The 288,358-nt window shown below is 48.2% G+C and overlaps 3 protein-coding genes and 1 pseudogene across 6 annotated transcripts in view; 2 read left to right on the top strand and 2 right to left on the bottom strand.

Moving 5' to 3' along the window:
• The window catches only part of LOC134409788 (cytochrome P450 1A5-like), a 12,611-nt gene extending 6,433 nt beyond the window's left edge, over positions 1 to 6,178 (bottom strand). The window contains exons 1-2 of one of the 2 annotated variants that reach the window (XM_063142714.1): positions 6,050 to 6,178; positions 468 to 1,318 (exon numbers count right to left, since the gene is read on the bottom strand). In XM_063142714.1, coding sequence (XP_062998784.1) covers positions 468 to 1,304 — 837 coding nt within the window. In that variant the 5' untranslated portion in view covers positions 1,305 to 1,318; positions 6,050 to 6,178. Of the gene's footprint in view, positions 1 to 467; positions 1,319 to 2,476; positions 2,582 to 6,049 lie in introns of those variants that run through there. The other variant, XM_063142713.1, reaches the window with a different exon arrangement.
• Positions 6,179 to 26,200: 20,022 nt separating this feature from the next.
• Positions 26,201 to 43,090, top strand: LOC134409802 (cytochrome P450 1A5-like). 3 transcript variants are annotated; one of them, XM_063142736.1, is made up of 7 exons: positions 26,203 to 26,589; positions 27,281 to 28,125; positions 37,609 to 37,735; positions 39,818 to 39,907; positions 40,538 to 40,661; positions 41,685 to 41,771; positions 42,077 to 43,090. In XM_063142736.1, the coding sequence occupies exons 2-7, from the start codon at positions 27,301 to 27,303 to the stop codon at positions 42,381 to 42,383; spliced, it is 1,560 nt and encodes a 519-aa protein (XP_062998806.1). In that variant the 5' UTR covers positions 26,203 to 26,589; positions 27,281 to 27,300; the 3' UTR covers positions 42,384 to 43,090. The 3 variants fall into 3 exon arrangements, with proteins under 3 accessions (XP_062998807.1, XP_062998806.1, XP_062998805.1); XM_063142735.1 differs by having other exon boundaries at positions 26,206 to 26,589; positions 27,259 to 28,125; XM_063142737.1 differs by lacking the exon at positions 39,818 to 39,907 and having other exon boundaries at positions 26,201 to 26,589; positions 27,259 to 28,125.
• Positions 43,091 to 63,053: 19,963 nt separating this feature from the next.
• LOC134409715 (meiosis 1 arrest protein-like) lies at positions 63,054 to 109,849 on the top strand. Its single transcript, XM_063142604.1, has 12 exons — positions 63,054 to 63,168; positions 74,445 to 74,637; positions 79,007 to 79,119; positions 98,485 to 98,663; positions 100,295 to 100,422; positions 103,524 to 103,714; positions 105,712 to 105,738; positions 106,563 to 106,716; positions 107,846 to 108,151; positions 108,394 to 108,613; positions 109,387 to 109,530; positions 109,721 to 109,849. Exons 1-12 carry the CDS (start codon positions 63,054 to 63,056, stop codon positions 109,847 to 109,849), a joined length of 1,899 nt encoding a protein of 632 aa, XP_062998674.1.
• Positions 109,850 to 111,979: 2,130 nt separating this feature from the next.
• On the bottom strand, positions 111,980 to 255,672 carry LOC134409714 (maestro heat-like repeat family member 5; annotated as a pseudogene).
• Between the last annotated feature and the right edge of the window lie 32,686 nt (positions 255,673 to 288,358).

The raw sequence follows: 288,358 nt of genomic DNA, 5'->3' as shown, positions 1-288,358 counted from the left end.
AGGCAGATCTCCAAATGTTTGGGACGTCAACTTCCAGAAGGCCCTGCTAGGATGGCCAATGGTCAGGAATGCTGGGGATTCATGTCCAAAACATGTTTCTGTCCACCCCTGCTGGGCAGGAGCCACATGTTGTATCTGCAAAGGTTACATGCAGCCATAAATATAGTTTCATTGCTATAATATTATTATTATTATTATCATCATCATCATCATCATCATCATCATCCTTTTTTCCAATACTGGGCCTCAAGGCAGCTGTATGGACACTAAATGTTCGGTCTATGAATAAAGTATCTTCAAATGCAATCCATTTTACTCTGCAAATCATTGGCATGCAAGAAATTTACTGCAGCCTCTTTGCTGGATATGAGGTACAAACAGAGTGGGCAGGGGGAGCTGTAGCCCATGCCAACAACAAAGCAAGACACTCAGCACTCCAAATGGCAAACACACACACACACTCCTACCTTGTCAAAGCTCATGTAGTGATCCTTAACTATCTGCTGCACAAGAGCATTGAACCGCCGATTGAGATCCTTGAAGACCTTCATGGTGCGGCTGGGCAGGTACTGGAGGACAGGGATAAAGTCAGCTGGGTTCCCAGAAGCAGCTGCTTCCCCAAACTCATTGTTCATGTTCACCATACTGAGCAGCTCCTGGTCTTCATGGTTGTAGCGCTTACCGAAACACATGGCACAGATGACGTTGACCACGGAGACCACCAGGTACCGGTACGGTTCAATGCTCTTCTTTTCCTTCATCACATCCTGGAACTTTGTTACAAGGTAGTCTGCTTCTTTGGAGACATGCTCCTCCAGCAGACAAGCAGACGATGTAGGGCTGGCTGAAATTGAGAAGGACTTCAGTGCATTGTGGGCTAGCTTTCTACGGGCTCGCCATACATCCGCAGATTGCCGACTGAAGGTCAAACTCTGGCCATCACCAATGAACTGGAAGCTGTAGAGATCAGGGCGTCCTGCGAAGTCTTCTCCTTGCTTAATCAAGGCTTGCTTGATGGTGTCCAACCCACTCAGGACCACCACTGGTCTTGTGCCAAGATGGATTTGCATCACATCCCCGTACTTCTGGCTCATCCATGTCAACGTCTGATGGGGGTTCTTCCCCAGGTCCAGGATGTTGCCGATCAGAGGGTATCCCCTTGGCCCCGGGAGTCTCTTCAGTCCTGGGGGAATCTGCTGCCAGAAAGATCTGATGACAGCCATTAGCAGGCAGGAAAGAACAAAGGCTATGAGGACGTCTGTGACCGACATGCTGCCTTGGCTTCCCATCAGCACAGCCTTCATCTCCTTAAAGTCACCTAAAGAACAAAACAAGCAGAGAGGGAAGAAGAATTATGAGCCAGAGCTGGGACAAGAGGTGACCCAGTGGTTACAGCACAATCTCAAGCACCAAGTTTGCTTTTGGGCCTTAGGAATTCTTTCAGACTAAGATTCCTCCAAACTGAACAACATTTACAGTGCAATCCTACACATACATTCTTGGAAGGAAGTCCCAAGGAACGAAATGGACCTTGCTCCCAAGCAGTCACCAAACCAGTGTCCTCCAGATGTATTGGACTAGAATTCCCATGAGTCCCAGCCAACATGGCCAATGGTCAGGATGATGGGAGCTGTAATTTGAGATATCTAGGAGGCTTCAGGCTGGTGTATAGGATCGCTGCCCAGCAGATTCCTCCCCCCACCCAATTTTGCTGAAAATCAATGCACCCTGGAAAATTGTGCCAAAATGCATGGGCATTTGATTGACTGTTGCTGACTTAGGAGGCTGACATGGTCTCATTCAGACAGTCATCAATGAATGAGTTTCTTTTTGACTGGGGTTCTCAACACAGTACAAGTATTGTATATAGGAGACTCTTAAATTGCTTTGCAACTTGCACGTTGACAGTCATGGGTGTAACAACTGCGTGTGAGTGTAAGAGATTTGAGTTTGGTATTTGTCTTGTAAGCAGTCAACATCTCAAACACTAAGTAGTTTGACATGTCAGTTAGCAAGTACTGTATCAGGATCAAATATAATTGGATGTGGTTATTCAGACAACCAATTATTTGGTGAATATTTGACAAATAGTTGAATACTCAGAGTTTTTGGAGGCAAACTTATGTGCAGAGCAATCCTTAGCATGTTTACTGAGATGTAAGACCCAATTATGACAATGGTCCCTTACTCCCTAGAGCTGAGGTAGGCAGAAAGTAGATCTCCAGATGTTAAGAACATAAGAAGAGCCACACTGTATCAGACCAAGGGTTCATCCAGTCCAGCATTCTGTTCACACAGTGAACAACCAGCCGTCGACTGGACACCCACAAGTAGGACATGGGTGCAACAGCACCCTCCTGCCCATGTTCCTCAGCAACTGGTGTAGCTAGCCATACAGCCTTTGGTACTGGAAGTAATATAGAGGCATCAGGACTAGTAGCCACTGATGTTCTTTTCCTCCAGGAATTTGTCTAACCTCCTTTTAAAACCATCTAAATTGGTGCCATCACTACATCTCATGGTAGTGAATTCCATAGTTAGGGACTTCAGCTCCAGGAAACCCCTGCCAGCATGACCAATGGTGATGAACCGCTCAGACCTCTGCTGAGAGCAATTCATTCCTCCCCTGGAAGCCTGTTGGGTAAGGAGGGAGAGTGAGAAAAAGTGGGGGCTGCCCACTTCTGGCTCTAGATCCTCCCAACAGAACCCCCCACCCCTAGAGAATGTGCTGAGGATGGCTGCTGCCACCATCGCTTCGGATGTTACAGAGCGCTTCTGCCAACCTGGTGTCTTCTGTTGTGCTGGGCGGCCAATCCTACCTTTCCAGCCACCATGGCCACTGGCCATCTAGTGTGAACCAGGCTCAAGCAGCTTTGCAGGGCACCTGTTCTTCACCTATTTCTATAAATTGAAAAACCCAATACAATTCAACACAGACTAATCAGTTACAATAAAAGACAAATTAAAAATGCAATTTCAGTCACAAAGGCAGGCCGAGAAGTTACACAAATTAACGTGGCTGCGTAAAACGAGGTGTCTTTATCTGGGGCAGGGAGATGTAAGTTAGGCACCTCTTTTGGGGAGGTATCCTAAAGCCAGGGGGTATCCAGGGGGTATCCTAAAGCCCTCTCCCAATGCAAGTGATGGGCATGCACTTGCAATGAGGAAAAGTGTGTAGCAGAGGGCTTCAGCAGAACACCTACAGACCCAGGCAGGCGAGGGTGGGGAAGAGGCACACGTGCAAGTATTTGGGTCCCCAAGCCATTCAGAGCAGCCTTCACCAACATGATGCCCTCCAGGCGAGTTGGACTGCAACTCCCACAATCCCCACCCATTGGCTATGTTGGCTGGGAATTATGAGCATTGCAGTCCAACACATCTGGAGGGCAACAGGTTGGGGAAGATTGAGATAGAGCTTTACGTGCCAGCAACTTGAATTGCTCCCGGAAGTGAACAGGCAACCAGTGCAGCTCCTTTTAAAATCAGAGTGATGCGAACCAACCTGGCAACACCGATCAAAATCCTGGCAGCCAAATTTCTCACTAAGCAGAACTTCTGAGTCTGTGTGCTCCTCCCCCGGACAGACTGCCCATCTCCTGGCCAGACACAAGTATGGGCTAAACCTGGGGTGCCTGTGGCCAGCAGGAAATAGGTTGCTGCAGGAGCAGCTCTCCCAAGCCCCAGGTCACCGGCCAAATTATTATTATTATTATTATTATTATTATTATTATTATTATTTATTTATTTATTTATATAGCACCATCAATGTACATGGTGCTGTACAGATAACACAGTAAATAGCAAGACCCTAGTTGCCTTACAGAATCATAGAATAGCAGAGTTGGAAGGGGCCTACAAGGCCATCAAGTCCAACCCCCTGCTCAATGCAGGAATCCACCCTAAAGCATCCCTGACAGATGGTTGTCCTGGACAACCATCTGTCAGGGATGCTTTAGGGTGGATTCCTGCATTGAGCAGGGGGTTGGACTCAATGGCCTTGTAGGCCCCTTCCAACTCTACTATTCTATGATTCTATGCCTCTTGAAGGCCTCTAGTGTGGGAGAGCCCACAACCTCCCTGATTCCATTGTCGTACTGCTCTAACAGTCAGGAAGTTTTTCCTGATGTCCAGCTGGAATCTGGCTTCCTTTAACTTGAGCCTGTTATTCTGTGTCCTTCACTCAGGGAGGATCGAGAAGAAATCCTGGCCCTCCTCTGTGTGACAACTGTTTAAGTATTTGAAGAGTGCTCTCATGTCTCCCCTCAATCTCTTCTTCTCCAGGCTAAACATGCCCAGTTCTTTTAGCCTCGCTTCATAGGGCTTTCTTTCCAGACCCCTGATCATCCTGGTTGCCCTCCTCTGAACACGCTCTAGCTTGTCTGCATCCTTCTTGAATTGTGGAGCCTTCTCCATCTCTAAATGGGAACAGTCTGATGAGTCACAGATGCTCTTTCCAGAGGATTCTGAAAAGAAGTCTTTTGGAGAAGTTGTCAGCTACTTTCCCTCCCCGGCAGCATCTCCAGGTAGGTCAGGAAGGAATCTTGCCTTTGAGCAGGAGTGGGCAGATTGTCAGCACTGCAATTCCCAGACCCCTGCCAACATGACCGATGGTCAGACAAGGAATGCTGGGAGCTGAAGTCCAAAACATCTGGAGATCTATAGCTTCCGTCCACCCCTGCTCTAGAGCTACTGCTGGTCAGGGTTAGATGGCCAACTGGTTTAGATGGACCAATTTAGTATAAAGCAGGTTCCAATGTCCCTGGATCAACTTGCTATCCCAATCCAGTACTGTGTTTCTATGGGTAGTATGCAATGTTAGCCCTACTTAGAGAAGACCCACTGAAAGGAATGGACTTGCATTAGCCACAGCTAATGAGAGTACCATTCATTTCATTGGGTCTACTCTGTGTAGGGCTACCATTAGATCCTACCCTATATGCCCATGCCCACATAATGAGGTACAGAGGATGCTACCTTGAACAGGAAGCACCATTGGCCCAGTATTGTCTACACGGACTGGCAACAGTTCTTGAGGGTTTCACACAGCCTTTCTGGAGATGCCAGGGACCGAACCCAGGCCCTTTGGCATGTAGAGTAGGTCCTTGGCCACGGAGCCACAGGTAGAGATAGCCTTGCTGTGTGGGATCATGTCCTCGGCCCCCAGGCTGGGTGAGATACGCACTACAGCACTAGACACATGCAAGGCAGGCAGGCGTGGGGTGGGGGGAGGAGAGCGCGCACTGACTGACATGACAGGCGAGGGGGCGTTCTCACTCTCCTGAATGGCCATGCAGTCACCCTCATGGTGGCACAATAGCTGCACTCAGACTTTTGGTGCTGGGAAAATGGGATTGGCCTGGATCAGATGTGGGGCTGTGGAGTGTGTGTGTGTGTGTGTATGTATGCATGTAATCTGGTTCACGTTTACACAGATGGCCTTTTGCATGCTCTTTACAGGCCAGGGGCTCTCTATGATGGGCTCCAGAGGTTTGGAGTAGCACTATCCAGCATGAGTTGCATCTCACTGTTTTGATTTGGGAAGTAATATGCGGGGTGCAGTGCTGAAAATTGCACTCCATACACTAGAATCTGGCCCCTGAATCTCAGCTGGAGTGAGGATATCAAGGTTGTGGCTGCTCAAAGTGGTGTCTGAAAGGCCCTCTGCGTATTCTTGGGGGCACTCTGCAGGGCCCATTCATCCTAAGCTAGCTATTTAAATTTCTGCCCCCAACTCAAGCCCATGAAGACATCCCTTTACACTGAAGAGGGAATATTTCGCTTCCTCAGCAGCTTCTCGTCCGGGATCAAAAGCCAGCAAGCCTCAGGTAGTGATCCCCCAGCAGGTTACGGACGAGCCATTTTAAAGCCCCTTTCATCAGTCGGTTTACCTGAGGAAGTCTGCTGGGGCAAAAAGAACAGACTGCCACAGGCAAGACACCTCTCCATCGCTAGACACGCATGGATACATACGCACGCACACGCAAGAGAGAGACGGTGGAAGCGAGGCTCTGGAACCTGAAGGGGAGCTCCGGCCGGCCGCTGCACTCACCTGCGGGGAACGTCGAGGGCTCCTTCGCCACCCCGCGCAGCCGGGCTCTACAAGAAGGATAGGATAGGATAGGATAGGATAGGATAGGATAGGCTGCGCTGCGCTGCGCTCGACGGCTCAGCGACGGCCCCGCTCCGGCACGCTCTCTGGGGCGCCACTTTCGGCCGGCTTTATAAGCACCTCCTCGAGCCCCATTGGACGCTCGCCCTCGCGTCACGTGGCCGCAGCTCCGCCAAAAGCGACGCGCTGCTCCTACTCCGGCCGAGCGTGTCCCGCTGCCTCGGGCGTCCGTCCCGCTCCCGGGCAAGCGCGCCAGCGGGGGAGGTAGCCTCCGTTGGCCTTCCGCCCCCGCCCCCATTTCCCAGATCACGTTAATCAAGAAGTCGTTTAGTTATTTATTTCTTTATTGTTATTTAAAGCGGCAGGTTTGCGTAGAGAAAGCCCAGCGCGGGGTTTCTCGCTCGCCTCCCACCCTCAATCCCCGGGCAATTAGGGCATTCCAGATACACGAAAGGAAGCGTTTCCCTTCCTATTCTTCCTGGATCGAGGCCACAGCACCCAAAGCAAAAAAGTTTCGGGGCAGGAACAAAAAAGGGGGAAGCAGAATTCCGGCTGGAAGGGGTTGGGGAGCAGGTTCCTCCACCCCACCCCCCAAGCTTTAAAAAATGTCACTGATGACAGCCGCTAAGTGCAGTTGTATTTACTGCCCGTTTAAAAAGATATGAAGGTATCCCATCCGTCGTCCAAAGAGCCCGGTCGCGCGTGGGTCATCCTGATTTATCCTCACAACAACCTGGTGAGGTAGGCCAGTGAGAGAGAGAAAAAGACAAAGTAACTAGTCTGCAGTGATAGACCGGCTGTGCGCAGCCCAAGCCGATGCGGACTTACTCGGGAGTAACTTCCAATGAGTTCAATGAGACTGGCGCTCAAGGAAGGCTGGAAATCTATATACACTGACCTGGGAGTTAACCCCGTGCGATTTAGTGGGTCGCACCTCTGAGTAAACATGTGTAGAATGAAGGTCTCCTTGATCCTTTTCATAGAACCAAAATAATCTTCATTAAGGAAATGGAGAGAAATGCCTTCTAGTATCTGCTTTGCCAATTATTGACAACATTTGAAATAGATTAACCTACCAATTAAAGGTGGCAGCCCCATTTTGTATGCATTTTTATTCTTGCATACTCGGTGGTGGTGATGATGATGATGATGATGATGATGATGACATTGTTTAAATAAATACATTTCTTGATTTTAGTGAATACTGCTTTGAACCCCTTGGGGATTTTAAACCCTTTATAATAAATAAATAAATAAATGGAAGTTCTCAGAGATGAGGTCATTAAGGGCAGAATACAAGGTTGTGTGACCTTGAATATGAGACGTGTGGTACTGGCTCCTCCCCCTAATCCCATCCTTGAAATCCTTTGAGGATGGGTTTAAAAGGGGTTTAAAGCAGGGGCATGAGAATGGAGGGCGCCAGGCTGGGGCAAGGCCCCCATGATGTCCAGGCCGCTTCTGCACGGTCTCTCCCCACCCCCATACCATCAGTAGGCAAACCTATGCCCTCCAGATGGTTTGGATTCCAATTCCCACAATCTCTGACCATTGGCCTCCCTGGCTAGAGTTTATGGAAGTTGTCATCCAAAACGTCTGGAAGGCACCACGTTGCCTTTTACTGCTCTATGCCATGCAAATGCCTTGACTAGCACTTAATTTTCTTGTACATGCAAGCAACACATTAAAAAGAGGACCACACTCTTGCCCCTTCAATAGTTGCATTGAAGTGGAGATTTTAGTGACACCAGTTGAAGTTCCCTCTGTTCAGAGGAGGGCAACAAGGATGATCAGGGGTCTGGAAACAAAGCCCTATGAAGACAGACTGAAAGAACTGGGCATGTTTAGCCTGGAGAAGAGAAGACAAGGTGGAGGTGCTTGTTGTCAAAGGCCGGAACCTGGGTTTGGAGGTGTCTCAACCAGTTCTGGATGGGGTTACATTCCCCATGAAAGACTGTGTTCGCAGCTTGGGGGTGCTTCTGGATCTGTCACACCAAATGACAGCCCAGATAGATGCGATGACCAGGAGTGCCTATTATCACCTTCGGCTGATACGCCAGCTGCGCCCATTCCTGGAGTCTGAAGACCTAAAGACGGTAGTGCACATGCTGGTAACTTTGAGGCTTGACTTCTGCAATGCGCCCTACATAGGGCTACCTGTGTGCCTAGTCTGAAAACTTCAACTAGTTCAAAATATGGCAGCCAGGTTGGTCACCGGTACACCTAGGGGTGACCACATTACACCAGTTTAAAAATCTCTTCACTGGCTGCCGGTTAGTTTCCAGGTGAAATACAAAGTGTTGGTTATCACCTTTAAAACCCTACATGGTTTGGGTCCAGGCTACCTGTGGGATCGCCTTCTCCCGTACAATCCGACCTGCATACTCAGGTCCTCTGGGAAGAATTTATTTCAGCCAGCCAAAAGTAGGCTGACAGGTATTACCCAGAGGACCCTTTCCTCTGCAGTTCCTAGACTGTGGAAAGGCCTGCCGGGAGCTTCGTCAACTTAACAGTCTTTTAGCATTTAAGAAAGCTATAACAACTGATCTCTTCCAGCAGGCCTATCCAGTGGAATTTTAGGATACTTTTAGGATGTTTTAAGTATGTTTTTAGGAAGTTTTAACAATGTATACTGTGTTTTGAGTAATATTTTATGTATTTTATACTTGTTGTTGTTCCCCGCCTCGATCAGGATGGAGAGGCAGGTTAGAAATATTATTATTATTATTATTATTATTATTATTATTATTATTATTATTAAGATCTCTTCTTGAGCCTCCCAGAGTGCAGGACACAGAATAACAGGCTCAAGTGACAGGAAGCCAGATTCCAGCTGGACATCAGGAAAAACTTCCTGACTGTTAGAGCAGTACAACAATGGAACCAGTTACCTAGCGAGGTTGTGGGCTCTCCCACACTAGAGGCCTTCAAGAGGCAGCTGGACAACCACCTGTCAGGGATGCTTTAGGGTGGATTCCTGCATTGAGCAGGGGGTTGGACTTGATGGCCTTGTAGGCCCCTTCCAACTCTACTATTCTGTGATTCTAGACAATTCTTAAGGATGGAGGAGCCCTTATCCTTTCCGCTTATTTAGTCACCCCAGTTATATGTACATGAAAAGCATCTTTCCTTCAAGAGAGGCAGGTGGTGGGGCAGGGAAGAGGTCCTTGTCCGAGTGGGGGGGGGGGTGTCCCAGCGGGGGGGGGGGGGAATTTCTTGACTTTGTGAGCTTTGTGTTTGGTCTCTATTTTCTTCTCTACCATCAAAATCCTGTACATGTCTACTCACAAGGAAAGCCAATTGAGTTTAATGGGATTTACTCCCAGATAAACGGACCTATGATGGCAACCTTATGTCTCAATCCTATGTTTTACTCGCAAAAAAGCTTACTTCCAAGCAAGCTTCAGTCCTATACAAATCTACTCAGAAGAAATTCTAACTTGTTTTAACAAGAATTGTGCCTAGATGGGTCCGACATATTTGAGAGTAGCCCCATCAAAATCAATGGCACTTACTTTTGAGTAGCCGTGCATAGGATTGTGTTTTTAGTGTTTTTGCCATTTTTCTTTCCTTCCTTCCTTCTTTTGGAGTGGTGGAAGGATTGAGGCTGCCATCCCAAACGTCTTGGGGCGTTGCTTACTCCCAAGTAAATGTTCTAGGTAGGAGGATCACACTAAGTGTCCCTTTCTCACTCCTCGGGAAAATTTGGGGAGGGGGCATCGGCTGCGGAGGTGAAAGGGTAGTGAGCTCCCGGGTAGCCCCCTGGCTTAACCCCCCCTCCTCGGCCGCCGCCCTGGTGGGCCCCGCTCGAGATGACGTACGCCCGGGCGGCTTCGCGTGCGAGCAGCGGGGCGGCTGCGTGCCCGAGTGCGTCTCTCGCTTTCCCTTCCCGGGAAACAACAGCGGGAGGCGACGCGAGCGCTGCACTTCCTTAGCAGAAGCGGCCGCCGGTGGCGTGACAAGCGGGCTGGGAAAGGCGGCGGCAAGGCAAGGCCTGGCGGAGCCGGCGTGATGAAATGATTAGTGCAGCCTTCCCAACCCGGTGCCCTGCTGGCTGAGGCTGATAGGAGTTGTAGTCCGAAGCCTCTGGAAGGCGCCAGGTTACTTACCCCTAAACCGGCCTTTCCCAACCTGGTGTCCACCAGATGCTTTGGGACTGCAACTCCCATCATCCCCTGACCGTTGGCCAGGCTGGATGGGACCTGTAGTCCAGAACAACTTCCTTCAGACTGCAACAGACTGGCTCCTGATTAATTACACCTTTGCCTGCCAGCGTAAGGACAACAGAGAAGGGGCCAACCTCGTCTCCCCGGGCAGGGAGTTCCGGCGCCCGGGAGCAGCCACCGAGAAGGCCCTCTTCCTCGTCCCCGCCAAACATGGAGCGGGGGCGGCACCAGGAGAGGGGGCCTTCCCCGCAAGGTCTTCATATAGGCAGCCTCTATGGGGGAAGGTGGTCTATCAGCTAGCCTGGTTCGCAGCCGTAAGTCAGGGCCAGCACTTGGAATTGGGCTCTCTGCAAACCCTGCTGCTGCCCTTGATTGTCAGGAAATGGGCAGCACCACTGTCTATGCCGCAAGTGGTTCGCGCGGCCGCGGCTGTGAGCGGATTCTTGTATCCCAAAGCACTGACTTCTGTAGTCACACGCCGGCTGAGTTCGGACAACACGCTAATCAACGGGAGGGGGGCGGTAATAGGAACAAAATGGAAAACAACCGTTGATTAGCGCGTCGTCCGAATTGAGCCAGAGAAGGTTTGTAATCTCACAATGGATCTAGCCGTGCCTATTCCCAAGACAATTCAGTTTTAAGTCTATATCGACCATAGGCCACGACCGAAATGGGAGAACACACAGCTCTCATCAGCCCCAGCGGCCAGCATGTCCGGGGCCCGAGACATCCGACGCTACTTCCTACTGAGCCAGACCCTGGGTCCGCCTCGCCTAGAATTCTCGGCACTGACTGGCAGCAGCGTCTCTCCAGGGTGGTTTCAGGCAGGAGATTTCCCAGCCCTACCTGGAGGGGCTGCCGGGGATCGAGCCGGGGGCGGGGGGCCTTCTGCATGTTCCATGTCGCATGTGCTCCACCACTACCACCACCATCTGCCCTGTGCTGAGGCGTCATATAAACTGATGACTCCAGGAAACAAGCTGCTAACAGTCATTAGTTATATCAGCCTTCTGCAACCTGGCGCCCTCCAGATGTCTTGGACTACAGCTCCCATTAGCCCCAGCCAGCGTTGTAATCCAAAACCTCCGAGGCCCCAGTTTGCGGGAAAGGCTAAGAAGGGAGATGGACGCCATCCTATCCACGCGCTTCGCTGGGAGGAAGCCTCCCGAGGAGGCCCCCCCATGGAACTGCACAGGGTCGGCCTCGTCGGCCCCAACTCCGCCGCCTCGACCTTCCTTCCTTCCTTCCTTCCTTCCTTCCTTCCTTCCTTCCTTCCTTCCTTCCTTCCTTCCTTCCTTCCTTTCTTTCTTTCTTTCTTTCTTTCTTTCTTTCCCGAGCTAGCGGGGAGCCAAGCCGCCGCTTGGGCCGGCGCGGGGGGAGGGGGCGCGCCAGGGTTGCGTGCGAAGGGCCGCGCCGAGGCGATCGCTATCGCGCCTCCGCCCCCAAATGTGCGGCGGCGACGCCACCGCCCTGGTCACCGCAGGCACGCACGCCGCGGGGAGGGCTCTTCAAGGGGCCGGCGCCCCGGGACGGGATGAGCCCGCCTCACGCTCCTCGCCCCACGGACCGGAGCAGGAAGCTGGGGGAAGAGCGAAGGCGCGCGCGAGGCCTGGGGGCGGCCCGCCCACCTGCCCGCCACCTGCCCGCCCGCTTGTCACGCAGAGGGCCGTGCCAGCAGTCATCCTCGCGTGCGGGGAGCGCTGGACAACGCCGCCGGGAGAAGCCTGTGCGCTCCCTCCCTGCCTCCCTTTCACACGCACCTCCCGACTCTCACGCGTCTCTCACCCGGCGGCCGGGGTGTGGGGCACGAGGGATCGGCCGGGGTTGGTTGGCAGCGCCGAAGGTGGAAGACGCCCACCGAGAGCGGTTCGGCAGAACGCCAAATGTTGCCAGGAAGGAAGGGGCCTTTATTGGGACCCGGGACGGAGAGGTCACACGAAGGCCACAATCCTAGGCACGCTTGCCTGGGTGTCAGTCCCACTGAACTCAGGAGGGCTTGTTTCTGAGGCTACGCTATAGTATGGCACCAAACGTAGACGGGCAAGCTTTTTAGCACATCAGGGTTCAATTTCAGGCTAGTGCAAAAAAAAAAAAAAAAAAAAAAAGAGGGGAGGAGAGAGATAGAAATAGATGTTTCTGGGTGTCAGTGGCACAGTTAGACGCTGGACTTCATGATCTTAAGGAACACCCTTTTTAAAAACTTGGTGCTGCATCTTACAGCCTTCCCCAACCTGCCCCCACCCCTGGTGTGTTGGACTCCCAACTCCCACAGCCAGCAGGCCCAATCCACTCCTCCTTCAGTTCCCCTGGGTGCCAGCTCGAACAAATGCATAGTGGGCTGTGGGATGATGGGAGTTGTAGTCTAACGCCTCTGGCATCCCCCAGGTTGGGAAAGGCCGGGCTAAACAATCCTAGGTGGGAAGGCTTCCTAAGCTGGCCGTTGTTTCCACCTGGCTCGACAGATTTTGCCTATGTTCCACCTGGGACCGAGGAGGACAGTTTCAGAAAACAGGGTGTGTTTCAGGTGCGTGAGACTCCGGTAGCATGCTGGCACGCAAGGCTGATCCCTGACCTCATTCACCCCAGGAGCAGTCGGTGTCTCTGGCTTTGGCAGAGAGGGTGTGATAGAGGCAACGCAAATGAGCTGCCTGTTGACGGACACATCTGTGGCATGTTTGCTCAGACGTGAGCCCCCTGCTGCAATCAGTAGCAGGGAGGGGGTGCGCCTCCGTGCTAAGCGTGTCTAGGGCAGCCGCCGAAAGCTTTTCCAAAATCCATGCCTGAATCCCTACGTCCGCTTGGGAAGCTGTGTCCAACTCTGTCAGGCTCTTGGTTCATGCTGCCAAAGACTGGCAGGAGCTTGCTGGGGGCTTTAGGCATCCAAAGGTCTCTCCAATCACTTCCCCGGAAATGCTGAGGATTGCTTCTGGCACATCCTGCATTCAAAGTACATGCTCCACCACCACCGAGCTACAGGCCCCCTTCCTCCTGGTGTTTCAAGGCAGGGTGTAATCGCACTGCCTCATTCATGGGATTATAATGTGTGTGAAGGTTCGCCACACCGAGGCTGCAGAACCTCCGCTCTGTAGGCCAAATCCGGCCCTCAGGCCCTGTGAGGTCTCCAGAAAGACCACCCACCCCGTCCCCCTGGCAGCACCCCCTTCCCCTTGACCACCAATCATTTGGTGGTTTCCCACACCTCATTCTAAAAGGTGTCATCACTGGCAGGAAGAGCTCCAAGTTGCAATAGGCTGGTGCTTTGGCCCTGCCCCTTTTGCCTTCAGCTCTGCCCACCACTGGAATGTAATCCTGGGCTGAAAGAGGTTCAACACCCCTGGCCCAGATGATGTTATCTTCCACTCAAAACGCCCCCCCCCCTCCACTGCCTCATATTCCTCAGTGCAACTTCTGACTTTTTCCTTTCCACAGAAAACAAAAAAACAAAAACATTAAGGCGGAAAAGATGGAATAGCCCACAATGCCTTTTGGTTGTCTGGAAGCTCCCAAGGCAATAAGAGTCATTGAACTTTGTGGGGATTACATCTGGGTGACCACGTTTGTGATTGCACTGCATGTTGCCTTTGACAGACTTTTCATGTATTATGGGATTTGGTCTTCCCATAATACTTTAGCAGCACTGGTAGCACCTCCGTCTGTCAAGACTATGAGCCATGGCTGGACCCTGGACTATGACCCTCCCTGAATCACGACATTTGTGGCTTGTAAATTCGAGCATACTGCTGCATAGTAGCATGTCCCAGGTTTGCCGAGCAACTTACTGTCAATTTAAGATCCGGGTCAAAACTAACAGGTGCTTTGTACATCCCACAGCCTTCCTGTAGACAGGTATAGTTATATTGATTAGGTCCTGGATTGTCTCTGGCTGATTTTTAAAAATTGTTTTAGAAATATGTTGTTGTTTATATAATGTATTTTAATAGGTTTTAATTTCTGTGAACCTCCCAGAGAGCCTCAGCTCCAGGGTGGTATAGAAATATAGTAAATGAATGAATGAAAATGAATGAATGAGTCAGAAGCGAATGCTGTCTGCAGCAACCCATGTTTTATGGCTTTCTTGAGATGCTACTTCTAGGAAAGCTGGGATTTTATGAAGTACTATTAACTTCTATTTTATTTGTTGTGTTTTAAATCTGCAAGCCATCAGGATGGGTTTTACTGACCATGGTGCATAAGTAGTATTAAATGAACGAACTAATAATCACACAGAGATGACACCCCTGTCCATTGAATCATGCAGAGAAATGGGTAAGGAAGTCTCTTGGGAACTGCAGAATCAGGGCTCTATCCAAAAGAACAGTCTTCCCCAAACTGGTGAACCCCAGCTGTTTTGGACCAGAACTCCCATTTGCCTTGAACTATATGGTGAATGGTCAGGAACCATGGTAATTGTTCTTTAAAACATCTGGAGGGCCCCAGGCTGGAAAAGGCTGAGTCAAGCTCCAGCTCTGGGTTTGCCAAGGCTAGGGGTGAGTGGTGGGGGTGAGGTGAAAGTTTATCATTCAGTGTGGCTGTCCTTTGTATGGGGGTCACAGTCCCCTTATAGGTTAACGATTGCCCTGGCTTGCGTGAGAAGGGGTTTGGCTGCAGTTCACCTGGTTTCTCGTGCAAATAAAAACAGAGACTGGGGCAAAGGAGACAGGGCTGTGTGTTGATGGTTCTGGGGGCTGGATGGGTCACTCTGGAGACAGGACATTGCGTGAGAATGGAGTGGGAACAGAGGGCAAGGGCAGGGGGAGGGCAGGGAACCCAGGGGAGAAATTCAGAAGGACAATGGACAGGTCACGCCTGTCTCAAGCCCTTCCAGCACAAAACTCAGCTGCAGAGCCAGAACAGCTGCAGGAGGTAACTTAAGATTTTCTTAGATTCATCCAGTACAGTGCTGAGGTGGATCCTTTAGAACAGCCAAGACATCTTTGTAAACCGCCCAGAGAGCTTCAGCTATGGGGCAGTATATAAATGTAACAAATAAATAAACTTCTTGGATTCATTTTTTTAAAAAAACACATCTTGTTTCTTCATTTCCAAAGATCTTGTGCTCTTTATAAAAGCAAAGCATAGTAGTAGATGTTGGTAACAGGTATGATCTGGTCAGAGTTAAGCACTTTTAAAAGCCCCATAGATTTGGATAGATTAACCCTCTCTTGAAATTAATGGGAACTTGCAGACCGATCCTAAGCACTCTTACTCAGAATTATGTTCCTCTCAGTTCAATGGGACTTACTTCTAAGAAAACATGTTTAGAACAGCAGCCTCAGGAATGCAGTTCTCTACATGCTGCCCTGGAAGTAAGTTCCATTGAGCTCAATGGACCTTAAAACACTCCTGAGTAGGCATGCATAGGACTGTGCTGTGAAAGTGTAGAAATTTGGCTGGGCTGTGCCCCAAATATTTGAATTTGCAGCAAAACTTGCTTGGGCTTTTCTTATGTGATTTCTCTCCTTTTTTCTGCTCAAAAGCTAATTTACCAAAGACAATATTCATGTGTATGTGTGTATGAATTATTCCTCACTGTAAAATAACAAAACATATTTAATCTGAGCAGTTCTTTGAATGAAAAGAATTCAAATGATTGGTGAAAGAAAAACGCACAACCAGCCAGTGCTCACCAGCCAGTGAGGACACCCACATGCTTCCCGTACATGGAGGGAGCCAGCCAAATGGCTCACAGGAACGGGGACCCCCCCTCCCACTGCATCATACAAGGAGACAGTTGACTCAGGGCTAAACGAGATGCCATGTCCAGAGATCTGTGGTCAGATAGTCCATGCAGCCCCAGAGGAGCCCCAGTCTGGATTGGGACCATGGCATTTTGAAAGAAGGCTTTAATACCTCCCCCTGGCCCATGTTCCCAATTTAACACACACCCCTGAAAAATAGCTGTATGTTTCCCTTCATGGGGCAAACCACAGCTCTGGTATATGTGCATGTGATTTTAATCTGAAAAGGGGCACAAGCAGTGGGGAAGCGGGACGGGGGAAACTCAGGCTTGTATTTAAGCACTCGCCCAGTTGCCATTAGCGCTGAGGCATTCTTTGCAGGCGAGTGAACAAGTTGGCAGAGTGCATAGGAACCAAGCAGGCTGCGAAGGGTGGGACGCCACATCTTGCTGCACACCCCACACAGAAGTGCAGCAGGAGGGACAGAACTCTCTGGGGCCATAGCTAGACCTAAGGTTTATCCCTGGATCATCCAGGAGTCAAACCTGTTCATCTAGGTGACACACAGGGGATCCAGTGCTCAAGCAGGGGCGAACCCTGGATGATCCCAGGATAAACCTTAGGTCTAGCTGTGGCCTCGGTCTCCTTGTCAGCCCCAGCAGTCAGGTGAACGTTTTCCCAGGCTACTAACTTTTGTGGGCTTTACAAGGCTGGTTAGCTGCCCTTAAACCTGTCTTCCCTCAAAGGTCCCCAAAGAAAACATGGGTGATCAGATCTGCTTGTGATGCCACATTTCTTTTGGCCCTGTTCTAGAGGGTACATAATAGGAATCGGTTGCTTCACCTAGATGGCAACAGTGAGTACCTATGAGAAAATAAATAATCCCCAGGAGGAGAAGTAGATAGGCTGCTGTTTGCTCACTCCTACCCTGGAGCCAGGCACTTTTCCCACGGCAAGGGTTGTTTTGCAGAGCAGAACACATTTTTAAAGAGACAGGAGTCCCAGGCAGAGATCAGCAGGGTGTGTTCTAGATGGAGGTGTGTGGGGCAGAGCTACAGCTGCCTGGCACGCAAGGAGGATTCCTGATATACCCAGCAGCCAAGAGGTATGGTACCCAGCTCTGCCTGGCATGGGCAAGGGAATTTTGTTCCCAATGTCAGTTGTCACGAACATGCTGTTGATTCATCTTATGGGGAAATTGTGTTGACACCCAGGGAAGGGTTCTTGCCATTGCTTGAGGATAACTTCAGGTGTTGGAGATCCCTTCAACGGGAAGGAGGTTACTGCACTGTCCAGGTGCAGGCTGGCAATGCCACAGGCCCCTGGTGCTCTCTCTGCTCAGCGTTGTTAATCTTTAATTCAGACTTGGATTGGGCATCTTTTCAGAAAGAGGGCACCTTTGGATTGAGGGCAGTCCTCTGACAGGCCTTCAAAGAGAGGGCTGTCCCCTGTGAAGGAGGGAACATGGCTCCCACATCAGATCTCTAGGGTGAGGCAGCCAGCACCCTAAGATGCAGAAAAGGGGAACCCAACTAGACCAGGGGCTAGAGCAGCTCCCCTGTCAGGAAAGGCCATGATGCTTGCAGCCCTTTTGCTTAGAAAAAAGATGCATGGGAGACATGACAGGGGTGCATAAAGTGACACACGGTGTGGAGAAATTGGTCACGCTCATCCTACTTGATCCCATGGGGATCATCCCAGGAAGCTGAGTGGTAGGAGATCCAGGGCAGAGACAAGGAAGGACTTCTTTACTCAGAACATAGACTGTGGCATCAGCTTCCCAAAGATGTGGCAATGGTTGCCAAGTGGCCCACTCCAAAAGGAGTTTAGACAGATTCACCGTTGTGGTCACCAGCTGCTCCTCCTCCTCCTCCTCCTCCTCCTCCTCCTCCTCCTCCTCCTCCTCCTCCTCATGGCTGCCACTTGCTTGCTTGATAGGCAGAGAGCCACAGAGCATGGAGGCGACAGCATCTGCTTCTGCTCCTTCTCACCACTGCCGTTGTCTGAGCCAGAGTGAGAGGCAGCAAATGAACAGGCAGGTTGCAGTGGGGAAAAGCTCTTGTCTGTGGGCCTCTGCTGGGCTGTGGGCCCTTGGCAGGTGCCTGCCTGGCCATGCTGCCCTCCAGATGAGTTGGGCCACGACTCCCTCCTCCTCAGCTCACGTTGCCATTGTGTGCTGCGTCGTGTGTGTGTGTGCTGTGGGGTTTTGCTTTGTCTTGTTGCCATCTCTTGTAAGCTCCCTTAAGGATCTTTCAACCAAAAGGCCGATCTCTTAAGAGGAGATCTTCAAAAATAAATAAACAGTTAAAATCTGTTTAGATCTTGGCACTGTTTTAGCCCTCCAGCTGCTGCTGTTTTTACATTTGGTTTTGTCACGTGCTGCTGCTGCTGCTGCTGTTTTTCATCTCCTTTTATCTTGACCTCTTTGATTGCCATTGTTTTATTGTGTTTTATGTACGTTGTACAATATGTACACTGCCCAGAGAACTTTGGTTATTTGGCAGTTTCAATATGTAATAAATAAAAATAATCTTTGGCAATCGTGGACTCCTGTTCCGCTCTGGAGCAGACATCTCTCCAGATATATATACATGAAAGTTGTGTGTGTGTGTCTGTGTGTAATACTGCAACACAGCAAGGTTAGCCTGTTTGCTATCTAGACTACAGAGATGTTTATTCTTCTCTGCTCAGAGGGGACCTTTTAAAAAGCGGAGCCCTGAGAAAATCATGTTGAATGCCATTCATTCACCTTCAGAATAAATGTGAGTATCCTGATGGATAAATCTGTAGTGTGTGGATATAACTGAATGTTCTTGTAGCAGCACCAAAATTGGGGCCATGCAAGATTCAGCTTTGTGGTGGTATGATTGCACTACCTGTGAGCTATGACATTCTGATGGGCTGTGGGCTCATGGCACCCAGTGTGGTTCCAATTTGATTGGCTGTGCCTCTCAGACAGAGATTCACCTTTCCTGGCCTTACTAATTGCAATCCTTTAAACCAGGGGTGCAGAACCTGTTTCAGCCCAAGGGCCAAATTCCATTTTGGAGAAACTTCCAGTGGTGCATTCCAGTCATGGGCAGGGCAGGGGGCAAAAGGGAGTGAGGGCAAAATAGCCCAACCAGCGGCATATTTTAGCCTAATGCTCTTCCTGCCAGCAACCTGCCTTAGGAGATGCAACCAGCTGATATCTGTTGGGAGACCATTACTGCCAAAAGCGGCCCTTCCAAGAAATTCCTGACATGTATGGGTGATAACTTTCTCCTACAGAAAGAGGAAGAAGGAACTAGAGGATCGGTAATCCTTGACTTGTTATTGACCAATAGGGATGACTTAGTGGATAAAGTGGCAGTTACGGGAACTCTGGGGGAAAGTGACCACGTCATACTTGAATTCTTGATTATGAAGGAGACAAAAGTCGAGAGTAGCCATACACGTACTCTGGATTTTAGGAAAGCTGATTTTAATAAACTCAGAACTATAATAAGTAAGGTCCCGTGGCAAGGGAGCCTAATGAGAAAAGGAGTGCAGGATGGGTGGGAGTATTTAAAAAAGGAAATTTTAAAGGCACAGTTACAAACAATTCCAACCAGGAGAAAAGATAGAAGACAACAGAGGAAACCAATGTGGCTCCACAAAAAGCTTAGAGATGACCTGAAAACAAAAAAGGATACATACAGGAAGTGGAAGGAAGGCCAGGCTACAAAAGAAGAGTACAGACAGGTGGCGCAGAAGTGCCGAAATGGCGTCAGGAAGGCTAAAGCTGTGAATGAGCTGAGATTAGCGAGGGATGCTAAAAGCAATAAAAAGGCTTTCTTCAGATACGTGAGTAGTAAAAGACAGAGGAAAGAAATGGTGGTTCAACTGCTTAATGAGGATGGCAAATTGATAACAGACGACAAAGAAAAGGCTGAAGTGCTCAATTCCTACTTTGCCTCGGTCTTCTCCCAAAAGCGGGTCTATGACCCCGCTGGAAAAAGTGAAGCAGAAGTTGAGGGGGCAGGATTGCAGTTTGAGATTGATAAACAAATGGTCAAAGAACACCTAATTTCCTTGAATGAGTTCAAATCTCCAGGGCCCGATGAACTGCATCCAAGAGTAATGAAGGAGCTAGCAGAAGAACTCTCAGAACCTTTGTCTATTATCTTTGCAAAATCATAGAAGACGGGTGAGGTGCCGGACGACTGGAGGAGGGCTAACGTTGTCCCTATCTTCAAAAAGGGCAAAAAGGAGGAACCTGAGAACTACAGACCAGTCAGTCTGACATCCATCCCTGGGAAAATTCTGGAGCAGATTATAAAAAAGTCAATCTGTAAACACCTTGAAATCAATGATGTGATTACTAGAAGCCAACATGGATTTGTCAGGAACAAATCCTGTCAGACTAATTTGATCTCATTTTTTGATAGGATAACCTCCCTTGTGGACTGTGGGAATGCTGTGGACGTCATATATCTTGACTTCAGCAAAGCTTTTGACAAAGTACCACATGACATTCTGATTAACAAACTAGCTAAAAGTGGGCTAGATGGAACAACTATTAGGTGGATCCACAGTTGGCTACAGAATCGGACTCAAAGAGGACTTATCAATGGAACCGTCTCAAACTGGGGAGAGACAACGAGTGGGGTGCCACAGGGCTCAGCCCTGGGCCCAGTGCTCTTCAACATTTTTATTAATGATTTGGATGAGGAGGTGCAGGGAACACTGATCAAATTTTCAGATGACACCAAATTGGGTGGGATAGCTAATACCCTGGAAGACAGAAACAAACTTCAAAGTGATCTTGATAGGCTGGAGTGCTGGGCTGAAAACAACAGAATGAAATTTAATAGGGATAAATGCCAAGTTCTACATTTAGGGAATAGAAACCAAAGGCACAGTTACAAGATGGGGGACACTTGGCTCAGCAATACTACAAACGAGAAAGATCTTGGAATTGTTGTAGATCACAAGCTGAATATGAGCCAACAGTGCGATATGGCTGCAAGAAAGGCAAATGCTATTTTGGGCTGCATTAATAGAAGTATAGCTTCCAAATCACGTGAGGTCCTGGTTCCTCTCTATTCGGCCCTGGTTAGGCCTCATCTAGAGTATTGTGTCCAGTTCTGGGCTCCACAATTCAAGAAGGACGCAGACAAGCTGGAGCGTGTTCAGAGGAGGGCAACCAGGATGATCAGGGGTCTGGAAACAAAGCCCTATGAAGAGAGACTGAAAGAACTGGGCATGTTTAGCCTGGAGAAGAGAAGATTGAGGGGAGACATGATAGCACTCTTCAAATACTTAAAAGGTTGTCACACAGAGGAGGGCCAGGATCTCTTCTCAATCCTCCCAGAATGCAGGACACGGAATAACGGGCTCAAGTTAAAGGAAGCCAGATTCCAGCTGGACATCAGGAAAAACTTCCTAACTGTTAGAGCAGTGCGACGGTGGAATCAGCTACCTAGGGAGGTTGTGGGCTCTCCCACACTAGAGCCCTTCAAGAGGCAGCTGGACAACCATCTGTCAGGGATGCTTTAGGGTGGATTCCTGCATTGAGCAGGGGGTTGGACTCGATGGCCTTGTAGGCCCCTTCCAACTCTGCTATTCTATGATTCTATGATTCTATGATTTAAACAGCTGGCGGGGAAAAGGCAGTAGGGATCGTGGCCATCTGGGGAATTCTAGAGGGCTGGACAGGAGGGCCAGATTTGGCCCACGGAACTGAGTTCAGCAGCCCTGCTGCAATCCATATAACTGTGCTCTAGATATGAAGCTCCTGTTGAGCCAGCCCATTCGTTGCATAATATTTTCTCCAGTGTTGGCATAAAACATTGCAACAACTGAGGCAGGAGAACGTTCCTCCTCCATCCCCTGCCGCTGCCTCCTCCTCCTCCTCCTCCTCCTCCTCCTCCTCCTCCTCCTCCTCCTCCTCCTTCTCCTCCTTCTGCCACATCCATAAACATGGGTGGTTTTGCCTATCAATACCTTGTTCTGTGGGGTCTTTGTCAGCGAGCAGGTGATTATTGTGATTTCATGTTGATTTTGATCCACTATCTGTGAACTGTCCAGCTATGGCTATTGGACAGCATAGAAATCTAAGGAATGAACAAATAAAAAAATACAAAATAATGTTACGTCTTATTGTTCTAAGTGCAAAATGGAAACGAAATTTAACCCTAACCCTAAAATGGAATAATACAGCCGAGATCTGGGTTCTTTCCATCACAGGCCTCTCTAGTCTTTCCATTTCAGGAGGCTCTAGGGGGACCCTTCGCTGTTCCACCCGGAGCATTTCCTCGCTGCTGACGGTGCCAGAATCAACCATGCTGAGAGCAAGAAGCTGCTGGTGTTTGGGCTGGGCAGGCGGAGGTACCTGGTAGAGCCCATCGCCCGCTGGGCAGGCGGAGGTGCCTGGGAGAGCCCATCGCCCGCTGGGAGGTCTTCTTCTTCTTGGCCACTCTGCTCCACCACCTGGAGTTCAGCATCTGCGACTGGCAGAAGGCCTACCTGACTGCCCGCTACGGCCTCAGCATGAAGGACAAGCGTTGCGACCGCTTCCAGGTCAAAGAGCGGCTCCAGTGGCAGAGCTGGGAGGGAGCTGCACAGGCTCTCTTTGGCCACAGAAGGGGTGAGACCCCATTTCAGCCTGCCCAGAGGGGATGTGGCTGACTGGGGAACCTTGGGGTGGGAGGGGGCAAATGGTCAGATTTGGCCTATGGCTCAGCACGTTTGTCACAGAAAGCACCCCGTCCTCCTTGGGATTGTCTTGCCCAACACTAGTTCAACTTTTGTGAACCGCCCAAAGAGCTTCGGCTGTTGGGCGGTATAAAAATGTAATAAATAAATAAATAAATAAATAGTCTGTGATCTTCTTTTGGACAGAGTGATCCCACACATACACTACGCTGGTTCCGTAATACCCCTAACGTTAAGCAGGGAAAGGGCTAAGCGTCCTTCCCACCCGCATCGCAGGAGTGAGCCACTGGTGGCTGTCCAGGTGTTGTTAGGCTGCAACTCCCATCAGCCCTGAGCATTAGCTCTGCTGCCAAGGACCCTCCCCTCGTCTTACATTCAAGACACTTTTTGGGCCTGCAAAGACATGAATCTGCTCCAGTTTCCACTCAGAATCTGTCAAAACTCTAAAGGATCCATGAAGCACTTGGGCCACTGTGTGAACAGAGTGCTGGACTAGATGCCCCCTGCGCCTCATCCAGCAGGGTTCTTATGACTGCAACCCAGAGCAGATGCTTCACGCCACTGACATCAAAGCCTCCATTGACCCTTGCACTGAGCTAGTGCTGGATTCTAATCACTAGACCGTACTGGCTCTCCATAGTATTCAGGGTCCCTTTCCATGGCATGTGATTCCAGGAAGTGAAAATCCTCTGGCTGAATGAACTTCCATGCCCTCTCTGCCTCTTCCCCTTGGCCCCCGTTTGTGATGGAGATGGTTTTGCGGGTGGTCCAATGTGCTTTGCACGGGAGCCTGGGCAATCGTTAACCTGTGCTTGGTAGGAAGGCATGATCCTTGTTTGCTGCCCTGGAACTTGGTCTCTTGCCTGTTTGGAATTATGTGTCTGGAGTTCAGCCCATGTGGACCGACATCCAGCACCCCATGGTCCTGGAACCCACTTGCTGGGAGCCAGACCTGGTACACAGATGTCTGTATGTCTGAGCTTTGTCTGGACACTTCCCCACCCCCTTTTTTTCTTTGTAAACAAGTATTTTATTTAAGCAATACAATATAACAATTTATACCTAACATTAACCATGTACAACATGCACAGCCTTTTTTAAACGATTCCTCACAGGTTCTAGACTTCATCAATTCACAGGATACCATCCTACTTGTGTTTTCCAGAATTGAGCTATAACCAATGAAGTCACTGCTAGTAATAATTAAATTTGGTTTGTATGTAACAATTGCTTTTGTGTGTTATTAAAAACAGAGAGAAGAGCTAATAATATTGCTGGATGCTTCTTAAAAGGCATTTTGTACTTGGCTTCCGATACCCAATCTGGCTCTGCCGAAATGCTTTTGGCTTCCGATACCCAAGTACAAAACATGTGCTATCCCATTGGATATTAAAGACACACACATACATGACGTAATCGTATGTTTTGTGTCAACATAGGAATGGAGGGAACCGTCCCTTTTCAAATGGTCATTGATGTATATTTTGAAGGGGAAAGCCACAATCTGAACATGTGTGCATCCTTCGGACTTGATACAATATGGGCAATTATTGCTTCGCTACTGGTACTACAGATAGCTGGAAGGGCTGGGTGCCATGCCAAAAGCATTTCGGCAGAGCCAGATTTATCATCTAGAGTTTACCCTGATTTCCAAAGCACCCTATGGAGTCTGACTGAGGAGAATTTGGAGGTGTCTGGCTGGTCTAAGGGGTTTGGAGACACTGGATGCTGCCAATGTTTCCTGACCTAACGACAACCTTCCTTCCTTCTTTCCTTCCTTCCTTCGCTCGCTCACTCACTTTTTAACTTTATACTCTGCCCTTCAGCATATAATTCCCACTGTGGTGTACAAGAATCCTATTAACTCTTTCTCCAAGTGAGGTGCCCTATGGAGCCAAAATTGTACCATCCACGCGCAAAAGGGAGATTTCATCTGGAGTATGGCAACTCCAAGGTTTGCAGAAATATGAAAAATCTTTGTGTGTGTTTGTGGAATCTCAGTACTTCCCTAAAGGGAGGGGGAATCCCCAGAACCGCTCAATCAGCACTGAGCATGCTCAGTGGTAACAGAATACTGACGATAGTGGGGGCGGGGTGGGTGGAGGGAATGAAAAACCCAGTGAGAGGAGCAATGGAATGTAGCATGGTGCAGGTGGGCAGAGCTGTTGAGTGGCACCTGAACCAGAGCAGTTCATGCTGCCCATTTTCTTGCTGGTCCCACTTGTCAAAGAGTGAAACACAAACACAATAAAACACAATTGATCAATAGGATGGCCATGTCTCCTACTTTACCGACGCCATCCTCTATTTGAAGGTGTCCTCTGTTTGGAGAACTGTCCAGTCCAGGTCCACTGTGAAGAGCAAGAGCCATCCCAATCAAGCGCCCAGGGGCCTTGTTGCTGCCCATCCAGAGCACCTGGACAATATACTCAGCAGGCAAGAACCCATCACTTGGGGATAGGTAAAATATTTCTAGTTAAGTCTGGTGTCTACACATGTCAATTCACATGAAAATGTGTGTGTGTATTCCCCCCCCCGCTGCCTCTCTCTCTCTCTCTCTCTCTCTCTCTGTGTGTGTGTGTGTGTGTGTGTGTGTGTGTGTGTGTGATGTCTTTCCTCTTTTGGTGAGAGGATTTGGCAGCATTTCCAATGGGTACAGATCCTCTTCCGAGGTGGTCCTGAGCCTCCCTTGCATGTTGCTTCATTTCAAGGGGTCCTTTAAGAAAAGCCAATCTCACCCCTCTAGACAGTGCATGCTCCCCGTCTTGTTTTCTTCCCCCTGCTTGGCTCCAAGGGACAACGGGGAAGTCAGCCAGATGGCTGCTCATGCAACCCTGGGCAATCTTTAACCTTAACCTGTTTGCTAAGGCCTGCCAAACCGCTGCTGACCAGAGGCTTCTCAGTTTGTTCTCCTGCCTGAACTGACCCCAGTGTGATGTGGCTGCAAAAAAAAAGCAAAAGTAAATGCTATTTAGGGCTGCATTAACAGAAGTATAGCTTCCAAATCGCGTGAGGTACTGGTTCCCCTCTATTCGGCACTTGTGAGGCCTCATCTTAAGTATTGTGTTCAGTTCTGTGCACCACACTTCAAGAAGGATGCAGACAAGCTGGAGCGTGTTCAGAGGAGGGCTACCAGGATGATCAGGGGTCTGGAAACAAAGCCCTATGAAGAGAGATTGAAAGAACTGGGCATGTTGAGCCTGGAGAAGAGGAGATTGAGAAGAGAGATGATAGCACTCTTCAAATACTTGCAAGGTTGTCACAAAGAGGAGGGCCAGAATCTCTTCTCGATCCTCCCAGAGTGCAGAGCACAGAATAATGGGCTGAAGTGACAGAAAGCTGCATTCCGGCTGGACATCAGGAAAAACTTCCTGTTAGAGCAGTAGGACAATGGAACCCATGACCCAGGGAGGTGGTGGGCTCTCCCACGCTAAAGGCCTTCAAGAGGCAGCTGGACAGCCATCTGTCAAGGGATGCTTTAGGGTGGATTCCTGCATTGAGCAGGGGGGCTGGACTCGATGGCCTTAAGAGGACCCTTCCAACTCTACTATGATTCTATGATTCTATGATATTGTAAAAACCTTTAATAAGCAGAAACAAATTTTTAACAACAACAAATCCACACATGCAAGCCGGTAACTGATTGATGTGGGACATATTTCCTGAGTCTTTTCACCCAGATCCCAAGGACTTGAGTGTTTTTATTGGGCTTCTTCCAATTATTATTCTGAACTTGGCTGCAGAAATGATGGTTTGGCCACAGAAGAGGAGGTGGATTTGGCAATCATTCTTCTGATTGCAGTACATAAAATGCCCTCTCAAGCAGCACAGAAGGCATAAAGGCTCCACCAGCAGAAGAGAAAGATCCCAATACATTTGGGAAAAGAACTATTACATCCAGACGGCATCCAGAACAGCACTGCTTCAGACCCCAGTTTCTTCTTTCACCTGGGACACACAGGTATTTATTGATTTCAATTATTGGTTGCAGTACTATGCACAATGACCTGGGATTAAATCCCAGTGAACACTTTAGGATTTACGTCCAAGTAGACATGGACTTGGAAGACATGTACTGCACATTTTTTCTCCCCCATCATAAGTGTTGCAATATATTATTATTTAATTATTTCATTTCTATACCGCCTCATAGCCATAGCGGTGATTGGCGGTGTTCCTAGGAGATGGTTGAGGTAAGCCTCTTGCAGCCCACGGGCAATGTTCCATTTCGGAGAAGCCCTGGGGGCCCGCATTCCAGGGGGTACGGGCAGCTAGGAGGGAAGGATGCTCCCCCATCCTTCCATGGAACACCCTCCCAGAGAGGTCTGCCTGGTGTCTCCACAGGACACGTTTAGAGGCCTGGTTAAAACCGCTCTCCTCTAGCTTTAATATCATTGATATTTTAATATTTTTATACTTTCACTCACAGTATTTATCATTTTGGTTGTTCTTTTTAAAAAAATTGTGATGTAAACCACCCTGAAGGCATTTGCAAGTTGGACAGGATATAAATATTAATAATTTGCTCCCTTTTTTAATAACCATGAGAATTGGCATTACTGCTGTGCTAGCCTCCGCATAGACTTTTGTTTTGTAACCACCCCTTCTGGGCCTTCTCGTGTAATTCTAGTGGGGTTCCTTTCTGATGACAGCAACGTCTGCAGTGTCGCTCATGGGAAGCCTGGGCATCATCTCAGCCACAGAAGCCCTCCTGGCCATTGCTGTTTTCTGCCTGATCTTCATGATCAACAAAGCCTTTCGGGAACAGATCCCCCAGGGCCTGAAGAGGATTCCTGGGCCAATGGGATACCCATTGATTGGCAACATGTTGGAGGTGGGGAAGACCCCTCACCTGAGCTTGACCCGGATAAGCCAGGAATATGGAGATGTCATGAGGATTCACATCGGCATGAAGCCTGTATTGGTGCTGAGCGGGCTTGAAACCATCAGGCAGGCTTTGGTGAGGCAAGGAGGAGACTTCATGGGACGTCCTGACCTTCACAGCTTCCGCCATGTGGTAGATGGCCAGAGCTTGGCTTTTGGCACTGATTCTGGAGAGGTGTGGCGCACCCGGAGGAAAATGGCCCAAAATGCTTTGAAAAGCTTCTCTTCCTCGCCCAGTCTCGCCTCCTCCTCCGCTTGCCTTTTGGAAGAGCACATCTCCAAAGAGGCTGACCATTTGATTCAGAAACTGCAAGAGGTGATGCATGAGAAGAAACGCCTTGACCCCTATCGGTATCTGGTGATCTCCGTGGCAAATGTTATTTGCGCCATGTGCTTTGGGAAGCGCTACACTCATGAGAACCAGGAATTCCTCAGCATAGTGAACGAGAGTGAGAAGTTTGTGGAAGTTGTGGCCTCTGGGGCCCCTGCTGACTTCATCCCTGTGCTTCAACTTCTCCCGGGCAACAGCATGAAGACCTTCAAGGAGTTCAACCAGCGGTTCTCCACCTTCCTGATGAATAATGTCAAAGAGCACTATGAGACTTTCAGTAAGGTAAGAAACAACTAAGAGTCTTCCAGATATGCCTTAGAAGAGGGTGTTGGCATCCGAATCAGCTCCCTGTGAGTACAGGGTGAGTACGCGTACAGACAATGGAAACACTCCGCTGATGGTTTGAAAGAAAACTTTACTTAGGAACATTTAACTTATATCCTATGATGGGATGGCTTGGTTCCCCCATCATAGTCAGCACATCATGCAGGTCGGTAAAACAGCAAGAAGGAAGTAGGAGTAAGGAAGAAGGAGGGAGGAGACAGGAAGTAGCAAAACAAACATTGCAGCAATCCCCTCCCACCTTGTAGGTTTAAATTAACCCTTTAGCTTCAGGTTCAGTGACCTGCAGCCCAAGTTCTGCTAACACTCCTTCTTGAGGGCCACAGGGTACTGCACTAGTCTAAATAGGTCATTGCAACAGTCCTATGCCCATCAGGTGCCACTTGCATTGCATTTCACTTTGAAAGTCTACTTGCAGCTGATTGCCTTGCAATTGGGTGGGAGCTTGGGGAGGGTCCAGGTCTCATTCTCATGTAATGAGTCTATCTCCTCCTGAGCTGCTTTCCTTCACTTGTCTGCCTCATCCTTAGGCAGGTGGGCAATATCATAGAATCATAGAATCATAGAATAGCAGAGTTGGAAGGGGCCTACAAGGCCATCAAATCCAACCCCCTGCTCAATGCAGGAATCCACCCTAAAGCATCCCTGACAGATGGTTGTCCAGCTGCCTCTTGAAGGCCTCTAGTGTGGGAGAACCCACAACCTCCCTAGGTAACTGATTCCATTGTCATACTGCTCTAACAGTCAGGAAGTTTTTCCTGATGTCCAGCTGGAATCTGGCTTCCTTTAACTTGAGCCCGATATCCTCCCGCTGGTTCTTGGACCTCTTTGTGCCTTGGCTGCAAAGTAATAGTCACCGTGCCTGGCTGGTGGCACCCCCTTAGTAGCCCTCTCCAACCTCCTGGGTTCTTGTTGCTCTGTTACTTCCAGGTTGGGCTCCTCAGTGTCGCCAGCCTCACTGTTGCTTTTGGGCATGTCGGTCGCCCCCTCATCTTGCTTGGGCTCCTCTTCTCCACTGTCAGGTGCACTTAGATTCACCTCTATGAACTCTGTAGTCCCTGGCCTTGCAGTCTCATCAAACTGCACACTTCGGCTGACTATGATGCTGCAGTCTCGAGGAATGAGGATTCTGTAGCTTTTGCTGTAGGGGCTATATCATGCCAGGACCCCCTCAGTGGCTCTATCGCCCATAATAGTCCTCCTCTGCTCTGGGATGTGAGCATAGGCTTTACATCCAAACACTCTTAAGTGACCCACTCTTGGCTTGGCTCCGTGCCACAGCTCAAAGGGCGTCTTATCAGTGGCTCTAGTTGGCAGCCTGTTCTGTAGGTAGGCCGCCGCGGACACTGCCTCTCCCCAGAATTTGAATAGTAGGTTTGCATTTGACAGCATGATGGTGGCATAAAAATCCTTAAATAAATAAATAAATAAATAGGAGTGACCTGTTGCGCCTCTAAGCCACGGCATTCTGTTCCGGTGTGTAGCTGGCTGTTCTCTGGTGTCTGATGCCTTGGCCTGCAAGTACGCCTCCATCTCTTTTCCCACGTACTCTCCTCCATTGTCAGTGCGAATGGCACCCAACATCCTTTGGAATTTGTTCCTGGCCACTGCAGCAAACTCCTTCAGCTTGCTCAGCACCTTGTCCTTATGCTTGATGATGTACACTGTCGTGAATCTGGAATAATCATCAATGAAAGTAAGGAAGTACTTACCCCCTCCTGGGGTTACTGTGTTCATTGGTCTACAAAGGTCGGAGTGGATGAGCTCCAATGGTTCTTTGGCTCTACTCTCACTTGCCTTGGGCAGTGGCGCTTGCGTGGACTTGGTCTTGATGCAGCAAACACAGCTCATCTTTGACTTGCACGCTGGGATCTGTCGGTCTGCAGATCACCAATTTGGTCACCTTTGGTCAACAATTCCTTCACTATCTCCGTACTTCTGTGTCCCATTCGTCTGTGCCAGAGGTGGATGCAGCTGTTGTGGGGTATGTGCTCTGCCCTTCTGGCCTCTTCTCTGCCGCTGACAACCTCATACAAGGAATTCCTCACCGTGGCATTGCCCCACAGACTTCCGTCTCTGCTGGTTTGGCATCTGTCTTCTTGGAAAAGCAGGACAAATCCATCCACTGCAAGCTTTCTCACTGAGAGCAAGTTCCTTTCCAGGTCTGGCACAAACAAGACGTCTGTCAGCTTTGTCTTCCCGCCGTGTGGTGGGGCTATGCAGTCTATAGTGCCTTCTCCTACCCCGTCTGTTCTTATCTGTTCGCCATTAGCCAGGCAAACATAACTTTGCCTTCTACTATCCAGTTTTGTGAAAAACTCCCTCTGTAGCTGCTAGCCCCTGAGTCCAATATCCAAACCAGATTGTCCCCTTGAGTTCCGGATGGTTCAAGGGAGCCCGTTTTGCAGATGTTTGTCCCGGCATGTCTTTCATTGCCCTTTGTCTCCCTCTTGTGGCCGTTTTCAAGACAGTCCCTCTTAAAGTGTGTTTTCGCCCCACATGTATAACATTGCTTGGTCTTTGCCTTGAGGGCCTTCTCGGATTCTTTTGCGGCCTTTGTTTCCCGCCAAGCCTTTGTTCTGTTACACAAGACTTTGGCCATGTTTTCCATCCTGTGACTCCACTCACTAATCAGCCTGGCCTTCACATAGTCCAGTTTTAACTCTGTTTCAGGGGGCGCTCCTAAGGCTGTTATGAGGGGTTCATAGTAGGGCTGTGCACGGACCCCCAATCTGCTCCGCACCCGATCCGCAAATTCTGGATCCGGTCTGCTCCGCCCCGCATCGATCCGCCTATGGTCCGCTCCGCTCTGCTGCGGAGCTCTGGATCCGAATTGGAGTTCTGCAGCGGCAGCAGTGGCGGCGGCAGGTAAGCCCCCCTTCCCCCTTACCTGTGTCCGTCGTGTTCCGGCAGCAGCTTCACCTGAGCTTGAGGACTCAATCAAGAAGACCAGGCCGTCTGGTCTTCTAGTTTGACTCCTCGGGCTCAGGTGAAGCCGCTGCCAGAACGCGACGGACTCAGGTAAGACCCTTCCCTCCTGCGCCCTTACCTGGCTCTGCTGCTATCACCACATGGACTCCAGTGGCGGTGCCAGGTAAGGCCCCTCCCTCCTTACCTGCGTCCATCGCGTTCCGACAGCAGTAAGCCCCCACTTGCCCCCACATCCGTCATGCCAGGTAAGCCCCCACTTACCTTTTTTTCAGAGCTCCGGATCGAGGCCAAGGATCTGCTTGGTCTCGATCCTCTTCACCTCGATCTGCAGCCCCCCGATCTGCTTCGTCTCCGCCTTTATCGGAGGCGAACCAGGCCGCCTCACTATTGCTTCTATGCTCCAAAGCGAAGCGGAGGACAGCCCTAGTTCATAGGATTCATCCAAGCTGCACAAAATGATGGCCACAACATCCTATTCTGAGGTCTCTGAGCCAATTGCTCTTAGCTCTTCAACTACTTGCAGGACTGCATTTACATGGTTTGGCAAGCTAGCCCTTCTTTCCAGCCTCATTCTAAACAGCTTCCTCTTCAGAAAGAGCTTTGTGTTTATGTTGCTAGGCTGATGCACTTTCTGCAATACTTTCCACATTACTTTGGTTGTTTTCTCATTTTGAATGTGGAGCAACTGGTCATCTTGGACCAACAAAGCAATCTTTGCCCTTGTTATCCCAGTCCTGGGTTTTATCTTCAGGTCGACCTGACACCAAAACTTCCCACAAGTCATCTTTTACTAGCACCATTTCCATCTTCAACTTTCATGTCTGGTAGTTCCTGGTGTCTAGCATTGCCACGGCTGCATATGTGTTGCTTTCAGCTATCGTCCCACACTCTGAGTTTTTTCTTTTTCCTTGTCTAACCGATAAGCGGTACTCACAGTATCCCAAGAGATTCCTTTCAGGCATTATTCCTCATTTGCATCCTAGGCCCATAACCTGTTGTCGTCCGAATCAGCTCCCTGTGAGTAGCCATGTGTACAGACAATAGAAACACTCCGCTGGTGGTTTGAAAGAAAACTTTCCTTAGGAACATTTAACTTATATCCTATGATGGGATGGCTTGGTTCCCCCATAGTAGTCAGCAGGACATACTAAAACAAAGGACAGTACTTGCCCATAGGGAAACCATACTTGCCCATAGGGATACATTGAAAAGCGCTTGCCCATAGGGATCCATAGGACAGAATTGTCCATAGAGAAACCTTTGCAATGGATCCTTTGCAATGGATGCCTATGGGCATGTATGGTTTCTCTATGGACAATTCTGTCATAGAATCATAGAATCATAGAATAGTAGAGTTGGAAGGGGCCTACAAGGCCATCGAGTCCAACCCCCTGCTCAATGCAGGAATCCACCCTAAAACATCCCTGACAGATGGTTGTCCAGCTGCCTCTTGAATGCCTCTAGTATGGGAGAGCCCACAACCTCCCTTGGTAACTGATTCCATTGTCGTACTGCTCTAACAGTCAGGATGTTTTTCCTGATGTCCAGCTGGAATCTGGCTTCCTTTAACTTGAGCCCGTTATTCCGTGTCCTGCACACTGGGAGGATTGAGAAGTGATCCTGGCCCTCCTCTGTGTAACAACCTTTTAAGTATTTGAAGAGTGCTATCATGTCTCCCCTCAATCTTCTCTTCTCCAGGCTAAACATGCCCAGTTCTTTCAGTCTCTCTTCGTAGGGCTTTGTTTCCAGACCCCTGATCAACCTGGTTGCCCTCCTCTGAACACACTCCAGCTTGTCTGCGTCCTTCTTGAATTGTGGAGCCCAGAACTGGACACAATACTCTAGATGAGGCCTAACCAGGGCCGAATAGAGAGGAACCAGTACCTCATGTGATTTGGAAGCTATACTTCTTTTAATGCAGCCCAAAATAGCATTTGCCTTTCTTGCAGCCATATCGCACTGTTGGCTCATATTCGGCTTGTGATTTACAACCATTCCAAGAGCCTTCTCGTTGGTAGTATTGCTGAGCCAAGTATCCCCCATCTTCTAACTGTGCATTTGGTTTCTTTTTCCTAAATGTAGAACTTGGCATTTATCCCTATTAAATTTCATTCTGTTTTCAGCCCAGCACTCCAGACTATCAAGATCACTTTGAAGTTTGTTTCTGTCTTCTAGGGTATTAGCTATCCCACCCAATTTGGTGTCATCTGCAAATTTGATCAGCGTTCCGTGCACCTCCTCGTCCAAATCACTAATAAAAAATGTTGAAGAGCACTGGGCCCAGGACTGAGCCCTGCGGTACCCCACTCATTGCCTCTCCCCAGTTTGAGACGGTTCCATTGTTAAGTACTCTTTGAGTCCGATTCTGTAGCCAACTGTGGATCCACCTAATAGTTGTTCCATCTAGCCCACTTTTAGCTAGTTTGTTAATCAGAATGTCATGTGGTACTTTGTCAAAAGCTTTGCTGAAGTCAAGATATATGACGTCCACAGCGTTCCCACACTCCACAAGGGAAGTTACCCTATCAAAAAATGAGATCAAATTAGTCTGACAGGATTTGTTCTTGACAAATCCATGTTGGCTTCTAGTGATCACTGCATTGATTTCAAGGTGTTTACAGATTGACTTCTTTATAATCTGCTCCAGAATTTTCCCAGGGAAGGATGTCAGACTGACTGGTCTGTAGTTCCCAGGTTCCTCCTTTTTGCCCTTTTTGAAGATAGGGACAAAGTTAGCCCTCCTCCAGTCATCCGGCACCTCACTCGTCTTCTATGATTTTGCAAAGATAATAGACAAAGGTTCTGAGAGTTCTTCCGCTAGCTCCTTCATTACTCCAGGATGCAGTTCATCGGGCCCTGGAGATTTGAACTCATTCAAGGAAATTAGGGGCCTTGCTAGACCTGCTGGGATAAGCTGGCAGGGAGGCGGGGCGACGGCGTGCAAACTTTAACGCGCGCCGCCCAGCCTCCTAGACGCACAACGCGCAGGGACGACGGAAGCCCTGCAGCGCCGGCCATTTTTTTAAAAGTTTAAAGGGGCCACGTGCGCCCGAAGACTGCGGAGAAGGTAAGGGTTTTTTATTAGTTAACCCCCCCATCCGCTCCTGATCCCTTCCTGATCTTTCTCTCCCTCCATGTCCCGTGTGTCGTCTCCCCTCCTTTTCCCTCCGTGTGTGTGTGTGTGTCCTGTGTCATCTCCCCTCCTTTTCCCTCCGTGTGTGTGTGTGTGTGTCCTGTGTCATCTCCCCTCCTTTTCCCTCCATGTGTGTGTGTGTGTCCTGTGTCATCTCCCCTCCTTTTCCCTCCGTGTGTGTGTGTGTGTGTGTCCTGTGTCATCTCCCCTCCTTTTCCCTCCGTGTGTGTGTGTGTGTGTGTCCTGTGTCGTCTCCCCTCCTTTTCCCTCCGTGTGTGTGTGTGTGTGTCCTGTGTCGTCTCCCCTCCTTTTCCCTCCGTGTGTGTGTGTGTGTGTGTGTCCTGTGTCATCTCCCCTCCTTTTCCCTCCGTGTGTGTGTGTGTGTCCTGTGTCATCTCCCCTCCTTTTCCCTCCGTGTGTGTCTGTGTGTCCTGTGTCATCTCCCCTCCTTTTCCCTCCGTGTGTGTGTGTGTGTGTGTGTGTCCTGTGTCATCTCCCCTCCTTTTCCCTCCGTGTGTGTGTGTGTGTGTGTCCTGTGTCATCTCCCCTCCTTTTCCCTCCGTGTGTGTGTGTGTGTCCTGTGTCATCTCCCCTCCTTTTCCCTCCGTGTGTGTGTCCTGTGTCGTCTCCCCTCCTTTTCCCTCCCGGGATCTCCCTGGCCGATGGGCACAGCGCTCAGCGCTGTGGCCAGTCCGCGGCTTTTTGTGGCTACTCGTGAGTAAGCGATTAGCCGCAAAAAGCCACGGAAGTCCCTAGACCTTCCCCAGCTCCGGCCTGAGGCCGGAGCTGGGGAAAAGGCGCGCCATAAGCGAATTCGCTTATGGCGCGTTGGAGAAGGCCTCAGCGCGGCCTGTCTCCGGATTCCCCTGTGCGTCATCTGGATGCACAGCAGGGAAGCCGGGACAGAAGGCGCGCTAAGGCCTCGTCTAGGAAGGCCCCTAGTGTTCTTTGACCATTTGTTTATCAATCAAAAACTGCAATTCTGCCCCCTCAACTTCTGCTTCACTTTTTCCAGGGGGGTCATAGACCCTCTTTTGGGGAAAGACTGAGGCAAAGTAGGAATTGAGCACTTCAGCCTTTTCTTTGTCATCTGTTATCAATTTGCCATCCTCATTAAGCAGTTGAACCACCATTTCTTTCCTCTGTCTTTTACTACTCATTTATCTTAAGAAAGCCTTTTTATTGCTTTTAGCATCCGTCCCTAATCTCAGCTCATTCACAGCTTTAGCCTTCCTGACGCCATTTCGGCACTTCGCCACCTGTCTGTTCTTTTCTTTTGTAGCCTGGCCTTCCTTCTACTTCCTATATGTATCCTTTTTTGTTTTCAGGTCATCTCTAAGCTTTTTGTGGAGCCACTGTTGTCTTCCTCTGTTGTCTTCTATCTTTTCTCCTTGTTGGAATTGTTTGTAATTGTGCCTTTAAAATTTACGTTTTTAAATACTCCCACCCATCCTGCACTCCTTTTCTTAGTCCCTTGCCATGGGACCTTATTATCATAGTTCTGAGTTTATTAAAATCAGCTTTCCTAAAATCCAGAGTACGTGTATGGCTACACTCTACTTTTGTCTCCTTCATAATCAAGAATTCAAGTATGACGTGGTCACTTTCCCCCAGAGTTCCCGTAACTGCCACTTTATCCACTTAGTCATCCCTATTGGTCAATATCAAGTCAAGGATTGCCGATCCTCTAGTTCCTTCCTCCACTTTCTGTAGGAGAAAATTATCACCCACACATGTCAGGAATTTCTTGGAAGGGCCGCTTTTTTCAGTATTTGTCTCCCAACAGATATCAAGGTAATTGAAGTCCCCCATCATTACTACATCACACTTCCTTGAAACACTAGCAATTTGTTTCTCAAAAGTTTCATCCTCGTCTTCTCCTTGATTGGGTGGTCGGTAGTAGTAGACTCCGATTATCATGTTCTTTTTATTCCTTGCCCCATTTATTTTAATCCAGATGCTCTCGATGGGGCTCCCAGTGTGATCCGCCTGTATTTCTCTGAAGGTATTTTTAACATTTAGTGCAACTCCACCTCCCTTTCTATTTCTTCTGTTCTTTTTGAACAAGTTATATCCTTCAATTGCTATATTCCAGTCATGGGAGTCATCCCACCAAGTTTCAGTTATACCTATCAAATCGTATTTGCCTTCATGTAATAAGAGTTCAAGTTCATTCTGTTTGTTTCCCATGCTCTGGGCATTAGTATATAGACATCGAAGACCATGTGTTTTATAGTCTAGCTTTGTTCCTACATTGTTGCAGACACTATTTTGGGACACTGTTGGAGCTGTTCTCTGTACTGTGGTGCATTGGCCTTCATCCATTGTTGCCTCGAAGTTTACGTCTCCCGCCCCCGTAAGATTCAGTTTAAAGCCCTCCTGATCAAGTTCTTCATGCTGTAGCCAACACACATTCTTTCCAGCCCTTGTGAGGTGCAACCCATCCCTTGCCAGCAGTCCATGTTCCAAGTAGTGTAACCCCTGGTCCCAGAATCCACTTTTGTAGCCAGTCGTTCATCCGGAGTATTTTTCTTTCCCTTTCTAATCCTCTTCCAAGAACCGGGAGGATGGATGAGAAAACTACCTGGGCCCCAAAGTTCTTCAGTTGCCTTCCCAGAGCTTCAAAATCTGAAATGATTTCTTTGTAGCTTTGCTTGGTGACATCATTTGTTCCCACATGGATGAGAAGAAAGGGGTATGTGTCCGTGGGCTTTATGAGCTTTGGTAACCCTTCAGTCACATCTCTAATCCATGCTTCAGGGAGACAGCACACCTGGCAAGTCCATGGGTCTTCACGACATACTTGGGTTTCAATCCCACGCAGCTGGGAGTCTCCCACAACAACTACTCTTCTCTTTTTCTTGGTTGTCCTATGGATCCCTATGGGCAAGCGCTTTGCAATGGATCCCTATGGGCAAGTAGGGTTTCCCTATGGGCAAGTACTGTCCTTTGTTTTAGTATGTCCCATAGTCAGCACACCATGCAGGTGGGTAAAGCAACAAGAAGGAAGTAGGAGTAAGGAAGGAGGGAGAAGACAGGAAGTAGCAAAACAAGCACTGCAGCAATCATCTCCCACCTTGTAGGTGTACATTAACCCTTTAGCTCTAGGTTCTGTGACCTGCAGCCCGAGTTCTGCTAACAGAGGTGAGGGCAACTTGTGACTGCAGCCCTCTGGGCTGCCTGCCTGCCCCATTGCTGAAATGGCTGCGCAGCAAAGAACCTGCAGAGGGGAGTTTGGCATTTTGGGGTGACCCCTCTTAACCCTCCTGCTCCTCCTGCCTCCCTCCCTTCATAAATCTGTTTTTAACTTGGGAGAACAGCTCAAGATAAAGTGAACTAGATCTATATGCCTTTTGCAGGATAGCATCCGAGACATCACGGACTCCCTTATTGATCAAAGCCAAGAAAAGAAGTTGGACCAACATGGGAAACTTCAGCTCCCACCAGAAAAAATTGTGAACCTTGTCAACGACATTTTTGGGGCTGGTAAGGATGTTTTGAGGCAGGGGCTAACCCATATTAAAGCTGAACCAGCAGTTCACCATCAGAATAATGATAGGACACAGCTGTGGCTAAGAGCTCTGCTGGATCAGACCAAAGGTCCATCCAGTGCAGAATGTTATTATTATTATTATTATTATTATTTATTTATATAGCACCATCGATGTACATGGTGCTGTACAGATAACACAGTAAATAGCAAGACCCTGCCACATAGGCTTTCTCACAGTCCATGCCGGCCTCAAGTTTGGGAGAGCCTTTGGGCAAGACACCCAAAGGCTCTACCTTCTCACTGCTATGGTCACTGGCTGCTGTTGCTTCTCCTCCATGTAGCCTAGCTACAGTTATCCATGCTCTGATAACCTCTTGTTTGGATTACTGAAATGTGTTATATGTGGGGCTGCCTTTGAAAACGGTCCGGAAACTTCAACTGGTACAAAACAGGGCAGCCCGTTTACTAACGGGCTGGCTGGCAAGACCACATTACACCAGTCCTTTTACAGCTTCATTGGCTGCCAGTCCAGGTCCGGGCCCGATTCAAAGTGCTGGTATTAACATTCAAAGCCCTAAACGGCTTGGGGCCAGGTTATTTGAAGGAACGCCTCCTCCCATATGTACCTGCCCGGACCTTAAGATCATCCACAGGGACCCTTCTCCATGATCCCCTGCCAAAGGAAGTGAGGCAGGTGGCTTCTAGGAAGAGGGTTTTCTCCGCTGTGGCACCCCGGCTATGGAATGCGCTCTCAAGAGAGGTCCGCTAGCTGAAGACCTTTTTATTCTCTCAGTATTTTAACACCTAATTTTAACTTACACTTCAATTTTACAGTTTTAATCCTGTATTTTAATCTTATATCAATTTCTACTGCATGGTTTTATCCTGGTTGTGCTTTTTATACTGTATTTTGTATTTGTGTTTTTAGATTGTTGGTTGTTTTATTATGTTCTTCATGGTTTTAATTTTTGTGAACCGCCCAGAGAGCTTTGACTATTGGGCGGTATAAAAATGTAATAAATAAATTCTCCTCCTCCTGGCTACCACTTGCTTGATTGGCAGGCAGAGAGCCAGTGAGCAAGTAGGCCTTGGTGTCTGTTGCTCCAGGAGGCTCTTGTCAGTGGGCCTTCGTTGGGGCAAAGGTAGGGATTGTGAGAAATTCGCAACAGGGTCAAGTGAGTTGGGGTTTATCTGAATCCCACCTATGAATTCCACAGCAGACAGTCTTTTTCCAAGTAACATGGATTCCATGGACTTGTGGACCAGGTGTTTCACCCCCCCGCCCCTTTTTGAACTTTTGGGAAGGATTGTGAATTCTGCAAATTTGTGAGTGGATTAAGGGAGATTATGTATTTAGTGCAAGAACAATAAAAATCTGGTACAAAGAAATTAGATTCCATCAATGAGCTGATGACAGAAGACGCCTGGCAACCCACAGAACAGCAGTGGAATGGATCTCGCATGACCCGGACTTTCCTCGGGGTGGGTCCTGGGCAGGTGCCCAACGTTGCCTCCCTTTGATGCCAGCTCTGCCCTCTGCGGCACAGCAGATTCCTCTCGGAAGCCCACAAGCAGAAAACGGGGTCAACAGCATTCTCCCATTGCTGCTTGTCAGCACCTCGCATGCAGTGAGAGGCTGCCATGAGCCTGGTGATTTGATGTAGCCATCAGGGATGAGAAAGAGGTGTTAACATATCTGTCCTCCAGGAATGACAAGCCCCTTTTAAAGGCACTGATGCTCATGGCCTTCACCACTGGTGTGATGGGGAGTCTTAAGAGAAGTCTGGGCTCAGTGACCTCTAGGGGGAAAAGGCCTTATAGGGGGCCCTTTGACACATCCCATTTTGATGCTCTGCTTGTGGGTTTCCCACAGGCATCAGGCTGACCACTGAGGGAAACAGAATGATGGGGCCACACGGGTCGGTAATTGGGCTCCTATGTTGCTATGGCACAGCAAGGGATCGGTGGGAGTATTGAACAAGAAGGAACACATCAGAGGACAACGCACAAGAACTTATGCAGAAGAGATAGACTCTTTTCCACAACCTAATACCATCCTTTTGGTGTCTGTACAGGCTTTGACACAGTGACCACAGCTCTGTCCTGGAGTCTCATGTATCTCATCATTTATCCCCAAATCCAGAAGAAGATTCAGGAAGAAATAGGTAAATCCAGGCTCTTCAAGTTAATTTTTGATTATTTATTTATTTATTAAATTTTTATACCTCCCAATAGCCGAAGCTTTCTGGGCGGTTCACAAAATAACTCTAAGACAGGGGTGGGTAACTAATTTGGGCCTGAAGTCTGAATTCAAATCTCGGAGGGTCTCAAGGGTCACATTCCAGAGGTGAGTGGGGCTAAATGCAAAGGGGGGAAAACAGGCAGCATGTCCAGTTGATTTGTCCTGATGGAGGATCAAAGGTGGTGATGTCAGCAAGGGGTGTGGCAACCAGGGGAACCTCCGTGGGCCAGAGGGGGGAATCTGGCAGGCCATGGTCCAGAGTCCCTCCCCAATGATTTAACATTTGTTAGCTCTAGTATGTGGCATTTATTGTACATGCTTTGGGGGTGTACTCAAATGCTTTTTGGAGGGTGTTTATTTGTCTGAATTTGCAGATGGTTTCATTGTACTTTACTACACATTTGTGATTTCAGATTTAGGACTTTAATGGTCTTTTGATTTGGCACTGTGTTTATGAAGGCAGCTGCTTGGGGCTGTTTATGAGGAGGGGCAAGACACATATATCTGTGAAAGTGAGGTTCCACTTCCTTCCTTTCTCTTCTCTGACCTGTAGATGAGGTCATTGGCAAAGAGCGGAAGCCACGCCTGTCGGACCGGCCCTTGCTGCCTTATATGGAAGGCTTCATCCTCGAAATGTTCAGGCATTCCTCCTTCTTGCCCTTTACAATTCCCCACTGGTAAGTTCTGGGTGTTCCACAAAAACGTATGACCATACTGCGATTCTCCAGCTTGCATCAACTAGAGCCTTGCATGCATGGAATCAGTGCTACCTGGTACAGAAGTGTCAGCATTTTGAGACGCTCAGCAGCTTTTCAAAAACCAGCAAGCTGAAAACTCTCATGCCCGCAGGGAGAAAAGTTTGAAATTCATTGGGTGATTCTCTGGTGAAATCGCTAAAGATGGAGAAGGATGCACTATGTTTATACTGTTGTTTTATACTTTGAATGTTTTTAATTTTTGTGAACCGCCCAGAGAGCTCCGGCTATTGGGTGGTATAAAAATGTAATAAATAAATAAATAAATAAATAAATAAATAAATTCATTGTAGGAGCTAGCTTGGCATGGGTGCGCAGAAGTTGACCCGAGAGCCCTCCTGCTTGCCGGTGAACTGCCACCATTATATCCTGCTCAAGGATCAGCAGGTGTCAAATTTCCACCATGCAGAAGGAAAGAAGCCGTTTGTCGCAGAAATGCAGACCTTTTCTTTCCAACTGGTTCCTCTCTATTTGGCACTGGCAGGAGGGCGGGCAGGGATTTAAGTCATCTGGTCTCATCTCAAGGAAATAAAGCACCTCATCACACTGTATGGTAGCAGCTCATCAGTTGGCATAAGGCAACTGGTAGGAAACTGACAGATACGGCTTCAGTGCCAGGATCGTGTCTGACAGAAAAGGGATGATTCTTTGCTTAGGGTCCTTCTTCCAGGTAATTTGTCCAACACCCACATCAGCAGGTCAACGAATTTGCAATATCTTCAGTAAAAGGCCTCTGTGGAGCCATGAGACCAGATAACTTTAATGGATACATAGTGTTCTGTGGGAATCAATTATTCTGCACATGGTTGGGCCTTCTCTTTTTGTCCCTGACAGTTTTGGCCCCTACAGACGACTTATGTCCATCGATATCCTTTCCTTCTTTTTCCATTCCTGCAGCCTTTTTGTGAGCTTTTTAAAAGGAATACATTTATTGTCTAATTTCAGCACAACCAGAGACACTGTCTTGAATGGCTACTACATCCCAAAGGACCTTTGTGTATTTGTCAACCAGTGGCAAGTCAACCATGATGCGTAAGTCTAACCAGAACCTCGGATGACTAGACAGGTTCCATCCACAATCAACAGTGCGTTGATTGATTACTGATCAATCCTATTTATCCATAGCAGCTTTTTAAAGCTGCACACAATGATTGAGCAGTGAATCTGCTCTGCAACCACCATTACTGTGGTTACCACTTAAAAATCTCCAAGTAAATAGAATGTTAAACTTCCTACTCTCTGCTTTCTGTTCTTTAGCCAGTTGCTGATTCATAAGAGGACCTCTCTCCTTATTCCATGACTGCTATTTTCTTTTTTAAAATGTTCTCTTATTCCAGGAATCTTTGGAAGAACCCTTCCTCCTTCGTTCCAGAGAGGTTCCTTACTGCTGACGGGAAAGACATCAACAGGGACCAGAGTGAGAAAGTCTTGACCTTTGGCCTGGGGAAGAGAAGGTGCATCGGAGAGTCCATTGCTCGGTGGCAGGTCTTCCTCTTCCTCTCCACTTTGCTCCAACAGCTGCAGTTCAGTATTGAGGATGGGGTGAAGGTGGACATGACCCCGCAGTACGGTCTCACCATGAAGCTCAAGCGATGCGAACACATCCAAGTGGAACGGCGTTTTCCAAAGAGGATGAAAAAGTGAACTGCAGAGATGTGTCGAAAAGCAAAAACAGAAGGCAAAACTGGATCTTTTACATGGGCATGGCTCTCTCTCTCTCTCTCTCTCTCTCTCTCTCTCTCTCTCTCTCTCTCTCTCACACACACACACACACACACACACACACAAACACATGGCATGGAGGCTTTGCTCCAGATGCAGAGACAGAGCAAGCTTTCCTTGCCAGGTGGGGCTTCAAAGAAATGAATGGAAATATGAATGATTTTCTCATAGCTGAAAGAACCTTGCAGGTAAGGCTGGGAAGGGCTCCTGTCTGAAACTGAGACAGAACCCCTGACAGTCACAGGAGGCAATATTGGCCCAGAGCAGGGATGCGGAGCCTCTTTCAGCCCAAGGGCCGGATTCAGTTTCAGAGAAGGCCTTGTGGGCCGAACATACCATTACATTTTAGCTTCAAGCTCCTCGTGGCAGTAAGCTGCCTTAGGAGATGCATTTCAACCCTAATGAGGAAAAAAGCTGTCCAACGCTGGGAAATCACCCAAAGATCAGCAGGCTGGGAAAAGGTGTTAGGGCCAAGGGAAGGATTGGGGCCATCTGGGGATCCTGGGACGGTCAGATTGGGTGGGCCAGATCAACATTGCTGCTTTAGCCCTTCTTGAAAAAGGAAAAAAAAGGTGGGATATGAATGCAATAAATAAACAAAATAAAAACAAATACTGACTTGTCTTAAATGTCTCCCATCTTTCTTTATTTTTTTTAAATAGATTTTTATTGCTTTTCCACATAATTAAACATACACCATTACAATAAAGAAACAACAACAACATACTACATACATGTTGAATAAGTATTGAATACGTATATATTGATTAGATATTAACTATAACATAACATTTCGTAACATAATCATAATCGTTCTTAACATATAAGTGCACCCCCCACCTCGGGATCTATTCCTGCTTCCAAAATCTCATACTGTCTTCTGCTGGCGGTTTCCCACTTCCCTTAGAAAACACAAATGTTAGGAACTGTTTCCAAATTCCTTCAAACTCGTTTATTTTAGCTATAACTTTCCTCCACTTAATATTACAAGTCAATTTATCATTAATAGCTATATCCCATACTTCTTTGTACCATTCTTCAATAGAATATTCCCCTTGAATCTTCCAGTTCCTAGCTACCATCAATCGTGCTGCAGTCAGCAAACTCGATATTAATTCTTTTATTTCTTTCTCACATTTTAAATCTTCATATAATGACAGTAATGCAATTTTTGGTGTTTGTTCTATTTTCATTCCCACTATTTCTTCAATTTCCAAAAACACCATCTTCCATAATCTTTGTACATATTTGCATTCCCACCACATATGTAAATACGTTCCTTTTTCCCCACATCCTCTCCAACAGTTTGCTGAATGCTGATTATTTATCTAATTCAATCTAATCGGGGTTAGGTACCACCTCCACAAAATTTTAAAATAGTTCTCTTTTATTCTCACTGACATACTTCTCAACACTCTTTGTTTCCAAAGTCCCTCCCAGCTCTGTCGTCCTATTTGTACCTTCAAATCTGACTCCCATACCATTTTCCCTGCACTATCCGTTAGCCTTTCCTCTAGCAATATTTTATATATTTCACTCATTAACCCTTTTAATGCTAAACTTCCTCCCTTACCTTTTTCCCTTTTAACTATTAATTTCTCAAACTTCGTCATTTCTCTACAAACTCTATTTTCTCTAATCCACTTTTTATTCCACTGTTCTAATTGCCTATACTCTAACCAAGTTAATTTTTTCTCCTTTAAAAGCTGTTCCATATCTTCTCTTGTATTTATTTCTCTTAACCAATCCTTTAATTTCATTTTATTTTTCTCTTTTAATATTTTACTTAATCTACCCTTCAGTTCCTCCGGGAAATTCTTCAACATTATTACCGGTGACAAAGGAGAGTTGCTCGGAAGCAGCTCCTCTTTAAATTTACTCCAAATTTTCCATTGAGACCTCAGGAGTGGATTATCTATACTTTCAACCCATTTTCTCCCTCCTTCCTTAAAAAAAACATTTTCCAAGCTCATCTCTACATTACTTGTAATTTTATCCTCCATCCAATCTAAATCTCCTACTCCTATAATTGCTTCTACAATATGTCTTAACCTATTTGCTACATAGTATAGTTTTATATTTGGGAGACCCATTCCTCCCTTTTTTTGGCTTAAATACCATTTATTTTTATTTACCCTCGCTTTCTTATCTCCGTTACAATATTTGTTTATAATATTTTGCCAACTTTTTATCTCTAATTCTGAAATTTTTATTGGTAACTGTGGCGTTACACCCCAATCAATCAATCAATCAATCAATCCTTTATTTACAGTCAATAGACCAGAAAAAGAAATGTACAGTTATTTCAAGCAAAAGGTCAATAAGATAACCTAAAAATAAAACATATCATTAGTAATACATTTTAATACATAAAAATCAAGGGTAAAATGGAGTAAGATCAGAGCAAGGATGGGACATGTATTAACATTAGATCTTGAACAGAACATAGGAGGAAAATTCAAGCAATCATATGTGGTCTGAGGAGAATGGCCAGATTCAGAAACTTGGCAACCTGTATAGTAATTGATTTATTTTGGCCCTGGAGGAGGCTAACCATCAGGGTCTCTGGGGAGCGGCCAGGCAAAGCCTGTATAATAGGATGTATAAGCTCTTTTCTGTTATCGTCATAGAAGCTACAAAAAAAAGGACATGGGTAATGGTTTCTACTTCAGTTTCGTTAAAAGGGCAGCATCTTTTGCATAAAGGAATTTTTTTAAATCTACCTTCCATCAACCTGGAAGGAAGGGCATTAAATCTCGCCAAGGTAAAAGCCCTCCTATACTTGGGAATAGTCAACCAGCATAAATATGGAGGACCATCTTTATTAGTGTATCTAGTTAGGCCTAATGAGTATGGGGAGCATGGGCCACAGGCAGCTCCCTGTAGTTCCTGCCAGTCAATATCCGCTAATCGCTGTTTAACAATCGATTTAGCCTTTGCTAGGTCCATTACTAGCAGATGAGGAGGCGAGAGCCCGCTAGTGCAGATTTTTTCTTCAATCATTTTTGCCCAGCGGGATTTACCAGTGTCCAGCGGAATCAGTGAGAGTAGAGAATTGGAAGTAGTGGCTAAGTGGCAACGAAGCCAAAAGTATATAGTGTAGGTCCACGCTAGACAATTAAGCGAATTAAGTCCTGCTTCCAAATTTAAAACCGCACCAGAAACACATTTTGGGGCCCCAAATATTAACCTTAGAAAGAGGTGTTGGATACTTTCAAAAGATCCTTTGTAATAAGGTAGCCAGATTGGTGACCCAAACAGAGTCTGGGACACCACTTTGGCCCGAAAAACCCGAATGGTTGCTGGTAGAAATTTCCCACCCTTTGTGTAGTGAAACCGAGCAAGCGCACCAGCTGCCTGCTCGGCCTTGGTCTTTACATGCTTAACATGGGTGCCCCAGTTTAGGGTTTCCCGAAACCAAATCCCCAGGTATTTATAGGAATCAACCTGGGAGATTCTCTTCCCCCCTATAGTCCAGGTCAATTTAATCTTCCTCTTACTGAAGACCATCACTTTGGATTTAAAGTTATTAATTGTTAAAGAGTTCTTCTCACAAAAGTCGACAAAGCCGTTCATTAGGCGTTTAAGACCCAAACGTGTTTGTGATATCAGGACGGCATCATCAGCATATAGGAGGAGTGAGACTGGGGTTGAGCCGATTTTAGGCGGATGAGATTGGATTTTCGCTAGCGAGTTGGGAAGATCAACTAAATACAGATTAAATAAAGTAGGTGCCAGGATGCAACCTTGTCTGACGCCTTGTTTGGCAGCAATCTCATTCGTAAGATGACCATACTTGCTGTATCGCACTTGGATTAAATTATTATAGTATAATGATTGGATCAAGCATAAAAGTCTACTTTCAATAGAGAGATGTTTTAGTTTCTTCCAGAGGTGGGGCCGAGAGATTGAATCGAATGCAGATTTTAAGTCCATGAAGGCAGCAAAAAGTTTGCCGCCCTTTGGGGCAGTATATTTATATGCCATGTGGGCCAGAACTTGACAGTGGTCAAGAGATGAGCATCCAGATTTAAACCCAATCTGTTCTCTTCCCAAGATATTCTTTTCACTGATCCAAGCTTTTAACTTATCATTTAGGAAACTTGCATAAATTTCCCCCACAATGGATAGTAGGCTGATAGGACGATAGTTATGTGGGTCGTCTTTAGGGCCCTTTTTGTGTATTGGGACAACAAATGCTTTCCGCCAGGTCACTGGAACTACTCTGGTTTTGTTTATTAGGGAGAAGAGAGATGATAAAAGAGCTGACCACCATCCAATGTTACATTTCAGCATTTCAGGGGGGATGCCGTCAGGTCCTGGTGCCTTGCCTGGCTTTAGCCGTAAAATTAGATCCTCTACCATGGTATAGTCCACGTTTGGCCATTCAGGAGTGTCTGGAGGCAGAGTGGGCGCAAGGTTTAGCGTATCACAGTTCCCACAGACCCCAGATCTCAGGGGGAACATGACGGTTACACCCCACAAGTCAATTCCCAAAGGTATGTCTGCAGTGTGTAAGTCTGTGGTTTGTAGAATGTTGGCCTGAGTGGGCGGAGTTAGAATGTCTTTGGAGGGGGGAGGAGTGATATATAAGGGAATGACTGAGGGGATTGTGAGTTCTTTCCAGGGAGACGTGTTAGGGACTCTTAGAGTCTGTAGTGCTCTCTGTATTAATGGTACTTAAGTTTTGGGAAATTTGAGAGTCAGTGTGGTGAGTGATGACTTTAGAGTGTGGTGTGCACGTAGTGGAAGTATATTAATCAATACTGAGAATAAAGAAAGTTCAAGAGTGATTGTGTGAGAGAAAGGAAAGCGCGAATATGAGAGTGACAGGATTGTATAGAAGATTTCAAAAAGGTTTTTAATTGTTGTAATTTGAAACAAAGCTTATGAACTTTTAAAAATAAATGTTGATTGTTTTGATTTTAAACTACCACAAAACTCCCACGTGTCTGTTTGACATTTATCATCTTAAGTTTACACATTTAACACCCACTCTGACAATCATTCACCTAAGCAGATATAACTCACAGCGCATTATTATATATATATATATATATATATATATATATATATATAATCCTTCTCCATTTTAAACCCCTTTCTCCACATAGTTTGGAAGAAAGTAGTTTTTATCCCTTGCCTCAGGCATATCAAGCGGTGCTGCTTGGCTTGAGCGGGGAGTAGCCTCGGCTAGGTCTGTTGTTCAGAGCCTGTGCTGCCCCATAATAAGTGGTGGCAGATGTGAGGTCTGGTGTTCAGAGCCTGTGTCGTGGCATAAAAGGTGGTGGCAGCGGTGGGATCCGAAGTAGACTCTGTTCATTTTTAGTGACAGAAGTCAAAAAGGATTTTATTTGTGAACAGGACAGAGGGTGGTTACTGTAAAGCACCTCTGAGGTCCTTAGCTGTGAAAGTTACATATTACCTAAGTCAGAGGTTGCGCTGATACAATTCTCTGACAGGATATTTTTGTCTGTGGTGAGATACATATTATAAAATATCAAGTTTACTACTCCTGACCTCAATTGAAAACTCCCAGTACCATTTTATTTATTAAAGTTAAGTCTCTGTCTAATAACGATGGAGATCTTAGGGTTGAAGAAAGATGCTCTGTCAGACAGATGTAAACGTTTAAATTTGCCAACTGAAGGAAAGTCAGTTGATGAAATGAAATAGGCTCTTATAGAATATTACAGAGTTCATGCTGCAGGTGAAACTGAGGAAAATCCTCTGAGGCAAGTGCCTGTAGAGATGTCTCCACAATACATTCAGCTAGAAAGGGAGAAATTAGAACTGATAGACAACTTGAATTAGAAAAGATAAAACAGCAAGAGGCTGATAGAGAATTGAGGAGAGCTGAGTTGGAACAGCAAGAAAGGCTGAGGGGAAAAGATCATGAGGCAGAAATAAGATTAAGAGAAAAAGATAGGGAGCTGGAGCTAGAACGACTTGCTTTAGAAAAGAGAAAATTTGAGCGGGAAGATCAGAAAAGAATTGAGGAAGGGGCTAGACCTCCCAAATTATCTCCTGAAGACTTTACCCCTTATGTTGAGGGGCAAGATCCCCAAATTTTCTTCAATACCTTTGAAAAGGCAGCCATGATGTGGGAAGTAAAGCCACACGATTATATGAAGTTTATCCCTAACTTGATCAAGGGAGACCTGGCTGAAATTTATAACAGTTTTCCTGTGAGGGAAGCTTTAGATTTTGCCTCATTTAAGTCAGCAGTTTATAAAAGATTTCGCTATGGGCCTGAGTATTTCCGGAAGCAATTTAGAAGCCTTAATGCTGTGTCATCCAAATCTTTTGTGGAGTTGGGACACAAATTAGCAGATCATTTTGAAAAATGGATCACCTGCGCTGAGGTGAAAACTAAGCAAGATTTAGTTGATCTGATGATTAAAGATTAATTAATTTTTCAAATCCCTCAAGAAATAAGATTGCTGGTGAGAGATAGAGACCCAAAAACTTATCAAGATGCAGCTTCCCTGGCTGATCAATTTTCCTTAAACCGTAATTTTCCTTAAATCATATGACCAGCAAGTCTCCTAAAGAAAATAATATTAAACCAGGGTATAAACCTAATGGGGGTAAGAAGGAAGTTGAGGTAAATAAAAATCAGTTGCCAACAGAAAAGGCAGGAAACACCACCAAACCTATGTTTGGAAATACAGACCTCACATGCCATCATTGTGGGTTGCTGGGGCATATTAGACCACAATGTCCCAGGCTGAGAGAAGAGAAAAGTACCTCAGTAAGGAGAGTGGATATAAATAAAGATGCTGAACATACCCAAAGTTCCCAGTGTTACACATTAGTGTGACAAAATGTTTTAATAAATAGAAAAAAGCACAGAGCTATTCTGGATACTAGAGCTTGTTTGTCTCTGATTAGAGCAGACCTTGTGAGGAGGGAGGAGATTATTCCTCACAGAAAAATTAACATCAAACCTGTGACAGGGCCCATAATTGAAATTCCTGTAGCCAAGATGGTGGTTACATGGAGGGGAGTCACAGGGAAATGTATTTTGGGTGTTAATTCTTGGCAAAAGGAACCTCTAATCCTAGGTACTGATATCATGGGGTTAGAAGGTAGAAAAGTGTTTATTATTACACGCTCACAAGCAGCAGTGGAGGGCTTGTCAGACAATTGTAGCGAATCTGGAGAGGCTGAGGGCATGCCTCTGCAGTTGCCTAGCAACCCAGCTGAAGGAACTGCTGAACCAAGAAACAACGTTGCAAAAACTAATACCACGTTAGCTTTAAACACAGGAAATGATCCCAGCTTGGAAGTTTTAAGATCCAAAGCTGAAGCACAAGAAACCTCTTTTAGGCAGAAGCCACACTACAGCTTTAGAGTGGTATCAAGTGCATTGACAACTGTTGCGGCCCATTGACACATACCATAAACCACTTTCATAGTGGAATATCCTGCTTGGTGTTGATGTGTCAATGGGCCCCAACAGTTGTCAGTGCTTTTCAGTACCATTATAAAGCAGTAGTGTGGCTCCTGCCTTTTATATACCACTTTCATGCCTCTTTCATAGTGGAATATCCTGCTTGGTGTAGATGAGCCCTTAGTTTTTTCCCGATGAGAGTCTGCGTAGGCGCAGAGCCCAACGTTGTGTGATACACAGAGACCACGAAGAAGAACAGTTAAAATCTGGGGGTGGGGGGGGTGGGGGAGAGAGAAGAACATTTTACCTGGTGCCCAAATGATAACCAAGTGGACTCTTTCTTAGGGAGGGATTTCCAAAGATGGGCTGCCGCCACCAAAAAGGCCCCCTGAATATGGCCTGGTTTATGTGGGGCAGAATGATGTTCCTGTAGGCCTTAAGCTTTGGCTCCCTTGACTTCTTACAGGCTGTGAGAGGTGGGCAACGGAGGCCCACGTTGCCTGGCCCCTGGCCAGCCCTGAGGATGTAGCACAGCACTGGGAAAGGGGGTTATGTGTTAAGAAGAGCCTTGATGCTGGATCAGACCAAGGGTCCCTTTGGCAGGAACTCCCAAGCAGGGGCATGAGGACAACAGCACCCTCCCACCCATGGTCCCCAGCAATTAATACACATAGGCTTGGATCCTGGAGGCAGCACATAGCCATCGGGACTAGTAGCCATGGATAGCCTTCTCCTCCTCCAGGAATTTATCCAATCCTCTTTTCATAGGATCATAGAACAGCAGAGTTGGAAGGTGCCTACAAGGCCATCGAGTCCAACCCCCTGCTCAATGCTGGAATCCACCCTAAAGCATCCCTGACAGATGCTTGTCCAGCTGCCTCTTGAAGGCCTCTAGGGTGGAAGAGCCCACAACCTCCCTAGGTAAAGCCCTCTGAATTGGTGTCCGTAACCACATTTTGTGCTAGCAAATTCCATAGTTTAACTATGTGCTGTATGAAGAAGTGTTGGGTTATTGTGCCAGAACTTTTCTCTCTCTGGAACTCTGTTTGTGCTCAGAAACAAACACACATCACGCAGGTCTTACACAGCAGAGCTGGTTTATTTCCTTCAGGCTTCTGTGCAGTTCAATTCAGATCAGTTCAGATCAGCACACTGAGGCATACACAGAGAGCAGTGATCAGAGAGCAGTGATCAGAGAGCAGTGATCAGTTCCATTTTACAAAGTGAGAAACTATATACACATCTTACACAATTCTTATCTACATTACATACAGCTGTGATGAGGCTAACTTAGAATCTTGGCAAGGTTCCCAGAATAGCCTCTATCTCAAGGTAATTGCCCACAGATAGTCTTTCTCTGTTTAACCCTGAGATAGCCATACACACACAATTTTAATGACTAAGCAAGTATTTCTTTTCATATACTTAACAGTCCTCCTCTTGCGCATGTTGTTTAAATTGTGTTACAATCTGAGACCCAGCTTTAAAAGCATCTCTTTGTGTTTTACCATTGATACTGGTTTTGTGAATAAATCAGCCAACATCATTTCAGATGGACAATATTCAAGCTTAATCCAGCCCTTCTGAATTATATCTTTCACATGAGAATAACGAACATCCACATGTTTAGTTCTTGGTTTACACTTTTCAGATGTAGCCATACTAATACATGCCTGATTATCCTCAAATATGGTTACTGGTGTCTCAATTTCCAACCTTAGATCAGCAAATAATTGTTTATACCACTCAATCTCATTACAAGCCAGAGATAAACTGATATATTCTGCTTCTGCACTAGAGGTTGCTACACAATTTTGTTTTCTTGTATACCAATCAATCAAAGATTGATTGTAAAAGAATGCTGCTCCACTGGTAGACTTTCTATCAATTGCGTTAGCCCAGTCAGCATCTGCATAAACACAGAAATTTCCATCTTTGTGTGTAGATATTTCCAATTTGTGATTGATTGTACCTTTTAGATATCTCAATACACGTTTTACAGCTGTCCAATCAGTTACAGAAGGTTTTGTCATTTTTCTGCTTAAAAGATTTACAGCAAATGTAATATCTGGTCTACTTAGGTTTGCTAGATAAAGTAAACTTCCAATCACACTCTGATATTTCTGTATGTCTTCCATTTCAGTACTGTCTGTCTGATTTTGAAAATCAGTGACCATAGGAGTGGAAACAATTTTACAATTCTCCATGCTGTGTTCTTCCAGCAATTTTTTAATTTTGCCACTTTGTTCAATCAGAAATGACCCTGTGTTAGAATCTTTTGAAATTTGCATTCCCAAATAACTTTTCACTGAACCAAGGTCTTTTAACTCAAAATGTCTTTGCAGCTGGTTTACAAATGTGTTTTTCTGTTCTTCTTCATTAAAAACCAGTAACAAATCATCTACATAAATCAGCAAATACACTACATTTGAACCATCCTGTTTTGTGTACAAACAATGATCAGCTTTGCTTTGTTTAAAACCCATTTTGATCAATACATTGTCCAGTTTCTTATTCCAACACCTTGCTGCTTGCCTCAAACCATATATGGATTTTTTCAATTTACAAACTAACCCTGGATTTTTAACAAAACCTTTTGGTTGAGTCATGTAAATTTCCTCAGTTAAATCTCCATATAAGAAAGCTGTTTTGATGTCAAAATGAAATACATTCAATTGTTTTTCTGCTGCAATTTTTAACAAAAGTTTTACACTTGAGTATTTTGTTGTAGGTGCATAAACTTCTTCAAAATCTATTAGATATTTTTGAGCAAATCCTCTTGCTACCAATCTTGCTCTGTAACGTTCCACCTGTCCTTTCTCATTTTGTTTTACTTTGAATACCCATTTACAGGTAATGGCTTTACGACCTTCAGGTAAAGGTACTAGCTCCCACGTTTCATTTTTTTCCATTGCTCTGATTTCCTCTGACATTGCTTCATGCCAGCCCTGAGCTTCTGTAGGTTCCATTTCCTGAATTTCCTCAAATGAAGTAGGTTCATAGGCTATTAGTAAAGCTCTATGAGAAACCTGTTTGCTTTGGTATTCATCTGAGTAACGAATTGGAGCTTTGCGTTCCCTTTCTGATCGTCTTGGCATAGTTACAGGCATAGTTTCCTCCTTTACAGTTTCTTCCCCCTCCCTCTCTTGCTGAGATTGTTCAGGAATTTCTTCTGTTTCTACAGCTTTCTGTTCTACAGGCAAACTTACATACTGTTTTGTTTCCTGCATTTGTTCATGAAAAACTACATCTCTGCTCACAATTACACTTTTGTGATATGGAGACCACAAACGATAGCCTTTTGTTTGTGTATCATATCCCAACAGTTTACATTCCAAACCTCTTTGAGCTAGTTTTCCTGGTCTGTTTTCTTTCTGAACATGAGCAAAACATTTACTTCCAAAAACCCGTATATGTGACACTCTAGGTTTTCTTTTGTAAAACATTTCATATGGGGTTTTTTCATGTACAGAGTGGTAAAGCCTGTTTAACAAATAATTTGAAGTGGACAAAGCTTCTGCCCAGAACAGATTAGACAATCCTGACTCTTTCAATAGAGCTCTTAACATGTTCTGCAAGGTTCTGTTTTTCCTTTCTGCAACTCCATTTTGAAATGGTGAATATGGAGCAGTAAGGTCATGTTGTATACCCTCATCACTGAGGAATTTTTTTAATTGGTTGCTGAGAAATTCACCTCCCCGGTCCGTTCTTAGATTAGCTATAGGTTCTTTAAATCTATTTTTACTCCACTTAACAAACGCTTTAAACTTTCCAAAAGTTTCACTCTTCTGTTTTAACACATACACAAATCCAAATCTACTGTAATCATCAACAATAGACAAGAAAAATCTGTTTCCTCCTTGACTTGTCTCAAAAGGACCTGCAAGATCTGCATGAATTAATTCAAAAATTCTTTTTGTTGTTCTCTCACTATGTTTTGGAATGTTTGACTTATGACACTTGGTTTCACTGCATACATTGCATTCTACATAGTTAGAACATGGTTTGATTTTCACCCCTTCACACAATTCTGGAATCTTAGAAATTGTTTTATAGTTAGCATGACCAAACCTTTTATGAGTTAAATGGATACACTCTTGGTGTGGTTTGCAATTGGCTATTGTTTTTGTTGTGACTTTGCTGGCTACAACTTCATTTTTTGTACAAGTATTAATCACATACAAAGATTCTTTCATTATTCCTTGCACACACACCTTGTTTCCCTGTTTTATAGTACAATTTTCTTCAGTAAAACAAACCTCATACCCCATTTCTGTTAACTGAAACACACTTAGAAGGTTTGTTTCTAATTCTGGTACATATAAAACACTTTGTAGTTCAACTCCCAGACAATCAAAATATACATTACCCACACCACATATCTGGATTTTTGTTCCATTTGCAAGGGTAACACACTTTTGCTCTGAAGTAGAAGTTTCCAAGGTTACAAATGAAAGTTTGTCTTTTGCCATACTTATTGAAGCCCCAGAGTCCAAAAACCAAGGATTCATTGTCTCTTTGACTCTTGCTAGAAGACACTTCTTTGTTGATTCAGCTTCATTCATGTTGTTTTCTTCTCTCCACTTTGCTGTCAACAGCTTTTTCTTCTTCTTGTTGCAATCCCGCCTTAAGTGTTCTGTGGAACCACAATTAAAGCATTTCCTTGCCTTTAATGCAGCCACCACGTCAGAAGATTTATGGCTTTGTTGAAATTCAGCCACAGGATGTTTAAAACTCTGTTGTTTTGAAGCTTGTCTTCTTTCATAGGTTTCCAGTAGTTTTCCAGCTACATACTCGAGGGTTAAATTTTTCTCCTCTTGACTTTCCATCATGGTGACAACCGCGTCGTACGATGAATCAAGACTTGACAAAATCACATAGACTTGGTGTATAGTTGTAAACTCCATCCCTCGTGCCCTGAGTTGATTGAAGATTTCTCTCATGCTTTTCAAATGGTTTGACATAGACTCCCCTAGTTTCAGCTTCATTCCATACAGCTTCCGGGTTAGAATTATTTTACTGCCCGCTGTTTCTCTTTGATATACAGCTTGTAGCGCATTCCAGCACTCTTTTGATGTATTCAAAAACTGAATGAAGGAAATTTGAGAGTCTTTCACAGCTAATGCAATAACTGCCATTGCTTTTGCATCGTCCTTAAACCATTTAGCATTCTGTGGATCTGCTCTATCTGGTGGATCCTCTGTGACTACATACCACAGTTCAGCCTGAATCAGATACATTTGCATTTTGTAAGACCATAATGCATAGTTAGAGTCATTCAGCTTTTCCAACAATTGATGCAAACCAGACATATTAGCTCTTGCCATTCCCTCTGCTTTAGGAATTTGTATCTCACCGTCCTCCTGCTCAGAGTCCTCCTCAGAGTCAGCCGACTGAGATTTTTCCTCACTTTGCAGCACTGGCTTTAGCTTGATGTCTTCCTCCATCAACAGTTTTCTGTTTTAGCAGACTCCTGGTTCTGATACTGCACCGTTCCCACCAAGTTCTGGTTCTTCTGCCTGGGTTAGGCTGGCGTAGACTTGCCTAGATTGGACTGGGCTAGACTGGGCTGCCTGGACTGGGCCCATAACCTTTGTTGGGTTATTGTGCCAGAACTTTTCTCTCTCTGGAACTCTGTTTGCGCTCAGAAACAAACACACATCACGCAGGTCTTACACAGCAGAGCTGGTTTATTTCCTTCAGGCTTCTGTGCAGTTCAATTCAGATCAGTTCAGATCAGCACACTGAGGCATACACAGAGAGCAGTGATCAGAGAGCAGTGATCAGAGAGCAGTGATCAGTTCCATTTTACAAAGTGAGAAACTATATACACATCTTACACAATTCTTATCTACATTACATACAGCTGTGATGAGGCTAACTTAGAATCTTGGCAAGGTTCCCAGAATAGCCTCTATCTCAAGGTAATTGCCCACAGATAGTCTTTCTCTGTTTAACCCTGAGATAGCCATACACACACAATTTTAATGACTAAGCAAGTATTTCTTTTCATATACTTAACAAGAAGTCCTTCCTTTTCTCTGTCCAGAATCTCCCACCAACCAGCTTTATGGGATAATGACCCCACTGGGTTCTAGGATTATGAGAGAGGGAGAAAAATGTCCCCCTGTCCACATTCTCTATACCGTTGTACATCATTTTGTACATTTCTAAGTTTGTACACCAGTTGCTCTGGTACATGGCTGGGAGGATGCTGTTGCAGTCCTGTCCTGCTTGAGCATTTTCCATGGGCGTCTGCTTGGCCATTATTTGAACAGGATGCAGGACTGGATGGATCCAGTATGTCTATGTTGCCTTTCTTGGCAAAGCCCTCCAAAAGCAGCTCTCAAAAGGGAACTGATGCCATACAATAAATTTAAAAATGCAAATAAAACAGTCCAGTTCCAAAACCTAAGAAGAGCAGCAGCAGCAGCAGCTTAAACGCCCCTCGCGTAGGCCAGGAGAGGCCTTGGGGCCCTGCCTGTGGGCTGCCCACCCCCACCCCGTGGCGCTCAAGAGACTCCCTGGGGTCTGATACAGCTCCAGGGTGCTTCTCTGGTGTGGCCTCTCTTCCCTCGTGGCAAACAGAAGGGGGCTTTTTCTTTGCGTGGTTCCACAGCTGCTCCAGTTGGCTGCTTAAGGCTCTGATTATGCATGTCTGCTATAGGGTGTCTCGTAGATGGAAAAAACAGCAATGGTGAATTAAAATAATATGTTGAATCAATAGTAACGATGGTGCTGGTGCTGCGGCCCCAGCCGTCTCACGGTCCCTGCTTCGGTAGACTCACGGGGAGGAGGGGAAGACAAAACAGTGCGCAGAGGAGGAGGCTGAGCAGGAGCGAGTGGCCAAGACACGGGGTGGCGGTGAGAAGGGAAGTACGGAAATCCCAGTTCCCAGTGGGTCTGCGTTAGGTGTGACTGAGTCAGGAACAACCTATTTCTGGGGAGGCAGGGAGGATTCCCCAATCCGAAAACACCTTTTGAACCCTCCACATCTTTACAGGCGCTCCTTCAGCTCCGCTCCACCACAAAGGGGGATCCTGGGACAGGTGCTTGAGGTTCCAGGCGCCGGGGCCTCTGCTCTGCTGCATCCAGCATTCAGGAGCTGCGCAGGTGTGCGCATGAGAGGCCCCCCCTCTCCTCATGGTACCTTAAAGGCCTCCCCAGGACATGGCCTCCACTGTGAGAGAGGAGGTGTCCCCCCTCCCGACTATTTCTGCAATCAGAGCGACATCTCTGGTGACAGCAAGCCCTGGATGGATGGGCCGTGGGGAGGGGAAAGAGGGCTCCCCTCTCGGAGGGCAGGGGGCTCACAGTGGGAGGGGGCGCCCCGAACATCTCACCTTCAGGGCAGCTGTCAGTCACTTGAGCATCCTTCTCTCCGGCTCCAGTCTCAATCAGCCTGCGGGAGCAGAAAGACATCCCTTCAGCCCCCTCCGCACTGATGCCTTGGTGGGGGGGGACGACGATCCGGCTGGCCTCCAGGCCAAGTAGCACCAGTGTTTTCTCCGGCTTCTCTTCGCAGGCGCCTACCCCAGCCCGGCCTGGAGCTGCTGCTACTGCCTCGTGATCCCCCTGCTCTCCAGTTGAGCTGATGATGTGGATGATGGGTTAGGTTGTCCAACCGGACCTCACTCAGGTGAGACGACACGAGATATTCTTAAAAAGTTCTTTATTGTATCGATACAAGGCCAAGTTATTCGTGCAAGAGCAAGAGCAAGTTACACTTGACCCAAGCAACTGACCAAAAACGAAAGGGATACATGAGAATATATATGTTCTCAAGACAAAGAGCAAGCCATAGAAGGGTATGCGAGCCATATAAGGGTATACTACAGTCTTAGCATTCTCATATACTGATGCTGCTAATTTTCTCCACATCAGTCCCCCTTTTGGACCTAACCCAATGGGTGCAGGTCCACTAACTTAGGTTACTATGTCTACCCATTTTCGGAGGTCGGGCTTTATTATTATTATTATTATTATTATTATTATTATTATTATTATTATTTATTTATTTATATAGCACCATCAATGTACATGGTGCTGTACAGAGTAAAACAGTAAATAGCAAGACTCTGCCGCATAGGCTTACAATCTAATAAAATCATAGTAAAACAATAAGGAGGGGAAGAGAATGCAAACAGGCACAGGGTAGGGTAAGCAGGCACAGGGTAGGGTAAAACTAACAGTATAAAGTCTGCACAACATCAAGTTTTAAAAGCTTTAGGAAAAGCTTTGGCCCTTCATCTTCGTCGTGCTGTGGTACAGCCATATACATTTGCTGGCGGACTTCTTTTCGCACAACGGAGCTTACTATTGCTGAGCAGCAAACTTGGAAACAGGGAATCAAGCAAGGGAGGCACAGCAGGACGATTAAAACAAATAATCCAGTTACAAAAGCCTGCTTTGACCAAGGCCCATTAGGCAAGCAACCTGTGAGCCAATTCCAGGCGTCCCAACCATGCCAGGTTTGAACAGGGACAGAGGTGGCATCTCTGATGTCCTTGGCCAGTTTTCGCAAGATATTTCCGTTGTCTGCTATTTTTAGACAGCAGCCCGTCCAGTTAAAAACGCCGCATAGGCCACCCTCCTTCGAAAGACTATAATCAATCCCAACGCGATTCTGAATAACGGCCCTGCGGAGATCATCTAGTTGGTCCGCTATCCCGTCGAGCTCAAATGCTGTGGCATTTGCAAACAGTTCTACAACTGCTTGAAGCCTGACCAACCTATTTGTTAGATAGGTGGGCTCTCGTCCTACAACATTAGGCTCCCAGGTTGCTGGGCCATAATATTCTACAATGCATGCTGCAGGCCATTCATCACCATGCCAACGCTGAGTAGAATATCTCTCCAACTCTAAGGGCTCGTTTATTTACATCGTGTGGTTGGTGCAGAGCTGTATATACTGGTAAATACACATCTGCTTCAGGAGGCAAAAGTTTAAAAGGGGGATAAATGACACCAATGTAACAAGACCCAGACCAGTTCTTTGGCAATTCATGGTAGGCATGGTCTCCACAGATAAAGTATTGATTCTTCAGGGCTCTTTTTCCTTGAGCATAAGGCCCACGCCAAGAGTTTGGGGTGTCATCTGGTCCTGGGTGCAAGTCTTTATAATAATGAGTTCCCCATAATTCATGGATAGGGGCAGTGAAATTCAAAGGGTGCTCAATAGGATTGGGGAACCATGCTATTCCTAAATGGGAATAATTATGTTTTTCAGGGTAGCATTCACCAGTACAATTTGCAACTGTGTAATTCTGGTAATTCTTGGGTGATATTCATTTGTTTCAATAGACTTTTATACAAGGATGAATGCTTTGAGATGAAAACATCAACATTTTCTGTATAGAACTCAGCTACGGGGGAAGTGCGACCCCAGGTGGCATTATTAATTATTCCAGCTGAAACATTCATTAATCTGCATTTCATGGCTTCATCTACACCCATCCCCCACGCTTCATGCGGGTTAGCCTTATTGTATGGCAAGCAGTTATAAATGGTGCCGTTCAGGCGTTTCTTACATGATTTAGTGGCATTCCAGTGATAATTGCTACAATTTACTCCCCAATGTGGGTTGAACCTCCAGGTGTTATAGGTATGACATTGGCTCTCCCCCACGTTCGTCCGATTTTTGTTGTGTGGCCTAGAAATGCAGAAAGGGGCCATATGACCCAATCGCCTGATCTGCCACTTGTTGTTCGGGAACCAGGGCACCAAGTGTCATTATCTTTAACAGATTTGAACCATTTGGGGCTTGATATTTCCCACATCTTTAGGGGTTGGGTTCCTATGGCACAGGGGACCCTGGACGACCAACACCTGCATTTAAGCACACGTAGCAGTCTGTAAGATGGAGGGTAGACTGGGCTTCAACAGTGGTCAGAATTACGTTCTCAGGAGCCAGAGGCTCGAATGAAAATCAATCTTCTGATCCAGGTGCTCTTATCCAAGTGAACACCTTTTTACTCTTTTGCCATCCTGTGCCTTCAGTCAGGTTTGGAGAGATTTTGAAATGTTGGAGACAAAAATATTGATACTGCTGTAAGTTCATACTTGCTGGTTTCATAGTCATGTTTTTACACACAGTTTCGTTTAACCCATTGGGTTGCGCAGCAGTCTCTTTTGCTAATAGGGATTTCCATCTAACATCTGCTTCCAAGTATGTGGCAGTGGCGGAAGCTGGGATGCACAAATGTTTATCGGTATTGGTTCTGGCAGTATAAAATTGTCCTACTTTACTTAATGATTTCCATATAATTCCCCCTTCTACGCCGTCTGTGTGTCTGACTGTTTCAGTACACTTAATAACTAGGGCTACTGCCCATGGCAGGTCAGAGCTCATGCATACTGATTGATATTCTGGTGGCCATGTATTCTCTTTTTGCCAATTTATAAATACATATGTGCTGTTGCTGGTGCATGAGCGACCTGTAATAAAGCTGGTTTTTACTCTCCCGGCCTGGGAGGTGAGTTGCAGTTGGGTCTGTCCTGGGCATCGTTCGTGTCCTTTCTTTGGGACAGGAGCTGCTGGGGCCTGTGAATAGAATCCATAAGATCTACCTATACTGCGACCGTGTCTTGTAAAATATCCTGCTATGGTATAGTTAGCTGGCCCACAGTTAGGTGTTCCCGTTGGGCAACATTTAAAATTACACAGTACTGGTGCCCATAGCAGGGACAATAGCATCAGGAACATGGACATTATTGTCTTCAGGTTTTGACACCTCAACGTATTTTTCTTCTCCACAGAGGTGTAACCAATGGAAGAAGACCCAGATAGCAGCAAAGGCGAGTACCAATAGTCCGGTGAGAACCCACTCCCAAGCAGTGTCCATCTGTTTAGAAAGACGTAGTCCTGCGAAGAACTAGGGTAAGAGGTTTCTGTGGATGCGGGTGGCTTGTGTAAGAAACAGTACTGTCTTTTTCTGGCCTCTCTTCGTCCTGTGGGTCCGTGGGGAGGCTGGCGGTGCTCCCACGTGGGCTCACATTGGCTGTGAGACCTTCAGGCGGCGGTGGTTGCTTGCTACAATGAGTGTAATGGACCCAGGAGTTGATGCCTTTGACCCAGACAGCGATGTGAGTAGTCAGCAGAATGGTGAAGGGGCCTTTCCACTTCGGCTCGCCTGGTCTAGCTGGTATCTTACGGATCCAGACTGCGTCTCCTGGCCTCAGCGGGTGCGCCGGGACGTCCAGAGGCAGCGGCTGGGCATCCTGGGCGTACACACGTAGGACCTGAAATTGTTTCTGCAACTGAATAATATAAGAGGTTACATCTTCGTCCCCCCCTAGCAATGGTGGAAAAAACAGCAATGGTGAATTAAAACAATATGTTGAATCAATAGCAACGATGGTGCTGGTGCTGCGGCCCCAGCCGTCTCACGGTCCCTGCTTCGGTAGACTCACGGGGAGGAGGGGAAGACAAAACGGTGCGCAGAGGAGGAGGCTGAGCAGGAGCGAGTGGCCAAGACACGGGGTGGCGGTGAGAAGGGGAAGTATGGAAATCCCAGTTCCCAGTGGGTCTGCGTTAGGTGTGACTGAGTCAGGAACAACCTATTTCTGGGGGGGGGGGGGCGGGCGGGGAGGATTCCCCAATCCGAAAACACCTTTTGAACCCTCCACATCTTTACAGGTGCTCCTTCAGCTCCGCTCCACCGCAAGGGGGGATCCTGGGACAGGTGCTTGAGGTTCCAGGCGCCGGGGCCTCTGCTCTGCTGCATCCAGCATTCAGGAGCTGCGCAGGTGTGCGCATGAGAGGGGCCCCCCTCTCCTCATGGTACCTTAAAGGCCTCCCCAGGACATGGCCTCCACTGTGGGAGAAGAGGTGTCCCCCCTCCCTCGATGACAATTTCTGCAATCAGAGCGACATCTCTGGTGACAGCAAGCCCTGGATGGATGGGCCGTGGGGAGGGGAAAGAGGGCTCCCCTCCCGGAGGGCAGGGGGCTCACAGTGGGAGGGGGCGCCCCGAACGTCTCACCTTCAGGGCAGCTGTCAGTCACTTGAGCATCCTTCTCTCCGGCTCCAGTCCCAATCAGCCTGCGGGAGCAGAAAGACATCCCTTCAGCCCCCTCCGCACTGATGCCTTGGTGGGGGGGGGGACGATCCGGCTGGCCTCCAGGCCAAGTAGCACCAGTGTTTTCTCCGGCTTCTCTTCGCAGGCGCCTACCCCAGCCCGGCCTGGAGCTGCTGCTACTGCCTCGTGATCCCCCTGTTCTCCAGTTGAGCTGAGACCGGCCACCTTCCCACCTCGCCTTGCCCTGGGCCCTCCAGCTTTGGGGCCAGGCTCTGCCAGGCTCAGGCCTCCTGGGTCATCATCGCACGTACACCCCTGCGGGTTCATGAGGGTTATCCCACATTTCTTCTTTGTGGTCTCTGTGCATCACACTGATGGGCTCTGCGCCTGCGCGGAGACTGAATCGGGAAACTTCTATAGCCTCTAGAGTTTTGGCGGGAACCCCTCCCCCTCCTATATATATATGCTGAGGTTCCCGCCCTAATCCCTCAGTTCTTCGTTGACCGCCATTGTAGTAGACTCAACTTAGGGACTTCCCTGCTTTGCAGCACTTAGAGTTTGTAAAAAGAAAATAATATATATCTTCGTTATTGTTTTTTTCCTCTCTACTGTCTATCAGCTTATACTTCTTCTTTCTATTTGCGTCCTTATTTTTCTTCACGTATTTTTATTGTTGCGATCCTTGATCGCTTGGCCTTAGCGCATGGCCGTTAAGGCCCCGTTCCGAAAGTGTGTCCGCTGCGGGAGCAAATTGCCCCCGTCCGACGGACACTCTTTATGTGTCTTGTGCCTTGGTGGAGGACATATCGTCCAAACCTGCCACCATTGTATGGCCTTCACCAGGCAGACTAGAAAACACCGCGCAGATCGGCTACGCTCCTTACTGTGGGATAAAGTCCTCCGAGCTGTCGAGACACACCCAAAGAAATCAAACACTACCAGGGAGACGCCCATAATGGCGGAAGCAAACGCACAGCATGGCCTTAGAATTGTCCAGGTCTCGCCGACCCGTTCAGCCTCCGGCCCTATTCTTCTCCATGATCCACCTACTCCGGCTCAGCCAACCAAGACTTTAAAAAAGACTAAAAAAACCAAACATGTAGATAATCAAAAGAAAAAGAGGAAGGAGAAACACTGTCCATCTCCTCCGCATACGGCTCGTAACTCACCGGCACTATGACATTCGCCAGCGCCATCTCCACAGCTGATAGAACCGCCCACGCTATTCTCGGTTCCGATACCGACCCCGCCAACGGTACCACCTCCAGCCAGCTCGATGCCTACCGCATCGGTATCGGAAGGGGAGTTGGTGGGATCAACATCCCCAAACGCGGCAACAAGGGCTATGCTACCAACTTCGCCTGACCAACAACAACCCCTTGCCCCCGCTACATCGGAAAGGGGAGCGGAGCGGTCACGGTACCGTACGGAAAGATCTAGATCCCCTCGTGCAGAGTGGGACAGATCTTCTGAGTACTCTGCCTATAACTATAGGAGAGACTGGCCGCCGTGGGAATATTACCGCCCTCCATAGTACGAATATGAGGCGAGCCGATATTATACGCCTCCGTACCGACGTAGCAATGTCTCACCGCCGAGGCACAGACATGATTTCCTCCCACCTCCACCGGTGTCGAGGCACCAGGACATTCCGTCGCGCATGCGCAGAGAATATAGCAGCGCGCCGCCACCACCTACTTCGATACCGTCTAGGGATCAAACCCTACCCTCGGTACTGAACCAACCAAACTTACATGTAATCGAAGGCTTACAACGCGGACAGGCCAACATCGACTCACGTGACTCCCCCTCCGACAATTACCAATCTGACACTCACTCGGAATCCTCTGTAGCTCCGTCGACACCATCTCCAGACGGATTAGTAGAGTCACAGGATCCTCCTTCACCTCCGTAAGATGTGTTGAATTTCCCAGACCGCATGGTGCAGACGCTGAGGCTAGAGGTACAAAAACAAATAGATAGACCTAAGGACCCAGTTTTCGATGCGGTTACAACGGAAACAGCAACTTCGGTAGCCATACCCTACCTCCCGACGCTTTTACAGACCGCTCAACAATCATGGAAAAATCCATCCTCCTTAATCCCAGCATCGAAAAAACTTGAGAACATGTACAAGGTGCAAGAAGGAGATGTTCCCTTTCTGTTTAAACACCCAGCACCTAATTCAGTCATAGTAGAATCAGCGCAGGGCAAATCACATAAAATCCACACATCTCCCGTGGACAAAGAAGGAAGAAGACTAGACTTCATAGGACGTAGAATCTATACCTCAGCCTCACTGAGCATGAGAGTGGCCAATTACCAAGCCACAATGGCTCGGTATCAACTTTTCTTATGGGAAAAGATAGGAACCTTATGCGATGACCTCCCGGAGGATCGAAGAGAGTTAGCTAGGGTTTTCCAAAGCGAAGCATCCAAATTGGCCAGGCTACAAATTCATTCTGCCAGACACCAAACCGACTGCGGCACCAGAGCCATGATGGCCGCCGTCGCACTGCGAAGACACGCATGGTTAAGATTTACATCCTTATCCCAAGAAGCGCGAACCAGGATAGAAGATCTCCCATTCGACGGACTTGGACTGTTCCATGCCGATACAGACAACACAACGGACTCAGTCCAAAAGGCTCGCACAACTGCCAAAAAGATGGGGTTAACCCAACCCCAACAGAACTTTCGACAATGCCCCTGGTATCGACAACAATACCAGCCAGCCAACAGATTCCGCTCGGATCATAATTTCAGACAACAGTCATCATCATCGCAGCAAGGGAAAAGAACAAACTACGGATCTAGTAAGCTCCCCACTTACCGCAAAAGACCAGACTTCCCAAAGAAGCAGCGCCTTTGACTCTCCCCACGACTTGCAAAGCGAACAACCTGTCTTCTTCGACAGCCGCCTCTCAAAATTTCATCATGCATGGGACTCCATCACCACAGACAAGTGGGTGCTCAGCATTATACAACAGGGTTACCGCATAGAATTCGACAAACCCCCTCCTTTCTCAGGGATAAAGATCACGAGACCATCACCAGCACTTTCACAAGAGGTGGATACCCTACTAAGAAAAGGTGCTATTCGAGCCCTATACCATCACGAATGGGACAAAGGATTCTACTCGAGATATTTCATCGTTCCAAAGAAAGATGGAGGCCTCAGACCCATCTTAGACCTCAGAGAGGTCAACAGATTCATTACACTCCGAAAATTCAGAATGGTAACCCTCACAACGATCGCCCCACTACTGTCCAAACGAGACTGGTTCATCACTATAGATCTACGAGATGCGTACTTCCACATAGAATCATAGAATCATAGAATAGCAGAGTTGGAAGGGGCCTACAAGGCCATCGAGTCCAACCCCCTGCTCAATGCAGGAATCCACCCTAAAGCATCCCTGACAGATGGTTGTCCAGCTGCCTCTTGAATACCTCTAATGTGGGAGAGCCCACAACCTCCCTAGGTAGCTGATTCCATTGTCGCACTGCTCTAACAGTCAGGAAGTTTTTCCTGATGTCCAGCCGGAATCTGGCTTCCTTTAACTTGAGCCCGTTATTCCTTGTCCTGCACTCTGGGAGGATCGAGAAGAGATCCTGGCCCTCCTCTGTGTGACAACCTTTTAAGTATTTGAAGAGTGCTATCATGTCTCCCCTCAATCTTCTCTTCTCCAGGCTAAACATGCCCAGTTCTTTCAGTCTCTCTTCATAGGGCTTTGTTTCTAGACCTCTGATCATCCTGGTTGCCCTCTTCTGAACACGCTCCAGCTTGTCTGTGTCCTTCTTGAATTGTGGAGCCCAGAACTGGATGCAATACTCTAGATGAGGCCTAACCAGGGCCGAATAGAGAGGAACCAGTACCTCACGTGATTTGGAAGCTATACTTCTATTAATGCAGCCCAAAATAGCATTTGCCTTTCTTGCAGCCATATCGCACTGTTGGCTCATATTCAGCTTGTGATCTACAACAATTCCAAGATCTTTCTCGTTTGTAGTATTGCTGAGCCAAGTATCCCCCATCTTGTAACTGTGCATTTGGTTTCTATTCCCTAAATGTAGAACTTGGCATTTATCCCTATTAAATTTCATTCTGTTGTTTTCAGCCCAGCACTCCAGCCTATCAAGATCACTTTGAAGTTTGTTTCTGTCTTCCAGGGTATTAGCTATCCCACCCAATTTGGTGTCATCTGCACCTCCTCGTCCAAATCATTAATAAAAATGTTGAAGAGCACTGGGCCCAGGACTGAGCCCTGCGGCACCCCACTCGTTGCCTCTCCCCAGTTTGAGAAGGTTCCATTGATAAATACTCTTTGAGTCCGATTCTGTAGCCAACTGTGGATCCACCTAATAGTTGTTCCATCTAGCCCACTTTTAGCTAGTTTGTTAATCAGAATGTCATGTGGTACTTTGTCAAAAGCTTTGCTGAAGTCAAGATATATGACGTCCACAGCATTCCCACAGTCCACAAGGGAGGTTATCCTATCAAAAAATGAGATCAAATTAGTCTGACAGGATTTGTTCCTGACAAATCCATGTTGGCTTCTAGTAATCACTGCATTGATTTCAAGGTGTTTACAGATTGACTTCTTTATAATCTGCTCCAGAATTTTCCCAGGGATGGATGTCAGACTGACTGGTCTGTAGTTCCCAGGTTCCTCCTTTTTGCCCTTTTTGAAGATAGGGACAACGTTAGCCCTCCTCCAGTCATCCGGCACCTCACCCGTCTTCCATGATTTTGCAAAGATAATAGACAAAGGTTCTGAGAGTTCTTCCGCTAGCTCCTTCATTACTCTTGGATGCAGTTCATCGGGCCCTGGAGATTTGAACTCATTCAAGGAAATTAGGTGTTCTTTGACCATTTGTTTATCAATCTCAAACTGCAATCCTGCCCCCTCAACTTCTGCTTCACTTTTTCCAGGGGGGTCATAGACCCGCTTTTGGGAGAAGACCGAGGCAAAGTAGGAATTGAGCACTTCAGCCTTTTCTTTGTCATCTGTTATCAATTTGCCATCCTCATTAAGCAGTTGAACCACCATTTCTTTCCTCTGTCTTTTACTACTCACGTATCTGAAGAAAGCCTTTTTATTGCTTTTAGCATCCCTCGCTAATCTCAGCTCATTCACAGCTTTAGCCTTCCTGACGCCATTTCGGCACTTCTGCGCCACTTGTCTGTACTCTTCTTTTGTAGCCTGGCCTTCCTTCCACTTCCTATATGTATCCCTTTTTGTTTTCAGTTCATCAATAAGCTTTTTGTGGAGCCACATTGGTTTCCTCTGTTGTCTTCTATCTTTTCTCCTGGTTGGAATTGTTTGTAACTGTGCCTTTAAAATTTCATTTTTTAGATACTCCCACCCATCCTGCACTCCTTTTCTCATTAGGCTCATTTTCCACGGGACCTTACTTATTATAGTTCTGAGTTTATTAAAATCAGCTTTCCTAAAATCCAGAGTACGTGTATGGCTACGCTCGACTTTTGTCTCCTTCATAATCAAGAATTCAAGTATGACGTGGTCACTTTCCCCCAGAGTTCCCGTAACTGCCACTTTATCCACTAAGTCATCCCTATTGGTCAATAACAAGTCAAGGATTGCCGATCCTCTAGTTCCTTCCACCACTTTCTGTAGGAGAAAGTTATCACCCATACATGTCAGGAATTTCTTGGAAGGGCCGCTTTTGGCAGTAATGGTCTCCCAACAGATATCAGGGTAATTGAAGTCCCCCATCACTACTACATCACACTTCTTTGAAACACTGGTAATTTGTTTCTCAAAAGTTTCATCCTCGTCTTCTCCTTGATTGGGTGGTCGGTAGTAGACTCCGATTATCATATTCTTTTTATTCCTAGCCCCATTTATTTTAATCCAGACGCTCTCGACGGGGCTCCCAATCTCATCCGCCTGTATTTCTGTGCAGGGATAGGTATTTTTAACATATAGTGCAACTCCACCTCCCTTTCTATTTCTTCTGTTCTTTTTGAACAAGTTATATCCTTCAATTGCTATATTCCAGTCATGGGAGTCATCCCACCAAGTTTCAGTTATACCTATCAAGTCGTATTTGCCTTCATGTAATAAGAGTTCAAGTTCATTCTGTTTGTTTCCCATGCTCTGGGCATTAGTATATAGACATCGAAGACCATGTGTTTTATAGTCTGGCTTTGTTCCTACATTGTTGCAGACACTATTTTGAGACACTGTTGGAGCTGTTCTCTGTACTGTGGTGCATTGGCCTTCATCCATTGTTGCCTCAAAATTTACGTCTCCCACTCCCGTAAGATTCAGTTTAAAGCCCTCCTGATGAAGTTCTTCATGCTGTGGCCGAACTCATTCTTTCCAGCCCTTGTGAGGTGCAACCCATCCCTTGCCAGCAGTCCATGTTCCAAGTAGCGTAGCCCGTGGTCCCAGAATCCAAAACTCTCATGACGGCACCACCTTCGAAGCCAGTCATTCATCCGGAGTATTTTTCTTTCCCTTTCTAATCCTCTTCCAAGAACCGGGAGGATGGATGAGAAAACTACCTGGGCCCCAAAGTTCTTCAGTTTCCTTCCCAGAGCTTCAAAGTCTGAAATGATTTCTTCGTAGCTCTGCTTGGCGACATCATTTGTTCCCACATGGATGAGAAGAAAGGGGTATGTGTCCGTGGGCTTTATGAGCTTCGGTAACCCTTCAGTCACATCTCTAATCTGTGCTCCAGGGAGACAGCACACCTGGCGAGTCCATGGGTCTTCACGACATACTTGGGTTTCAATCCCACACAGCAGGGAGTCTCCCACAACAACTACTCTGCTCTTCTTCTTGGTTGACCTACCTTCTGTCTCTTGGTCACTGTTGCATGGTGTCTCCTGTACTTCTTCCTCTGCAAACTGTCCTTCAGTCTCATTCTCCAGAAGCTGAAAGCAGTTGCTTAACTCCAATGGCTCCACTGGTGCAGAACGCCCTCTAATACCTCCTCTCCTAACTGTCACTCTTTTCCAGGGAGTTTCCTCTTCATTGGCTTTCCTCCCCTCAGCATACTCCACTTCTGCTTCAGCTGGCTGTTGTTCTTCAATCTCATGTGCTTCTTGTTGCTGTTGCAGTTCCACCGTTCAGTCTAAGAACTCCTCGACTTCTCTTATTCCTTGGAGGGTGGACACTCGCTGCTCAAGTCCTCTCACTTTTTCTTCCAAAAGTGCCACCAGCTTGCACTTGTTGCAGGTATACGCCATGTTGAGCTCAGGCAGAAACATGAACATTGCACACCCTTTGCAGGTCACCACCTCTAGGGACTCCTTTCCATCCATATTGTCGATTTCTTCTTTGGTTTTTTTCCTTTTTGATTATAGTAGAATTGCCTTTGCTTTGTTGTGTCCTCTCTGAAGGTACACAACTATATGAGGATGTCTTAAGGGAAAGTAATCTTTTGGGGGTTTTTTTTGCTTTTGTTTGGTGGTGGTTTTGTGGGGGTTGTAGCGGAAGTCTGAGTCAATCAGTCCTTCCCAAGGGTCCCTCCGGGGTATTTTCCCCAACTGCTCCCGCCCAAAGAACCAGTACTTCCTTGGAATAAAACACACAAGCACCCGAAGTAACCAAGATAAAAGTTTATTGTAAAAATACAACCACTAAATAGGCACTTGGTTGGTAGCAGCTACAAACATGTAAATAAAACGGAAAATAAGAGGGAACAGGGATAGAAAATGGATAGGGCAGATATAAGTCAGGCAGAACCACCCATAAATCCATGCAAACAAGAACAGACAGTCTTTCCACTAGATTTCCCTTCCCTGGTCAAACCGACCAACTTGCCTTCAGAAAAACCAGCTCGCAGCAAAAGTACAGCTCCCTAACGCTCTCCCAGTCCCCCAGCCGGGTAACCGCAGACGTCCATAGCCTCGGGGCTAAAGACCTACCCCAACTTAATCCAATTAGCCCTTTTTATCCTTAACGAGGGTACTTGATCTTTCTTCACACACAAAGGCCAATTAGCCAGGGCAGGAGATAGCCCGCAGGTGTGAAGCCTTTGCCTGACCTCGGGAAGTTTGACTCCCACCTTTTCCTCACATGTCAACTGGGTCTTGGCGCCGGCGGGACCATAAACAACAGGCTGGCCAGATACCTCCCATAAACATATCAAACTATTCTCTTATCTACTATCACCACTATGGTTTACTACCTAGCAGAAAGGCGTGGTTTATTATTCAACAGGAAAGCAGATGTATTTCAAAACAAATTTACTGCTGGGCAGGGAAGTTGGTATAATTCAAAATTCAACAACACTCCCCACCCCACCCCTTGGTCCTTCACAGGGGTTTTTTCTCTTTATGTTTTTCTTTTTTTTCCCCACCTCTTTTTTTATTTATTTATTTATTTATTTATTTATTTATTTATTTATTATATTTTTAGAGGCCTCCCCTTTGGCCTCCCCTGCCGAACTCCCCCTGTCAAACTCCTGTTTGCTCTTCCTGTTAGCTCGCTCCTTGTTCGCTCGCTCCCTGGGAATCTGGCTTACTTTTATAGCTCCTACTTGAGCTGGGCCAGCTGCTCTTCCCTGCTTCTGCTCAGCTCCAAGTCAGGAACCAGAATGAGGTCACTGTATTTTTATTTAGAGTATTTTTATCCTGCACCTCAGCCTAAAAGTCTCCCGGAGCGGCTTACAATTGATCAGTAAAGAAGACTGATGTGCCCTTGTGACGGTTTCCCATCCTCTCTTTTCTCCTTCATCTCGTGTCTTCTGCCAATAGCCCCTTCGCGGCCTTCCAGAGATGCCCCTAGTTCCAGATCTCCTACACTCCCCCAATTTTTCCAAATCTTGCCAGCCAGCCCTCTCTTACGCTAGGCTCGCAGCCACCCCTCGTCCTCACTATTTTCACCCCAGAAGTCTCTCTCCTGGACCTCATTCCAAATTCTTTGCTCAGCAGCACACAGGGCAATATTTTAAAATCATTATTAGGGCATTTGATGTATGGTGTATTCTCTGTATGGTGCTGGAACTTAAGATGACACTCATTGTTGTTAATGTGATAGAATCTGTTTTAAATGTGAATCTGTTTTAGTAAGTTTGGATTAGGTCATTATCTGATTAAATTTAAAGATGGTGAAAATTGACTGTATCTTTATATATGCCTGGTTATCACTACAGCAAAAAAATTGTATTCAGAGTCTCCGTTTTAAAATGTGTATTTTTAAAGTACAGATTACTTGTTAATTAAAAAAAATACAGTTTACTTCAGTTTTCGTTTATTTTGTTTGTTTGATGAATGAAAAAAAAAGTCCTTTATTACTATATATTTAATCAATGTTTACCTTTAAAAAAAAATCCCTGGCTGAACCCCCTAATGAAATGTGCTGTGCACGCCTATGGTGGCATGGTTGGGGCTGGTGTTGAGTGGGCTAATAGTCAACCCGGCATTTGACTCACGTAGCCCCTGCCCCTCTCCCCTGCCCTCCCTCCTGCCCTCAGTGCTCCCGGTGCTATCCCAGCAGCCTCTGCGAGTTGTGCCAGCTGTAGCAGAGCAGCCGGCACGGTTTTGACCGCTCTTGCCCGCGGAATCTGTAGCTAGCCAAGAGAGTCAGCTCAACCCTGCAAAATAGTCCACTGAGCCCGACAGACAACATGCTAACCAATGGTTGTGCGACTAGTCAGCTCTGCAGCATGTTGGGTTTCTCAGTTGGTTATTTTGGGGAAATAGTCTACCGTTGACAGCTCAACTAATGGTTGATGACTAAAACCACCGTTGGTTATTGTGTTGCCTGAACTGAGCCCAAGCCTGCAGTGGCCACAGTACTGACCTCTGCCACCTGGCCATCAAGCAGGCCTCCTCCTCATCTGGGGTAAGAGGGGAGGGAGGAGCTCTCAGGTCCCAGAGCAGCTCAGCCCACCAGCTGCTGAGCTGGAAGAGATCGAATTCTCCCCCACCTGATCTAATGGACCAGGGTGGAGTCTGCCTTTTGGAAGGATGTCAGCATTTTCTCTGCTTTCCAGCCGGAACGAACAATGCACCTCTTGAAGGCATTGGGCTGTTCATGTGGAGGCAGCGAAGGCAGCGAAGGCAGCCCCGTTTCCCAGCCTGCCTTCTGCAAGAGAAGTCCTGGCTGGGTGCCAGCTTTCTGCTCTAATGAAGCCACTTATAATGAGCCTAATCCAGCGTGTTCAGAATTTCACTCTCCTCCTCCATCTCTCTGGCCCTTTCTACACCTAAGGATTATCTCAGGAAAATGGAGGGATCATCCCTGCCTGCTCCTGGGATCCCCTGTGTGTCATTTGCATGCACAGGGATGATCCTGGGACGATCGCGGGGGGGTGGGGGAAGGCAGGTGTAGAAATGGCCTCTCTCTCTCCAGCCAGGCCACTCAAGGCAATCCTCAGGGTGGACTTGCTGCTCTTAGCTCCTGCATCCCCTGTGGTTGGAACAGCCACAGCAGAAAGCCCCTTTGCCAGACCCCAGGCACAGAGCTGCAACCTTCTCATCCAGCGTCACTGGCTTGGAAGAGCGTGCCCTCCTCACCCCCATTTCTGTGCTCGCAGTTGTGCCCAACGCCAATTAGACCCCATGCCCTGCCTGCCTGCCTGCCTGCCTGCCTGCCTGCCTGTGTTGGGGGAAGGCACTCCTTTCCAAGCGAGAACGTAAGGTGTGCTGAGTCCGGGGAAGTAAGGAGAGTTGTGTCGAGGGCTCTGAAGCCACACACACACACACACACACACACACATCTCACACACACGCAGGCAGGCAAGCAGGCAGGCAGCTTAGCAGGATGATGAACGAGCAGAGTAATGATGGATTCAAACTGACAGCCGGAGGCTGCTCCGCGTTTTGATTCAGCTGCTCCCGGCTGGGGCAACGGGTGGGCAGGTGGGAGGTGTCAGCAGGACCCTGCGCCTGGGGCTGGCAGGAAGGGCAGGAGGAAGAGATGCCCTCTCCACTTGGGCTGTGCCAGAGGGCAGAAGCCCAGGAAGGGCTGGCTGGAAAGAGAGGAGGCCCCGTGGCCGCCCCGCTCTCTTCCCCTTGCTGCCCTGGAGCTCATTCTCTGCTTGCAGACCCAGAACCCTCAGTCCGTGCCCACAGCAGGGGCGCCAGGCGGCTTAACGGAGTCAGGAGTGGCGCCAGGTTTCCTCTGCAGGCAGAATGGTCCCCTGCCACCTGAGCGAAAAGGAGCTGGCCTTGGTGGGGGGGAGGGGGATGCAGCTCAGTGGGGGAGCCCCGGTCTGGCGCACAGAGGCTCCCTGCTTCGATCCCTGGTGGCATCTCCAGGCCCTGCCTGAAGCCCCAGAGAGCCATGGCTGCCAGTCCGTGAGCCGGTTCGCACGATCCCGGGGGGGGGGGGGTTGGCTTCTTTCCCCGGCTGCTGCGTGCGCAAGGAGGGTTGGCTTTGCTGGCATGGCCAGCCCTGTTTTGTGAACCCGTCGAGGGTGCCTGGTTGCCGTAGGTTCTGCAGTGGCTTATTAGCCACAGCAGCAAGCCGCCTTTGTTGGGCTGGCACAGCACAGCAAGCCGCACTGGCGAGGGTAATTATGCAAATAGGAACCTGGGAAGCTGGGCTTCTCCTGAGTCAGGCCCTGCTTGGTCCATCCAGCCCAGGACTGTTGGCACGGATTGGCAGCCATGGCTCTCCAGGGTTGCAAGCAGGGTTTTTTCCAGCCCTACCTGGAGGTGCTGCTGGAGACTGAACCTGGGACCTTCCACGTGCAAAGCACAGGGGGCTCTTCTGCTGCGGAGCGATGTCACTCCCCCACCCTCAGCACAATGCGACTGGCACATGTGGTGGGGGAAACTGGCGGTTCGAACGTCCCAGATGCTGGCTCTCAGCCGGGTCTCCCTCCCCGAAGTAAAAAGGCATTCCTAGGGCCAGGCTGGTGTTTTTGGATGCAAGAGCTCTGTTACTGTGGGCTAGGGGTAGCAAGCCCTGAATTCGTTCCCACCGGTGGCTTGTTTGGCATGTTCAGGGGGTGAATCAGCGGCTGGAGGGCACCGAGAGAGCACCACCCAGCACCACCCAGCACCACCGCCGTTGGGCTGTCGTGGCACAAAAGAGCTTGAATCACAGAGCTGGGTTGTTTCCCTGGGTGGTTTGGAAATCACCATTCCACGCAGAAACACCGCGACCCGGGAGGGTGGTCATCCAGGGGGACGCGTGGGTGCTTCCAGCCGTGGCGTGTGCCACATGTCTGCCTGTCTCCTTGTGCCCTGACCTTTCCTGGGGGTCCAGGTGTCACCGTCTTCAGCTTGTGACTCTCGCTGTTTCCCCATCACATCTTGCATCTTTCCGCAAAACATCCATTAAGGAGGAAAAGATGGAATCGCTGCACAGCGTCTTTTGAGTGGTGGTGCTACGAGCTGGAAGCACTCTGTGTGTGTGTGTGTGTGTGTGTGTGTGTGTAGGTAAGAAGCCCCTTCCTCGTTTCTGCATCTGTAGGCAGAACTGCTGCATGATGGCACGAACGCTGGCCCTCCTACTCTGCCTTTGCCTCCTGGGGAGGGCTGTGAGGAAGGGGCCTGCCACGTGTTTCCTTTCTGTGGTATCCCACTTAATGCTCACGTTGCATGTTCACTCCTGCTCTCCGCTTCTCCCTCCCCAGGCAGCCTCCGTTTCACTTGGAACGCCATGAACGCTGGACAATGGGGAGATGCGGGCGGTGTCAGCGGTGCTGCCGCGGCTGGCAAGGACCCTGCCTCCGCCTCCTCTGCTCACTCTCAGCAGCCCGCGCGGATCCTCGTGGTGGACATCCACCCCCCTCATTGGGCCCACACTTGCCACAAGCTTTGCGAAGCCCTGGAAAATAGGGATGTGCTCCGCTCCGATTAGGAGCGTAGAAGCAGTAGCGGATTGGCCTGCTCCGCCTTACCCAGAGGCGGAGTAGGAGCGGACCGTGGACCCCTAGAAGCAAGGCGAAGAGAAGCGACCATTTTTCGGAGCTCCGAGTTCAGGCGGAGCGCTCCGGTCGCCATCTTGAAAACATTTCGCCATAGGATTGCATTGCGGCAAATAATCGCGCATAACTAGGTTGTTTTTGAAGCTATCGTTCTGGAAATTCTTGTGCTCAGAGAGTCGTGGATGGGGGTCATTTTGAGACCACTCTCACCTCTCTGCGTTGTCTGGGTCGCGTGCTATATTTTTTTGAAAATCGGGTCAACCGCATGGCTCAAACGGCGTTTCGGCTTTTCGCCCATAGGATTGCATTGCGGAAAAGAATCGGGGATAACTGGGGGGGGGTTTAAGCTATCGTTCTGAAAATTCTTGTGCACAGAGAGTCGTGGATGGGGGTCATTTTGAGACTACTCTCAACTTTCTGCGTGCTGTGGTTCACGTGCAATATTTTGTTAAAAATCGGGGTTTGGGTTTTTTTTTTTTTATTATTTATTTTTTTGGAAGCGATGACAGGCACATTCAACTCCCAATCCTGATGAGAATTGATCTCCTCAGAAAGCATCCTCCTCCAATCCCAGCGTTGGAGGGGGGACTAAGGCAGACCCACCCTGAGAACTTTCTGTTTTGTGTCTCTTTGTGGGTTGGCGTTCGTGGAGGGAACACTTACTTAGTTAGTGCTCCTGCTTTGGACTTTGGAGATAGATTAGGATAGGTTTAGTTTGGCGTGTGTGTGTTTGTTTGCTTCTTTCTGACTTATAGCTTAGTTTGCCCTGTGTTTTCCCCTTACTTTGATTTAATATAAACTTTATTTTTGAATTTTGGAGTATGTGTTTGGGTTGGTTGGGTTGGTTGCCCCCCCCTTCCCTGTATTAAAGCCTGACTGTTCTGCTTTTGTGAAAGCTTTCTTTTGAAAGCATACACACACTTTTTGTCCCATTTCCCTACATTTATATTCTTAAACATATTTTATTATATTCTTTTACATAGTCTATTAGTATATATTCTCATACATATTATATTAGTAGTATTCATATTTTGTTCTTCTTATAGTAGTGGTTGGTTCTTTCCCCCCCTCCCCTCTCTTAAATCCTGATTGTGTTTCCTTCTATCTTCTATATACCAAAATATACCAAAAAAATTTGATTCTCTTTTTCTTCTCTGTGTAACTTGGACGGAGTGTGCTGCTTTTGTGCAGCCACAGATTGAGCATTTTGGGGAAAGCATACACACACTTCTTGTCCCATTTCCCTACATTTATTAGTAATATTCTTAAACATATTATTATATTCTTTTAGATATTCTTAGTAGTATATATATATTAGTATATTCTCATACATATTAGTAGTAGTATAATATTTTATTCTTCTTGTCCCATTTCCCTACATTTAAACATATTATATTCTTCTTATACATATTCTTAGTAGTACCTTATACATAGTATTAGTAGTATTAATATTTTATTAGTCATCATGAAAAGAGGAAGCAGGCGTGCTGAAAGCAGCAAGGCTCAGGCTGGCAGCAGGCTGCCTCTCCTCCTGTGAAAATCAAACGGGCAACTCCTTGGCTGACTGCTCCAAAACAGAAGCAGGACAAGCAGCAGGCAGAGCCACTCTCTTCTGCAACTTGTGCCCGGCGTTCTCTTTTTGAGGGTGGGAATGGGAAAAGTGCCCGTTTGCAAGAGGCACGTGGCAGCAGTGCCATTAGAGGAGGAGGAGTATCCCCAACTCCTTCATTCTCCTTTCAGCCCACGAGCCCGCTGATGGACCTAGACGAGGTCCTCAGCACAGTGGAGGGGGGGGGAGGAGGTGGAGGCGGTGGGCCTCCAGGATGTGGGGGCTGAGGAGGAGCAGCAGCAGGCCGAGGCTCTCTCCCCAGTCTCATCCCACACCCCTGTTTCTGTGGCAACACCAGAGAGCTCAGGCGGGCAATTGGTGGTGTCACCACGGAAACGAAAGACAAGCATCGTGTGGGACCACTTTGAGTTGGGAGCGGATCCCCGCTTTGCTGTCTGTCGCCACTGCAAACTCAGCCTAAGCAGGGGTTCATCGACAGGGCATTATGGAACCAGCAGCATGAAGATGCATCTTCATAGGCAGCACCAGGCGATCTTGCTGGGGAAAGAGGCGGGCAAGGCGACTGGTTCCAGGGGAAAGCCGAAGGCTGCTGCTGGCACTGCCACTCTAAGCTCTCCATCTCCCATCCCCACAAGGGTTAGGCAGGCAACCCTGCAGGACATGGGGTGGGGGAAGTATTGACCCACAAGATGGCGTTTTCCAATGCCCACCCAGGGTGCTACTGTGGTGGGGCATCTGCCGGGACTGACTCCTCCCCAATACTAGATCTATGACATGTCACTCTGCCTGCCCCTCTGCTAGCCTGTCCTCCTCGGTGACCGACTCGCTGGGATGGTTTGCGTTTGCAATGCGTGACTAACTGCAATGCTGGCTTAGAAACCAGCCATCACTTCCTTGTGCCCCCAGAAATGCCCGCAGCCTGCCTGCCTGCCTGCCCGCCTGCCCGCCTGCCCGCCTCCCCCGGGGTGCTGCTGTGGTGGGGCATCTGCCAGGACTGACTCCTCGCCTACTCTGCCTGCCTCTCTGCCCGCCTGGTGCCTGGTTTGCTCCCAATCGTCCTCCTCTGTGCCCCTCAAGGCGTAACTGCTGGCTTAGAAAGAAACAACCAGCCATCTTTGCCTCACTTGCTCCTTGCGCCCGCTTACGGGTTGGTTTGCTATGCGTTAGTGCTCAAGCCATCCTTGCGGCACTACAATGCATGCTGCCTGCCTGCCTGCCTTCCCTCCCTTCTCCCCTTCCCGCCTTGCAGGGATGGTGTATGTGTCTTGCTTTGACTCAGGGGAGAAGTCCTTCCTGCGCTCACTTAGACTTTATCAAGTTCAATAATCCCTTTTTCAAATGTGCAATAAGATTTAGGGTTATCTCGTGGCATGTTGGGATTGCCTTGGAACTGGCCCCATTGAGCTGTCTGCAATTGCAACTTTAAATCCCTGACATACTGGAGTGTCCGAATTTCAAAAGTTCCCCTAACATCAGGGGATGATGGGATTGCCTTGAAACTTGGTGTCCATGGGGACACATGGGTAAGCTGTCATGGGACCAAAGGATAGGTTTCTAACGTGCAAATTGACGTAGTTGTAGAATGGGACTTGATTTGGGGTGAGTTAAAAAGTTTAAGCCGCGCCAAAAATCAGGGGATGATGGGATTGCCTTGAGTCTGGGCATCCATGTGGACACATGGATAAGCTATCATGGTGCCGAGTTTGAGGTTTCTAACATGCAAATTGACGGAGCTATCCCAAGGGGTGTGAATGGGGTGCCCGATTTTCATAAATTCCCCAAAAATCAGGGGATGATGGGATTGCCTTGAAACTTGGCGTCCATGTGGACACGTGGATAAGCTATCATGGTGCCAACTTTGAGGTTTCTAACATGCAAATTGACGTAGTTGTAGAATGGGACAATTTGGGGTGAGTTAAGCCATGCCAAAAATCAGGGGATGATGGGATTTGCTTGCAACTTGGCGTGCATGTGGACACATGGATAAGCTATCATGGTGGTGAGTTTGAGGTTTCTAACATGCAAATTGACGGAGCTATCCCAAGGGGTGTGAATGGGGTGCCCGATTTTCAAAAATTCGCCAAAAATCAGGGGATGATGGGATTGCCTTGAAACTTGGCGTGCATGTGGACACGTGAATAAGCTATCATGGTGCTGAGTTTGAGGTTTCTAACGTGCAAATTGATGGAGCTATCTAAAGGGGTGTGAATTAGGGTTATGGGTGGTGCGTTAGAGGGTAGAGCCGCGCCAAAAATCAGGGGATGATGGGACTGCCTTGAGTCTGGGCGTCCATGTGGACACATGGATAAGCTGCCCTGGTGCCGAGTTTGAGGTTTCTAACATGCAAATTGACGGAGCTATCCCAAGGGGTGTGAATGGGGTGCCCAATTTTCAAAAATTCGCCAAAAATCAGGGGATGATGGGATTGCCTTGAAACTTGGCATGTGTGTGTATACGCCCATGAGGTGTCATGGTGCCAAACGTGAGGTTTCTAACTTCAACGGAAAAAAAGTTGTTTACTTTTTTAGCTTTCAATGCAACCCTATGGGGGGGGGGGGAAACGGAGCTCCGGATCCGGATCCGGAGCTCCGAGCGGAGCGGAGCGGAAGTGGGCGGAGCAGGGGCGGAGCGGAGCGACCCGCTCCGGAAAATGGCGGATCTGCAAGTGAAGCGGAGTGGGGGGTCCGTGCACACCCCTACTGGAAAACGTCTTCTCTCTGGCCTGCAGCTTGGCAGGACCTTCCCGCATCCCGCTGTTCAGCCTCTACGTGGCCCAGAACCACCAGGAGTGCCTGCTGCCCTTTGTGGTGAGTACAGAACCATCTCTGTCCCTTGAGTCCCAGGTGGCCTCGGAGGGCCTTCTACCAGCTTTGGTTGCTGGCCCAGCTACGCCCCTATCTGGACAGGGATAACCTGGCTTCAGTTGTCCATGCTCTTGTAACCTCCAAATTAGATTACTGCAACGCGCTCTACATGGGGCTGCCTTTGAAGACGGTTCGGAAGCTGCAGGTTGTGCAAAATGCAGCGGCCAGATTGATAACTGGAACCAGAAGGTTTGAGCATATAAGTCCGACTATGGCCCACTTGCGTTGGCTGCCTGTACGTTTCCAAGCCCAATTCAAGGTGCTGGTTTTAACCTATAAACCCTTACATGGCTTGGGACCACAATACCTAATGGAACGCCTCTCCTGACATGAACCTACCCATACACTACACTCAACATCTATGGTCTTCCTCCGAGTGCCTACCACAAGCGAAGCTTGGAGAATGGCAACAAGGGAGAGGGCCTTTTCAGTGGTGGCCCTTCAATTCTCCCTGGGTCCTTGTAAGCCTCCTAACTCAGAGGCTTCCGAGTATCCTATGTGTGGCACCTGCCACTCTGCATTTAGGCTAGACAGGCAATTTTGCCCATCTAGACAGGCAATTTTGTCCATTCAGGGCCAGGGAGGGAAGGCAGCTGGGGGGCAGCCATAGGATTCCTTGCACGGCCAATGCCCCACTCTCCTCCCCTCCCTGCTCCCAGGAACACCCCCTTCTCCCATCTCTGTTCAGGACCGTAGTGACATAGCCGGCACGGAGGGAGCTGTGCCGGCTGCGGGCAGTGGGGGATGGGGGAGAGCTGGGCGCGTGGTTTCTGTGCTCCAATGTCAGAGCCCCTGTTTCTGACTTTAGAGCCCATAAACGGAACAATCCTGTGTTCCCGTCCATAGGGTTTCTCCCTCCTCCACTGCTCTTTCTCCCTGAATCTGTCACCAACGTTGCTGAAATTTTCAGGGTATGGAAAACCAGCACTTTTTCTTGACCTGTGTAAATTTCAGAAAGATTGATGAACTTTTCCAGTTTAATTACGAGCAGAATGACCAACCCACAAATTACCATTCTATAATGGTGGAAGCTCTTTTTTACTCATGAGCCTTAATTAAAGATGCACTATTGTGCATCCTTCAATGGAGCCCAGTCTCTGGGTGGGTGGGAGGTGACCCATCAAAAGCGATCGCTGATGACACCCTCTCTCCCCAATGCCTCCTTTCCTGTAACTTTCAGTGTCACTCCCCACCCACCCCCACCGAGTATAAATATCTCATGCACACTGGGCCTGGGAGAGAGGGTCCCATGGAACCCTGGCTGGTGGAAGCCTCTCTGGGTCAGCCCAGGCTCTGTGGATGGACGAGAGCAGCCGGGCAGTCCCGATCTCTCTGAGTTCAGCCTGGCCCTTTCATGATTTTGTGCACCACAGTACAGGGGCTGTTTCAGGGAACTCCGTCAGGGATCAGGAGGAGAACAATGCCTGCCAGAAGCCGGCCTGGAGGCTGATCGGGGGTGGGGGTGGGTAGGAAGGATTAATCCCGTTTCCACGTCCCTCCTGATGGGCCCGTTCAGCTCAGGATTAGAGGCCAGCCTGCTGCATTCATGATGGAGGCTCCTTTGGGAAACAGCGATTCAGGCGACCCTTCTCTGGGGCAAGGTTTCCAGGGGCATCTGGTGGGGATGCTCTGGTGGGGTTTGGATTGAACCCACCGGCTCCCAGCACCCCTGAGTCCCCTCAGAATGCCTGGGTCGCCCTCCTTCCCCCAAAACATGTCTTTGGATCGGACAAGCTGAGGGGAGACCTGGCCTCCCAGCCGGATGGCGGCTTCTCTCCGGCTGCGGTGCCCTGTGTCCCCTCAATGGGTCTCCTGGCTTCCGCCTTCCTTGTCTCACACGGGGAGCAGCCGCACGACGCTGAGCACATGGTGGCAGCGGACCTGTGCAGACTCCTAATATCCGTGTGCAGGGAAGATGCCTACTTTGACGTCATTAGAAAGCTGTAAAATCCATTGTAAATATGACTTAGGGGGGGTTGCACTTCCTGGTGAAGGAAACACAGCGGAGCTGAATGCTGCTGGGCTTTTCACTCTCCTGAACATCTTGTGTGAAGCTCAGTTCCCTCCTCCCCTGCTCCTTTGGCTCGAATAGAATTAGCTAATTTTGCCCCCTCCACCGCCGCCCTTCTTCCTGTGTTCTTATCGGCTGTGACTGAGCCTGGGATGGGGTTGCTTTGCCTCCAATTAATGACAAGATTCAGCCTGGCAGCACCCAGTCTGTTAATCGAGTTTGTGCCAGTTCCAGCCTCTTTCCATTCCACCTTCACACTGTTTCTCCTCCTTTGAGGCACATGTGGTGAGACTCTTCGCTCAGCTGCGACTGCGGGTTGCAGTTCTGTACCGCCCCCCTGGCTCATCCTCTAAATTTCTCTCTGATTTTGATTCATGGCTGTCCTTTCTCCTCTCTGACAACTCTCCTACTCTGATCTTGGGTGACTTCAATATCCATGTGGATGACCCTCATGATGCTGCAGCTCTACGATTTCGCTCCTTAGCTTCCTCTTACGATCTTAAGCTCTGGTCTGAAGCACCCACACATTCCCTTGGACACTGTCTGGATCTTGTCCTCACTCGGAACTGCTCTGTCCTGGACTTTTCTATTGCTGACTTTCCTCTGTCAGATCATCATCTAGTCTCTTTCAATATTACTCACAATCCCCCTCCTTCATGTCCCGCTTCACGCCCTTGTCGTGACCTGCATTCTATCAACTATGAGGCTTTTTCTCAGTCTCTAGCCTCCTCTCTTCCTTCTGTCTTCACAGCCGTCTCCTTGGACTCAGCCGTCTCCTCCTTTAACTCCTCCTTATCTTAAACTCTTGATAATCTTGCTCCATCTACAACTCGGATAGTTCGCCCCTCTCAACCCCAACCGTGGCTCACCTCTTTCCTCCACTACCTTCGCTCTTGTTCCCGGGCAGCCGAACGCCTGTGGCGTAAGACCAGGGACTGGGCGGACTTTGTCCATTACAAATTTGTTCTCTCCTCTTTCTCTTCTGCCATTTCACTGGCCAAACAGCAGCACTACTCAATGTTGATCCAGTCAAATGCTAGGCACCCTCAGCGGCTCTTCGCATCCTTCAATTCTCTTCTGAAGCCTAATCCACCATCTCTCCCCGCCTCTCTGTCTGCCAATGACTTTGCCTCTTTCTTCAATGCTAAAATCCAAACTATTCGCTCCGATCTGGCCAGCTCTGCTCCGCTTCCAGCTCCTGTTCCTCACCTGTCAGTTCCTCCTGCAACTCTCTCGGCATTCCCTTCGGTCTCAGCTGATGAACTGTCTAAAATACTGCGCTCGTCGAAGCCTTCCACTTGTTCCCGTGATCCGATTCCCTCTCGCGTCTTTATTAATCTTATCCCCGCTATCTTCCCGTCCTTGCTTCACATCATTAATTCTTCTCTGTCCTCTGGTTCATTTCCTTCTGCTTTTAAACATGCTACAGTCTCTCCCATTCTCAAAAAAGCCACTCTTGATCGACTATCTCTGTCTAACTACCGACCTGTCTCTCTGTTGCCTCTTGTCTCAAAGATCCTGGAACGTGTGGCCTACTCTCGTTGTCTTGACTTTCTCTCTAGTAACTCTGCTCTGGATCCCTTTCAATCTGGATTCCGTCCTTTGCATTCCACTGAAACAGCCCTTACCAAGATCACCAATGATCTTCTTACTGCTAAGTCTAAAGGCCATTATTCCGTTCTTATTCTCCTTGATCTAACTGCAGCCTTTGACACAGTTGATCACGATCTTCTCTTAGATTCCCTCCATGACCTTGGACTCTGTGGCTCTGTCTATAACTGGTTTGACTCCTATCTAGAGGGTCGCTCTTTCGACGTGTCGGCTAACGGCACCTCGTCTTCCTCTTTTCCCCTTTCAGTAGGGGTTCCGCAAGGCTCGGTGCTTGGCCCATTGTTGTTTTCTTTATACATGCTGCCCTTGGGTAAGCTTATTCAATCTCATGGCCTCCAATATCACCTGTATGCCGATGATACACAATTATATCTCTCATCTCTGGAACTTTCTCCTGATGTTCACGATCGTATCTCGGCATGTCTTTCAGATATCTCAGCCTGGCTGCTTCATCGTCGTTTGAAACTTAATATGGCAAAAACTGAACTGCTTGTTTTTCCTCCTAAACCTTCTCCTCACCTCTCATTCTCTCTTACTGTCAACGATGTCACGCTTACTCCGGTCAAGGAAGCTCATAGTCTTGGCTTTATATTTGATTCCTCGCTCTCCTTTATTCCTCATATCGAGGCAGTAGCTAAATCCTGTTGTTTCTTCCTGTATAATATTGCCAGGATTCGACCATTTTTGTCTGTCTCTTCTGCCAAGACTCTCGTTCACGCACTGGTTATCTCTCGGTTGGACTACTGCAACCTTCTTCTGTCTGGCCTTCCTTCGTCTCACATCAGTCCGCTGGTCTCTGTCCACCACTCTGCCGCTAAGATCATCTTCTTGGCCCGCCGCTCTGACCATGTCACTCCACTTCTGAAATCTCTTCATTGGCTTCCAATTCACTCCAGAATCCAATATAAACTTCTCCTGTTGACCTTCAAAGCTTTTCACGGTCTAGCTCCTGCCTATCTCTCCTCTCTCATCTCACACTATTGCCCCACTCGTGCTCTCCGCTCCTCTGATGCCATGCTTCTCGCCTGCCCAAGGACCTCTACTTCCCTTACTCGGCTTCGTCCTTTTTCTTCTGCTGCCCCTTACGCCTGGAACGCTCTTCCAGAACACTTGAGAACTACAAATTCAATCACAGCTTTTAAAACTCAGCTAAAAACTTTTCTTTTCCCTATAGGTTTTAAATATTGAGTTTGCTCTGACTCTATACTGTTAGCTTCACCCTACCCGGTGCCTGTTTACACTTCCCTGTGCCTGTTTGCATTCTCTTTCCCTCCTTATTGTTTACTACAACTTTATTAGATTGCAAGCCTATGCGGCAGGGTCTTGCTATTTACTGTGTAATCTGTACAGAACCATGTACATTGATGGTGCTATATAAATAAATAAATAAATAAATAATAATAATAATAATAATAATAATGATAAGCTCAAGATTTCCTCTGTTAAGTCACGCAGAAGAAGGATTGCTGGGTTCACTGGCAGCTTCGTCATCCCTTCATCAGTCATGGGACTCCTTGCCAGTAAATGTGAACCTGAAGGCGTGAATAACTTACTAATGGGTTGAAGTGTAAAAGGTGTTAAATATCACTGACACTGAATTTTGTCAAACTGCCCACTGAGCAACGTGTTTGTTATAACCACCCTTCAGTTCAGAATTGTGAAAGGGCTGTTGACAATCTCTACCTATAAAGCAGAAAGTATGTGTGTGTCACGTATGTGCTGAAATGTTTACCCACTTCCACATACGGTACTGCCTTAATACTGTTCACCCAGACAGGTCTTCATGTAGATGAATCAAAAACCATGAATTTTGGGGTTTTAAGTATTTTTAAAGAATATAATAAAACACCTAGATTTACGCCTACAACTCCCAGCATGCCTCGGGTGGGAGGCCAGACTTACTGGCCTTTGGCGGCCATTGTGATTCCTAAGGTCAGTCTCGAGCAGTCAATCCAATTCCACATAAAAGGAAACAACCCACATAAATGGGCTGCATCCATTTGTGGTGCCTCCTCCCACCTGCCATGTGTGGTTTTAAAATCATAATGAGATACAACAGCATGACCTTGAGAGGCTGAACTCTGGACATGCTCAAAGGCACCCTGTCCTGATATTGCTGTTTTCTCAGAAACTGAGGGAAGCACACACACAGCCTTCGCCCTTAAGACGGAGGGAGGGAGGAAAGGGAAGCACTCCGTGCATGCCCAGAAATAGTGGGCCAACCCCAACCCTTCAGTACAGGCTCCTGATGGAACACTTGGTGGGCAAGAAGTGCAGGCCGGAGCCGTCCCATCAGGACTTGGCTGGAGACCCATCGTAGAACAGCATTGGCAATGAGAAGAGGGCGTGGGCACCTGAGGGCTGCCAAAGGCATGCTGGGAGGTGTAGTACTGGCATGCAGAGTGGCTGTTGCTAAATCAAGCATGGGTAAGCAAACCAGGCCAGTATGTGCAGACCATGTCACTCTCTCTCAGTCCTAACTCAGCCCCCACTTTCCTGACCTCTCGCTAAATGTCTTTGTCCTCCTTCTACCTGACTTTCCCCAACTGCCTCTTGCCCCACCCACATTCCATTCTAGCCTCAGCTGTCAGTCATTCCTCCAATCACTCTTCTGTTTCAATGGCATAGTCAGGCTTTTACATAAAAATCATAAACTTTATTCAGTAATCTTTGCATCTGTCTTGGAATGTTGTGGTTTAGTTATGACAGAGAAAAATGCAGCGTAAAAACTAGGGATGTGCTCCGCTCCGATTAGGAGCGTAGAAGCAGTAGCGGATTGGCCTGCTCCGCCTTACCCAGAGGCGGAGTAGGAGCGGACCGTGGACCCCTAGAAGCAAGGCGAAGAGAAGCGACCATTTTTCGGAGCTCCGAGTTCAGGCGGAGCGCTCCGGTCGCCATCTTGAAAACATTTCGCCATAGGATTGCATTGCGGCAAATAATCGCTCATAACTACGTTGTTTTTGAAGCTATCGCTCTGGAAATTCTTGTGCTCAGAGAGTCGTGGATGGGGGTCATTTTGAGACCACTCTCACCTCTCTGCGTTGTCCGTGTCGCGTGCTATATTTTTTTGAAAATCGGGTCAACCGCGCGGCTCAAACTGCGTTTCGGCTTTTCGCCCATAGGATTGCATTGAGGGAAAGAATCGGGGATAACTGGGGGGGGGGTTTAAGCTATCGTTCTGAAAATTCTTGTGCACAGAGAGTCGTGGATGGGGGTCATTTTGAGACTACTCTCAACTTTCTGCGTGCTGTGGTTCACGTGCAATGTTTTTGTGAAAATCGGGTCAACCGCACGGCTCAAACTGCGTTTTCGGCTTTTCGCCCATAGGATTGCATTGAGGGAAAGAATCGGGGATAACTGGGGGGGGGTTTAAGCTATCATTCTGAAAATTCTTGTGCACAGAGAGTCGTGGATGGGGGTCATTTTGAGACCACTCTCAACTTTCTGCATCGTACGGGTCGCGGGCTAGAAGTTTTTAAAAAATCGGCGGGAAAAATACCTTTTTCAAAGGGCTGAGGGGCAGAGTCAGCTCCCGGTCATGATGATCCCAAAGTTGGAGGAGGGCATAGGCAAAACAGGTAACTTGGGATTCTGGGAAACTTCTCTTTCTTCATCTGAACGGGCTTTTCCCCGTGTTTTTTAACACAGTAGCCCCACCAAATGCACAAACACAACCTGAAATCATATACTAAGCCAAGAATAAGAGATAGAAACACAGCACTGCTCCCCACCCTAACCTTGGTGAACAACTGAATCGATGTGGTGCAAGGGGATGAGCTCCCCTAGGGCATCTCATCGTGGACGTGCCCCCACTCTCTCCTGCACTGGAAGGCCATAGAGCCTTCCAAAGAGAGTAAAATGGTGGAGCAATGCCTATCATGAGTTGAAGTGAATGGTCACTTTTCAGTGGTGGAGCAATGCCTGTTCTGAGTCGAAGTGAGCGTTTTACTTCTTCTCGGAGCTGTTGGTGGCTGTCAGTGTCTTGAACTGGCAGCTACTTCCCCCTCCCCTGGGCACGTCCCCCTATTGCTGGTAAAAGACAGATATAGCCTTTTTAAAAAAATTCTTCTTGCTGTTTATTGAGCAACACTGCTGCTTTTAATTCCACCCTCCTTTGTTTATTGATTGATTTATTCCATTTTATATGCATTACTGGCTTATCCTTGGCTCACTTCCTTATGCCCCCAGAAATGCCAGCTGCATGCCTGCCTGCCTTCCCTCCCTCCTCCCCTGCCCACCTCGCAGGGATGTTGTGTGTGGGGTGCCCGATTTTCAAAAATTCGCCAAAAATCAGGGGATGATGGGATTGCTTTGAAACTTGGCATGCGTGTGTATATCCCCATGAGGTGTCATGGTGCCAAACATGAGGTTTCTAACTTGAACAGAAAAAAAGTTGTATAATTTTTTAGCTTTCAATGCAAGCCTATGGGGGGGGAAACGGAGCTCCGGATCCGGATCCGGAGCTCCGGGCAGAGCGGAGCGGAAGTGGGCGGAGCGGGGGCGGGGCAGAGCGGCCCGATCCGGAAAATGGCAGATCTGCAAGTGAAGCGGAGCGGGGGGTCCGTGCACACCCCTAGTAAAAACCTCATGAAGTTAAAAGGCCTTGTGGTGGTGGGGGGGATCACTTGGCACTTAAAAGCCATCCATGCAGTCACTAGGCAACCCTGCCCTGGGAAAAAGTAATCCATAAGCAGGGTGCCACAACTAAGATGGCCTGCTCTCCAGTTGTCTCCCACCACACCTCAGATGGTGTTCAAAGATTAACATGTTATTCAGGGACCTAGGCTTATGCCTCCAACTCCCAGCATGCCTCAGGTGGGAGGAAAGGTTTATCAGGCTTTGGCAGCCATCACCTGGAAGTGGCTCACCATCTTGGGCCTGAATGGAGAGCGCCTGGGGCTGGCTGCCTCGGTTACTAGGCTCCATCGGGAGCAGAAGGGAAGGTGGTCGCAGCTCTGGGCAAAAGGCATGCTGGGAGTTGTAGTTCTTGTTTTCTCTCCTCCTGTTCTGGTGCCAGTGCTTGGTGTGGTGTCTCCCTGGTTTCTGGGGGCTCTGCTTCCTCCTCTGAGGAGGATTCTTCCAGCAAGGGCATGACACACAGCACCCTGAAACACTGAGAGGTTCCCCCACCCCACCTCCCATTCAGAAGGGTCCCAGGCTCAAGGGGACAGGAAGCCACTCGGAGATCCAGACGATCCTCTGAGGAGGATTCTTCCAGCAAGGGCATGACACACAGCACCCTGAAACACTGAGAGGTTCCCCCCCACCTCCCATTCAGAAGGATCCCAGGCTCAAGGGGACAGGAAGCCACTCGGAGATCCAGACGATCTGCCAGGGCCTCGGTCTCCTGTCCTTCTCTCAGTGCCGGCCATCCATTAAGGCAGAGGTGCCCAGGTTGTGGGGCACATGTGCCCCCCTGGAGTCCCAGTATTGGGGGAAAGGCAGGAATGATAATAATAATAGTAATAATAATAATAATAATAATAATAATAATAATAATAATAATAAGGCCTGTGTAGGGAACAGCTAGGGGGGCCACCGGCCAGATGCACCCAAAGGGGGCCTCTCCACCCATCCAGGCCCTCCCCCGCAGCTAGTAGAGTCTTTTTAAAAAAGCACAAATGCAAGCTTTTGATTAAGCCTTGCTGTGACTCCCAACCTCCAGGGCCCCTTCCCCTGGAGAGTGATAAGGCCTTGTGAGGAAGCCCCAATGGGCACCAGAGGGAGTTTGTTTCCCCCAAGCGGTACTGGTGCCTGGGGTGGGATGTGGGGAGTGGAGGAGGGGAGGCAGCTGGGAAGGGGGAGAAGGGGCATCCAGGTGGCAGGCGCGGTTCCATGGAAGCAAGTGTGAGGTGATGCAGCACGTTGGGGCAAAAAAAAACCCAGCTTCCAAGTATAACCTGATGGGATCTGAGCTGGCGGTGACCGACCAGGAAAGAGATCTGGGAGTTGTGGTGGAAAAGCTCGATGAAAATTGTTGAGATCCTGGAACAGGACTCAGATTTTTTCTTTTTCCATATTTCTGGACTGATCTGCAAAACCCGGATAAAAGTCTTGAGTCAGCAAGAGACAATTACTGGAAAGGTCAAATTTGCAGATGTGCTTAATTGTATAATTGGACTGTGACATAGTGTGAAGTTTTCTATGAGTGCCAATTATGTGTTGCATCAGTTGTACAGTAAAGTGTACAGGAGTGTTTGATATCTCTGTAACCAGCTTAAATAATCACTCTGTTCCTGTGAAGAACTGCTGTCTGATGTATTTCTATCTGATCATGTGTGAGTATTTTTGTACATTGTTTATGCCATAATGAACTGCCAGTAAAGTATTTATTTTTGTAAACTACAAACCTAAATTCTCTGCCTTACAATTTATTGAGTCTTCTACTAGTTTCATAGTTAAGACCGTTGTTACTCTGCTATCACTGATAGTCCAGTGATAAAAACCCGTCAGGTTATGGGCCCAGATATTGCTGAGACTTTAAAATCTTAACAGAGAAACAGTAAGGCTCAGTAAGGAGAGTGAAAACCGTGTTGACTGAAAGCCCTGGAAGCGTTGCTTGTTTGGGATTTAGACAAAGGAAAAGGCTACTTCAAAGAGTCTATTGTCTTGTAAAAGAGTCACACGGAATCTGGCAAAAAGGTTGTTTTTGAATTTGAAAAGAGTTACTGAGGTTTTAAGCCGGTCAGTCTCTGAAAGTAATTCAAACAACTGAAAAAAGGGTTGAGATAAAATCCAACCAAAGTTAAAAATATGGCAATTCAGCTGGGAAACAATGTCTCAATGGAATTACTCACTGATGTAAATTATTTAACATGGTCGTTCAAGATAGAAATGAGTTTGAGAAGCCAAGGGCTTTGGGAAGTGGTAATTAATCCACCCGGTGCAGGCTTGGACGCAGAGGAACGTTTGGAGTGGGCTCGTCTTTCAGAGAGGGCGAAAGCTCATATAATTCTTTGTATGAGAAATGATCAGCTATTCTATATAAATAGAGAGGATACTGTTCATGAGATTTGGACAAAGTTGCGCCAGGCATATGTTAGAGAATCAGCGGGATCTCGAATAAGCCTAACGCGCAAAATGTACAGGACTTTGCTGAAAGAAAATGGAGACGTGGCAAAACATTTGCAGGAGCTGCAAGAGTGTTTTCAAAGTCTGGCTTCGGCAGGTCTAATAATTACAGAAGAAATGAAAGTGTACATTATTTTGTCAAGCTTACCGGAGTCATGGGACGTGTTGGTTACAACATTAGAAGGAATGCTTGTAAACCAATTAACTTTGAATTATGCGTGTGGAAGGTTGATTGAGGAAGATCAACGGAGACGCATAAGGTCTGAAGCTACTAGTTCAAACCGCAAGGCAGATGCATTAATACAATGGTCTGGGAACGAAGGAGCTAAGACTGTTAATGAAAAGAGAGAGGAAAGTGAATTAGCATATGCAATTTCTAAAAGAAAGGGAAAGCCCAAACCACAAAAATTAATTATTTGTTGGAGATGTGGATTGAAGGGGCATACCCGGAAGGATTGCAAGGTTAAACTGCAATCTGAGCAAGATAAAGAGCCAAAGTGGAAGAACGCTTCTTACCAAGGGAAGAAGTCAGTTCAGCTAGTCACAGCCGGTGTAAGCAAGTTCTCGAGGGAGAGGAAGACAGGAAGGAGTTTCTGGGTCGTAGATTCTGCATGCACAGCGATCATTTCTACGAGAAGGGACAGCTTTCAAGACTTCCGGGAATCTTCAAAGAAAATTGCTTTGGCAGACGGCTCATGTCTGGAGACAAGTGGCGAGGGAACTTGCCGCATTGAATCCTTGAATGAAAGCTTTGCTAACTCTCTTTTTGTGCCAAATTTGAGTTATTCTCTTTTAGGAGTTGCTAACCTGATGGAGAAAGGCTTCTCTATAATTTTTGAGAAGGGGAAGTGTCTTATTTCCAAGCACGGAGAGCTGAAGGGGACGGCTAGTCTGAGAAATGGCTTATTTTTTCTAGATGGAAGCCAAGCAGCAGAGGAAGAAAAAATTTCTTCAGGTTGTATGCTTAATTTACCCCCTCACCAGGATTGTGTACATTTGTATCACCGTAGAATGGGACATCCTTGTTTTAAGTCTCTCAATAATTATTATTATTATTATTATTATTTATTTATATAGCACCATCAATGTACATGGTGCTGTACAGAGTAAAACAGTAAATAGCAAGACCCTGCCGCATAGGCTTACAATCTAATAAAATCATAGTAAAACAATAAGGGGGGAAGAGAATGCAAACAGGTACAGGGTAGGGTAAGCAGGCACAGGGTAGGGAAAAACTAACAGTAGAAAGTAACAGTAGAAGTCTGCACAACATCAAGTTTTAAAAGCTTTAGGAAAAAGAAAAGTTTTTAGTTGAGCTTTAAAAGCTGTGGTTGAACTTGTAGTTCTCAAATGTTCTGGAAGAGCGTTCCAGGCGTAAGGGGCAGCAGAAGAAAATGGACGGAGCCGAGCAAGGGAAGTAGAGGCCCTTGGGCAGGCGAGAAACATGGCATCAGAGGAGCGAAGAGCATGAGCGGGGCAATAGTGTGAGATGAGAGAGGAGAGATAGGAAGGAGCTAGACCGTGAAAAGCTTTGAAGGTTAACAGGAGAAGTTTATATTGGATTCTGAAGTGAATTGGAAGCCAATGAAGAGATTTCAGAAGCGGAGTAACATGGTCGGAGCGGCGAGCTAAGAACATGATCTTTGCGGCAGAGTGGTGAACAGAAACCAACGGACTGATGTGAGACGAAGGAAGGCCAGAGAGAAGAAGGTTGCAGTAGTCCAACCGTGAAATAACCAGTGCATGAACAAGCGTCTTGGCAGAAGAGACAGACAAAAATGATCGAATCCTGGCAATATTATACAGGAAAAATCGACAAGATTTAGCTACTGCCTCAATATGAGGAATAAAGGAGAGCGAGGAGTCGAAGATAAAGCCAAGGCTACGAGCTTCCTTGACCAGAGTAAGCGTAACATCATTGACAGTAAGAGAGAATGAGAGATGAGGAGAAGGTTTAGGAGGAAAAACAAGCAATTCAGTCTTTGCCATGTTAAGCTTCAAGCGACGATGAAGCAGCCAAGCTGAGATATCTGAAAGACATGCCGAGATACGATCGTGAACATCAGGAGAAAGTTCCGGAGATGACAGATATAGTTGTGTATCATCGGCGTACAGATGATATTGGAGGCCATGAGATTGAATAAGCTTACCCAAGGGCAACATGTATAAGGAAAACAACAACGGGCCAAGCACCGAGCCTTGCGGAACCCCTACTGAAAGGGGAAAGGAGGAAGACGAGCTGCCATTAGTCAACACGCTGAAAGAGCGACCCACTAGATAGGAGGCAAACCAGTTATAGACAGAGCCACAAAATCCAAGGTCATGAAGGGAATCTAAGAGAAGATCATGATCAACCGTGTCAAAGGCTGCAGTTAGATCAAGGAGAATAAGAACGGAATAATGGCCTTTAGACTTGGCAATAAGGAGATCATTGGTGATCTTAGTAAGGGCTGTTTCGGTGGAATGCAGAGGACGGAATCCAGATTGAAATGGATCCAAAGCAGAGTTACTAGAAAGAAAGTCAAGACAACGAGAGTAGACCGCATGCTCCAGGATCTTTGAAACAAACGGCAACAAAGAGACAGGTCGGTAGTTAGACAGAGATAGCCTATCAAGAGTAGGTTTCTTGAGAATGGGAGAGACTGTAGCATGTTTAAAAGCAGAAGGAAATGAACCAGAGGACAGAGAAAGATTAATAATATGTAGCAAGGAAGGGAGGATAGCAGGAATAAGTTTAATAAAGACGCGAGAAGGAATCGGATCACGAGAACAAGTGGAAGGCTTCGAAGAGCGCAGTATTGTAGACAGTTCATCCGCAGAGACCGAAGGAAACGCAGAGAAATTTGCAGGAGGAGCTGACAGATGAGGAACAGGAACTGGAAGAGGAGCAGAGCTGGCCAGATCAGAGCGGATAGTTTGGATTTTAGCATTGAAAAAAGAGGCAAAGTTATTAGCAGACAGAGAGGCGGGGAGAGATGGCGGATTAGGCTTCAGAAGAGAATTGAAGGACGCAAAGAGCCGCTGAGGATGCCTAGCATTTGACTGGATCAGCGTTGAGTAGTACTGCTGTTTGGCCAGTGAGATGGCAGAAGAGAAAGAGGAGAGTACAAATTTGTAATGGACAAAGTCTGCCCGGTCCCTGGTCTTACGCCAAAGGCGTTCAGCTGCCCGGGAACAAGAGCGAAGGTAGCGGAGGGAAGAGGTGAGCCACGGTTGGGGTTGAGAAGGGCGAACTATCCGAGTTGTAGATGGAGCAAGATTATCAAGAGTTGAAGATAAGGAGGAATTAAAGAAGGAGACAGCTGAGTCCAAGGAGACAGCCGAACAGACAGAAGGAAGGGAGGAGGCTAGAGACTGGGAAAAAGCCTCATAATTGATAGATTGCAAGTCACGACAAGAGCGAGAAGCGGGACGTGAAGGAGGAGGATTATGAGTAATATTGAAAGAAACTAGGTGATGATCTGACAGCGGAAAGTGAGCAGTAGAAAAGTCCAACACAGAGCAATTCCGAGTGAGAACAAGATCCAGACAGTGTCCAAGGGAATGTGTGGGTGCATCAGACCAAAGCTAAAGATCATAAGAGGAAGATAATGAGCGAAATTGTAGAGCTGCAGCATCTTGAGGGTCATCCACATGAATATTGAAATCACCCAAAATAAGAGTAGGACAGTTGTCAGAGAGGAAAAAGGACAGCCACGAATCAAAATCAGAGATAAATTTTGAGGACGAGCCTGGGGGGCGGTACAGAACTGCAACCCGCAGTCGCAGTGGAGCGAAAAGCCTCACCACATGTACCTCAAAGGAGGAAAAACAATGTGACGGTGGAATGGAAAGAGGCTGGAACTGGCACAAACTAGATAATAAAAGACCCACACCACCACCCCGACCCTCTGGGTGACTAGTGTGAGAGAAAGAGAGTCCTCCAAGAGAGAGGGCAGCAGAGATGGCAGTATCATGGGCAGGAAGCCAGGTTTCAGTAAGAGCAAGGAGGTGGAGAGACCTAGAGATAAACAAGTCCTGGATGACAGGGGCCTTAGAAGCAAGAGAGCGACAGTTCCATAATGAACACGAAAAAGCAGCTGAGAAGAGGGGAGACACCGGATAGGAACTAAGTTAGGAGAGACGAGATTGGAACGAGCCATAAGGAACAGATATGAGGAGAAAAGAACTGAGAGGAGACAATGAGAAGATCGTGACCTGAATCAGAAAGTGGCAGCAACCGGACCGTGGCTGGGGTTTTTCCTCCGGAGTAGAGGATCCGCTTGACCGGCTTCGCCCCCACGGCTGAGAGCCACAGGCCGAGAGCCCTTGTGCTCTCCTCCTTTGGCTCGCGCCTCCAGCAGACTGGAGGCTTGAAGTACCTGAAAAGGAGGGGAGGAACAGAAGCTGCAATTCAAACAGACCAATCGCAGTTAGTCAATGTTGCTCAATGGCTTCTCAGAGAGCTAAGTTGCTTCTCCTCTTCAAGTTGCAAACTGCAGCAAACTGGAGGCTTGAAGTACCTGAAAAGGAGGGAAGGAGCAGAAGCTGCAATTCAAACAGACCAATCGCAGTTAGTCAATGTTGCTCAATGGCTTCTCAGAGAGCTAAGTTGCTTCTCCTCTTCAAGTTGCAAACTGCAGCAAACAAATAAAACTCTCAGTTTATCTGGAGGAGTAAAAGTGAAGAGCTGCCAAAAAAATTTGGGCTGTAATGTTTGCAAGTTAGCAAAATCCCGTGTGGCAAATATTCCAAAAGTGAGAGACTGGAGACATGAAGACATTCTTGGAATGATTCATATGGACATCACGGGGCCGTTTCCAGAAAGTTATGGAAAGGCAAAATATGCTCTGGTCATGCTAGATGACAAAACGCGTTACTCTTGGGTTTATTTGTTGAAACGTAAATCTCAAGTGTTAGACACGGTGAAGGAATGGGTTAAGAAAACTGAAAGAAGCTTGCAAAAGCAAATTCAGAGCTTTTTCACGGACGGGGGGGGGGGGAGTTTAGAAATCAGCTGTTTGATGATTTTTGCAGGAAGTCTGGAATAACCCATAAATTTTCAGTTGCAAAATCCCCCTGGCAGAACGGGAGTTCAGAACGCAGGATTGGAGTCTTAAAATCTAAGATGGAATGCCTTTTGAAGGACGCTGATGCAGAACCCCAACTTTGGGGAGAAGCGTTTGTTGCTGCCAATTATTTGTGCAACAGGTCCTGGACTTCGTCAGTTAATAATATTCCTTTCTCCTTAATTTTTGGAAAAACTCCTAGCTTAAAGCATATTAGGATCTGGGGATCTTATGCCACTGTAAATATTCCTTTAGCTCAAAGGAGACAGCTAGGTCCGAAGGCAATCAGATTAAGGTTCATTGGATATGAAAATGGAAGCTGGAGATTTTTGATGAAAGGGGGAAGAGTTTTTGTTACTAAAAGTGCAAACTTTGCTGAACAGGATTGGGAGTGAGTTCATGATAATCCTGGAATCCTGTTAGACTTAAGTAGCCAACAAAGTTTTGAGCCTACTGTGCCTGTCGAAGCAGAAAAAGAAACAGAGCAGACAGAGCAAGCAGAAGAGAGAGAAATTCCTCGTAGGTCTCAAAGAGTTAATAAAGGCAAACCTCCTGATAGGCTCGGAATACAGGCTTGTAATGTGACCTGTGAGCCAAATTCTTATGCAGAAGTCAGAAGCTTAGGTTCTTTTGAAAGGAAACAATGGGAGTGTGCCATGGAGAGTGAGCTGCAAAGTCTGAGGGAGAATCAAGTTTTTTTAGAAGTTGACTTGCCTGCTGGGCAAAAGTTTTTGTCTTACAAATGGGTTTTCAAAAGCAAGCAACTAAGAAAAAGGACTCATCTTGTCGCCAAGTGATTCAGTCAGAGTAAGAAGGGACTTTAATGTCTATTTTTCTCTACTGTTAAATCAGAAGCTTTACTCTTTGTGCTTATTCTATGTAGCAAAAGAAAATCAGCCTGGAATGTCTAAAAGGAATCTTAAGGTATCTCGAACCTTAGAGCACTGGTTAAAATTTTTCTGCTGAGTCAGATGAGAATTTTTTTTGTGCTATTTTTATTCAAGTTAGATTGGCTGTGCTGAAGTTAGAAAAGCAGCGTTTGGATATTGATGTTTGGAAGTAAGCCAAAATCATGGACAATCCAAGAAGCAAGAGTTTGTGGCGAATTCCTGAAAGGCTAAGTATTGTGCTGGTGAGTGGTAGAAGTTATTTGACTGAACCAGCAAATAAAGGACTTTAAGGTCCCGGTGGTGAAGCCAGTAACTGTTAAAGTTTAAAACATATAGTCTACTGCGAGTCCCAAAACAATTTGGCTGACGTCTTTACCAAACCATTAGGAGCCATAAAACATTGGGAGATCTGTGAAACGATAGGTTTCAGGCAGGGCTGAAATGTGATTATTTGTACAAATGATTGTTGTCATGAAATATTGATAAAAAGCAAAAATGAAGGGGTGTTGAGATCCTGGAACAGGACTCAGATTTTTTCTTTTTACATATTTCTGGACTGATCTGCAAAACCCGGATAAAAGTCTTGAGTCAGCAAGAGACAATTACTGGAAAGGTCAAATTTGCAGATGTGCTTAATTGTATAATTGGACTGTGACATAGTGTGAAGTTTTCTATGAGTGCCAGTTATGTGTTGCATCAGTTGTACAGTAAAGTGTATATAAAGAGTGTTTGATATCTCTGTAACCAGCTTAAATAATCACTCTGTTCCTGTGAAGAACTGCTGTCTGATGTATTTCTATCTGATCATGTGTGAGTATTTTTGTACATTGTTTATGCCATAATGAACTGCCAGTAAAATATTTATTTTTGTAAACTACAAACCTAAATTCTCTGCCTTACAATTTATTGAGTCTTCTACTAGTTTCATAGTTAAGACCGTTGTTACTCTGCTATCACTGATAGTCCAGTGATAAAAACCCGTCAAAAATGTCAACCCAACTGTGCGGCCACTGTAAAGGAGCCAAACTCTGTGTTAGAGGTTATTAGAATAGGAATTGAGAATAAAACAGCCAGTATCTTACTGTCTTTATACAAATCTATGGTGTGACCACACATCATCATCATCATCATCATCATCATCATCATCATCATCATCATCATCATCATCATCATCATCATCTATTTCTTACCCACCTCTCCACTTAGAATACTGTGTGCAGTTCTGGTCACCACAACTAAAAAAAGATATTATAGGACTGGAAAAAGTGCAGAAAAGGAAAACTAAAACGATTAAGGGGCTGGAGCATCTCCCCTACGAGGGAAGGTTACAACATCTGGGATTGTTCAGCTTGGAATAAAAAAAGAAGGCTAAGGGAAGACCTGATAGAGATGCACAAAATCATGCCTGGTGTGAAGAATGGGGATAGGGAGGCATTTTTCTCCCTCTCTCAAAATACTAGAACCCAGAGGGGTCATCCCATGGAGCTGATTGGTGGGAGATTCAGGACAGATAAAAGCAAGTCCTTCTTCACACGGCACATAGTTAAACAATGGAACTCACTACCACAAGACGGTAGTTAGATAAATTCCTGGAGGAGAAAGCGACCAATGGTTACTAGTCCCGATGGCTATGAGCTACCTCCAGTATCTGAGGCAGTAAGCCTATATGCACCAGTTGCTGGGGGTCATGGGTAGGAGGGTGCTGTTGCACTGTGTCCTGCTTTGTTGGTCCCTGGTTGACAACTAGTTGGCTACTTTGAGCATCATCACATGGGAGAAATCGCATCTCCTTAGTGTTTGTCCTTCAGTAATTCTTCTTCTGCCGGGAGGGGAAAGAGGAAGTAAACAAAGGCTACGTGGCCCATTCAGGGGCCGGTTTAAGTGCCGCTTTTCCTGCACACAACAAGAGATTGCAGCACGTTCTGTTTTATTTTAAAAAGTCGGATTAAAAGGGGTCTATTTTGTGATGCAAAATCGAGCAGGAGGCGGGCAGGCGGTGGACGTTGTTGTCTAAAGGACGCCTGTAAGTGGGCAGTAGCGAGTGTGCGATAGAACACTTGTCTGATGGAGCTGCGTGTGAACAGGGGGCTGGACTAGATGGACCCTCGGTCTGATCCAGCATCAGGACTCTTCTTACGTTCTCACGAGGGCAGCCACTCCATTTTCTGTGGGGTGTCCAGCACCTGGAGTCCAATCTTGACGCCCCCCCCACCCGAGGCCAAAATGCAGACTAGCCTTGCAACTATGGCAGGGTGTCCTTCCTGGGGGAGCAGAGGCCAGGAGCAGTGGCAGGACCACCCAGAGCCCTGGACTCCTGGCTCCGTCTGGGTGGAGGGCCCGCAGCCTCCCCAAACGGAAGGCCTCTGTGACTCTTCCGTGTTGGATTTTCCAAGGTAAGGGGGGGGGGGGGGAGAAGGAAGATGCAGGGGAACACGGGGAGGCTATGGGTGACTGATATCGTCATCGCCTGGGAAACACCCCTCCCCATCAGAAGAATTCTGTGAAGGAGGCATTGAGACACGGTGGGATAAAGCCCTCATCTGGAAGCCCCCCCCCAACCACCCCATGCGCACTTTGCTCTTCATTCCTGCCGTCCATCACGGGGTATGTGGGGGTGTGGAATTGGGCCCTGAGTAAGGGGCTGACGGAAGGCTTCTTCCCTGGTCCTTGCAGCCGGTGAGGGGGGGGCTTTTCTCGGCTCCAGAGTTGCATCGCGAAGCTGCGAGCCTTGCCGACAGAAGGGGGGTTCCGGCCAAAGGAGGACGCGGTGAGCCGGGCAGTGCAGGACGGGCTCCAGCAGTTCAAGCAGTACACCGGGAAAGGCATGGCAGGCGCTTCCCTGAGCAGGGCTGCTGTGGAGGTGAGGCGGACACCTGGCCTCAGGTGTGGGGGGGGAGTGGAAGCGGGAGGGGAGGGAGCCCTCGGTGCCTGCGGCCCACCCTGTGCCTGGAGTGCCGGGGAACCACAGCCTGCGGCGACCAAAACCCGGTTCCAGCCAGCTGGTGGGAGCAGTGGCCTTGCTGATGCCATGCTGGCGCCTTGTGGATCTTCCCCAGAGGCGGCTGCTGCTGCTGGGGGTGGGGGCGCGTCTCTAGTCTCCTCACTGGGGGAGGGAGCAGCCGTTCTCTAGCGGCAGCTCTACCTTTGTGCCCTGCCAGCCGCAACATGGTTTGGGGGAACTGCCCGAATGCCGCTCCCCAGTCTCCCCTGCTCTGCCCCCTCCATCCAAGCCCCGGCTGAGAATGCTTAGATCTGCTCAGGACATTGGGGGAGCGGGGGAAGAAGCCAGTGGGTGTGCTGCACAGTGCCGGAGAGGCCTCCTCCTCAGAAATGGCCATAAAGCTTCTGGCACAAAATCATGCATGCGGGGGCCTCTGAATTCAGGCCTCAGAGAGGGAGCCCCATATCATCATCATCATCATCATCATCATCATCATCATCATCATCATCATCATCATCTCTGTTCTGCCCCATAGGCGAAGCTCTCTGGGAGGTGTACATTAGATTATGTAGCACTCTTACATAATCACTCTTACATTATTATATACGACAATGGAATCAGTTACCTGGGGAGGTGGTGGGCTCTCCCACACTAGAGGCTTTCAGCAGGCAGCTGTACGACCATCTGTCAGGGATGCTTTAGGGTGGATTCCTGCATGGAGCAGGGGGTTGAACTCAATGGCCTTGTAGGCCCCTTCCGGGCCTACAAGGCCATCGAGTCCAATGCAGTAATCCATCCTAAAGCATCCGTGACAGATGGTTGTTCAGCTGCCTCTTGAAGGCATCTGGGGTGGGAGAGCCCACCACCTCCCTAGGTAACTGGTTCCATTGTCGTACAGCTCTAACAGTCAGGACGTTTTTCCTGATGTCCAGCTGGAATCTGGCTTCCTGTCACTTGAGCCCGTTATTCCGTGTCCTGCACTCTGGGAGGATCGAGAAGAGATCCTGGCCCTCCTCTGTGTGACAACCTTTTAAGGATTTGAAGAGTGCTATCATGTCTCCCCTCAATCTTCTCTTCTCTAGGCTAAACATGCCCAGTTCTTTCAGTCTCTCTTCATAGGGCTTTGTTTCCAGACCCCTGATCATCCTGGTTGCCCTCCTCTGAACACGGGCAGGTGATCTAGGGGCAGGTGATCTAGGGGCAGGTGATCTAGGCGTGGTCTCCCCTAGCTTTCCCCGGTGTCGCTGGTGTCACCAGGGATGTTCCTTGGACCCCAAGGGAGAGTCAGCAGCAGTTCTGCTTGTTGCTTACATTTCCATCCATTCCTCCAAGAAGTACAGACTGTCTCCGTCTGCCCGCTCCCCAACATCCTTGGGAGGCGAGTCGGGGCCAAGAGAGACACGACTGGCCCTACGTCGCCCACGGAGCTCCTTGGCTGAGCAGGGCTGTGGTCCTGCCTCTGCCTGGCCCAAACGAGGGTGGGGCAGGGAGGCCGGGCAGGGAGCGGCTGCGTCTCCCTCGGAGCAGCTGAAATGTGCCTCTGCTTCCAGATCACGGTCCTGACCAGCCAGCTCAGCGCACAGATGGCCAAGCAGCTGGAGGCTGGGCTACAGGACACTGACCTGGTCAGCCTCCGGCAGTTGCAGCTGGTTGAGCTCACCAGGGGGGGAGTCCAGGAGCCCTCGGAGGAGGCCGAGTGGGCCAGCTGTGCCAGAGCGGGAGGCAGCGGCGGCAACGGTGAGTGTGGCCACCTGACCACAGGGCTGGGGCTGCCCAAGCACGGCTTCCCCGCCATTGGCCGGAGGTGGAAGGGGGCGCCAGCGGTCGCACCGGGCACTTCATAGAGCGCCAGAAGATCCATCCCGTGGGCCAAGGGCTTTCCGCCGTGTTGGCCATTGCTCGGTCACTCTGCAAAGGGTCCCTGCTGCGCCCAGTGGTCTTCTGGGCGCACGAGCCCCGCCTGGCGGCTACTTACTGGTGAAGTGGCCCAGAAATCAGTCTGTTTCTGTTCCCCACGGGGGAGAGGAGCATACATGACTGGTGCTCTTGTTGTTTTGGGGCATGGAGGAGGAGGAGGGGGAGGAAACCACTTACTAAGAGCCAGCCCACCTCACTGTGGAACAGAAAGGGCCAAACTGCACAAGGTGGCAGAGATCTGAGCATGGGACTGGGTTGGTGCTGGGGGGGGGGCACCCCCTTAGTGTTGCAAGGTCTTCCTTTGCCTGGAAGGAGCCACCTACATCCTGGGGCCTCCCCAGCGCTTGCCCCTCCCTCCCACCCAAGCAGCGCTGGCCCCCTGGCTCACCCCCACCCCCACCTCCCAGGTCTGACCAGTCCCCATCTACTGATGCTTCACTTGCCCAAGGTGTGGTGAATTATCACCACTCAGAGGAGGGTTTAATTAGGTGTGTTTGCTTGAAAAGGCATGCTTTGTAGCGTTTTCTAAATCTCTTTATCACTTCATTGCTACTTGTGTGTGAAAAAGCCAGGCCTGGGCTTCCAACAGGCCTCCTGCTGCCGCCTGCTGGGCGGAGGCACCCCTCGCCTGCTCGGCTGTGTGTTCACACTTTCCTTTGTGAGAGCAGCCCGAGTGCAGCCCTCGCAGAAGGGGAGGGGGCGCGTGTGTGCCTGCAGGCGTTTAGGCTTCCTCTGGGCTGCTCCAGCCTGGACAGATGGCGGCTCTTCATCCTGCGTAAGCCGGAGCCTTGGTCGCGCCTGGTGCCGATGCCTGTTGTCCCCTGTCTGGCCCCTCCCGCCGCTCAGCCTGGACTAAGCCCCCCACCCCCACCCCGCCCGTTATGGGGCTGTGAGTGCTGCTCGCTTGTTGCTAGCCAGGCAGGCTGCCCGCACCCTTTCTCAGGGACATGCAGTTTGGACTTTAATTTGGAAGAACTTAATTTCTGGAGACAGACAGATGTACCAATGGCAGAGTCTGAGGGTGTTGAAAGAATGCACATTTCCTCCTGGCAGGGTGACCTTCCAAGGGGAGCCCTCGGCCAAGAAATGGGGGCGGTGGGGGGGGGGAGGAACTGGCTTATCATGGCTCTCCCATGGGCCAGGAAGCCTCGGTCTGAGTGACAGGCATCTCGCGGGGAGTGGGCTGAGGCAGGCTGGCAGCCGGGTGCTACTTTGCAGGCTACGACTGGCACAGGGCGCATCCTTGGTCAGGACGCAGGGCTCCGTGGAAGGCGAGGGGAGCGTTCAGATTTCGAGGCGCATCCAACATGGGGTTTCTTGAGACAAGATAAACAGAAGTATAGCTGACACGTCTCTACTGCAGGAAATGACTTCTGCCACTGATTACAGGAGGACGGATTCAAGTTAAACCATCGGCAGCCTGGGCAGCCCTGTCAGAGAACAGGGGCTTCGTGGGGGGCAGCCCCCTTTGGGGGCCTTTGCAAGAGAGGTTTGGCGCTCCCTTGGGCTGAGCTGGATGCACCAGCAACTCCTGCCCAACTCTAGTGTAGCAGTGGGACCACCCAGAAAACATCTTGCTCCTCCAAGGAGCGTTCAGAAGCGTCTCTTCTACCACTGAGCGTTCAGAAGCGTCTCTTCTACCACTGAGCGTTCAGAAGCGTCTCTTCTACCACTGAGCGTTCAGAAGCGTCTCTTCTACCACTGAGGGGGCTGCAGCTGCTGCTGCTGCTGCTGTACGTGTATGCAAAAAACCCTGTGCCTGGTGTGGAGAATGCGGATCCTGACACATTATTCTCCCTCTCCCATAACTCTAGAACCCGGAGGGGGGTCATCATCCCATGAAGCTGATTGGTCGGAGATACAGGACAGATCAAAGGAAGGGCTTCTTCACACAGCGCAGAGTTAAATTATGGAACTCACTACCACAAGATGTACTGATGGCCACCCATTTGGATGGCTTTCAAAGGGGGGGTTGGATAAATCCCTGGAGGAGAAGGCTATCAATGGCTACTAGTCCTGATGGCTGTGAGCTACCTCCAGTATCTGAGGCAGTAAGCCTATATGCACCAGTAGGCCTATGTGCACCAGTTGCTGGGGAACATGGGTGGGAGGGTGCTGTTGCACTTGTGTCCTGCTTGTGGGGCGGCGGCTTTACCATGAAGTGGTCGGCAGCAGACGCAGCAGGCAGTGGAGGAGGGGAAGAGCAGCACTGCCCCCCCGAAGAGTCCGCTGTGGCAGCCGCCCGCTCGCTCGCTCGCTCGCTTGCTTGCAGACATCCCGCCTCACCGCGCCTCCTGACCCTGCCAGCCAGGTCAGCCGACTCCCTTTCCCAGCGTGGGCACGCGTGCCTCTTCATTGCCAGCGCGCTGCCTCCCAAGGTCTTTCTGCCTTCAGGAGCTGCGCTGGAGGGCTGCCCAGGGGCTGCAAGACTCCTGAAGGCTGGAAGGCCTTACAGGCAGCGCCCTGGCGACATGGGCACACATGCCCACACTAGGGAAAGCAAGCTGCCTAGCGGCGGCCAGGCACACCAATCACGTGTGGGAGAAGGCGGGGGGCGGGGATTGCAGGACTGGGGTGGGTGGGAGAGGGGAGCAGTGGGTTCCTGCTTCAGGCAGCGACCAGCCTTGGGCTAGGCCTGCTGCTTGTGGGTCCCTGGTCCACAGCTGATCGGCCACTTTGTGAACAGAGTGCTGGACTGGATGGACTCTGGGCCTGATCCAGCACCCAGCAGGGCTCTTCGGATGTTTTCATGGTGCTGCAAGGGAGGCCTCTCTCTCTGAAGGGACCTGCCATGATATCCTGGCTGTGGGTTTGGGGAGCACCTTTGGGCAGAAGGGAGGCAGCCTGACCAGCAGAAGGAAGGCAGTCTGACCAGGGCTCTCCTTCCCTTGCAGAGAGCACCGCCGCCGCCGCCATCCTGGGCACAGACATTGACCTCCAGACCGTGGAGGATGACGTGGTGGCCTTGGAGATGTTCTTCAAAGCCTGGTTCCATGACCAGGGCACCAATCAAGAGCACCTCCACCTCCTCCTGCCCTCTGGAGCCATCGCCCGTCCTGGTGCACCCGGGAACATCCAGGATAATTTGCCTTCCTGTTTGCTCTCAGCTGCTGCTGCTGCCGCCACCATTTCACACCCAGGGCAGGCAACAGGTGCAGCCTTGAAGGGAGGGAGGAAGCTCCGTTCCCTGGCCGTGCCTGCTGGAGAAGGACAAAGAAGGCTGGTCTATCTGTCTGCCTTGTCTGTCCCTCTCTTGCAGGGTGTGTGTGTGTGTGTCCTTTTTCTGGCACCCTGCAACCCCCTGGCTGTGACATCTGTTGTCTCTGCTGTGTGCCCTAAGATTTCTCCTTTGTACAGTGAGAGGCTGTTCTGCTCTGAAAGTGGCTCCCATGACTGTGTGGCTGCTTGCTGTTTCCCCCAGCTGCTGCCGTGTACTCTGGCACATTGTTCGGGACGGTGGGTGGGTGGGTGGCTTCTGCTGTTTGAGTGACTTGGGAACAGGCCAGCAGGACACGGCTCTAAGAGCTGCCTGCCAGTCGCAGGGAGTCGTGATCCAGAGTGAGTGAACGGGAGCAGCAACCAGATTCCATGAGGTGGGACAGGGGCAGCCCTGGTGGCAGAGGCAGGCTGTCAAGGTAGCTCGGAGTTCAGTAGCCAGGCAAGTTGAGCAACAGGGAAAGGCAGCCAAAGCAGCTGGCCCCTCCCTCCAGCCCTCATCTGACTTGCTTAGCTTTCATAGAAGAATAGCTCTGAAAGTTGGAAGCCAGTGGAGAGATGGGGGGGGGGGGAGCTCTGCTATCCAGTATTGGAGGAAGTGTCCCATGTGCAAACTGTCTTCCTGCTGGACAGAATTCTTGGATGTTCATTGCTCAGGCCAATGAAATCCTGGCCCTCAAGAGACATATTTGTTCCCTTGAATCATAGAATCATAGAATAGCAGAGTTGGAAGGGGCCTACAAGGCCATCGAGTCCAACCCCCTGCTCAATGCAGGAATCCACCCTAAAGCATCCCTGACAGATGGTTGTCCAGCTGCCTCTTGAAGGCCTCTAGAGTGGGAGAGCCCACAACCTCCCTAGGTAACTGATTCCACCGTCGCACTGCTCTAACAGTTAGGAAGTTTTTCCTGATGTCCAGCCGGAATCTGGCTTCCTTTAACTTGAGCCCGTTATTCCATGTCCTGAACTCTGGGAGGATTGAGAAGAGATCCTGGTCCTCCTCTGTGTGACAACCTTTTAAGTATTTGAAGAGTGCTATCATGTCTCCCCTCAATCTTCTCTTCTCCAGGCTAAACATGCCCAGTTCTTTCAGTCTCTCTTCATAGGGCTTTGTTTCTAGACCTCTGATCATCCTGGTTGCCCTCTTCTGAAGCTAAGGTTGCTGAGAGGCAGAGATGTGGGAGGACCTTTGGGGCATCCCAAACCTAAGGTGACGGCTCCCCTACAGTCACAGTGAACGGGGCTCTTGGAGAAGGAAGGCATCGCTCCAAGGAAGAAGGGAAATGACCCCTTGGAAGGGACCCTTTGCTTCGGGGGTTAACAGGTGCCTTCTTGCGCCAAGGATGGGATGTCCCCAGGCGTAGGTGTGGGCGATTCAGTCATTAGAGCCGCCTTCCCCCACCTGGTGCCCTCCAGTTGTGTTTTGGACTTCAACTCCCATCAGCACCAAACAGCATGGGCAATGGTCAGGAATGCTGGGAGTTGTTGTCCAAAACATCTGGAGGGCACCCAGTTGTTGAAAGCTGCATTAGACATGGGCACCTGGGTTTGTGACAGGTGTGGAAGTCCGCAGGATGCAATGCCCGCCTGGTGCGAAGGGTCTGGATTTCGTGCATCATCCAGATAACTTGGTAGATGATGCTGGGGTCGAGTCACTGATGATGCTGAAGCATGTCGGCACCGCTGCCATGAGGAAGAGCGATTATAAGGGCTTGGAAGCCAAATATAGGTTGAACTTCAGGAACTCCAGGATGGCTTTCTCTGAACTGCTACCCGGCTCACACGCAGGGTCAGCTAGACAGGTGAAGCTGAGAAGTCTCAATGCATGGATGAGATGAAAGTGCAGGGAGGAGGGGTTCAGGTCTGTTAGGCACTTGGTCCATTATGGGATAAGCTCGTCCTGTACAGGAGAGATGGGCTCCACCTGAATCAGAAAGGGACCAGACTGCTGGTGTTTAACATCAGAAAGGTGGCAGAGCAGCTTTTAAACTGAGCCCTACTTGGGAATCATAGAATAGTAGAGTTGGAAGGGGCCTACAAGGCCATCGAGTCCAACCCCCTGCTCAGTGCAGGAATCCACCTTAAAGCATCCCTGTCAGATGGCTGCCCAGGTGCCTCTTGAATGCCTGTAGTGTGGGAGAGCCCACCACCTCCCTAGATAACTGGTTCCATTGTCATACTGCTCTAACAGTCAGGAAGTTTTTCCTGATGTCCAGCCAGAATCTGGCTTCCTGTAATTTGAGCCCACAAAAGCCGACAAGAGCCAGGAAGCATCGGCTTCTGATGGAATCATCTGAATGAAAATGTTTCTGAGTGCCTGGATGTTGTGCCCAGGCTGGTGGTGCACATGGGCACACTTAATTTCACGTCAGACTGCTGGCCTCTGTCTAGACCGGTGCTGCCTGTTCTGACTGGCACTGGGGGCCCATCCCTGCCAGAGGTTCTGCTGCTGCTGCTCAGCCCAAGTGGCGGCCCCTCCCAATGCCAACAACTTTGCTGTGGCAGCACTGCAGTAAGGAGGTGCCTCTGCCCCCATGTGCACTCAAATGCGGTAGCAGGTGATGCTTGTGGCCTCGGCCATAGGCTGCTCTACCACCCAGAGCGCTCCTTTCGGAGCTGCCAGGACCCTCACGTCCAGTCTTCTCCCCCACCCTGCCCCGCCCCGCCCCGCCTGCCTCCCTGCAGTGTGTGTAAAATGCGATGTCCAGGAGAGGCTACTCAGCCCTGCTCTGCTACCTGCAGCCTGCAGCGATGGCACAGCAAGAGTGGGCGATGCCAGCGGTCCCTTCTGGATGGCCCCTGGCCAAGTCCGGGCCCCTCGCAAGCTCAGAGTCCTCAGGTACCTGGCTGGGAAGGAGCCGGTGCCCTGGCATAAGCAAGGGCCTTGCAGCCCTCACGCGTGAGGGGAAGGAGTGCTGGGAGTTCGCGGAGGACCCTGGTCTACCTACAGGCCGGGTCTGCTCTGCTGCACTTCCCCAGTGTGCCTGGGACGAGTTATGTGTTCCTAAGGGAAGGGGGGCGTTGTGGCTGATGACTGCCCCAAAGCCACATCGGCTGACCTGGAAGTCATGTTACGCACCCAAGCTATGAGAAGAGGCACTCCATCCATGCCTAGAGGTATGCTTCTCTTTACACTTGCGCCTCGTGTTCCAAGTTAAACTGGACTTCAAAACAAGTACTACTGGCTCTGGCACGGCTTGTCCCCACGGAGCGCTCCTTGATGGCTCTGCAGCCTCCTGGAGGGAGGCCTCGGGTGGGACGCTGCAGAGCACGGCGGCTCCAGGCCCCGTGTTGTTCCAGGCGTCCATGTAGGGCCGGGGCGAGGCTGCAGGTGGGCTGCGGATGACCCCAGGCCAACCCCAGAGAAGGCAGGGCAACAATTCCAAAGGATCCAGACAGAAGCCCAGCGCTGCCGAGAGCAGAGGCAGCTGAGAGCAGTGTTGTCGCCTCCTCCTCCGTGACCCCTTCCCCCCAAGCTCAGCCCCACAGGAGGTCTCTGCAGAGTGGCTGACAGACAGAACACAGCTTCCCCTTGGGACGTCCAGCCGGGGCCAGGAAGGGGGACGTGTGTGGCAGAAGTAGCCACCCTGGCAGTGATCCTGCCGCCCGCTGCCTTGCCTTTAGCCTGCCAGGATCAGCGGTTTCTCATCCTCAAGTTACAGGCTGCCATGTGTGGGGGCAGGGCGTAGATTTGATTCACCCCCCCCCCCCAAATCTTCCTGCTCCCCCCTCTAATTTCTCCCGGTTTGGGTATGGAAGCGTTCACTCCAAGGCCCCTCCTTACAGCCCCATGAATACTATAGTCATCCTGGGGGCAGCAGGGGCAGCCCCCCTCCTATTTTAGCAGCAGCAGCAGCCTGTCCCCCCTCTGCCCCATGCAAACCAGAGTTGCAGCCCCCTCGGTACACTGGGGGTGGGATGGCACGGAGCCGTCCCCCCACCCTAGCTGGCAGGAGTTGCTGTTGCAGGGCTCTGAAGGCTGGCGGGCTGTGCGAGTCGGTGCTTTTCGGGCTCCCGCTGGTTGTCAGGCCCACAAGCTGCTGGCAGCTGAACTGGGATGAACTGGAGGCCAACCAGCAGACTTTCCAAGCCCTCTGCCATTGCCTGGTGGTGAGTCTGGGGGCAGGAGAGGCTGCAGCAGGCCACCGGAGCAGAGCGGCTTTAGGGCAACTGGCGCTGCAAGGGGGCAGCCCCACAGCAATCGCACTGGGGCCCTGCAGCACAGAGCGAGCCATCCGCAAGACCGGGCTGCTCCCTCGGGGCTGGGGGGTGGGGTGGCCCGTGCCGCGGATGCCCGTCCTCATGGGCTGAGCCGCCCTGGCCCCAGCTCTGTGAGGAAGGCTGGTGCTGAGCCACCCTGGCCCTGCCTTCCCAAAGCACTTTGCCCCCTCCAGGCAGGACAATCCCACACTCGGCCTGGTTGGGGGAACCAGGCAGGGCCTCAGCACACCAGGACGGCTCCGGCACGGGGCACCACAGGCCCAAGTCACCCAGCGCGGTCTCCCTCCTCTTTCAGAAACGGGAGTTGCTGCTTCTCACCCAGTATGAGCCCCACGGGGGGGGGGGGGGCAGGTGGCCCCAGCTGGGGCTCCTGGGCCACCACCTACCAGGTCCTCCTGCCCTTGGGCTCCGGCTCGCTGCTGCTCCGCTCCGTGGCAGCCCGAGAGCTCCTCCTGCCGTGCAGCGTCCCTCTGCCTCCTGCTGACCCTGCAGCCGCCACTCTCAGCGAAATGGAGGCAAGTGGAAGACAGCCAAAGGCCAGCTGCACGCTCTGGCCCAGGCCAGGCCAGGCCATTGGGCCCCGGTGGCTTAAAGGCCAGCCTGCTCTCTCCAACAAGGAGACGCCTCAAGAGAACAGGGCCAGGCCTGCAGGGCTCCTCTCCAGTCCCCTGCTGGAGCCTCCCTCTCCCAGGACACCTTGGCCTGGAATGGATGGGCAACTCCAGGCCCCCAGACGTCTCGGCTTGCAACCCCCAGCAGCCTCGGTGAGGAATGATGGGAGTGGTTGGCTGAGACGCCTGGAAGGCTGCACGTGCCCATCACAAGGGGCAGCAGTGTAACGTGAGGGTGGGTTTAAACCTCGAGTCACGTGAGGCCGCGTTGAAAGCCATAAATGCCCTGGAGCTGGATTGGGGCTCCAAGACCCGCTTAGTCCAGCGGTGTGTCCCCAGCATGTCCAGCCGGGTGCCCCTGCCGGAAGCCCTTCCCCATGCAGGACGTGAGCACAGGGCTCCTGCGTCTCCCCGCCCCCCCCGTCCTCCATGCACTTGGCTTCCCCCCCACCCCCACGCCTTGGTGGATGATGTGCTGTGCGTTGCCGGACTCCCCTCTGTCTCCTGCAATCAGCCCAGGTTGCAGGATGAGGCTCGCTCGCTCGCCCTCCCCTGCACGGCAAGCAGCGCTCCTCTGAAGCCCAGGGTGGGGGTGGGGGTGCAGTTTGTGCTTACAGAGAGGAGACGGAGAGCTCTCAGGGTGGGACAAAAATCACCCCCCCTTGCTTGCTCTCTAGGGCATCCTTGACAGTTTGGATGTGGAACTGGCCTACAACCCCCTGAGTGCCACAACTCACCTCTACCGAGCCCTGAGGAGCAGCCTGATCCGACCCGTTGCCTCCCAGCCTCAGCGGCCGGCAGAACGGCCCTCGCCTCGCCAGGTACGGGAGCCTCGAAGCAGCCCAGCAGCAGCCACGGGACAGAGGCCGCTTTGGGGAGGGAAGAGCGGGGGGGGGGGAAGCAGCTCTGTGGGACCGGCTGCCAGTGCGAATGGCGACCTCCGGGTTGGGGCAGGGTGAATGGCCCCTGCAACGCTTCCCCCAGGGTAACGGCATCTTTTTCTGCCCACAGCAAGGCAGCCGTTCGCACCCAAGCAAGGCCCGGGCCACCGTGGCCCCCCTCCGCATGGCTCTCCCCACGGCTAGGCTCGGGGCCCCTCTTTTCTCCAGCGAGGAGGATGAGTTCCTGGAATCCACGTAGTAGCCCCCTGGGTCCGTATGAGTCATTGAACCCCCCCCCCCGAGGGCACCGAGTGCTGGGCCCAAAGCCAAAGCCCCCCACCTACTTGGAGGCAAGAGGAGCTCGAGGTACAGGAAGGCCCTCCTCACTACTCCCCAGCCTCAGAGGGGCTCAGCCCTGTTCAAAGGCGCAACCCCCCCAATTCCTTGGACAGAGCTCCTCCTCTCCCTCTCCCCCACCCAAAAGCTCCCCAGCAGTGGAGGACTGCCTCTCCCAGGAGGTCCCTACATGCCAGCCAGCACCCCCCACCTGTTCCCAGCCCCTTTCCTCCCCTGCCCCACAGCTGCATTCCAAGAGAAACATGCCTCTGTCCTTCTGCAGGGAGCCCCAACACTCGCGGGGGCAAGGACCAGGCTGGCATCGGGCTCCAAGAGGAAGAAGGAGCCGTGGCCGAAAGCTTTTCCCTCTGATCGAACCAGCCGTCTTCCCCCTTTCGGCAACTCAGAGCAACGCCCCCCCCCACCCGGTGTGGCAATTCCACTACACTTTGGGCTTCCTCCTGTCAGCCGTGGGCCTCTTCCGGCCTCTGTTCAGCCCCGCCCCACCTCCTGCGTCAATAAACCTCTTTTGGCAGCTCTGAGCCCGACTGAGACCCGGCCTCCTTCTGCTCTTCCCCATTCCAGGCCCTTCTGCACCCTCCACCCCCCCCACTGTTGCATCTCTCAAGCCCCCCTCCCCCATGCTGTAGAAGGGGGAAGCAGTTCTGGACCAGCCCCCACGTCCTCTTGCAGCAGCCCACAGAGGAGGAAGTAGCACATCAATGGGGGGGGGGGCACGGCTGTAGTTCTGCACGCCCTCGCCTGCACCTCCAGCTCAAGCTCAATTTCATCTGCATGCTGCCCTGAGATCCCAATAGCGTAATAGATAACACAACTTAGTCTGGGGGGAGCGGGGGCTGGGCCTCATCATGCTCGGGACCAGCAGAAGGAAACCCTGTGGGCAGGAGCCCCTCGCTCGCTCCCCCTGAGGCCAGGCAGAGCCCTGGCTGCCAGCACTGGTGGTGGGGCCTCCCCTGGCTAGACCGGCCCTGTCCGCCATGGAGCTTGGCTTTTAAGGAGTGCTTTGAAGTGCAGGCTGGCTAGAAGACCCTCCTCCTCTTCCTCCTCCTCCTCCGCCACCACCTTCCTGGCCAGGCCCTGCTCGGCCCAGCTGCCTCTCCCTCGGGCCACTTCCATGCCCAGGGGAGAGGGTGGCCAGCCAGACACTCAAGAGAAGCCGCCCTCTGCTTGGAAGGGGAAATGGCTCAGACCCAGGCTGAGGAGGCTCAGGGCTGAGCACAGGTAAGAGCTGTGGCAGCCCCACTTCAGCTGCCGCCCCTGTCACAGACGACAGGAGCTTTGCTCCACAAGCCTGTTGCTTTCCCACACTCGGGACCCCAAAGAAACAGGTGGGGCGCAACCAGGGACCGTTTACTCAGCTGGCAGGAAGGGGGGTGTTTTACGAGACTTCAAAAAGCACGGAAGGAAGGAAGGAAGGAAGGAAGGAAGGAAGGAAGGAAGGAGATCTTGCATCAGGATTCTCCAGGGACAACAGCCCGGGGGGTTGGGGGGGAGGCGCAGCAGGGCTGGAGAAAGGCCGGCCTGGAGCACAGGCCATTGCTGCCAGTCAGTGTGGGGAATACTGGGCTCAATGTACCCAGGGCCGGGTGCAGCCTTAGGCAGCGGACCTTGGTCCCTGTGCTTTGAAAACGCCATGGAAGCAGGGCAGTCCTACTCTTGAATCACGCCCTCCCAGCGCAGACTCTAAAGGCCAGCAGAGTGCTGTACAAGGCGGCGGCGCCAGCCCTCCCTGCGTGCCCCAGGCGGCACAGCCCTGAGCAAACAGGAGCCAGGAGGACTCCCCCCCCCCCCGCCCACCGCATCACATGCAGCTCCACTAGAAAGCAAGGCTTTAATATCAAAATAAACTTCTGTAGAGAAATACCTTCCAAAGGCCATCCTGCCATCTGCAGGGGGCCGATGTGTGTGTGTCATGAAGCCCGGTTGCGCTCGAGCGGCAGTGCAAGCCTGAGCACCGTGCGCTGGCCCAAAGCCGCCCCCCTCCAGTTCCTCAGGACCCCAGAGACCACGAGATCCCCCCCTCGCCTGGGGGGGGGGCGGCACGCTCTGGCTCCAGGCTGCCCTCATATTTCGCCCAGGTCTTCATACACAGAGACCGTCCGGCTCTCATCCACAGACTGCTCGTGGCCCGAACGGCTGGCTGGGACCGGGGGCAGCTTCAAGACGCGGCTGTAGATGGGCTCCCGGGGACCCACCGCCTCGCGGCTCTTGTCGTTGTTGTTGTTGTTGCTGCTCTTTCGGGAGCCGTCCTTCGGCCCGTCCCCGTCAGGCGCTGAAGGAGTCCGGGGCACGCTGGTGCCGCCCAGCTGAGGGGACCGCTTGTGGGCCCGGGGGACTTCGGGGCCGGGCAGGGCTTGGGAGCCTTGAGCCCTACCTTCTGGTGGAAGGCCGGCACGGCGTAATCTCCGGCACCAGGCAGGTACGGCACCTCGTAGCCCGCTTGGCTCTCCCGGCCCTGCGTCCGCCAGGCCTCGCAAGGGAGGCGCGCCTCGTCGTAGATGGCGGAGGGAGGCGGGGCCGGCCATGGGGCCCGGCCTTCCGGCTCGTCGTAGATATGGGCTGTGCCACGTGGTGGCCCCTGGCAGCCGCCGGGCCCCACTTGCTCGTAGAGCAGCCGGGCGCTCTGGGGCCAAGCGTTTGCCTTGCCTGCCCCACCGTCATGCCTGCTGTCCACGGGGTCGGCGTAGAGGGTGTCTGGCTGGGGGCGGGAGCCCTTGACTGCGTCCAGGGGCTCCGAGTAGACGTTGGCCGTGTCCTCGGAGGGCTGCGGGTGGCCAGGCAATCCGGGGAGCGGAGACCGCGGTGGGGTGCTGGGCCACGGTGCCAGAGGCTCATGCAGGCTCTGCCCCTTCGATGGAGGGCTGCCGGCCACCTCCTTCTCCTCCGCAGCGAAGCTGAGCTTGGCAGCGAGCATGGCTCTGGGTGCCCGCCTCTCGGGAGCAGGCCCCTCGCCCTCCAGGCTGAGCAAGTTCGCGATGGTGCTCTGGATCTGGGCCACGCCGGAGGCCTCGGAGTCCAAGGAGCAGCTGCTCTGCCGGTTCTCTTCCACCTGGGCCTTCTGAGCCTGGATTGCAGCCTCCACGATGTGGAAAATCTCATTCCCCTGCTTGGTCTCAAAGGTGAAGTTCCCAGGGCCCGATTCACAGCGCCGGCCGGCTTCAAAGGAGAACATCACCTGCAGGGCAGAAGTCGCACTGAGCTCCCGCCCAGATGGCAGGCAAGAGCTGCTCCCCACCCCTAACAGCGGGGGCGGAACAGACCCACCCCCAGCTTGGGTCTGCCTGGACCTTCCCTGGGTTTGAGGGAAAGCAGGGCTCTTGCTGCTCCTTGCACCAGAAGGGGAACTGCTCCGCTTGCTATTTAGTCCTTCTGCCCGATGTGCTCGAAGGCAGCTGCGCCCTACATGCCCCACCGCTCGCAGGCTGTGAGCCTCCCCTGTGTCCCATGAACCATGGGGCTGGGGCCCTTTCCTCCCCGAGCAGGCCCTGCCCCATCTTTGTAGCTCCCAGGATGGGGGTCTTGGCAGGCAGGCAGAGAGGCTCTCCCCACCCACGTCCTTCTCACGCCATCCTACCACCCCACCACTTCTCTCTCTCTCTCTCTCACACACACACACACCCACCCCCTTCTTGCCCCACTGCACCAACCTTGTTCCGGCCGTATCTGCAGACGAGGCGATAGGGCCACGTGAAGAGGGGCAGGTTGGAGTGGGGATCTCCAAGGATGAGGCTGTCCCGAGAGGCCTTCAGCACGTACACCCCTTGCAGCTTGCAACGCTTGGCTGCCTCTGTCTTCTGCACCGTCACCCAGAACTTGCTCACTGTGGCAAAGGGGGAGAGTCAGCGCAGGGGCCTCCCAGAGCCTGCTGTCCCGCCTCCCCGCAATTGCACGCACGTACACCTCTCGCCTCTGGCAGAGCAGGAGGGGACCCGGGGCCCAGCCCAGTGTCCCGCCCCAAGCGCTCCCCCCGCTGCCCGTCCACTCCCAGATCTCCCTGGATCAGGAGCTCCCTCCGCTGCCTGTCCCGAAGTGTGCTTGGGGAGCTTTGGGGCCAGGCTCTGCCAGGCTCAGGCCTCCTGGGTCATCATCGCACGTACACCCCTGCGGGTTCATGAGGGTACCCCGCATTTCCTCACCAGCTTTTCTGGCCTCGACTAAGGCACTGCCTGGGCCCTCAGGCCCCGCAATGTGCGGCTTCGGTGCTCACCTCCGTTTCACGGACAGCTTCTGCAAAGCCACGCAGTAGGTTTTGGCAAAGTGGACCATGCTGGGATCTGGGCCTGATTCCATCTTCTGGAAAACTAGGGGAAAGCAGTGGGTCAGGTCACACCGGAGGATTCTCTTGGAGCCTGGAAGCCCTGATCAGCCCAATCCCACGGCTGTTTCCCTTTCCCAGGACAGCTACACCAGTCCATCGGGCTTGCGTGAAGCGGCTGTGGGGCTTGTGAGCCGGCCCCCACCCCCTGCAGTTGCCTGAGTCCACCTCTGTCCCAGGGGCCTTCGTGCAGAGACCCCTGGATCTAGGCCAATGGTGTGTCTGCCCATCCTGGCTGCTCGTGAGGCCAGATGGTCTTGTGGCTCTCCTGTGCCCCCCCCCAACCCACCATTTGCAGGCAGGCTTGGAAATGATCCTGGCTTTGGGGGACAGGGGCCACATCTTGGCCTTCTTGGCCTAACTCCAGTGCTCAGCTTCCTTCCCTCAGAGGAGACCCACCTGATTAAGGAGGGCCCTCGATCCAAGGGGGCCATGAGAGGCTGCAGCAGCTTGAAATACTCTGCTACCTTTGGTGCCTCGTTTAGACATTTTCCTTCCAGCAGCAAAAAGTCTACGTCCAGCTCTCCCGAACAACTCTCTCAGGTTCACACATGGCAGAGCCAGCACCCTACTGGGGTGCCTTTGTGAGAGTTTCTCCTTTCTCACCCCACAGCCCTCAATGGGCAAAAGTGGCGGGCCCCCTCAGGCAGGCAGGCAGGCAGGCAGGCAGGCAACGTGGCATCCCTGCTGGCCACGCCGTTCAAAGGAAGGTGGTTGACCCCTTACCTTTATTCAGGTACAAAATGTCCTCCTGTTCAAGGTGTTCTGATAGCTCAGAGCTGTAATAGTTGAGCGTCTCACCTATACAGGGATGAACCGCTTGAGTAGCATAACAGACTCAAATAATCTGGCAAACAGACAGATTCCCCACCCACCCCCAATCCCACAACACACACGCACAACTTAAGGCAGTGTTTCAAGGGCACAGGTGCCTTTTATGCATTTACCAAATAAACACTGCAACGATGCACATGTGAATGATGCACTTTACAAGGCACTGGTGGGGTGGGGGAGGGAGGCAAGTGGGGAGCAAGTCGGGGCCGGGGCCAGAACACCTGTGTCTCACACAGCATGAATGCAACGCGCCCTTGTATTTCGTAGGAGTGGTGCTCCTCATGATCTGCACAGGCTGACTAAATGATCAGTGACAGCCGTGACTAGTTGCGTGTACATGTTATGAGGGCACTGTGAGCAACAGGATGCAGGCTTGGCATTGTAAGGAGGTTGCCACCAGTGGGTAGGTTGGGTGGTGGGAGCAGAGATCCCTTGGGCAGGGAGCCATTCGTCCACGTCTTACTGTTGTCAATACTAGACCACACTGAGAATAGTAGGACCAAGCTTGAAAGTAAGGGTGAGGTCCTTGACCCTGTGCAAGTTATAAAGGTCAAAGGCCCCCCAGAGAGACCCAGGGAGAACGAGACGCCCACCAGACACCATGACCCACGCTCTGTGCCCCACGCTTGCCAGGAGGGCAACTGTAAGAGCTCAAGGAGGACTTCTGTTGGCTGAGAGGAACAGAACTTTCATATTACTAAAGAATGTGCCAGCCACGATTTCTATTAGGTTTCTAATTGTCCACATTGCATTGTACGCAATAATGTGGTTTGCTTGTTTCATCATCGCAAAGATCCTTGATACCATTTGAGCGGTAAATGCATATTTTGTGGCACCACTTTGTGTTACTTGGCTTGAGAGACATTTCAGGGACCACAACGCCCATATAAATTAATTCCGGAAGCCCAAAACACTCAGCTGGATTCACACATCTATCACTGAGCAGGGTCTTGTCCTTTAAGGCCATTGTGTTCTCTCTCTTATTATTATTATTATTATTATTATTATTTATTTATATAGCACCATCAATGTACATGGTGCTGTACAGATAACACAGTAAATAGCAAGACCCTGCCGCATAGGCTTACAATCTAATAAGTTGTAGTAAACAATAAAGAGGGAAGGAGAATGCAAACAGGCACGGGGAAGTGTAAACAGGCACAGGGTAGGGCAAAACCAACAGTGTAAAGTCAGAACAAACTCAATATTTGAAGGCTATAGGGAAAAGAAAAGTTTTGAGCTGAGTCTTAAAAGCAGTGATTGAGTTTGTAGTTCTCAAGTGTTCTGGAAGAGCGTTCCAGGCGTAAGGGGCAGCAGAAGAGAAAGGACGAAGCCGAGTAAGGGAAGTGGAGGTCCTTGGGCAGGCGAGAAGCATGGCATCGGAGGAGCGGAGAGCCCGAGCGGGGCGATAGTGTGAGATGAGAGAGGAGAGATAGGCAGGAGCTAGGCAGTGAAGAGCTTTGAAGGTCAGTAGGAGAAGTTTATATTGGATTCTGAAGTGAATTGGAAGCCAATGAAGAGATTTCAGAAGTGGAGTGACATGGTCAGAGCGGCGGGCCAAGAAGATGATCTTAGCGGCAGAGTGGTGGACAGAGACCAGCGGACTGATGTGAGACGAAGGAAGGCCAGAGAGGGTTGATGTGGGGGTGGGGTGGGGGGTCTTCACAGTGCTGCTTTGGCCCTGCTCTGCCACTCAACCCTGTGGTTTCGCTGCTGCAGGGTGGTGGTATGTAACGAGCAATCCAGCGAGCAATCAGCTGTCACCCCAGACGGCTCCTGGGTACCTGCCGGAGCGAGGTCACACAGTGGAAGGGCCGTGGTGACCTCGCTCTGAAGAAAAAAGCCGGGGTGAGTCCCTAACTTTGCTACTGAGCATTTGCGTCTATTTGCCCCGCAGTGGCTGAGAACTGGCGGCTGCGTCATATGACTGACGCAGCACCAATTCACCAACTCTGCTTCTTAATGGCTGCCCACGTGATCCTGCTCTCCAGCTGAACAGAAGCGGGGTGGGTGGGGGGTGGGATAGCACCAGGGGGGAATGGGCAAGCTCCACAATTCAGATTCGGACGTTGACATTTCACTCCAACCTGAAACATCTCCACTTTGAAATTTGACATCAAAATAGAAATATTTTCGATTTCCAGCACTTATTCGAGGGGCTGTTTCCAGATTAATCAAATTAATCATTGAGTGTGATACAAAACTTAATAAATCATACTGGGGGAAAATCTGCCAACAGCTGCTTCAAAGTCCTGTCGAATAGCAAAGGTTTGCTGCCTATTCATGCATCCCAAAAATATGTAGCGAATATTCAGTATTTGAATGGAGGCTGTAGGGTGGGGTGGGGCTTTCCTAGTGTCCCCTCTGTCGCCCGAGGAGGCCCCCCTCCCACACACAAGCGACATCCCAGAGGCCGTTCTGCAGAAGGGGCAGAGGGCATTTCCCTTGGCTTACCTGTGAACTGTGCAGCCGCGTGCCTTATCTCTCCCTGGGGGTGATGGAGGTATCCCAAGGCCTGGGATAGGAAGAGGTGGATGTTGCCATGGCTGTTTCTCATCTGCAGAGAAAGAAAAGGCAGGCGTATGTTTTCAATGGACGTTTGATGCCTTGGCCATTTGGGAACAGTTCCTTCTTACAGATAGGGAGATAACTTCTTCTGCATGGCTGGACTGACCTGAGCATCAAGCCAGTCACCCCAATGGAAGCCGAAAGGGGGTTGCGGACACAAGACCGGTGTGCAACTGCCCTGGCGGCGCCCAGCAACGAGGAACTCCACCGGGAGTTACGGGGGCTCAGGAACGTGGACGTCTCAATTTCTCAAGGGGGGGGGCGCATGGGGCTAGACTTGTAAAGGGGGGGGGCTACGCCTATTTGTTTACATTTATTTACATATTTCTATTTCTGGAAACCATCCTTCAATCAACAATGGATCCCAGAGTGTTTAAAGCCACATATTGAAATAACAAATACTCAACAAAATACTACATTTTAATTACATTATGGTAGTTTACACACTACCCCACCATCCATTGTCCTAAACCATATACCAGTGTTCTTCAAACGTTTTTCCCCATGACACAATGCAAGAATATCAGATGCCATCAAGCCATCATTGGATATTAACCAATAAAACAACTTTTATATGATTCCTGAAGCACCAGAGCTTGCCTCTTTTCAGTGCTTTTGTTACATGGTGCTATTTCCCCCTGCATAGTCACACTTGAATTCCCAATGCCAGCAGATCGACGGCGCTTCAATGGGCCCATGACGGACTCACAGCCAGGGTCTGTTCATCCATCCATCCGGAGGCCTGTGAGTGATGGGGACGCCTGCATTGGTTGAACCTGCTTTGGTTCTGGTGTGCTGCTGCTGCTGCTGCTGCTTCCATTGAAGGGCAGGGGTGGGGCAGGCAGCCCTTTTGAGGTTGAGGGCCATGTTCCCTGGCAGACATGTTGCTGCTGCTGCTGCTCAGGGCTAGAGCTGAAAGGGAGGGGATCAACCCATCCCCTCTCTGACCTTCCCTCTCCCCCTCCCTTCTGTGGACTGCCAGGGAAGGGTCAGGCTGCTGCTGCCAGAGGCCTGATTGCAGGCTGAGGTCCAGCGGTTGCCCTCCCCTGTGGCAGGGGATTTAAAAGAGGGGATGGACAGAGGCCGCCCCTTCTAACAAGCATCTCTTAGTCTGAGTCACGATCCAGTGGAGCGCAAGGCACGCCTGTGTCCTTGTTCACGAGCTGGGGCTGCGTGGGGGCACTGCATCCTTTCATGCCAGCCTCATGGGCAAGGGAAAAGAAGGGGGGGCCATGGGACTGGATTCCCTCCTCTCACACCCCAAACTGAGGGTTGGTGGCACTACTGGCCATAGCTGTCAACCTGGTCCATTGAGCCAACAGAAACCCCCAGGCAGCCCCCTTTGGGCCACGGACTTCCTTCAGGACACTCATTGTGGGCTACTCGTGGTTTGCCCATCATTGGCGTGAGTGCCATTAATTTATGGAACCCACTGTCAAATGAGGCATTGGTGGCTCTTAGGTTGGATGACTTTAAAGTATGTGTGTGTGGGGAGGTTCTAGAAATTGGAGGAGGGCCAGGCCCATTGGCAGCTATTAGTCACGATGGCTCATTGGGGCCTGCAGGTCCAGAGGGAGTCGGCTACCCGATGCAAAGGGTACGGGCGGGACCAGAGCAGGGAAGATGGGCCCTTTCCCCTTCCCACTGGGCCACCCCAGTGGACTAGACAGACCCCTTCCTTTGGTCTGATCCCCTTCCAGTGGGTTCATGAAAAACACTGTGACAGTGCTGAGCCAGGTGAGCAGTGCTCTATAATCCGATTCACATTTTTGATATTCATAAATGTGCCGTTTGCTGGCTATTAATAAGTGGCCACGTGACCTTATCTATATGGATAATTTGGTATCTTTAAAAACCCTGCCTGCCGGCCCACGCAATCACTGACCAGGTATTTCCAGACTTTCACCAAGCATCTCTGGTGGTTGTCCCAGGCCAGGCTGCGAAACATCAGCTTCAGGTGACCCCATCCAAGGAAGACGCCACAATGCAAAAGGGCCAGTTTGCATCTCTGCAAGCAAAGGGGAAGTTGGAACGGGTCACCGCGTGAGGTGCACGAGAGCGGCAGCTGCGTCAAGGGGGCAACCCCCAGCCCCGTCTCAGCGACCCTTTGGACCTCACCACCTTCCCGAGTTTGTGTATTAAAAAGGGTTGTCGGAGCCTTGCTGGACTGTCCCTCTCCAGCAGTGGGGCTGGGCCATCCTGTGGGGCAGTGTGTGTCTTCCCAGCCTTTCCTTCGCTCCCCTTAAATACCAGGGCGCTCTTCATCATCTGTCAAGTATGCTGTAGGGTGGATCCCTGCATTGAGCAGGCGGTTGGACTCGATGGCCTTATAGGCCTCTTCTAACTCTACTATAGTATGATATGATTCTATGATACCACTGTGTTAGGGCCTAGTAGCCTGACTCAGTCCTGAGGTGCTCCACAAGAGCCCTGTATTGACTCTTCCTCTGGTCCTCCTCCAGGTGCCTACTCTGAGGGAAGCTTGGAGGCTGGCAACAAGGGAGAGGGCCTTTTCAGTGGTGGCCCCCCCAATTATGGAACATTCTCCCTGATGAGGCTCTCCTGGCATCAACATTGTTAGCTTTTTGGCAAGACTTTTCTCTTCTCCCAGACATATGTTGAGTTTTTTTAGCTGACCCCAGAATAGTTGTTCTAAATAGATACTGTCTGTCCTGGTATGTCATCTGTTTTTATGGTTCTAAAATTTGTGTATCGGTTTTAACGTTCAGTGTTTTAATCTTTGTAAACCACCCAGAGAGCTTCGGCTATGGGGCGGTATATAATAATAATAATAATAATAATAATAATAATAATAATAATAATAAAAAATTCCAGGGCTGCTATCTGTGCTTGTTTCGTGCAGGATTCAAGCAAGGGTGGGGTGGGGGGATCCCACTCCTTGCTCAACCCAGGTGTTTGTTCGGGACAAGAACAGGCTGAAGACTCCAACTGAGCGACATGCATGGAGACAGCTGCTGTGAAAGAACGGGGTGGGGGTGGGGTCCTCTTCCGCTGGAGCAATGCAGCTGCTTGGGGCAGCAGAAGAGCTGCAGCTGGCCTAGGCAGGGAGAGGCCTTCCCCGGCAGGGCTCCTTCTGAGGGCTTAGGGCCAGGGCAACTGTGGCGCCTCTTCCTCCTCCTCTCCCATACCCCTGCCGGGACTCCAAGGTCCTCCTCAGAAGCCTCCACCAGATGGCGGGAGATGGGGAGCTACTAAGGCTAGTGGCCTTTTCAGTGGTGGCTCCCCAGTCCGGGAACGTCCTCAGTTTGGGAGGTGGGAGGCAGAAGCCACCCGAGGTTCGAGCCACGGGGAGCAGTGGCCTGGATCACCACCACGCTGGGAGGCTCGGAAGCCGCCTTTTGCCAAGAGGCAGCCATGGGCCATCCGACTCAGCACCACTGTGGCACGTTGTGGAAACCTCCGTGGTGACTCGGGGCTTTCCTGCTTTGCTTGATTGTTTCTTTATTGTGGTGTTTTGAACCATTTATTATGTTTATATTGCTTTTCTATTGTATTGTGTATGTCTTTTGGTGTAAATCCCTTAGGCCGGGGAAGGCAACGGCAAACCACCCCACTATAAGGCCTGCCAAGAAAACGTCAGCGAAAGCTGGCGTCCCTCCAAGAGTCAGCAATGACTCAGTGCTTGCACGAGAGGTTCCTTTCCTTTTCCTTTATCAGAACTAGAAATAAATGTCGACTGCACTAAAAATGTAAAAATAAAATGTTAAAGTGTGAGCTGGCTTGGATTCCTTGGGAGAGGGAAAAGGCAAGCTATAAATGCCATCAAATCAGTCAGTGCCCTCACCGGCCGCTCTCTGGGGATTGTGTGTGTGTGTGTGTGTGTGTGTGTGTGAGTCGGTCTTCCTTCCCCAGCTGTCACCGGAGAGGCCTCCAGCAGTTGAACCCGGGCCTTTCCTTGTGCAAAGCAGGGCAGCGCAAGCGGTCCCACCGCCATGCGGAGGGGGGGAGGACATGCGCCACAGCCCCTGAGGAACAGATCAGGCAGACGGCCTCTCCAGAGCACTCACTTCGGGGGAGGGCTCAGAGCGAGAGAGTTGTGAGGGGGGGCTCACCCTCCAAGAAGCGTGGCTCGCTGGCCGCACTCCCTCAGGGGCCTTTGCCAGAATGTGTGTGTGTGTGGGGGAGGCAGGTGTAGCAGCAGTGCCCGCAGGGGGCCCAGTGATGTCGGGGTGGGTGGGCGTGATCCACCAACCCCCCCCTCCACCGCCTGAGTAGGGGATTCAGCCTGTGCCGTGGAAGTGCTGGCCCTAAAGTAGGTGCTCTAAAAGGGGGCTACAGAACACCCCCGCCATGGGCTGGGGAAATGCGCCTGAGGAGGGGCTTGGCTCTGTCCTGCGTGGGCCTCTAGACTTGCCATGACAACTGTGCCGTCCCGGTCTTTCAGGTGGAGCAGCAAAGGGAGCAGGCTGTGCACAACTTCCTTCTCCAGGAGGGTCTTGTCAGCTTCTTTCGCTCTCATCACCAGCTGCCCGAACAGCGAGATGGCCATTGCACGCACGCTGGCGCTTTCCTGGGGACGACACCCCCCCCACACACAAGCACCTCTGAAATCCACGTGAGGTAAAGCGCACAGGAGCACCGCTGCGGGATGGCCTGGCGCAGGCCCTCCCACGAGCCCTTCGCTGGGACAGGTTCACGCTTGCTGGCCGGGAAGGCTGCTTCCAGGCCATGGCCCAAACGTACCCTCTGCCTGCCGACCTCACCATTTCCGGTCAGGGAAACCCTGCCTGCCCTACAAGACGGTGCTAGGCAGGAGTTGCACACCACTCGCATGGAGCGAGGTGTGCCTGGGCCACGGACCCAGTGCCGGATCGGCCCTTCCCTCCGGAAGCCAGGGCAAGAGCTGTCTTCAGCCGTTCTTGCTGCAGAACAATATTCTTCCGGTGGCCTTGCTGGACCCCTCTGTGTTTCCTAATAGCCCGGAGTTTTGACTGAATTTAGCAGGGGCTTCTGGGTGTAGGAGGGGAAGCAACCCCTCCTCACCTCTGCATGTGACATTTGGCTAATATAGGTCACAGTGCATGGAATTCAGCTTGGTTACTTTGGTGATAGCACACGGCCAGAGAATGAGGGGAAGGCTCTTCTGTGCTTTGGAAGGAACACGGACGAAAGTGTGTGCGTGGGGTGGGGGGCAGGGGGCTCTCTGCTCTCATCCATGATATTGAAAGTCTAGGTGAAGCCCCTGGCAGGCTTGGAGTAAGGGGGAGCCGAGCACACTCTGTTTTTTCATTCTCTGCCAATGCAGGAGCCTCTGCCTAAAACCTAAAGGCATGAACTGCAGCTCCCCACCACCACTTCCCCCACCAACAGCGTTTGAAATTGCGCATGTCAGAGAATCCCACGGACCGTCTAGTCCAGCTCCTGCCGTTGATGCTGAATACCAGTAGCTGCAGCATGCCGCTTGTTCAGGTTCAGAGGAGGGCAACAAAGGTGATGCAGGGACTTCAGGACAGGCTGAAAGAACTGGGGACGTTCAGTCTGGACAAAAGGAGACTGAGGGGAGATGTGTGAGCAGTGTTCAGGTGCATCAAAGCGCGCCACAGGGAAGATGGTCAAGAACTACCTTCCACGGCCACAGAAATTAGGACCCAAAATAACGGGTATAAGATACAGCCGCCTAGATTTTGATTCAATATAAGGGGAAACTTCCTGACAGCAAGATCTGTACAACAGTGGAATAGTCTAACTACGGAGGTGGTGGCTTCTCCATCTCTGCAGGTTTCTAAGAAGAGGCTGGACAGCCGCCTCTCTGGGATGGTTTAAACGGTTTTCCTGCACATTGAAGAGGGTTGGGCTAGATGATCCCTGTGGTGACCTTCCAACCCCACAATTCTGTGATTCCTCAGCAGGTGGCCATTTCTAACCCCTCTCTTGTAATTCAGATCCTGCCTTGGGGAGCAACAGAAAACAAATTTGCTCCATCATCATCTACATGACAGCCTTTCAAACATTTGCAGGCGGCAAACCCTGGAGCCTCTTCTCCTGGCTAAACATACCAAGCGCCTGCAAGCTTTCCTCCCGGGACGCGGCCTTCAGTCTGATGCTAGGGCCCCAATCCATCTCAGAGCTGGGTGTGCGCTGTGGAGTCAATGCCCTGCTAGCATCCCATGTGACTTAGTGCATTGCATTGTACATGGGGCTGCCTTGGGAAGCTGTTTGCCAGGAAGCTGTCTTTGGGGCCAAACGCAGTGGGGGTCTGTTACTGACGGGGACCAGGCAAGGGGACAGGTCTTGCCCAATAGGTAGACCACTGCCCTGGCCACTGGTCCGTGTCTGAGCACTGTGCTCACTGTGAGTAGAGAAAGGGGCTTTTCATTGGTGGCACCCTGACTTTGGTGTGCTTTTGATGTCAGATGGAGATTAAGAAGGGAAGAGCCCTCTCTCCACAGCGTGGCTTGGTGCTGGGGACGCTATGCTGCCTCCAGTATCAGAGGCAGTAAGGGGGCTGGTGTGAGAAGTGGCCCTTCTGCCCTGGATGACCCAGCGGGAGCTTCTGATGCCCTCGTGAGAGCCCTTATTCCGAAGAACCGGAACTCACATCCTCAAAGAATGAGCGAACATTCAGAGCCAGGTCCACGCAGAGAGGCCCAATCCCCTGGCCATCCATCTTATAGATTGCGGTCATGATAGCTCCCAGTCCCTCGAGGATGTGCTTTTTAGGCCCGCTGAACATGGAGTCGATCAGGGTTGGGAGCTCTTCTCGGAGAAGCTTGACCTGAGCAAGCATGAGGGAAAGGCAAACTCCATGTTAGGCATGATAAGAAAAGGAATGGAGAATACAATGGCCAGTATCAGAACTGCCCTTATTCAAATCTATGGTGTGACCACACTTAGAACACTGTGTGCAGTTCTGGTCACCACCCCTAAAAATGGGTATTATAGAGCTGGAAAAAGGGCAGAAAAGGGCAACTGAAATGATGAAGGGGCTGGAGCATCTTCCCTATGAGGGGAGTTACATCAGCTGGGATTGTTTAGCTTGGGAAAAAGGAGGCTGAGGTGTACAAAATAGAGGTGTACACCTGATAGAGGTGTACAAAATTATGCATGGTGTGGAGAATGTGGACAGGGAGACCTTTTTCTCCCTCTCTCAAAATACTTGAACCCAAAGGGGTCATCCCATGAAACCGATTGGTGGGAGATCCAGGACCAATAAAAGGAAGGACTTCTTCACACAGCGCATCGTCAAATTGTGGAACTCACTACCACAAGATGTAGTGATGGCCACCAATTTGGATGGCTTGAAAAGGGGGTTGGATAAATTCCAGGAGACAAAGGCTATCCATTGCTACTAGCCCTGATGGTTGTGTGCTACCTCCAGTATTCGAGGCGAACAGAGTGCTGGACTAGATGGACCCTTGGTCTGATCCAGCATCAGGGCTCTTCTTACATTCTTATGAAAGGGGAGTGGAGGACAGAGGCGTCTTCCAAAAGGCCTCATCATCTGCTGGTCATTGGAGAAGGAGGTACAATGCCCCCCATCCCACCCCACCCCTGTGAAGAACAGCTAGAAGCCGCCCGCTGCTCCTTCCTGCACCACAGCAGGTGTCACGTTTCCTTCATAAAATCAGCATTTATGTGGCTTTTCAAACCACGCATCATGAACGCTCAAGCCCACCCCACTCCACCACAAAAGCATTGTTTTACAGTTCCATCCTACACATGTCTACTCAGAAGTAAGTCAAAAGGAGTCCAATAGGGTTACGTGTACACAGGATTGCAGCCTTATTCTTGAAAAGAAGCATTTATACGTTGCCACTGCACACAAAGCGCTCTTTACACTATAAGCACAAAACGAAAGGAAATGGAATCGCCCTGAGGAGGGTGCCCAGTGCCTGGCAGTAAGGAAGAGGCAGCGGGAGGGAGGGAGGGGAAGGGTGGTCCAGTTGACACTGGGTGAGGGAGGGTGACCCCTTCCCTGTTGCTGTTGGACAGGGTGGCCCATGTACCCTACTTGGTCCTAAAGCTTTTAAAACTTGATGTTGTGCAGACTTTATACTGTTAGTTTTACCCTACCCTGTGCCTGCTTACCCTACCCTGTGCCTGTTTGCATTCTCTTCCCCTCCTTATTGTTTTACTATGATTTTATTAGATTGTAAGCCTATGCGGCAGAGTCTTGCTATTTACTGTTTTACTCTGTACAGCACCATGTACATTGATGGTGCTATATAAATAAATAAATAATAATAATAATAAGGGGCTGTCCAGCCCAGATCCTCTTTAAATATGTAGTTTTAAAGGTTTTAATGTATTTACTGTCCTTGTTTTTATTGCTTTAAGGTTGAATTCTTAAAAATTGTATACCACCTCGACGGCTGTTCAGCAGGTAAGGGGGCCTGAAAACATTGATGGGGAAAATAAGAAGAAGGGGGAGTGCGGGGGAGGGGGGAGCCTGGACGGTGGCCAGTAAACGGAAGCAGAATCCCAATAGGACAGTTCCCAGGTCCAGGAATTGGGCTGTCCGCCTGTTTGGGACAGGGTTGCACTCCCTCTGAAGGAGCAGGAACATCGTTCGGGGGTGCTCCTGGATCCATCTTTGTCACTGGAGGCCTCGGTGGCCCGGAGCATCCATGGCCAACTATGGTTGGTACACTGGCTGCCTGTTAGCTACCGAGCCACATACAAGGGACCAGCATACCTAGCAGACGGCCTTCCCTTGTATGCACCTGGATGACAACTACGGTCCTCAGAGGAGGCCCTGCCAGCCATTCCGAAACAAACAAGAGGCCGCCATGAAGCCTTCTCAGTGGCGGCCCCCACCCACCCTCCGGAAAACCCTCCCTCATGCGGTTTGGGTGGCGGAAAACGTAACGTCTTTTAAACGCCTCCTGAAAACTTAGCTGGTTTTATATTGCCTTTTTAACTTTTAACATTTTAAATTTATTTGTGCACTGCCCAGAGAGCTTCAGCTGATGGGCAGTATAAACATGTAATAAATATATAAAATAAATAAATAAATAAATAAATAAATAAATAAATAAACTACACGCATTCCTGTATAGGGCTAGCCTAGCCACGGTCATCCATCCACTGGTCACCTCACAATTAGACTACTGCAATGTGCTCTCTGCGGGGCTACCCTGGTCTGCGGTCCAGCAGCTGCAGCTAGTGCAGAAGGCCTCAGCTAGGGTGCTCACTGGGACACCCAGCTATGCTCACATGACGCCTGCTTTAAAAGAACCGCACTGGATGCCAGTTAGCTACCGAGCGACGTACAAGGTTATGTTATTGTCCTGCAAAGCCCCAAAACATCTTGGGGCCAGAATACCTAGCAGGCCGCCTTCCCTCATCATACATGCCCAGGTGACGTTTAAGATCAGCAGAGGAGGCCTGGGTGGTCATTCCGGAACTAATGGAAGTTCACCCTGCCACACCCCAACGTCTGGCCTTCTCAGTAGCGGCACCCACCTTCTGCAAAGCCCTAACCCTCGTGCAGTTCAGGAGGCAGTAAATGCGCCATTTTTATGTATTTTATATTTACTGTTGTTTTCAGCCTCGATCAGAATGGAGAGGCGGGTAAGAAATAAATTATTATTATTATTATTATTATTATTATTATTATTATTATTATTATTGAGCAGGGGGTTGGACTCGATGGCCTTGTAGGCCCCTTCCAACTCTGCTATTCTATGATTTTATGATTCTTACCTTTCAATATCACCTCCTGGAAACACACCTGTCCTCATGGGGTTTCCTTGGGCTGTAACTGCTGTTGGGTTTTACTTGGGTTTTACGTGGTACTTTCAAACTTTTTATGTGTCTTTTCATGTTGCATTTTATGGTTTGGATTGTGAACTGCCCAGAGAAGTTCAGCTATTGGGAAGTATAAAAAAATGTAGAAAATAATAAAATGTGGCCTAGTTAGAGCATTTTCCACAGTGTATTGTTTTTCTATTTACTGATGTTATACTGTATGCTTTTATCTGTATGCCGCCCTGAGATCTTATTGATATAGGGCGGGATATAAATGTTTTAAATAAAATAAATAAATAAATAAATAAATAATATTTAAATTATGGGAAGTATTTCTAAATTTGCACCTATACACTTAAATGGACCTAGGCCAATCCATGCCCTCTGAGCAAAGGCTTCATGGAAGAGGAGACGGCCAAAGATGGATGGGACAGATGAGAGGCCCCCCCGCCCCATCCCTGAGAGGTTCCCGCTGGAGCCGTTGAAAGGCAGCCGGGGGCTCCCGCCGACTGAGGGTGATGCACCAAAGACCCCTTCGGCTGCCTTTCTCTGCCACCCCCCACCCCGCCCTGCCTTTCGCATCTTTAGGAACTCACCTGTCCTTCATGGGCTCCTCATCTCAAAAAGCGGCGCCCCCTTCTCCACTCCCCTATCCCAGCTGCCAGGAAGCTGCGGGGGGCACCAGAGGGCAACACACGCCCCCTGAGGCGGCATTGCCTCTGGTGGGCAAGAGAGGCCAGGCTGCCCCCCCCGCCTCATTAGAGAGGCACTTTTCCATGGCTGGCCTCTCTGGTGGCCACAGCCCTGAGCCCCAGTGCTGCTGCCGTCTCCTGCTCCTCCGCCTCCCGGAGGCTCTTCTTCAACCCCGCCCTCGGCACGCAGAGCTGCTCAGGACCCCTCCGGCACTCACCTTCCCTGGCTGGAACACAAAGCTGCTCAGCCCTTTCACACAAAGGTCTCGGATGACCGGATTGGAGGATGCCGCGCCGTCCTCGAGGTGGTCCTTGAGGTTGAACCTGTTCATCAGCTTGGCGGCAGAGGGGCTCTTGAGGAACTGGAGAGGGTGACGGGCAACAGGACCCCGCCAGGTGAAGCGCTCGTGCGGTCCCCCGAGCGGTCCTCTCTTGGGGGCAAGGTCCGCCCGCCAGCCCCGACGGACAGGCCCCCCCGCCCCGCAGCAGGAGAGACACAGCCGGTGGGTCGCCCAAGGCAGCCTCCGGACCTCTGGCTCACCTCAATGACCAGCGCCAAAGCCGTCATCTTGCTCAGCTCGTCCTCCTCGCTGCTGAGGATGAGGGCGGCCTCCCCAAAGATGCCGGGGATGTGTGGACTGTCACACTCTGTCATGGCCCTGTGGGGTGGAGGAACAGAGCCCTGTGGGGCTTACGATGGGGCTGGGGTGATGGAGGGCGCCACCCACTCTTCTGGCCAAGAAGCTCCCTGGCAGTCCTGAAAGGGAGGCCCAGAGCAGCCCATGGGGTGGGCAGCCTTTCCCAGCCAAGCTGTCCCTCTCAGCATCCAGCCACCCTGGGTGACGCTGGGACTGGGTCGCCCACCGGGTGCTTCGTCTGCCCAGCAGCTGTGCTGGGGGAGGGGAGAGGAAGGCCCCATGCTGACCAGAGCCAGCAGCACATGGGGAGGGAGGAGGGATGATGCGCCCCTCCCGCACCATTTTTACTAAGGAATTTGCCTCTCCTCCATAGCAGATCCTATCCTTACCACAGAGGGTAGGGGGAACAGCCATGGAGGAGGTCCTGCCACAGGGCCTTTTGTCCCCCAGGGGCACTCAGAGCTACAACAGATGTAGATGGAGGAAATGGAGCGGGATGGTTGTGGGGTGGGGGAGGGGTCCAGTCAAGCCCCTCTCAATATGGACGGCGGGGAGAAGGGAGGGTGGCTGCGGTGCGGTGCGGATCGCCTGAGGAGGGGCAGCCGCAGGGCCCGGGTCGGGGAGCTTTCCGTTGGGGGCCCCCTTACCTGGCCAGCAGACGCGTGCCTTCTAAGAACTGCTGCGGGGTGCTCAGCGCCAGCCATCCTTGCTGGAACTCGATGCAGGCGTAGACCGGCCAGTCCCAAGCGACAGAGAACAGGTTTTTCATGATCTCGACTGCCATGCTAGGAAGTGACACCGGCCGTCAGGCCCGGCGCTCTCCCTGCGCTGCCCCAGCCCCTGGCTCCGGGCCCCCTCCGAGGGGAGGTGCGGGCCCACACGAGGGCGGAGGTGGCGCGTGGCCACAGGAGCAACCGTGCGGCTGGCTGCGGGCGGGAGTGAAGCCTCGGCCGCCCTTCCGCCCAGGGAAGGCGCAGGCTGCTGTCCCATCCTGAGCACGAGCCCTTCCCCGCCTCCTGGACAGGGCTGCTGCTGATGGCAAACAAGCGACTGCAGGAGACCACGTGGGGAGGGGGCGAGGTGGGAGAGATGAAGCCGGAAGTGGGGGCCCAAAAGGCGCAGGAAGACTTGGCCCCAGCCACGGTGGGTGCTGGGGTTTTTTTTTTGCTTTTCAGGCAGCAAAGTACCTTGGGCTGTCATGCTGCCTTCAGTGTGCAGTCACCCTACCCCACACACTTCTGGTCAGGATGGGGCAGTGGGGTGCGCGTGTGCGCGGAAGTCGCCGTCTTCCACGTGCCGTCTTCCCATCCCCCCCGACCGCTGCTGAACCCTGGCACAAGGCTCAGAGCCCCCCGACTGGCAGCCCCCTGGACTGACTCCTCCCCCTTCATGAGGTTGGCCTGCACTCACTTCTGCCCCCTGCTGATTTTTAAGCGAGCACATCTGGCTTAATTGCACAGCGCGCCGGCGCGCCTTTGCAGCCCAGCCCCGCTCGGCAGTGATGGCCCTCTAGGCAGGTGGCGCTGGGGGCCTGGAAGCGCCAGGAGCATGTGGCTGATGCGCAGGGGAAGGAAGGTGGCGTGGGCACAGCTGGACCAGGAGCACAGGGGTTAGCGGCGGCGAGGCTGCTGCTCCTTTAGCTCTGCCTTCATTTAATTCCTAGGCCACCCTCTCTGCAGTTGGAGATGCGATTTCAATGAAGCAGGCACGTTCTGAAGCCTCCGCCCCGCCCCCCCGTGTGCGTGCCCGCTCCCCGCTTTGAAGCCAGGACGCTGGGGTTGGGGGGCGGAGCGGAGGCTTCGAAGCGGCGCACCTGGAAGTGGCTTCCTGGCGCGCCATTCTGAAGCCTCCGTCCAGCGCCCGCTCCCAGCTTTGAAGCCAGGATGCTGGGGTTGGGGGGTGGGGCGGAGGCTTCGAAGCGGCGCACCTGGAAGTGGCTTCCTGGTGCGCCGTTCTGAAGCCTCCACCCCCAACCCCAGCATCCTGGCTTCGAAGCCAGGAGCGGCTTCCGGCCGGGCGCTGGCTTTGAAGCCAGGACGCTGGGGTTGGCGGGCGGCCGGGGCGGCGGCTTTGGAACAACGCGCCCGGAAGCTGCTCTAGGAGAGCAGCTCCCGTTCGGCACCCTCATTTGCTTGGTGCTCTAGGCCGCCGCCTGAGTTGCCTCTATGGCAGCGCCGGTCCTGCATATGACCAATCAGACACCTCTGTGCATTCATGCTGTTGCGGGCTGGGACTGGTGCCGACGTTGGGTCCTCTTATGATGCCTGGAAAGTAATCCGGTTCTAGGATTTGCTCTGCAAGTCTCCATAGAATCGATACAAAATAGTCTGTCCTCCTCTCTCATCAAGAGTATTTTCCGGGGGGTGGGGCTGGCAGGGGGGCACTTAAGCAAGTGACAGAGAAGACAAGCCAGGGCCTCTGCTGTCATAGAGCTCGCTGTCCCCGCTCTCCACCCCCACCCCCACCCCCACCCCCACCCCACGCACTGCTGTGGTTGACTTGAAATGAAGCAACTTTTCACATAGGATTGTAATTGAATCATGGATTAAAACAAGGCTGCAGCCCTAAGCATGCATCCTTGATGGTTAACACAATTACAATCAGTGGGACTTACAAAGGATAAAATATGTTCAGGGTGGGAGCGTCAAAGGGGACAGCAGAACAACGGCAGAGAGGGAGGGGGGCTTGTAGCCCCGTCCCACCACTGGCCCTCCAGGGAGCAGACCCCAGTGCTGAAGGGCACTTCCTGCCAAGGCGTTTTCTCCTGCTGTTCATCCCAACTCAACCTGCCTGGAATTTGCCCCCAGGGGACCTAGTCATGGCTCTCCTGGGCAGCAGAGGTCAAGTCCTGATCCTCTTCTGTGTGAAGAGTGCTACCTTCAATGCAGGAGGTAATCTTTAGCCATCAGGACTACTAGCCACAGACAGCCTCATTGTCCTTGTTGGTCTGTTCCCCTATTAAAGCCACCCCCGTTGGTGGCCATCACTGCATATTGGGGCAACAAATACCACACTGGAACTCTGCACTCTGTGAAGAAGCCCTTCCTTTGATCCGAATTTCCTACCAGTCCTCTTCATGGGACTCTGCTGGGTTCTAGTGTCAGGAGAAAGGGAGAAAAACATGTCCTCCTTGCCAGGAATAGCTTTGTGTAGCTCGACCATGTCTCCCTGTTCCTCGCCGTTTTTTCTAAGCTAAAGAACCCAAACCTTGTGCTACATCTTAAGGCCCTCAGCAAAAATGCACATTCCTAGGAGGGCAATCAGGATGGGTGCTGGTGGTGCTCTGGAACCCAGATCCTGTGAGGAGTATTTGGAAGAGCTGGGTATGTTTAGCCCAGAGAAGAGAAGAGAAAGGGGAGAGAAAGAGAACGTCACGCGGAGCAGAGAGCACAATTGCTCTCTGGGCAGGACTCAAGCTGATGGGTGGAAACTGCAGGGAGGCAGATTTGGGCAAACCCTTCCGAGAAGCGTCCTGACCACAAGAGGTGCCGGACAGGGCACAGGCTGCCTTGGCAGGTGGGGGTTTGGCGGGAGGGGTTCCGCCAGAGGCCTGTCAGGGAGGCTGTGCCTGCGGATCCCTGTGTCGAGACAGCCAGCCTGCTCACATACATCCTGCCAGGTACCTCTTGAAGCTGAGTGCCTCAGGGTTTTCTCTCAGGATGACTTCCTGCCTGGCTTTTAAGGCCTCTGGCAAGTTGAGCTGCATCACGTAAAGGACCTGCTTGAGCAAAGGGATGAATAGCTGAAGGTGCATCTCTGCCAGGGCTGCGCAGTACCCGGGAATGCAGAAGGTCTCGTAGATGACGTTCATTGCCTGGCAAGAAAGAGGAGGGGACACGCGAGAGGCCAGTCTCAGTGGGAAGCTCCTCACTCGGCCACCGCCTCCCGCCCACACAGGTGCACTCCCCCTCACCCACCCACCCACTTCCACTCTCCCAGCCTGCCCGTCACCCACACTTAAAGTCAGTATTCGAAAGAGGTCCCAGCACACAGCTGCTCCTTCGGCCTTCCTTAGGAGTGGGGGGGGGGGACGCCATTGGGCCGAAGGAGGCCTGGGCGTGAGTGGCTGGGGCCCACGGACACCCTCTTTCTGAGGACGCTTTCTTGAGAATCACTCCTGAATGCCCTGGAGGGGTGTTCCTCCACTTGGCATTGTGCCTCCCCTGGAGCAAGCATGTATGTAACGTATGGCTATTTCTTTACTGAATTTCTTAAATGCCTCTTAAAACAATTTAAAACAAGGTAAATAGAATAAAGATGATAAAAAATAGCAGAGCACACGTAAAAGTCCAGCAAACCTAAAGTAATGACAAGGATTCCAAAGCTAAACACAGCCGTCGGAGGCAGGAGTTTAAAAAACCAAACCACAAGAAACTAAAAAGCCCATCTTTCGAAGCCCAAAGAGGCTAATCTAGCATGTAATGTAGCAGAGCCTCACCTTGGGCTGCTGGTTGGGGGCGCGGGGTGCTGTGAGAATGGAGGTTTGCGTGTTTACAATTGCCGTAATCTCTGTTTGTTTTTTGAAACCCCTTGTCTCTCCCCCCACCACCACCACCTCTCCATCTTCAGCATTATCCTTCATCCCGTGATCACTTGTTCTCCTTGTCCTTCATTTTGGGCTGCCAGTTTTATTAGTCATGGCTGCTTTTGTACTATTTTTGAAAACCCTCTTTAGGAGGGCTCCACACCTAAAGGCAGCCTGAAACTAATTTTAAATTAAACCGTTAGACGCACATCCAATGTGGCTCGGCCAACTCTCTGAAGCCCCATCCTCTGTGCGGAGGGGATTTTCCTGGTCCCCAGGTGTGCTGGGATGAGGTGGGACGGTTGCATGGCTGGCCTTGAGGGGGTGGGGCAGGGGAAGGGGCGGCAGAGGGGACCGGCACGGTGGGCCCAGTGCAGCCCAGGCAGGGGAGCCATGAAATCCCCACCCAAGCTTATCTCAGAGCACCACAGTGTCCTGCCAGCCGCAAAAAGTGCAGCTGGAAAGGCAGGCAGGCCTCCATGAGCGGTGCCCAGTGACTTACAGCCAGAGACATGGTGGCGCTGGCTTCATCCCCCTCCGAAGGATCCTTGACCTGGAGGTTCTTCAGCAACAGCTGCAGGATTTGCCCGGCCACAGGGGGCGTTGAGGCCATTGCTGCCCAGAGCTCACTAGCGTGCCTGTGAAACCAGCAAGGGCGGTGGGTGGGGTGGGGGGAGAGAAATCCGTCAGTGGCCTTCCCTCGGCCTTCAGTCCGGCAGGATGCAGCCCCTCCAAGGAGAGGCTGAGCGTGGCTCCGCAGGGCAGCCCACCAGGCCCCTACCTGTTCACGGGTATTGAAAAAGAGAGGCAGCTTCGCAGGACTTCCTCCATGTGATACGGGATCAGGAAGGCTAATGTCCTCAGCACCACTTTCCGAGTCCAATACGAGGCCTGGCGCAGCTGCAGGCACATGTAGATGGCTCCCACGATGTCTTGCACCTGAACAAAAGAAAAGAGCTGAAGGCCGCCTTGACGCTGGGTCGCTGAGCCTGAGCTCTGCCGGGGCTACCGGGGCTGCCCCACCGGCCCCTCCCCACACAGTCTGGTGGGGACTGCTGAGCGCAGCCTGCTCTCCCAGGGCGGTGAGGGGAGCAGGAGGTGGTGGCTGCGAAATGCCGGTCTGTTCCTGCTGGGCCACCCGCCTGGTGCGGAACTGGTCAGGCTTCCAGGCCCGGAAGCACCTCCACCTCCAGGCCGTGAGGCGCTTCTGCCCTGGGACTGCTGTGCCTCTGGGGCAAGGGGGGAGTTGGCACATCTGGCCTGTAGTTCGTTTCTACTGTTTCGTTGTCTCTTTCGTTTTGGCTTTGAATGCTCTTTCTCATGATCTCGATATGTTATTGTTGTAAGCTGCCTCTGGGGTGGGTGGGCTTTTAGAGCAAAAAAGGGGGCACGGATCTCTTCTGTCGATTAAGTAGAATCAAGCAACTACGATGAGTAACAGACCGTAGGCTGGCGAACGGCACACCCCAAAGGGCCCCTGTGCCGGAGCTCCAGAGGCTGATGTGGCTCCACCTGCCGGCCAGCCTGGCCCAAAAGGGGCCTCTTCACCCATAACAAAGAGCGATCGAGCCCCCTGTGCGGTGCTGCCTCAGCCTCCAACAGGGCACTGGGAAATCAGCCCCATGGGCCACGGGGGGGGGGCAGGCACGGGGGAGGCCCAGAGCCACGGCCACGCCGGGCCTTCACCCAGCACATCCCTTGCAGCTGGAACTGCCAGGCCGGCAGCGGATCCTTTAGAAGGCACAGGTGAACTCAGTGGCAAAGAGCACCTTTTATCAGCTCAGGCTGATGTACCTACTACACCCTTATCTGGACAGAGATAGCCTAGCTACAGTGATCCAGGCGCTGATAACCTCTAGCTTGGATTACTGTAATGTGTTATACCTGGGGCTGCCTTTGAAAATGGTCCGGAAGCTTCAGCTGGTACAAAACAGGGCAGCCCGTTTACTAACAGGGACTGGCCAGTGAGATCACATTACGCCAGTCCTTTTCCAGCTTCATTGGCTGCCAGTCCAGGTCCGGGCCCGATTCAAAGTGCTGGTATTGACATTCAAAGCCCTAAACGGTTTGGGGCCTGGTTATTTGAAGGAACGCCTCCTCCCATATGTACCTGCCCGGACCTTAAGATCATCTACAGGGGTCCTTCTCCGTGAGCCCCTGCCAAAGGAAGTGAGGCAGGTGGCTACTAGAAAGAGGGCTTTCTCCGCTGTGGCACCCCGGTTGTGGAATGAGCTCCCCAGAGAGGTCCGCCTGGCGCCTACACTGTACTGCTTTCGTCGCCAGCTGAAGACCTTTTTATTCTCTCAATATTTTAATACTTAATTTTAACCTAAATTTAAATCTTACTGTTTTAACTCTGTATTTTAATCTTATATCAATTTTGCTGTGTGGTTTTATCCTGGTTGTGCTTTTTATACTGTATTTTGTAATTGTGCTTTTAACCTGTTGGTTGTTTTGTTGTGGTTTTAATTCTTGTGAACCGCCCAGAGAGCTTTGGCTATTGGGCGGTATAAAAATGTAATGAATAAAATAAATAAACGGCTGCAGAGGCCGGAGGAAGCAACCGCCTGCCCCGATCTGTGTGGGCCCAGGCTTTCGTCGGCAGTGGGTGGGTGCGCGTCCTACTCTTGAGCAGCCAGGGCATGGGCAGAGGTCGCCTTCCCCTTGCTCTGCTCCCTGATCAGGCCGCTGGCTCAGGCCGCGGCTTGGCTGCCCCTGCTGCATTGGGATGGCGTGCTGTGTCCCAAACATCCGCCCTCTCTCGACTGATCCATTTTCTACTCCCGACACCTCCTTGGCCATCCAGTTGATGGGGAACAAGAGAAGAATCTGCGATGCAGCTCCTTGAGCAGGAGTCACAGGAGGCCACAACGAGGTCAGCCGTGAGCCTGCCTGGAAGGAGACCAGCGGCACCACAAATCTAGCGGTGGCGGCGGCGGCAGCGCCTGCTTCCCAGCCTCCTTCCTTGCGTCATTCTGGAGTTTGCTCCCATGGAAGACCTTTCACGACAAGACTGGCCCATCGTGAAGCTGCGAGAAAACTTGTGGCCCGGGAGACGACACCTTTGCCAAACCGTGGAGGTCTCTCGTATATAAACCCGACATTTGTCTCTCTGTGTCTATGCATGTGCATAGCCCACGATACTCATTCCGAGATTACCCTGGCCAAGCCTCATCGTTTGCCACCTGCTCAGGGGTGCGGAGGCCATTGTCCTCCCTGTGAATCTTTCCAGCAAGTGATCACTGACCAGGACATTCGGAGCCTGGTGTCTGAAGCATTTGTACCTGGCATTTGCAAAGGAAGCTACATCCGGAGTGGGGGTCTTTTAACACGCAGGAAAAAAGCGGCTGAAGGGGCCTCTCACCCTTTCTACCTTCATGGCATGGTTCTGCAGGATCGCGTTGAGCACCTCTTCGGCGGCCTTCAGCTGCTCTGCGTTGGAGTCCCTCAGGCTATCCAGAACAGAGAGCAGCAGGTTGGTCAGCTGGGCGGAGAAGGCCTGGTCGCCACAATGCTGCAAAGAGAGAGGCGGTTTGGCCAAGCCAGGCCCCGCTGGCCTGTAGCTCAGTGGCCGACGGCCAGTCCCCAGCAGCATCTCCAGGGAAGAGGATCTGGGGGGTGGCTGAGGAGGAGGCCCCTTCTCTGCCCTAGAGCCCAGGGAGACCCTGCTGCCCCGCAGAGCAGGCCAGACCCGGCAAGGTGGGCACGCTGTCTGCCCGAGTACAGAGGCTGCTCCTCAGCTGCCCTGTGGAGGAGCTGTGGCGTTCCAGGAACGCGGCCATCACGCGACGGCCGAGGCAGGCATCCCAGGGATCCCCTCGCCAGGCTCTGCCGCTGCCATTCCAAACTTCCCCCAGTGCTAGGAGAGGGGCCGTTCTACAGAGATACGCCTGCAACGCATGGGGCAGAGGCCCGCAGCTGCAGGGCTCCTCCGCCCTGAGGCCACCTGGGCGGAACTGGCCGCTCCAGGCTGGGAAATTCCCTGGGGAATGAATTCTGCTTGCTCATCTGCCTCTCTCCCAGCACTGCTGGGCCACATGCTCCTGTGTTGCTCTGGGTGCAAGCCCCCCGACGTGTTGCCCACGTGGCTTTGACGCCACTGCTGCAGCTTCCGCTCCACCATGGCAGCCTGTGGGCCGGTTTGCAGGGGCTGGCTGGCGTGGCAGGCAGGCAGGGCACGCAGCCCTCTCCACTACCTTCAGGAAGCAGCTCTGGAGTCCTGCCCAACATCTTCCCTGTCGGTTGGTTGATGGTAGGGCTGCCTCTCTGCTGCCACCATGGTGCCCTCCTGATGTCACAGATGAAGGGAAGTGTGTGTGCGTGCGTGCGAGTCCAATCCCCCCTGTGTCGTGCAGGTCCCCCCTCCCCTGCAGAGACCCATAGGTCCTTGCCCCACGCTACCACTCACAGCTGGGGGACTTGCTGAGGGAGGGGACCCCTGGAACGGGATGCTGAAGGCACTTGTTCCCTGATTTATTTGCTGTTTTATTTGTATATTTTGTACAGCACCAAGTACGTTGTTGGTGCTATATAAATAAATAAATAAATAAATAAATAAATAAATAATAATGATGATGTCAGAACTGTCCCACCCCAGCCCAAACACGCAAGTGTGCTCCCCATCCTGCCAGGGGTGGAATGAGGCCGCGAGGCCAGAGCTGAGCCCACTGAGGTTCAGCATTTTGCAACTCTGCCTATCTGCAAGGCAGCCACAGTACCATTGCCATCTGCCAGCTGCTGTCCAGCACCAAGAGGGAGCACCACTCCTCTTCCTGGGCCTTGAAGCTCCTCTGCATCGGCCACTTCCTCCTCTTCTGCTTGCTCTTCTTCAGCCCTGAGGCAAAAACAGAGCAGCTGCTAGACCCCAGTGGGCAATAACGGGGGTGGGGGAGGAAGGGGGCCTTGTTCCACCACCGTAACAGCAGCAGCAGCAGCAGAGAGCTGTGCACAGCACCAGGACCTCTGTAGGACCGTGACGAGGCGGCCGGGCCTGAAGCGGGGTGGTGAGGGATCTGTGGGCCGTCAGGGGAAGCCTATGGACACCAGTCGCTGGGGGACATGGTTGGGAGGGTCTGTTGCGCCGTGTGCTGCTTGCGGATTCCTGGTCGCCAGCTGGTCAGCTGCTGTGTGCCCAGAGCGCTGGACGAGATGGACCCTTGGTCTGATCCAGCCTCAGGGCTCTTCTGATGTTCTTAGGGGACGCTGATGGCTGGCCGGCGAGGGGCCAGGAGCAGAAGGACCGGAGGAGGAGGCCAGAGACGGGAAGGGCGGAGCAGGAGGAGGCAAAGGAGAGGGAGGGCTTGTAAAGGAGGCAGCAGGGAGGGGGGCGTGGGAAGCGGCAGAGGGGAGAGCAGAGGCCTCATCCCAGCAAGAGCAGGGCAGGACGGGGGCCTCTGGAGAGGCAGGAGGAGAGGACCAGACTCAGCGAGACGCCACGGCTGGAGCGGAGTAGGGTGGAGGGCTCGAGGAAGGCCCGCAAGGAGGATTTTGCAGAAATACACAAGTGGGTTGGGTGGGCGGGAGGCAACCCGGGCAGGGCAGGGCCAGGATCCTCAGCAGCGGAGAGCTGAGTTGGTTTCAAGGACACCTATTTCTAATAGGCATTCAAATAAAATTTACAGGTGAAGCAGATTAGGCAGACCTTTCAAATTTGCACCATCTTACCCCTGCTTCTCAATTAGGAAATTCTATAATCAAATGCTTCCAAGAGTATTCCGGAAATAAAAATGAGATCCCAATGCCTCATGCAACACAGCTTGGCCTTCTGACCCCTAAGCAGAGTTTGATCATGAGCACCCTTTACTGATAAGAAAGGAATCCAGATCAAGAGGTGCAGATGTTCCATTTATAGTTACGACTTTCACTTAGCAGTGTTAAAGAGGGCCCCATAATACAAGTAGCTACATAATGAGGCCAGGTGGGTCATCAGACAAGTAGCCGAAAACCTTATCCCAGAGCATATCTATCTATCTATCTATCTATCTATCTATCTATCTATCTATCTATCTATCTATCCAGTAGTGTAAGGCTTCTTACTTGAGCTCTACCACACAAAACTTGCTCATTTTTGTTTTAAACTGAAGCTTGAGCAGTGTAGACATGCAGAAAATTTTGATACTTTGAAAAAGTTCAAAGCTTGAGCTTTAATAGTAGTTAACTTTCTCCACACCAAACAGGCAGGGTAGCCACTCTGCCAGTGGGATGATGGACAGCCCTGCTCAGTCAATGAGTGTGGCATTAAGGCGGGCCCTGGGTCCAGCCAAGCAGTTAGGAGATTACGGTCATACTGCCTGGTCTGCAGTTCCCAGGTTCCTCGTTTTTGCCCTTTTTGAAGATAGGGACAATGTTATCCCTCCTCCAGTCATCCGGCACTTTATTTATTTATTTATTTATTTATTTATTACATTTTTATACCGCCCAATAGCCGAAGCTCTCTGGGCGGTTCACAAAAATCAGCCATCTTCCATGACTTCGTAAAGATCATAGGCAGTGGTTCTGAGAGTTCTTTCACTAGCTCCTTCATTACTCTAGGATGTAGTTCATTGGGCCCTGATTAGGTGTTCCTTGACCATTTGTTTATCAATCTCAAACTGCAATCCTGCCCCTTCAGCTTGTACTTCACTTTTTCCAGGCCAGGGTCATAGACCTCCTTTTGGGAAAAGACTGAGCCAAAGTAGGAATTGAGCACTCAATTTGCCATCCTCACTGAGTAGCTGAACCACCATTTCTTTCCTGTCTTTTACTATGCATGTATCTGAAGAAAGCTTTTTTGTTGATTTTAGCATCCCTCGCTAATCTCAGCTCATTCTCAGCTTTAGCCTTCCTGATGCCAATCCAACACTTCTGTGCTACCTGTCTGTACTCTTCTTTTGTAGCCTGGCCTTCCTTCCACTTCCTATATGTGTCCTTTTTTGTTTTCATGTCATCTCTAAGCTTTTTGTGGAGCCAAAACTCCCACCCATCGTGGACTCCTTTTCTCATTAGGGTCACTTATAATAGTTATGAGTTTATTAAAATCACATTTCCTAAAATCTAGAGTACGTGTATGGCTACACTAAGCTTTTGTTTCCTTTAAAATCAAGAACTTAAGTATGCTGTGGTCACTTTCCCCCAGAGTTCCCCTAACTGCCACTCTATCCACTTAAGTCCTCCCTATTAGTCAATATCAAGTCAGATAGACAATCCTCTAGTTCCTTCCTCCACTTTCTGTTGGAGAAAATTATCAGCCACGCACATCAGGAATTTCTTGCAGGAGCCACTTTTGGCAGAATTTGTCTTCTAACAGATATCAAGGTAATTGAAGTCCCCCATCACTATACATCAGACTTCTTTGAAACACTGGCAATTTGTTTCTCAAAAGTTTCATCCTCCTGTTCTCCTTGATTGGGTGGTCAGCGGTAGACTGCATCATGTTCTTTTTATTCCTTGCCCCATTAATCTTAATCCAGATGCTCTCAATGGGGCTCCCAGGCTCAGCTGCCTGTATTTCTGTGCAGCGATAGGTATTTTTCAACATATAGTGCAACTCACCTCCCTTTCTATTTTTTCTGTTCTTTTTGAACAAGTTATATTCCTCAATTGCTACATTCCAGTCATGGGTGTCATCCCACCAAGTTTCAGTTATACCTATCAAGTCGTATTTGCCTTCATGTATTTGCCTTCATGTATAAGTTCAAGTTTGTGCTGTTTGTTTTCCATACTCTGGGCATTAGTATATAGCCACTGAGATTGTGCATCAGTCAAAGGGCTATGTATAGGGAAATAAATCATAGAAACGTAGAATAGTAGAGTTGGAAGGGGCCTATAAGACTATCAAATCCAACCCCCCGCTCAGTGCAGGAATCCACCCTAAAGCATCCCTGACTGATGGCTGTCCAGCTGCCTCTTGACTGCCTCTAGTGTGGGAGAGCCCATGACCTCTCTAGGTCATTGGTTCCATTGCCGTACTGCTCTAACAGTCAGGACGTTTTTCTTGATGTCTAGCCAGAATGTGACCAATGCATTGTAAACTGCCCTGGGATACATATTTTGAAGGGTGGTATATAAATGCCTTAAATGTACAAACTAAACACGTCAAAAACAGTTTTGCTTGTCTTCCCTCCCAAACTGTCCCCTCGCTCTTCATTCTTTGTTACTGTTAATAATGTCACACTTTATCCAGTGGAAGAAGCTCGTAGTCTTGGCTTCATATTTGATTCTTCACTTTCTTTCTCCTCACATATCGAGGCTGTAGCCAAGTCCTGCTGTTTTTTCCAATATAACATTGCTAGGATCCGTCCGGTCTCATCTGAATCTTCTGCTAAGACCCTTGTCCATGCTTTGGTTATCTCCCGTTTGGACTTTTGTCATCTTCTTTTGACTGGTCTTCCTTATGCTCATCTCTCCTCTTTGGTCTCTCTTCGCCATTCTGCAGCCAAGATTATTTTCTTGGCTCGTTGTTTTGACCATGTTTCTCCTTTGTTGAAATCTCTTCATTGGCTTCTGATCCCATATAGAATTCAGTATAAGTTTCTTTTGCTGACATTCAAAGCGTGTCTTGGTCTTGCACCTTCTTATCTTTCCTCTCTCATTTCACTCTACCATCCCCCTCGTACCCTCCGTTCTTCAAATGTTACGTTGCTCTCCCGCCCAAGAGTCTCTATCTCTCTTGCCCGGCTTCGCCCGTTCTCTCTGGCCGCCCCGTTTGCTTGGAATGCTCTTCCAGAGCAACTACGTACTACGAGTTCCATTGTAGATTTTAAAACGCGTTTGAAAACTCATTTGTTTTCCATAGCTTTTGGTATTTTAGCTTGATTTACTGTTCTTATTACTATGATTATTCCCTTATTTCTGTTTTGTGAAACCCTTTCCCCTTCATATGTTTTAATGTGATTTTAGGTTGTAAGCCTCTAGGCAAGGCATCGCTGTTTTATTTGTATATTTTGTACAGCACCAAGTACATTGTTGGTGCTATATAAATACATAAATAATAATAATCCTGTGTAAATGTCTACACTGAAGTAAGTCCCACTGAGTTCCACGGAATGTACTTCCAGGTAAAGCTGTATAGGAGGGCAGCCCCAATCAATCAATCAATCAATCAATCGAGTACTGGGCAATTCCTAGTTACCAGCTGTTCTCTGGGAGTGAGTTTGGCCACAGAGCAGCACCTGCATTTGCCACAGACGCTCTACCCAACCAAGCCCTCTTAGCTGTGCCGTGACACATTGCAGAGCATTTTCATATATTTTGCCTGGACGTTTCTGATCCCCCAAGACCTCCCTATTAGCCATTTTCATTGTCCCTCATGATAATAACAAGTGGCCTGGATTAACCCTGGGACAAGGGGCAGGATGTCAGCGACCTCAGGGCAGACCAGGGTGCCTGCCTGCCCGCCCCTTCCCGCGCTGTGCTGAGCGATCTCCCCTGACAAAGGAGCACAGGCTGCTGAATTCTCGCCTCCTGGGCCTTACCCTTCCGGCGCAACAAGATCTCATAGAGGCAGCTGACTCCTTGCACTGCAAAAGCACTAATGCGCTGCACCGGATCATTGCACAGAGCTATCAGAACAGCAGTCAGGTGGGCCAGCTTGCTGAAGTCCCGAGACAGCTGATGAAAAGAAAGGGAAAGCATTAGCTGAGCCCCACCAGGGGGTGGGTGTTCCAGCCAGCCCCCACCTAAAGAACACAGGAAAAACCATGAGTGGGCAGCAGCGAGCAGGCAATAAAACACTCATCTGATGAGCCCCCAACTCTCTCCTTTGTGGCAATTGGGACACCCAGGGAGCGACTGTCACACGCTGTGGTGCCACCAACACAGGCGACTCTGGAGATGATCAGACCAGCTTGCCAGGCTGTTGTGTGGAGCAGGAGGCGCCCGCAGGTGTCCTGCCAAAGCATCCCAGGTGTGCCAACTTAGAGGAGGAACCGTTTCCCCACCACTGTCCAAAGGAGCCTCCATGAATTCAGCTGAAGCACTGGGCAAGTGTACGTGAGGGTGTCTCGCCAGGAACACCCACGTCCCCAGAGGGCAACTCATTGCCCCAGTCATGAGGAAAGTGCTCTGCTTCTCCACCCTGGCTCTTTGGGCTCTTTGGGCTACTGGACACACAGCCCAAAGCCGGCAGTCAGGCAGCCGTGCCAGACCCTCAGCATGGCAGCATGTGGGCCATTATCCTTAGGTTACACAGAAAGGAGCCACAATGCCGGTGTTACAGATGCACAACCTCATTTAGGTCTCCTGCTTCTTAAGAGCTCCTAGGCTGGGAAGGTGTCTGTGGCCAAATGTATGTCTGCAGTTTGTAAGTCTGTGGTGAGTTTAGAATGTTGGCCTGAGTGGGCGGAGTTAGGATGTCTGGGGAGGGGGAGGAGGGATATATAAGGGAAGGACGGAGCGGATTGCGGGAGACTTTTTAGGTCCTCTTAGAGTCTTTAGTGCTCTCTTTGTTTAGAGTACTTAAGTTCTGGGAAATTGGAGGTTCAGGGTAGAGAGTGGTGTCTCTGGAGTGTGGTGTGCACATAGTTGATGTATATTAATCAATACAGATAATAAAGAAAGCTCAAGAGTGATTGTGTGAGAGAAAGGAAAGCGTGTATGTGAATGAGTGAAAGGATTGAATGAAAGGTTTCAAAAAGGGGTTTAAATGTTTTATTTGAAACAAAGCTTGTGAACTTTTGAAAATAAATTTTGATTGTTTTGTTTTTAACTACCACAAAAATCCCACGTGTCTGTTTGGCATTTATCATCTGAAGTTTACACATTTAGCACCCACTCTGACAATAATTCACCTCAGCACATATAACTCACAGTGTTTTATTTGATATATTGAAATCCTTCTCCATTTAACCCCTTTCTCCACATAGTTTGGAGGAAGGTGGTTTTTATCCCTCGCCTCAGGCGTATCAAGCAGTGGGGCTTGGCTGGAGCAGGGAGTAGCTGCGGCCAGGCTTGGTGTTCAGAGCCTGTGTCGTGGCAGTGTCCCCCACCCCCACCCTGCTTGCCTTCTATGGAGAGGAGCCAGAAAGCCACATATTCCAGCAGTCTGGAGAGAGGCGGACGGGGAGCCTCCGTATTCACACATAACGCTGTTCCAATATCCAGGTGCCCTCCTACCTGGGAGCTCGCGGAGGCTCCTGGCTGGACACGGAATGCCGGGCCTGATCCAGCAGGGCAATTCCTGGGTTCCTTTGGGCAGACCGTGGTTGCAGCCCGGGCGCCGCCTTGAGGAAAAGAGCCCCCCCCTCTGGTCATGAGTACACTGGCCTCCCGAGCGCAACGGCTACTCACATCAAAGTGGAAACGCCCAGCTACAAATTTCAAGAGCTTCATTGCTGTCTCTACCGCCCTCTCACGCACATGATCTGATTTTGAGGTCATCCATGGTTCCATGATCTATCAAACGAAGGGCAGACACAGAGAATGTGTTCCTAACCTTGTCTGGGCCACAGGAAGATCAAGATGAGCTGAAAAACGACCCCCACGTGACTACTGACAATTGGAAGTCTCCATTGTCTCACTTGTAGGCAGGCTCAGAAGCAGCATCAACAGAAGAGCAGGTTTGGACCAGTGAGGCCAGGGTGGCGAAATTCCTGTCCCAGAGGGTTTCCAGCCAGTGTGGCCGAACAAAGGCAGCCCAGTGGGCCCGTCCGGCATTTCCCCAGCCTCCTTGCCCCTCTAAGGCCAAAGTGGAGGCTCTGGCACCAGCATCCCCCCCCCCCCGTGAGGAGGGTGCAAAGGGCCATGCTGGGCGCCCTGCCCCCCCCCCCCGCCTACCTTCATCAGGTGCTGCAGCTCACTTGGGCGTGGGTTCTCCAGCAGCAGGTCTTGCAGCATCTCCTCAAAGCTGCTCATGGTCTGGTGGTAGAGGCCCTGAAGCACAAGGAAGCAGCAGGTGTGAGCCCCACACGTCCTGCTAGGAGGAGGGAAGGGCTGAGCCAGGGAAGGTGGACAAGATGCACCGGGTGCTGCCACAGCCCGGCCCATCCCCTGAATGGGTCTGGGTCCTCTCTGGCCCTGGACTAGCCCCCAAAGAGGTCTCCAAGGGGGTGTCTTTACAGCGCTGGGTTGGTGCTGCACCTCTTTGAAACCCTGCGCCTTCCTTCCCTGGCGTGGCGTCGGGTAATCCCAAAGCTGAGGAGGGAGCACGGGGTTCTGGGCGGCCGCCTGGGGACTGTAGCCGCCCCTGCCCTCTTCCTGGTGGAAGGCGACCAACCACAGGTCACCTTCCACCAGGCACCACCCAGCCACACCTCCGCTGCCACTCCAGAGCAAGGCAGGCCCTTCAAATGCGGAATTTAATTTCTGCACTGATTTTCATCCTGAAACTGTCATCAGAACGGACCACCACAGCAGTGAGTCTCCTGCACTGAGCAGGGGGTTGGACTCGATGGCCTTAGAGGCCCCTTCCAACTCTACTATTCTATGATTCTATGAGCGTTGGTAGGTGTGCAGCAGACAAGGGCTCACTTTGACGTCATCCACTGCCGGCTCGTTTCCGTACGTTTGCCCTTCTAGGCTGTCCAGGGGGGGAAGGCCAAACACGCTCACGAAGGAGACGCAGAGCAGCTGGGATTTCTTCTCTGCCTCCAGGAGAGGCTTCAGCTTGCTGATGGAAGAGGAACACACCCGAAGTTTAGTTGCAGCAAGAAGGGATGGAACCCTGTCAGCGCCCAAGGGATTTTGGCCTCATCCTCCGGCTCAGAGGAGCTGTCAGTCGCACAATCTCTCATGAAGGCAAAAAGGCTGCTTTGCCCAGATTCGCTACTGCCAAGGAAGTAAAGGAGGATGGCTGGGGAGGAAATGCAACGCCCCCCAGGCTGCCCCCGCTCCGGGGCAGAGCACAAGAAGGTCCCAGGTCACCTCGCTCAAGCCGGCGCACAAGACCCTATGGCAGGGGTGGGCAACAGGGGGCCGTCCAGCTGTCACTGGGCTTACCTGCCATGCCTCAGGAGCACGCCAGGGCCCTTGGAGCCTTTCTATGCCTTCCACCTTGAACTGGGCCCCCAAAGGACTGGGAGCCATTGCTCTTCTGACATATTTCTACTAAGGGTGACCCTCGAGCCTCGCTGCGAATCTCCCCTCCCGCCCGACATTTGAAATGCTGTTCCTGTCCACTACCTGAGTTCTTTCGCGATGTACATAGCATCCTGACGCACTGTGCTGGCCAGTGTGTGGACAGGTTCTCTTTCAATCAGCACCTGGGAGGTCATTACAGAGACACAGTATGAATGTTGAACAGGCGACACCAACTCCCCTTTAGAGGTATCTAGGGATCTGATGAGAACAGGCAGGTGTTTTCACCAACAACTGAGCTGCAACCGGAAGAACCTCCCACATGGACGATCTCTCCACCAACAGCCCAGACTCCTCTGATGTGACCCTGGCCTCCCTACTGAGGCCAAGCTCCTTCCCAACACCCCCATCTATTTATCTGCATGCGCTTGTGGGCCAGGTCAAGACCCAAGACAGCAGCCACTGGGTGGCGCATGGGATCTTGCTTTTGCGGCGTTCATGACTGAAGAGGCTGCTGCTCCTGCCTTTTAGAGATGCTTTGCTTCTGGTGGAGTGCTCTCTCTCTCTCTCTCTCTCTCTCTCTCTCTCTCTCTCTCACACACACACACACACACACACACACACACACACACACCCTCCCTCCAATCTAAAATGAGAGTAACAAATTATAGCTGAAAATCTTGGCTTTCATTTTTGTGATTTGTAAATTAATTTAGTCATTAATTAGATTTGTATAATTTCCAACTGGCCAAAGCCCTTGGGGCAGTTCACAATCATAAAACCAAACAACAACAACAACAACAACAACAACAACAACAACTAAATCAACACCCACAAAAAAGCAACAAAATGCTACAATATTAAAATATTTTTTAAGAACGTTGAGGAGTCAGCAGTAAAACCAAGAATTAGAGCAACAGATTAATTATAAATAGGAAGAGGAAGGTCTTATCCTGGCACCTAAATGTACACATTGAAGGTGACCGTGGGGTCCCGCTAGGGCGGGGGGCATTCCATAGACAGAGGGCCTAGGAGTGGGCCTACAAACCCCTCCCCAGTGCTGTTCACAGGTCATGACAGCTCAGGGTGGCTTCATTGACCTGCAGGAGCTGTCCACGACATGCCCAGGACCTGAGGGCACCCTTTTTGCACAGGGCCTGCGGGCCCCTGGCGTGCCATGGCTTCTCATGTCGTGTGAACCCAAGCCGCAGGCGTTGCTTGAGGGCTCTGGCAAAAGGGCCAGGCACTGGGCACAGCCCTTGCTGGCCAAATGGAGAGGAGGGATGGCTCTAGGGGCCAGAAGAGGCACCAGCCGCTGGGTCCAACCTCTCTATTCGTGCAGCAGGAGACTCCTTGGGGGCAGCTGGCCAGCAGAGGTGGGGCTCAGGTTCACTAGCAACTATTGTGCTTCCACAGAAAGTGAGCGGAGCATACTTACGATCAGGCATTCCACCAGTGCCGTTTTCTTGTCCAGACAGATGCCTTGTGCTTTACCTGTTGCAGCAACGGCCTCGAGGAACATCAGCACAGCAATCAAAAAGGTTTTCTTCAGGTTTATGTCCTAAATGCAGTCCGAGGGCAGAAAACAGATCCCCATGAACAAACAAAGCCACATCCTTTCATATGGCTTCATAGGCATAATCTACCCCAAAGGGAGGGCAATGTCGAGGATGATCAGGGGTTTGGAAACAAAGCCCTATGAGGAGAGACTGAAAGAACTGGGCAGGTTTAGCCTGGAGAAGAGAAGGCTGAGGCGAGACATGAGAGCACTCTTCAAATACTTGAAAGGTTGTCACACAGAGGAGGGCCAGGATTTCTTCTCAATCATCCCAGAGTGTAGGACACGGAATAACGGGCTCAAGTTACAGGAAGCCAGATTCCAGCTGGACATCAGGAAAAACTTCCTGACCATAAGAGTAGTACAACAGTGGAACCAATGGCCTAGGGAAGTTGTGGGCTCTCCCACACTGGAGGCCTTCAGGAGGCAGCTGGACAACCCTCTGTCAGGGATGCTTTAGGGTGGATTCCTGCATTGAGCAGGGGTTGAACTCGATGGCCTTATAGGACCCCTTCCAACTCTACTATTCTATGATTCTATGATGATTTCTTGTATATGAAGTTCTAGGGCTGCGGCATTTATATTGACCATTCAGACCTTTCATCAGCTACAAAGGTGACTTCTGGGCAGCAGATCTTTTTTAACCCCCCCCCAAAAAAAACACAATATGGGGGTGTGGAAGGAAAAGCTGGGCCATGAATGGATCCCTCCAAAACCCCTGCAGGCTGACACCAATGGGGCAGGTGGTGGGCAGCCCTGTGCAGTTCCGCCCCTCCTCTCCCTCTGTCCCTCCCTTTTTATGGCCTTCTCAAGCCATGTTACATAATACATCAATGTGGTTTGTTTCTCCCAATGAGCGGGAAAGGATAGCTCCAGGGCCAGCATCCTGGTTCTGGGAAACAGGGGGGCTTTGACATGCCCTCCCCCGAATGCTCCCCTTTGCCCTCTCTGCCACTGGAACAGTAACTCTGGAGAAGCAGTGACAGCAAATCACTGGGAGAAGGGGCGGCTTCTGCCTGCGGACCTCCCTATTGGCCTGTGACCCCCGGGGCTTGCTCTCAGCAGTGCGCCCCGACACTTCTTTCAAATGGAGGTGGCAAGGGCCCCAGAGAGAGAGAGAAAGAGAGAGAGAGAGAGGGGGGGAGAGAGAGAGATGCCCCCGCTGCTCACACCGGGGAGAGGACGCCTCTTATGAAGTGCTGCCTGGGGTGGTACACACAAGTTCTCGCCTCTTGCTTCAGCATTGATTTAATGACACCCACACAAAAACTGTTGGCTGAGAACCCTAAAAGCCCCGTAGAAGGAAGAGGGAACCAGAAAACGCCAGCTTAGCACCCTCACAACACACCCACCCACACCCACACCCACGTTCATTTAAATGCTTTGGAGTCTGGAGCAAGCAGTGAGGGGCCACAATTGCGGCTGACACCTAATTGACTCATGGTGGTGAGCATCCCTGCAGACTGGAAGGAGCTGGAAGGAGGCTGCCAGCCCACGCTGGTGCCCAGGCAACCGAGGGCCAGTGGAAGTCATCTCTGGCACAGCAGCTGCTGCACGCTGAGCCGTTTCTCTCCTGCTCCAGACTGAACTGGCTAGCAAACCCCCCACAAACTTCCCCAGCAGCCCATTTCAGCTCCAAGGAGGAGGGCGACAAGAGACAGTTGGTGCGCGAGGCAGACCCGCCCCCGCCCCCGCCTGACCACCCCGTGCAAAGGCAAACGTCTTCACCGTACCAAGGGGGCGATGGCGAAGTGCTCCATCATTTTGGTCAGGATGAGTTCGACCCGAGGGAGCAGCTCCTCCTTCATGCCCAGGGCCACACGTCCGTAGCACAGCAGCAGCGTGGTCGACTTGCAGTGCTGGAGGGGAAGGGCAGAGCACAGCGTCGCCTCCTCAGAGCCTGCCCAGAGTCACAGGAGGGCCCATGCGCGTGGAGGGCGGGAGGGCAAGCCAGGGTAAAAGGCATTCGAAGCAGCCTGAAAAGCCCTTTGGGAGTCACCCCAGAGGACTGCCAGGCTCAGGCAGAAGAGGGGTGTCCCCTCCGCCCCCCTGCCCCAAAGACACGCCGGCGCAAGGCCCAGGCCACCAAGTGTGGAATCCCCACACTCCGCTCCCTCAGTCTTCATGAGGCGTCCACACACCATCCTCACGGAATCGGGGAGGGGAGGGCAGCAGAGCCCCACCCCACCCCCCAGTGCGGCAGGCCTGAGCCTTCCTTCACTTTGCCCAAGGCGGGGGCCTTTGGACGCCCCCAGCCCCACACCGCTTTCCTTCTCTGCCGTTCCCTTCAGGCCCTTTTCAGCAGCATACTGCTGGGGTGGTGTTGTTGTTATTATTATTATTATTATTATTATTATTATTATTATTATTAGAGAACAAATTACTTGGTACTAATGTGCGCAATATACACATTAATAGTCCTTTGCACTTTTCCTCCACAGTGAAATTATGGAAATGAAACATCAGATAAGGAGAGGTCATTTTGAACAATGATGGTGTGGGGGAAGAAAATAACTTCCTGAAAGAAAGGACTTTCAACTTCAGCAAAATGTTGGTTCTGATGAAACGTTTTAAAAAAGGGGGGAAAGGCAAGCCCAGGATCACCCCCACACCTGCTGACACACACAAATAATGAATTGCATTTCTGAAATGATACCTGGCTGGCTTGTGACCCATTCTTGTTGAAGTTCTCCAGTGCCTTTAAAACCTCATCGGGGTGGCGGGATGCAGCCAAGCCCACAGCGGAAGCGATGCCCTGGGAGGGAGCAGCAAGTGGAAATGGCACGATGGCAGCAGCCGTCCAGCTCTCTGCCCACGAGGCCGAGTCGCTGCGGTGGGCCCACCCTGTGCCTGGGCAGGGATATCCTCACCCTTGGGGTTCACAGAGCCTCTTCCTTGGGCAGAACCATGTCTCTCACGGATATGCCAGGAGCACTCAAGGCACTGCAGTGAACACAGCACTCTGGAGCAGCAAAGGGCTGTTCGCTGCCCCGATGCACCAAAAGTATCTGTTAAACCCATGGTCCTTTGAGGACATAATTCTCAGGCAAGTCCCTTAAAGGCCACAAAGAGCCTCGGAGCCCCTCCTAGACTAAGATGTGTATCCTGGCGCCAGCATTCCTGGACCAGAGGGCCGCCTCGGTCTCAGCCAGGTGCTTGGTGGGCAAAAGGGCCTGAGTGCCAGAGGCCTCCCTGTCCCCATCCGTGCGCACGTAGGCCTGGCCACTGCGCTGACCGCTCTGCACATCGAACCATGGTGCTCTGGCCCACAGAAGGTTCTGGCATGAGGGCACGGGGCGGCCTTTTAGGCACCACAGCACTTTGCTGTAAGCAAACCAAGGGACCCTCTGGAAGCTGTTTCTTAAGGACGCTTCAGACACACTTTTTCTGAACTCCAGGCACGCCCCACGCTCCCCTCTTCCCTCCTTCCGCCCCACATCCCTACAGCCCTTTCTCTTGTGAGCTCCAATGGCCGGGGGTGGGGTGGGGTGGGGTGGGGGCTTTAAGCAGCTTCAGGGTGGCGGAAGAGGAGGGAATGCTTTCACTTGCCGTCTCGGCTGTTCAGCGTTTGCTAACTTATTCAAATCCCTATGAGTGTCTCGACCTTAAGCAACCTCCCCCACCCCAACACAGAAACCCATATCCTTGCCGTGGGTTTTTGTTTGGGGTTCTTTGTGCTATTAGGATGGGACCTTTATAGGGCAGACAGTGGTTTGAATCGAGGGAGCGCCTCCCTCCCTGGCATGTGTGTGTGTGGGTTGTGTGGGTGTCTTGTTTTCATCACTGAACTCGTGCCATTTCCTCACAGACCCCAGCAAAGCCAGGACTTGCATCTGAGTAGATATGAGAGTGCTGTTAATCTGCAACCCTTGGCAGACTTACTTGGGAGTAAACCCCACTGAACTTAAAGGGGTGCTCTTGGTGGGGTGGGGGGATCAGAGCTGCCTCCCTTTATTGCAGGGGGGCATTTTACCCTCTTCTCCCTCCAATTGCAAACATAGAAAGGCCTTCTTTGACAAGTTCATAGCACAACACCGGCTTTACACACTGTCGATTTCACACCGTTAAGGTGTTTATTCCAGTTTATGTCCGATCTTTTTGAAAACGGGATAAGGGTGAAATGGCGGGAGACATCCTGGCTGGTGTTAATGTTATGTAATCGACCCACAAACTCCCATGAATGTACTTGCCCGTACCCTAAGGTCATCCTCAGGGGTCCTTCTCCATGAGCCTCTGCCAACGGAAGTGAGACAGGTGGATACCAGGAGAAGGGCCTTCTCTGCTGTGGCACCCCAGCTATGGAATGAGCTCCCTAAGGAGGTTCACCTGGCACCTACACTATACTCTTTTGGACACCAGGTGAAGACCTTTTTATTCTCTCAGCATTTTAACAGGCTATAAATTTAATTTTAATTTTGCTGTTTTAAATTTGTGTGTTAAATTTGTATTTCTGCACTGCTGCTGATTTTATCTTGGCTGTGGTTTTATATTGTATTTTATATCATGTTTTTATTCTGTTTGTTTTATACTTTGAATGGTTTTAATATGTGTGAACCTACCAGGAAGCTTCGGCTATTGGGTGGTATAGAAATGCAATCAATCAATAAATGGCCAGCCACAAGCGTGCTAAAAATCGCTCTTTTAGAGATGCCTTATATTATCAAGCACCTGCTTACCCATAAAGAACATTTCATAGAATCATAGAATAGCAGAGTCGGAAGGGCCCCACAAGGCCATCGAGTCCCACCCCCTGCTCAAGGCAGGAATCCACCCGAAAGCATCCCTGACAGATGGTGGTCCAGCTGCCTCCTGAAGGCCTCCAGTGTGGGAGAGCCCATATCCATGTTCAAGACACATGGATGGATTCACTTGGCCTGCCAATGAAAGGTTTTCCAATGAGAGTTTAGGCCACAGAACTTCTTGTAAGCCACTGACAAAGATGGGAGTCGACACACATTTGGCCTATTTGTAGTTTTTAGAGATTTTATATTATGGTTCTATTTATTTTATTAATATACAGATAAAAACTTAAGTACATAAAACCTATATGCTGTAATGCTAAATACTGTAGTAATGTAAGACACAAATGACAATTACTACAGTATTTTATCTGTATATTGTGTCACAATATATCCCCGTTACAATGTTTTTAACATTTGCACTTTTTAATATTATGCCATTTTAATTCTTTATATTTATGTCCCTTGACTCAGTATTTTATTAACCTACTCAGAACTAGGGCAAGAAAAGAGTGGAGGGGCTTTAGCCTTTCCTTGCAGCCATGGAAGGGCTACCAGGATGCGAGGAAGGCAACCAGGATGATCAGGGGTCTGGAAACAAAGCCCTATGAAGAGAGACTGAAACAACGGGGCCTGTTTATTTATTTATTTATTACATTTCTATACCGCCCAATAGCTGGAGCTCTCTGGGCGGTTCACAAAAATGTTTAGCCTGGAGAAGAGAAGACTGAGGGGAGACATGATAGAACTCTTCAAATACTTGAGCAGTTGTCACACAGAGGAGGGCCAGGATCTCTTCTCAATCCCCCCAGAGTGCAGGGCACGGAATCACGGGCTCAAATTACAGGAAGCCAGATTCCAGCTGGAGATCAGGAAAAACTTCCTGAGTGTTAGAGCAGTACGACAATGGAGCTAGTGACCTAGGGAGGTGGTGGGCTCTTCCACACTAGAGGCCTTCCAGAGGCAGCTGGACAACCCTCTGTCAGGGGTGCTTCAGGGTGGATTCCTGCACTGAGTGGGGGATTGGACTCGATGGCCTTGTAGGCCCCTTCCAACTCTTACTATTCTATGATTCTATGAGGGGGAATAAGCCAGTTCTTGCTAATGGCCTGGTCAGAAACTCGCCAGGAGCTCTTGCACTTCCTCCCACCAAGGAGTTGGAGCAAACTGGGAAATGGTGGAATATCTTCAGGCTCCTTCTTACCGGTTTCCCCCCACCTCACCCCACCCATGGCCATTGTGGTTCATGGCTTTTCCGGCATGCTTTACACGCTGTCATTGCCATGCAGCTGCTGTCTCACTCCTCCTCCCCCTTTTCCTGGTATTATTTGGGAATGAGGAAAATGCGGTATTCTTGTGGTCACGCAATGAAACTGCCATCGCCTCCCTGTGTTATTCCTGCCATCGCGCTACGTCCCACTTCGTGTAGGCGGGTGTTGAGCGGTGCGGTGTTGACATTGCTAGGGACGAGGATCGGGTGGGAGTGTTTCCTCCTTTGACCTATTGCCCCGTCTCCTTTTTGCTCTTGGGAGGTGCATCCTACTGGTGTTTCACTAGTACATGGTGGAGCCCAGCTGTGCTCAGCTCCATGTCTCAGGGATGCCTAAACAGATGGGCAGTGGGGCCAGGGTTGCGGGGGCGGGGGGGGGGGAGAGCAGTGGTGGTGGCTGCAGCGGCCCCTTCATGATGCAGGCAAAACATGAACACCTGCTCCCCATTCCCATTCAATCCGGTGTATTCTCAAGTGAGAAAAGTGCTACTGCTGGTTTTTACCAGGAGCAATACTGACTTGTGCACATGGGGGGGGGGAGGGATGAAGGGGTGGGGTTAAGTGCGGAATCCCCTCTCGTATCTAAGAGATCAGCCTGGCTGTTTTCTTTCCAGGCAATGGCTGAACTGTCCGGTACTCCCTGGAAGTCCGTCGCTCGATCCTCCCAGGGCACCCTCAGCCCCCAAACACTTGGAAGGTGGGGCTTCCCACGCTTTCTGATCCAAGACCATTGATGCAGAGGGGACGGTTTAATCCTGCCCCTGGTGAGCTGAGAGAGGTAAGCGATTGGGGAGCGGGGAAGATAAATAAATTTGTCAGGAGTCTGGAGAGTAGGCGTGTGTCCAAAAGCCTCTTGTCCTCCAGCCCCTTTCTGTCCGCTCTGGGACCCGGCCCTTGGGGGCACACAGATGGGACAGATCATTCCCTTGTGAAATTTGGTTTGCCGGCAGCAGATCCTCCCTGCAGGGGTGGGGGACCCATTAAGACGGTCTGCCCCCAGAGACTGATGGAATCTGAAGGGTTCCTGAATGCTCTGGGGGATTTTCCAGCTGATAGGGCTGGCAATTCGGCCGAGGCCTTGGTCTCACGATGGAATGGTGAGATGGGACAGGCCAACGATGCAATCGCTCCCAAGCACCCACTCCTGTGCTGTGGAGCCCGTAATTCCCCTGGGTTTACAGAAGATCTACGGGCAATGGAACAGGCTGGACGACAGCTAGAGTGCAGGTGGCGTAGGTCTCGGAGGGAGTACGACAGAAGATCAGCAAAGACTCTCCGTTGTTGTGCCTATTACGCGGCAGTGAGGAGGGCAAAAGAATCTTACTCTGCCTTCTCAATCTGATCCTCAAAATGCCACCCAGCAGAATTATTCCAGGTGGTGAAGAGCCTGTTGGGAGGAGGCTGGGGCTCTGGGAAACCAGGATTGGGAACCCTTGGGAACCTGCTGTAATAAATTTGCTAGGCACTTCGAGGAGAAAATTGCTCGTGCTCACTCAGAAGTTGATGCCACAGTTATCGCAGAGCCTGGGGAGGTGTACAGTGCCCCGTTTAATCATGTTTTTTTGGATCAGTTCCATTTGTTGACAAGACACTTGAATCAGTCCGTCCCACCCCATGTAAGCTTGACCCTTGCCCATCCTGGCTAATTCTATCTAGCAGAGGTGGATTGGTTGGGTAGGTCCAGGGGGTGGTAAATGCCTCCCTCTGTCAGGGAGTGGTGCCTGCTGCCTTGAAAGAGGCTGCAGTGCGCCCTCTCCTGAAGAGGCCCTCCCAGAGGTATGTGAGAACTACCACCCCATCGCTAATATCCCCTTTTTGGGCAAGGTGCTTGAGCAGGTGGCGGCCGGGCAACTTCAGACGTTCTTGGAAGAAACGGATTATCTGGACCCTTCTCAGTCTGGTTTCAGGCCAGGGCACGGCACTGAAACAGCCTTGGAGGCTCTGACTGACAACCTACTCCAGATGAAAGGGTGGGTCCTACCCTGTTGATCTTCCTGGATCTCTCGGCGGCTTTTGATACCATTGATCATGGTATCTTACTGGATCGGCTCTGCGAGATGGGAGTAGGAGGCACTGTGTTACAGTGGTTCTGCTCCTACTTGTGGGACCGATCCCAGAGAGTGGTATTGGGGGATTCCTGTTCCACCGTATGGCAATTAAGCTGTGGGGTACCACAGGGTTCTATTCTATCCCCCATGCTGTTCTATATGAAGCCGTTGGGTGAGGTCATTAGGGGTTTGGGGGTTGGGTGCCATCAGTATGCTGATGATGCTCAGCTCTACTTCTCCTTGTCGTTGGAGTCAGCTGGGGCTGTGAAGGTGCTGGACCAGTGCCTGGAGGCTGTAATGGGCTGGATGAGGGCCAATAAACTGAAGCTGAATCCTGATAAGACGGAAGCTCTGTGGATTGGTGGTTCCCGAGTCTGGGAATTGGGCAAGTGACCTGTTCTGGAGGAGGTGGCGCTCCTTCTGAAGGAGCAGGTACGTAGCTTGGGAGTACTCCTAGACCCATCATTGTCACTGGAGGCCCAGGTGGACTCTGTGGCATGGAGTACTTGGGGTCAGCTTCGGCTGATCCGCCAGCTACGGCCTTTCCTAAACAGGGACAACCTAGCCACAGTATTGCATGCACTGGTAACTTCCCGATTAGACTATTGCAATGCACTCTACATAGGGCTGCCCTTGAAGATGATGAGGAAGTTGCAGCTAGTGCAGCAGCTAGACTGCTGGCGGGTGCATCTTACAGAGACCACATAACACTGGTCTTAAAGGAACTGCACTGGCTGCCTATACGCTTCTGGTCGGAATTCAAGGTGTTGGTAATGACGTTTAAAGCCCTAAACGGCTTGGGACTCGATACTTGAGAGAGCACCTCTCCTTATATATGCCTGCCTGACCTGAGATCTGTTGGAGAAGCCCTTCTCTGCATCCCACCAATGCAACATATATGCTATGATGGGACACGGGAGAGGGCTTTCTCTGTGGTGGCACCCCCACTGTGGAATGCCCTCCCCTTGGAGGCCCGACTGGCGCCAACACTGATTTTATTCCGGCGCCAAGTGAAAACATGGCTTTTTAACAAAGCCTTTGATGGTTAAACTCACAAAGATGGCACATTGTTTTAACTGTTTTAACTGCTTTTGCTGCTTTTAAATTATATAGTGTTTTAACTTGGTTCATGGTTTAATTTGTTTTTAACTGTACATATTTATAGTTTTATACTGTATGCTTTTATCTGTACGCCGCTCTGAGATCTTAATGATATAGGGTGGGATCTTACTGTTTTAAATAAGTAAACAATAAATAAATAAATCAGGGGAAGGATGACGCAAGAGAGTCATGGGATTTCCAAAGCAGAAGCAAGGGCGAATTTATCCCCCCACCCCAGCAATGAAACCTACTTTGTGCATGGGCATTCAAGCTTTTCTCTGGCACTACTTGGCAAAAGCCTTTCCCCTATTCATATTCTGTATGAAGTGGAAATGCACACAACTGCTACGCCACCCCCCGCCCAGACGAGGGACTGCCACCAGACCCAGAGGAACCTGAGCCTTTGGGAGAGGTGGTTGCAGAGACATCCCTGTCAGGAGAAAGGGAGCCTGTCTTTGAGGCAGAGGCTGAGAAAACCCCTGACCCCCAGGAGTGTTGTCCCCGCAAGCAACAGGCTCGTAGGCCTCTGGATAGGAAGCTCTGATTGCTACAGCTGAGCTCTGGGTGGAGTCCAGCAGGTCTGGGGCTTGAGAGCCTTCACTGAAAACCCAGCCAACGTTGGAACAACCTGGTCCATCCTGCCTCTACTGTGTACTTTGCCTCCTGAACCATGCCTGTGATTGATGCTCAGTTTCTGGACCTTTGGGACTGCCTAATGACCCTGGTTCTGGACTGTGTAATGTACCAGACTGATTCACTGAGTTTGACCTCTTGCCTGTTATGGTGGCCACTCCTGTTGTTGCCTGATCCTTTCGTCTAACTGCCTGCCTGTGTTCTGACCGCTGCCTGGATTTAGACCACAGCTGTTGTAATCTGAACCCCCTCAGCCGATCATCTGTAGGCCTGTTTGCTGACTCCACTGCATTTAGAGCTTGCTACAGCCAAAGTAGGACAACAACGCTGAGAAGAGGCTCCTTTGTCCCAGGAGGAGAACCCTGATGGTGGGAGGTCCCCTCCTGTGGGCTTGCCCCACCTGAAGGTTCTCTCCCACACTCCACCTCGCAACACCCTGGGCTATTTTGTCTCACTTGTTCCAGGTCTGGAGGTGTGAGGCTCTGTCTACCAATAGGGCCCCATTCTCTTTCCCAGGAGAAGAGCAGGTGTGTCATTGTCACCGGCATCATCACCATCTCACCATTGCTTCCAAAGGTCCTCGGTGGGACAGGGACAGGATACTGCAGAGTTGCTCTTGGACTAACTGAGAGTCATCTGAGGTACGCAGGATGGCTCCATAGTACTGGTAGAGGAAGATCTGTAGGAGGAAGAAGGAGGAGGAGGACCAGATCAGGCACCTGGATATAAAAAAACTAGAGGTTGAAACACATCAGAGGACCTTACCTGGAGGACCTTCTCTTCTGTTGCTCCCAGACTGTGGAATGGCCTGCCGGAGAAGACTCATCAACTTAACAGTCTTTTAGCATTTAAGAAAGCTATAAAGACTGATCTATTCCGGCAAGCCTATCCAGTGGAATTTTAGGATGTTTTTAGACTGTTTTAGTAATGTATACTTTGTTTTTAATTCAGTTTTATGTATTTTATACTTATTGTTGTTCCCTGCCTCAATCCAAACAGAGAGGTGGGTAAGAATTATTATTATTATTATTATTATTATTATTATTATTATTATTATTGGTCTTTTCAGCAATAAATTCATTTGTAGCCTCTGAGACTATTCTCTCTCTGTGTATTCATAGAATCATAAAATAGCAGAGTTGGAAGGGGCCTACAAGGCCATCGAGTCCAACCCCCTGCTTAATGCAGGAATCCACCCTAAAGCATCCCTGACAGATGCTTGTCCAGCTGCCTCTTGAAGGCCTCTAGTGTAGGAGAGCCCACCACCTCCCTAGGTAACTGGTTCCATTGTCGTACTGCTCTAACAGTTAGGAGGTTTTTCCTGATGTCCAGCTGGAATCTGGCTTCCTTTATCTTGAGCCCGTTATTCCGTGTCCTGCACTCTGGGAGGATCGAGAAGAGATCCTGGCCCTCCTCTGTGTGACCACCTTTTAAGTATTTGAAGAGTGCTCTCATGTCTCCCCTCCATCTTCTCTTCTCCAGGCTAAACATGCCCAGTTCTTTCAGTCTCTCTTCATAGGGCTTTGTTTCCAGACCTCTGATCATCCTGGTTGCCCTCCTCTGAACACGCTCCAGCTTGTCTGCATCCTTCTGGAGCGTGTTCAGAGGAGGGCAACTAGGATGATCAGGGGTCTGGAAACAAAGCCCTATGAAGAGAGACTGAAAGAACGGGGCATGTTCATCTTGGACCTCCACCTGCCACCTTGCACCTTTAGCTGGGCAATGCCCAGACACCCGGTCAGAGAGCATGAAGGTGTCCTGCTGCTCCTGCTGTCGGCTCTTGGAGGCACAAGATGGAGCAGGCAACTGGATCAGGAGCAGCACCACTGGTGCCAGCTGGGACTGGCAGTGGATTCCAGTCCTGCAGCTAAAGTGGAAACCCAACTACCCCAGCAGCCCTGACTGGGAGCAACTGGCAGGATGAATCGACATGCCAAGAAAGCCTTTCTGGATGCTCCAGCTCACTACGGGCAGCACCTCCGCTTTGACACAAGGAGCCAGTTGGGAATGGCTCCCCTGGTCTCCCTATTCACTAGACGAGGCTGAGGGACTCTCCTCGGAGTTAAAGGGCAGTGGCACCTCCTGGATGGATATGAGTGGGCCCCAGCGCAAAAGGACACGGACTCTCAAGTCACTGTAGCTGGAGGCTTTGGTCTCCAAGGGCTCCAAGGGCTCCTGGCCCTCTCTCTGCCTTTAGGGGCGCTTCGTTCTTCAATTGCCCGGCTCTTTTAAGAATGATCTTGTTAGCTGTTCCAAAAGTGTCAGTCCACAATCATGTCACACATCATCCCACAGGGGTACTAAGGGAGCCCGGCCTCTTTATTCCTTAAAAGATGTCACTAACACAATCAGAGGAGAACATGGACCTTTATTATTATTATTATTTATTTATTTATATAGCACCATCAATGTACATGGTGCTGTACAGAGTAAAACAGTAAATAGCAAGACCCTGCCGCATAGGCTTACAATCTAATAAAATCATAGTAAAACAATGAGGGGAAGAGAATGCAAACAGGTACAGGGTAGGGTAAGCAGGCACAGGGTAGGGAAAAACTAACAGTAGAAAGTAACAGTAGAAGTCTGCACAACATCAAGTTTTAAAAGCTTTAGGAAAAAGAAAAGTTTTTAGTTGAGCTTTAAAAGCTGTGGTTGAACTTGTAGTTCTCAAATGTTCTGGAAGAGTGTTCCAGGCGTAAGGGGCAGACACCCAGAGCTAGAGTAAGAGGTATCACCACAGTTCAAGTCTATAACTTAGTCTCCTTTTTGGGTTCAAGGGAAGGAAGCAATGGAATAGGAAGGCTAAAGCTGCGAATCAGCCGAGGCTAGCGAGGGATGCTAAAAGCAACAAAAAATCTTTCTTCAGGAACGGGCATAGTAAAAGACAGGAAAGACATGGTGGTTCAGCTACTCAACAAGGATGGCAAATTGATAACAGATGACAAAGAAAAATCCAAAGTGCTCAATTCCTACCTTGGTTCAGTTTTCTCCCAAAAGCAGATCTATGACCCCGCCCCCCGGGCAAAAATGTACAAGCTGAAGGGGCAAGATTGAAGCTTGAGACTGATAAACAAATGGTCACGGAACACCTAATTTCTTTGAATGAGTTCAGATCTCCAGGTCCCAATGAATGGCATCCTAGAGTAATAAAAGAACTGGCAGAAGAACCCTCAGAACCACTGACTATTGTCTTTGTGAAATCATGGAAGACGGGTGAAGTGCTGGATGATGGAAGGAGGGTTAATGTTGTCCATACCTTCAAAAAGGGCAAAAAGGAGGAACCTGGCAAATGCAGCTCAGTCAGTCTGACATCCATCCCTGGGACATTTTTGGAGCAGTTTATAAAACAATGCATTGATTACTAGAAGCCACCATGGACTTGCCAATAACAAATCCTGCCAAACCAATCTGATCACATCCTTGTGGACTATGGGAATGCAGTAGACATAATATATCTTGACTTCAGCAAAGCTTTTGACAAAGTACCACATGACATTCTGATTAGCAAACTAGCTAAAAGTGGGCTAGATGGAACAACTATTAGGTGGATCCACAGTTGGCTACAGAATTGGACACAAAGAGTGCTTATCAATGGCACTTTTTCAAACTGGGGGGAGGTAATGAGCGGGGTACCACAGGGCTCAGTCCTGTGATCAGTGCTCTTCAACATTGTTATTAATGACTTGGACGAGGAGGTGCAGGAAATGTTTATCAAATCTGCAGATGACATAAAATTGGATGGGATAGCTAACACCCTTGGAATTGTTGTAGATCACAAACTGAATATGAGCCAACAGTGTGATGTGGCTGCAAAAAAAGCAAATGCTATTTTGGGCTGCATTCATAGACATATAGCTTCCAAATTGCGCGAGGTACTGGTTCCCCTCTATTCAGCACTGATTAGGCCTCATCTTGAGTATTGCATCCAGTTCTGGACACCACACTTCAAGAAGGATGCAGATAAGCTGGAGGGGGTTCAGAGGAGGGCAACGATAATGATCAGGGGTCTGGAAACAAAGCCCTATGTGGAGAGACTGAAAGAACTGGGCAGGTTTAGCCTGGAGGAGAGAAGACTGAGGGGAGACATGAGAGCACTCTTCCAATACTTGAAAGGTTGTCACACAGAGGAAGGGCAGGATCTCTTCTCGATCCTCCCAGAGTGCAGGACACAGAATAATGGACTGAAGTTACAGGAAGCCAGATTCTGGCTGAACACCAGGAAAAACCTCCATACTGTTAGAGCAGTACCACAATGGAACCAGTGACCTAGGGAGGTTGTGGGCTCTCTCACTCTAGAGGCATTCAAGAGGCAGCTGGACAGCCGTCTGTCAGAGATGCTTTAGTGTGGATTCCTGCACTGAGCAGTGGGTTGGACTCGATGGCCTTATAGGCCCCTTCTGGCTCTACTATTCTATGTTTCTATGAGAGATTATTCACTATTTTCTTCTCAAGTCCAAAATATATTTTCAAACTAGAAGCAGATAATCTTGTCTACAATTCCCCGCCTCCCCGCCCCGGTGTGTGGGGACTAGCTGGGGCTTCTCAGTGATCAAGGGTGTTGCAGACCAGATCCCACCAGAACAGCTTCTCTGCAAATAAGGACTAGAGATTTTCTTTTTATTCTCTTATTTTATACCAAATTGAGATGAACAAACAGAGCACAATTTTCTGCTGATGCAACTGACTGAGAGGGAAGGCCTAACTACTACTGACAAAAAGCATGGCAATACTTCCAGTTTCACTTTCCTGAGGAAAACACACACACCACGAATCCTTTAGAGTGTCAGCAAGGGACCAGCATTCTTCTCACACAGTATCTTAGTCCTTCTACTGCTGTTATTACTCTGATTATAATAATACAATCCCCAGGCTGAAAACTGATGCTAAAGCAACGTCCAGGGTTGAAACATGTTGAGCCCTGGAGGTACCCACCAAATGGCCAAATTCTGGGCCTCAGTCCTGGCATTGTCTAGTGAGGCTACGCTAGGACTTGTGGTGGTGGTGGACTTGAGAACCTCCATGAGATACCTTCTCTAAGGGTAGCCAGCACAGAACTGACCGTGGTTACCCCCGCCAAACCTTGCTGACATCACGGAAGGCAGAGAGCCACATCTCCCACAAACATCGTGGCTGGCAGCCGGCGGGCCCTCCTCCTGGGGCCCAGAGAGCAGAACGCTAGATGCAGCTACTCACCTTTTCAGGGCTTTGGCTGTCGCATTTTGTGTCCCCTTTCACTAGCTCCTGATGGAGTTCCTGAAAGCAAGCCTTATCCGTGACATCGATCAAGAGCCGCTCCACAAACTGTCAGGAAGAAGTGGGGAAATCAGGCCAACCGCTTGCTGGGTCCGGCTGAGGCTCGTCCAGCTCAGCAGTTGGCCTCCGGAGGTGGTGGCGCCCAGCAAGGGACGAATGCCCCAAGCGTGGGCCGAGGCCACAAAACGGGGCTCACAGGTGGGGATGTTCTTATGGCAGACATCTCCTACGCCCAAGGCGTCGTTTCCACACGCATCTTTCCTTCCTCTCGCTGGGGCAGATAAAGGTCTTGTGCACTCTGGGTCCAATGATGGCTACAGTGGTTTTCTAGGGTCACCAGCCAAAAATGGTGGGAGAAGAAAACAGGCACTAAAGCAACTGCTGCAGCTAAGCCTCTTCTGCCCCGAGGGAAGGAAGGAAGGAAGGAAGGAAGGAAGGAAGGAAGGAAGATGTCAAGATACCTTTTTCGGCATAAAGTACGCTACTATCTTCAAGTGAGTCCCCCTCCCCGTTGCCCACAGTGATCAGCTCAGATGCCTCAAAGGCTGCAGCTCACAAGGAGAGCACAAGGCTGGACAACCACCTGTCAGGGATGCTTTAGGGTGGATTCCTGCCTTGAGCAGGGCGTTGGACTCGATGGCCTTGGAGGCCCCTTCCAACTCTGCTATTCTATGATTCTATGCTTCTCCCCATCACATGGCCACTAAAGCAGCAGCAGCAGCAGCAGCAAGCTGAGGGCGGGTGGTTTCCCTTCATTCCATCTCCTTCCCTGGCCTGATCTCTTCAAATCCGATCACCTGTGGCTTGGTCCTGTCTTGCATCCATCTCTGCCAGCAAAGAACACCTCTCCTACTAGCCCGTGGGGGTGGGGGGTGGGGACACGCGCTATGGAGGAGGGAAGCCTCGGGGGACAAGCGATGAACGCAGCGGAATGCCTCTCCGTGGTTGGCCGTCTACGCTGACTTCCGATGGAGTGGCTGGCTGGCTGTGGGGCGCACGTGGAGTGGGAAGCAGGAAGAGACCTAGGCTCCCCCCCCCGCATCAGCTGCTCCTCAGCCGGAGGATGCTGGGGGGCACTTCAAGCAGGGGCCACCCCAGCAAACATCCCCTCTGGGCCTCCCTTATTCCTACCACCCACCCACCCACCCTCATGCCACCTCCATTCAGTTGTGCCCAAAGGAATCTGCTCGCCTTAGCGGGTGGTGGTGGTGTCCCCAAGTCACATAGCACGAAACTCCAATGGGCTCAGAACTGTGGTGAGGGACGGAGACCATTGCAAGCCCTCGCTGGCCATGGCAATGCAGGAGGACTCAGCGATGCACCCGCCTCCTGCCTGTGCCCGCTAATAACTCCTGGCCCCTTTTCCAAGGTGGGAAAAAGCCCAGGCCAGATTCAGTGGGAACCTGGCCAAGGAAGAAGAGCCCTCACCATACCTCCACCAGCTTCTGCTCCCACACGTCGATCTTGAAGGTGTCACTCTCGGTGAAAGCTGTGCAGGTGAGGAAGGGAATCGTTCAGGGCCAAGGTGCGCAACAGATATTATGGGTGGCCTTAGATGGCTCTGTGGAGAAGGGGCCTTCCTTTCCAGCATAGGCTCAATGCTGATGGCACTCTACAAGCTTATGGCTCAAGGATTTACAAAGTCAGAGCTCAAACGTCCAACGTGCCCGCTGGACTGTGCAAAATAAATATGCCTGCTGATACAGCAGGTGGACCCTTGGCTGAGCTGCTGTGCCAGGCCCACTGGGCTGCACAGGCATTTCACAGCCTGTCCCCGCCTGCCACCCCAGCTTCCTCGGAGCAACCCTGATCCCAAACAGAGGAGGCCCTTTGAATTAGATCAACCCTGTTCCCACGACAAGCGGACTCAGCGCAAGGGTCTCTGGGAGAATGGTGGTTTGTACCTTTGTTTGCCAGTTTCCCCAAGACACAGAGGATGCTACGGTACGGGAGCAGCCGGCCTCGGAAGCCCTCCAGGAGCTTGGTCAACACGTCTGCCGGGAAGTGGCTCCACAAGGCCACCAGGATGTCACCAGCCGCGTCCTGATACAGGTCCTGAAGATCCTGCAGCAACCGGGGGGGAGGGGGGGGAGGCAGAAGCGTCACGCTGGGGGCAATCTGAGAGTTGCACGCACTGCCGGCACCGGCAGCACCCGCCTCTCGTGTCTGCTCTTGCCAGCAATGGCTTCTCCTGAGCAACGGAGTCGGGTGGAACGTGGCACAGCAATAGCCACAGCGCCGCTCCTCTGAGTGGACGGGACTCTTGCCCTGCTGGAGTGGCGGAGTCACACTAGCCTATTCCTTTCCTAACCACATTCTTAGGCTACCCAATTATCAAAACATATTTTATTGGCTTACAATAAAAGATGAAACTATCAAATATACCAAGAAGACTAGAAAGCCATAAAATCTAACACAGCCTATAACCAGTCACTATAGCAAACTCACCAGAAATTTCAAAACTTCAGAAAAGTTTTGAAAAAACCAAAAGTGGTGTGTTTTTTTTTTAACATTAGAAGCTTAAAAAGTTTTGAGGCAAAAGCACAACATAGGTGCCAGGCAGGAATTTGGGAAAGGGATTCCCTAACTTGGTGTCACCACTGAAAATAGACACTTGCCCGGGGGGGGGGGAAGGGGGGCACTGATGCCCGGAAGCCCCAGAAGCTCCGCTGCTTTGCTTGGGAGTGAACAGAGCCTATCAGCCGGCCTGCGACCCAGCGGCGCTTTGGAAGGGTCGGCCCACTCTGGCTGGAAAAGGCGGCACCTCAGGCTTAGGAGGAGGGTCCCTGGAGAAAGGCTGGCCGGCAGGTGCTGCCCCTTTCTGCACGGTGGCTTTGGCCTGATTCCCCGCTCGAGCAATGACTGAAACTCCATCCAGACAAGACAGAGGTGCTCTGGGTCAGTCGAAGCGAGGGGCCCTGAGCTCTGGGGAGCCCCATCAGTCCCGTCTCCCCATGACTGTACGTCTCACTGGGCAGGGAGGGCAGGAAGCAACGACCAGCCCTGACTGGGTATTCCTGGGGGAGGCACCAGCTCACAGGCACGGAATGCCCTCCATGAGCCTCTGGAGAAGAACTTCTTCATACAGCACACAAAGTCAATTGTGGACGTTGCTATCACAAGTTGTAGTGATGGCCTGCCAACTTGCATGTCTTGAAATCCATGGAGGAGGAGGAAGAGGAGGAGGAGGAGGAGGCAGAGGCGGCTATCCATGGCTTGCAGTCAGGATGGCTGCACATTACCTCCAGTACTGGAGGCAGGATTTCTCTCCATCCAGGTTTCTGGGGAATGCAAGTGGGAGGGTGCTATTCACCCGTGTCTTCCTAGCAAGCTTCGCACTGGGGCACCTGGCTGGCCACTGTGCACACCGAATGATGGACTAGACAGGCCTTTGGTCTGATCCAGCATGGCTTTTAAGAACATCATTAGAGGAACTGGCATGAAATAATGGTCAAAATGACCTGGATAGTATTCAAAGAGAGAAGGCCAATCACTCAGGCCAAAAAGATATTTGAGTAATGAACAGGTATGAGGCTGTCTTATTATTCCAGGTCAAAAGTGTACTTAAAATTTCTGCTTATCAATTAATGAGCAAAAAATATTGTGTAAGGAATACACATCAAAAAGCTTGTCTAGAAAAAAATATAGACTGAAGTTTAATTAGCAAATTTTGAGTAAAGGAAATTATCTGGAAGGTATAATTAAAAATTGATGTCATCAAGCCAGAAAGGTGTACGTGAAACACCTATATGAACATTCCAATTTTTAAAGGAATGTTTAACAACAATGAGATGTAAGCCCTAATTTATGGGACAGTTGATAACATTAGTTATGAGGTAACTTCTACACAAAAAATTGTATAAATACATGCTGATTTCAGAATACAGGAGCTTCTTACTAGAAGCATATTGGTTGCAGTAAAAAGATTGGAGTAAAAGGACTTTCAGAGAAAATGCAGCTTCTCAAGAGGGAAGTGGCTGGATGGCTGTGGACTGGCCACGATGTGGCAAAGGGCCTCAAGCTGCTCTCCTTTCGCACCCAATCGCGGGTGTCGATCGCCCCCTGGTGAATCTCAGATATACCTGCTCAAGTTTGGGAAACAAGCTAGTTGGATGGAGCGGGAAGAAGAGCCTCACTCTATATTTCATAGAATCATAGAATAGCAAAGTTGGAAGGGGCCTACAAGGCCATCAAGTCCAACCCCCTGCTCAATGCAGGAATCCACCCTAAAGCATCCCTGACAGATGGTTGTCCAGCTGCCTCTTGAAGGCCTCTAGGGTGGGAGAGCCCACAACCTCACCAGGCAACTGATTCCATTGTCGTACTGCTCTAACAGTCAGGAGGTTTTTCCTGATGTCCAGCTGGAATCTGGCTTCCTTTATCTTGAGCCCGTTATTCCGTGTCCTGCACTCTGGGAGGATCGAGAAGAGATCCTGGCCCTCCTCTGTGTGACAACCTTTTAAGTATTTGAAGAGTGCTCTCATGTCTCCCCTCCATCTTCTCTTCTCCAGGCTAAACATGCCCAGTTCCTTCAGTCTCTCTTCATAGGGCTTTGTTTCCAGACCCCTGATCATCCTGGTTGCCCTCCTCTGAACATGCTCCAGCTTGTCTGCGTCCTTCTTGAAGTGTGGAGCCCAGAACTGGACGCAATAGAGAGGAACCAGTACCTCATGTGATTTGGAAGCTATACTTCTATTAATGCAGCCCAAAATAGCATTTGCCTTTCTTGCACCCATATTGCACTGTTGGCTCATATTCAGCTTGTGATCTACAACAATTCCAAGATCTTTCTCGTTTGTAGTATTGCTGAGCCAAGTATCCCCCATCTTGTAACTGCCTTTGGTTTCTATTTCCTAAATGTAGAACTTGGCATTTGTTCCTATTAAATTTCATTCTGTTGTTTTCAGCCCAGCACTCTAGCCTATCAAGATCACGTTGAAGTTTGTTTCTGTCTTCCAGGGTATTAGCTATCCCACCCAATTTGGTGTCATCTGCAAATTTGATAAGCGTTCCCTGCACCTCCTTGTCCAAATCATTAATAATTTTTTTGAAGAGCACTGGGCCCAGGACTGAGCCCTGCGGTACCCCACTCGTTGCCTCTCCCCAGTTTGAGAAGGTTCCATTGATAAGTACTCTTTGAGTCCGATTCTGTAGCCAACTGTGAACCCACCTAATAGTTGTTGCATCTAGCCCGCTTTTAGCTAGTTTGTTAATCAGAATATCATGGGGCACTTTGTCAAAAGCTTTGCTGAAGTCAAGATATATGACATCCACAGCATTCCCACAGTCCACAAGGGAGGTTACCCGATCAAAAAAAGAGATCAAATTAGTCTGACAGGACTTGTTCCTGACAAATCCATATTGGCTTCTAGTGATCACCGCATTGATTTCAAGGTGTTTACAGATTTTCTTTATAAACTGCTCCAGAATTTTCCCAGGGATGGATGTCAGACTGGCTGGTCTGTAGTTCCCAGGTTCCTCCTTTTTGCCCTTTTTGAAGATAGGGACAACGTTAGCCCTCCTCCAGTCGTCCGGCACCTCACCCATCTTCCATGATTTTGCAAAGATAATAGACAAAGGTTCTGAGAGTTCTTCCGCTGGCTCCTTCATTACTCTAGGATGCAGTTCATCGGGCCCTGGAGATTTGAACTCATTCAAGGAAATTAGGTGTTCTTTGACCATTTGTTTATCAATCTCAAATTGCAATCCTGCCCCCTCAACTTCTGCCTCACTTTCTCCAGGGGGGTCATAGACCCGCTTTTGGGAGAAGACAGAGGCAAAGTAGGAATTGAGCACTTCAGCCTTTTCTTTGTCGTCTGTTATCAATTTGCCATCCTCATTAAGCAGTTGAACCACCATTTCTTTCCTCTGTCTTTTACTACTCACATATCTGAAGAAAGCCTTTTTATTGCTTTTAGCATCCCTCGCTAATCTCAGCTCATTCTGAGCTTTAGCCTTCCTGACGTCATTTCGGCACTTCTGCGCCACTTGTCTGTACTCTTCTTTTGTAGCCTGGCCTTCCTTCCACTTCCTATATGTATCCTTTTTTGTTTTTAGGTCATCTCTAAGCTTTTTGTGGAGCCACATTGGTTTCCTCTGTTGTCTTCTATCTTTTCCCCTTGTTGGAATTGTTTGTAACTGTGCCTTTAAAATTTCATTTTTTAGATACTCCCACCCATCCTGCACTCCCTTTCTCATTAGGCTCATTTGCCACGGGACCTTAGTTATCATAGTTCTGAGTTTATTAAAATCAGCTTTCCTAAAATCCAGAGTACGTGTATGCCTACACTCAACTTTTGTCTCCTTCATAATCAAGATTTCAAGTATGACGTGGTCACTTTCCCCCAGAGTTCCCGTAACTGCCACTTTATCCACTAAGTCATCCCTATTGGTCAATATCAAGTCAAGGATTGCCGATCCTCTAGTTCCTTCCTCCACTTTCTGTAGGAGAAAGCTATCACCCATACATGTCAGGAATTTCTTGGAAGGGCCACTTTTGGCATCTGTTTTGTCATCTTGGCTCTTACCGTGGTCCTCAGCATATCTTCAGCGGCCAGTTTGATGAGGACGTTAGCCAGTTTGTAGTCTATGCTACTGGCTGACTTGATCACAGCTTGCAGGATCTGATTAATGCACAAGCGATGCTTTGGAGAAATCTACAGAATGGAAGGGAACACAAAAGGGAAACAACAGGGTTATGTGAAGTGCTGTGGGTGGGGACACACAGACACACAGACACACAGAAGGTACAGCATCGGTCTGAGCACAAGCCTTATTATTATTATTATTATTATTATTATTATTATTATTATTATTATTATTTTATTACATTTCTATACTGTCCAATAACTAAAGCTCTCTGGGGGTTCACATGATAAAATGCAAATATTAAAACCTTAAAATGCAACATGATACAACTTTCAAACATTTGAAGAATTTCCAAATCAATGCACACAGAGGATAAACCAAAGAGCCCCAATGTGAGCATAAACCTCATAGTATCACAGATAACTGAACCATAACAGTTGAAAGGGGCCTTGGTGGCCATCTAGTCCAACCCCCTGTTCAACACAGGCAATCTTCATCCGAAATCTACCCTCCTGTAACTTAGACCTGTTAGATCGAGTTCTGTCCTCCGGAGCATCAGAGAACAGAGTCCCAGCTGCATTCAGGTCTTTGAAGACCGTGCTATCCTGCCACCCTCCCCCCCCCCCTGCAAGCTAAACATACCCAGTTCTTTCCACCTTGCCTCCTAGGACTTGTTTCCTAACCCTCTGGTCTTTCCCCCATGGTCTCAGCATGGTCCATTGGCCACTGATCTTGCCAACATGCCTCTCCTTAAATCGCTACACAGGCTCCCTGTCTGCTGCCGGATCCAGCCCAAACCCTTTGCCCTGACCTCCAAGGCCATGCAAGGCCTAACCCCCACCCCACCATCTCTCCAACTGTCTCTCTTTCAGGCATGCCTGTGAAGGTCTCTCCCTCAGCTGTCCAAAGGTCTCCTGCTGCTGCCTCAAAAGACCCTACCCTTTCTCCCTCTGTGTCCTGTCTTACGCCTGGAGTCGCCCCCACTCTTAAGAACACTTAAGAGATACCACCACTGTTGCTTCCTTTTATGGATGGTTTCCTCCCAGGGCAAATAGCGCTCCTGTCCCTCTGATTCAGATCAGGACTGTGATGAAGTCAAACTGTGAAGGCCCCACCTAGCATGGTTCCAACTGGGCACTCCTTCTTCCCACAGCTTTTATTTATTTGGAGTGTGTTTTGTGTTTTTTAAATCAAGCAAAATCTAATGATGCACACAGAATCAAGGAACAGTAGAGTCGGAAGGGGCCTATAAGGCATCACCTTATGTCTAGCTTGTAATATCCGGTTCTTTTCTTGTTCTGGGCTTGCAGGACTGGGCACAGCAAGCCATGGATGAGTCCCACCCCTTTACTGGTCTGAAAGGTTTTACTCTAATATGGAAGTTTGAACTTAAAGAATGGAGCTGGGTTATTATGGTCTTGAGTAACAGCTGATGCTTTGATGGATTCGCCCCCCGCCCCCAAACAGCTGCACGTATTGGCCGCATGCAAGCAAACTCCTCGCGCTGAGTTTAGCTACTCTGCTGGCCTGGAGGAGGAGCAGACCCAGAGCCATCCCAGCTGCAATCGATGGTGCTAAGCCAGTGCGCAGGCGCTCTCATGCGCGCATCCCACCCAAACAGGGCCAGCCCTCTCAAGAGGCAGGGTGACCCCCTACGTGGCGGAGCGGGAGGAGCAGCACATGGTGCACTCCCCCTCCCCACCAGGAGGGGTCCCCACTGCTCTTCACTGGAGCGAGGTGGTGGCACTAGCAGGTGGTCCAGAGACCCCCGCCAGCCCTGCTCACCCATGGTGGCCAATACCGCGGCTGGTGAGGCTCCTCCAGCAGCTGCCCACCCTCCTTTTCTCTCTCAGGGCATCCTCCAAGTGAGGCAGAAGGTGGGTGGCTGCTCTGGGGGACCTGCCCCCCTCTGGCTCCTTTTAAGAGCCCACTTGGAGAGAGCCAGTGGGCAGGTGGGTGGGCAGGCAGGCAGGCAGGCGGGCTCTCTGGAGGGCCACTTTGGCTGCAAGAGTGACTGCCGTGGCTCTCCAGGAAGCAGGCGCTTTGGCTCGCTCAGAGGGGTTACATGGAGCCAAAGGGAGGGAGGACAGCCGCTGCAGGGGGGTTGTGACCACAGGGGCAGCCGCTGGGGGTGCCCAGTGGTGCCTCCTCACTTCAGGTGGCGGGAGGGCTTGTGCTTCTGCTGCACCCACACCCTTGCCCAGTGCAGCGGGGCAGCACTCTGGGCATGCCCCGCTTTGAGGAGGGGAAGGGGCTGATTCGGCGCTTCTGCTGCCCCGGTCCTTCATGGGTGGATCAAGGTGTCCCTCTCTAGCTCATTGGACCAGCAGTGGATGCCACAGCCCCTCGGAAAGAGAAGTTTTCATTTGCCCCCACAAGACCTCAGGCACACCAACGCCTTCTGGCAAGAGTGCACAAGGGTAGGTCCCACACCTCGAAACGGGGTTGGACTGATTCTTCTGATCAGCAGGGACACCATCCCAAGCAGATCTCTATGAACTGGTGTGTGTCAGGGGGATTCTCCCATGGGCCGATGAATTCCAGTGAGACCCTGAGCCCAGGACATGTGCTAGTATGATGAAACCGGCTCTACTTCATTAGTGTTACATGGTGGAGCCAGTCGTCCTTAAAACCTGGTTTTGCAGAGCCTGGAAAAACATACTTCTGGGTAGGGATGGGGTAGAACCAAAGTCATCCATGAGAAAGGCTTATTGCCCACTCCTCTCCAGGCTCCCCCTGCTACATTGTAGGAATGGGAATGGGAATGAACTAATGCGGCAGATCTCTATTTTTATAAACCGGAGATGCGCAGCTGGTAACAGCAAAGTAAAGAATATAAGCTCCCTCCAGAAATGCACAGCATCAGAGAAGCAAAGTAGGACAGCATCAGAGAATCTAAATAACAATGGAATGGGCTAGAAAAAGGACTGATGAGGGTGAAGGGGCAGCCCCACTCCTTGAGTGCACCCTCCACCCCAAATTCGCCCCATGCTAGCAAACTGTCACTGAGTTATAACTTTCTACCTTATTTACTCTAAACAGCAGAGAAGCGAAACGAAGTAACACAACATCAGAGAAGCGAAGTAAGGCAGCCATAAGGAAGTGCCTAATGAAGGCTCCCAATGGAATGGGCTAGGAAAAGGACTGATAAGGGGAGGGGCACCTGCATCCCTTGAACATGTCACAGTCAGGTTACAGAGGCACACCCAGGATTTAATGCAGGCGAGCGGGGGCACATGGCACAGCAAGCGCATGGAAGCTGCTTCAACTAAAAGGAACACAGTGAAATGACTCTGTGATAGTGATACTGTGGTTTTCCAAGGTGGACGCCGCTGGTTGGGTGCGTGCTGGCCACGACATCATGTGGCGCCAAGCACCTCACCATGCACCCAAGCAGCCCTATAGACACAGCCCCCCAGTTGCCAAAAAAGAAGCTGACCATCCCTCTTTTTTGAGGGACCTTCCCACTAGATATGGGATAGGAATTGGCCCAAGAGAAAGTCAGGATGAGAACGAAAAACATAGACAGCGAGATGGTTTGAGATGTCATGCGTCTGCCCTCTAATCCCCAATTCACTTTTGAGCAGCATTAAAACAAACAGGCAAAGAACCAGCTGAAAGAGGCCCAAAGAGCGCCAAAGGGGGCCCCTACCTTGTGGATGCTCTGGCGGTACTTGCAGATGGCCCGCAGGACCCCGGCCACCTTGGTCTCAGCCAAGGCACACAGGTTGTCTGTGGACTCTTGCACCAGGGAAGGGCCATTTCCTTCTCTGAGATTCCTCAAGTTGAAAAAACAGATCTGTGATTCTGCCAAAGAGGAAGAACAGAGCTTAGGTCAGCAAATGGTACATACTGTAGCCACCAAGATGAGTAGAGATAGCCTTAGCTCTTCCTCCATGAATTTGTCCAGTCCCCTTTTAAAGCCATCCCAATTTGTGGCTATCACGACATCTCATAGTTTAACCATGTGCTGTTTGAAGAAGGCCTTCCTTTGGTCTGTTCAGAATCTCCCACCATCTGGCTTCACTGGATGACCCTGCTGGGTTCTAGTAAAACTTACCCACTTTTCTACACTGCACATACTTAAACACCCCCCTACCATGTTCCCCCTCAATTGCATTTTCCTAAATGAAACAGCCCCAAATATTTTAACTTTTCTCCAGCTCTACAATATTTTTCTTGGGGTGCAGTGACCAGGACATAGTGACCATGTTCGCACCATTATGATAATGCCAGTTTTATTTTCAGTTCCTCTCCTAATAATCCCTAGCATGGAGTCCACCTTTCTTCACAGCTGCTGCACACATCAGGCTGGCATTTTGATTGAGCTTGTCCACCATGACCTGGTCAGTTTCCTGGTCAGTTTCTCCTTTAGTGTCATCTGCAGACTTGGCCCTGCCCTTGCTCACCCCCTTACCCCTGATAATTTGTGAACAAGTTAAAAAGCAAAGGCCCCAACACAGATCCTTGGGGGAGGGGGACCCCACTGTTTACACACACACACACACACACACACACACACACACACACACACAGTGTGAAAACTGAGCATTTCTTCTATTCTCTGCTTCCTCATATTTAACTAGACACCAGTCCTTAAGGCAAATACCCGACTGCAAACTGATAGTCAATTTTGCCGTTTCTTTGAGCCACCTTGGAATTTTTTTATGAGTGAATCAATAAACGTTCTATAATCACAAGATTTGCCTTTCTGAATCAGAACAAGCTGAAGGTCTACTTAGCCTAGTATAGAGACACAGGCTACAAAGACAGCATCATGTCTGTGATTTTGTATGGTTCTTTTTTGGGGACCTCTTGAACGACTGCAAATGTGGCGTTATTCTACCACTCTTCTTTAGTAATAAAAAAATCTAGGAGGTTTGTATTGGCTTTAGGTTTGATAGTTGCCACCTTGAATGAATGAATAAATGAATGAATAAAAAGTTACAACTTAGACCTATTGAAAGCAGTAGAACACGTCCAAGTGATCATCATCAGTACCTGTGAGACTGGACCTTCTGTGCAGAGATTGAAATGGGAACTCAAAATCACAGTAGACAAGGGCTGAACCCCAGCCTTGGGCAGAGTGTTTATTAAGACAGAGCCAAATGCCTCTGGCCCAATTGATTCTGGGGTGATAGTCTTGACCAAAGGGTGTGTGTGTGTTGGCAGTTTCTGGTAGCTACAGACCACGTTGACAGTAGGATAGCTAAAAAATGAGGCATGTTTGCTGTGGTGAGATAACTTCTTGACATCCAAAATTCCAGTCTAATTGACTTCTCATCTTTATCCATTTGACCCAAACCCAGGGGAAACCCTGCAATAATGAAAAGACACGGGCATTTCTGCTAGACTCTCTACTTCCTTTGCCTGCTCCCAAGCACAGCCTGCACCACTGAGCAGCACAGAGCGGTGCAGGGTCCCAGCCAAAGGTCCAATCTTGCTTTGGTGCAGGAACTAATTGGTTGCAAATGCTGCAGCTGGATTACTGACAGGGACTGGGTATGAAACACACATATACGCCAGTCTTGAAACAGCCGCAACGGCTCCTAGACAATTCCCAGGTGCAGTTGTGGTATCAGCCTTATTTCCCCCCTGACAATTTTAATTCTGCTTTCATAGGCTACGTTGCTTGCTGTCTTCTAATTTTTGTTGTTACTGCTCATTGAGTTTGTTATTTTTGACATTCTTATTGTAAGTCGCTCTGAGAACCTCTAGATTGGCACACAGGAGATCAATACATAAATAATGGGGGAAATGATGACTCCTGCTTGTTGCCTCACAGAGGGATCCCGGGCCCTTGGGCTAGCTGAGGCCTCCCGCAGGCCAGGAACTGCCTGCCGCCTTCCTGTTGAACCACTGCCTAACCACGTGGGTGCTCCCTTCCTCTTCCTGTGGGAGCCCTGTGCCCACGATCCTTTAAGCACGGAGCCTCCTTGACCTCTTCTCAGTCCCCACAAGAGTCTCACCATTTTCATCCAGCTCCTCCTTCTGAGGCTTGGCCTTTTCTTTTTGCTGGGAGCTGTCTGTGCTTCTGCTGCACTCCTCTTCATGGTGACAAATCCTGTTCTTCTTATGCCTGACTCTCTTGAAGAATGAGCGGAGCCTGAAACAAAATTGAGACATTAAATGGGCCTTTCTTGGCAAGGGATCACATTTCTAAAAGATTAATTAGAGGTTTCCAAAATCCTCCATGTTGTAAACTGACAGTAAAGGTCATCGTAGCTTTCAAGAGAAACCGAAATAGGCTGGTGGGACTGCAGGGCAGGCAGGCGAACCCAGTAAGGTATCAATACTAATTTATGGAGCCCTCGTTGTTCAGTTGTGCAATAGATGTAAGATCAGGCTAAAGCCATGTTTGTGCTAGGGATGGCCTAGCAAGGGCTGACCAGCATAAACTTCCCCGGTAATGAGGGAGCCAGGTTTGGAGGGCACTATCCCGCTACGTACAATTTTACTTTTGTGGTTCTTGTCATTATTGCAAATCCTTCTCTGTTGTGGCAACCCAGTTATGGAAGGCTCTCCCCTGGGAGGCCCAACTGGTCCAGACGCTAGCTTCGTTTCGGTGCCAAGTTAAAATGTGGCTTTTTATCAGTGCCTTTGAGGGCTAATTTCCCTAAAGCTGCATGCAGTTTTATTTGGGTTTTACTGGTATTTGTTAATGGTTTAATACATGTTTAGCTGTGTAATTTATGTATCGTTTTATACTGTTTGAATTGATATTATCTGTACGCCGCCGAGATCTCAATAATATAGGCTGGGATACAAATATTTTAATACATACATACATAAAGCCCTTCGCTTCTCTCCAAGTAGACCAGCTAGGCCTGAACTTCTACCAATCTGTTCCAGCCAGGATTTTATTTACCGGCTGGGTTCTATGAAGACTGATAACTTTATAGAACCTATCTATAGGGGTGGGGGGACTTATTAATTATAAGGCAGGAAGGCTTAAAACGCAAACTAGTCTAGACTTCAGTGTTTTAGACGCATCAACGCAACTTCACAACCTATCAAACAGATCTTAAACAGAGGTTAACACTCCCCCTTTTTTGTGTGGGCACAGACACTGTGGGCGCAGCACAGCACACAATCAAGCGTATCTAAATCCTGTTAAAACAAATGGGCTGTAAAGACACCGGATTGTGGCATTTGCTCCACCCAGCAGCAGGGCCTTGCTCCTAATCGTGGGGCTTCCTCCTCTCTCGGCAAGCTCTGCAGGCCCAAAGATTTGTCAGTCATCTAGGATGTAAAACCCGAACCCTGGGGCACACATCACCTTCCACAGAAAGTCATGTTCTCTGGTAAATTTCGTCTTGACTCAACCTTCAATTTCGTCTTGACTCAAAAGCAGAAATTTTCCAGACCTTTGTGGGCAACTCTAGCTCATTACAAGGTGCTTTATGTCATATGTGACATCACAATCACGGCTGAATCCATTCATCACAGTCAGTGTCAGCACTGGCATGACGGCCTGGAAGTCCCAGTTTGCCCAGGCCGAGGGCAGCAGCAGCAGTTGCACCCTTAGGATGCCCCCTGGAGACGGGAAGTCACGTGGAGCACACAGCTGATCCATGGGTTTGGAGCAGGAAGGCTTCCTGCAAACAATGCAGGGTCACTGGGGGGGATCACACATCTCCACATCTGAGGATTATCATCCTATTTCTACAGAAGTAGTTTTATAATGTGACTGGGCCCAATATGGATCAGCTTGTAAATCCTCTGGTTATTATTATTATTATTATTATTATTATTATTATTATTTATATAGCACCATCAGTGTACATTTCCGCAAATCCATTGGACAGGGGATATTCTGAACTGGAAGTGGCATGTTCAAAATCCTGTTCTAATAAACGTTTTTGAAATTCAGCACATTTAAATGGTGGTGCATTATCAGTTTACTATAGCAATAATTTATGGCTGACACGTAATATTTCTGGTTCTCCTTTTTCATTTCTCCATGCCCAATGGTATCCAATTTCCATGCTCATGTATCGATTCCAACAGGGCTTATAGGAATACAAGACACCTGGGAAGCTGCCTTAGACTGAGGCCTTAGCTAGACCTAAGGTTTATCCTGGGATCGTCCCGGGATCATCCCTGTTCATGTAAATGACACACAGGATATCCCGGGTGCAGGCAGGGATGACCCTGGGACGATCCTGGGATAAACCTTAGGTCTAGCTAAGGCCTGAGTCAGACCCTTGGGTCCAATATCTAGCCCAATATTCTCGACACTGGCCTCATTCAGACAACACGCTAAACCATGCTGCTTAACCACAAAACCTTAACCATTTTGTGATTAATCAGCATGGTTTAGCGTGTTGTCTGAAAGGGGCCATTGATAGGGTTTCCAGCCCTATCTGGAGATGCCGCTGGGGATTGAACCTTGGACTGGCTCTCCCATGAGCCATGTCCCTACATCTTAGACTAAAACACCACTAACCTGCTATCTCTGAAGAGAACCTCATCATTTATGCTAACTTCGTTGCAGCGAATTACAGCAATGGCATTTTCTTGGTTAACACAGCCACATTTCATTGCTTCCATCATTTACTGCAAGGTGGTATTCTGAGCTGGCTGAGCAAAACCCATCCACATTAGGAACATAGGCAGATACCTTAAACCATGTTAGACCACTAGTCCATCTGGCCTTGAGTGCCAAATGTTTTGGGAGAAAAGTGGGGTACAAATGAAATAGAATAATAAACCAATAGTATTGTCCCTATTGACCGGCAGCGGCCTCCAGAGTTTCAGTCGGGGGTCTTTCCTAGCCCTACCTGCGTCTGCTGTGGGGGATTTTGCATGCAAGGTATATGCTTTGCCACTGAGCTAGTCAGAATCATAGAATAGCAGAGTTGGAAGGGGCCTACAAGGCCATCGAGTCCAACCCCCTGCTCAATGCAGGAATACACTCTAAAGCATCCCTGACAGATGGTTGTCCAGCTGCCTCTTGAATGCCTCTAGTGTGGGAGAGCCCACAACCTCCCTAGGTAACTGATTCCACCGTCGCACTGCTCTAACAGTTAGGAAGTTTTTCCTGATGTGCAGCCGGAATCTGGCTTCCTTTAACTTGAGCCCGTTATTCCGTGTCCTGCACTCTGGGAGGATCGAGAAGAAATCCTGGCCCTCCTCTGTGTGACAACCTTTTAAGTATTTGAAGAGTGCTATCATGTCTCCCCTCAATCTTCTCTTCTCTAGGCTAAACATGCCCAGTTCTTTCAGTCTCTCTTCATAGGACTTTGTTTCTAGACCTCTGATCATCCTGGTTGCCCTCCTCTGAACACGCTCCAGCTTGTCTGCATCCTTCTTGAATTGTGGAGCCCAGAACTGGACACAATACTCTAGATGAGGCCTAACCAGGGCCGAATAGAGAGGAACCAGTACCTCACGTGATTTGGAAGCTATACTTCTATCAATGCAGCCCAAAATAGCATTTGCCTTTCTTGCAGCCATATCGCACTGTTGGCTCATATTCAGCTTGTGATCTACAACAATTCCAAGATCTTTCTCGTTTGTAGTATTGCTGAGCCACGTGTCCCCCATCTTGGGCTCCGCGGAGCGCCTTGCTTACAGGTAAAGCTCCAGCCGGCCAGAGGAAGGTGGGGTGTGCTTGCAGTGGGGAGAGAAGACCTTGGGGCTGCAGGAGCCTGGGCTCTGCAGTCTCTTTCCCCCAGCTGCTGAACATCTGCTGACTAGTGCCCCGCCTTGCTTACAGGTAAAGCTCCAGCCGGCCAGAGGCAGCGCCTCGGCGCTGGCGCCGCACTTTGCGTCGCACAGAGGAGCCACCCTGTTTTGGAGAACACCAGCAGACCAGCAACCAACAGCAATTTCTCAAAAAACTTTTAATCAATTTTTAAATAATTTTTAATATGTGCCTGGGGAGCTCTGGGGAATATGGGGGTGCCTGCATAACTGTGGTCACGGGTAGGGGGAGGTATGGTGCTGGGGGAGGAACAGGCCAGATGAGGAGAAGAGGGGACAGATTCCTTACAGCTATCCCCTCTTCTAGACCTTTCCCCAACCAGATGGTTCCTGGCGGCCTTATCAGCTTGCTCTCGGGTCTGGTGCTGCTGCTGCTGAATGCCAGTCAGTCCAAAACAAAATCTCTCTCATCCATGATCTGATTGTGGATGAGGGGGCTGACCTGGTATGCATCACTGAGACCTGGGTGGGGGAACTGGGAGGGGTTGCTCTCACCCAGCTCTGCCCTCCTGGGTACTCGGTGCAGCACCAGCACAGACTCGAGGGCCGGGGAGGGGGGGTTGCCGTGGTCTATAGGAATACAATCTCCCTCTCTAGGCTTCCTGTTCAGTCGAGTGTTGATCTTGAGTGTCTGTACTGTGTGTTGGGTACTCGAGACAGATTAGGGATTCTGCTGGTGTACCGTCCACCCCGCTGCCCCACAGTCTCCCTGCCTGAGCTGACAGAGGTTGTCTCGGACCTGGTGTTGAGAACCCCCAGGATGGTGGTTCTGGGGGATCTCAACTTCCATGCCGAGGCTGCTGTATCTGGAGCGGCTCAGGACTTCATGGCTGCCATGACAACCATGGGGCTGTCTCAACATGTCATCGGCCCAACACATGCAAAGGGGCACACGCTTGATCTGGTTTTCTCGACTGGACAGGAGGATGGTGATCTGGAAGTGGGGGAACTAACATCTACCCCCTTGTCATGGTCAGATCACTTCCTATTGAGGTTTAGACTCTCGGCGGCCTTTCCCCTCTGCAAGGGTGGGGGGCCTATTAAAATGGTCCACCCCCGGAGGCTAATAGACTCCGATGGATTCCAGAGGGCTCTGGGGGATTTTCCTGCTGATATGGCCAGTGCTCCTGTCGAAGCCCAGGTCGCTCTGTGGAATGCAGAGATGACTCGGACGGTTGACACGATCGCGCCCAAACGTCCTCTCTCTCTGAGCAGAGCCCGGTCAGCTCCTTGGTATACACCTGAGCTGAGGGCGATGAAGCAAGAGGGGAGACGGCTAGAACGCAGGTGGAGGAAGACTCGTGCTGGGTCTGATCGAACATGGGTTAGAGCTCACTATCGAGCCTACTCTGTGGCGGTGAGGGTGGCAAAGAGGCAGTTCTTTTCCACCAGCATTGCGTCTTCTCAGTGTCGTCCGGCGGAGCTTTTCCGGGTGGTTCGCAGCCTGTTACACTCTGGGCCAGGGCGAGAGATGGTGGAACCCTCGGTAGCATGCTGTGACGAGTTTGCATGGCACTTTGAAGATAAAGTTGCTCAGATTCGTCATGAATTGGACACCACACTTAATGCAGCTCCACTAGTAGAGGCGTTCAGAGTGCCGTCCGGTTCAGTTTTATTGGATGAGTTTCAGTTATTGAGGCCCGAGGATGTGGACAAGGTGCTTGGCCAAGTCCGGTCGACCACTTGTGTGCTTGACCCTTGCCCCTCGTGGCTCATTACATAAAATAAGGAGGGGATCGCCGGCTGGGTCCAGGAGGTTGTAAATGCCTCCTTGAGAGAGGGAGTGGTGCCGGCCTCTTTAAAAGAAGAAGAAGAAGCCTGAAGAAGCCTAATCTGAACCCGGAAGATGTTAACAACTACAGGCCGGTGGCTAATATCCCTTTCCTGGGCAAGGTGCTTGAGCGGGTGGTTGCAGGACAACTGCAGGCACTCTTGAATGAAACGGATTATCTAGATCCATTTCAATCGGGTTTCAGGCCTGGTTTTGGAACGGAAACTGCCTTGGTCGCCCTGTGGGATGACCTCTGTCGGGAGAGAGACAGGGGGAGTGCGACCCTGTTGGTTCTCCTGGACCTCTCAGCGGCCTTCGATACCATCGACCATGGTATCCTTCTGGATAGGTTGTCTGAGCTGGGAGTTGGAGGTACTGCGTTGCAGTGGTTCCGCTCCTACTTGGATGGCCGATTCCAGAAGGTGGTGCTGGGGGATTATTGCTCTGTGCCATGGCTCCTAAGCCATGGGGTTCTGCAAGGCTCTATCTTATCCCCTATACTGTTTAACATATACATGAAGCCGCTGGGGGAGGTTATCCAGAGATGTGGACTGAGGTGTCATCAATATGCGGATGATACCCAGCTCTACCTTTCCTTTTCATCAAACCCAGGTGAGGCAGTGACTGTTCTGAACCAGTGCCTGGGCACGGTAATGGACTGGATGAGGGTTAACAAACTGAGACTCAATCCAGACAAGACGGAGGTACTGTTAGCGGGTGGTTCATCTGTCCGGCGAGGTGATGTTTGTCCTGTCCTGGACGGGGTTGCACTCTCCCTAAAGGATCGGGTCTGTAGTTTGGGGGTGCTCTTGGATCCAGAACTGTCACTTGAGGCACAGGTGAACTCAGTGGCAAAGATCACCTTTTATCAGCTTAGGTTGATATACCAACTACGCCCTTATCTGGACAGAGATAGCCTAGCTACAGTTATCCATGCTCTGGTGATAACCTCTCGCTTGGATTACTGCAATGCGTTATACGTGGGGATGCCTTTGAAAACGGTCCGGAAGCTTCAGCTGGTACAAAATAGGGCAGCAAGGTTATTAACAGGGACTGGCCGGTGAGATCACATTATGCCAGTCCTTTTCCAGCTTCATTGGCTGCCAGTCCAGGTCCGGGCCCGATTCAAAGTGCTGGTATTGACATTTAAAGCCCTAAACGGTTTGGGGCCAGGTTATCTGAAGGAACGCCTCCTCCCATATGTACCTACCCGGACCTTAAGATCATCTACAGGGGACCTTCTCCGTGAGCCCTGCCAAAGGAAGTGAGGCAGGTGGCTACTAGGAGGAGGGCTTTCTCCGCTGTGGCACCCCGGTTGTGGAACGAGCTCCCCAGAGAGGTTCGCCTGGCGCCTACACTGTACTGCTTTCGTCGCCAGCTGAAGACCTTTTTATTCACTCAGAATTTTAACACTTAATTTTAACTTAAATTTAAATTTTACTGTTTTAACTTTGTATTTTAATCTTATATCAACTTTGCTGTGTGGTTTTATCCTGGTTGTGCTTTTTATACTGTGTTTCGTAATTGTGTTTTAACCTGTTGGGTGTTTTATTGTGGTTTTAATTTTTGTGAACCGCCCAGAGAGCTTCGGCTATTGGTCGGTATAAAAATGTAATAAATAAAAATAAAATAAATAAATAATAAAAATGTTGAAGAGCACTGGGCCCAGGACTGAGCCCTGCGGCACCCCACTCATTGCCTCTCCCCAGTTTGAGAAGGTTCCATTGATAAGTACTCTTTGAGTCCGATTCTGTAGCCAACTGTGGATCCACCTAATAGTTGTTCCATCTAGCCCACTTTTAGCTAGTTTGTTAATCAGAATGTCATATGGTACTTTGTCAAAAGCTTTGCTGAAGTCAAGATATATGACGTCCACAGCATTCCCACAGTCCACAAGGGAGTCCTATCAAAAAATGAGATCAAATTAGTCTGACAGGATTTGTTCCTGACAAATCCATGTTGGCTTCTAGTATATATGTGCTGTCCAGTTCTGTATTATGGCATAAGCTTTCCTGGACTACAGCTCACTTCATCAGAGACTTGGAGTATTGAGATATCAAATATATAAATATACGCACATGGTTTCAGAGGAGAGGACAATCCTTAGTGCAAATGCTTAGGCTTTGCACTAAGCATCTTTGTAAAATAGATATCACAATGATAAATTGTGCTTCGGCTATTGGACAATATAGAAATGAAAATAATAATAATTATAATGAAGATGATGATGATAAAAGTACTATTTCCTTCTTACCCTTTGAATTGAGCCTCTAGCCTACAAAAACCCATAACTGAAATTGTATTAGCAATTGTATTACCTGAGGTCATATATGAAACTCTGGGTTATGCTTAAACTGCAATAGACATGTCAGACATGGAGTGTCTAACAAAATTCCACCGTCGTTCCTTTGAGGAAAAAAATGGCTTTTTCCTTGGACTTCCATCTACAGACCTTCATACTGGAATCAGTCTCTTGCATGAAATGCTTTCAGCCACATTCACAGCACAGTCAAGCTTAAAACTGTGGTTCTTTTATTTTCTTTTAAAAACTCCAGTCACCTTCAGCTTATATGAAGTCTCCATGTTCACTCCTGGTACCGTGTTATGCTATTATCACGTGAGCATTGCTTTTGTGAAGGCAGGCACTTCGTAAGCAAATGCTGATTTTGAAAAGATGAAACACTGCAAGTTGTACAAGTTGCTCTCTTGACTCTTCCTCCTCTCCCTGGTCACTCAGCCAACTGCCAATGGAACCCTCTTCCTAGGTGGAATGCTGGGGGCACGCCGGTCGTTATAGAAGTTGCCCTTCTTTGTCCTCCTCCTCCTTCTGTGTTTTAGGGCAGGGATGGGAAGCAGCAAGTAGGTCACCATGTTAGACAAAGGTTCTTCCGCCCAGGGGTGAGATCTAATTAGCCCCAAAGCACGACTCCACTTTCACAATGACAGAGGGTTCAAAAAGCATTTTATTGATTTAAATCAAGATCTGAGCTCTAAAAGGCGAGTGGTCAGACAAAGAAAAGGAGGGGGCGGAGCCTGGCAGCCATGGAACTGGTAAGGGAATTGTGAAGCTCAAACCGGCCAAACCGGGAAAGTCAATTATCTTGTTTAAAAGCACATAAGTCTCAGATGAGCATGTTGGAAAAGGACTATGAATATTAATTGTCGGTGTTATTGATGTTTGCGAGAGTTGAAATGATGTAAGGAGTGGAGGAACTGATGTGATAAAGCAGTGTCTCTGAGCGTTTCGGAGTGGAAAGCGAAAGTAAACTGCGTATGTGCTGGACTGTGCTGGATTGTGCACTGCAGTAATTGCGTGTTATTTTTAGAACTTTCCCAGCGAACGCTGACTTGATTTATGGTGAATTTCACTCCTTGCTGGAAAAGAGAGAGCAATTAATTATTGGAACTACAGAAAGATAAAAGCAGCCCGGGCAAGGACTGTGTTAATCCGGGACATTAAGAAAGAGATTCATAAGGAGTGGGGAAATTGATTTTGAAGCAGCATCTGGAGAGGGGGCTAAGCTGTTTGGAACAGTTTGGAACCCTAACTGTTGGAGCTCCCCCAGCGAATGCTGACTTGATTTATGGTGGATCTCACCCTTTGTTGGAGAAGAGAGAGTTGTAAATTCCCGGGAACTACAGAGAGAGAAAAATACCCCGGGCAAGGAAGAAGAGCCAGGACATTAAGAAAGAGATTTATGCCCTATGTCGAACATTAAAAAAAAAATTAAAACCGAATTTTCAAAAGTTACCTGGTCAAGGAAACGACCCAGTAATCACAACCTCCCCCACCTTGAGAAATTGGCCTTGGAAGAAGAGCAGGGAGAGACAGAGATAGCAGCGGCAGACCCTACAATGGCGGAAGGTGGCAAGGCACCAGTTGGCAAGGAGCCAGCCACCATGGCTGAAATCAAAAGTTTCATAGTAGAGAATAATGAGACTATTTTTAAGAGAATCGATCAACAGGCTGAGAGATCAGATAAACGAATGGCAGTGCTGGCTGATAAGATTGCTCAGAACGTTAAGAGCATAAAAAATCTGGAGGTAGGAGTAAATTTCCTGGAGAAAAGACAGAATGTTCATGAAAAAACCTCTAATGTCCAATTTCAGGACCATGAATTAAGGCTGATCCAATTAGAAGATTACAATCGTCGTTCATCAATTCATATTAAACATCTGATTCAATCACAAGAAGATTTGAGAGGCATAATTCTGCAATGGTTCAAAGATATGATGCCTGATTTGGAAATAGAGGACTGTGATTTGGACAGAATTCATAGAGTGGGGGAACAAAATTACAAGGGAGCGACTAGAGATATTCTGGTAAAATTTGGCAGTTACTACAAGAAAGAGCAAGTTATGAAGAAATTGAGATCCATGGCCCTGCTACAATATAAAGACAAAACAGTGCAAATTTACAACGATCTTTGTCAGCATACACTTAATTGGAGACGTAGTGTTAAGCCGATAACGGAAATATTAGTGAAAAAAGCAATAAGATATGCTTGGGGTTACCCTGTATTTTTAAGATTTACATATGGTGAGAGGCAGCACAGAGTAACCTCTTTGGATCAGGGCAAGGAGCTGCTGAAGAGTTTGGGTCTGTATGATGATGCTAGTTTGACTGAAACAGGCGGGGAGGGAAGTGAGGCAGGGGCATCTGATAATTGTAGACAGAATTGATAAAATATAGAGACCTTGCTGGCCAGGCGAAGCACTGCCTCCCCCCCTCCCCCCTAAAAGTAGATGGCCGGAGTGATAGACTTACGGGGATTTGGGAGGGGAGAGGTGGGGGGTGGGGGGTAGGGGGGAAGAAGCGGGTTGGAGTATGGGATTGGAGGTTTTTTTATGGTATTTGTGTCTTTATATATGTGAATTTGAGTTACAGAGCACAAGGGATCGAAAGAGATATCAAAAGGGTGACCATGGATAAAAAAATAAAAGTATCAACGCTCAATGTTAAAGGTTTGGGGGCAGTCGTGAAAAGGAGGAGAATTGAACAATGTTAAATAAAGAAGGATCTGACATTATTATGTGGCAAGAAACACATCAAGGGTTCGAGAACGCAAATATGATAAGGACAAAGTGGTCAGTTTATTATGAAAAGTCATTGGGGACTTCAAAAAAAATGGAGTGGCCACTTTGATTTCAAAAAAAGTGGATTTATATTAGAAACTATAAAGAAGGATGGTAGTGGTAGATACCTTATGATAAAAGGCAAAATTGAAGGAAAAGTATATACATTAATTAATGTTTATGCCCCAAATGTTTATAAAGTTTTTTATAAAATTATTTAAAGAAATAGAAGAATTTAAGGAGGGGTATGTCATCTTAGCTGGGGACTTTAATATGGTTATGGATAATAGATGGGACAGGTCAAACCTCACTAATGTTTATTTATTTATTTTATTTATGTATGGATTTTTATGCTGCCATTCAGCCAAAAAAGGCTCTCACGGCGGCTTACAAAAGTATTTCTTGACAAGAGAAAAGAGAAATAATATCACTATAATGAATAAATTAGTAAAAGAAAATGATTATGTGGATTGTTGGCGTTTACTTAATGGGGCAAAGCCTGGGTTTTCATATTATTCCCCAGTTCATCATACATACTCTAGGATAGACTATATATTTGTCTCGAAAGAGTTTGCAACTAGGGTATGTAAAATGGGGGTAATAAAGGTAACAGATCACGCATTGTTAAGTTTAGAGTTTACAATTAAGAAGAATTATAAAGAAGCATATAGGTGGAAATTGAATACAAAAATTTTGAAATTGTCAGAGTCCTGGGAAATTAATGAAAAGGGAGGAACAGAAGGGTCGGTGGTTTGGGACACCATGAAGGCTGTAGCAAGAGGAATTTGTATTAGAGAAATGTGTAATTTAAAAAGACAACAATATGCAGAGCAGGAGAAGTTAGGGACAGAGATTAGGAGTCTGGAGGAAGAATATTGGCAGGGTAAAAATAAATATAAATTAATAGAAATACAACCTAAGAAAAAGGAGTTAGAGAATATAAATATAGAACAGGTTCAGAAAAACATAATTTATATGAAAAGGGAGTATTTCGAAAATAGCAATAGAAATTCTAGATTGCTTGCCAGACTCACACAAAAAGAAAAAGCGAGAAATGGGATAGGAGCATTGAAGGATAAACAAGGGAATTATTGTCATACAATGAAGGATAAAATAAAATTCAGGAATTTTATCAAGAACTATATAAGGGAAAAGATATCCAAAAAAAGAAGTTGGAAGATTATATAGAAAGGTATATAAAGAAGAGAATAAAAATAGAACATAAAGAGCTAATGGAGAAGGTAATAACTCAAAGAGAGGTTGAAGAAGTAATAGACAACTTGCAAGTGGGTAAATCACCGGGAGCAGATGGTCTAGGATCAGAATATTATAAGGTTTTCAAAGGGTTTTTAGTACCGAAATTATTGAAACTTTATAACGCTATATTGCAAGGAGAGAAGACGCCAGAATCATGGGAACATTCATTGATAATATTAATTCCAAAACCAGATAAAGATTTGACTGTCCCTGATTCATATAGACCTATTTCACTAATAAATCAAGATGCTAAAAAAATTTCATCAATTTTGGCAAAACGGTTAAATAAATTTATATCGGAATACATAGGAGAAGGCCAATGTGGATTTGTGGCGGGTAGACAGATGCACAATTTAGTGGGAAGAGTTTTAAATGTAATATATGAGATAAAAAAATCTAAGATTAAGGCAGGAATTTTGGCACTGGATATCTTTAAGGCTTTTGATTGTGTGAGCTGGCAGGCACTAAAGATTATTTTAGATAAAATGGGATTTGGAAATAAATTTAAAATGATAATAGAACAGTTATATTCCCAAAATACAGCTGTAGTGGTGGTAAACGACGGACTCACTGATAAGATACGACTAGCCAGAGGTACAAGACAAGGATGTCCGCTCTCGCCGGTCCTGTTTGTAATGGTTATGGAAGTACTGGCGAATGCATTAAAAGATGATGGAGAGATAGAAGGAATTGGTGGTGTAAAAAAAATAAAATTGAATATGTTTGCGGATGATACCCTATTAACTATCAAGAATCCAATAAGAAAGATAGATAGAATTAAACAACAATTGAGAGAATTTGAAGAAGCTACTGGATTAAGAATAAACTGGTCCAAATCAGAGATGATTTTGTTTAATTATACTAAAAAAGAAGAAAAGGAATGGGAACGGAAGGGAATAGAAATGAGAGTTAAGGAACAGATTAGATATTTGGGAATTAAAATTACAAAAAATTTAGATAATCTAGAGAAGGAAAATTTAATTAAGTTAAAAAAAGAGGTTTTAGTAAAACTGGAAAAATATAAAAGATTAAATTTATCATGGTTTGGAAGAATAGCATTAATAAAAATGAAGATTTTAGCAAAGATTAATTTTGTGTTTAGGATGTTACCAATAAAAATTTCAGAGTTAGAGATAAAAAGTTGGCAAAATATAATAAACAATTTCTGTAATGGAGATAAGAAAGCGAGGGTAAATAAGAATAATTGGTATTTAAGTCAAAGGAAGGGTGGAATGGGTCTCCCAAATATAAAATTATATTATGTAGCAAACAGATTAAGGCATATAGTAGAAGCAATTATAGGAGTAGGAGACTTAGATTGGATGGAGGACAAAACTACAAGTAATATAGAGACGAGATTGGAAAATGTTTTTTTTAGGGAAGGAGGGAGAAAATGGGTTGAAAGTATAGGTAATCTGCTCCTGAGGTCTCACTGGGAAATCTGGAGTAAATTTAAAGGGGAGCTGCTTCCAAGCGGCTCCCCTTTGTCACCGGTAAATAATGTTAATGAACTTCCCAGAGGAACTGAAGGGCAGATTAAGTAAAATATTAATAGAGAAAAATAAAATGAAGTTAAAGAATTGGTTGAGAGAAATAAATACAAGAGAAGATATGGAAGAGGTTTTAAAAGAGAAAAAATTAACTTGGTTAGATTATAGGCAATTAGAACAGTGGAATAAAAAGTGGATTAGAGAAAATAGAGTTTGTAGAGAAATGACGAAGTTTGAGGAATTAATAGTTAAAAGGGAAAAATGTAAGGAAAAAAAATAAGGGAGGAAGTTCAGTATTAAAAGGGTTAATGAGTGAAATATATAAAATATTGCTAGAGAAAGGGCTGGTGGATAGTTCAGGAAAATTGGTATGGGAGACAAATTTGAAGGTACAAATAGGACGACAGAGCTGGGAGGGACTCTGGAAACAAAGAGTGTTGAGAAATATGTCAGTGAGAATAAAAGAGAATTATTTTAAATTTTTGTGGAGGTGGTACCTAATCCCGATTAGATTGAATAAGATAAATAATCAGCATTGAGCAAATTGTTGGAGAGGTTGTGGGGAAAACGGAACGTATTTACATATGTGGTGGGAATGCAAATATGTACAAAGATTATGGAATTTGGTGTTTTTGGAAATTGAAGAAATAGTGGGAATGAAAATAGAACAAACACCAAAAATTGCATTACTGTCACTATTAGAAGATTTAAAATGTGGAAAAGAAATTAAAGAACTGATATTGAGTTTGCTGACTGCAGCACGATTGATGGTAGCTAGGAACTGGAAGATTCAAGGGGAATATTCTATTGAAGAATGGTACAAAGAAGTATGGGATATAGCTATTAATGATAAGTTGACTTGTAATATTAAATGGAGGAGAGGTATAACTAAAATAAATGAGTTTGAAGGAATCTGGAAACAGTTCCTAATATTTGTGTTTTCTAAGGGAAGTGGGAAACCGCCAGCAGAAGAAAGTATGAGATTTTGGAAGCAGGAATAGATCCCGAGGTGGGGGGTGCACTTATATGTTAAGAATTAGGCATGTGCTCCGCTCCGATTAGAAGCGCAGAAGCAGGAGCGAATTGGCCTGCTCCGCCTTGCCCAGAGGCGGAGTAGAAGCGGACCGCGGGCCCCTAGAAGCAAGGCGAAGAGAAGCAGCCATTTTCGGAGCGCTTCTCTTTACGCAGTCCGCTCTGATCGCCATCTTGAAACATTTCGCATTGCGGAAACATTTTCGCATTGCGGAAAAGAATCGTGGATAACTGTGTTGTTTTTGATGCTATCTTTCTGAAAAATCTTGTGCTTAGAGAGTCGTGGATGGGGGTCATTTTGAGAATACTCTCAGCTCTCTGCGTGGTTCGGTTCGCGTGCAATATTTTTTTAAAAATCGGGTCAACAAACAGGGACAGCGCTGGTAAACCGGCGGTTTGGTTTTTTTTTTTTTTTTTTTTGAAGCGATGACAGGCACATTCAACTCCCAATCCTGATGAGAATTGATCACCTCATGAAGCATCCTCCAATCCCAGCGTGGGAGGGGGGACAAAGGCAGAGCCACCCTGAGACGTTTCTGCTTTCAGTGTCTTTGTGGGTTTGGCGTTCGTGGAGAGAGGGTCTACTTTAGTTAGCTGCTGCTGTGTACTTTGGAGATAGATTAGGATTTAGCTTGGCGCGCGTGTGTGTGTTTCTTTGCTTCTTTCTGACTTTTTGCTTAGTTTGCTGTGTGTTTTTCCCTTACTTTGATTTAATATAAACTTTATTTTTAAATTTTGGAGTGAGTGTTTGGTTGGTTGGTTGTCCCCCCCCCTTTCCTTCTCTTAAAGCCTGACTGACTGTGTTTCATCTTCCTTCTATATACAAAAAAATAAATACCAAATAAAAAATTATTCTCTATTTCTTCTCTCTGTTACTTGGACTGTGTTATATTGTGTGCTGTGTGCTGTGTGTGTGCAGTGCACTGTTTGTGAAGTGCAACAGCCACAGATTGAGCATTTCAAATCCTGTTTGGGGAAAGCATACACACACTTCTTGTCCCAATTCCCTACATTTAGTAATATTCTTAAACATATTTTTATCTTCTTATACATATTCTTAGTAGTATATTAGTATATTCTTATACATATTATTATTAGTATTAATATTTTATTCTTATACATATTATTATTAGTAGATATTATTAGTAGTATATTATATCATCATGAGAAGAGGGAGCAGGCGTGCTGAAAGCAGCAAGGCTCAGGCTACCAGCAGTAAGCAGCAGGCTGCCTCTCCTGCTGTAAAAATCAAACGGGCAACTCCTTGGCTGGCTGCTCCGCAACAGAAGCAGGACAAGCAGCAGGCAGGCGCACTCTCTTCTGCAACTTGTGCCCGGCGTTCTCTTTTTGAGGGTGGGAAAAGTGCCCCTTTGCAAGAGGCACGTGGCAGCAGTGCCATTAGAGGAGTATCCCCAACTCCTTCATTATCGTTTGAGCCCACGAGCCCGCTGATGGACCTGTCTCCAGACCACCTAGACGAGGTCCTCAGCATAGTGGAGGGGCAGGAGGAGGAGGAGGAGGCAGTGGTCCTCCAGGATGTGTGGGCTGAGGAGGAGCAGCAGCAGGCCGAGGCTCTCTCCCCAGTCTCATCCCACACCTCTTCCGCTGCCACCCCTGTTTCTGTGGCAACACCAGAGAGCTCAGGCGGGCAATTGGTGTCACCACGGAAGCGAAAGACAAGTATAGTGTGGGACCACTTTGAGGTAGGGCGGATCCCCGCTTTGCTGTCTGTAGCCACTGCAAACTCACCCTAAGCAGGGGTTCATCGACAGGGCATTATGGAACCAGCAGCATGAAGATGCATCTTCAGAGGCAGCACCAGGCGGTCTTGTTGGGGAAAGAGGCGGGCAAGGCGACTGGTTCCAGGGGAAAGCCAAAGGCGGCGGCTGCTGCTGCGGCTGCTGCTGCTGGCACTGCCACTCTAAGCTCTCTATCTCCCATCCCCACAAGGGTTAGGCAGGCAACCCTGCAGGACATGGGGTGGGGGAAGTATGGACCCACAAGATGGCGTTTTCCAACGCCCACCAAGATCACTACCCGCATCGGTGAGATGGTGGCGTTGGACGACCAGCCATTCAGCCTCGTCGACAACGCAGGCTTCAAGAGGCTGATGGCACTTGTGGTGCCATACTATAAGCTGCCGTGTCACACCACCCTGAGCAGGTGGGTGGTGCCTTCCCTGTACCGTTCCTGCAGGGAGTTAGTGCTGGGTCGCCTGTGCCAGGCGGAGGCACGGATGGTGCACTTCACCTCCGACATTTGGTCCAGCGAGAGTGGAGTGCACGCTTACCTGTCCCTGATGGCACACTGGTGGGCAGCCGTGGGGCAGGAAGCATCCAGCACTAGAGGGACTGGCAAGGAGGGCTACTGCTGGGCCCTCCTCCACACGCAAGTGATGGACCAGTCCCACACAGCAGGGGAGATTACGGAGGCCATGAACCGCATGGTGGATGGGTGGCTAGCTGGGCAGAAGGTCACCCGCGGTTACATGGTCACGACGAGGGAGCCAACATGGTGAAGGCGGTGCGCAACGGCGGATTCGAGGGCATCCGCTGCATCGCGCACATCTTGAACCTGGTGGTGAGGGATGGCCTTGGGATGGGCAGCAAGGCCAACCTCGGTCCCCTGTCCGGGATCCGTAACCTCCTGGAGAGCTGCAGAAAGGTGGCAGGGCATTTCCACCACAGCGTCAAGGGCAGTCGCTTGCTGCGGGAGAAGCAGGAGGAGTTGAATCTCCCACAGCACAGGCTAGTGCAAGACGTGGTGACACGCTGGAACTCCACCTACCTGATGCTGGAGCGTATGGTGGAGCAACAGCGTGCCATCCACGACTTGTTCAGGGTCAGGGACATGGGCGTCCACCACATGGGCAAGCAGCAGTGGGACGCCATGTCCCAGCTGGTGGTGGTCCTCAAGCCGTTCCTTGAGGCCACCGAGACCCTGAGCACTAGCTCTGCCCTCCTCAGCCAGGTGATCCCTCTATGCAGGCATCTCCAGAAACAGATGGGCGAGTTTCTGGAGTACAAGGATCCCGTCACCGGCAGGCGCTTCGAGCCCGAGGTACGCGAAGCGGTGACCAGGCTGAGGGACGGCCTGATGCGGAGGCTGGAGCCCATCCAAACAGACAGGGCCTACATGTTGGCGGCCATGTGCGACCCTCGTGTGAAGGATGGGCTTTGTGGGCCAAATACCAGGCAGCACTGGGTGGAAATGCTGGTGGGTGAAGTGCGGGCGGCACGGGCCAAGAGGGTGGGGCAGAGTGAGGCAGAGGGGCAGAGTGAGGCAGAGGAGCAGGCCACCCCTCCCTGCAGCGGCAGCAGCAGCAGCACCAGCAGCAGCCTCACCTGCATCCCTGCCAGCAGTAGCACAGGCCAGGGGTATTGGGCAGAGGCTCTGCATTCCGTGGTTTGGCAGAGACCCTCCCCAGCCACCGGCCAGGATGACGCTGGAACCACCGTGCAGCGTTACCTGGCAGAGCCCATGGAGGACTGCTCCATGGACCCCCTGGCCTACTGGTCATCCCGCTGCCAGATTTGGCCGGAACTGGCACGGGTGGCCATGGATCGACTCAGCTGCCCACCCACCAGTGTTCCATGCGAGAGGGTGTTCTCTATGGTGGGCGACATAGTGACCCCTCACCGCTCTCGCTTGGAGCCGGACTTGGTGGAGCAGCTGGTCTTTCTGAAGGGCAATCTGCCCCTGCTGGGATACCCCACCCTCAAGCCCTCGTGGGAGTGACAGGCAGGCTCCCCTCCCTTTAATTCCACCCCTCCTTCGGTTGGCAGGCAGACTACAGTTCAGGCAGGCTTTTTCTTTATTATTATTATTATTATTATTATTATTATTATTATTATAATATTATTTAGTGGCTGTGTTTCAGTTCACAACATCAACTCTGAATCATTCGATTCGTCTGTCTCAGTAAGGTCATGCCTTCTTCGTCTTACATACATACAGGCAGGCAGGCTGTAGTCCTTCTACAATTCAGTTCACTCCGTCAAATTCAGGCTTTCTCTTCTCTTCCTCACTACCACAGTAGACGACGTAGCAGGCAGCACTGCCAGGCTGGATCTTCCCCTAAAGGAGAATACTTCCTGCCTGGTGGGCATCATGAGCCTCTAAAAGCTGTAGGCAGAGTTCGTCAGCGTCCGTGTGTGTGTGTGTGACTGTGTGAGGGCAAAGCACCACACTTGATTTCATTTCATTTCTGTGGCGTCTGGTACAGCTTAGTAAACTCATCCGGATAGTTTTCCACCCAGTTCCAAAAGACTCCATGATTGACTGCACGTGTTTGGGTGAGGTGCAAGCAGGGGGCAAGGCAATGCCTGCCACCACCACCACTAGCCAGGCTGCCTCTCTCCAGCAGTCCACGGGTCGCCCTTTGGAGTGCCCTTGGAGTGGAAGACGTACTCCCTGATCCAGAAGTATCCAAACAGGCACAGGGTAGGGTAAGCAGGCACAGGGTAGGGTAAAACTAACAGTATAAAATCCGCACAACATCAAGTTTTAAAAGCTTTAGGAAAAAGAAAAGTTTTTAGTTGAGCTTTAAAAGCTGCGATTGAACTTGTAGTTCTCAAATGTTCTGGAAGAGCGTTCCAGGCGTAAGGGGCAGCAGAAGAAAATGGACGAAGCCGAGCAAGGGAAGTAGAGGCCCTTGGGCAGGCGAGAAACATGGCATCAGAGGAGCGAAGAGCACGAGCGGGGCAATAGTGTGAGATGAGAGAGGAGAGATAGGAAGGAGCTAGACGTTTATATTGGATTCTGAAGTGAATTGGAAGCCAATGAAGAGATTTCAGAAGCGGAGTAACATGGTCAGAGCGGCGAGCCAAGAAGATGATCTTTGCGGCAGAGTGGTGGACAGAAACCAACGGACTGATGTGAGAAGAAGGAAGGCCAGAGAGAAGAAGGTTGCAGTAGTCCAACCGTGAAATAACCAGTGCATGAACAAGTGTCTTGGCAGAAGAGACAGACAAAAATGATAGAATCCTGGCAATATTATACAGGAAAAAACGACAAGATTTAGCTACTGCCTCAATATAAGGAATAAAGGAGAGCGAGGAGTCAAATATAAAGCCAAGGCTACGAGCTTCCTTGACCGGAGTAAGCGTAACATCATTGACAGTAAGAGAGAATGAGAGATGAGGAGAAGGTTTAGGAGGAAAAACAAGCAATTCAGTCTTTGCCATATTAAGTTTCAAACGACGATGAAGCAGCCAAGCTGAGATATCTGAAAGACATGCTGAGATACGAACGTGAACATCAGGAGAAAGTTCCGGAGATGACAGATATAGTTGTGTATCATCGGCGTACAGATGATATTGGAGGCCTCTCTCCCCGGTCTCGTCCCACCCCTCTTCCACTGTAACCCCTATTTGAGAAGCAAGCTGTCACTTCAACTCATTGACTTCCCCTATGTGCGGGAGGTACTCCAGGAGTCCACCGATCTCCCATAGTACAGCCACTTAGTGCGTACGGACAGTTTAAGTTTTCTGAGAAGTGAGCTCTCACTTCAACTCCTCTTGTAGTGCGCCGAGTTGAGCACAGCCACTACGGTGGATGCGCATGCCCGCATGCCTGGGAGCCGTCCTCGTGAGGTAGCTGGATCTGCTGGGACTGACTCCCCCGCAGATCTATGGCTTACTTGTGCAAGGTACCAGCTTTTCTGGGCCTGCCTGCCTGCCTGCTTTCCACCACCCAGGGTGCTACTGTGGTGGGGCATCTGCCAGGACTGACTCCTCGCCTGCTCTGCCTGCCTGGTGCCTGGGAGATGGGCTTTGCGGTTCGTGCCCAGCACCCTCCGGCACGCTTGCTCCCAGTCGTCCTCCTCTATGCCCCTCAATGCGTAACTGCTGGCTTAGAAAGAAACAACCAGCCATCCTTGCCTCACTTCCTCCTTGCGCCCGCTTACGGGTTGGTTTGCTATGCGTTAGTGCTCAAGCCATCCTTGCGGCACTACAATGCATGCTGCCTGCCTGCCTGCCTTCCCTCCCTTCTCCCCTTCCCGCCTCGCAGGGATGGTGTATGTGTCTTGCTTTGACTCAGGGGAGAAGTCCTTCCTGCACTCACTTAGACTTTATCAAGTTCAAAAATCCATTTTTCAAGTGTGGAAGAAGATTTAGGGTTATCTCATGGCATGTTGGGATTTCCTTTGAACTGGCCCCATTGAGCTGTCTGCATTGCAACTTTAAATCCCTGACATACTGGAGTGTCCGATTTTCAAAACTTCCCCTAACATCAGGGGATGATGGGATTGGCTTGAAACATGGCGTCCATGTGGACACATGGGTAAGCTGTCATGGGACCAAAGGATAGGTTTCTGACGTGCAAATTGACGTAGTTGTAGAATGGGACTTGATTTGGGGTGAGTTAAAAGGTTTAAGCCCCGCCAAAAATCAGGCGATGATGGGATTGCCTTGAGTCTCAGCGTCCATGTGGACACATGGATTAGCTTTCATGGTGCCGAGTTTGTGGTTTCTAACATGCAAACTGACGGAGCTATCGAAAAGGGTGTGAATGGGGTGCCCGATTTTCATAAATTCCCCAAAAATCAGGGGATGATGGGATTGCCTTGAGTCTCGGTGTGCGTGTGTATCCCTGGATAAGCTTTCATGGTGGCGAGTTTGAGGTTTTTAACGTGCAAATTGACGGAGCTATCGAAAGGGGTGTGAATGGGGTGCCCGATTTTCAAAAATTCCCCCAAAATCAGGGGATGATGGGATTCCCTTGAAACTTGGCATGCGTGTGTATACGTCCATGAGGTGTCATGGTGCCAAACTTGAGGTTTCTAACTTTAACAGAAAAAAAGTTGTTTACTTTTTTAGCTTTCAATGCAACCCTATGGGGGGGAAACGGAGCTCCGATCTGGATCCGGAGCTCCGCAGCGGAGTGGAGCGGACATAGGCGGAGCGGGGGTGGAGCGAAGTGGCCCAATCCGCAAAATGCGGATCTGGAAGAGAAGCGGAGCAGGGGGTCCGTGCACACCGCTGCTAGGGGTGTGATCCGCTTCCCTTAGGATTGGAGAAGCAACAGCGAATTGGGGTGATCCTCCTCTGCCTGAGGCGGAGAAGCAAATCGGGGGCTGGAGAAGCATGGCGAAGACAGGTGACCATAAACGGAGTGGTCCTCTTTTCGCGGAGCGATCCGCCCGCCATTTTGGATTATTTCGCCCATAGGATTGCATTGCGGAAAAGATTAGTGGATAACTTTTTTGTTTTTCAAGCTATTTGAAACTCACTGTGCTTAGAGAGTCGTGGGTGGGGGTCATTTTGAGCCTATTTTCAGCACTCTGTGTGGTGCGGTTTGCTTGCTATAATTTTTTTAAAAATAGGGTAAAAAAAGCTGGAGAGGTACCTTTTTGAAGTGCTGAGAGGCAGATTCAACTCCCAGTCATGATCACCTGACTAAGCATCCTCCAATCCCAAAGTTGGAGGGGTGGATAGGCAAAACGGGATACTTAGTAAACTGGGATACTGGGAAACTTCTCTTTCTTAGTCTCTGAACGGACTTTTCCCAGTGTTTTTTTAAACAGTAGCCCCACCAAACGCACAAACACAACCTGAAATCATATACTAAGCAAATAAATAAATAAATAGGAAACACAGCACTGCTAACCACCCTAACCTTGGTGAACAACTGAATAGATGTGGTGCAAGGGGATGAGGTCCCCTAGGGCATGTGGACGTGCCCAGTGCATACTCCTACCCTTGGAGGGTCCTCAGAACCCTCCAAAGATTAACCAGTGAAGCTACCTATGCCTGTAATGAGTTGAAGTGTAAGCTAGCTTCTGGGCATGTCCACTTTCCTTTTACTGGTAAAAGACAGATATAGCCTTAAAAAAAAAAACTTGTTGTGATTCAGCAAATCACAACTGATCACAAATCACAAGGTTCACATCTAATCACAAATCACAAGGTTCACCCTAACCTTGGTGAACAACTGAATAGATGTGGTGCAAGTCGATGAGGTCCCCTAGGGCATGTGGACATGCCCAGTGCACACTCCTGCCCTTGGAGGGTAATCAGAGCACTCCGAAGAGTAACCAGTGGAGACTGGAGAAGCTAATGCCTATCATGTGCTGAAGTGAAAGGTAGCTTCTTAAAGACTGATACCTACTTAGGGCCAGTCAAATTGGCATATCCCCCTCCCCCTGGGCACGTCCGTTTTGGATATTTTCCCCATAGTTGCATTGCGGAAAAGGTTAGCTGATAACTTTTTTTTCAAGCTACCTCCTTGAAACAATGTGCTTATAGAGAGTCATGGGTGGGGAAACATTTGTGCCTATTTTCAGCACTTTGTGTGCTGCAGTTTGCTTGCTATATTTTTTTAAAAAATAGGGTAAAAGAGCAGGAGGGGGGTACCTGTTTTTGAAGCGTCCTCCAATATTAATACTAATGATTTTAGTATTAACGGTGTAATTATACAGAATTATCCTTAAGTATTAAATTTATACAGTTATACTACTAACAGAACACAGTCCCACACGACGGCTGAAATTATGGAGGCCATGAAGTACATGGTGGAGGGGTGGCTGGCCAGGCTCACCTGTGGTTACATGGCCAGAGGAGAAACCAACATGGTGAAGGCTGTGCATGATTGTGGATTTGAGGGCATCTGCTGCATTGTGTACATCTTCAACTTTATAATGAGGAATTCCCTTGATATGGGCAATGTTAATTCGGGCTGTGCTCCATCCCGTTTCAGGTCGTAGAAGTGGGAGCGGAGCGACCTGCTTCGCCTCCGTCAAAAGTGGAGAAGCGGGTTGTGGGCAGCTGAGCAATTTACTGATTTGCAGAGCGCTCCGTGTCTTTTTGGAGCTCCGTCCGCCATTTTGGACTTTTCTCCCCATAGGATTGCATTAGGCAAAAAAACTCCTATAACTTGTTTTTAAAGCTAGATCCCTGAAAATTAGTGTGCTTAGAGACGTTGATGATTGAGGGTCATTTGTGTTGATTTAAAAAAAAAAAAAAAAGTTCAGCGGTTGGGTTTTTAAATTTTTATTGAATGGGTAAAAGAGGGAGGGGGAACCTTTGTTTAACGTTGATTGGCATCTTCATCACCCAGTCGTGATAAGTGATCAGCCCATGTGAAGCATCCTCCAATCCCAATGTTGGAGGGGGGGGGGAATAAGTAAAAAGGGATACTTAAGTAACTTTTCTTTGTCTTTGGCTCAGACTTTTTTGTTTGTATTGGGGATTGGTGAAGCTGTAGCCCCAAGCAAACTCACACACACCTTAAATAATATACAAAGTAAAATAACAGATAGGCTCCCTAGATAGCATCTGGGGGCCACAGGAGATTGAGGATTCCAGGTTCATGGAAGGCAGCACTCTGACCTCAGATCTGGGAGTCAGTCCTCTGCCCCCCACCACCTCCCTCCTCCTTGCAGCCAAAACAGAAAGAACCATGACTGATGCCTCTCCGAGGTCAGGAACTCCCCCAGTGGGCGGGGCGGAGGGGAGGGGATTGGGGAGGTCAGGATGGGGGTTATCCTGAGGCTTTTCCAGCCTCCATGCACCACAGGTGATACTGTGGGATCCACATTGGTTGCACTCACAGGGGAAAAGCAATCCCTCCTGAGGTGCCCCCTGTTCCTTCTATAAGTTTGACCTTGGGGAGTCTCCACTACATATGAGCGTGGCTCTCTTCTTTTCTGAGCTACTGATGCTGGCATCCAACCTAAAGTTGTTTTCAACCTGACCCTGTCTCCTACTTGCAAAGGTGGAAGAGGTGCTGTGTGCTTGTCATAATATGCTTTCTGCTGCCTCTGTCGATCTTGTAATCTAGGGTGCGCTCCACGTGGCACCCTGGGCTTCAGGGCAGATGTAATAGCTGGCAGTGTGCTCCGTAGTAAACGTCCCATGAGCAATTGGGCAGGAGCAAAATCTAAACCTGTTACTGGAGTATTACGCAGGTTCAACAGAGCCAGATATGGATCAGCGCCATCTTGTAGAGTTTTCGATAGCATGTGCTTGATGGTTTGTATAGTTCTGCTTGCCCGTTGGACTGGGGGTAAGCTGGGCTCGAATGTGTCAAGGTGATCCCCCACTCAGTTGCAAATTGTCTCATAACCTGGCTCGCAAATGGTGCATGGTCACAGATTATCTCTTTAGGTATACCATGACGTGCAAATGTTGCCTTCAATCTGGCAACAACAGTCACAGCTGTTTTATCTGTCAAGTGGAGAACTTCAGGGAACTTAGAAAAGTAGTCCATGACTACCAGGTAAGAGTGACCTTGTAACTCGAAAATATCAGCTGCTACCTTTAGCCATGGCAGGTCTGGGATCTCGTGAGGGATCATTGGTTCCCTCTGATTGGCTGGCTGATGTTCCTGGCATGGCTGACAATTGTTGACCCACCGTTCTATCTCTTCATTCATACGAGGCCAATACATCAATGCCCGAGCATGTGCTTTAGATCTATTGACCCCCTTGGTGTGGTAAGTGCAGCAGTTTTAACATGTTGTCTCTGGCGCCCTGGGGGATGATGATTTTGTGTCCCACCAGCAACAAGTCATTTTCAATTCGAATACTGTCTCTGAGAGGCCAATAGGGATAAAGTTCAGGCCTAATCTGCTTGCGCCTCCTGGGCCAGCCATTAATATGTAGAGTCTTCAAGCCCTGTAGGCATGTATCTGCTGACGTGTGTTCTTGCAATGATTTGAGCATATGATCACTAAGCGGGTCTGTACTGGACAAACTGTAGATCACTCTATCTTCCATCAGAGGTTCTGTATCTGTGGGGAGAGTACTTGTAGTCGCCCTAGAAAGTGTGTCCGCTATAAACATGTCCTTGCCTTTCGTATAGTGGATCTGAATATCATATTTCTGCAGTTGTAATAACATTCTCTGTAATCTTGCTGGGGCCTTCCCCAGCGGCTTGGCAAAAATTGCCTCCAGTGGCTTATGATCTGATTGGACTTTTACTTGGACACCAAAAACATACTGATGGAATTTTGACATTGCAAAGACGATTGCCAAGAGTTCCTTTTCTATTTGTGCGTAATTTTGCTCCGCCTTGGATAAGGCACGAGAAGCATATGCAATTGGTCTCTTTTTCTGGAATAGGCATGCCCCCAAACCATCCTTGGATGCATCAGCTTGGACCCATAGTTGCTCCTTAGGGTCAAAATACTGCAAGACTGGTGCAGTTGTAATGGCTTGTTTTAGTCCATCAAGAGCTGCCTGCTGTTCAGGCCCCCATTGCCACATAATATCATTTCGTAGAAGAGTCCTGAGGGGAGCTGTTAGGCTGGACTCATTAGGTATGTATTGGGCCAAGTATTGAATGGTGCCCAGAATTCTTTGGAGACCTTTCTTATCTTCAGGGGGAGGTAATCGGATGATTGCTTCCACCTTGCTGTCATCTGGTTGTACACCATCCTTAGAGAAGATGTGGCCCATATACTTGACAGTATCCACCAATAATTGAATTTTGTCCTTATTAAACTTGACACCCTTTTTCCGCGCTCTGTCAAGTACCTGTTTAAGTATCTTATCATGCTCCTCCTTGCTGGATGCTGCAATAATCATGTCATCGGCAATGATATGGATGCCAGGAATGTCCCCAAAGCACTCATAATTTTTCTGCTGGAAGACTTCACTTGCTGACTTAATGCCGAAGGGCAGTCTATTAAAATGATACCTCCCCCACGGGGTGTTAAACGTACATAGTTCCGATGACTCCTTGTCTAGGGCCACTTGCCAGTAGCCATCCTTCTCATCTAAAATGGTAAACAACTTTTTGCCAGCAAGTTCTCTCTGCACATCCTCAACTGTAGGGATTGAAAAATGTTGTCGCTTCACTGCCTTGTTGAGATCCCTGGGATCAAGGCACAGCCTGAGTGAACCATTCTTTTTTTGTGTTATCACCATGCTGTTGACCCATGCTGTTGGAATAGTCACCTTTGTAATGACTCCCTTTGACTCTAGGTCTTCCAATGTTGTTTTCAAAGGGGCTATGATTGCATATGGAATCTTTCTGCATCCATGCACCACAGGTGATACTGTGGGATCCACATGAATATGATGCACACCTGGGAAACGACCCAGGCCTTCAAAAACATCAGAATAGTGTTTGAGGAGACCCTCCATCTTGGTTGGAGAATGTACTGCTAATACGTGCACACGTCTGATCAAGTCAAGGGCTACACAGGCTGACCGACCCAGAAGTGGTGGATCTCCAGTTTCTGTGACATAGAAGGTTAGATTTCAATTCTTCAGACCATTTTTGCAAGGAGCTATAATGGTACCTCTTGGTTTGACCTTTGCTCCACCAAAGGCAATTAGTGTCACATTTGTCATTGCTGTATGCACTTTATCCTGCAAGCACTCTGCAATAGGGTGACCATATTTTGGAAACCAAAAAGGAGGACAAAATGGCCGCCCTCAGGAGGCGTGGCCACACCAACATGCCCACCCCCAAGGCGGAGCCAATTCAACATGCCTGGCCCCCAAGGGGGTGTGGCCTCGGTCACATTTATTTATTTATTACATTTTTATACTGCCCAATAGCCAAAGCTCTCTGGGTGGTTCACAAAAAGTAAATGATAGCAACCAATGAGTGCCAAAGGCACACAACTACTATAATAATATACTAAATACTAAAAAAAGAATTAACACTTATATAAAACCATTTCTTTATTTTTATAACATAATAAACAACCACAACAGTCATAGAACACATTAGAATAGTTGTTCCCAATCTATTACTGTCGTGAAATGCAGGAAAAAGGGACAGAACTACAACAACACTTCCCTTAACATAGATTTCAACTTTGAAAAACTGTATAACTTCTTGTCCAAGGCAAAAATAATCTGGACATACTGTAATTCTTAATTTTAAAGTTCAGTTGTATTGAACACGAAAGAATCCACATTAAGTGTATGTTCAACACAATAAAATAAAACCACCTTCAAAGCAGTTAGCTACAATTCACAGGCAAGTCCCTTTTAAATGCAATCTCAAACATGTCACTTACTTCAGCTCACCCTAACAACAACCCTGCCACTACACAGTATAGCATAAGTATATGGATTTAAAGCATCCATTTTTCAGAAGCAGGTAAGATTCAAGACTCAAGTACATTTTACACAACTGTTTCCTTGTCCGGAGAGCTATGTAGAAACAGTGAGTAGCAATGAAGATGCACGGCAGTTGTTAGATATCAAGATGTATATCACATGGAAACACTTTCAGACAACATGTAAAATTATTGGCAAGAAAGTGCTAAGGTTTAGAATATGTCTAAAGTCATAAATGGCCACCTTTGTAACTTTGATCTGGCATTTGCTATGCACTGCATAGCTACTGGGTTTAAACGCCCAGAGCAGTTTGCATTAAAGATAATGGTTTTCGCAGGTTCAGTGCTAATCTATTATTAGCATCTATGCCAAGTTCTACATTTAGGAAATAGAAACCAAAGGCACAGTTACAAAATGGGGGATACTTGGCTCAGCAATACTACAAATGAGAAGGATCTTGGAATTGTTGTAGATCGCAAGCTGAATATGATTGAGGAGAGACATGATAGCACTCTTCAAATACTTAAAAGGTTGTCACACAGAGGAGGGCCAGGATCACTTCTCGATCCTCCCAGAGTGCAGGACACGGAATAACGGGCTCAAGTTAAAGGAAGCCAGAGTCCAGCTGGGCATCAGGAAAAATTTCCTGACTGTTAGACCAGTATGACAATGGAATCAGTTGCCTGGTGAGGCGTCTCCCACAATAGAGTCATTCAAGAGGCAGCTGGACAACCACCTGTCAGGGATGCTTTAGGGTGGATTCCTGCATTGAGCAGGGGGTTGGACTCGATGGCCTTGTAGGCCCCTTCCAACTCTGCTATTCTATGATTCTATGATCTCCATGGCACAAGGAATTATATTGGGGTGTGGAAAAGTAAAGGATAACTGGCATTATTAATATCATATTATCAGCATCACCAAGAGAAGGAGAAGCATTATTAATATTGGGATCACCATCCATTATCATCATCACCAAGACAAGGAGAACCATTATTAATATTACCAACACCATCCATTATCATCAAGGTTATTTTTTTCTAGGGACGTCTTGAAAACTTGCAAATAGCCAGTTTTAAAGTGGCTGAAGCAATTAAGCCCCCCCTCTCAATCTGTTAAAGATACAGGAGCCCCGTCCTCCTTTTCATATGGTCAGCCTACGTTATCATCATCATCATCATCTCTTTTTACTTCCCCATATTTGTTTGCAACTGACCTGACACATTTTCCTCCTTCGTTTCCTTACCTCCTGGTAACCAAGGTACTCTTTTCAGGGACTCTTGAAAACTTAATTGCAAATAGCCAGTTTTAAAGTGGCTGAAGCAATGAAGGTCCCACCTCTCAAGCTCTAGCCTCCCCCCCACGCCTTTCCCTAGCCCTACGTCCAAGCCTCTCCCCCCTCCTCCTCACCACCCCCATGCCAAGTTAAGGAGGATGGTGGCCTTGCCTCGGCCTACCTTTTCCCATGTTGCAGCTGCCTCCTCCTGCTGCTGCCTGGTCCGTGGCTGTAATGTCCTCGTTCTCCTTCCTTCTGCATTCAGCGCTGGTCCATGTGCTGCTGCCGGCCCTCTCTTCCAGACCACCACGTTGTCCTTGGCACCTTGGCCCACCACCGCCAGGCCCCCACCACGGCCACGCTGCTTCCCCACCCCCGATGCTTCTTTTGCGGCCCGGCCGAGTAGCCGAGCCTTATCTTGTCTTGGCCGCGGCGGGGCAGCGGCACAAGTGGTGGCGGCTTGTCCTCCACCACCCCCATCTCACCGCCTCTGCCTCGCTTGGCTTGTATAGCCTCGGCCTCTGCTGCCGTCCTGTTCCCCGCGTCTTGGCGTCCTCCAACAACTCCGCCTCGCCGCCGCCGCCTTGCTTGTTCGGCCTGCCCTGGGACTTGTCTTTGCCGCTGCGGCTGCGCCAGGCCGCGCTGGGACGGGCCGCGCCAGGCCGCACAGCGCCGTGCCAGGCCGCGCCACGCCGGGCTGTGCCGGGCCGCGCCGCCCGCCTCGCTGCTTGTCCTTGCCGCTGTGGATGCGCCAGGCCGCGCCGGGACAGGCCGCGCCGCACCGGGCCGCGCCGGGCTGTGCCAGGCTGCGCCGCGCCGAGCTGTGCCAGGCCGCGCCGCCCGCCTCGCTGCTTGTTCTTGCCGCTTGTGTGTTCTTGGCGGCGGCGGGCCGGTGGTGACAGCGGCGGCGGCGCCACAAGCGGCGGCACTTGCCGCAGATTGCCCTCCACCTCGCCGCCTCCGCCCGCCTCTGCCTCACCTCGCTTGCCTTGCCAGGGCAGGGCCTATGGATTCTAAAGATGGCCGCCGCTGCACCCGAAAAAAATGCTGCAGACAAGTAAGGGCGGCCGCGGCCGAGTCCCCCCCCGCCCCGGTGTTTCAGCGGCCCACTCCGGATCCTCCGGATCGTGCGGTTTCCCCGGTGGTTACCGGAGTAAACCGGTGCCTATAGTCACCCTACTCTGCAATATCTTTTGGAATTGTGTTAGCATCAGATCCAGAATCTAACTTGAAAACAACTGGAAGTCCTGCCACAACTACTGTGCTATACCAGGCTTCTGGGCTTCCCATGAGCCTAGCTTGATGGCATGTAGTTATTACTCCCATGAATAAGGCATTTACATCTTTGGTGAGACTGGAAGGCTCAGATTGTGTCCTACACATTTTAGCAAAGTGATTCCTTCCTGCACACCTATTGCAGGTCTCTCCAAAAGCTGGACACTGCCTGGGCCTGTGAACATAACCGCATCTACTGCAGGAATTGCCCCTTGCCGCTGTAGGTTTAACTGTTGCAAAGGTCTGCTTTGGGGCCCTTTTACTTTCTTGGTAGCTTATGGTCCTTCCGCTTTTATGTTGGATGGCTAAGATGTTTGTTTCTGAGGTCATTGCTGTTGCCTGAGCCCTGATAAGAGCCTTTGCTCTACAGATGGTAATAGCTTGCTCTAGAGTCAACTTAGGGTCTTCTAGAAGCTTTTCTTTAAGCTTGCTGTCTGAGATGCTGAAAACAATTTTGTCTCTAAGCATCAGGTCTGTGGAGGCCCCAAATTCACAGTGCTGAGATTTTTCTCTAAGGGCTGTAACAAAACAGTCTATGCCTGCGTCCTCATTATAAGGAAGCTGCCAGAACTGGTACCGTTCAAAAACAGGGTTTCTCCTGGGCTCACAATAAGTTTTGAATGCAGCAAGGGCTTCTTCTAGTGTCTGACTTTCAGGATCTGCATAGATATTAGGAATGGTGTTGTAAATTTCTAAAGCCTTTTCTCCTATGCAGTGCAGCATTACAGCAATTTTGTAGTCTTCTGACTCTTTCTCCGCTTTTGTAACTGTAAGGTATAGTTGTAGTCTCTGTTCCCATTTCCTCCAATTTTCTCCTAAGTTCCCAATAAAGCTTAGCTCAGAAGGAGGTTTAAAATGCTCCATGTTTTATTCCAATATGGCGGCGGGCACTAAAACCCCTCTTCAAGTGGATTTCTGAAGGGGAGAGTCCACTGGAGCTATCGTCAGATGTAACAGCAGATGGAATCAAACGGACATGGAGTGGGCGAGAAGTGAGACTACCAGCAAAGTTTAAGGACTATGTTATGGGATAGTGGTGAAGAGCTGAGATTGACAAGTTAAGATTTAATTGAACAAAAGTTATTGTTTTTATGGAGAAGGGGGGATGTGATATGTGGATGTATATACCTTTAAGAGGCCTGTAGCTGCTAGTCTCCAGGTCCTCATCGAAGGCCTGGGCGGAGCCCCTGTTTCTGTCAGTTGGTGTTGTGGGCCTTGCTGAGGGAGTTTGGTGTCACTGTTCTAAGAAGTTTTAGTAATAAAAGAATCCAGCAATGAAAAGACTCTGATCTTATTGCCTGGTAGTCTAAAGGCAAGTGGCAGGCTGAGCAGGTAAGCTCACCCGTAGGGTCCCTATGCCTGAGGGATGCTACAGACATAGCGGCCACAGCACATTCCTCCGCTGAGCACCTGGGCCACGAAGGCAGCCTCTCCTCTCGCAAGTTTCGGAGTTCTTCCCCCATAAGTTGCATGAGCTCTGCCCTTGGCCCAAGAAAGCCATTTAAATGCCACGGCCATGGCAGAAGCAGTGACTTATTATTTTAATTTTTAAAAGTATTTTCATTCTTGTTGTAAGATGCTTTGGGTCTGAGAAAGATGTCCAGTAATAAATAATTGGATGATGGTGGTGGTGATGATGATGTCAAGAGGGTGGGATGGGGTGCAGGCAGTCACAGATCCCTCCTCCTCCTCCCTCCCAATCCCCTTTCCTTTTGTGTCATGTCTTTTAGATTGTAAGCCTGTGGGCAGGGACTGTCAGGAAATACTTTTGTAAGCCGCCATGAGAGCCTTTTTTGGCTGAATGGCGGCATAAAAATGCTTAAATAAATAAATAAACGTGAGCTGACAACGTAACGCAGCATCGAGAAAGGGCCACTACAATGTTTTGGTTGGTATCAAGAGGCACAATGTCAGCCAAACTCCCAAAGTTTGGAGATCAACTGTGTGGAACGGAGCAAACAGACCAACAGCAGTGAGAACCCTCTGCCAGAGATGCTTTAAGGTGGGCTCCTGCATTGAGCAGGGGGTTGGACTTGATGACCTTACAGGCCCCTTCCAACTCGACTATTCTATGGGCCTATGAACTGGAGCCCCCACTCGCCTATACACACCTTTTCCTTGCAAAGGCGCCAGCACTTCTCGGGTGACTTCCTCAGCCACGAGCTCCGCCACCATCTCTGGCTCCAGCCCCTGGGTGGTGAGGAAGGCCTGGGCCTTCTTGCCCCTGTCTGGCTGCTGGGAGGACAGGATCACCTTAAGCAGCTTCTCAGAATCATGGGCGGAGAGCTCACCGAAGGAACAGCCCAGCTCCTGCAGAGCACCACGGGGAAGGACGGGGGGAGGCCAATCCTGAAGCACCTGCCGCCTGGGAGAACCCCCACCCCACCCTGACCCCATGCCAAACGGACAGGCAAGATGCTCGGGGAAATTCCTATGCTTTCTGGAGCGCCCGCCCCAGGCGGCTCCAAACATGTGTCCAGACATTCCTTGGACCCACACGGACTACAGCACACCTCTTGGATAACAACGTTGTCCACAGGCAACTCTGCAAGTTCTGCCACTCCCCGTGCCACGGAAAAAGCGCGTCTCTCCTGCAGCTGTTCCAGAATTCTTCTGCGCTCATTCTGGAAATTCTCAACAGTGTAACTGCTTAAAATGGCACGATCAATTAAGACAGAAGAATCCTTCAAGGCAGAGCTGAGGGCACTTAGCTTCTTCAAATCTGGCCCAATGTACAAAAGGAGCACAAAAAACAGTAAGGAAAAAAGACAGGGCCGTTGCTGAAGACGTGGCGCCATCAGCCCTTCAGAGGCGAGAGCCTTGGGGAAGGAGCAAACGGGGACTCAGAGGTCGGCCGCATCGACCTGCCACCCAGGCCCCTCCTCCTCCTGCTCCTCCTCTGAGCCCCACCCTGGCCAGAAGCACATTGGGCAGCGAGGACAGAGACAGCCACTTCAGTGGCTGTGCCCAAGCAGTGTGGCAACGAGGGACAGGGCCTTTTCGGTGGTGGCCCCCAGACTGTGGAATGATCTCCCTGATGAGGCTCGCCTGGCACCAATGCTGCTATCTTTCCAGCGCCAGGTTAAGACTTTCCTCTTTGCCCAGGCATATGGTGGCACATCCTAATGACCCACATGTTTAGTTTTAATCGGTTTTTAATGCTTTATGTGTGTATGTACTGTGCTTTAGAGTTTTAAATTTTGTATACTTGTTTTTACCTCAATTTTAGAATTTCTATAAACCGCCCAGAGTGCCCTGGCTATGGGAGCGGTATATAAGTGTAATAAATAAATAAATAAATAAATAAATAAATAAAATGTACCACTGGCATCCATGCTGCTTTCCTTTCAGATGCCAGGTGTAAACCTCTTCACGTACCCAAGAGCTAACTTGCCCAAGTGTGCTCCTTTTCATGTGCCAGTTTATTTAAGCACTTCACTGTTTTAATGCATTCCTAATTTCTAAAAATTTGTAAACCATCTTGGAATCAGTCTAGAGCAAATGTTTTAAACAAATAAACCACGTCAGGCTGATCAGCAACTGGTGGCCCCAGTCCCTTCCCTTCCCCAAGTGATGAACACAGAGGACAGGGACTGCAGAGGTAGAAGGCTTGGCCTTCTGTCGAAAGGCACGGGCCTTTCAATGCACTTGCAAACTACTTACTGCTCTGCCAAATTTCTGTTGGTTTCCTATCCCATTTCTGTGCCACAGTCTATTATTATTATTATTATTATTATTATTATTATTATTATTATTATTATTCTTAAGTTCTATTACACTTAAAAGGAGCCCAAATTTGGCAGCTAAAGACTTCTTTAACCCTAGCTTGCCTTTAAGGGCCGCCTGAGGCCAGACACTGAAAACGACACCCTGGCTGACGTTAAGCTCCAGTTAAAATCCACAAATGTAATAGGATCGTGGCCCATGTTTTACCCCATGTAATGTATGCAGGACCTCCTCCTGGTGGATGTATCTGTCGGGAACAAAGATTGCGCCAATGCACGCCTCTTGTCCTGCCTGCCTCATTCCTCTCCCTAAGCGCAGGACAAACATGCGACTCAGCAGCAGCAGCAGCAGCTTCACCTAACTGGTTGATTCCCCCCCCCCCCCCCATCCCAGACAGGGCTGGAATTGGAGTAACGAAAGGCCTAAGAGGCTAAGAAGAGGAACGGGCCTGTTGCAAAAAATAAATATGATAAAATCAAACCAATTATCGAACATTAACAAATGTATCTGAATCAAACACAAAAATCTTCACCATAAATCATTTACTACACATTTCTTCAAACAAACTTCTATATATGCTTTCTTCTTTCTCCCACTTCCTCATCTTAAACCTTAATAAACCTTTTATAAATTGGACTCATAGTTTGATCACTCAAGGAATATTCTGCCATGTGCCAGATCGCTTGGTTTCTCCTACAGGCTTTCATTCATTGAAGAAGAAAGGGGAAACGGGTGAGGTTCACTCTGGGGTGTCTCTTCTCCCACTGAGAGGCAGCATAGTGTAGTGGTTACAGTGTTAGACTGGGACTAGGGAGAATCAGGTTCAAGTCCGCATTTGGCCATGAAGCTTACAGGGTGGCGCTGGGCCTGGCGCGGACTCTCAGCCTAACCTGCCTCATGGGTGGGATCGGGAGGGGCACCGACAGCGGGGTATCAATGCGACCAATAATTATTTAAAAAGCAACCATCTGTAGTTTCGAGGATCCTCTCACCACAGAAGCCAAATTGTCTTAGAGCGCTGGTAGAATTTAAGAGAGAAGCAGCATGGCACTCAGCCCATCGAACACCTGCAGCTTTCACAACAATATACAAAGCAGAGGCACCAGAATCTGCCTCAGCTGTTAAAGACTTGGGTATTTTTGAAAGCTTCATCAAGTGAATTAAGCTTCTGCTTACTTCTGAAATGCTGGCTTAGAATGCAAGGAGCCTGGCTTGGGCTTCGTGGTAGATTTTGTAGTCCATGCACAATTTGTACACCTCCAGCAGCAGCAGCAGAGGGGAATCCTTCATACAGTAAACATACATACCTTCAAGGAAGTTGCTGGTCTGGAGGTCAATTATGACAAATCTGATTTGCTCTGTGTTTAATATCCCTTTGGCTGAACAGAAAAATATTCATAACTTTATTGCTTGTTAGCCAATCAGGCCATTCGCAATATTCAACGAATTTCCAAAGTCACTTTAAGATTTGGCAGTTTAAAATACTTAGGCATTCAGATCACTAAGGAAATCAAACAACTGCGTATACGCAATTTTGATCCTTTATGGAATGCTCTAAGAAAAGATATGACACTGTGGAAGAAACTTAAATTATCTTGGCTAGGGAGGAATGCAGCCCTGAAAATGACTTTGTTGCCTAAACTGTCTTTTTTATTTCATACCCTGCCAGTAGAGATTCCTGGAAATGAATTCAAACGTTGGCAACAAGCTCTATCCACAGTCAGTGGAGGGGGCAAACGCATCCGGGTCAATCAAGCGACACTATTCCGACCAACTAAACTAGGGGGGTTTGGTGTCCCAAATCTTAGGCTGTACCATGATGCTTTTCAATTGAGGCAACTACTCAAAATAATTAGAAATGAGACAGCAATCCCGTGGGTGTCAATTGAAAGCGCCCCCTGCATCCCTACGATCAGGGCGATCCCATTCCTTCCAACATTGAAAAAACATATTCAAATAATTAATAACCCATTTTTGAAAGCAAATTTAAAGGTATGGGCAAAGTGGGCAAAATGGTTTGCACCATCCCCTTCTCCCCTAACCCCGATTTTAGACCACCCCCGATTCAGAGATCAATTTAAGTACAGACAATTTGCAGGTTGGGAAGAAAAAGGTTTTTTCCATATTCGTGATCTCTTTATACAAGGAAAAATCATATCAATGCAACAATTAGAGGCAAACCTGAGCCCACTCCCTTGTCCCTGGCTCCAAAAACTGCAAATAGTCTCTTTTGCAAATGCTCTAAATCAATTCCATAACATTCCACGCTCGCTTACTATATTTGAGAAAGCTTGCCTGACTTATTCTAGAAAGGTTAAAGGGGGAGCTTCTGATATATATCACATGATATTGAATTGTTAATTCCCAGATAAGGGAGGGTTAAAAATGATTTGGGAACATGACCTGTGCACCAGTTTCACTGAAGGTGAATGGAAAAGCTTGTGGCAATCAGCACCCTATAAAAAAATATCAGCAAAAGTTAAAGAGCTCACTCTGAAAATCACTCACAGGTGGTATATCACCCCTGTTAGACTGCACCATATTAGTGCTAATATATCCCCGCTCTGTTGGCGTGGTTGCTCCGTTCCTGGCACTTATATTCATCTTTGGTGGGAATGTCAACAGGTCAAAACTTTTTGGTCAAGGGTTTTCCAAACCATTACAAACATTATTCATGTTGAAGTAGAAACTGACCCAGCACTGGCTCTACTTTCTATTTTTAGGAATGCCAATAGAAAAATTATTCCCAAAGCCTTGGACACCCATTTGCTGGTTGCAGCCAGGTGGGAAATTGCCCAATTCTGGAAAAGCGACAGACCTTTTGACCATCAACGCTGGTTTGATAAGATTTGGAAACTAGCTTTAAATGATAAATTGACACAACATAGCAGGTTAGCAAGAGGAGAAATAACAGCAGACACATTTGTGGAAAACTGGCTGGACTTTTTCACATTTATTAATATGAATCCTGGCGAACCTAGACCCCCAATGACTCAGGAATCCTTTTGGTCAGAGGTTCTAACTTAACCTGCATCTTTTTCTGTACCAAGTGCTTATTGAAGGAATGAACACCCGTGCTTTTTTATAGTGGTGCTGTGGGAACATCTATATTGTTGTTGAGTGGTTTCTTTTATTATTTATTTATTTATTTATTTATTTATTTATTACATTTCTATACCGCCCAATAGCCGGAGCTCTCTGGGCGGTTCACAAAAATTAAAAACATTCAAAGTATAAAACAACAGTATAAAACCATAATATAAAATACAATATAAAAACTCAACCAGATAAAAACAGCAGCAATGCAAAATTACAAATTTAAAACCATGTTATTTAAAATTTATAGATTGTTAAAATGTTGGGAGAATAAAAAGGTCTTCACCTGGCGTCTAAAACCATAAAATGTAGGTGCCAAGCGAACCTCCTTAGGGAGCTCATTCCACAGCCGGGGTGCCACAGCAGAGAAGGCCCTCCTCCTGGTAGCCACCTGCCTCACTTCCTTTGGCAGAGGCTCACGGAGAAGGACCCCTGAGGATGACCTTAGGGTCCGGGCAAGTACATATGGGAGGAGGCGTTCCTTCAGATAACCTGGCCCCAAGCCGTTTAGGGCTTTAAATGTTAATACCAGCACTTTGAATCGGGCCCGGACCTGGACTGGCAGCCAATGAAGCTGGAAAAGGACTGGCGTAATATGGTCTCGTCGGCCAGTCCCTGTTAGTAAGCGTGCTGCCCTGTTTTGCACCAGTTGAAGTTTCCGGACCGTTTTCAAAGGCAGCCCCACGTATAACGCATTGCAGTAATCCAAACGAGAGGTTATCAGAGCATGGATAACCGTAGCTAAGCTATCTCTGTCCAGATAAGGGCGCAGCTATATCAGCCTAAGCTGGTAAAAGGTGCTCTTTGCCACTGAGTTCACCTGTGCCTCAAGTGACAGTTCTGGATCCAAGAGCACCCCCAAACTACGGACCCGATCCTTTAGGGGGAGTGCAACCCCGTCCAGGACAGGGCAAACATCACCTCGCTGGACAGAAGAACCACCCGCTAACAGTACCTCCGTCTTGTCTGGATTGAGTTTCAGTTTATTAGCCCTCATCCAGTCCATTACCATGCCCAGGCACTGGTTCAGAACAGCCACTGCCTCACCTGGGTTTGATGAAAAGGAAATGTAGAGCTGGGTATCATCCGCATATTGATGACACCTCAGTCCACATCTCCGGATAACCTCCCCCAGCGGCTTCATGTATATGTTAAACAGCATAGGGGATAAGATAGAGCCCTGTGGAACCCCGTGGCTTAGGTGCCACGGCACAGAGCAATAATCCCCCAGCACCACCTTCTGGAATCGGCCATCCAAGTAGGAGTGGAACCACTGCAACGCAGTACCTCCAACTCCCAGCTCAGACAACCTATGTGTGTTTATTGTATTTGTCCTTACTTGAAAATCAATAAAAATAGTATTAAAAAAAAGGGAATATAAAATCAATACAATATTAAAATAACCATCGCTGCATCTTAAAATACTCAGCCAGCCACCATTTTCAGTTAACCAGTTATCCAGGCCCCTCCTAGATATGATAAAGCCAGTGACACTTGTAGAAAAATGTTCCATGTCCTCTCTTTTCAGGGGAATATCTTGTGTTTGTAGACTCTCGGTCAGCATTTTTACAGGGAAAAAAAATAGAAAAGATTCTGCCAAAATTTATAATCCCATCGGAAAATTCTTCATTCATAACCATTGTAAAAGTTTGGATAGCCTCAGTCAAAGAACGGATTTGTAATGCGTTGATTAGTGGTGTAATTTTATTTTTCATAGGTTCTTGAATTTTAGAGGTTGCTTTCTGTGTAATCGCGAGGGTCTGAACCAATCAGATGCACCTTTGGGTATGACTCAGCCAATTAGGGCCCAGGGATGATATAACAAACACTCTGTACCCTCATTGGCCAAGTCTGCCCTAAAGGCAGTGTCTGATTGGTTCAGATCAGTGCTATTCAAAATGTCTTACAATCCTTTGAAATGTGGGGCCTGCAGGTTGAGCCACATGGGACTCCCTAGGGCTGCCCAGGTGGGTGCAGAGGAGGAGAAGGAAGATGGCAGCAGCTGCAACAGCAGGCTTAGGGTCAAGGACTGGCCCCTCTGAGCCTCTGGACACTCAGCAGCAGCTGCCTGCCTAGACCAGGCCTGCTTAAGGCATATAGTAAAATGATTTTAAGTTTTCTACCCAATAATAATAATGATAATTTCAGACACACACACACACACACACACACACCTATTTAATAAACATGAGCATAGCCGGGGGAATCTGTGCCATCTCAGGAAGCAGGGGAACTGCATTTTCCCACGCCTCTCCTTCCTCTCTCGCCCATTGGGGCTGAAAGGGCCTCTTCTTAACCTCAGGCTTTGCCCTCAAACTCCTTATTGGGGCTGTCCTCACAGGGTTTTATCTGCAGCTTGGCTAATAAATATGAACTCACTTAAATCGAAGGTTGTGTCTGCTGCCCGGAGGGCTTTGGCCACAAGTTCCAGGCCGAGCTGCACGGCTCCCAACACGTGAGTCCCGGTTCACACCTCAACTTCCTCCTTGGGACCAGATATGCCCCCTATGTGCCCAGGGCTGCACTGGTCTGACGGGTCATGTCATTTCAATGGGCAGAGGGCACTGAGATCAATTTGAGAGAGGAAGGAGCCGTAGTGTGTGGGTTGAGAGCGGGACTAATAAAGAGGGAGTGAGAGCAGCAAGAAGAGCAGAGGAGTGGCATTAAAGAGGGGCTGTGGCTCAGTGGTGGAGCACCTGCTTCCCGTGCAGAAGGAGCCAGGTTGAATTCCTGTCATTTCCAGGAAGGGCAGGAGAAATCCATGCCTTAAACCCTGGAGAGATGCTGCCAGCCAGTGTCAACAATGCTGGGCCAGATGGTCGGATTCAGTATAAGGCAAGTTCCTATGTTCTTATGAAAAACAGGGGGAGGCTCTGGAGACAAGATGAGGGAAGGGAAGCCTTCCGACCAGTGGCTCACCCCTATTTGCCCTCTTGTTGCTGTACCCCTCTGGTTACTTGAAGGAGAAGCACTTTTCACATGCTCTGATGGCCTATCTATCCACCCATCCCTCCCTCCCTCCCAATAGAAGGGAGAGCAGCATGCCAGGGAATCCTGGCTGTTATCTCTGATCTCAGACTGGAGATAACAGGGGGAACCCTCCAGGGGGCTCAATGGGCCAGGGGTTCTGCACTCCTGTGGCTGGAGTGACACCGTGTGTCAAATCTTTTTGAATGTGGAATGAAAAGCAGGAAATAACACTATGAAAGCGGTCTATGGAATGTGGATTTTGCCCCAACAGTTATCAGTCCACTTCAATACTCCTATAAAGCAGTAGTGTAGATCTAGGGTTTTAGAGCCATTACTTATTACTGCTTCTCAGTTGCTGTTTGTTCCATTATATAAACCAACACCTGTTCATTCTTTTAAACACCAATGTTCTGGTCCAGCTGGATTAGAAGGTTGGCAACTCTGGCCTGCTTCTAAAATGCAAATGTGGAATCATGGCAATTTCAAATTTGGGGAGGCTGAAAGAGGCATCACTGTGTACTGGATTGCTACCAGTCATATCTTTTAAAACTGTAAGCTGAAAAACTAATGTTGCTAAATATGTTTTTACGGAGGTTTCACATCAAGAAATATTTGCATATGTATAAATTCTCTATGCATAAATATATATAAATTCCAGGCAGGCGGCTACTAGGAAGAGGGCTTTCTCTGCTGTGGCCCCCCGGTTGTGGAATGAACTCCCCAGAGAGGTTCGCTTGGCACCTACATTGTTTTCCTTCCGTCGCCAACTGAAGACCTTTTTATTTTCTCAGCATTTTAACACCTAATTTAACTTAAATTTAAACTTTGCTGTTTTCATCTGATATTTTAACCTATATTAATTTTGCTGTGTGGTTTTATTCTGGTTGTGCTTTTTATACTGTATTTTGTATTTGTGTTTTAAATTTGTTGATTGTTTTTATGCTCTTCATGGTTTTAATTTTTGTGAACCTCCCAGAGAGCTTAGTCTTTTGGGCGGTATAAAAATGAAATAAATCAATAAATCAATAAATCAATAAATCCTAAACTCCAAACAGAGAGGTGCCAAGGCTCAAGGTTATCTGAAAGTCATTATTATTTCTTCTGCAAGCCCTAATGACTCTTTCCAGACGTTTAGAGTTGCTTGATGGTTGTGGAAATGCAGAGGCTTAAAGGAATTCTTCACATGCTCCATTGCATGGGCCTGGAAGCTGAGCCATGACTCAGATGTGTTCTATCCCATCAGGAGCTTTGTGTAAAATATTTAACTTCAGGCTACCACCTCCATATTGCACAGCTGGCGGTTATGTTCACGAATGCTTTCAGAGCACCCAAGAGATATGGTCCTACAGAACATGGATGGAATAGCTAAGTCCTACTGAAGTCAATGGAACCAACTGACAACTAAACTTGCACAGGTTTGCATGTTTATGGAGAAAGATCATACAGCTTGAGATATTCATAATTTAACCCAATGCTGAATATTTTGGTCTTATCTGGTGCTACGTTCCTGAATTATCTGGAGTTCAGCTGAAGTTACAAGTAGGGTTTAGGAAGGCTACAACTGTGAAGAGCAAGATCTCCCCAGCCCCTCTGGTTTTCTAGCCTGGATTGAGAAATTCATACATGCATCATTCTGGTTTCTTGCCACAATCTTGCCTCTACGGTTTCCTAAACCCAAACTGATGCATGCCCCACAGTCATAGATGTTGCACAACAGTGAAACTGGAGACGACTCTGGAGACTTGCCAAAGCCAAACTATTTACTCTGGAACCCTCAAAGGTGGCTCGATGACTCTAGTAAACGCCCTTGACAATGCACAGCTACGGAGAATTTATGTATTGCTCTTTGACATCTCTCAGTTCAGAGAGGGTGCTGACCTATGTGGACAATGTCACCTAGAATATGTCCCTGAAATCTCTACAACATTCAGGGATTCTGTGACAGCCACAGAGAGGTTCTTTTGCAGATGCCAAAACAGAGAATATGCTCAGAGGGTTTCCAGGAACTGTACTGACCATTTTTTTGCTTGTGGTGAACCACATAACTGCAGCATCCTGGTGGTGAAGAACCTTCTGGCTCTGGATTGACCGAGCCTTCTTAGGTTTGCTATTGGCTCCTCCTTGGCAGGAAGGAGTATAAGAGGGCTTTGGTCTTGGTGGAGCTTTACTCGGTCTACTTGAGCTCTGATGGTCTTCGTATGTTTGGATGGGAGAGGGATGATTCCCCCCCCCCCCCCGGTGGACCCGTTCTTTACATAAGTTCCCCAGCAGAAAAGAATTTCTGATAGACTGCCACCAGTCAGGATGAACCTCCTGACCCACCAGAGTCTGTCCAGCTGCTAGGGGAGTTTCTGAGCCCTGTTGCCAAGGGCCCCTTCCTTCAGCTCTGACCTTGGGAAAAGTAACAAGGAAGGCACTTTGGCTTTTCTTTCCCAAAGCCAAAAAACCACAGACCTTAACAAAACACCTTGTAAAATAAAATAGGAATTAAAAACCCACCCCAAAAGCGGTAGTGAAGGGCTTAGTGAGTTCCGGAGCACATCCAGGGAAGTGTTGTACTAACTAGATTATACTAGCCAACAGTAAAGGGATGTTTTGTACATTAGTGCCCAGAAGGGGAGGTCTCCCCCCCGCACACACAAAAAGGTTTCCTTGTGATCGGATTCCATGCAGAGGAGCATAACATTGCCAATGCGCTGAGCACATGAGTCAGTTTCAGTCTCTTGGATGTCTCTATCCCAGTGATGGTGAAGGGCAATTGGGAGTGTAAAATTCTACACAGCAATGAAAGGCATGGGAACCCTGCCCCCCTTTCTTTCTAGATAGCCTCCAGACATGGTAACCCTGCCCCCTTTCTTTCTAGATAGCCTCCAGACATGGTAACCCTGCCCCCTTTCTTTCTAGATAGCCTCCAGACATGGTAACCCTGCCCCCTTTCTTTCTAGATAGCCTCCAGACATGGGAACCCTGCCCCCTTTCTTTCTAGATAGCCTCCAGACATGGGAACCCTGCCCCCTTTCTTTCTAGATAGCCTCCAGACATGGTAACCCTGCCCCCTTTCTTTCTAGATAGCCTCCAGACATGGTAACCCTGCCCCCTTTCTTTCTAGATAGCCTCCAGACATGGTAACCCTGCCCCCCTTTCTTTCTAGATAGCCTCCAGACATGGGAACCCTGCCCCCTTTCTTTCTAGATAGCCTCCAGACATGGGAACCCTGCCCCCTGTTCTTTCTAGATAGCCTCCAGACACCAGATTTTTTTAAAAAAATATTTTATTTTATTTAAAGTGTTACAGAAAAGAAAATGAATACAAACAATCCCCTAACACTAAATATCAAACCGACAATTATATGGATATGTATAATATACCAAAAAAAAAAAAAAAGGAAAAAGGAAAAAAAGGTTGATTGATTACTAGGGAATCGAAGCTTAATCGAATTAGGAAAAAACCCACAGGCAACTGATAACATGTGATGGAGCATTTGTCAGTTGTTTTATTGGGTCTGGTATCTTATTGTAACTGTTTTCTAGCTCTCTTAGAGCCATTAATGATTGTGTAGTATATTTTTATTTATGCTTTACTTGTGGCTTGCAATTTTTGTGAAGCACCCAGAGAACTTTGGCTATTGAGCTGTGTAGAAATGAAATAAATAAATAGGTTCTATGAGAAAGTTCATTTTTTGGTGTGTTAACTACGAGCCCCCGCTTGAAGTATCAAAACAGAGCTGTCGGTGGTGGCACAAAACTCGGGGTTTGGAGCACAAACCGGCACAAAACTTTGGCACTGGTTTGGAAAAGGTTCTAGGTTGGGGGGTTCCAAGTTAACAGAGCCGATCCAGTCGCAAGTCCATGGAAACAAATACATGGTATATATCAGGCCAATAAAAACACAATATTGTAGTATTGAAAACCTCGCTTTACCTACAAACACTTTACTAATACCAAACGCGTTTTGACCTATGGTCTTCTTCAGTGGTAAAATGAACATTCACAATTATACAAACATATATCAACCATACAGACAACACAAGTATCACTAGGCCCTACTGCAGCGTTAAGACCTGTAAATACAAAGGCAGTATTCTATTTAAAAATATTATTTATTAAAAATTCCTACTTAAAATCCAAGTAAAAGGTATCCAAAAATAGGTTTTTCTAAAATAAATTAAATTTCAACTTCCCAATTCAAGGCTCTTGCCAATCCTTCCTGTAATACATGAAGCCTACAGAACGATACATTTTATAAAACGTATATAAACGGCTCCACCAAGGAGGATTGTTTTCCGTTTGGCAAAGGACTGCAGTAGTCCCAGAAGGGAATAAATAAACAGATCTATAGATAAAACAGGTAATGTACCAATTGTAAAAAGTAAAATATGCTAAGAATGTAGATATATGAAACGACACACTCACATACAAATGTCAAATAATAGTAAAATAACTCAGGATGCTGCCCGAACAGAAACTTTCCAGCTCCTGGCACAACTTATAACTGCTTAAGGCTCCCATTAAATTCTTAAAACAATTAGAACACTCCTAATTAAGGAGCTGAATACAACTTTAAGGACATTCATCCTAGGCTAGCTGATAACACTAAAATACTTCAAAACATCAGCAGTGAAACTACAAATCAAACACATAATGGCCTAACACACCCACACACCCACATATATTTGCTCTTCCTAGTGCAGGACCATCCAGTTCATCTCCTCAACCAAGGCAGCTGGGGACTTAGTCTTTCGAGTGGAAGTCCAGACACCCACCTCATTGCTCCCACGGGTGGGCAAATGAGAAGGACCTCTCTTCCTGATCTTAAAATTAAGGCAGGCCCTGCCCTCAGGCATACACTCTAACAAGCCATGAGATGCAACGAAAGGGCTTAGGAGGGAGATGGAGAAAAACCTGATGGTGATGCTAGACTCTGTTGCCCAGAAGAAGAGGAATGTGGCTATTCTGGAACCAGTTCTGGGTGCAGTTCCACTATATATGGAGAAGCTTCTAACTTGGTGAGAAGAATGAAGAGTCTCTGACCCTCTGTCTTCCTTCTCGACCAGAACTCTGTTTAAATCCCCTCCAAGGAGCCCTGCACCCTGCCTAGGTTTATCCCGCTTGTTCAGGGTGTTGCTCAGGAAGTCCTACTGGCCCTTGTCTGGGCTGGAGAGAGAGCAAAGAAGAACTATATCCTTCCCACGTGCCCCAGTGAGCAGAGAAATTTGCCTTTTGAGGGCCTGTGGGCTTTGGAGAGGGGGGAAGGGGCCCCTCTTGCCCAGAATGAGAGAAACCCCTCTTGTTTTCTTGGAGCCAGATGCTGCTACACGGTAGAGGGGGGGGACATCCATTGTCTGCTTCTTATGTGACACACTGGGGGCCTCTCGTGTGTGTCTTGGGAGGAATAGAAAGGTTTGGGGTTTTCTCAGGGCAGCAGTGATCCTATTCTGACTTGCTTAGTTCAATGAGCCTAATCCTTTCTCATTTCGGGAAATCACTTGCAGGTTTTCAGAAGGATGCAAAGTGTACCTCTTCTATTAATGATATACTTTCTTTAGTTCTTAGCTTGTGCAACGTCTGGGATGACTCCGGGTTATTCTCCCTCTGATCTCTGAGAGACTTGCACCTCGGTGTCGTGATAGCACAGCCCTCAAGAGTTTCTCAGCACCTGGAAAACGTTCTCTTTAAATTGGTAACAGTCAAAGCAGGGGAGGATGTCACATGGTCTTCCACCATCCCAAGGTTTCTGCCCAAAGGATCAGTGCACGGATTCAAAATAGTTTACAAGAGTCCTCCTTGGTTCAACTTGCTCTGCAGCTTGTTCAGTGCAATAGGTTGTTAGTCAAGTCAGTAGAATTTACATGCTTTGCACCTCTTTTCGCCATAGCAGCAGCCTCGGTTTTTGCTCCGTCAGAGGCGTGAGACCGATGTTTACCATGCAAGAAAGGTTGGGAGCATTTGGTTGGCTCCGTTTGTATTCTCGGTTCATCCCTTTGATGGCTGAAATCCTCTCTCCTCACCATAGAGGACTTTGTTGTTTTCGATGGCTCAACAGCTTCAGCTATTGTGCTGTTCGGAAAAGTAGTAATGGAAAGGACAGGGCAGGACAGGGAGAGAGACAGGGAGAGCAAGAACAAGGCTGAGGCCTCAGCTGCTGTGAATGACGCTGCTGCCTGAGATGTGGAGCGGATGAAGGAGAAGCTGCAACTTCCCTTCTGGACCTCACATTAACCTGCGCTCTCCTTCTGCTGGCCCTTGGAAAGGGACTTGGTGGGATTCGGATCAACACTCCGCTGTCCTTTGGAAATGACACTCTTCAATTAAACAGTGTCATCAATAAAGCAACAGAAGAGACTGGGAGCGGAAAGAAAAGAAAAGAAAATGTGGTTGCTGTTTGTAGCCTAGAAGTCACAACTAAGAAGGTACAACCCCAATTAATCTATGGGGACTTGGGAATAAACTTGCAAGGACATGAGTACTGACTAGAAGTGTCGTTCATCTGTAATTGCTGGCGTTGGAAGAGACTTTATGGAATGGTGCTCTCCAGAAGGGGATATAGGACCCTGGGAATTACACCTTCTCCAGAGACTATCCCCCCCCCCCCCCAATGGATGGGCAAATCAAAGCAAAATCACACTATTTTCTTTGCAGCAAGAAAGAATGTGGGAAAGGAGGGAGTAGCTGAGCCATCTCAGTTCCTGAATTCTATCCAAAGATTGGTCTTTGCACCTTAAAGGAAACTGTAATATATGTTATGTGTTGGCACCTAGGGGCAATGTAGCAAAAGTGTTTGTCTTAGAGTAGTTGGAACTGAGCTTCCTCCAAGCCTGATTTCCTGGGCGTGGTTTCGAGATGGACTCCAAATGGCAATGTACGAAGAAGTAATTCTTTCTTTTTACCGGTGTAAGCTACCTCTATTACACTGGTGACAAGGATAAACAGGATACATCACTCCTTTGATTCTTCACACATTGTGAGGAGCAGTGTGGCTGAAGATGGCTGTTTATGGATTTATGAAGGAGTTTGATCCTGACCAGGAGGCCTGGGTACACTATGCAGAGAGACATTCCCAGTATTTCATTGCTCATGGCCAGAAGCGTGCCTTTTGACTGACTCTTTGTGGAGCAAAGACATATGGACTCAAAAGAAGTTTAGTAGCTCCTGATCAGCCCAGTGACAAATCATTTGAGGAATTGATTGGGATTGTCTCAAATCATCGCAACCCCAGGCCATCAGAGATTGTGGAGATGCAGAAATGGCAACTCAAAGGAGTAGACCTATTTTTCAGAAAGGCACAAGTCCTTCTCAAGAATAGATATGACCTTGAAAACTAAGGAATTTTTCACAAAAGTGGGCAAAATAGAAATCTTACCTAAATCTTTCTCAGATCACAATCTTATATCTATGGTCTAGAGGAGAAAAGGTAAAACATTTAGATGGAGATTAAATGAAACTTTGCTGCAAGATAAAGATATGGTGGACATCAGTAAAAGAAAATTGAAAGAGTATTTTGAAATGAATCTGAACAAAGGAACAGATCTCCAAATGGTCTGGGACGCAAGTAAGGCCTATACGAGAGGACATTTTGATCAACAAAATAGTCAACTTAAGGAAAAAAGGGAAGAGAAAAGACAAAATATTCTGAATGAGATCAAAAAAAGAGAAGAAGAATTAAGGAAAACGTCTGGAAAGACAAGTGCACTTCAACAAATTAAAATGCTTCCACAACAATTATCAATGTTAACAATATGGGATATGGGAAAAAAGTTAAGTTATATGAAACAAGGAAGTTTTGAATCCGCAAACAAGCCAGGAAAATGCCTGGCTTATAAATTGAAGAAAGAAAGAGAACAGAGAACAATATTTAAAATAAAGGAAAATGGAGCGGAATTCAGAGATGATACGGTCGGCCATACAAAGCGTCTTCCATCAATATTATTCAAATTTATCTAAGAGACAGGATATATCAACAGATTTAATGGATAAATACATTGAAAAACAAAAATTACCCAAAATTTAAAAGGAAGAACTATTAATGATGAATGGTCCCATAACAACAGCTGAGATGGTGGCAGCGAAAAGAATGATTAGTTGGGGAAATCCCTAGGACTGGATGGACTGTCAGGTTGATACTACAAGATACTTGAGGATGATCTCCTACAACCACTACAGTCTACAATGAACTCTATTTTGAATAGTGGGGAGATACCTGGTACTTGGAAGATGGCTTATAGAACACTTATACAGAAAGAAGGACAGGACTTGACCTTGACCAAGAATTATAGGCCGATATCATTACTAAATAATGATTATAAGCTATTTATGGCAATTTTGGCAGAAAGAATTAAGGAAGTCCTACAAGAATTCATACATGAGGATCAAAGTGGCTTCTTACCTAAGAGGCAGTTGAGAGACAATGTAAGAACGGTCATAGATGCTGTGGAATATTTGGAAAAACACCCAGAGAAACAGGCTGCTTTGATTTTTCTCGATGCAGAGAAAGCGCTTAATAATCTTAATTGGCCCTTTTTATTTAGAACTCTAGAGGACCTGGATTTTGGAGTAAACTTCATAAAATGGGTGAAATCTATTTATACTTCTCAGAAAGCGCAAGGAATTATCAATGGAAATGTGACCAAATCCTGTGAAATACAAAGGGGGACGGGACAGGGTTGTCCCCTGTCCCCGTTATTGTTTATTTTGGAGTTAGAACTGCTGAACCATGATATTCAGACAAGATGAGCGAATCAGAGGAATAAAGAGAAAAAAAGAGTCATACAAGCTGAGGGCATTTGCGGATGATTTGGTTTTTGCCTTGGAAGGTCCTTGAAAGGGCATTGAAATCTTGGTGAGAAAATTGAAAGCGTTTGGGGCAGTAGCAGGTTTCAAAGTTAACAAGCAAAAGGCAAAGTTGTTAACAAAGAATATGAGCTCCCAAGAACAATCAGAATTGATAGAAAATATAGGCTTCCAAATTGAAAAGAAGGTAAAATATTTGGGAATTGTACTAACAAATATGAATCGTATGTTATTTCATCATAACTATGTTAAGGTATGGAATGAAGTTTAAAAGATGGAAAAAGCTCCAACTGTCTTTTCTGGGGAGAATTGCAACAATTTAAATGAATTTGCCGAGAATGTTATTTTTGTTTCAAACAATACCCATTGTAACCTCGGACGTATCATTTAAGCCGTGGCAGAGATATGTATCTAAATTTATCTGGCAAGCAAAAAAACCAAGAGTTAAAATTAAAATATTGCAGGATGCCAAAGAAAGAGGAGGACTAGGTTTACCAGACCTCCAGGCATATTTCTCTGCCTGCTGCTTAGTGTGGATGGAAGATTGGATGTGGTTGAAAAATAGGAGCCTGTTGGAACTGGAAGGACATGAATTGAGATATGGATGGCATGGCTATTTGTGGTATGACAAAGCTAAAGTTAACATAGAATTTAATAATCATTATGTGAGACGTGCTATCCTAAGAGGATGGAATAAATATAAACCTAGGTTCGGACAGAAAATACCACTTTGGGTATCTGCCCAGGAGGCTATTCATAGGAGGGAATGGTCATCTATGCATACATAGTTAACATACAATGATGTATTAGAAATGTTAAAAGATGAATGTAAATTCAAATCAAGGGAGGAGTTGTTGAAAGAAGGTCATATATGTCAATGGTTTTTGTATGTACAAATTATGGAAAGGTTTAAAATAGATAAAAAGAATTGTGGGTTTGAGCAATCGAAATCTGAGTTTGAAATGGCACTGTGTACAAAAGATGAGCATGTGATTTCAAAGATGTATATAATCTTTGATTAAGGTATGAAACAGAGGATGAGCAGGTTAAAGATGGTATGATAAAATGGGCTTAACATTTTGGATATAACATTTCAGTGGAACAGTGGGAGAATATGTGGGGAAAGGGTTTGAAATTTACATTATGTTCAAGAGTTAAAGAGAATCTTTATAAGAAGATGTATTGATGGCATGCAGTACGTTACCTAAGAAGTTGGCCAAAATGTATAAGGGTAAATGTTGGAAATGTGAGGAAGAAGGAACTTCCATCACCTTTGGTGGACCTGCAAAAAAGCTAAGGCATTCTGGATGCAAATACACCTTTGAATTCAGAAAATATTAAAGACTAATATACAAATGAAACCAGAAGCCTTTCTATTGGGGCTAATGGACAATCATCTGAAAGAGAAGGGGGGAACTTTGCTTTTGTATATGACAACGGCAGGGAGATTATTATATGCACAGAAGTGGGAAGATGAAACAACGTCAACAATGCAAGAACGCATATTGAGGATGTTCGAGTTGGCAGAAACGGCAAAACTAACAGCGATAATGAAGGATCAATCAACCGCCACATTTATATCAGAATTTATTTATTTATTTTTATACCGCCCAATAGCCGAAGCTCTCTGGGCGGTTCACAAATGGAATGGAATGGAAACCACTGATAGGATTTCTGCAAGAGACTTAGAAAAACAACGTATTTGTCTGTGGATTCAATGTATGAGATTTAGTTAACTTAGAAGAAAGAAAAGAATTTGATTATTATGTTAAATGTATTGAACAAGGAGAGCATATAATTCACATTTTTGATGTGTAGAGAGCCGAAAACATACCTTAACCTTGATGTGTGTTTTCTTTTCCTTTCTCTCTCCCCCTTTTCTTTTCCCTTTTTTATATCTTTATGTAATACTTTTAGGCTACATGTGTTTATGAAATAATAATAAAAAATGATTACAAAAAGAGAGATGGTGCAGCGATTTCAGTTTAACAGTCCCTCACGCTCCCCTGGGATGTCTGTGGCAGACTATGTGGCAGACCTGTGTCGCCTGTCAGAGCATTATGAGTTTGGAGATACCTTGAATGCCCTGTCTGTGGCATCAATGAGGACAGGATGCAGAGGCCTTTATTGGCAGAATCCAATTTAGACTTCAAGAAAGCCCTGGAGATTGTGCAAGCCGTGGAGGTGGCAACTCAGAAGGCTTTCGATTTGCAGAGGGTCTCTACAACCCCAGAGATGCTCAGATAGTCTCTGCTACTGTGCCTAAGTTGGCTGAAAAGGGCTCTCCGGGGAAGACAGAATCCACAAAGGTAGCCGAAGTCCCTGTTTTCGATGTGGAGGGAAACCTGATGGTCACCCATGCCCCCACAGGAATAGTGAGTGCTGGTTGTGCCTAAATCGAGGCCATTTCGCTAAAATGTTTCGTACAAGAAGGACACAGAAAAAGGACCAGGAAGCTCACAACAGCAAGCAGATACACCACATTACAGGTGCAGGAGAGAATGCTGAGAGCACAGATGTGGTGTACACCACGTATGACATGGCTAGAGAAAATGTTGATACACACATGTACTGGTGAATATGCCCCAGTGAGAGGCAGTATCCATGTTGAATAGATACTGTTGTTTTTATACTGCTGTTTTTATGTTTCTGATGATTTTCAAATTTTGTATCCTTTTTAAGTGTTTACTGTTTATAACTTTTGTGAACCGCCCAGACAGCTTCGGGTGTGGGGCAGTATACAAATGTAATAAATAAATAAATAAATAGAGGTGATATATGCGAATGAGACCTTACAATTGCCCTTAGTTGCAGGGAAAGGGAAAGGACCTAGTCTAATGGGCCAGGACTGGATAAGGCTGCTGAACCTTAACTGGGCAAACATGAATAATGCCAGTTATTCCGGAGAGACTGAAAGGACCACAATCCCTGCTTCAGATCATGCCACTGCTTTCGGCGTCTCTCCTGATGAAGTAACTTCAGAGCTAGAACATCCAGTGACACCCATTGGGTGAGCCGGGAGAACGGGCAGTTACCCTGCGCCATTGAAGGTGACATCCCAAGGCCAGGGAGAGGCTGAACTTGTCAATACAAAGGACCTTGTGGGTTAAGACCAATGTATCTGGAAACTAGTTCAGTATACTCAAGATATCAATTGATTTTCTGTATCTTCATTTTCGGTTTGTCTATATGCTGATAGTAGAAACTAAAGGGAGAGGAGTGTACTTTGGTTCAGTTTAATTTTTGCCTTGACAAATGTGAGGCAAAACCTCCGAATTTTAAAAGAGACACTGTCCTAGTTACAACTAGGTCTGTGCAAGCCTCAGGCCTCAGAATTTGAAATCCAAATTACGATGGTCATTTCGTAAGGGATCTGCCATTTTATGATGGAAAACCACCTTTTTAATGCACAGCTCTAGGCTGTAAAAAAGAAACAGCCTACGACTTTTGTATATCTGTACAGATATTTTGTACTCTGTACAGCACCATGTACATTGATGGTGCTATATAAATAAATAAATAAATAAATAAATAAATAAATAATAATATATCGCCCAGAGAGCTTCGGCTATGGGGCAGGATATAAATGTAATAAATGAAATAAATAAATAAAATAAATAAATAAAACTCCCAGCATGCATTGCCTGGGAGAGCTGAGCCTATCAGAGCCCAGGATCAGTGGGCACTCACGTCCTCCCTGCTGCCACTGCAACCGCCCACTCACAAGCGTGATCGCCCACTCCCTGACGTGGTCCAGAACACTCCAGTTCCTGGAGGAGTTCTCGTGTGTTCTGCAGGCGCCCCACAGCCGACTGCATCTCCCAAAAGCCGAAGGCGGGTGGTCTGCATTCCCTTGGACTATCCCTACATGCTATTTCCCATCTTTGTACCTCCCTTTCTACTGTGCAGGGAAGGACCGGTCTTTCAGCAGGGCTGGTGGAATGGCCCTGCTTCCCAGTAAAAATGGAGTCAATGGGTTGACTGCAGAACCACTGTTGCCTCTCATTTCAAGATGCTGTGGATGATGGAGGAGGAAAAGGAGAGGGCGGAGAAGGTGATCTTACCTGTGTAGATGGTTGCCCTGTTGTTGTTGTAGGAGGTGTAGCAGATGCAGTTGTTGCAGGAGGTGGAGGAGAAGGTGAAGTTGCGGATGATGTTTCTGACTCCTGTGAAAATACCAGTACATAAACTCTATTTTGGGCTATAGCGTAATTGATAACTTCCCCCTTTCACCACTCAAGCTCCCCTACGTTTACGTTCCTTTGGCTTGAGGGCTGCCCTGAGGGGCTGCCCTTGGGAAAGTCAGGGAATTCTGATTGGCCAACACATTCATCAAGCTATTTTTATGAATCTATTATTTACCCCAGGATTACCTCAGCTTCTTTCTGAACCATTTTGACCAGGGAGAGGGGAGGAAACACCCAGATATCAGGCAGCTTACGCCGGAGTACATATTCCCCTCATCCCACATTGTCAGACAGTGATCCTGGTTGCACCCCCAGAAGTAGAACATCCTATGCTACCATGCCCCATTCATGGCCTTGCTCCTTCGCTGACTCCCGCCCTCCACCATCCACCAGCCATGTTCGCTCTGGAGAAGACTTACTTCCAAAGTTAGGAGGGCTGCATTCACTGCCTGGGCCCAGGCATTCCACGGTACAGATGTTTCCTGGAACAATTCAGTGAATTATTATTATTATCGAGTGGAATTTTAAGATATTTCTAAAACGTTTGCACGATGTTTTTTAGGATGTTTTTAAGAATGTAAATTATGTTTTAATGGAGTATTATGTATTTTATCGTTTATTGTTGTTCCCTGCCTCGATCAAAATGGAGGGGTGGGTAAGAAATATTATTAAATTATTATTAATATGATTATTATTATTATTTAACCCCCTCTCTTAAATAACCCATGTTGGGTTCTGGTGATGTCCGAATCCATGCCCCAGCCGCCTGGCGAAGGCTGCATCACATGATGCTTCCCTGATGTCCAGGAGAGGGCCAACTCTGTCACCTTGCTGGGTTCACCTTGCCTGAGAGAGGGGGAGAGAGGCTGCCTGGCTCCCTGCCCAGGCTAGCTGGCTGAAATCAAGCAGGGCTGGACTGGGAAAGGTGGAGAGCATGAGATGAGCAGGAGGGGCAGCCTTGGCCTCCAAAATAGCGGAGAACGTGGAGGAGCGGGCAGAGAAGGGCGGAGGAAGATTGTGAAGAGGAGCACTGAAAGAAACCCTTGGAAGGTTGCAGGATGGGAATCCAGCTTCCTAGTCCGTCTCCCCGAGGAGAGATGCCCAGCAGGCCCATTGAACATCCTGCATGCTGACAAAGCCACGCAAGTGAAATCACAAAAAGGGGGGCGGCTATAACTCCAGGGACGCTTGCAGGAGCGGGACAAAACTTCAGGCGCAGCATCCACTGGCAGGGATGCACACCGGGCGAATCGCAGCCCCAGGCAGCTGCTGCCTCCCCACCAAGATGGTGTTTGACACCTGGGGGGGTTGCACAGGGCCAACGTCGGGGGAGGGGACAGGGTCCTGGAAACAGAGATCTGCCGGCTGGAGGAGAGTGGTGGGAGCGGTTTTGGCCGCTCTTCCCAGACAACCCGGAGTGCGACCCAAGGTAGCCCACTGTGACCACCCCATGACACGATAACTGATGTTGTATTATTTGGGCCAAATAAGCCATCGTGGGCTAAAAAAGCTCCTGACAGATGACACGATAACCCACGAAGGGTTAATCAATCCACTCTCTTAAATAACCCATGGTGGGTTATTGTGACGTCAGAATGCAGTCAAAGTCTAAACCATGGTTTAATTTGTTTTTAACTGTGCATATTTATTGTTTTTATACTGTATGTTTTTAGCTGTACGCTGCTCTGAGATATTAATGATATAGGGCGGGGTATAATTGTTTTAAATAAATAAATAAATAAATAAATAAATAAATAAATAAATAAATAACCACAGGCAGTTAGAGGTTGATTGTTCAGTTATGATTTTGGAACGGAAACTGCCTTGGTCGCCCTGTGGGATGACCTTTGCCGGGAGAGGGACAGGGGGAATGCGACCCTGTTGATTCTCTTGGACCTTTCAGGGGCCTTTGATACCATCGACCTTGGTATCCTTCTGGAAAGGTTGCCTGGGTTGGGAGTTGGAGGCACTGTGTTGCAGTGGCTCTGCTCCTACTTGGAGGGCCAATTCCAGAAGGTGGTGGAAGTGGCTGTTCTGAATCAGTGCCTGACAACAGTAATGGACTGGAGGAGGGCCAAGAAACTGAGACTCAATCCAGACAAGACAGAGGTACTGTTAGCAGGTGGTTCACCTGTTCGGCTAGGTGGTGTTCACTCTGTTCTGGAGGGGGTTGCACTCCCCCCTAATGGATTGGGTTCGTAGTTTGGGGGTGCTCTTGGATCCAAAACTATCACTTGAGGCACAGGTGAACTCAGTGGCAAGGAGCATCTTTTATCAGCTTAGGCTGATATACCAACTGCGTCCTCATCTCGACAGAGATAGTCTTGCTACAGTTATCCATGCTCTGATAACCTCTGATCTGTGTTATACATGGGGCTGCCTTGGAAAAGTGTCCAGAAACTTCAGCTGGTTTAAAACGGGGCAGCAGCTTTGCTAACAGGGACTGGCCAACGAGACCACATCACGCCAGTCCTTTTCCAGCTGCTAGGTCCAGGCCCAGTTCAAAGTGCTGGTATTAACGTTCATAGCCCTTAACAGCTTGGGTCCAAGCTGTCTGAAGGAACACCTCCTCCCATATGTACCTGCCACAACACTAAGATCATCCTCAGGGGTCCTTCTCCGTGAGCCCCTGCCAAAGGAAGTGAGGCAGGTGGCTACCAGGAGGAGCAGGGCCTTCTGTGCTGTGGCACCCCGGCTGAGGAAGGAGCTCCCTAAAGAGGTTCGCCTGGCACCTACACTGTACTCTTTTAGACACCAGGTGAAGACCTTTTTATTCTCTCAGCATTTTAACAGCCTATTAACTTAATTTTAACTTTGCTGTTATGAATTTATATTTTAGATCTGTATTAATTTCTGCATTGCTGCTCAGTTTTCTCTGGTTGTGTTTTTATATTTTATTTTATACTATGCTTTTATATTGTTTGTTTTATATTTTGAATGCTTTTCATGGTTTTAATTTTTCTAAACCATCCAGAGAGCTTCAAATATTGGGCAGTATAAAATGCAATAAATAAATAAGTAAATATTTTATTATAGTTTACTCTAAATCTATTATTATGTTAAGTACTTTGATCGTTTTATTGGAAAGCGGTATAAAACTCTGCATAATGAATAAGAAATTAATATATTGTCTCCTGTCTTTAGCAAAACACAATGATCTCCCCGATGAGGCTCGCCTGGCGCCAACATTGTTATCTTTTCGGCGCCAGGTCAAGACTTTTCTCTTCTCCCAGGCATTTTTAACAGCATTTTAACAGCATTTAACAACGTTAAGTTTGTTTTTAATGGACCCCACAATTGTTGTTTTTAAATGGATACTGTTGTTTTTATACTGTTTTTGTGTGTGTGTGTGTGTGTGTGTGTGTTTTTAAATTGTATACTTTTAATGTTTACTATTTTTAAATGTTGTAAACCGCCCAGAGAGCTTCGGCTGTGGGGCGGTATATAAATGTAATTAAATAAAATAAATAAATAAATAAAACAGACAGAAGAGAAGAGTCACTGACCTCCCTAGTCACCTCCGTGGCCCAAGCCTCTCCTAAGGAAGCCCAGCGAGTCTGTGAAGCAAAAAAGAGAAATAATTAAATCCAAAGGGATTTCGGACATCCACCGTGAATTCACCACCCATTTTGATGTAGATCTTCAGGAAAAGTCCCTCGTGGGGGGGGGGGAAGGATCTCTTGGATGCTGCTGGCGCTAGAATATGACTGGAGAGACTTGCCCGCCTCTGCCTTAGTCAGCTGCCACGCCACCACCAATCCTGCCCCTGCTCATGCCACTGCGTGAGCTTCTTAGTGACCTGGTTGCACCCAAAGACGCTGGGCCCAGTGGGTGGAGAGGCAGTGGAGAGTCCTCTGGACTCCTGGACCCAGTCAGGCACCCGTAACAACCTACACTAGAATGTCCCCAACCATGGTCTTGCTCCTTCGCTGACTCCCTCCCTCCGCCGTCCACCAGCAATGTCAGATCTGTAGGAGACTTACGTCCAGGGCTTTCAACGCCTCTGCGACTGCCTCTTCCCAGGCACTGCTCGGTACAGATGTTTCCTGGAAAAATTCAGTCAACAGATCACTCAGTCAACAGATCAATGGGAAGGATGAGACAACAGTCAACAGCACCTCCATCTCCCCTGGGTTCAACCTCAGCTTGTTCACCCTCATCCAGCCACTTACCGTATTAATCTCACCAATACGCCACAAAAATGAAAGAAGAGCGCAAGGCGCAAGAGCGCTGCGAATTTCCAACAATATCCTTTCAGGGGCCCAGGGACATCTAAATCCCAGCTCACCATCTCCTCCCAATAACACCACCGGGCAGCAAAACAGACAACACAGAACGGCCACTGACCTCACTTCCCACAGCCGCGAGCAGACTTTGCCACCTCGAAACCACATGTTTCTGTGAAACAAAAAGAGCCATAAAAGGGTGTCTGAAGGGGAGGCAGAAGATCAAACTTTTATGAAATCTACGCTGAATTCACTTTGCATTCAGCTGCACATGTTGGGAAATGCCCCCGAGGAAAAGGAAGCATCTCTTGGATGCTCTTGGCACAACAGAGGCCACATTCATGGCCTCGTTCCTTGTTCTTCATCGTGGTCTCTATGCATCACACATATGGGCTTTGCGCCTGCGCAGAGACCAGACCGGAACCTTCTCTAGCTGAGTGGAACGTTTTTGGCGGGAACCCCTCCCCCACGCTACCGCGCATGTCCATGGGGTTCCCGCCCTTACCTCAGTTCTTCGTCGTCCGCCGTTGTGCCTAGACCGAATAACTTTACCTCTAGCGTTTTCTCTGTTAAATCTGTTTAAAATATTTTCTAACTTACCTTTTCTTCAGCTTTCTTCTTTTTCGTCCTTTTTCTCTCTTTATCTATAAAAAAAAAAAAAAAGTTTTTTGTAGTTAGATTTCTCCTCAGCGACTTCGGTCGTGTGAGGCTTTTATGGCAATCAAAGCACCATTTAGAAAGTGCGTCAAGTGTGGAGCTAAGCTCCCTCCGTCTGACGGCCATTCTTTGTGCATTGTCTGTTTGGGAGAGGGACATGTGGTAGAGACCTGCCACCATTGTATGTCTTTTACCAAACAGACCAGAAAACACCGAGCAGACCGACTCCGCTCCATACTTTGGGAGAAGGCTCTCAAGGCCACAGAGGCCCCTTCGATGGAAAGAACGGCGGTTCATAAGTCTGTTGCCCGTAAAACGGCAGTTACAAAGACTGTTACGGAAAAACCGTCAGACCATAGCACTGAAGTGCAGACCAGAGCAAATAGGGCTGAGATACCCCTCACGCCTGGTCGGTCTTTATCGAGTTCGATGGCTAAAAAAATCTCTAAGAAAGCCGGAACTCTGATATCTTCTTCTGAGCCGGAGAAGAAAAAGAAGAAGAAGAAAAAGAGGGACGCGGAGAAATCCTCCGTACCGTCACCTCGACCGCGGGAATCGGCCAGGAGCCATTCCACACCTCCTGCCGCGCCGACCACGTCGATACCGAGGTCACCTTCGGTATCGAGATCGATGTCGGTACCGATGGCCACGGTACCGACATGCCCTCCAAGTTTATCAGAGGGTGAAATTCGAGATTCCGTGTCGGTAGCCTCCGCGCGGCAACCTATGAGGCCGCAAGAACTTGTACAGCCTTCTCCAAGACGGGCCTCAAGAAACGATTGGGACAGAGCATCACAGTACTCTGATTCCCAGCCTAGATACAGCACTTATGATTGGGAAAGGTACCGTCCTCAGCAATTTTTTCAAGGGGATCAAGGATACTACCCGCAGGAAGGATATTATGTTCAACCTCCTCCAACAACAAGAGTCTGCCAGTTACCTTTGCCATCTCCTCCTGCTCAGTTAAGGTCGACGGTATCGACGCCTCGACACCGTGTTGCATCTGCTACTGTGCTGCCGCAAGAGGAACAACACGACCTGCAAGTGGTGACGTTATCATCACCAGAGGATAACTATCCTTCTGACTCTGAATCTGAACATTCAGTTGTCCCAGCTGCTCCGTCACCGGACGATGTAATCGAAGATGTCGATCCTTCCTCGCCGTCGGACGATATGGTGCGTTTTTCGGACCATATGCTTAGGATGTCCAGAGCATTGGGACTCGACATACAGGAAACAGATGAATCGGTAGTCGACCCAATCTATGATGTGTTTCAATCGACAACGAACCAACGTTTGGCCATTCCTATTCCTCAAGCTTTGAAACAAACGGCTCAACTGTCGTGGAAAACCCCTGCAGTTACACAGGCAACATCGAAGAGGTTGGAAACTCTCTATAGAGTTAAGGAAGAGGATGCACAGTTTTTGCTTCAGCATCCTAAGCCGAATTCCATTGTAGTGGAATCGGCACAAGGACAGTCACAAAAGACTCATTCTGCACCTGTCGACAGAGAGGGTAGAAAATTGGACCAAACTGCCAGAAGAGTTTATTCGTCTTCATCCTTGGGCATCAGAGCGTCTGCGTACGAAGCAACTATGGCGAGATACCAGATTTTCCTTTGGGAAAAGATAGGTTCCCTATGCGAGCATCTTCCTGAGGATAAAAAGGAGCTCGCAAGAGTCTTTCAGAACGAAGCCACAGCCATAGCAAGGCAGCAATTGTCTACCGCTCGACACCAGGTGGATTGCCACTCAAAATCAATGATGGGGGCCATTTCTTTGAGGAGGCACGCTTGGCTCAGATCAGCCAATCTTACTCAGGAAACAAAGTGGAGGATAGAGAGCATGCCATTCGATGGCGAAGGTCTATTTAATACAAAGACTGATGAGACACTGGACTCTATCTACAAGGCGAGAACAACAGCCAAGAAGATGGGGTTTACTGCTCCTCCTCCTCAGACTCAGTACCGACCGAGAAGATGGACAAGACCTCCGATGCAACAACAGCATCGACCCCAATACCAGCCTCAACCTCGGCAGCAGCAACAACAGTTGCAGAGGAAGAGACCTTACCAAAGCCGATTCCAGCTGGACAAGAGACAACCTGACTTCTCTAAGAAGCAGCGGGTTTGACTCTTCGGCCCCAGATCCACTCCCTTTTGCGAACTGCCTAGCACCCCATTACCATCAATGGGAGTCAATAACATCGGACTCCTGGGTGCTCACTATCATCAACTCGGGCTATGCCATCGAGCTCGATGCCCTTCCTCCTTTTTCCGGCGTGAAAGTAACGACTCCATCCCCTCCTCTGCTGCTCGAGGTACAGACCTTACTATCGAAGGGAGCCATCTCTCCCGTACCTGCAGAGGAACTCAATCAGGGATTTTTCTCCCGGTACTTCACGGTCCCGAAGAAGGATGGAGGTCTTCGACCGATCATGGACTTAAGACAACTGAACAAGTTCATCACCCCGAGGAAGTTCCGTATGACAACGGTTACTTCTATTTTACAGCTTCTACAAAAAGGAGTTTGGTTCGCAGTGGTGGATCTGAAGGATGCGTACTTCCACATCTCCATCAGGAAGTTGCATCAAGCTTACCTTCGGTTTTCGATCGGTGCATCCCAGTACCAGTTCACCATTCTTCCGTTCGGGTTGGCCACGGCGCCGAGGGTCTTCACCAAGGTCATGGCGGTGGTATGCGCCCACCTAAGGCAGAGAGGCATTTACGTTTATCCCTACCTGGACGATTGGCTCCTCGTAGCGGACAACAGCGAGGCGCTCCAGTCGGATATACTAACCACCCTCAACCTGTTGGATTCGTTGGGACTGTGGGTCAACCACGAAAAGTCCATTTTGACTCCACAGCAGAGATTGGACTTCATAGGGGTAACCCTATCCTCTCGAGACGGGAGAGCATACTTACCTTCAACCAGGGCGAACACTTTACAGCAGTTAGCCATCGATACCGAGAGCCGCCGGAAAGTTTCGGCTTGGACAGTTCAGAGACTATTAGGCCTGATGGCAGCCACTACGGCAGTCATCAGGTTTGCAAGACTCAGAATGAGGGTATTGCAGGCCTGGTTTTTGAGAACTTTCGATCTCAGGCGCAATGCTCGGCGAACTTACCTTTCGATACCGAAGCAAGTGAGGTCATCTCTGAAATGGTGGTTCTCGATGTCGACTCTTCTCGAAGGCGTTCCGTTCCAACAACAGGCGCCTACGGTAACGATCACAACGGATGCATCTTTAGAAGGATGGGGAGCCCATTGCAACTCCCTTACCTCTCAAGGTCGTTGGCCTCGATCCCAGAGAGAACATCACATCAATCATCTCGAACTCCTGGCAGTAGAAAATGCAGTAAAAGCATTTGCACAGATGATCGAGGGCCGAAATGTCTTGATCACAACGGACAATACTACCGTGGTGGCATACATCAACAGACAGGGTGGAACAAGATCACACCCCCTGAACCGTTCTGCACTCAGAATATGGAACTGGTGCATAAAGAGAAGGACTTACCTGACTGCGATCCATGTAGCCGGCAAGGAAAACATCGTTGCGGACTCTCTCAGCAGGTCCTTCCATGTCGACCACGAGTGGGAACTCGATGTCGAAGTGCGGGAAAGCCTTTTTCGGTACTGGGGCCGTCCTGTTGTCGATGTCTTCGCTACCGAAGACAACGCAATTTGTGCCAAGTACTGCAGCAGAGCAGGAAGAGGAAAGTGCTCTCTAGGAGACGCCTTCACCAGGACTTGGAGAGGAAATCTCCTGTACATATTTCCACCCTTCCCACTATTGACAAGGGTGTTAGCCAAGATCCAGATGGACAACTCCAATTGCATCCTGATCACACCGTGGTGGCCTCGACAGACGTGGTTCTCTCACGCCCTTCGGTTATCGAGAGGGGATTACATCAGGCTCCCGTCGATACCGAAGCTACTGTCTCGACACAAGGGCAGGGTTCGACACGCAGATCTGTCGACCCTCAAGATGACTGCATGGAGGATAGCAACCACTCCTCCTCTGGAACCAGAGCTTTGACTGTGGACCACATTATATTGGCAGCACTAAAGCCTTCCACGAGGAAAGCTTATGCAGCAAAGTGGCAAAGATTTCAGAACTTTGCATCAGAAAAGAACCATACACCAGAGTCTTGCCACTTATCCTTGATCCTCAATTATTTATTGACTCTCTTCCAGCAGGGGCTCAAACTCACATCCATCAGAGTACACCTAGCTGCGATTACATCTTTTCACCGGGGTATAGATGGTTTTACACCTTTTACCCATCCAACAACCAAGAAATTTTTGAAAGGTCTGAAGAACACGATACCGACTGTGAAGAGTATCGTGCCGCCATGGAGCCTGTCAGTTGTGCTGCAAGCTCTGACACGCAAACCCTTCGAGCCCATGGCTTCGACAGACCTTAGGCTTCTAACTTTAAAGACAATCTTTTTAGTAGCCATCACATCGGCAAGACGTGCAAGTGAGCTTAAAGCTCTTAGGATAGATGTTCCAGGGGGGCGGAGCCGGACGTCATGACGGGTAAGATCTCTGTTTGAAAACTCCCGAGAGGGGGGGATCTGGAAAGCTTATTATCTCACTTAATGAGGCGTGGATTATTAATCAAAGTGATGGACGATGCTTATGAGTATTGAGTGAAGATGAAAATCCTGTTTTTTGTGAAAGAAATCACAGATTAAGGGGTGAAAATTAGCCTGTTCCTGGCTGTTCTCTGACTATAAGCAGACGGAAGGAGGGGGGAGCAAAGCAAGTTTGGAATGTTTGGAATGTTGGAGCTCTCCTGTTTTCCAGTCTGATAGATGCTGATTTATATACCCCTAATCTGAGAGAGATGTTTTGGCAGTAAATTCACCCTTCTTAAGGAAAAAAAAAGTATTGAAAAGCAGGACTTTATTGGATAAGAAGGGGGAGACGCGGTGGATTGAAGCGGGACTTTGACGGAACGTAAACATAATCCATGCCGTATATTAGAAAGAAAAAAACCCCGGGAAAGGCTGCTTGGCAAAGAGCACACCCTTCTAATTAGGGGTGTGCACGGACCCCCCGCTCCGCTTCACTTGCAGATCCGCCATTTTTCGGAGCGGGTCGCTCCGCCCCGCCCCCGCTCCGCCCACTTCCGCTCCGCTCCGCTCGGAGCTCCGGATCGGATCCGGAGCTCCGTTTTTGCCCCCCCATAGGCTTGCATTGAAAGCTAAAAAAGTAAACAACTTTTTTTCCGTTGAAGTTAGAAACCTCACGTTTGGCACCATGACACCTCATGGGCGTATACACACACACGCCAAGTTTCAAGGCAATCCCATCATCCCCTGATTTTTGGCGAATTTTTGAAAATCGGGCACCCCATTCACACCCCTTGGGATAGCTCCGTCAATTTGCATGTTACAAACCTCAAACTCGGCACCAGGGCAGCTTATCCATGTGTCCACATGCACGCCAAGTTGCAAGCAAATCCCATCATCCCCTGATTTTTGGCGCGGCTCTACCCTCTAACGCACCTCCCATAACCCTAATTCACACCCCTTTAGATAGCTCCGTCAATTTGCACGTTAGAAACCTCAAACTCAGCACCATGATAGCTTATCCACGTGTCCACATGCACGCCAAGTTTCAAGGCAATCCCATCATCCCCTGATTTTTGGGGAATTTATGAAAATCGGGCACCCCATTCACACCCCTTGGGATAGCTCCGTCAATTTGCATGTTAGAAACCTCAAACTCGGCACCAGGAGAGCTTATCCATGTGTCCACATGCACGCCAAGTTGCAAGCAAATCCCATCATCCCCTGATTTTTGGCATGGCTTAACTCACCCCAAATTGTCCCATTCTACAACTACGTCAATTTGCACGTTAGAAACCTCAAACTCAGCACCATGATAGCTTATCCACGTGTCCACATGCACGCCAAGTTTCAAGGCAATCCCATCATCCCCTGATTTTTGGGGAATTTATGAAAATCGGGCACCCCATTCACACCCCTTGGGATAGCTCCGTCAATTTGCATGTTAGAAACCTCAAACTCGGCACCAGGAGAGCTTATCCATGTGTCCACATGCACGCCAAGTTGCAAGCAAATCCCATCATCCCCTGATTTTTGGCGCGGCTTAAACTTTTTAACTCACCCCAAATCAAGTCCCATTCTACAACTACGTCAATTTGCACGTTAGAAACCTATCCTTTGGTCCCATGACAGCTTACCCATGTGTCCCCATGGACACCAAGTTTCAAGGCAATCCCATCATCCCCTGATGTTAGGGGAACTTTTGAAATTTGAACACTCCAGTATGTCAGGGATTTAAAGTTGCAATTGCAGACAGCTCAATGGGGCCAGTTCCAAGGCAATCCCAACATGCCACGAGATAACCCTAAATCTTCTGGCACATTTGAAAAAGGGATTATTGAATTTGATAAAGTCTAAGTGAGCGCAGGAAGGACTTCTCCCCTGAGTCAAAGCAAGACACATACACCATCGCTGCAAGGCGGGAAGGGGAGAATTATTATTATTATTATTATTTATTTATATAGCACCATCAATGGAAAGCAGGCAGGCAGCATGCATTGTAGTGCCGCAAGGATGGCTTGAGCACTAACGCATAGCAAACCAACCCATAAGTGGGCGCAAAGTGAGGCAAAGATGGCTGGTTGTTTCTTTCTAAGCCAGCAGTTACGCCTTGAGGGGCACAGAGGAGGACGATTGGGAGCAAACCAGGCACCAGGCGGGCAGAGAGGCAGGCAGAGTAGGCGAGGAGTCAGTCCTGGCAGATGCCCCACCACAGCAGCACCCCGGGGGAGGCGGGCAGGCAGGCAGGCAGGCTGCGGGCATTTCTGGGGGCACAAGGAAGTGATGGCTGGTTTCTAAGCCAGCATTGCAGTTAGTCACGCATTGCAAACGCAAACCATCCCAGCGAGTCGGTCACCGAGGAGGACAGGCTAGCAGAGGGGCAGGCAGAGTGACATGTCATAGATCTAGTATTGGGGAGGAGTCAGTCCCGGCAGATGCCCCAACACAGTAGCACCCTGGGTGGGCATTGGAAAACGCCATCTTGTGGGTCAATACTTCCCCCACCCCATGTCCTGCAGGGTTGCCTGCCTAACCCTTGTGGGGATGGGAGATGGAGAGCTTAGAGTGGCAGTGCCAGCAGCAGCCTTCGGCTTTCCCCTGGAACCAGTCGCCTTGCCCGCCTCTTTCCCCAGCAAGATCGCCTGGTGCTGCCTATGAAGATGCATCTTCATGCTGCTGGTTCCATAATGCCCTGTCGATGAACCCCTGCTTAGGCTGAGTTTGCAGTGGCGACAGACAGCAAAGCGGGGATCCGCTCCCAACTCAAAGTGGTCCCACACGATGCTTGTCTTTCGTTTCTGTGGTGACACCACCAATTGCCCGCCTGAGCTCTCTGGTGTTGCCACAGAAACAGGGGTGTGGGATGAGACTGGGGAGAGAGCCTCGGCCTGCTGCTGCTCCTCCTCAGCCCCCACATCCTGGAGGCCCACCGCCTCCTCCTCCTCCCCCCCCTCCACTGTGCTGAGGACCTCGTCTAGGTCCATCAGCGGGCTCGTGGGCTGAAAGGAGAATGAAGGAGTTGGGGATACTCCTCCTCCTCTAATGGCACTGCTGCCACGTGCCTCTTGCAAACGGGCACTTTTCCCATTCCCACCCTCAAAAAGAGAACGCCGGGCACAAGTTGCAGAAGAGAGTGGCTCTGCCTGCTGCTTGTCCTGCTTCTGTTTTGGAGCAGTCAGCCAAGGAGTTGCCCGTTTGAGTTTCACAGGAGGAGAGGAAGCCCTGCTGGCAGACTGAGCCTTGCTGCTTTCAGCACGCCTGCTTTCTCTTTTCATGATGACTAACAAAATATTAATACTACTAATACTATGTATAAGGTACTACTAAGAATATGTATAAGAAGAATATAATATGTTTAAATGTAGGGAAATGGGACAAGAACAATAAAATATACTACTACTAATATGTATGAGAATATACTACTAAGAATATCTACAAGAATATAATAATATGTTTTAGAATATTACTAATAAATGTAGGGAAATGGGACAAGAAATGGGACAACCACTACTATAAGAAGAACAAAATATGAATACTACTACTAATATGTATGAGAATGTATACTAATAGACTACTAAGACTATGTCAAAGAATATAATAATAATATGTTTAAGAATAGGGAAATGGTGTGCGTATGCTTTCCCCAAAATGCTCAATCTGTGGCTGCCTGTTGAACTTGACAAAAGCAGCCCACTCCGTCGAAGTTACACAGAGAAGAAAAAGAGAATCCAATTTTTTTGGTATATTTGGTATATAGAAGATAGAAGGAAACACAATCAGGATTTAAGAGAGGGGAGGGGGAAAAAGAACCAACCACTACTATAAGAAGAACAAAATATGAATACTAATATAATATGTATGAGAATATATACTAATGGACTATGTGAAAGAATATAATAAAATATGTTTAAGAATATAAATGTAGGGAAATGGGACAAAAAGTGTGTGTATGCTTTCAAAAGAAAGCTTTCACAAAAGCAGAACAGTCAGGCTTTAATACAGGGAAGGGGGGGGCAACCAACCCAACCACACACTCCAAAATTCAAAAATAAAGTTTATATTAAATCAAAGTAAGGGGAAAACACAGGGCAAACTAAGCTACAAGTCAGAAAGAAGCAAACAAACACACACACGCGCCAAACTAAACCTATATTAAATTAATCTATCTCCAAAGCAGGAGCACTAGCTAAGTAAGTGTTCCCTCCACGAACGCCAACCCACAAAGAGACACAAAACAGAAAGTTCTCAGGGTGGGTCTGCCTTAGTCCCCCCTCCAACGCTGGGATTGGAGGAGGATGCTTTCTGAGGAGATGAATTCTCATCAGGATTGGGAGTTGAATGTGCCTGTCATCGCTTCCAAAATAATAATAATAATAAAAAAAAAAAACCCAAACCCCGATTTTTAAAAAAATATTGCACGTGAACCACAGCACGCAGAAAGTTGAGAGTGGTCTCAAAATGACCCCCATCCACGACTCTCTGTGCACAAGAATTTTCAGAACGATAGCTTAAACCCCCCCCCAGTTATCCCCGATTCTTTCCCTCAATGCAATCCTATGGGCGAAAAGCCGAAACGCCGTTTGAGCCCTGCGGTTGACCCGATTTTTAAAAAAATATTGCACGTGAACCACAGCACGCAGAAAGTTGAGAGTGGTCTCAAAATGACCCCCATCCACGACTCTCTGTGCACAAGAATTTTCAGAACGATAGCTTAAACCCCCCCCCCCAGTTATCCCCGATTCTTTCCCTCAATGCAATCCTATGGGCGAAAAGCCGAAACGCAGTTTGAGCCCCGCGGTTGACCCGATTTTTAAAAAAATATTGCACGTGAACCACAGCACGCAGAGAGGTGAGAGTGGTCTCAAAATGACCCCCATCCACGACTCTCTGTGCACAAGAATTTCCAGAACGATAGCTTCAAAAACAACGTAGTTATGCGCGATTATTTGCCGCAATGCAATCCTATGGCGAAATGTTTTCAAGATGGCGACCGGAGCGCTCCGACTGAACTCGGAGCTCCGAAAAATGGTCGCTTCTCTTCGCCTTGCTTCTAGGGGGTCCGCGGTCCGCTCCTACTCCGCCTCTGGGTAAGGCGGAGCAGGCCAATCCGCTACTGCTTCTACGCTCCTAATCGGAGCGGAGCACATCCCTACTTCTAATCATAATTTGGCCCGTCTTGAGAAAGTGCCTGTCGGAAAAGATTTACAATCCTCGGGAAGCGATTCAGCTTCAGGCTCTGACGAGTCGGTGAAAATGGCGGAAGGTTCTGGCAAGGTGCCAGCTTCTTCTGTTACAATGGATGAACTTAAAAAGCTGATTCTGGAAACTAGGGCTGCTCTCAGCAAGCAGATCGCTGATAATGAAAAGAAGGCAGAGGCACGGATGGGGGCGCTAGCTGACAGGCTGGCTGAGAATGAGAAAGAGATAAAGGAAGTTGGGGTTGAAGTTAAAGCTCTTGCAAAAAAACAAGAAGTATTTGAAAAATGTTCTGAGGCAAAGTCAAAAGATCAAGATCTACAGCTGATTCGGCTTCAGGACGAGCTTCGACGTTGTAACATACGCATCAAGCAATTTGCTGAAGAACCAGGAGAAGATTTGAGGAAAGTAGTTCTGAAGTGGTTCAACGACATGATGCCAGACGCGGATATAAACGACAGCGATTTGGAAAGAATTCATAGAGTGGGAGGAGCAAAGTATAAGGGATCATCTAGAGACTTGCTTGTGAAATTTGGCAGTTATTATAAGAAGGAGTTAGTAATGAAGAAGCTGAGGGCCATGGCTATGATCAAATATAAAGGCAAAGCAGTGCAAGTTTTCAACGATCTTTGTCAGCAAACACTCCAATGGAGACACAGCATCAAGCAAATAACTGAGACATTAACAAAAAATGTAGTGAAATATGCTTGGGGTTACCCGGTTTTCTTAAAGTTTTTCCATGCTGGGAGTGAATATAGAGTAACCTCTTTGGAGCAAGGAAGGGAGCTGCTGAAGAGATTGGGGTTAATGAAGAATGGAAGTGTTGGGGCTGGGGAAGAGAATGGAGCAGTAGCAGGAGCATCTGGGACGGGGTAAAGAGAAATGTTTTATGAGATAATTGATATGATAACAAATTAATACAGAGATTGGGTCGTCGTGGCGGGGCACCGCCTCCCCCCTCTCCCCTAATTAGGTGGCCGGAGTAATAGACTCGCGGGGATATGGGGAGGGGGAAAGTAGGGGGGGAGAGGGGGTGGGGGGGGAGGGAGGGAGATGATGGGGGGGTTAGGGTTTATTGTTATAATTGTTGTTGTATTTGTTTATGAGTCACAGAGCACGCGGGATCAGAAGGAAAATCAAAAGGGAGATTATGGATAAGAATATTAAAGTATCAACGCTCAATGTTAAAGGTCTGGGGGCAGTCGTGAAAAGGAGGAGAATAGAACAAATGTTAAATAAAGAAAGATCAGATATTATTATGTTGCAAGAAACACACCAAAAATCTGATGGAGTAAATGAAATCCGGACAAAATGGTCTGTTTATTATGAAAAGTCATTGGGGACGTCAAAGAAAAATGGAGTAGCAATTTTGATTTCAAAAAAAAGTGGATTTATACTGGAAACTGTTAAAAAGGATGATAATGGTAGATATCTTATGATAAAGGGGCAAATAGAAAGTGAACAATATACATTAGTAAATGTTTATGCTCCTAATGAGAAACATAGAGAGTTTTTTATGAAATTATTTAGTGAAATAGAGGAGTTTAGGGAAGGATATTTAATTTTGGCAGGGGATTTTAATATGGTAATGGACAATAGAGTGGACAGATCAAACCCCACAAACGTGGAAAAAAGAAATAACATTACTATATTGAATAAATTAGTAAGAGAAAAAGACTATGTGGATTGTTGGCGTTTACTGAATGGCGTGAATCCGGGATTTTCTTTTTACTCCCCAGTTCATCAGACATATTCTAGAATAGATTATATATTGATTTCAAAAGAGTTTGCAAGTAAGGTGTGTAAAATGGAAATGGGAGTAATAAAGGTAACGGACCATGCAATGTTAAATTTAGAATTTACAGTTAAAAAAAATTACAAGGAAGCGTTTAGGTGGAAATTAAACACAAAACTTTTAAAATATAATAAAGTGGTAGAAAAAATACAAAGTGAATTGACGGAGGCTTGGGAAATTAATGAGAAAGGAGGAACATCAAGGGCAGTAGTTTGGGATTAAGAAAATGGAGAAAGATTATTGGCAAAATAAAAATAAGCATAAATTAATAGAAATACAGGCAAAGAAAAAGCAATTAGAAAATTTAAATTTAGAGGAGGTCCAAAAGAATCTAATATATATGAAAAGGGAGTATTTCGAAAACAGTAACAGGAATTCTAAATTGCTAGCCAGACTCACACAAAAGGAAAAAGCAAGGAATGGGATAGGGATTTTGAAAGATAAACAAGGGAAGTATTGTCACACAATGAAGGATAAAATAAAGATATTTCAGGAGTTTTACCAGGATTTGTATAAGGGAAAGGATACTCAAGAACAAAAGTTGGAAGCTTATATAGAAAAATATACAATGAAGAGAATAAAAATAGAGCATAAAGAGTTAATGGAGAAGGTAATAACTCAAGGAGAAGTTGAAGAAGTAATTGGGAATTTGAAGCCGGGTAAATCACCGGGGGTAGATGGTTTAGGACCAGAATATTATAAGGTTTTTAAAGGAATTTTAATACCAAAATTAATAAATTTGTATAATTCCATATTGGAAGGGGATAAAACGCCAGAATCATGGGAGCATTCATTAATAATTTTAATACCAAAACCAGATAAAGATTTGACTGTTCCTGATTCATATAGACCGATTTCATTAATAAATCAGGATGCTAAGCTTTTTTCAACTATCTTAGCAAGGAGGTTGAATAAATTTATAGAGGAATATATAGGGGAGGATCAATGTGGATTTGTGGTAGGTAGACAGATGCCTAATTTGGTGGGAAGAGTATTAAATGCAATTCAGGTGATAAATAAGTCGAGGGTTAAAGCGGGAATTCTGGCATTGGATATTTTCAAGGCTTTTGATTGTGTGAGCTGGCAAGCCTTAAAGATGGTTTTAAATAAAATGGGATTTGGAAATAAATTTAAAGCGATAATAGAACAGTTATACTCTCAGAATACAGCCGTAGTGGTAGTGAATGATGGTGTGACAGATAAGATACGACTAGCCAGAGGGACAAGACAAGGATGTCCGCTCTCACCAGTCCTATTTGTAATGGTAATGGAATTATTGGCGAACGCAATACGAGAGGATGAGGAGATTGAAGGAATTGGTAGTATAAAAAAAATTAAATTGCATATGTTTGCAGATGATACGTTGTTGACGATTAAGAATCCAATAGAGAAGATGGGGAGAATTAAACAACATTTGAGAGAATTTGAGGCTGTTATGGGGTTAAAAATAAATTGGTCTAAATCAGAATTGATGTTATTTAATTATACTAAAAAAGAAGAGAAAGATTGGGAAGAAAAGGGAAGAGAAATGAGAGTTAAGACTCAGATTAGATATTTGGGAATAAAAATTACGCAGAAGTTAGAGAATCTAGAGAAAGAAAATTTAAATGTTTTAAAAAAAGAGATTTTAGTAAAATTGGAAAAATATAAAAGGTTAAATTTATCCTGGTTTGGAAGAATAGCATTAATAAAAATGAAGATTTTAGCAAGGATAAATTTTGTGTTTAGGATGCTACCAATAAAAATTTCAGAATTAGAGTTAAAAAGTTGGCAAAGGATTATAAATAATTTTTGTAATGGTGATAAGAAAGCGAGGGTAAATAAAAGTAAATGGTATTTGAGTCAAAAAAAGGGAGGATTGGGTCTCCCGAATATTATATTATATTATGCAGCCAATAGATTAAGATATATAATGGAGGCAATTTTAGGATTAGGGAACTTAGATTGGATGGAAGAAAAAAACATGAGTAATATAGAGACTAAATTAGAAAATGTTTTTTTTATGGAAGGGAAAAAAAAATGGGTGGAAGGTATAAATAATCCACTTTTGAGGACTCACTGGGAAATTTGGAGTAAATATAAAGGGGCGCTGCTTCCGAGCAGCTCTCCCTTGTCACCGGTAATATTGTTGAAGAATTTCCCGGAGGAATTAAAAAGTAGATTAAGTAAAGTTTTAATAGAGAGAAATAAAATGAAATTAAGAGATTGGTTAAGAGGAATGGGTACAAGAGAGGATATAGAAGAAGTCTTGAAGGATAAAAAGTTAACTTGGTTAAACTATACGCAATTAGAACAATGGACTAAAAAGTGGGTAAGAGATAATGGAGAGTGTAGAGAATTAACAAGGTTTGAAGAATTAATAGATAAAAAAGATAAGGAAAGGGGGAAAAGAACAGTGTTAAAAGGGTTGATGAGCGAAATATACAGAATATTGGTGGAGAAAGGGACAGTGGATAACTCGGGTAAAATGGTTTGGGAGACAGATTTGAAGGTACAAATAGGACAACAGGGTTGGGAGGGATTATGGAGGCAAAGAGCGTTGAGAAATATGTCAGTAAGAATAAAAGAGAATTATTATAAAATTGTATGGAGGTGGTACCTAACTCCGGTTAGATTGAATAAGATAAACAAGCAGCAATCGGCAAATTGTTGGAGAGGTTGTGGGGTTAAAGGAACATATATGCATATGTGGTGGGAATGTAACTATGTTCAGAATTTGTGGAAGATGGTGTTTCTGGAGATTGAAGAAATTGTTGAAATGAAGATAGAAAGAACACCAAAAGTTGCATTGCTGTCGCTATTTGAAGAAGATCTTAAATGTAAAAAGGAAATTAAGGAACTGATAACGAATTTGTTGATTGCAGCAAGACTAATTATAGCTAGGAACTGGAAGATACAAGGGGAATATTCTATTGAAGAATGGTATAAAGAAGTGTGGGATATAGCTATTAATGATAAATTAACAAGTAATATTAAATGGAGAAGAGGTATAGCTAAATCAAATGATTTTGAAGGAATTTGGAAACAGTTCCTAATATTTGTTTTTTCTAGAGGGAGTGGGAATCCACCAGCAGAAGAAAGTATGAGATTTTGGAAGCAGGAATGAGATCCCGTGGTGGGGGGTGCACTGTAGGTGTATTGATTATGTTATTAAGATTATGTTATTAAGATAAGATATTGTATTCAACTGAAAATTATGTAGTATGTTGTTGTGTTTTTTTTATGTGATGTATGTATATGTTTAGTATTGTAGAAAATAAAAAAATTAAAAAAAAAAAAAAGGATAGATGTTCCATACACTATCTTTCATAAGGACAAGGTTGTGCTACGCACAGACCCAGCCTTCCTACCTAAGGTAGTGTCAACTTTTCATCTGTCCCAGCATATTACTTTACCTGCTTTCTTTCCTAATCCAACTTCACCTCTTGAGTCTTCTTTGCATACTCTGGATGTAAGAAGGGCTCTTGCTTTTTACAAAGACAGGACAGAGACATTTAGAAAGACAAAGCAACTGTTTATTTGTTATGGTGAGCCTTCTAAGGGACTCCCTGTCTCCTGCCAACGACTGTCACGACTGTCACGTTGGATAGTGGAGACAATAGAATTGGCCTACTCTATTGCTAAATTAGAGTTAGTGAAACCTGTGACAGCTCATTCCACCAGAGCTGTTTCAACGTCGGTGGCCTTCACCAGAGGTGTTCCACTGACTGAAGTCTGTAGAGCCGCAACGTGGTCTACTCCATCCACGTTTGTCAAGCACTACAGTTTGGACACCCGTGCGAGGCAGGACTGCTCATTTGGGAGGACAGTGCTTTCAGAGATCTTCGGATGATGCACCAACCCACCTCCAAAGGTATGTCAGCTTGCTACTCGCCCATATGTGTGATGCATAGAGACCACGATGAAGAAATGCAGGTTGCTTACCTGTAACTGTAGTTCTTCGAGTGGTCATCTATGCATTCACACAACCCACCCACCATCCCCACTTGGTGGTGTGAGACTTATAAATGACACTGTTTTTATTGTGGAATGTACTTTATTTTCTTTACTCTCATGTTTATGGGGGCACAACGTCGGACTCCTGTAAACTGAGGTAAGGGCGGGAACCCCATGGACATGCGCGGTAGCGTGGGGGAGGGGTTCCCGCCAAAAACGTTCCACTCAGCTAGAGAAGGTTCCGGTCTGGTCTCTGCGCAGGCGCAAAGCCCATATGTGTGAATGCATAGATGACCACTCGAAGAACTACAGTTACAGGTAAGCAACCTGCATTTCCTTCTCTGGCTCCTCGCTCCACCCTCCATCAGGAATGTTAGACCTGAAGAAGACTTACTTCTAAGGCTTCCAGGGCTGCAGCTATTTGGTGGGACAGTTCTTTGGATGGTATCATTGGTTCCTGAGCAGGCGACAAAAAAGTTCAGTCAGTGGGAGGCTCTGCTTTGCTCGAATTTCTTCCGGTAGTGTCTTCTTCTCAACCCACCCTTTGTTTGTACGTCAAGGTTAGGGAACAACAGCCCTGAGGGCCACCAGCGCTGCCAAACCTCAGGGTGAACTTACTGAGATTGAGCGCAAGTTGCACCTACCACACATTCTTGATGTCGTTCTGCTTTTCTGGTGTATACACACACACAGACATATATATACACACACATATATAATGACGTTGATGTTCTGCCTTTCCTCCCCATTACCCCCACATCAATCCTGTGAGGAAGGTTAGGCTGAGAGGTAGTGACTGACCCAGATCTTCCAAAGAGATCAGCAGTGGAACGGAGCCCCCAAATGAGAAAGAGGAAGGAGGCAACGTTTATGGTTCCAGTGAAACCTGATATCAATGGGGAGGAGGAGACAGAGCTTATTGAACCATAGCCTTCTGCTAAATTTAGAATTTGTAAAGCCGTAACTATATAAATGTATAAACTGGGTGCATCATGCTGTCTTCCCACTATCCCCACAGGGCAGCAAGACATGGAACAGGGAGACGCCACACTTACTTTGACTACCACAGGGGTTGGCTGGCCTTTGGCCAGGCATGCGTTCTGTGAAGCAAAAATAAACAAACAATGGCAAGGTCTGATGATAACTGTGACAAATGTGTCAGGTGGTATTTATTTATTATAGGCAAAGTTTTCTTGAAGGAGTTTAATAGAGCTTCCACAGTTTTCTTTCCTCTCCTCAGCCCATTTTACCTTTAAAATGTGTGAGTAAGTTACAACTGTGGGGTAGGGTCTGCTCATTGAGCCTAAACCTGTGAAGTAGTTTCGTCTCGCCCATGATCCCCCAGTTACATTCTCCCCTGAGTGAGGAGTTGAACTTTGGGGTCACTTAATAATAGGGGGGCCATATTTTGGAAACCAAAGAGGAGGACAAATGGCCGGCCCAAGAGGGTGTGACCACCAACATGTCCAGTCCCCAAAGGGCTTGACCACCAACTGAGTAACCAATCGAGAGCGCACAAGAAAAGTCTCATGTTGCAATGCTCTCAATCCCACAAAGAAACCTGATCACCCCCACAAAAGGTTTTGGAAGAAGAGCCCTGGAGTTCTCTCTTTCCATTCTTACTGCTCCCCAAGGAAGTTTAAACCGCAACCCATGCCGTCCTCCCATTAACAGCCTTTGGCAGCAAAACATGGAAGACGGAAGAGGCACTAACCTTGCCTGCTGCTGTGGTGAGGCGATTCTGATGGGGATTCTGTGAAGGAAAAACACACAAACCATGTCAGTGTCTGAGGGAAAGGGAGAAGAGTACCTGGCAAAGAAATCCACAATGAATTTAACCTGCATACTGCTTCAGAAAGAATGACAAAACCGCAGACATTTATTTACCGATATCCCACATTTTCTTGAAGAGGATCAATAGGGCTTCCATGGTTCTGTTCTCCGCCACAATTCATCCTTAAAAGTGTGAATATCTTACAACTGTGTGATGTAGGTCATGCTGAGAGAGCCTAACCAAGTCAGCTAGCTTAGCCTGGCCTGTGGTCGCCCAGTTCGGTTCTCCCCTGAGTGAGGAGGTTAACTTGGCCCTCCCTTGATATTCATTGATTCACCCATTCTCTCATTCCATTTCTGTACTGCCCCAATAGCCTAGGCTCTGTGGGTGGTTTACAAAGACCAAAGACCAAAAACCTGGTGCCCTCCAAAGGTGTTGGACAGGTCAGTGGGGTTGTGACTGTGGGGTTGTGGAAAACTGATGACGAACAACTTAGAGCCACCTACTTCTTTTTTTGTTTAGAGCAGCCCTTCCCCAACCTGGTGCCCTCCAAAGGTGTTGGACTACGACGATCCATCATTGCAAGTCAGTATGTCCTATGGTCAGGAATGCTGGGACAGCAGGATGGGGAACGTAGGGCGGCGGCTCCAGGCAAGCCCCCCCCCTACCCCACCCCACTTACCTGCTCTGTTGTCGCTGGGCCTGGGCTTGAACCGAGCGCCTGGTGCACCCGGAAGCAAGGCCACACCTGCAGCCTTGCTTCTGGGTGGACCCAGGGGCTCTCTTCAAGCCTGGGCCAGGCGACGACGGAGCAGATAAGAACCCCCCTTCCCCACCTGGCCCCTTACCTGGACCTGCCACCACTGCACGAACTGTTGGGGTGGCAGCTCCAGGCAAGCCCCCCCACACACCCCACCACTTTCCTTCTCCGTCAAGGCCTGGCCTGTGCTTGAATCGAGCCCCCGAGTCCACCCAGAAGCAAGGCTGCAGGTGCGGACTTGCTTCCGGGCGGACCAGGGCGCTCGATCCAAGCCCGGGCCCAGCGACGACGGAGCAGGTAAGTGGGGTGGGCTGGGGTGGGGGCTTGCCGAGAGCTAGCGCCGCAGTTCGCACAGCAGCGGCAGCGGGTCCAGGTGAGGGCCCAGGCGGGAGGGGGGTTCTTACCTGCTCCGTCCTTGCAGTCCAACACCTTTGGAGGGCACCAGGTTGGGGAAGAGCTGCTCTAAACAAAAAAAGAAGTAGGCGGCTCTAAGCTGTTCGTCATCCGTTTTCCACAACGCCACAGTCACCTCTGCATATCCTAATCTCCATCCTGTCCTCATGGTTTATCTGCTTTGGCAGAATGAGAATTTCACTGGGACTTTCTGCCTCCTTATGGAGGATGTGGCGTTAAGGTTGGTGAGCCTTAACTCCCAATTTCCCCGCGTTTTGGTGCTTGATGGAAAAGTGTACGTACTTAACGTTGTTTCATAAACCGTAGGTTTTTGTTTTTTGAATTTCATGACTTTTTGTAAAGGATGACCAGAGCCCTGCCCTCTTTTAAATGTGGTCACTGTAGTATAGCTCCTGCAGCTTTAACTGTTGTGATGAAGAGGGAATTTCACCAGGTTCTACATATAAACAAATGACACCTGCTGAAATTCCCTTTTCTATGCAACTGTTAAAGATACAGGAGCGCTGTCCTCCGTTCCATATGGCTAGGGTGACTATATAAAAGGAGGACAGGGCTCCTGTACCTTTAACAGTTTCTTACGGACGTTTTTCACGCCCGAGAAGCAGAGGTGGGGGGTGGACACTTAGAAAACTGTTTCTTTATACAATTTAATAAAAAGCAACAAACCAAGGTGTCATCTTAAAGTTAACCAAATAGTACTTCTTCACCATGGCTAGGCAAAGTATACGTCCAAATGCAAAGAAAAGGAAACTGGAAACATGATTTTGGAGAACTAAGATGCTAAAACAATTAGCACTTACAATTTGCAAACACTGAAACACAAAGACAAACAAAAAAGGGGGTGTGAGTGGACAAAACGCCGATAGACGTTGTGTGATTTGCAATCGCACAAGAAGGCAAGTCAAATTCCCACTCTGAACGCTGTGTTAGGGTGACCATATGGAAAGGAGGACAGGGCTCCTGTACCTTTAACAGTTCCATAGAAAAGGGAATTTCAGCACATGCCCTGTGTATGCATGCAGCCACTGGTGGAATTCCCTCTTCATCACAACAGTTAAAGCTGCAGGCGCTATACTAGAGTGACCAGACACAAAGGAGGACAGCGCTCCTGCAGCTGTAACTGTTGTGATGAAGAGGGAATTCCACCAGTGGCTGCATGCATACAAACGACATGTGCTGAAATTTCCTTTTCAATACAACTATTAAAGATGCAGGAGCCCTGTCCTCCTTTCCATATGGTCACCCTAGCTGTGTTCACCATGCCTGGATCAACCCCCGCAAAGATACTTTGTAACTAAACAAAACGACAATTCTCCTGCTGCAGCTTTTGCCTGTGTTTTCTCAAAAGTGTGTGCTTTTGTGTGTGTGTGTGTGTGTGTGTAGTGCTTAAGGAGGCGCACACTCTGTCTCCCAAGCTGTTGAACTTTGAAACTGATGTTTTTTGTCAATGAATACTCAGTTGCTCTTTGCAGATGTTGGGGGTGGGGAAACGTAGGCCTTTCCTAAATTCTGTGTTAGGCTTTCCTCCTCATCCCTCATTTATCCTTCATCTGTTGCGCTGGGGGTAATACATGTTTGCTACCATACATTGGTGAAATTCCCTTCTCGGCGCATTTACAAACTTATCCCACAACTATGGGATGCACCTATTAAAGATACAGAAACATTAGATTATACCTGTCCACATTTGGAATTTTCAGTCGTGGGATAAGTTTGTAAATGCACTGAAAAGGGAATCTCACCTATGGACATGGGTTCAGTTAATGGGCTGGAGCTGCTCCCCTGGCTCCTCCAGGCATCGAAGGTCCCATTCCTGAGGGGGGCCGCTGAGATTCATTTTGAATATGTACTTACCGAATAGTTGTTTTTATGGCCTGTTGCATGTAAGGTAAGGGCATCTTCCTAGGTCTGGGAATTGGGACTTCCTACCTGACTTTTCCTCCCACCTCTACAAGAAAGTTCAGAGCTTTGGGAGACTTACACGCAACTGATGTTCTTGCGCCACCATGAAGTCCCACAGCAGCCGCCTTGCTGGGTAGCTGGTCACACCCAGGCCCTGCAAGAGAAAGATGGACAACAGGTCAACAACTGGCGGATCCAATCCAGGATGACTGAGAACGTGTCGACGTTTTAGGGGAGATCCAGGGCGGGCAGAAGGGAGACAACACACTCAGCATCGCCTAACAGATTAGGGTAGCGCTTCAGAGATCAGGCAGATGCCTTCAGCTTTATCTGTGTAAAACACACTTCTGTGAAAGTGGAATTCCATTTTTAAAAAAGAAAAGAGCGTGGATCACGCAAGTCAGCCCACTTGTGGCATTGAGAAAAGACAGGGGGGGAGGCAGAGCGTGGTCTACCTGGGGGAGACTGGCCTGTTTCCAGTGGACCACAGAGGGCTTGGCAGCGCTTCTGACTCCTGTAATTCAGGCTGCACTTGCTGGGCCCAGGGTGTACGCATTTCGTTCAGTCTTTCTGCCTGTGTTTTGCATGTTGTCAGGTGTCTTTCGTTCCATCATCCACTCATTGAAAAAATCAATACTTTTTTTAAGGAAGTCCAAGAATTTCATCCCATTTACACTAATGCCCGTTAGCATAGATCTAATAAAGTGCATTAGTGATGCCTATTTGTGCAAGTGTGATTTGGTGCAAATCCCCACAAAAAGAAAAAGTGGTGTGAAAAAGGCAGTCCAGAATTATGCACACTGGAATTCTAACTTGACAAGACTTCAGTCGACCACAAAAGGGGGGCAAACCGTAATGAATTGAGGCCACCCCTGTTTGGGACATCTCCATCTGCAGGTGCCAGAATGAAAGATAAGGCAGGCCTTGCTCGATTTACTCTTTTGAATTGAAGAATCGTTCATTATGACCTAGCTACATGTGTGGAGTCTTCTTCTATTTATTCTGTAGCCCAGATTAATTTCATTAGTGGGCATCCCATAACTCCTGTCTAGTGAAACACCTCTGAAATAAAGGCGGTGGAGTCCCTAGTACAGCTGTGGGGGAAAGGAAATATCCCAACTCAATGGTGTCATCTTTAATAAGTTGACAGCCCACCTTTTAGTACATTTCTTCGTTCTCTCCTGCAGAAAACGAAGATAAGTTTGGTGATTTTATATGAGCGATGGCAAAAGAGCTGCGGCCAGGTGCATGCGATTAACTTCTGGCATGAAAGAGGTGTCATCGAAATAGGGCTCTTCCCTCCTGCCCCAGGACGTGCCCTGCCTTCCCCCCTGCAAAGCTGCCCCAATTTTGTCTTCGCTTGTGTCAGAACCCCCTAACCCATGAAATCTCCTCCAGTGCCTGTGGGAGAAGCAAAGCCCCCGATTCCCCGCTGGCCCTCTCTCTCCAGAGCCACCAGCTGACACTTCCCAAGATGGGACCCTAAATTGTTGTTAAGATGTGAGACAGAAGATGAACAAGTAAAAGACTGTATGACAAAACGGGCACAAAATATTGGGCATAATATCTTAATGGAAGAATGGGGAAATATGTGGGGAAAGGGTTTAAAATTTACACAATGTGCAAATCTTAAAGAGAATTTGTATAAGATGATGTACAGATCGTATATGTCACCTGTAAAATTAGCTAAAATGTTTAAAGGGGCTTCAAGTAAATGTTGGAAATGTAAAAAAGAAGAAGGAACCTTTTATCGTCTTTGGTGGACTTGTAAAAAAGCCAAGACCTTTTGGACTCAAATCCCTCCTTAATCCAAAAAACATTAAAGAAATGAAACCAGAAGCTTTCTTACTTGCAGTAATGGACAAACAAATAAAAGAGAAGGGGGGAATGTTGTTTTCGTATAGGGTGACGGCAGTAAGATTGCTATTCGCACAGAACTGGAAAAATGAAATAACACCAAAAATGAATGCATTGATGTTGAAGATGTTGGAACTTGCAGAGATGGAAAAACTTACAGCGATGTGGGGAAAGGGAGGAAAGAAGCATAACTCTGTGAATCCAATGTAGGAGATTTTAATAAATTATAAGATCATAAGAAAAATTGAATTGGATATATAAAGGGTGATGAAGAAATTAATCAGCATTTTTGGCATGAAGAGGGCAAAAGAAAAATATACTTTAACCTCACCCTTAAGTGTTTTTAGTGTAATTGTAGTGGTTATATGTATACCCTTGTTTGTATGTACCATGTGGGATGTTTGCTTAGCTGCTGTTGGGAAAAAAATAAAAAATTTAAACCACCAAGATGGAACCCTTCTTACCTTGCGCCACGTTGGGTTGATGATGCTCATCGTGAGCAGCGGTGGGTGGAAGACGGTGTGGGGAGGGGGAAGGGGGTCGGCTCTCTGGGATGGGGGGAAGGGAGGGGAGGGAAGGGAAGGCTAAACTATTAAGCAATTAAGTTCGCAACTAATAACCTATCCAAATATTGAACTTTAACTTTAAAATTACAAAGAAAAATGAACAATAAATGCTGATAGCACTAGAAACACTATAAACAGCCACACTCCCACACTAATCCTCCACACTCCCACACTAATCCTCCACACTCTCTCAAGACACCAACGGTCTCTCGGGGTTGGAATCCTGCGTCACCACGGCTGCTAGAACTCCGGCATTGTGGAGAATCCGGCTCTGGACTGGATGGGATTTTGATATAGGCAGTGACCACCATGGGCAACCACAGGGGGGTGAAGGGGGCCTTCTACCCCACCCCACCCTCACCCCCCACTGACCCATGAGCCATAATCCTAGCCATGGATCCTTTGAGTTGCAATAGAAAGGAAGGTTTAAAGCACTTGTTGTGAGAGATCAATGGGTTTTCTGCCTAAATGTATTGTTTTGATTATTCCTCGTCTCTATTATACGATATATCTGACATGATTATTTGGAATGTTTGGTCTAATGGCTTAATACTGCAATTTTCATCCTTCTATAAGAATTTCAGGGAACTCTACGTTGAAGGAAATGTAACCAAAAGAATTGACCTTGGTGCGATAGATGATAGATGAATATAAGGGAGAGGGGGAAAAGTCTAAATCAATAGGTGCCCTAGAAGGAAACTAGGGGGCTGTCTAGATGTCTTCTTTGCCCCGTGGTGCCTGTGCAGTGGTGCTGCATTGATTATTCAACGCAGTCCCCAACATCACAAGCACAGCAACCCTTTGCGACAGTAATTGGTGATCATTTCTTCAGCACTGCTAAGGTGATGGTGTTAATATCTGCAGGAGTCCCTATGCAGACCTGAATGAATGGAATTCAGCTGCCTGATGAGCGAGTCCAGGAACTGCTATCTGAGGGTGACACTTCATTCAGCGGATGAAGTGCATCTGGAAGCCCACGTTTCTTATGCTATACAACACTTGTTTCTCTTTCAGGGGGCCCAAGACTCCTTGCAACAGGAATCTGGTTGAATGTCAACCTGTATCTTCCTTTTCATACAATTCTACTACTTTTTACTTATTTACATATTTATCATTAAACACCTGTCATTTGCATTTCATCATAAGACCTCTTATATTGTCTTAAGACAGATGGATTAGTCTTGTCAGAATCAGCTGTTTCCAACAAATCCATTGAATAGGATAAAGAATAGAATAAATCCAGGAGACGAGGTCTATAGCCAGTTGGATTTTCTCGTCTCCCCCCATTTTATCTATGGGGACCAATATTGCCCCCTCCACTCTGCTGGGACTTTTCAGGAACACTTCAGTGCAAATAAAGCGTGATGCCAGTACTGGTGCCCACCATTCAACAACGACCTTTAATTAATGGGGTGGGGGGATACGCTGGGCTGCGTTGCTTTTCACTGGCACAATGAGTGACTTAATTCCATCCGCTATCACAGACGGCCATTGGCCAGCAATGGAGGGAGCAAGTCAGTCCGTTCAAAATCCTTGGACTGTTGCTCCCCAAAGTCCTCCCACGTTGTTCGTGTAACACGGCAGTCCAGTTCTTGCGAGGAATGACCCTCCCTATCGGTCACTGCCTTCCAGAGGGTTGTGAGTTCACGAGCAATGCTCCTGCTGACTCCTTCCAGCCTTCCTTAATAAAAGCCGCCTCCTCCTTTTTTATCATTTTATAAATCATTATTACTTATGTCTAAAAGAGGGCAGGGATATTTACTTGATTGGCATTCTGAACCAGCTTAAACCACTTCCGAAGGCATTGAGGCAGTGTGGTGTAGCGGCTAGAGTGTTGGGCTGGGACTCAGGAGATCTGGTTTCCCCACTCAGGCATGAAACTCACAGGCTAAGTTTGGGCCAGTCCCTGACTCTCAACCTGACCTACCTCACAGGGTTGTTGTGAGGATAAAATGGAGAGGAGGAGGAGGACTATGTGAGCTGCCTTGGGTTCTTTGCAAGAGGAAGAAAGGTGGAATAATAATAATAATAATAAATAATAATTTTTTTGCCCGGTTTGAATGGATTCAATCCTATGCCTTTTTTTAAGCAGTTCAAAGTCATGTTAAGACACCATCCTATCCGTTCCAGCCTCGATGGTCGGAAGCCTCTGAATGTGGAAGCTCACAAGTATCCCATGGAGAGCCAGAGACATGGCGGGAGTAATTTCCGCCTCCCTCTCCTCCCTCTCTGCCCTTTCATGAGATCGGCTTGTTTGCCCGTCTAGCTGGGACGCTTTGGAGGGGGTGGGAAGGAGGCTGGAAAAGCCTCAGGTAACCTCCATCCTGACCTCCCCAATCCCCTCCCCTCTGCCCCGCCCACTGGGGGAGTTCCTGACCTCGGAGAGGCATCAATCATGGTTCTTTCTGTGTTGGCTGCAAGGAGGAGGGAGGGGGGGCAGAGGATTGATTCCAGATCTGAGGTCAGAGCGCTGCCTTCCATGATCCTGGAATCCTCAGTCTCCTGTGGCCCCCCAGACACTGTCTAGGGAGCATAGAATTGTTCCCTTACACTACTGCTTTGTAACCATTTAAAATGGTATTGACAACTGATGGGGCCCAGGACATGCTCCATATACCATTTTCAAACCGCCTTCAAAGTGTCATTCCCTGCTCGGTGTAGATCTGGCCTGAGGCTGAAATGGTGATTTACAACAACCCTGCAATGCAGTCCAGGGTTCTAAAGAGTATTCAGAGTCATTAATGGCCAGCAGGCAGTACAGCTGCCACTAATAGCACAGGCGGTAGGAGCCTGCACAAGTTCAGGAGAGGCCCGAGGCCCAGTGATGGCATCCCAGAATCAGGCCTACATTCCTATGTTAGCCCTCCTCCAGTCGTACCATGATGGGCATAACTCAGGGGAATTGCACACCCACCGCCCCTCTTTTGTGGGGGTTGCAGCTGCATGCTGGTCGCAAAATGATGAGACATCTGACTTTCCCACAAGGCAAAGCCGCAGTTCTAGATGCCATCACAAACTGCCTGAATGTGACTCAACTGGTGTAGCCTGAACAATTCAGGGGATGAACCCATGTGCTTCAAATTTGGTATACCTAAATCCCTACTTAGGACCTACCATGGTGCTAATTTTTATGTTTGTTTAAGTAATTTCCTTCCCTTTTGGGAAAACTTCTCAAGCCTCTAGTCCTCAACGAGGTAAGAGAATTTTAAAAAAACCTCCTAAAAATCTGGGGATGAACCCATATGCTTCAAACATGGCATACCTACAGCCCTGCTTAGGACCTACAATGGTGCTAATTATTATGCCTGTACCTGTAATTTCATTTCTTTTTTGGTAAATTTTCAAGCTTCTAGTTCTCAACGAGGGTTGAGAATTTTAAAGAACTCCTAAAAATCAAGCAATGAACCCATCTGCTTCAAACGTAGCATACCTAAATCTCTACTTAGGACCTACCATAGTGCCAAGTTACATGTCTGTACCTTTAAAAATGGCAGTGTATTTTTTAAAAAATAATTTTAAAAACTCAAACTTTTAAAAATTCCTAAAAATCAGAGGATGAACAAATAGGCTTCAAACCTGGCATGCCTAAACCCCTACTGAAGCTCTACCATGGTGCTAATTTGTTTGTTTGTTTCTGTAATTTCATTTCTTTTTTAGGAAACTTCCTTCTCAAGCTTCTAGTCCTCAACGAGGTTTGAGAATTTTAAAGAACTCCTAAAAATCTGGGGATAAACCGATATGCTTCAAACTTGGCATACCTAAATCCCTACTAAAGACCTACAATGTTGCCAAGTTACATGTCTTTACCTCTAAAAATAACAGCGTATTTAAACATTTTTTTAAAAAAAACTCAATTTTTTTAAAAATCCTGAAAATCAGGGGATGACTCCATATGCTTCAAACTTGGCATGCCTAACGCCCTACATAGGACCTACCATGGTGCTAATTTTTATGTTTGTTTCAGTAATTTCCTTCCCTTTGGGGGGAAACTTCTTAAGCCTCTAGTCCTCAACGAGGTTGGAGAATTTAAAAAAACTCCTAAAAAACTGGGGATGAACCCATATGCTTCTAACCTGGCATACCTAAAGCCCTGCTAAGGATCTAGCATGTTGCCAAGTTACATGTCTTCACCTTTAAAAATGACAGAGCATTTAATTTTTTTATAAAAACCAAAACTTTCACTCAAAAAAAATTCCTAAAAATCAGAGGCTGAACCCATAGGCTTCAAACCCGGCATGCCTAAACCCTACTGAAGGTCTACCATGGTGCTAATTTTTGTGTCTGTGTCTGTAATTCCATTTCTTTTTTGGGAAACTTCCTTCCCAAGCTTCTAGTCCTCAACGAGGTTTGAGATTTTTAAAAAACTCCCAAAAATCAGGCGATGAAGCCATATGCTTCTAACTTGGCATGCCTAAAGCCCTACTAAGGGCCTACCATGGTGCAAAGCTACATGTCTTTACCTTTTAAAATGACAGCATATTTTCATTTTTTAAAAAAAACCTCAAACTTTTTTAAAAACTCCCAAAAATCAGGCGATGAAGCCATATGCTTCAAACTTGGCATTATGGAACATGGTTAGCAGCACTAACCATGGCTAAAAGTGTCATCTGACACATGTCTGTGGTTAACATGCTGAAATAATAGAGCCTCAAGTATAGAGTGGCCAAAATTGCCATGGCTGCTCTATACTGCGGGCAATTTCACTGCTCCAGACGGCTGCTTTGCCTAAGCGTCTGCAGAGGCCACCATTTTGCATAGTCGGCAAAGATTTTGATGCAGTTACGTCTGATTGAACAGGCGCGTGTTAAACTCACATTTACTTCCTCATTGCCCGGCACTTCTTCCCTTTGTTGTGTCATGGTATCGATGTCGCTTGTTGATGATGCGTCCCGTTCGCTTGCTTTGGCCCGCTCATTCCCATGGCCGACACACTCAAAATGGCCGCTGGAGCTGTACTATAAAGAGGAGTCACCAACATGGCGGATGGCATTAGCCGGCACAGCAGACACACTCAAAATGGCCGCGAGCATGACAGGCCATGAGCCACTAGAGGAACGGAGGATTTCCCCGTAAAAACGTACATTTACGTGCTAGTCCACGCAAAAATGGCTGGCGCTACTGCATGGGCTCCTAATGCACAGACTTCCGGGATATGGGGCGGAGCAGTTGGAGGACTCAGGTGCTCCACGCACCTAGTGTGACCGTATGGAAAGGAGGACAGGGCTCCTGTATCTTTAACAGTTGCCTAGAAAAGGGAATGTCAGCAGGTGTCATTTGTATATATGGAGAACCTGGTGAAATTCCCTCTTCATCACCACAGTTAAACATGCAGGAGCTATACTAGACTGACCAGATTTAAAAGAGGGCAGGGCTCCTGCAGCTTTAACTGTTGTGATCAAGAGGTTCTCCATATATACGAATGACACCTGCTGACATTCCCTTTTCTAGGCAACTGTTAAAGATACAGGAGCCCTGTCCTCCTTTTCATAGGGTCACCCTATCCAATGGACACTTACCCAGTACTGGAAATCCCAGTAGGGGATTATATAGAATCATAGAATAGCAGAGTTGCAAGGGGCCCACAAGGCCATCGAGTCCAACCCCCTGCTCAATGCAGGAATCCACCCTAAAGCATCCCTGGCAGGTGGTTGTCCTTTACTCAAAAGTAAATCCCATTGATTTCAACTGCTAATTTGAACTGCTGCCCCTTGGTCTGTGCTTGGAGGGGAGAGAAACAGAGGGAAGGGGGCTGGAAAGATTTCCCCTTTTTCTGCGCCCTTTTCCTAAGCATAGTTCAAGGGGCAGCGTGTAGCAATTGAAATCAATGGGATTTGCAGCAGCAACCCTCACCCACCTATATGCAAATTAAGTACACTGGACCTCCAGGGAAGAATGGAAGGTGAGGGGGGAGAGACTCTTTAGATCTGTGTGTGTGTTTAACTGCAAAGGAACACGTTCCTCCGTAGGTCCCGAACAGCCTCTTCAAAGGCTGGTCAGTTTCAGGCGCGGATTGAGAGACTAGCTCTGGTGCCAATAAAAGTGATTAAAATCTTTATAAATTCTCATCTGTGTCCAGAATGTTCGATGTTTCGGATTAATAATACTCCTTCCTCAGGAGCTGACACTGGAAACCTTATTCTTATATGTTAAATATTTTCTGGAGCCTTTTTCCTTTTTGAGCGTTCGCCTGAACTGCCTCTAATCAAAGAATTCCGGCTCGTAGCACTTTTATCTGCACCAGAGCTAGTCTCTCAATCTGCCCCTGGTCAGTTTCACCCAAAATGTCTTGTCAGTTTCAAGCGAAGTCCTTTGGCTGCTTCTGAATCAGTGTCCCTGTTGTGTAGAGATAAAAGATTTCCTCACCTCTCAGTCCATAGGAGTGGATTATGCCATTGCCTGCCCTTGTTCAAAACTCTACCTAGGGAAAACAACAAGGCAATTGAAGACAGAATAGGGGAATATCTTTATAATTTGAGACATAACAAAATTGAAGCCCCGCTAGTATAGGGTGACCATATGGAAAGTAGGACAGGGCTCCTGTATTTTTAACAGTTGCATTGAAAAGGGAATTTCAGCAGGTGTCATTTGTATATATGGGGAACCTGGTGAAATTTCTTCTTCATCACAACAGTTAAAGTTGCAGGTGCCCTGCCTGCTTTTAAATCTGGTCACTCTAGCATAGCTCCTGCACCTTTAATTGCTGTGATGAAAAGGAAATTTCACCAGGTTCTCCATATACACAAATGATACCTGCTGAAATTCCCTTTTCTATGCAACTGTTAAAGATACAGGAGCCCTGTCCTCCTTTTCATATGGTCACCCTACACTAGTAACATTCACCAGAATCTATCCTGTTGTGGGCCATTGAAAAAACTAGAGGAAGTGAAGCCACTCTTAGCAGGAGAGAACTCTATTGGATTCTATCTCTGAAGTCCCTCACTGCAGAAGGGCTCAATGATACTTTAGAATTAATTGCACACAATTAATCACTGTTAACTTACCGTTGACCCTTTGATCACCATTCAGGGTTAAATCACACCATCACGACTCAGCTGAACACTATAAAATCAACCCGCACCTTCCCTAATGCATCAGGGCTTGTTCACACACACACACATACGCACCCAAAAAATTTAGTTCTGATAGCAGGACTCACAACAAACGCTGAGGCTTTTTAATCAAGCGAATTGTGTTTGCAGTATTGCAGCTTGCCCGTCTGTTTTCTTATAACAGGTCGCTCAAAATATGTATATGTAATGGGTATTGTTAATCTTGTTGCTAGATTTTGCTGCATAACTAATTAGATTCTTTGAGTTGACTGTATGTTATGGTCTTAACAGCTATCGATGCAGTTTGAAAAAAGGACTAGAATGTATTCCATGTTTGAAAAAGAGCATTTTATGACTTTTAATTTGTTGTGTATTACCTTTTAAAAAATGCACTACATGTATAGTATGGAAGCGTTCTCCGTGGGGGTGGGGATCCTGCATCTCCCCACCTTTTTCTTTTCTTTTTTAACAATGGGGGGTCCAGTTTTTATTGGGAGCCCCCACATGGGAAAGGAGGGCTTAATCCTCTCAGTAACTGTAATTTGCCTCTCAATTCCTCTGCCGTTGGAGGTCCTGGTGCTGCATTTGAAGTCTCCTCCCTACACTGGGAGGTGAGATGGTCACTTGCTACCTCGCTTTGCTCCCCCACCCCAGACACCCACCCCGTTTTCCCCCCCTTTTTAAAATTGCAAAAATTAAGACTGAAATCCTCAGCATAGAATGGTGCACCCTTGAAAGATCAGGACAGCAGCTTGGGGATACTCCTGGACCATACCTGCTCAGGTGATGGTTGGCCAGGTGTGCTTTTCCTCAGCATGGAGTACTGCACCCATAGAACGGTGCACTCAGCATAGAATGGTGCACCCTTGAAAGATCAGGACAGCAGCTTGGGGATACTCCTGGACCATACCTGCTCAGTTGATGGTTGGCCAGGTGTGCTTTTCCTCAGCATGGAGTACTGCACCCATAGAACGGTGCACTCAGCATAGAATGGTGCACCCTTGAAAGATCAGGACAGCAGCTTGGGGATACTCCTGGACCATACCTGCTCAGGTAATAGTTGTGGCCAGGTGTGCTTTTCCCTGGAATGGAATGGTGCACCCATCCCTGGTTCAGTTGGACCTCACCGTAATGCTTCGTGCATGGTGAACATCATGACTGGACTACTCTAACATGTCTGTAATCACTGGCGTTGTAAGAGACTTTACGAAATGGTGCTCTCCGGAAGGGGATATAGGACCCTGGGAATTGCCCCTTCTCCAGAGACTATCCCCCCAATGGATGGGGAAATCAAACCAAAATCACACTGTTTTCTTTACAGCAAGGGAGGAGGTGGGAAAGGAGGGAGTAGCTGAGCCATCTCAGTTCCTGAATTCTATCTTCGATTGGTCTTTGGACCTTAAAGGAAACTGTAATATATGTTATGTGTTGGCACCTAGGGGCAACGTAGCAACAGTGTTTGTCTTAGAGTAGTTGGAACTGAGCTTGCTCCAGGCCTGATTTCCTATCTACATGCTGATAGGAGAAACTAAAGGGAGAGGAGTGTACTTTGGTTCAGTTTAATTTCTGCCTTGACAAATGTGAGCCGGTCTTGAGGCAAAACCTCCAAATTTTAATAAGAGACATTATTGTAGTTACAACTAGGTCTGTGCAAGCCTTGGGCCTCAGAATTTGAAATCCAAATTAGGATGGTCATTTCGTAAGGGATCTGTTATTTTATCACGGAACCACCATTTCAATGCATAGTCCTAGGCCTCCTTAAAGAAGAAACCGCCTACGACTTTTGTATATCGCCCAGAGAGCTTCGGCTATGGGGCAGGATATAAATGTAATAAAGGAAATAAATAAATGAAATAAATAAATAAATAAATAAATAAACAAATAAATGAAAAACTCCCAGCATGCATTGCCTGGGAGAGCTGAGCCTATCAGAGCCCAGGGTCAGTGGGCACTCACGTCCTCCCTGCTGCCGCTGCAATCGCCCACTCACAAGCGTGATCGCCCACTCCCTGACGTGGTCCAGGACACTCCAGTTCCTGGAGGAGTTCTCGTGTGTTCTGCAGGCACCCCACAGCACACTGCTTCTCCCAAAAGCCGAAGCAGGCGTCTGCGTGGTGCCCGTGGAACACATGAGGTCCCCTCCAGGAACTGGAGTATCCTGGGGCGGATCCACACGTCGTTCCGAAATCGCTTGCTTGTGTCTGGAGTGCGCCCCGAAGCTCATCGGTGCACACAGGCGTACTTTCAAAGCGCCTTTTCCCGGCTTTTGGGCGCTGTTATTTAGTCTGTCTTAGGTCAGTTTAAGGCGTCCCTTCTTCCAAGGTGTGAATCAATTAGTCGCTCTTTCCTCCCCGCCCCGCCCCGCCCCGCCCCACCCACCAGACTTACTTTGTTGCCTTTTGACTTCCTCTCCTCTTCCGATAATATTTCTTGTCCGAACAACACCATCCCTCTTTAATCTGTAATCATCAACTTTTCCACGTGCGAGGACAGGTGAGGTCGGTTCCATTTACCTCAGTCGTTTCCGCTTTTGGCTTTCTCATTTCTATTTTTTTTTTAATTTGTTCTGATCTATGTGCATCAATGCATATTCGTTTAAAAGGCTCTTTACAGAGCGCTGGTTAGTATAGGCAAAGCCCCAAATCCGGCGCGAAAAGCAGCCTCCATTTTTCCTCTGCACCTTTCGCGCGAGGGAGGGGGCAGGTATCCATTCTCCTAAGCCTTCCCTCTTTTGCCATTCCCAGTTTTAATTTTTTTCTAGGGTTCTGAGTTATGCGCATAAGTGCATATACGTTTAATATTCTCCATACAGAGCGCAGCGGACTCTGTGTATCGTGTATAGGCGCACAGCACACGCAAGTGTGCTTTAAACTCTATGGGCAAGGGTCAATTCTGGCGCGAAAAGCAGCCATTTTTCCTATTCACCTTTCGCGCGAGGGAGGCGGAGGTGGCGGCGGCAGGTATCCATTACCCTCAGTCGCCATTCCCAGTTGTAATTCTTTTTTAATTTATTTATATTCCCCCTTTTCCCCCTTTACAGAGCGCCGGCTAGTATAGGCAAGCCCCAAATCTGGCGCGAGAAGCAGCCTCCATTTTTCCTCTTCGCATTTTTCCAGCGAGGGAGGGGGGAGGGTGCAGGTATACATTATCCTCAGTCGTTCACTCTTTTGGCTTTCTCATTTGTAATGTTACTAGTTTCTTTAGAAGAAAATGATGCTGTTTAAATGTCTAGATGTTGAAATGTAATTAATATTAAGTTTCTCCCCTCCACACACAAACCCACCCCGCCCCTACATAGATTATTGCAAGCTTTTGCATGCCTTTTTCGTAAAATAACAGTGTTCCTTTTCTGCTGCTGAAGTTTACATGTATCTCTTAGAAGTGATATTTCAGTTCAGGAACTTTACCTACTTTTGTATAGTTCTTCATATTTCAGGTAATGGTTTTATGAGGAGAGTTATTCCAAGTGCAATACTTTTAAAAGTTGCTTTATGTTTGGTCACATATTAAAAACCTACATTCTGTTAGCAATTCTGCTAAGTGATCATTGACCTAACATTAAAACCAAATCAAGGAGTTAACGAGTTTAAGCAAGAGTTATCTTTCTTAATTCATAATATTATAAATATTTTTATTCTTCATAATCCTTAGATCTGAGAATGGCAAGTGGCCGTAAGGGCCGAGGCACCTCATGGCGTCACCCAGAAATTCTCGATTTGCTTGTCGTATGGGGGGAAGAAAAACTTCAGGAGCAACTGAGGGCAACCCATCGGAACATTGATTCATTTGAAGTCATAGCACAGGAACTACAAAAGAGGGGGCACAACCGAACAGCTGTAGAGTGCAGGAGGAAAAGCAAAGCTATGAGACTTGAGTACCGCAGAGTCATCAGGCACAATGCAAAGTCAGGGAACAATGCAACCACATGTCCCTACTTCTCCCAGCTACACAGCATTCTCAGGGGTGAGGCTACAATGAGACCTAAGCGTGTAGTATCAAGTTTAGAAATTAGAAGGACCATGCCGTCATCAGGCAGCAGCAGCAGCTCATCCGGAAGTTCATCGAACATCAGTTATGGGTCCTCACAGGAAGAAGAAAATGTGCCTCTGGAAACGGTGAATACTGAAGACCTTTACAATGGTGAGTATTTTTTTCGTTAATATTATATTTCTCCCTTACCTACAGGAGAAGTGTGTATTAAGTATTGCTTTTTTAAACTTCTCACAGATGAACAGGTCAGCATGGATTCGGATCCAAATATGAGCTGCACAGTGACAGATCTAGAGCAAGCGCCGATTACTGTGGAGCAAGGTTTGGATCTGTTAAAGATGGGCTGACAATGTTTTGGGGTTTGAACCTGTTTTCCCCGGGGTAGCATTGGCTACGAGTAATCACATGTTTTCCAATGCGATAATCACATTTAATAATGCTGTTACTTTTTATTCCTGTGTTTTTAAAAAGCATTCTAATGTAGAATATTAACATTGTAACTATTGATATTCCTCAATTTTATACCAAGAACCAGTGTGAACATGTCAACGATGGAAAGAGAAACTGAGTTCATCTTTTTCAACTGATATTCACAGAAACAGCCTCAGCCAGCAGCACTGCAGCTGATGCACAACAGCAAGCATCCCAGCACCCTGGAACTGGTAAATCTTACATGAGACCATCCATCATATTTTATGGTCTAGAAATTAATATTCTAAGTCATGATAATGCCAACAACCACTACCTCTAACTTCAATTCCTTTTTTTTCTTATCAGACACAGGGATTCCAAATACACAGGCCACTTTGTCGCCTGCCACAAGGCTTGCGATGATTAGAAATCGAAAAACCCGACGTACAGCAAATGATATTGCTGACCGGTTAATGCAGCACTCTTCGTCAGAAAGTGCTAAAACAAGAGCAATGATGCAGGAAGATTCAATTTTTTTTAATGATTTCTTACGCAAGTCCTTGGAATCAGATGAGGAATACAAACGCGACAGGAAGATCCTGATAAACTCTATTGCACATCACTCATCTATTTTGGAACGCCTGGTTGATAAAATTCCAGATGCCAACAGCATGGTGCGACACAGGAATATCCAGGCTGCAGAAATAGCAGAGATTCAAAGTGCCGCTCAGCAAGTAAATGCTGAGATTCTTGAAAATGAGGAAATTATGTCTAATAATTCCTCATCTGCTACATCTACTCCCAAAAGAGGTGTAGAAAATCCTGAGCGTCCAAGACGGCTGATTAAACGTCCCTTAGTGTTTTCTCCATAACTGTCAAAGTAGTGTGGAAGTAACCTAAAACTTGTTAAATGTTAATGTATCTGGTTTATGATGTTGTTAAAGGGTTGCTGTACTTGTAATGTTTTTTTTTTTTTTTTGTATTTAGCACGTTTACCTTTAGTAGTTTAATGGTACTTTAGCAGATGCTGTAAGTCCCAGAGGGCTTATAAAACCTCCTATTGTGTTTTCACCATCACTATAATATTACTCATGTAACCACTTTTAACGTGTTAAATGTTTTTGGAGTTGGTAAATGCTTCGTTTAAACTGTGGTTCTACTGTAATAGTTCTAATTTTGTTTTAAAAAAATATGTTAGGGCTTTAAGGCGTACAAGACAAAAGTGTTAGTGTTACTCTTTAAAACTTCGGCTTTACTGCATTGTAAGTATTATAACTACAATAAAGGAGATAAGACTTTTATGTTTTCTTTGCAACAACTTTTTTTGTAAGTGCATGGTAATATACTTTTTTATAATGTACAGTTCTTTCATTTCTTTAATACAACATAATAAAGTTATGTTTTAAAATAAAAATATATATTTACAAAATAGTTTTTGATCACTGATCATTTTGGAGGGGCTTGTGCTGGTGGACCCTCTTGGAGCACCTGGACGGTGCGTTTCAGCTGCCGATTGTCCTCCTCTAATAAGGAGACTCTCCTTTGCAAGCGACGCACTATGAATAGAGTAAGTATAACCGTTAATATTCCATGCAGGAAAGAGGTTATTCACAATTCACACTTTAATTTTTCTTTTTTTAAAAAAAACGTATTTACTTGTTCTTTTAAACGAACCCTCCAGCCGGAGGACAACTTGCAGCACTGGGTCACTGCTGGATGTTGGCCCTGACTGCTCAGCTGCAGGAGGATCGAGGGTGGATGTCCCTGAAAGGGGAAGCATGTACTTTTAGTTATGAAAAAAAGGGATCATCACTCATTACCTTCATGTCTTAAATTATTCTACAGTTTCTTGGAATCAGGGATAGACCTGGGTCCTCAGCAACTGCTGGTGATGCTGCCTCAGCAACTGCTGGTGACAGTGGTGGATCTTCACCTTGCTGCTGGCTGTGAGCTGGCTGCATGTCTGAAAAGTAGACAAAGAAGTAGTACGTAAGAGTCTTTAACAATTGCTAATGTTTAAGTTTGGCAATAGAAAGTCATAGCTATTTTATTCGATTAAAATATTATTTTAAATAAAGTTAAAGATAATGATATACTCTCAAATTTCCCAAAACTTAAGTACCATAAATACAGAGAGCACTACAGACTCTAAGAGTCCCTAACAAGTCTCCCTGGAAAGAACTCTCAATCCCCTCAGTCCTTCCCTTATATATCACTCCTCCCCCTCCCAAGACATTCTAACTCTGCCCACTCAGGCCAACATTCTACAAACCACAGACTTACAAACAGCAGACATACCTTTGGGAATTGACTTGTGGGGTGTAACGCCACAGTAACCTCCCTTGTGGACCGTGGGAACGCTGTGGACGTCATATATCTTGACTTCAGCAAAGCTTTTGACAAAGTACCACATGACATTCTGATTAACAAACTAGCTAAAAGTGGGCTAGATGGAACAACTATTAGGTGGATTCACAGTTGGCTACAGAATCGGACTCAAAGAGTACTTATCAATGGAACCTTCTCAAACTGGGGAGAGGCAACAAGTGGGGTACCGCAGGGCTCAGTCCTGGGCCCAGTGCTTTTCAACATTTTTATTAATGATTTGGATGAGGAGGTGCAGGGAACGCTGTTCAAATTTGCAGATGACACAAAATTGGGTGGTATAGCTAATACCCTGGAAGACAGAAACAAACTTCAAAGTGATCTTGATAGGCTGGAGTGCTGGGCTGAAAACAATAGGATGAAATTTAATAGGGATAAATGCCAAGTTCTACATTTAGGAAATAGAAACCAAAGGCACAGTTACAAGATGGGGGATACTTGGCTCAGCAATACTCCAAAGAGAAGGATCTTGGAATTGTTGTAGATTGCAAGCTGAATATGAGCCAACAGTGCGATATGGCTGCAAGAAAGGCAAATGCTATTTTGGGCTGCCAAGTCACGTGAGGTACTGGTTCCTCTCTATTCGGCCCTGGTTAGGCCTCATCTAGAGTATTGTGTCCAGTTCTGGGCTCCACAATTCAAGAAGGACGCAGACAAGCTGGAGCATGTTCAGAGGAGGGCAACCAGGATGATCAGAGGTCTGGATACAAAGCCCTATGAAGAGAAACTGAAAGAACTGGGCATGTTTAGCCTGGAGAAGAGAAGATGGAGGGGAGACATGATAGCACTCTTCAAATACTTAAAAGGTTGTCACACAGAGGAGGGCCAGGATCTCTTCTCGATCCTCCCAGAGTGCAGGACACGGAATAACGGGCTGAAGTTAAAGGAAGCCAGTTTCCAGCTGGACACCAGGAAAAACTTCCTTACTGTTAGAGCAGTGCGACAATGGAATCAGTTACCTAGGGAAGTTGTGGGCTCTCCCACACTAGAGGCCTTCAAGAGGCAGCTGAACAAGCATCTGTCGGGGATGCTTTAGGGTGGATTCCTGCATTGAGCAGGGGGTTGGACTCGATGGCCTTGTAGGCCCCTTCCAACTCTGCTATTCTATGATTCTATGATTCATCGCCCATGATATGGAACTCTGAGAAAAAGGCCTCTGGCCCATTCTGTTTTGCCCTCTGGGCTTCTTTGACTGACCTCTCCTTTCCTACATTTTGATCTGTGGTTGCCTCACCTCTGCTGAGCTCCAGGTGCCCGACTGCCCACCAAACCTGCAACAGGAAAGGTGCCCTCCTAACCCAGCACTTCTTAGCTAAAAACTGGAGATCCCTTTGATGCCAAGGGCTGAACATGCTCAAGGTGAAAGACCCCAAAGAGGAGGCTTGATAACCTGAGTTTGAAGGGTATGGCTCCAGTGCTTTTGGGAAATAATAATTTTAAAACCTCAATATTAAAAAAAATCCTAAAAATCAACAGATGCTTTGAACTTGGCATGGCTAAAGCCCTACTTAAGAGCTATTGTGGTACAAAGTTAATGTCCAGCCATGACACACTGTGTTTGCTTCTTTTAAAATCTGTTTTAAGTGTTTTATTCTGTTTTTATTTTCATTTTATCTTGTACACCGCTCCAAAATTTTCAATAGGGAGCGGTAAATAAATATTGTAAATAAATAATAATAAATAAATAATGGTGATAGCTCTTAAGTGGGGATTTAGACATGTCAAGTTTGCAGTAGATCCATTCATGTCTTGATTTTTTAGGATTTTTTGTTTTCCCCCCCAACAAAACATTATTCCCCTTACACACAAATACACACACACATTAATCCAGCCCTGCAAATTATGGAGGGAACTTCTATCCTTTACTTTGCTGACTCAGAGTTCCACTGCTGCTGGTGCAAGTTTCTACTCCAGCCTTCTCCAACTTGGTGCCCTCCAGATCTATTGGACGGAGGCCCCCTCCTCTGCATTGGAAGCCCATCCAGGCAACAGGAATAATAGTTTAATTGAAACAGAGAGCCAGCCTGTGCCTGACTCAGGTGTAGGAGCATTCTAACTCTCGATGCCAGCCAGCCCAACAGCACTTTTACACTGTGGAATGTGGATGATTGACTTCTATTAGCCTGAGCAGAAGCGCCCTCCCTCTCCCTCACCCCATTGGTAGAATCAGCAGCCAGTTAGTGTTTCCCACTCCCCCAAACACTGCAATTGGAGGAGGAGACGGTCACAGACAGCGCTGTGGCAATTCCTAATTGGTTAGCTGCAGATGTCAATATCAAAGCTAGCCCTCACCCCACACATCACCTTCCAAATATGGAGTTATTCAATTCACACACACACACACACACACACACACACACACACACACACACACACAGAGCATTGACACCTGAAAAACAGTCGGAGAATTTCAGAGACATTAAAAAAGTGTGCCAGAATCCACACTCCCATGCAACCTATGACCTTTGCCTCCTGTTTTCGCAACAAGCTTGTCCCCGACAGGTTTTAATGATCCTTCTGCAGGCAAAGGTTCTTTTTTGTGGGTCACTGTTGGTCATGAGTGTTTTCATCTAAGGATGACCCTTCATCGCCCATGATGTGGAACTCTGAGAAAAAGGCCTCTGGCCCATTCTGTTTTGCCTGACCTCTGGGCTGCTTTGACTGACCTCTCCTTTCCTACATTTTGATCTGTGGTTGCCTCACCTCTGCTGAGCTCCAGGTGCCCGACTGCCCACCAAACCTGCAACAGGAAAGCTGCCCTCCTAACCCAGCACTTCTTAGCTAAAAACTGGAGATCCCCTTGATGCCAAGGGCTGAACATGCTCAAGGTGAAAGACCCCAAAGAGGAGGCTTGATAACCTGAGTTTGAAGGGTATAGCTCCCGTGGCTTTTAGAAATAATAATTTTAAAACCTCAATATTAAAAAAATTCCTAAGAATCAACAGATGTACAGATCTGTTTTGAACTTGGCATGGCTAAAGCCCTACTTAAGAGCTATTGTGGTACAAAGTTTCATTTCTTTACCTTTAAAAATGATGGTGTGGTGTTGTTTTTTAAAAATTAAAGCCTCAAAATTTGAAAATTCCTAAAAATCAACAAATGAATGGATATGCTTCAAATTTGGCATGGATAAAGCTCTACCTAGGAGCTACCACTGTGCCAAGTTTCAACTCTTTATCCTTAAAAATGGCAGTGCTGTAAGCATTTCTGTTAATTCTAATTAAAGTAGAGCGACCCTTGGGGTGGGGAGGATGGGGAAAAATGGATTTTTCTTCAAATTTCATAATCCCCCTTTCCAGATTTGTTCCTAAAATCCTAACAAACCCCAACACCTGGAAGAAGTCCAGGATAATAGTAATACCAAAACCTGGGAAAGACAACGCAAAGGTGGGATCCTATCACCCAATCACATTACTCAATCAGGATCAAATTTTTTTTTCATAACTTTTAGTTCAACGATTAAATAGGTGGTAGGTCTTCAGGTAGACCAGACTGGACTTATTCCCCAAAGACATATATCTGGACCGATACAACCAGTCTTAAATATTATCTATGATGCAAGCAGAACAGGTCACTCATTGTCACTAATTTCACTCGACATAGTCAAGGCCTTTGACTGTCTTGAATGGCAATACTTGTGAAGAGTCCTAAACTATTATCAGCCAGGAACCTCATTTGTGACCGCAATTTCCAAATTATACGCTGCTAGTACTGCAATGGTGCGTACTAACAATATAGATTCTCCGCCTATCAGCTTGGCACGGGGAATGAAACAAGGCCTCTGCTCTTCACCCTAACATTATACACCAACCCCCAGGTATTCTCGGACACAGAGGAGGGTGTGAAGAACATGTGATGAACCTGTATGCGGATGACATGATAATTCTGCTGGGGGACCCACATCAATCAGTTTCTAACCTAAAGGAAGAACTTGAAAATTTCAGACAAGTGGCAGGTTGAGAAGTTAATTATGAAAAATCTACTATCATGTCATACAACATTCACCCCAACCATCAATACCTTATTAGCCATACCATGGGAACACTAATTTGTAGAACTTCCTTTAGATAAATTAACAAATTGTTTAAAATAAATGAAATTATTAAAACTGTGATTACAGACTTGAAGAAATGGAATAAATGGAACCTTGGCAAATTGCTACAATACAAATGATTCCCCTAACCCTAACCCTAACCCTAAAATTGTATTAACCAAGTTTTCTGTAACAGCTGATTAAACCCCAATTCTTAGGGGACTGTTTTATTCTCTGTTATATAAAGAAAGAAAAGAGAAAAACAACAATAACAATGCAGGAAGTGCATAGACGTCTCTCAACGGGAATGCTCAAGGAGGGGATGGCCGAGGGCCAGCCCACATCACAGGCAGGCCCAGCGTTGAATGAGGCGGCCTGGGGCACATTGCAGATCGAGCACCTGAAACCTCCTCAGCTGGCCGAAAGGACTGTTTTTGAGCATCCTGGCCACGACGTCATGTGCCGCAAAGGATCTCATAACACCTCCAGCCAGCAGGAACTCCCCTGTGAAGTCAGCCCACTGGATGTCTGTGTATACATTGTAACGGATGTCAGGGTCTAACTGACGTCCCTGCCAGGTAGGCTCCTGGACCAAACGTCCCAAGCTCCCAGGCAACCCATCTCCCTAGCCCTGTCCACAACCGGGAAGAGCCAGATGTTCCAAGAAGAAAGCACAAGCACACATTAGGGACCAAAGGAGGTTTATTAACACCACTAAGACTAACATGTAAGGCCTTGGTCGGTAAAAGCTAAGCGGAGGGGACAAGGGAAGGTTGGGAGAAGGGGGTGAGGGAGAAAGGAGTGAGAAAGGAAATTGAGGGAGAAAAGGCTAGCCATTACCCCAATAAAACCATCAGTCATTCCACCACCCAGCCGCAGCGGCAGCGGCTGACCTTGTCCACAATACCCCAACACATTAAAACCTAAGAAAAGCCTAACTAACTCCGAGCAGCCCCCTTTGACTGCCCGGACCTGATCTTCTGTTCGACACACGTGTCGTCCAGTCAGGAAGATGACGACTCCTTGACACTGGACTTTTTATCCCTTCTTCGACCACCTGGCCCCATGACCGACGCCAACCAACCGATGCCCTTCCCGGGCTTCCGGCGACCCCTCCCAACAGGAGCGAGACCCACATCTTAGCAACATTCTTTCCCACAGCTGAAATGGGTTAACATCTAGGCAGCCCCTGAGAACTCCCAGGTGCTAGAGCGGGAGTCGGAAGCGCCAGGCCAAGACGACCTTGGCAGGCGCTCCCAGCTCTCTCCCTCCCACCCGAGCCTGGGACAGCGAAACTTGAAACACCACGAAATGCACTTTGCTCGTTCTTGGTAGACACAAAAAGCAACATTAGATCAAAGCAGAACCATTTCAGACCCATTGTCCTTCACATATGCATTATGCAAACCATGTGGGGCATGGAAGATTCGGCTGTGAATAGCATGACAATAACCAGCCAACGGTGGTTGAACTTTGGTGTGAAGTTTTGCGGAAAGGCTCAGTGGTGGAACACATGCTTTGCATGCAGAAGACCCCACACTCGATGGGTGGCCTCTCCAGGTCGAAGGGAAAGGCTCCTGCCTGAAGCCCCAGCGAGTGGCTGCCAGTCAACGCCAACTAGACTAAGGAGCATGGACTGACTCGGTACGAAGCCGCATCCATGTTCTCAGGGTGAAACACCAGGGGTGCTGCTTCAGCGGAATCCTTGTAGCACAGAGGCCCCTTTAAAGGGAGGGTGGAATTCAGCTGCTCTTGGGAGTTCTGTGGCAGTTGGTGGTGGACTAGGGATTGTTGAGATTTGAAGAAAGAGAGAGTTGCCTTGCGCCTTTCTTCTGCCACGAGCAGCAGAGAGGTTGGGGAACTTTCCTGCGCCTGGACTAGGAGAAGGAGCAGTGGGAGGCACTGTCCAAGGCTGGGACCAGGGCTTCCTTCCAGGGCATTCACAGGAGCAGACAGAGGGAGCCAAGCGCCAGGATGCCGTATACTGGCAGGGAGTGGATACGTTCACATGCCCCGTATGCCATGGTAAGCAAAGCCTGGCTCTTTGTTTCTCTTGGTACCCGATCCTTCTCCCAAAAGGCAAGTAGCCGTGCTTCATGGAGTCTTGAGCAAGGTGCTCCCAGGAGTCTTGCTGCTCCACCCATACGATGACTGACTGCTGATGGGATGTCTGGCACCAGGGAAGCGGAAATCAAGCCTACGGGAGCCGAGATGGCCGATAACATTTCTCCTGCAGGCACCGACACAATGGCCAAGTCTGCAGTCTGCACCAACCCCAACAAAGTGCGCCATGCAGCATGTTAAGTGATCCCGGCTGTGTTCTTCCGTAGTGCAAGAATGAGCCCAAACTGCACAGTTCCCACCCTAAGCCCTGTGGGTAGACATCACACTGAGTGAGGCCCCCTGGCCACCGGTACTTTGGGCTCCAGGGAGAAAGTCCCTTGGTGACCTTTGCATTGGGCAAAGACTAACCCAGGAGTGTTTCTGGCTGCCTTCTCCCATTGGTGGGGTATGTGGCTGGCAGTTGGCAGCTGTTCCTTCTCCCGGCAGGGGCCTTAATCTCAAAGAAGGTCTGTTCCTCCCTGTGACCCTAGATGGTGAAGAAGACCGTCTGTCGCAGCAGTTCTCTCCCTCAACAAGGGAAGACGCCTGGCTAGGACAAGACCATCGTAACCCCCCACCATGGTCTGTCCTGTCCTGGCACTCGTGTATCCAGGAGATGCTGGGGGGTGAGTGGGAAGCACAAGACTCTTCCCTCCCCACGCCCATAGCTCAGTATTATGCCCGACACGGCCAGGGATCAGGAAGCCATCATTTGGAAAGCAGGTGGAGGGCTAACGTGCTTTATACGGGTGGCAGCAAGGCATCCGTCTCCCCAGACCTTTGTTGGCAGCTAACTGAAAATATGCACCAATGGTTGGTTGTGACGTGTGGATGTGCGCGTGCGGGTATTTAAGTGTGTGATTCTGTGGATTTTAAGGGTTTTCTTTTCAGCCCCGATTTAGGAAGAGACCTGCGGCCACCAGCGCATCCTCATCTGGCACAACTACAAGGGGACTTTCGGGTAACGATTTAGGCAAATCTTTTTTTCCTTTCTTTTCAAATTTTCAAATTTATTTTAATGTAACCAACAAATGATCAGTCCCCTAACAACTGATGCGTAAACAGCTGTTATATAGAATTAATTACGTAATACAATTTTTTTTGGGGGGGGGAGAATAATACAAAGAAAAGCAAAAAAATGGAAGGGAAAAGGAATAACAAAATAAACAAATAAATGAATTAATAAGTGTGCTGTATGGTCTTCATTTGTTGTTATAATGTCCACAAAATGAAGACCACACTAACAATTTAGTCAAATGCTTCACTTTGGCTTATTTATTAGTTTAAAGATATTTAAATCTGTAGGCTGTTGTATTCAATAGGGATGGGTGAATCTGTCATGCTCAATTTCACTCTGGTTCCCATTTTTCACTCAGGTTTCCTCAATATATATATATATATATATATATATATGCTTTTTCTCCTAATTCTGCATTGGATTGCAATATGTTTTTGAGTCTGCATATGCACGCTTTCAATTTTTTTAAGCATTCCCCCAAATGAACACATTTTTGTGCACAATTTTGCCAATGTACACATTCCCCCACCCACATTGAATAAAGTCTTTTTTGTACATTTTTGCAAATATGTTAATGTTTGTCTGCATTTTTGAAAGGTGTACATTTTTGTATACCATCATTTTCATTTTGGTGGCTGAGATGGCCTGGACAGAATCAGATGTTTTCTTAATGCAGGATTTTAAAGCATAGATTACTAACTGCACTATCGCATACAATCACATGAGAAGAAATAATCCCATAAGTACATATTTCAGCACGGCCCTCACCCATCCTGTGAGACTGGGCAAGCATCCACTCAGCCAGTCCATAGAGCTGCCTCTGGGAACATATGCTATTTGGCTAGCTTTATTAGCACGGACAATAGCATCATTCATATGGGCTTCAACCCCTTGAAAAGGGCTATTTACATACACGCAGCCTTCCCATGAAAGAACTGCACAGGCTCTGCCTTCCTCTTTGAGTCTGAAATCTATGGCCATCCGATTCGGTATTCCCATTTGTCTGATCTGTTCTGCCTTGCCCAACTCTCCAACAGACTGCTTGAATTCATCTGCCATGATTTAGAACAACCGCTTGAGGTCTTATGACATATTGTCTCAGGCAGGCTGTTCCCACCACTGGGAGAATCCCTACTGTGGAGCACCCAACCAACTTCCCTTGAGTGAGGGGATTCTTATAACCGTTCTCTAACATTGCCTTGGAATCCTCAACGGTGCATCTATTGCAATGTCTCCCATATGCCGTACCAATTGCCACGCAAGATCTTGTAAGCCTTAATACCACGTACAAAATAATGACCTTCGAGTGCAATGGCGTTTCTATCAGAGCCAAGTGTGAAGTATGCATAGTGGCCTCCAAATGGTATAACACTGCCTCTATCTTTGGCGGTGGGGGCACTTACTTTGGTACCATTTAGGTAGCATTCTCCCTTTGAGGCCCAGACACATTCCCAGACAGTAGCATTAGAGAACTCTGTACACCGCGCACCCTCTGCCACATTCGTTAGATCACGTACTGTGTAGAATGTTTTAAAAGTTTGGCAAGTTTGGCCTATTTTAACCCGCAGACTTCCTTGGCTTGTTTCACTGGAATGACTTCATGCACACCCAATCTCCTGCTTTCAACTTATGGCCCCTTTTGTGCTGGTTGGGAGCAGGTAAAGCAACTTTGACCTGTGGAAAGCGTCCTTGCATAGAGTTGGTTAGCTGGACCAATGGTCTCTAATCCGCTCATCGACCCGCTGCAGTTCACTGCATGGTGGTGGTGAAGCTGGTACACGCATTGGCCTGCCCATCACAATCTCATGTGGTGACCGACCAAGGGGACCTGGAGTGACCCTCATTGCATACAAGGCTAGAGGCAACGCCTCTGGCCATTTGAGTCCCATCCCTTCACAGATTTTGGCAATTTTGTTCTTTGGAATCCCATTATGCCTCTCCACGAGCCCTGTGGCGTGCGGGTGAGAAGGACCACGACGGCGTCGGTCTACGCCCAAAGCCTTTTCTAGGACTGAGATCACCTTGCTGGTAAAACGAGTCCCCCAGTCACTCTGTAGAGTAGCTGGCAATCCAACTCTCAGGATGAGTTCCCAGAGCAGTTTCTTGGCATGGCATCCGCCCTCAAGGTCAGATAGGCCTCAATCCGTTGGGAGAACATGTCGATTCTTACTAACTCATATTGAAATCTTTGACATTTGGCCATTTGGATGAAATCAATCTGCAATTTCACCTGCGGGACCTTGGCTGCGTTCCCCACATTATGCTTTTGACATGACATACGTTGTTTGGTTTGGTTTGTTACCATGGTTTGGTTTGTTATTGGCTTGTGGGTGGGGGGTTCACGTACGATCCCATCAGGATCCGGCTTGCAGCCCCATTTGAGCCATTCTTGTTGCTCACCAAGGCCGGCTGCACGTTGTGTTGCTGCCAAATGTCCAAGGGCACTGGGCAAAGTGTGGGTGGCATCCTGGACTATCCCTACGAAGGCTCTTGTGGCCTTTCCTGCGGCCTGATCTGCCCAGTCGTTTCCCCATTTTATTGGATCTGCTCCTGTCTGGTGTCCTGCCCGTTTAACCACTGCACCTGCAAGGGGTTTCTGCAAGGCATTCAGTTGTCCCTCTACACTCTTTGCGTTCTTTATCGGTGTCCCTGTTGCTGTTGGGAACCCTCTATTTCCCCACAGAATTCTGAACTTGTGGACTGTCCCAAATGCATATCTAGCGTCTGTATGTACTGTGACCTTCCGGCCTTCATGCATCAAACAAGTTCGAGGGAGCGCAAACCATTCCGCTCCCTGAGCTGACAAACTCCCTGGCAGGGCTGCAGCTTCGAATTCCACTCCTGCGCTTCCTGCCACAGCATATCCTGCCAATGGCCATCCTTCTGCCCCCCTTTTGGCAGAGACACCCACAAAAACAACTTTGTCCCAAGTACACTACTTTCCGCTGCACCCACTGCACAGTCAATCTTACACAACAAGTCTATACCTAGTACATTGACTGGAGTGCTCCAAAATCTCATGTTCCAAAATCTCTTGCCTCCCTGGCACTTCCACTGACACGTCCTCTGACATTGGCCGGGTTTCAGACACCCACTGAATCCAATCGCGTTCACATTCTTTTGCCCTAGAGGCAAGGCGCACTTTTGTGGGTTAAGAGTGGAATCTGTAGCCCCTGTATCCACCAAAAGTTCTACTTCGCACCCAGGTACTTTCAAAGAGACTTGAGTACCCACTCCCGGGTGGGGAGTGACTTGAACACAGGCAAAATGCATAGCATCTTCCAAATCCCAATCATAGTCTGCTCCAATCCAGACCCAATTTCTATCACTTCCAGACCACAACCTTTCTCTACACATTTGTGTAAACCCATCATTTTCTGAGTCTGAGTCACTTCCCCCCTTCTTCCGCATGCCTCTGTAGCTGCGCTTTCCTATGGCACTTTCTTTTCAACGTAAGGACATTCTCTTTTCAAGTGCCCTGTCTGACCACAATGAAAACACTCTCCTGAGCCTGGGCTGAAAGGCAGCACCTCAGCTCTCAGTCCTCCAACTGGGGTTCCCTGCAGCTGTCCCCCTTGCCGTCCTTGACCTCTTCCTCACTTTCCTCTGCCACTAAAACCTCCCCGACCCCCTCTTCCGCTATTCCCTCCACCCCTGCCTGCCTGTGTTTTCAAGGGAGTCGCCTGCATAACCATGATGGAACCATTTAGGTCTTCTCTCTTCCTTTCTTGAGCACCCAGACATTGTTATACTGCATTCACTGGCTCCTTCACAGTCTTCTCCCCCACCCTAAAATTACATGTGTATATTTCTGCTGCACAGGTCCTGGCAGCCCCTTTACAGAGAGATCCACCATTGCAGAAGTTGCAGTCTCTTTGGCATTTGCAATTTCCACTTAACCAAATAAATCTTTGACCAGTCTGCCTTAGCCGGAAAATCCTTGTCCAAACCTTCCATCAATTTGTCTCTTTTGTCCACCAAGTCATCATATTCAGGTGCATTCATTGGCCATTGTGAGCTTTCTTTGAGAGCCTGTACAGCTAACGTTCAGCTAACGGGGAAGGGGCCCAGCGCTTGGGCAAGGGAAGCTGTTGCCCCCTGGGCTTACCTGCAGGACAACAGACCCCAGTTCTTCTTTTAGCAGCTTCTTGAATCGTTCTGTGCAGGGGTGGACACCGTGTAGACCTCCAGAAACTTGGGCCAACAACTCCCATCAGCCCAAGCCAGCATAGCCGATGGTGAGGATCATGGGAGTTGTAGGCCAAAATATCTGGAGGGCCACAAGTTGGCCGCCTCTGGATTTTCTTGTGGGATATCGGACTGACTTTTGTCCTTCATTTCCATCCAGATGCTTCAGGATACCAGCAAACAGTTCATCAGCTGCTCCACGACTCGCCCCTTGGGGATCATCCGCTCTTCAGAAACCCATTGCCTGACCAAAAGAAGCGTGAGGTAGGTGGGGTCACCCAATGAAGTGGATTGCCAAGAGGTCCGGAACAGAGGCAGGGAAGTGTTTCTTCACACAAGGCATAACTCACGGATGGAGTTGGGTGCCAAAGAATGGGGTGAGAAGCACAAGCCTAGATGGCTTCAACAGGAGATTAGACCCATGATAGGATGGAGGGGGTCTATCAGTGGTTCTTAATCCTGGAAGCTGAATATGGAACCTCCACATTCAGAGGCAGTATACTGCTAAATTCCAGCTGCTGGGTAGCAAGACTAGGGGGAGGGTATTGCTCTTGCCACCAGGCCCTGCTTGTAGGCATCATTGAAGCATCTGGTGCGATCATAGCAGAAGGTAGGATGCTGGGTGGATGGACCTTTACTCTGATCCAGCGGAGCTGCTCTTAAGCTCTTATCACAAAACACGGTAACGTAAAACAGTGCAAAATGATTGCTTGTCACAAGCAAAATATTGTTAATGACAATATTTTAGGGCCCCACCCACACGACTGATTTAGTGCAGAGGGGCAGCACACCAGGTTTGTTTGTGACTGATGACACTGTCGCCAATCCACAGTGACCCCGCAGTTTTGGAAAGTCCTTTTAGTGCATCTTTTCCCCCTTAAAGGCTGCTACCCTGCAGTTCCACTACAGTGTGCCCCAGCCCCCGGCATTAAATCCTGGGCATGCCTATTTCTCTGACCTGGCTGTGAACTGGTCAAGCGGTGGGGCCACCCCTTCCTCCCCCATTTCCCTCTTTATCCCCAATTGAAATAGGACTGCTTTTCCATTCACAATACCTAGCCTCATTTTTCCATTCACAGTATCACAGTGGTGCCGTTTCAAGCATTCACAGTAGTGCAGTAGTGCTGTTTCAGGCATTCACAATAGCATTGTACCTCTTTTCCTGTCTTTCAGGCATTCACAATAGTGTAATAGCTCCTTTCCCCATTTACTAGCATTTACTGTTTCAAGCATTCACAATAGCGCAGTAGCTCCTTTCCCCTTTCACAGGCTGTAGCCTGTTTTTTCCATTCGTGAAGTAAAGATGACATGGCAGCCCTGCATGTCTGTCATTTAGAAAGACAAACCTATTTGCCATGGAGCAGCGCGAAGGCTGGGGTGAGAATAATCCATGAGAACTGGATAGTAGCCTCGTCTGTTCCCGGACAGCAACCAGTTAGCACACTTTGTTCGCTCACATGGCCCAGATGGCTTCCTGCGCTATAAGATTACCAGCTAAAAGGGATCACCTTGAAAGCGCTCAGCCGGCACTGAACACGCTTATCTCGAACATGGGGCGAGAATTAATGGCTAGTCCTGAATCTGCCAGGGCAGTCGCCTCAAGTTTGCATCGCATGTGTCTTTTTTCAGAGAGGGAATTTATTGCACCTGCTGGTATTGTTGCCGCCCACTCCCCACAAGCTTACTCTTCGCCGTGCAAGCAGGCTTCGTCCGACAGCTTTGCAGAGAATGCGCCCTTCTAAATCCCACGTCAAAGACGACCCAGAGGACGAAGAGCTGCGCCAGCCGAAATATGATTTTGTGCTCAAGTTAGTGCTTTATCTCTTTCTTGTGTGTGTGATGAGTATTGGGAGAATATGCAAACCTGGTGAGAGTCCTGGTGGTCTTAAACTGTGTCCCGTTCTGGTTTTAATCTAGAGCATTCGCTTAAAACCAGATGAAAACTCTTATTGGATGTGATTAGTGCTCACTACTCCATTCAAGATCATGTTTGGTGCCCGCATACTTGAGTCAGCTTTGTGACTCCTTGTTCTAAAGGGTTCCCTCAAACTTCGTAAAGACTGTTTCCTTCTTCATGTATCTAACCAAAGATAATGATGTAGTGTACGGATGTTGAACAGTACCATAGACTGGAGCTCCAGTTCTCCAGCGCATCATACCTGAGACATGCCTTTGAACTCCCTCTTCTCACAGAACTACAATTCCTGGGGTTCCTTGCGGAGAATCAGTTCAAACCTGTGTTCTAGAAAAAGCCCTTTCACAATCTTTCTTCTTTTATCCTTCTCTCGAAATACTTAAATAAAGAGGGGGAGAAACATTTTCTTTGATGTTTTCATTTCCTGCCAAGCAAGGCTCCCTTCGATAGGAAAGCAGCTTTAAAATACGAATGAATGAATTAACGAATAAATAAATAAATTTATTATTAATTCGTTAATTCATTCCTTCATATTTCAACTCTGCTTTTCTGCCAAAGAGGGCCTTTTTGGCAGAAAATGAAAACCTCAAAGTAAATGTTCTCTTTTTTATGTTTTCATTTCGGCAGCAAAGTCGATACTACCCCAGAAAATCACCCCACTTTTCTAAATTTAGAAATTCAAGCGCAGAAAGAGACAGAACCTGCCAGAATGCAAGAACATTGGAAAATATCTCCTAAGAGAAAAGTGTTTTCTTTTCAACACCGAGGAGAAAGCCTTGTTACGTTCTTTTTGTGCTTTGCCAGTAGAGGCACAGAATGCAATTGCAATGAGATTTGAGTGCCTGAAAGAAAAGATGAGAAATCTCCAGGCAGGAAATGGGAGATGCACAGACTCTGAAGAAGGGGCATACTGGCTAATGGAGGGCTATTGTTCAGCCCAGCCAGACCATAGTCATAAAGGAAGGGATGGAGATGAACAGGAACCTCTTAGGCCTGGGAAGGGCGCATCACCTTGCCTCAAGGCAGTAGAGATTAACCCACTAAGTAAGATAGAACAGAGATGCCATACGAGGGAAGTAGTATGCCCACTGTAAAATTTACGGACTTAAGAAGACCTTCTGCCTGGGCAGGTATGAGATACCTGGAAGATGAGGCATTTGGCTCCCCGCAGAGACTAGCCAAACAAAAGGCAACATCCAATATCCCTTATCCAAGAAAAGACATGTGTCCAGCACTTTCAAACGTTAGTTGGTTGAGTCCCATAATGTTGCCCACTGACACATACCCTTTTCTTCTCATCCATGTGGGAACAAATGGTATTGCCAAGCGGAGCTACAAAGAAATCCCATCAGATTTTGAAGCTCTGGGAAGGAAACTCAAGCACTTTGGGGCCCAGATAGTTTTCCCATCCATCCTCCCGGTTCTTGGAAGAGGAAAAGAAAGGGAAAGAAGAATACTCTGGGTGAATGACTGGCTACGAAGGTGTGTTGTACAAGTTCTTTGCCCTTAGGGACGAGATCCAATCAGCCCCTAAGCACGACTCCACACTTCCAGCGACAGAGGGTTCAAAAGCACTTTATTGTTTAGTAATCAAGGTCTGGTCTCTGAAGGCGAGCAGTCAGACAACCGAAACAGGGGATTCAGCACAGCTTTTGAAGCTTGAAAGGGGCAGTGCCCAGTAGCGGCATTAACCAATCAGAACGTAACACTGGAGCATAGCTAATCTTTGCTAAACAATCCCTTTGCTCACAGTAAGTTACAGTAAGCTAACTTTTGCCTGGAGCCGAGGCTACTGTTTTCATTAGATAAGACAGATACAAGGAGACACCCTTGGAGACGTGGCGTTTTGCTTACTACATAATGGCTGCTTCACAGTTTCCTTAAGAAAATGGAGGCACCTATGCTAACAGGTGGTGCCGACGTGAGAGATCTGTATTCTGGGACCACGGGCTACGCTACTTGGAAGATGGACTGCTGGCAAGGGATGGGTTGCACCTCCTAAGGGCTGGGAAGAATGTGTTTGGTCACAGCATGAAGAACTTGATCAGGAGGGCTTTAAACTAAATCCTACCACAAGCGAGAAGGATCTTGGAATTGTTATAGAACACAAGCTGAATATGAACCAACGGTGTGATGTGGCTGTAAAAAAAGCAAATGCTATTTTGGGCTGCATTAATAGAAGTATAGCTTCCAAATCGCGTGAGGTACTGGTTCCTGCCTATTCGGCCCTGGTTAGGCCTCATCTAGAGTATTGCATCCAGTTCTAGGCTCCACAATTCAAGAAGGATGTAGACAAGCTGCAGCGTGTTCAGAGGAGGGCAACCAGGATGATCAGGGGTCTGGAAACAAAGCCCTATGAAGAGAGACTGAAAGAACTGGGTATGTTTAGCCTGGAGAAGAGAAGATTGAGGGGGGACATGATAGCACTCTTCAAATACTTGAAAGGTTGTCACACAGAGGAGGGCCAGGATCTCTTCTCAATCCTCCCAGAGTGCAGGACACGGAATAACGGGCTCAAGTTAAAGGAAGCCAGATTCCAGCTGGACATCAGGAAAAATGTCCTGACTGTTAGAGCAGTAGGACAATGGAACCAATGACCTAGGGAGGTCGTGGGCTCTCCCACACTAGGCATTCAAGCAGCAGCTGGACAACCGTCTGTCAGGGATGCTTTAAGGTGGATTCCTGCATTGAGCAGGGGGTTGGACTTGATGGCTTTATAGGCCCCATCCAACTCTACTATTCTATGTTTCTATGGAATCAAGGAGGAGGAAGAGCTATCTGAGGTGCAGATGACAAACCTGGGCTATATAAATTGACAACGCAAACAGCAGGATCATAATCTGAAAGACCCCCAGGCCAGAAACATCAGCAGGAGGAAATCAAAGGAGGGTTCGCTTGAGGCCAAAAAAGGATGTCTTCTGCTCTTATGTCATGGAATACAGCTGGGGGGGGGGGGGAGAGAGGAAGGCCAGAGCTCAGGATTGTGAGTTGATGACATATTTATCTATAGACGCACTGATATCACTGCAAGAAACATGGCTCACTGCAACAGATGAGTTACTGATTCCACATTTTACAGTGTAGTTAAACCGACAAAAGAAATCACAGGGCCAGACCTGTAAGGGGTTTAGCCATCCTGGTTAAAGAAGAGCACTTGGAGCGAGTACTGACGGAGCTCAATATGGAGTTCCCAAAGGCTTTGCTTATCCTATGAGATGATGTTAATGACAGACTGGACTCATCACTACCATTAGTTGCAGAACACGGTGGTATATCGCAAGATGTCCCTGTAGAACTAAATTACTGGAAATTCAGAGTTGTGAAGATAAATTGTGCTGCTTTAAATTTATTTAGGCTAACATAGATGTTTGGATTGCATGTTGTAGGCGGCAATGGTCCCAGCACTACATATCCTTTTACTCATTTCTTGGCTTATTCCAGCACTGTTCTCGATTACATTTGTGTTTCCAAAGAAAAAGCACATCTATTCTCCAGTGTAACGGTTCCCCCTAGGGAAGACAGGGATCCCCAACTCGTAGTGGTAATGCTGGTTGCTGAATCCGACTTAAGACTTGAAACTTTTTCAGACCACTGGTTTTCCTAGAACCAGGAAATTTATCAGGAAAAGAGATGAAAATAGCAAAAAAATAAATACGATCAAGCTGGAAGCATTTCAGAATTTGAATATGGCTAGATCTTTGCTCAATATCACTGTGTCTTGTGATTCTGATCCTGACTGAGTTCTACATGCGCATCAGGCCGTGTGTGATACTCTGAAACCTTTCTTAACGACTGCTATACTGTCAGTTCAAATGATACAAAGCCTATGAAGACTTTATGGTTTGATAAAGAATGCAGAACACTGAGAAGGCATTTGAGAAGACACATATGACGAGCACAAGTGTCACATCACCCTGAGGATCACTGACATCAGTTGCCCATGCGCAATCCCTAATCCGTTTGCTGAGTCTCAGATACCCTGGGTCAATGCATGCGATTTTGGATATTTTTAAAGCAAAGGTGATCCCAATGCTAACATTCAGTGCAGAAACGTGGGGATATGCAAATCTCACCAAGAGTGAACAAGTTCAAAATGGCCCCAGGGGTTTCAAAACTGAAATGGGGATGAGAATGATTACAGGTCTAGAGAAACAGAGAATAAGCAATCTAGGTACTTCATGGCTGCAGAAATTCTCAAATTACTAAATTTTGGTTGCTCCTTGCAGGCTTTAAACCCATGGGGAAATGTTACTAGAAATTGCTTTAAACAATAAGTCTTGGATGTTGACACCCAGTCTGATATAGCTTTCCTTACATCCTCTAGAATAGCTAGGTGGTGGCAGGTACCAGACATCAGCATCAACGCAAAGGTACCTCTTAATCTCCATGACGGTGGAATACTGAAGGGCTTTCAATGGATTGCGCTTCGAACAAATGGACTGTATGATGAATTCCACTAGGTTTCATGGTGTATCTGTCCAAGAGAGATTGTGTGTTTGTGAGGAAGCGGCGTTGGAGGATTTGGCAGGTTATACTCTCAAATGTCAATTATACATTGACAGGAAAGCCCATTAGTTACATTGCCCCCCTTTTTTTAATGAAATTTGGGGTGTAAAGAGGAAACTGGGATTTTTGCTACAAGGAACTAAGCAATATCTGGTTTGGAGGGTTGCACCTTTTGCAGTAAAGGCTGCTCAATACAGGGAGAAGTATGTAGTTTCCATTGCTATGAATTGCCTGGGAGATGCTGAATAATGAGAAATGCGTTCTGATGCGGGTTTATAGTGTCATGTATTGTATAAGTAAAGCTAGTTATTTTAGGAATACTTTTTAACCTTAACAATTTTACTGACAAATTTTAATTGGTCACTTGTGTAACCTTTGGACTAATGCAATAATAATAATAATAATAATAATAATAATAATAATAATAATAATAATAATAATATGCAAATGCCATAAAATACATATAATTAAAACATTTAAAACTAATACATTATTAAAAGCAGCACATTATTAAAAGGCATCTTAAAATTCAACTGGGTAGGCCTGCCGGAAGAGATCAGTCTTTATAGCTTTTTTAAAATCTGCAGACCGAGGGAGAAAAGTGTTTTGCAGGAGGAGCCGCCGCCGGTGGGACACGCCAGAAGAGCCGCCGGGTGGGAGGGGGGATTATTCGAATGGAAGAACATGCGAGGGGGAAGCGGCCAGAGCAGCGTCTTTGAATGGGGCAGAGATTCTTCCGCAGGCGGCGCTGCCTAGCTCACAGTACACACAGCAAAGAAAGAGGCGCTTCTTTTAGGCACGTCTTTAAAAAAGGCGCACGGAAGCCCCTTCGCAACGACGTGTAGATCTGGCCCTGGAAGACTGTTAAGTTGACGAGTCCCTCCTGGCAGGTCATTCCATAATCTGGGAGCGGCAGAGGAAAAAGTCCTCTGGGTAGTAGTTGTCAGCCTTGTTTTTGTTGACTGGAGTAAATTCTTCCCAGAGGACCTGAGTGTGTGGGGCAGATTGTACGGGAG

The sequence above is a fragment of the Elgaria multicarinata genome, chromosome 16, assembly GCF_023053635.1.
Source record: "Elgaria multicarinata webbii isolate HBS135686 ecotype San Diego chromosome 16, rElgMul1.1.pri, whole genome shotgun sequence".
Lineage (NCBI taxonomy): Eukaryota > Metazoa > Chordata > Lepidosauria > Squamata > Anguidae > Elgaria > Elgaria multicarinata.
The sequence above is the reverse complement of the archived record's forward strand: the minus strand, read 5'-3'. Positions and strand labels throughout refer to the sequence as shown.

What these genes read in the sequence shown, in the direction of transcription:
- LOC134409802 (XM_063142735.1), top strand. Translation starts at nt 27,274, where the DNA reads ATGACAGCAACGTCTGCAGTGTCGCTCATGGGAAGCCTGGGCATCATC. An exon ending in ACTATGAGACTTTCAGTAAG is followed by an intron (nt 28,126 to 37,608) that starts GTAAGAAACAAC and finishes TGCCTTTTGCAG; the next exon opens with GATAGCATCCGAGACATCAC. An exon ending in TGGCAAGTCAACCATGATGC is followed by an intron (nt 41,772 to 42,076) that starts GTAAGTCTAACC and finishes CTCTTATTCCAG; the next exon opens with GAATCTTTGGAAGAACCCTT.
- LOC134409715 (XM_063142604.1), top strand. Translation starts at nt 63,054, where the DNA reads ATGACATTCGCCAGCGCCATCTCCACAGCTGATAGAACCGCCCACGCT. An exon ending in GCCCTCTGGAGCCATCGCCC is followed by an intron (nt 103,715 to 105,711) that starts GTCCTGGTGCAC and finishes TGCATGGATGAG; the next exon opens with ATGAAAGTGCAGGGAGGAGG. An exon ending in CCACTCTCAGCGAAATGGAG is followed by an intron (nt 108,614 to 109,386) that starts GCAAGTGGAAGA and finishes CTTGCTCTCTAG; the next exon opens with GGCATCCTTGACAGTTTGGA.